This window comes from Drosophila montana, unplaced genomic scaffold (genome assembly GCF_035044405.1).
Source record: "Drosophila montana isolate Dmon_TW-CO22-7 unplaced genomic scaffold, ASM3504440v1 contig_402_1, whole genome shotgun sequence".
NCBI classification, from domain to species: domain Eukaryota; kingdom Metazoa; phylum Arthropoda; class Insecta; order Diptera; family Drosophilidae; genus Drosophila; species Drosophila montana.
The window spans coordinates 5,999,124-6,205,162 of record NW_026998739.1 but is presented as its reverse complement, the minus strand read 5'-3'; the positions used below and the strand labels follow the sequence as shown (position 1 = coordinate 6,205,162).

Genomic DNA, 206,039 nt, shown 5'->3' with positions numbered 1-206,039 from the left:
ACTGACAACTGCAACGCAACTCCGCTGACTTTTTGGGTTGAATTCACGCCGAATGTCTGCAATTAACAGCAGCGCGTAATTTATAGATCAATTTTAGCGAGCAACGGGTTAGATATTACTAAAGTCATACATGTGAAGACGGAAAAGTTCATTCAATTTCTAATTTGTAATTAGATAAACTGTGTTTTGTAAACTTTAACTTAAGTTTGGTATACTGTATCAAGGGTCTTGGGCTTTAAATATATCGAATCTATATTTTCTCCAGGGTTGCTTACATAAGTAAATGATTTATTTAAATTGTTTTATTTATTTTATTTTTTGGAACATGGTTTTATCAAAAATTCTTATAGCAAGCTCGCAGATTCGCGAAAATAATTTTATTTAACAGCATCTCAGAGCGTGCTACAGTAAAACTTTGACAGCATTCCTCCCACACAGTTGACATTTCAAAAGTTTTGTTTTATTAAACACTTTGAAAGCTGTGTAATTATTTATACGTGCCACACAAATACTATATGTGTATATTTAGCAGAACTGCGCGCAAGTGTCCTTATTGTGGAAACCCCATCAAAAATGTCAACGAAAGGAACTATTTTTGCCTAGCACTGTTTCAGGCAAATAAGTGGCTTAATTTAGGAGCTCATCAATATTGTGCTTCCTTTTAAAATAGATTTAAATGTGTCCACATTTGAGTTAGGAAATGGTTGTCTTCTCTCCCAGCCTTGCTCGCTGCCCACTCGAAACAACTTTCGCCTCAATGCGTAATGGCGCGGGGTAAATAAACAAAGATAGAAAAGTCGCAAAAAGCTGGGGGCGATCGATGAAATGTTATGAAAATAATAGATGCGATAATGTTTCGTTCTTTTAAACAACAAAAAAAAAGGGCGAACAACAACAAAATGTGAACAACGACAAAAGCGAAGCGAGTCTCGCCTTTTTATTTTGGCCGTTTGTTTGTTACATGCATATTTGGGACTTTTATTTTATTTTTGCTGCTGCTACAGGATATTGCGGGGCATGATTATTATTTACATTATTAATTACTATCAATATACATTAATATGAAGATTAAACAGTATTACAAGAGGCTTAAGTTTTAAATTCAACACAGAAAATACCTTTGTATAAAACTATGTTAAATCGAAATAATAAATATAGGCGGAAGTTGAGCCCAATACACTACGCTTATTATGCTTTTGTTTATGTTGTTCTTTGTTTTATGCTGTTTAAATACTTAATAATTCATTTCAGTTCAATTTTGTCGTATACTCACGTACAGGGTATCTATTATTCAGTCACTTGACATTGGGAGCGTCACCTTTTTGTCTACTTTGTCTGCATGTCAATGTTAAAAATTGTATTTTGTACGTTTCAATGAGCTTTTAGTGCGACATTAACAAAGCGTCGAGTAGCCGAAAAACGAAAACGATGACTTTTCCCCCAATTCTTTTTTGTTTGTGCAACAGAATTGTCGTTATTCTAGCCCCCGCAGCCCGCCTACTCTCAGGTTCCTTGCCATTATTTATGTGACTACAACAAGAACAACTTTGATTGTGGCCTTTCTCCTTGTCAATTTGACTTTTTATTTTAAATGCAACAAACGAAATCAAAAACAACTTGTTATCGATGTTGTCATTGTGCCATATTTTCAGGCTCTGGCAAGATGGAGCTTAAAAAAAAGGAAACCAGTCGATGGCCAAATGGGGTGCGGGGTGCGTGCCAGGGCCATTGTCCTGCTGTTGTCGTTCGTCAACATTTCGCGTGATTGACTTTTCGGGTTAAATTAATTAAGCGTGTGCGTTTTTATTGCTGATTGAATGCTTGTGCAAATGATGGAAAGACCGGCCACACCTACTCACTCGCATTTCCTGGAGGAGGCAATAGACAACCGGGATGAAAAAGTTTAGCAGAATTGAAAGGTATTTATAGGCGACAAAAATGGGCTATAGCACAACGGTATTTTTTTTGGTACTCTGATTTGGGTAAAAAATAATTGTGATTTCACATAATTTTTCCCTATTTCATTTTCTTCTATAATTTTTGTGCAATTTTCTCTGTTCAAAATCTAAGCTAGAATGTAAAACCTAAAGAGCTATTCGGTTTCAATTTGAAAAATGTTTAATATTTAAACTAAAGCACGTAAGGGATATGAACTTATCTTAAAGTGCAAAAAATCAACTCTCATGCCCGATTTTATCAGCCTTATATATGAAACTCCGTCGGAGTTGGTTTTATGTTTGTCTGCATTCAAAAGTTTGGCATGAAATTTATTAATTTTATAATGTGGCCGGCAGACATTTATTTCGATGCTAATTACAAACATTAAAACTTTTAATTAGTTTTCAACAACAAGCAGCAATGACAACAACAACAAAAACTACGCATGCGGTTAAAGAAAATCTGGAGGATAGGAAAAATTAGGAGCTGAACTAAAATTGCTTCTTCTCAATGTTCCGCTTGTTGTTGTTGTGGTTGTTGCATATGCAAATTTGATAATTTGATATATCTAGCTGAAATGAAAACTCACTTTTCATTTATTGCTGCGCACAGCCAAAGTAAACAAATAAAAAACTAAATAAAAATAAGCATGAAAATGCCATAAACAAATCTCAGCACTGATTGCCACTCAACCCAGTAAAAAAGCTAAAGCGCAAAAAATGTAGAATGAAAAAAAATAAACTAAAAATGTAAATTGGCTTAAAGTGAATGGCTATAAGCAGCTAACAAAATGATTTTGGCCAAACAGAATCGTAGCTAATCAAATTTCTCTACATTACACATCAAATGTCGCAAATGTTGCTGTTGTTGACAATTTTCGCTCGGACTGAAGCTAATTGAAGGAATAAATTTTGTTGTTGGCAACTCAGAAAATAGATTTTGGGTATGAGTTATATGGTTGTCAGTTGTTGAAGCAGTAAAACGGATAACTGAAGCCGAAGAAAATGAAATTTAAATAAGCAGTAGTAAATGAAAAATAGGAAGAAAGTTTTTGATCGATAGGGAGATATCCTCGGCTCAGCTCTGAAGTATTCTTTTATGCATTTGGGCTGACATTGTAAACTGCTTTGTGACATTGTGTTATTTAGTTATTTTATTTAACTACTTATTTATTTAATAATGGAAGATAAAACGAGTGTCTATCTAAGTATTTAATACATTTAAGGATAGAAAATTAAAAACTTAAAGCTTAATCTGATAACATAAATAAATTAATCAGAAGCATTGTAATGGAAAACAAATGCGAATTTTTTAGCCTGTCCGGCAAGCTGCGCCCTAACTCATAGCTGGGCGTGGTCACTGAGTAGTATCTAGTATATCTTGCTGAATCACTGAAAATATTAAAAAATATATTCCAATGAAATTCTTTAAAATTCTTAGATTTCACCCTAATTCCAATTTGATTTATCTTGAAGGTTTTATATTTTTCTATTTTCAGGAAAAGAAAGAATGAACATGAAAATAAATTTATGGAAATAAATATGGAAATTGTAATCCCAAAAGCGTGGCTTGTACGATAAAACTGATTGATCGAAAATGTATTTTATTGTCTCTTTTATTCAACGGGTAAGCCTATCAAAACATTTTTAACAACATATTTAGTATTTAGTATCTTAATAGGAGTGTTAGGACTATTTTGACTATTATCTTATTAAGAACATCAATCGCTATTCTTTAATTTTGAAAAATATTTCGAAACTTTGTTTTACCATAGCATAACCATACATACCATGTGTGTAAACATCTCTTTTAATCTTTAGAACCCCGACGCTTGCTTTCACTCTTCTTCGTGTGTATATTTTATATTGCATTTATGGCATGGGTAATCCCGATTTATTTTAGAAACTCCATGTTTAACTTCTTGATTAGCCATAATTCGTTTCAATAAACTTGTAAAACGCAGTTTTGAATTTTCGTTAAAACTCACGCATGGAGATTCAGTCCCTAATATAGTCAGTCGAGCACACAGACAGACACACACGAATTGCCCAGCCCAGACACATTATTTGCATTCACTTAACCAGCCGCGGGTCCTTGCATAGACCCAGCCAGGACCTTGCAGACTAGACTAATGTGCCGCCATTAAATCGGCTTGCCCAAAACATTAGCAAAAATGGCGAAAAAAGGATACAAACAAAAAAAGGCAACAACAAACTAAATTCAAATTAATGCACAAGCGATCAGGCTGCAGCAGGCGGGTAGATTGTAGGCAAAGGGGAAAGATGAGGGGTGTGTGAGGGGATTGCGACGTAGACAATGCCAAGCGAAGCGTTAAAAGCCAACGCAGAGCTCGACCTCGTTGCACAGCTCAACCAACCCCTGCACCCACTTTAAATCCCCACTGAATGCTGCGGCTGCTGTAGCTGCAGACAAGTGTGCACTTGTACTTGTAGTTTAGCCAGCGTAAAACATATAAATAAATATGAAAATGAAAATCACACACAAACAACAACAACAACAACAGCAACAAACACCAAATATTGTTGTCGCATGTGTGTGTGTGTGAGAGAGATGCCGCTTCCCCTGCAGTAAAGTGCCATGCATTTGAAATTTTAAGCACAACGCTGCGTATGATCAACGTTCTGCTAGTGGCAAGTTGCAAGTAGGCAAGTGGGTGGTCGGGTCGAAGGGAGAGGGGCGGGGGCGTAGCAAGGTAGGAAGCGGATTCGCTTGTATGGGCTGCAGTAGATGGTTGAGTTGTGGGCGTTGCGCTGCACATGAAATAATGACAAGGGCTATAAAATTTAGTTGGCTTTTTGCGACAAACACAGAAACAGACCCCTCACCAGGCAGGCGTTCCAGAAAATGTCGCCAACGTCATTTCGAGTAATATTAAAATAGTAAATACATTTCGTAGATATTAAATATTTTATTAGCTGGCTTTGGATCCATTTCAAAAAATATTTAAAAATGAAAAAGTCGCCAAAATCAGCATTAAATTTTAGATATTAATATATAATAATAATAATGTAATATACATGTTTTTGTTTTGATAGGCTACTATATAAATAATTAGTGAAAATAATATTTTTTAGGGATTTACTGCAGAATATATGTTTTCACTCAACTTTTCTTATTTCGAGTTTTGAACCAAGTATAATACACTCAGCTAAAAACATTGTTCTAAATTTTAAATAATGGAATGCTCTTCAATTTCGTAGATTTAAAACTAGTTTGTAATGTTAAAAAAAAATTATAATAATTTTAATTTAGTACAACTAGAATTTGCGTTCTGAATAAGGGCTTAAAACTTATTTTTGATAACTACAAAGTATTCTATAAAGGGTACTCTATGAATCTCCTTTTCATAGATGCCGAGCATAAGACTATGATTATTAAAAGAGTTTAACTCTTTTACTTTACTTAAACATATTGTCGCATATCTTCCTAACATACCGTCTCTCATACTTGTATTAATATTTCTTTCTTTACCCTAAACATTTCGTTTGACCAGATTTATAAGATTTCTAACTCTTGACATATGCATTCCCTCTTCTCTATCATACGCCGACACATATACTTTGATTAGTAAAAATATATATTATATTAAGTTAATATTTTCAGAATTAAAGGTGAAATTTATTCCCAGAACATTCGCTAATGTAATCGCATTTACTCAAGTGGCTTTTGACGCAGCATTTCCTGTGGCTGTTCCCGTTCTTGTTGTAGTTGTTGTATTTGTTGTTGATGTTGTATTTGTGGCGCTGCCAAGCTGGTTGACTGTCTTAAATTATTATTCATGAGCGCTTTAATTTATGCTGCAGTTAGAATTAGTGCGCTTTGCATTTTTCGCCGTTGTCTCATATGTATGTGAGTGTCAGGCGCTCTCTTTCACACTTGTGTGCGTGTGCCTGTGTGTGTGTTGGTCTATCATGCATATGTATGGGCTTTTTTGGCATCTGTATGTGTTTAGTTTTCGTTACGGAAGTACTTAAAATGGCATTAATACTTTTATGACTTGTGGCCAAGGCAATCTGCGGTCAGGTGGCACCCACCAACATGCCCATCAAATATTCATAAGTATGTGTGTGTGTGCGTGTGTGTATGTATGTGTGTATGTGTGTATGTGTGGGTCATTGAATATATTCATTGTATGCATTTGTTATGAAGAGCTAGGGAATTAAATTAGACAATTTATGTGATAGCATATGCTTTAGTACTTATTATGTTTAGATTATTGCTTGCCAAATAAGTTTTTAGTAACTGAATTTTACTTCAAATTATGTCGCTTGAACTTTGGCTAATTTCACTAAAAGTGGGCTAACTTAATCTCGAATCAAGTGTTTGCATATGCCGATTATATATAAGCCTAATGTATAATCAACAGTAAGTACATAATAATAAGACAAAACAAGTGGCAGTAAATGTTGTTACTTGCTTAGATAAGACTGTTGCTTGTTTCTGTATTTTACCAGTAAAATGGCATTGATTTAATTATTTTTGATGATTGATCATTTTTGTGGCTGCTTTTAGAGTCTCATTGATTTTGTTTTATCGTGCTTCTCGTTACTCTAGTTTATATATTTTATTAATCGTATGCCTGGATTTTTGATAAGCCCTTGTTGCTTTTTTTTCTTTTTTTTTTTTTTGTTTGTTTATTGTATTGAATCAAAAATAGCATACATTTTTATTACAACACAGTTGGCTTAGGTGATATTACGCCAAGCCTGTTTGGGTCCTCAGGCTTTATCGTGCCTTGTTGCTTTGATTTACTCACTACGTGAAATTTCTCGTTGCTTTTTCTGATTCTTGGCGGCTCTCGCTTATCTTGCTCATACTTTTCTTTACTCTCTTTAAATTGGGGTTTAGCTCAGCACTCGTTACTCTCGTTTTCTCGCTATATTCAACTGTTCGTTGCATTTGCTTGTAACTTTCGTTATTCGTTCTATTTAGTTTTTGCTCAGCATTCGTTAATTTCTATTACTCGCTTCTTATTCTTTTTGTTTGATTCTTTGTGCTCCTCTTCTCTCTTGCTCATAAATTCGATTCTTGTTTGATTTAGTTATGCTCAGCACCCGTTACCTTCATTTACTCGCAACTTTAAGCTGCTCGTTGCTTGTGATTATTTCTTGTTAATTCTTATTACTCTTGCTCGTACATTTCTTTATTCGTTGGACTAAGCTTGTACTCAGTATTCGTTACTTACTTTTACACGCTACTTGTCTCGTTGCATTTGTTCTCGCTACTTTTAGTTTACTTTAGTTATGCTCAGCACTCGTTACTTTAAACTACTTGCTGCTGTTGCGTTCTTTTGGCATATTTGGATTTAAGTAATATTTAACCATGTGACTCGTTTTGTACCATCAAATTACGCTCGTTATTTTTAAACCTTATTTGATTTAGAATTAAACTTTGCTTCAAAGCATACAATAATTAGTTATTAATTTATCGAACCATGGGATTCAAGCGTAATTCCTATGTCACTCTAATAGAAAAATAATAAGCTCTACCAATAAAGTAAATAGTAAATTATAGCACACATATAGGCGAAACGAATGGAGTACTAATTGCCAGTCCGCAATGAAAACAAAAGACAAATACAGTGAGCCCTGTACGCACCCACGCACCCGGCCAGCCCGGCGTGGTCATTAAGTAATATAATAATAGGTAAGCGCATTAGGAAACGCCAACTTGTCGGTGCGACTGTCAAGGACACGCCGCAATCATTACTCAGGACTCACACACACACAAACACACTCACACACGGAGATGTACGCACAACTGCGTTTTACTTTTCAGCTGTGCGGTGCGCAGTTGTGAGTTTCTCGCGCAAAAGTTAATCATACGCTGCTTAAAATTACAAATCACCGCAATCAGCAGGACATCAGCGCAAAAAGGACGTGGCCCAAAACGCAGCCAAGCCAAGAACAGCACAGGAGGACAACACGTGATGACGACGATGATGATGATGATGCTGCTGCTCCTCCATGTCCAGCTCCAGCTCCGACTCATGCTGCAAGGATAATAACAGACGGCCTGCTGTGGCAGATTGAACCTTTTTGGCGAGCGCCGCCTTTTGCGGCACAGCTCTTAAGTGTTTTAAACAGCGACCATTTAACGGTAATTATTGCAACACTGTGGCACATTTTAAGTGCTGCAAAGCGTGAGAGCAGCGCCAGACAGAGCTAGCAGTGGAGCTGCGGCACCTGCTGGCCAACGTCCACCTGGCTACAGTTGGCTGCATAAATTTCCAACGCAGCCTTTTACTTAATCCCGTCTATTTTGCAAAAGGATTATCAAGGCAACTTTTTAATTCGCGCCGCCGCCACCAGCCGCCAGTCGTGATGTCAGCACTTTTCTGTGGTGGCCTTTTAATGGGCCCCATTTTCCAACCTGCCCCTACATCCCTCGTGCACCTCCACTCCACACCACCTTTTCGTTTACCCAACTCGTCCACAGTTAATGCCCATTGAAGGCCATTTGATGCGTGGCCAAGTGAGCGTCGGACTTGGAGAGTTTGTAGCACCAAGTGATAATAATTTGAAATGATGGATTTAAGTAGCCATTAAATTGAAGTGAAGCAACATTGAAAGCATTTCACGCCAAGCCATACCATAAACTGGAAAAGAGTTGAACATTTGTTACAGAACTACCAGGATAACCAGGAGAATGGAAAGCATAGTATATATATAAAATACATAAATACATTTTATTTAATTTATTTATTTATTTTATTTATTTAAGCATTGGATTTTATATATTCCAGAAGAAATATAAAAATACTAGCGAGTACACCCCGGCCTTGCCCGTGACACGTATAAAATAAATTCTCTCAAAAATCCTAAAAAATGATTTTGTAACCGATGAGACGGTTAACAAAGAACTTTCATACAACCGTTATCCGCCAATTTACCACCATTGCGGGTGCAATTTTCCAAATCGAATTGATTAAGTTCTTATGTAGAGCTTTGAAAATATGTTTGAAGCAAATCGGACAAAACTTAAAACTTCACTAAAAATAATTTTGAATCGTACTTTTTACCGAGAAAGCTTTTGTTTTGCGGAAAATGTGAAACACGTCTCAAATGATTTTACATATAGATCCTTGGCCCCCATTTCCACCAAGGTGGAATGCGTTTTTCGAAAAGAGTGAAACTCACCTCAAATTAATTTGAACAAAGATATTTGAAAATGAGTTTCCGGGTTTCGGATAATTCCACCCGCAAGTATGAACAACCGCGAAAAACGTTTGTATAAAACTATGTTGTTTAACATTCGATCGGCCTCAAACTTAAAACTTTTCGAAAACTCTCTTTGAATTCAATAATTAAATCTCACGAGTTTTTAAAAAAACAATTGGATTATTTTAATTTCTTATTCTTTTTATTCTTCGCTCTTTAACTCTAAATTATTTCACCATGTCGCATCGTTTTTCAACACAAAAGAGACCGGCTGTCAACACATTGACATTAAAATTATATTTAATTACTAATTATAACAGCTTGCTGCCGATAAATAAAGAATGTTTATATAATATGTATTAAATTTCCTATGCCTTACTTCGTTTTTAATATGATATATAAAATGGTAGCTATCGACATCTCTGATACATGTCTATTATCTTATCCTCAAGCTTGAATATCAAATGCTATTTACCTTAGCCACTGTCTGCGATTGTTAAAGAATTCTATAACTTTCAATGGGTCAGGTGTCTTGGTTAAGGACCAAAGAGATAATTGGAAATGACGGATTTAAGTACCCGTTAAATTGAAGTGGGTAACAATAACAAAAACAACAACAACCACAACTCGTTTGCTGCCTGAAGCGTGACGTGGCGCAAGTTGGCTCAAAAAATCGCACACACGCACATATTGACTGCCTGTGGGTCTGTGCAGGAGTGTCAGTGTGTGTGTGTTTGTCTTTGGTTTATATTTAATGCGCCGTTCAATCAATTTCTTTATTTTCCCCAACGCCATCTTTTCAACACACCCTCTTGATTCTTTGCAAATAGTGTCGCTTGCATTGCAAGTGAAGCAGCTCGACGAATCGAGTCGCGTCATTATCCTTTCACGCAAACAAAATGTTGCTGCGTGCCAGGATCTCAGGCGAATATTGTGCGGCGGTCCTTTTGTTGCTTGCAGCATCCTGTGACCAACTCAATCTTTGCATTTGCCTTGACGTACACTTTTGCTTATTTATTTATTTATTTATATTTATTGTCATGCTTGTTTATTGTTTTGCCTTTGATTGGCTTCCACTGCGAATTTGGTTTGGGCTTTGGCCACGGGTTTTGGTATTGGTTTTGGGCACTGGCTTTGGATACCTAGGTTTCTTTGCGGTAATTGGGTATCTGCATACTAAACAGTTTTATAACTTATCTAAGCTTAAGCTTAGATTAAGCTAAGAACAAAACATTTTACAATTTTGAAAATTGATAAAATATTTTAAAATCGAAAAGCTCTATATTGTTAATTAAATCCTATGAAAAAGTAATAGGATAAATATAAATATTATAGTAAAATATAAATTCATAAAGTCAATATATTCAATGGATAAAAGCATGATTCATTTCATTTTAAAAAATTTTAAAAAATTATATAAATTAAAATATATTAATGCTTTTATTTGTATATGTCTATATCTCTTATTGTTTTTTATCCTCATATGAACATGGCATATAATTTGTACTTTATAGAGTATTTCTAAATCATATAAGTATTAGAAAAAGCTCAACTCAAGCTGCCGACTGTCCCTTTGCAAATTCTGCTGGCTCATGTTCTTCCCTTATCCCATGTTGCTTCTCATTTTTTTCTCTCTTTATTTTCCTCCTTTTGATGCTTGTATTTTGTATTGCCTGGTTGAAATCCCTCTTATTGCCGCATAGATTTATGGTTTTATGCTTAAATGATTGTTTGCTTTGGAGGGTAAAAACGTCCATAAAGAAGAAGAAGAACGCCCATATCAAATGCAAATGTGATAATCAAGTTATAAATTTAAATTAAAAACCATAAATTTGCGAGTGAGTGCGTGTGAATCATTTTTTAGAGTGTAGCTGGAGAGTTTCCTTTACATATATTCGAAAAGTGCTGCCCTCATATGTCGATATATATATGGTATATATATGCAGAGATATTTATTGCCGGAAATCACATATTTCCGTTTGGTTTTTGGGTCTACTGCCACACGACAGGCCATTAATGAGCACCACAATTAAATTTCATTCTCCAAAGTGACATAAAATGAGGTAAAATAAAAAAACAAAGGAAAATACATAAATGTATGCAAAATATTAAAACAGCAAATCCCTTTATTGTGTGTGCGGCTCTGTGTGTGTGTGTGTGTGTGTGTGTGTTGCCTTTAATATCCAGGCATAATATAAAACATCCTGTTGCCGGTTAACAGCCAGCTGCCGGCCTGCCTGCTTGATTGTTGTTGTTGTTGTTGCCATAAATAACCCAGAAAAAGGTGTAGATTCAGGCGAGTGTGTAAATTGTGTGTGTGACTGGCTTAAATTTGCTGCGTTATTTGCGTCATTTCCGCAGCAAATCAACACGAAAATACCAAGGACAACACACACACACACACACACACACACAAAATTCAACAAAAGTCCCGAAGGCAACAAAAAGCATATATGTAGATTTTAAATGGAATTTATGAACATATCTATAAAAGCGTGTGAATCCCTGTGTTGGTGCGTGCTAGTGTGTGTATGTGTGTGTATGGGTTTAATCAGCCAATCAATTTCATATACATATTTTAACACTTGAATGCACTCTAAAGAATCAAATTCCATGCCGCTTCAATAGCCTCCAAGCTACATATTATTTCACGAAAATCACAACAATAGATTGATTATGCAAAATAGTTTTTGCCTATTCTGAACCATTTAATTCTTTTTGTTCCAAAGTTCCAGTTCCAAATATTTGACAGTAAAGTATAGAGATATAAATAAAAAAAAAAATACAAAAGAAAAATTAATTATCACAGAATTAAAGAAATCAGCCCAAAACAATATTTTAATGAAGTTCGAAGCCAAAATAAAAATAAAAAATTGGACACTAGAGTTTAAATCAATTTTGGCGATAAATTTGAAATATTATTCAACGACATTAAACTTTTAAGATAATATTATTAAACATAATAAAACAATATTATGCTGTGCTAAATATTTATATAATATTTTGTTGTCTTCTTAATGAAACATATGAAATATTACAATCAAATAAAAATTACAAAATAAATTTATATGAAATATTTAAATTTCCGGCAAATTTATTCAAAATATATATACTTCCTTTTGACCTTTTGACCATGAAAGTAATATCTTCTTTTTGTCCTCTAAATAAAATTGTAAATTTACATTAAAATAAATATAACAAAATAATATATGTTAAGTATTAAGATTCAGATGGCATTTATTCCGACTACTTATACCACTTTTTGACCTCTATTCACGACAATCACAAGAACCTTAAGAATGATTAATAAACCAAATTTCTGCGAAAATATTTGCTTTAAAAGGTGCAAAGCCGCCAACAAATGAACGTTGGCTGTAATAACAGTTGCCATTCAAAAACAACAATAACAAGCTATAACAATAGTATGGCGACGCATTGCTGCAATTTTTCCTGCCCATTTTCATGCTCGTTGCCTTCAACCCGGCCGCCGGTGCCACCATTCGCGGTAATGCATTAACTTCTGCTTCGATAAATAAACAAGTTGAGCTACTTAAGATTTAAGTTGCAGTTGTTGTTGTTTTTGCTGTTGCTGTTGCTGCTGCTGTCGTTGTTGTTGTTGTTGTCGAACGAGCGTCGAGTTGTAAGTGTGCACAAATTTATAGTGGGTACTTTTTAACTGGCATTCGCTGCCCCTGTCATCTCCTCGCTGCCCCTGCATATTGCTACAAAATGCACATTACGTATACGCTACGTATGCGCATTTCAGGCATGAAACTCTTATGCACAATGAACAGCAGCGACAGCGGCTTCGACGTCGACGTCGCGGTTGACGGTTTGTGCGTGAAATAATAAATATATATAATAGTTTATGTTAAATTAAATTGAATGCAGAAATGCGAAAATTTAAAAAAATTGCTCAAATGTTTTGCGCCTTGTTAGTTACGAAATGGGCTGCTTCAGCTGTCGGAGGCCGCCGACAATTTAAGATGTATCTTAAAGTGTGCTCTTAACTCTAATTCTCACATACTCGCACATGCCACGCCCCTTTGGCAGGCCCATTTGACTGGCTGGTTGTCTGGCAAAGTGCAGCCATAAATATGTTAACGTTCGATATGTTTCGGCAGGCGGCCGCTTGGAAAGCCAGCTGCAACTAACCAGGCTAAGTGGCTGCACTCAAAATGTTGCCAAATGCGCCACGCCCCCGCCCCACACTTCTAATATGCCACTTGCTGCAGCTCATATGTGCCTGTGTGTATCCATCAACTCGCCCTCATAGCCGAGAGCAACAAAATTGTGTGTATAAATTGAAATCACTTAAGTAACTCGATGCCAGCCGACTTTGGCAACTCCCCCAACTCTCTACAAACTCTGGCTGTCTGTCTACTCTCTGTCGGTGGCATCAATTTTTCAGTAATGTCATTTACACTAAGATCAATTTAATGCCAGCTTGGGAGTCGCAAATGTGACTATGCTTGGAGTGTATAATTGTAACGAAAGGCACCAAAGAGAATCCTTATAATATTGTGCTTATCAATTTTAAAATGCTGTCTTAAATAATGCAATTGTTGAGTTATAAAGATGTAGCTCTTCTGAATAAAATAAGTTATTTTTTTGATATACCAAACAATAAACTACAGTGTTTACTTTCAAGTCCCAGTACGACCTAAAGTTCAGCTCTAGTTAAACGCAAATATTCCTAGAAATATTTAAAATAATTATTTGAATTTTATTTAGACTTCAGCTTGGTGTTAGAAGTTGACTTTTATGCACCAATATTTATTATTTATGTTTGTTTTGAGTTCGTGACTTGAGCTAAATATTTAACAATGCCAAAAGCTTCGGCAATATGTCCAGAAGTCATAGAATTATCAAAACATATTACATGTTCAAAATAAAAACCAAAATAACAAAAAATATGGGAATAAAAACAAACAAGCTTTGATACGCAGAAACAAACGAGAACAAACTTGGGCATAACAATTTGCTTTGCATAATAATTGGGCGGACGATGTGGCAAAGATGGAAATGTGGGGACATGTTGTGGGGACATGTTGTGGGCTTGGCAGTGTGTTTTTCAGGGAATGCATTTTCATTTCGCTTTCCAGACACGTGCCAGCGGCGTAAACAACAAAGAAACGAAATACCAACAGCACTAAAATATGAAGAAATGTCGAGGCCAGCTAGCTTAAATCGTTCACAATTAAAAGGAGTAGTAAGATCTGATATATACATGAATTACTGCAGTTTATTAAGCTTGCGCGCTATAAATACTCTTAGCCGGTAGACTCCATACTGTAAAGTCGAACAGCCAATCAAGAGAAGCATTGTCATGGCAATGGTTCTAATGGCTCTCCCCGGTTTTCTATAGTCTAACATCGGATAAATGTAGGCGTGACCACGTCTGCAATAGTAAAGATAAAAGATAAATTTAAACATACTCATATATTTATATGCTTACGGATCCCGGCAACCAAGTAAATAGAAGACCCAGGAAAATGCTACATAACCAATCGAGAATCCCAGCGGGTAAATAAAATGCATAATACGCGCCGGATGCGCCACCACCATATGATCTACTGTGAAGAACAACGGGGGCAACGCATGAGTCCATATATTATCCAAGGTGCTTAGCCGCATGGGATTATCGTGCGTTCTATCGCTGGGATAAATGAGACTCCAGTAGAGAATACTTATGATATGTGCAACTATCAAATTTATCCAATATAAAGCCCAATAACATTTAACCAAACAGGTGCGACGCACTTGGAGAAGTAGATAAAATTAGAAAAGGGTTAGTAAGAAAGTTAGTAAAATATATGAAAATATATAGATAATAAAATATATAATATTATAAACAGAAACTATTTTCTTTAAGGAATATAAAAGACATGCATGCATAACCCATGTACTTTTCTTTGCAATTAATTGAAACTTAGAAGTTCCCACTCAGCCCGAGCAAAGGAGAGGCTGCAAACTTTAGACTAAAATTTAAATAAATTCCAAATGAGAATTATTTAAAGTGCATGCACATATGTTTGTATAGCTAAAGGAAATGAAATACGCATTTAATACTTACTCATTCTTTCCGGATTAATGTGATATATGCTCACAAGAATTGCACCAGTTATGCTAGTTAGCGAACACAGAAGAAAACCCCAGTTGGTCAGGTAGATAAACCAATAACCTTTATAATAATAGAGTACTAGATTGGTGACCAAACCAGAGCCAAAGAAGGCGGCCAAGCACCAGCGATAGATAAGAAACCCACACGACTTCAGTTCCGATTGCCACTGGTAAATGGATAGTTTAGACTAGATGAAAGATTCTTTTGATGCTGATCTTTTACTTACTTGAGATCTATGAAAGTCCTCGGGTGAATGATGTTTCAGGCCACATTGCTGACCCTGAAACTGCTGTCTAAAACTGATCGGTTCCTGACGAAGTGCTGCCAATTCGGCTTTCTCTTGTTTGGCGTCAGTCATTTATATATAATTCCTTTGAATTTATATTTTAGGAATCAAAAGTAACTACTAAAAATTTTAATCAATTTGAAGGCAATGCCAAAGGCAAAACAGGAGCTTTAAGTAAAACGCTTAAAATTAAGTGGCATTCACATACTTTGTACCTCTCTTAGCCGGTTGCCAGGCTTCTTATCTGCGTTGCATAATTAACAGTTACATGATTGTGGGCCTGGCGCTGGGACTGAGCCTGGGCCATGTTGTGGTCCCGGTCTGGGCCGCCAGCCTGATGCGTTGTGCGGCAAATTACGACATGTGCCTGACATCATTTCCCTTTCCACTTTATACTCCCCGCACATGCTCGCCTTGCTCCTCACCATGCCGAAGATCCCCCGGCGACGACATCCTTTTGAGCCAAGCAGACAGTTTTAATTGAGAGACACTTGGCTGAGTTGTAGCGCGCAATTAAAATGCCATTACATATAAAAACAAAGCTCAAGACCAGGCACTGTGTGGCAAATGCAACTACTGCAAATTTTTTCACTATGAAAAAAAAAATTGTGATGATATTTTGAGAGCTTTTCAATTGTGTGCAATATTCTTCAATTTTCCACCCATTCTCCCTATGTTATATTTTGATTTGATATGTAACGTATGTATTCGTTGTTAAATAATAATAATTTACTTCTTTCCTAGAAATATTATGATTTTAACAGGAAAAATGTAAGGAAAAAACATTTTATTTCTTTTGTGTAACGTGATGCCCAAAGTTCAGTTTGAATGGACTAATATTATATGTATATAAATTAATATATTAAATAGGTATATTAAATCATAATATACAATAATATATAATTAAAATAAAAAAATAATCATATATAAAATATTTTATTTTAAATTTATTTAGATATATTTTTTTTAAATGTTTTACATTTTACTGACTAACAAATTGGGTTTGAACATTTCCATTACCTATTTGATATTTATTTATTCATTTCTAAACAATTGTATGGCCAGCCTTGCCCCACTGCTCAGCATCTTTGTAATTTGTGAAGCAAGGATTTGTGTGTACGTGTGTGTGCTTCAGCAGGCAGCGTGACGCGTCGGTTAGGTGCGTGCAGTTGAAACGGCAATTCTGGGGCTGCCTTTCGGCCATGCAACCATTTCCTACCAGTTTGCCTTGCAGCAGCACAACCTACTCCGTTGTGATTTACTTGGACTGCGAATATCTCAATTTGTGTGTCCCACACTCTGCCACGATGGCAACTATGCTTTGTCAGCGCTGCCAACTTTTTTGCATACATTTTGTTGCCCTTTTTTTCGTTTTTTTTCTTTTGGCTTGCACAAATCACGCAGTTCTATCAAAATCACATGTAACGACCACGCCCACATCCACCTGCGGGCATTAGAAATGCAAATTTAGTGTAAAAAGTTCACCCTGCCAACGCGTTTCATTCCCTCCACCCTCTGTCTATCTAGCTATCTATCTACCTTTCCTCGCCCGTTCTGCTCCATTTTTGTGTGTTAGTTTATTTTTGTGGCATTCCAATTGATTTGCTGATTTGCGCATCAATCAAAGAAAATTTGCGCTCCAAGTTTGCTTTCATGTGGCCCATTGTTTGGGGTTTCCTTTGGATTTACCGTCATCGCATTGTTTATAGAGTTATGGGGTAGGGGAAAAATGGATCGGGACATGACTTGACGTACATTTTGTGTGGCTTTACATTGAATTTTGTTGTTTGTTTTTGTATTGTAGGGGTATCGGGTACGAAATTTCAAAGCCCTGTCAATTATGTGACAGAAAGGAAATCAATGGCAGTTACTGTGCTATGTCTTCCATAGATGTCGATCGGATTAAGCCGAGCCCTTTTTACATTGCGGCTCAGAGTCTAGTAATTATGAGCGTTTATCTTTTTGTGTTGCACGTTTAGTAAAAGAAGGAAAAGGTAACAGATAGGGTTTATTTATAAAAGGTTTAAAATATGCAATTTTTTTGTTGATTCCCCTAACATACACAGTCTCAATTATTTGTCAGTTAACATTGTTCAATTTATTTAATAGTCGACAAAACGAGTGTCTTCCTAATTATTCAGTACATCATTGTACAAATTAAATGCTGAAAGGCTAATTAGAATACACAGTTTTCTAATAGCATCACCTATGGCACTGATGGAGGTGTTTTATTTGCCCGTCCGGCCAGCTATGCCCCTTTTCACATCTAATTTTGTCAGTGACGCTATTAGAGCATACGTCTAAAAAAAAGGGTATTAGTAGAGAAAAAAGTGCTCTTAAGTAAATACTAAAAATAATCTTAAATTAATATATATTTTTTAAGAAAATACAATAAATAGGAAAAATGATAGAAAGAAGTAATTAATAAAGTAAAGAAATTTATATTAAATAATATTATTTTTTTTAATTACTTCTTGTTACTGGCTCACATATATTTAAAATCATTATTTTAATATAATTTCCTTTTTATGATATATTTTATTTGTGTTCAGTTACGATTTCTTGAATAATTAGACTTCTCAATTGTGCTGATCGTCTTGATATAGCTCTTCCCTTAGTCAATTCAACTGTATATCATTTATTTGTTTAATATTTCTATTGCAGTTACTATAATAATCAATATTATGTTTTAATATAATTTAATTTTTTAATATATAATAAATTTCTATATATAATTATAAATTTAATTCAGTTTAGATTCTTTTAATTTTCTACTATGTAATTGTATTAAATGTGCACTGTTATTATATATTCTTGATTGCCTACATTGTTATAAAATTAGATATTCTCTTTCAGACATTCTTTTTTTTTCTCAAACGAATTAAATTCTTGTGCTGAGTGAATTCCTGAGCGCTTATGCTTTCAATTCCATTGGCCTAGCCCCCAACAATGGCGGCCAATAATGATTTGTAATCTGTGCCAGTTGCGAGGTACACAGGACACAGCGGTTCGAGGACATTGGACATGTCTGGCATGCCGCCCACGAGCTGGGCACAGAATTCAATTTTGCAAAAGAAGCGGGGCACATTGGCATGCAGGTCGCAAACGTCATCATCGTCGACATCATTGTCAGCTCTTTGGCATTTTGCCATCAAATTGGCAGATTGGCGGCTTTAAAGTGCGTGCCATGCCGTTTCGTGCAGCTAACTCAAGGGTTAAGTGTGTAAATGTAAGCCAGTTGAGCGCCATTTTGGCCTTATCGCAATTTACCAAGCGCTTCCTTTAACACACCTATATAGTCGTGGTAGACCAAGGAGTCGAGGGTTACTTTGAAAGCAAAGGTAACTTTCCCCCCGAGTCCCGCGAGTCTCTCACGTGTCATTATCTTAATTTAAGGCAGCCAGGAACCAGAAACAGAACACAGACCTAACTACCCCACCCAGTCAGTTGGTGCAACTCGCACCGATAGAAGCTTCTTTCAACTCCCATATCTCTTACTTGAATACACAATTATGTGGTTCACAGTGGGTGTGCATAGGTGGTTGGGTGGATTGTGTGGGTGTGTGTGAATATGTACGGTGTGCGGGTAAAAATTAAATTTCTCATGCTAAGAGACGGCGATATCGTCGCTCATCATTATACAGTCAGGCATGGTCCGTGGCTTGTTACTATGCATGGCTATATCACGACTTCAGATTCGTCTCGTATGCTCTGACCTGGCAGGGTGATTCTATTTTGTGAAAGAGTTTGTCCTTGAACAGCTGTGTTGTTGGGAGCTAAAAGAGTCTTTAAAGGTATATATTAAATAGATGTAAATCAATATCAAGTATCAAGTATATATCTAAGTATCAAATATTTATTTAATTTAATCATTGTCAAATATTATAATTTACAATAATTATTAACAACTCGCCATTATTTGGATCTATAAGTTTATATTATTTATTAATTTATTCTTCATTGGGCATTTTTAATGGATTCTCTTACATAACACCTCCATTCCTATATGTGTATGTGTGCAAGTGTATTCCGGTTTCGGCTTGCTTGTTAAGCTAAAATTGACGCTCTTGTTTTTACTTTGTTATTAGACTCGTGGGAGTTCCCGCATGCAATTTGCAATCTTTCCAAGAGCGTGTGCTATGACAGTTTTTGTATAAGTATATTTATCAAATGAAAACATAAATACATGAGAGCATACCATCTAGAATCTGTGTGTGGGTGTATGTGACTTGTTAATGTGTGTGTATGTGTATCAGTGGGTGGGGTGTGTGTGTGAGTGTGTGAGTGTGTGTGTGGGGCGTAATGAGGCCTGTGCTGCTGGCGCTGGATGTGTGCGTAGAATATCAACATTTTATTGCACATGAATTTCAAATTTCCAACTCGCACAGTTTACACATGAAATCAACAAACTGTGACAGTTGATGTGTCCAATACACACACACACACCAACACCCACACACACACATCCATATAGTATGTGTATTCTGCACATGTCCTGATATTATTGCATTTGCAGTGCCGAGCTGTCAAAATCTGCTCGCAAAATGTGCAAATGAATGCAATTTAAAGTTTTTTTTTCCCCAAAACAAAGACTCAAAATAATAAAATAAAAATCGAACCAGTGAGAGACTTTTAAAATACATATGCCACAGCGGCATATTGAAAACTCGTTATTGTTTGGTAATTTGCAAAGAGAAAAGCGTCAAAAAGAAGAAAAAACAATCGAGAGCATGCCTAAACACAATTATTATTCTTTTCTAGTGTTTCCAATTAAATTTGATTTTAAAAATATATCTAGAAAAATATTGAATAAATTCTGCAACTAAAATCCAATACGAATCTTTTTGGGTAGCAGATTTATATGCACTTTTGTGCATACTTTTTGACATTTCGACTTAAGTTTTTTCTGGTTTCGGTCAGAACAAAACCAAGCTCACGCTATAGAACTTTGTTTTTTGTGTGTGCTTTAAGATTGATCTTTTAATTTTATTTTATTTTTGATAAGCAGTATTTTTAAGCATTTAATTTTGCTATGTTAAGCTAATTTCAGAATCTTCCCCTGGAAATGGTTTTAAAAAGTTAAATTATAAATTAAGCTTTTTGTTTCTTCTGCAAGCGAATTAAATCAGTGCGATTGAAACTGAATTCATGTTGAAAATGTGTTTAAATGAGGGCGAGCAAAAGGACCATTGCACATTCACCAGGATAGACACGCACACACATTGAGCGACAATCAATTATGCAATGCGAAAAGCCAAGTCGTGTCCACGAACACAAAATACAGAAGCAGAACGAAAAATCGAAAGGCATTTGCGTCAATTTCTCAATGATCATTGATGGGGAAGGGGGTAGGGCCTTTGTTCGGAAGGGCGGGAACAAAGTGGACGCCTGCAATGCGCCATAAGCTGACTATAGAACTCGAACCAAGTGGTTGCAAGTCAGGACAATATAACTGGCAGCCCGGCAGGCAGGTTATATATATATTTTTTTTATTGACAAAGTGAAGAACTGTCGACTGGGCGACTGATGACGATGTTCATTGAATATTTGTGCCTGTCGAGCCAAGTGAGTGCGTGCATGTGTGTGTGTGTGTGTATCCTGAGCGTGTCAGAAGTTTGTGCCAAAGGCTACAAAACAGTTTACACAACAACAAGAAAAGCGGTTTCGCCAGCAGGGGTCGCCTCGCAAAATTTAGCTGACCTCAATATTTGCTCAACTTTTCAGCAACAATTTCGTTATGCGATTTGCCCTGCCTGGCTGCCTGCCTGCTTGCCACGCCTTAACCCTTTCGATATGCGGCGAGCAGAAAGTGCATACTGTCATAAATGCCTGCAGTTTGGCAGTTGTGTTGTGTGCAGCGAAAGTGTTTCTGGTTTGTGCAAGTGCCTGAAGTTGCTCAGTTTTGTTGGTTTATTGCTTTGATTTGATGCCAAACTTTTGCATTGCTTATACATCCCACACTCTTTTTACTTCTTGTTCCGCTCCCGCACCTAATGGATAGCGTCTTCGTTCGCTTGGCACAGTCAATTTCATGCTTCAAACTACAATCCATAGGTTGAGCTGTAGATTTAGAGGGTGCATTGGCGTGGATACAATTTAATACCCATCTGGGGGTTTTTTTCATCTTCCTTCTTTTCACTCACCAACATGTTCCCCGTAAAGCGAAACATGAGAAGCAGCTGCACCACTGGACCCAATAAAAAAATGGGCAACAGTTGCAGGCTTAGCGAGAAGCCGCTCAATATCAGCCACTTCCACATGGAGTAGATGAAGCACATGCATATTGTTAAATTCGAGAGTATCACCAGGCTGCTCACATACACCAGCTTGCAGCGCTGAAACGTAGAGTAATCATTATTCGTACTTAGCTTAAAGACGTTTCTTTAATATTTCTGCCTTTCCCTGATCTTTGATTCAACTCAACATGGTTTAAAATACTCCTTAAACTGATATTTAATTTAGCTGAAACTGAAGTAGAATCTTGCTTTTATGGTTTTCAATTCTTTCAGAAAAGGATTAATGGTCTTTTTCTTGAATCTCCTTAAAACTGATCTTAAAATTCCCCTCTTCTCAACAGTTACAAAGACTGGGCTTATATCGTTTTATATGTAATCACACTTACCGGCACTAACAAAGCCAGTATGAAGGGCAACAAAAGAGCTAAATGATGTCTGAAAAGTGTTTCAAGGAAGTTCCACGTTGTGGTCTTTAATACCAAATGCAGATTCTCATGTGCTTGTTGCTTGGCAGGTTCCTCATAGACGAAAGGCACATAGTAAAAGGTGTTTACTGGACCGGAAGAGTTTATAGAAGCTGTCAAAAAAATAAAATAAAATTATATAGAACATGTCCGGATGCAGTTCGAAGATAACTTACTTTGCGCTAAATGCTTAAAGCGATTTATAATATAGTACATAAAAAAATTGTGAATCACGAGCAAAAGGGCTTCCCGCTTGATGGGATTTATTGAGCGCTTTAAATTAATAAAAAATAAATAAATAAATATATATAAATCTATATATTGTTACAGTTGCTACAGTGACTTACAATATATAAAAATAGCTGATACAAGAGTATAATGGCAGTTACTATACCCTCATGCATGTCGGCCATAATGCTCGGCAAGCAATATAATTTTGATCGATAAAAAAAATTTATTTTCTGACTAGCTAAGCAATGTTATATAAGTTTTCCTTAGGTCACCCATAAATACATTAATTTAGCCAGGTTTTGTCATGAGTATCCACAGATATAATGTCTCTTAACTTCTGTTTTTTTTCACTTTTGTACTCATCATTAAATTACTATTTTAATTTTCGTTTCCCTGGATTGCTGTCTTATGCTGCATTGTTTTAATTTGCTTCCCTTTCCTTTTGACATTATTAATGTCCATCTGCACGTCGACAATTTCAATTATTTAATGTCTTAATAAGGAGCAGCTGGCCGCAAGTCTTTTGCATAATGGTTTACAATTACCAATTATCAGATTGTTGCATTTTGCTAACAATCTTTGTAGCTGCATAAATTTCAGATGCATAAATCAAAACGGAATCATTTAATTCAATTAACTAACATGTGTAAATAATGTACAATATCTAGCTCAACATTTAGTTTCCAATCCTATTTGACTGACTGTCAGGGCAAAGCAACTGCACTGCACTTCAAGCTTTAAATAAACATGCTTAATATACTTGACCCTCAAACGAGTTCAGCACACAGCTGCAGGCCAAAAGTTGAACAAAGAAATTTCCTAAGAGCTATGCACATGAAAATATTTAATAAAATTATAGTAAAAGTCTGACAATTAAAACAGCGGTAGCAATAAGATTATTATTTGTTTTAGATTATTATTATTTTTAGAATTAAAAATAGATTATTTGTTTTAGAAGTTAATACAATAATGCTACAAAATGTATAAGCTTAATTGAAAAGAAATGAAGAAATTAAAATATTATTTGTATGATATTTTCTAAGACTCATACGAGGTACGAGGTCTCTATTCGGAAGTGGGAAACAGTGAAGTAAGCCTTCTGATAAGAACAAAAAATTCTCGACAGCTATAAAACTAAAGATACTTGATCTCTATAGACTATTCTAGAAGCTACATGCAAAAATTAGGTACCAGTTATTATTTTTATCATGTTTTCTAAGATATAAAAAGTTTCATAACGTTTAAGGTTCTTTAGTTATTGTTTAATCTTGTAGTTTTATCTTTGTCGTAGCTAAATTTAAATTCATATTATATGTATATCAGCTTGCTCTATTCAGTGTAGATGTGTATCATTTAATTAAAAATAAATATTTATAATAATCAGGCAATTTTTTTTATAAAAAAATTACCAAATATTTAGATAAAAAAAAACATTTTATGAAATATTCTGGACCTTTTTAAGTCCTAATAAATAACCTAATGCTAATAAATATGCTTAAGTTAAGATAGTTTATCGCTAGTTAAAAAAACTTAGTTGAGGATATATAAACATCATTGACATATCGCTATGTTATTTATTCCGAAATAAATATACTTAAGTTTAAAATGATGTATTGCTGTTATAGAAAAATTTAGTTAAGGACATATAGATATCGCTGACATAGGTGTTATGTTATTTATTTATTATTTTATTAGTCGTATGGTTTTTGATATGATTGGAAATCACATATTAAACTGCAAATGCAACTGCAAGTGCAAGTGCAAGTGCAATGGCAAATGACATCGTCTATATATAATGCTCTTTTGGCGATATCGTTATAAATAATGACTGCGATTAATTATGATGTAATCCTGACGGCGCTTGCTCGTGAACATTTCTTTTTTTTATATTATGTTTTTATATAAATGTTGCAAATTTAATTAAACATTAATCATAGCAGCGAGCGGCAGCGAGTGCATTAAATTGGCGTCGAGCACATTAATTAACGACGGCAACCCCAGTAACTGGGCCGTAACGGATTTGTGTTATTAATTGAACGATATGCAGCGGTTTATGCAGTTACAAAACCAGTACAAGCACAACTTAATACCAAAATACTTACGGCTGATTAAGCCCTTCAATCTCTATATATATAAAACTGTTTGTCTGACTGACTGACTGACTGACTGACTGACTGACTGACTGACTGACTGACTGACTGACTGACTGACTGACTGACTGATTGGTGATCAACGCACAGCCCAAACCGTAAGAGCTAGGAATCTGAAATTTTCACTGTAGCTACCTTATGTGATGTAGGTGCACGTTAAGACGGGGTTTCGGGAAATTCCACTCGCAAGTGTGGAAAAATCGCGAAAAACGTTTGTATGTAACTTTTTTGTTTACGATCCGATCGGCCCCAAACTTATTTTCGAAGATCTTTGTTCAAATTCATTTGAGGGGTGTTTCGCACTTTTCGGAAAACCCATTCCTCCTTGGTGGAAATGGAGGTCAAAGATTTGGTGGGTGACGTTTCGCGCTCAAATTCATTTCCAGTGATCTATATGAAAAATCATTTGAGACGTGTTTCTCACTTTTCGCAGAATTCAAACTTCTTCGGGGGGAATGCGATTTAAAGATTTTTTGGGCGGCGTTTTAAGTTGTGTCTGATTTGCTTCAAACTTATTTTTAAAGCTCTTCATAAGAACTTAATAAGTACGTATTTCAGCGATTTGGAAAATTCCACCCGCAACAGTGGTAAATTGGCGGAAAAAGGTTGTATGAAAGTTTTTTGTTTATCATCCGATCGGCCCCAAATTCATATTTAAAGATCTATGCTTAAATTCATTTAAGGGGTGTGTCACACTTTTTGAAAAATCTATTCCTCCTTGGTGGAAATGGAGGTCAAAGATTTGGTGGATGACGTTTTGTGTTCAAATTTATTTCCAGAGATCTATTAGAAAAATCATTTGAGACGTGTTTCACACTTTTCGCAGAATTCGAACTTCTTCGTGGGGAATGCGATTTAAAGAATTTTTGTGCGAAGTTTTAAGTTGTGTCCGATTTGCTTCAAACTTATTTTCAAAGCTCTCAATAAGAACTTAATGAATACGTATTTCGACGCTTTGGAAAATTCCACCCGCAACAGTGGTAAATTGGCGGAAAACGGTTGTATGAAAGTTTTTTGTTTACCATCCGATCGGCCCCAAACTAATTTTCAAAGATCTATATTCAAATTCATTTGAGGGGTGTTTCACACTTTTTGAAAAATCCATCCCTCCTTGGTGCAAATGGGGGTCGAAGATTTGGTGGATGACGTTTTGTGTTCAAATTTATTTCCAAAGATCTATAAGAAAAATCATTAGAGACGTGTTTCACATTTCTCGCAAAATCTAAACTCCTTCGGTGGAAAATGCATTTCAAAGTTTTTTTTGGTGAATTTTATGTTTGTTTGATTCCCGTCCGATCAGTTTCAAAATCATTTTCAAAGCTTTTAGAAAACTTTGATTTTATAACATACGTGCCACGGGCAAGGCCGGGTTATACCCGCTAGTATATATATATATATGTATATATATATATAAATATATAAATATATATATATGTATATATACATATATACATTTTTTTTTTCAGTAATTTTTAGTTTTATATTGAGCACAACTGTCACGTACGACACGGTGCCCCGAACCGTCGCACATTTCATCAAAGGAAATTGAGCTTGAATTGATTTTGCGCACATATACACTCATACCTATGTGTGTGTGTGTGTGTGTGGGTGTTTGTGCCTGTTATATAGCTTGGCCTAATGTGTATCATTTGGCTGGCAGTTATCTGCGGCCAAATACACAAAGGGGCGGTAATTTTGGGGCGTTAAAACAAAGGGCCAACCGGTCGTTGGCAATTTAGGTGCTTCGGTTCCATTTAAGTTCGGCTTTTCCTTTTTCTCTTAGCTTCTTTTCTACCTGGCTAAGTCAATTTCGTATTTGCAATAACATTTATTCATCTTTGATTTCATTTCGATACATTTTTTGTTAAGTACTAAATGGATTTTATTTGATTATCATTATTACTCTTTATTCGGTTTTTATTAGGTGCTTGCTTTTTATTATAAGTTTTTGCAATAATTTCACGTTCAAATAATAAAGAATATTATATGTTTTTCTTTAAAGGACAATTGACTATATATCTTAATATATATTATATATCATTGTGTTTCAAACATGTTTTTTCCAGATTTATAAAAATCACTTTACCAGGAACACAATTCATCAAATTTATAAATGTAAGTAACCAAAATGTTTTAAATATTACACATAAATTACTCACATAATCAACTATGAAAATTTTCAACGGATTTTAATTGTTTGAGCTTTAATCTTTTAATGGCAAACTTTAGCGAAATTATTTTCAAACATGCATCGGGACGCACAAAAGCCCATGCTAGTTTTTTGTTAATACCCAAACTCTGCGCACACAATTTCCTTTTAAGCTGCTCACATATTTCAGTTGGCAATCTCGACCGTCAGCAACAAGTTTCTCATTCCGACCCGTAATCCTAGAAAAAAAAAAATACTGAGAGAGTTGCCCACGCATTTATTTCAATTTCATACAGTACCAGAAAACAGAAGTGTGGACCGAGCCACAAACTCATTTACACTTTTAGGCTAAAACTGTCGGACGCTGAGTAATTTATGCGTACAACGGCATTTAAATGCGTTTAGCAAGGATGGGGTAAGAGAAACTGTCCGAGGGGTACATAGACACACAGTAGAGTCGAGTCAGTCAGATCGTCAGACTCGTCTGTCAGCCAGTCAGTCAAACGGCATTGCCGGCAATTTGGGTTCACTTTCATTTTTCACAGCGTCCCTTTCATAAAAGGCAATGCGGCCAGAGAAGCCGAGGAAGCGGGCGAGAAATGAGCGTAATGGGTGCCAAAAGCCAAAAGAGACACGAACGACATTTTATGCGACTTTGGGGAATTGTTTAGAAAATTGACAAATTATGGTCATAAGTGGCACGATTAGTTTTGTTGCCCAAGTGTCCCAGGGTTGTCGCCTTTTCACTTGCTTTCTTCATGATTTCTGTTTTTTTTTTTTTGTTTTTATTACCACCGCCAACCACATGCCACATGTATATTTATAGATTGTTTCAGTCGCGCTGCGTGTTATTAATAATTCAATTTCGTTGTTTCACAGCAGGCTCAAACACGCAACGACGAGCGTTGCGTGAAATGCACCCCACACTCGTCCTGCCCAATCCTGCAGCTCTCCGACTGCTTTTCGCGTCTACCATTTTCCCCATACAGCTCATTATATATTCATGCAAGTTAAGTGCGAAAGCTCATATGGCGGAATAATAAATTGAATTTGGCCCACAAGCCTGCACAAATGCATAAGTACCTACACGTGCTGCCTGCCGTGAGATACAAATGTATCTAAGCCGTGACACTCACGCGATAGTTGCGCCAGCCATTATGCTACCTCTCCCCCCGAAACTTATTAATGTGAGTCTCGGAGACATTTAATTGATACTTGGTTGGGCTAATATTGATTAAAACTGCCTGATAGTCGCATCAGACGTGTGCGCAACTTGACTGAAAAATGGATTTAACCGAAAAGGTTAAGATTTTTGCGACTAAGCTATACTTTTACTCGCCTAAAGTTTGGATTCAGCACCGATCTTTAAAAATATGCAATTGAAAGATGCCCGGGCCCGCACGCACAAATTTTTTATTTAAAAGACGGTCGAAACGGCCTTACACGAAATCGGAACAAATTTATTTTTTCTTGATTTTGCGATGAACAGATTTTACTTTCTGTTTAATGACGTTTCTTTCAATTACTTAGTTCTAAATATGGCTAGAATAAACAGCAATTTCATCCGATTTTGCTAGGTTATTGTACCTTTGCGGGATTTAACGGGCCTTTATTTGTGGTTATGGATATAACCCAATCCCTACGTTGAGGATTCTTGCAGCTTCGAATAAAGTAATGCTTTTTATTCTTTAAAAAAAAAAGAGCTTGCTCAAGATCCTTGTTCCCATTTCTTTTCTAATAGAAACGTGTTCATAAGTTTAGAACAAGTTTAATCCCTACCATAAAAATAAAATTTGATTAGGCTTCTTTTAAAATTCGTTACGGATTTAGTAAAATGCAAATAGAGTAGACATATAATTTTAAACGTTTTCAAATGAGATCGGGAACGCAGATTTGGACTAGGACACGCAGCACGTTTAAAAGATGGTACGTAGTTGAGGGCGGGATCGCATGTATATCCTCACATTTTTTCGGGAATGTTGGAGGAGTTGGGTGTTATCATCCTCATTGGTTGCAGACACGGCGTTTCTTGTGACGGCAGTTTGTTGTGACCTTACATGCCTGATAAAAACGGAAATTGTGCTGAGCAAATAGGTTTGTGAATGGCATCGGGAACTTACCTGCCGTCTGTAGCGATCCTTCTTGCACTCTGGTAAACGACACCAGGCGCGTGCTGCTTTCATGACCAGATCTTTGGGACTGAGGCCGCAATGTTTGCGCCGATAGACGCGCAGAAAGTTCAAGTATCCGTTGTTTGTGATGGGACCCGGCTTTTGGCATTTATATTTCTTACAGGGCTTGGGGCATGCCCGCTTGCGTTTGCAGCATCTGGGCTTCGGCTTGGAACATTTTGGACGGCAACAGGGCTTACGCCTGCGCGCTGGACATCTTGGCTTTGGCGGCGGACAGCAAGGCTTAGGACAAGAACGTCTAGGTTTAGGACAGCACGAGGGTGGACTTCTTTTCTTCGGGCAACACGAGTCGTCTAAATCCGTCTCGTCGTTAGCATCGACATTTCGATATTTGTTCCGCTGTGCAGGTGACAGCCGGTTCCATGCCTTGCCACCTCTAACCACATCAGGTATATCTAGTCCGCGAGAACGTGCGGCATAACTTCGCATAAAGTTCACAAACCCATTATTGGTCACGGGTCCTCTGAGCAAGCTTTTTTGAGCTAGTAATATCTTGTTGTCGCTCATATCGACTATTCAGAGAAGGAAAAGTATCATGCTTTTGATTAATTAGGATTCAAAGGAATTTCTGTTGCTAGTAGTATACCATTGTGTAATATTATATTCAGTCATAAGATTGCCTGAATACCTGTAAATGCATTATATGTAGAAGCACTTGGAATATTAAGACAGTCCATGCTAGCACACAAAACCAAGTTCAAAGCGCATGCATATATTGTTCACCATTAATTGCAAGAATTTTGTTTGTCTAGCTGCAAGAGACTTGTATTCCTGGCCACACAGTTGCCTCTGACGAAGACGAGTACAAGGGCAGCAAGGAGAATCATGTTGAGGCAACTCCGAGTGCTGTTGCCTCGAGCAACAAAAGCCCATAATTAATATCACTTTACAGTTGCAAACTGCCAGAGATATAGAGAGAACCCCAGGGGTAAGCAGCTTTACGAACTGTTTAATTGTTGAGGCTGCTTTGACTTGCAAGCTGTAAGCCACCCATAGACCGTGTCTGCTAAGACTAACAATAGGGTTTACTTGCGCTGGAGGTAGCCCAAGTAAAATGCATCTCAACGGGTCGGGCAGCTAACAAGTTCTTATTGGGCTTTGCTTTGGCAGCATTGTAGATAAGAAATTGAAGTTGTACCAGCTTAAATTCTCGCATAGTTTGTGGAACTAGTTCCTAGCTTTAAGGCAACATATTGATCTAGTTGCAAGCAAGCATTTTAATCGTAGCAACAATTTGCCATGCAAATTTTCCCAGTCTGCAATTAATTTTAGTTCTGGCAGGCTTAGTATTTTCATGAATAATACTTAGCATGGCTATTTTCCACAGCTGTCCAGGTATTTGTATTTGCATAGAACAATGTCGATATGTGCACCATAATTAACCAAGAATATAAATAATAATTTATCTAAGCTAGTTGCAATTGCAGTTCCAAAAATATTAATATGATTTCTTATGGCCATGCATTAATTCTGATTTATGCCCAGCTGTGCTTGTTGGCCATAATACGCCCCATTTGGCGAATGTGTCTGGACTTTGCATGCAAAGTTGAAATCCATCCTCTGGCACTTAGTTGGTCAAGTCAGCAGCAGGAGCTGCGCTTGGGGAGGGAGAGAGAGAGAGAGAGAGTACCAATTATACGGCATATAAATAGTATTATGCTCTGGCTGGCAGGGGATTTGTTGCTCTGTTTGATGGAACTGCTGACAGCTGACAAGCTGAAAGCAACAGCCAGCACAATGTAGCAAGTGAAGCCTTGACAGTAGTTGCTACTGCGACTGCAATAGACAGCCACTCGACGGGGTACAGTGGAACAAATTGCGAGTATTAGTCAACTAAAAATATTTGTTTATTTAACTATGATCTGGTAAAGCTGAATTCGTTCCGGTGTAATAAAAGCCCGACCCGAAGGGCATTTCTCATTCTTTACCGAATGCTTTGACTATATAATTTAGTTTCTTTTAACCAACAGCGCCTGTAATCCGTCCCATTATCAATCTTTGTGACATTTTCCCTTTGTATCTATCACTATCGTCTTTGCTCTTACGAGTAGTCACCTTAGCTAAGTGCTTCGTGATAAAGCAACACGCTCTAGTATCACGTGCTCGTGATAAGAAAAAAAATGTATAGACGTAGCAGCTATCTGTGCGTTTATGCTTTTGATTAAGAAATTGACAGGCAGCAGCATTCAAGCTGGTAGCAGAGGCTTAAGGAATTAGGGAAGAGCGAGGCGAGTTGGCACAAAAGGTAAGTGCAGAGGGCGTTGAGTGATTATCATTAGCCGCCAGAATAGTTGCCATTAAGCACGCACAACGAGCTGCAGCAGCATCAACAGCAGCGACAGCAACAGCAGCGACAGCAACAGCAACAACAATAACAACAACGTGCAGTTGCAACAATGTTTGAGTAATTGTTTGCCGTTGCTGCAACTGCAGCATTTGCATGCATTGAGCCCACATTGAAACTTGGCCCCCATTTACCCGTGTACCTAGCCTTATCTCATGCCCGCGCTCCGCAACTTGCCGCACTGTCAACTGCCGTTGTCTGCCCGCTGCACGTAGCTGAACAGTGGCAGCAACTGCAGCAGTAATTGCAACAAACAATTAGCGTCACTTGGATTTATGTTTACGAGCGGCTGCCTCGACATTATCCAGCAGAGCCGGCCCGCACCCATACCCCCCCTCTACCCAATATTGTTGCTGCGTGCGAGGATTAAAAGTTGGCTCAATCACAGCGGCTAAACAATTTGGCAACAGTGAAAAAAACACAACCTCACTCTCGCTGCTGGTAATGCAACATTTTCGGTCGTGTATTTCGATTTTATTCACTCACCTCAGTTGAAAAACTCGTCCTTGATAAACTTAAAATCACACATATATAAAATTTACTTTTGCTACGAGCTAAAATACCAAAGAGAAAAATGATAGAAACTTAAAAAAAATGTTCTTTTCTTCGCAAGCTGTGAATGATTACTAAATTACTTGTGAAGCTGGCTTGTTAGCTCTGCTAAACAATGATTAACAACTCTACGATTACTATGTTTTTAAAGTAAAACTGAAAGCAAAGTTTTTTCTTAGTTCACTTAAATGGGAGCCTTCCCAGCTCTTTGAATCGCACAATCTATTGTTGAAGCTATTGTTTTTTATGCGTTATGCCAATTGGGTCACGCATTGGTTAGTAGATTATTGTTGTTAGAAAATATATTAAAAAAATCCTTCTGTCAAACGTACTCTTTGAGCATGAAAGGCTTAGATTTAAAATACATTCAGATATCTCCTCAACGGTCTCATCGTTGCAAGCTTTGAGTATTTACTGCACAGTTGCTTTCTCCTACTTCAGACATTTTTTGGGGCATTATCTATTATAAATGTCGTGAGCAACTAGTGGCCCCCTGCGTTGCTTTAAAAAAGACGAAATTTCTTAAAAAAGGAAAAACCTTTTCTGATCTACGACTCCTGGGATAATTGCATTTGCATAGATGGTAATAGATAACCGCAAACGATATTAGGCTTCTTCACAAATGATTGGATCGACAAGCTGTTTGGCTTGCCCCGGACTCATTAACCTGAATTTCATAGTCTACTAGGATAATTTTTGTTTGATATTTAACCAGCCGAGCCCACAGAAAACCTTCACACCTGTAAAGTGCGTTGGCAACCTACCTATCGAGCTGATCCTTAAGGCTGACATTTCATTAAAATTTTTATTTAAAAAACAAATGGGAGTTTCTAAAAGTTAAAACTAAACATGAAATTTTGCATAAAAAGACCATCCCAGGCAATGCAGATGTCATCGAATATTTGGTGTATTGACTGTATCCTGGCAGGTGTCGCTGGTAAGGTGGGCCTTGGAATTTTCGGGCAAGTCCAAGGCTGAAGCTTACAGAGTTAATGCAGTACGGCTCTGGGGGGGACAGCTTTTTGTTAAGATTTGTGACAAATTGTTTGGAAGGAGTTTACTTGACGGCGGAAGCGATCCTTTTTGTACTCAGACATTCTGCACCAAGCTTTTGCTCCTTTAACAACTAAATCTTTGGGTTCTAGATGATCGTATTTGCGTCGAAAGAGATTCATGAAGTTCAAGTAACCATTATTTGTTAACGGAGCTATAACCGGCTTTCGGCATTTACGCCTGGCACAGGGATTCGCAGGCTTGCAGCATCTGGGCTTGCGCTTGCAGCATCTGGGCTTCGGCTTGCAGCATCTGGGCTTCGGCTTGCAGCATCTGGGCTTCGGCTTGCAGCATCTGGGCTTCGGCTTGGAACATTTGGGTCGGCAACAGGGTCTACACCTGCGCACCGGACATCTGGGCTTTGGCGGCGGGCAGCAAGGTTTGCGCTTGCGCGGCTTTGGACAGCAAGGTTTGCTCTTGCGCCGCATTGGACAGCAGGCATCGGTGTACATCTCTGACATGGCGTTTCGTGCCAGGTCTAGCGTACGATATTTATCCTTTTGCTTGTATGTGAGCTTATTCCAAGCCTTGCTGCCTTGCACAGATATGGCAACTACGTCAAGGCCATAATTTTGCCGACTGTAGCTTCTCATGAAGTTTACGAAACCTTTGTTGGCCACACCCTTGTTAAAAAAACTACCCGACGCAGAAACACTTTTCGCTTCCATCTTGTCTCTTCTGTGGGAGATAAATTAGTTACTGTATAATTTGTCGATAAGCTCTTGATTCATAGAAAATTGTTCGCAATTGCTGCATCTATACATTTTCAAAGAAGCTATTCCAAAAATACACTTATATTATCGCAAGTCCTAGCCTTAATCATCCTTACACAATCCTTGCAATTCCTCTAAACTAACCGGTTGATTTATGAATTATCCGCGCGTTTTCTATATAAACGCCCATGCCACAGGCAGGCGCCTGCAATTCGTGTAATAAATGTTGTTGCACCATGTAAATGACGTCATTACATGTCACGGGGTGTGGCAACACTGTCGGCTGTCTGCACTAGCCAGCAGTAGGCGGCTTCACAGGATGTTATTCCTCTGCCCACACCTCGTATACCGTCCTTATTGATGCCTTAGGGCTGTGTTTCTTTCCACTTACCTAAGCAGCTTTATCCAAACGAAAATACAAAACTATTAATAAAATTTACCATAAAAGTTATTAAAATCGAATTAAAAGAAAATAGTTTCTTTCATAGGAAATTTGATTCGAACTATTCGTCTGCTAAAAGTGTATTGAGTCTCAACGAAAGTCACGAGGATAAACTGTATTAAAAAGTGATTTATAAATGATTGCCTACTGTTTCGAACAGACAGAATAAGCGCAGAAAGTATGTAAGGTGAAATCTCCATAACCGAACATCCGCCGTCTGGTTTTAGAATATATTCGGTTAAGGTAAATCATTATGCATAGAAAGAACGCTAAAAAATTGATAAAATTTGTCTTTTACGGAAGCTTGGCTACCTTAAAGGAATATACAATAAAAACTTTACTAACGGACATTGATATTAGTGGAACACAAGTACTGACTGGATTATTTCTCTGCAACGATTTTTTTTCGATGTACTTTTTATAAATCAGGACATCTGCGATAGTTCCTGTCCGCTGTAGAGAGTTTTCACTGTATAAATATTTATATTTATTACATTCCTTTTTGGGAAGCCGCCTACTCAACCCATACTTATTTATTATTTTCGAATAACTCTTTTTGCTCAATTGTTAGTTATAGGATATATATTGCAGAATGTATTCCCATATATTTCACTATAAAAATGGTATTCTGGGTTTTTCAAGCACACACAAATTTTAAGCCTTGTGCAAACAACTATTAAAGCCCAAGCCCAAAGAAAAATACCTTTCTTCTACCAATCAGCAAAAAGAATGAAAAAAAAAGCAGACGACACAAAAAAAAGTATGCAACTCAGTCGAAGCATTCGTTTTGATTGGATTGAATTGGTTTAGATTGCGGTAGCCTTCCATATGACGCCGGCGGATATAAGGGGCACATCCTGTGTGTGGCTTGTTGCCTTAGCTTGGAAATGTGCCTGCCTTGAAGAGGGGGGCACAGGCAGAGCGTAAATTATGTGTCTGTGTCTGCGTGTGTAAAAAAATTTCATTTTTTATTATTTTTTTACTATAAAGTTTTTTTTTCTGTCTTGCAGTTGTTTATTAAAATTGCAAGCCGCAAGCGCTGCGATTAAAACACACACTGGGAATAGCTCTAAAGGATACTGAATACACGATTCCGTATTCAAGATTTCATGTATGCTAGAAGCCTTTCTATTATCTGTAAAATGTTATGATTTATTATATGCGAGTTCAAGTTTATGTTTGGGCCATAAATTGTGAGCCCCAAAGGGTTACAAAGGCCACATTGCCCACAGACAACCTGGCCCCGCCTACCCGACAGCAGTTAAGTCAATTAATTGGCTTTAGATTTATTAGTTTTATTTTTTCACTACCCTCATAACCAAATACCCTCCCCCGTTCATAGTGTATGGCTCGCGTATGTGTTGTGATTTATTGCGCGAAGGATTTTAACCTAAAAAGAAAGTTTTAGCGCCTTGGCACGCACACAGCCAGCCCCTACTACATGAGTCCAGGTAATAGCGTATGCCCGCGAGGCGTGGCATTTGCATATAAATAGATATGTCACTTTAAATATTAGATACATGCGAATCGCGGCGCCCGTGTTCAACCTTTGGGCCCACGCAGATTTTGCGTGCAGAGCCAACAAACTCTTGACGGTATTCCATTAAATTAGCCTTAGTGTCAAATGTAACGCCCGAAATGCTGCTGACACTCATCTCAGCTATTTATTGTACTAAATTATTAACTAGGTCAAATGCGAAGTCAAACACTTAGCGAGCACGCGAAACGTTTGTTAAAACCCACAACTGTCAATTTGGCAGCTGACCTGGATAAAATGGAAAGAGCACTATTAGGGATGTCTTTATTGTTAGATAAGAAGCCTATAATTACAATGTGACAGGGTAACATTCTAAAAACAATTCACTGATTGCAATTTATCTAGTTGTTTTAAATTAAATGTGGAATTTCGAATGCTTTTTGATAGTGCGTGCACCCAAATCAATTTGAAGAAGGTTGTTCTTCTGGGAAAGCATCGGAATACTATAGCAGGTCTCATAAAAAGAGTTGGCATAAGTTCAAGTTTGGGTGGAATGAATTTTGTAGTTAAAGAAAATTAGGAACTAAAAGCTCGATTTATGTAACTTGTTTAAAGTTATCAAAATCTTAAGAAAGCTCCATACATTTTTGGGCTTTTAAATACTAGAAACGGAGCTCTACCATCTGCAAGCCACTACGCAGTAGTATTATATTTTAAGGGTATTTTAATTTTGTCATGAAATGTGTTGAGGCATCTCCGACCTCTTTAAGTATATATATATATTTAAGATCAGCATTACCTGCCGATATAGCCATGTGCGTGCGTCCGTCTGTCTGTTTTTATGCGAACTTGTCTCGTAGTTATAAGCCTATTGTCTTGAAATTTTGCATATCAAGCAGTACTTATGTTGGAACCGACCGGATCGGGCCACTATATCATATAGCTGCCAAAGGATTGATTAGTCGGAAATTAAGTTCTTGAATGAACAACTTCTTTATGTATTAAGATATCTTACCTAAACTCGGCATATTCCCTAAATATATTCAAAATCTTATCAACATCGGACTACTGTATCATAGAGCTGCGATTGGAAAAATCGGTGCAAAAGTAGGTTCTTATATACTGATTTCCAAGATGTTTTCTCAGATATCTGCAAAAGGGCAATGTCTACAAAAGATACTTTCTTGTTGTTACTTATAAAAACCTTAGGCTCGACATGTATTCAAAATAATTTTGTTTATTATGATTTTATTTAAAAATATCCAAATATTTGTTCAAATTATTGAAAAACTTTAATTCAACCATATTGCCGATTGCAATTTTTTGTTTAACAATCTTTCATAAAGTCAGTTGCGCCCCCTTTGGATTGGTTACACGGGGCGAATAATTCAATGCAATTTTTTGTAGCGTACTTTCTGCACGTTTATAATACATTTGGCTTTCAACACAAAAACACGTATCGTGTGGGGCTGGTTGCGCGGGTGGGTGGGTGGTTGTGCATTGCATGCTCAATAGCTTAAATTATGCGTGCATGGAATATGCAATTTGAATGTGAAATAGTTGACATTGGCCGCACTGGCAGAACCGCAGGGCAGCGCGGCTCGAACCAATTGCACAAAATCAACGCAAAAACCTCAGCAACATTTAGCAGCGATGCATAAATCATAGCATACTTAACTGCGCACGCACACACACACACACACACACACGCACAGACAAATATAAATTGGTTGGTTGTCCTGCTGCGTAACAGGCTCGCGGTTGTTTTGATTTCGTTTGCAACCTTTAATTAGAAATATTGCCACATTCTAAATGAGCCGGTGCCAAAGCTAAAACTGAGGCAACAGCAACAAATTAAATATTGAAAAACGGAATAATAATTATGAGGGCAATCGAATAGAGTCTGGGTTTTGCAATTGCGAACATTAAACCGCAGTCGTTCATTTATTTTTGCATTTATGCACAAAATTAACTAATTTAAGTGACATGAAATATTTTGGTTGCCATTCGGTTAGCAGCTGCAATATTTTTGACCCAAAACCAACGGACAAATTCGTGGCCATGCATTGAATTAGCCGCCAATCGTGTTTTAATTGACTTAGTTCGCGCAATACGGGCGTGTCTAGTGTAGTTTATATCATATAAACAGATCCACACTGCAGCCATCAATTGCCACTCAAAATTTCATTATCAACTTTTAATTGAATGCGATTGCTATTGCTTCAAAGCATGTACTATTTATATTTTTATTTGTGAGATGTTTTTTGTAATATCATGAATGTTTTTTTTTTGGTTTTAATTATCCAAATAAACTTTTTACTACAAACGACCTTGTAGAGCTTAGCTCCGAGCTATATTAGATAATGATTGCAAGCCCCCAGCAATAATGATTGACTTAATGTTCGGAGTGTATTTTTAATTGTTAATAAAAATATTTTTTTAAATGTTTACAAAAATATTCAATTTTGTAATTTCTTTCTTCCCGATTTGTTTAAAGTATTGCATATGGCAGATATTTTTTTATAGAGAAACTGAGGGCCAAATCTTTACCCAACATTGACATCTATAAAATATGGTAAGATAACTCCAATAGCTGGGGCCCAAGTTAAAATTGCTTTTGGACTGATTTTCCCTCAATAGATATTTATTTTCAACAAAGCTTAATAAGTTGGAAATCCGAGCTTGAACCGATTTGAAGCATTGATTAGAGTATTCGTGCTAGTTATTCTCCTTTTTTTTCGTCGTCAATGCTTGACAAATTTTAAATTTTATGCACTGCAATAATAAACATAATCATGCTTTAAATATGACAATTGGGTTTAAGTTGCAATGAATAATTGTTGAATATTTGCTGTACTTAATTTCTCAGAGGAATTCGTTTGTGATTCACATGCCGAGCAGTTTGAGCTGCAAGAGAAATACCTTTTTAAAAATACCTTTAATTATTGACAAATTTTAAATTTTATGCACTGCAATAATAAACATAATCATGCTTTAAATATGACAATTGGGTTTAAGTTGCAATGAATAATTGTTGAATATTTGCTGTACTTAATTTCTCAGAGGAATTCGTTTGTGATTCACATGCCGAACAGTTTGAGCTGCTAGAGAAATACCTTTAATGTGCTTTAGTTATGAATGCAATGCAACGACAAGCATGAACAGCTTTTGTTTCTTAAGAGCTTTCCTGCCAGGACACTAAACAATTGGCACACGCTGTGACTGTGCGTCTTGAAGGTTAATTTAGTTAGAAGCATTTCCAAGCTGATTCCTTAACTATGAAACTATGCGAGTAATTGCACAACACAGCAATGCAGTTGAGAAATGCGGGGACGAGTGGGTGATACTCGGTTGAAGTAGACAAAAGGCAACAAATGCTGAACTGATTTATCTGGAAAACATTTTGGGACGGCTGCTGCTTCACAAATTGCCAACAGAAATTAATAAGAGAAATAAGTTTACCATTTCCTGTCGATGGCAGCCGGACAACAACAGCAGCAACAACAGCATAAATAACTACAAAAAATACTAGAAAAATGCCAACTAATAGTCATAGTCCATTGTCATAGTCGGCTAGTATTTATAGAGGAGGGGGTGAGGAAGGCGGTGGGGCTGCAAAGACATTCCAATAACTGTACAACATCCGGTCGAGCTACACAATGGCAAAAAACGTTTCCAATTTCAATGGGGAAATATTTCTATTTGAACATGAAAATATTTTTAGCAACCGTTTATATAAGTGCATGTGTGTGTTGGCGTGTGTGGGCGAGTAACTGCGTATGTGCGCATAGATCTAAACGACTCTTCACCTGGCGACGACGAGATAACACAAAAAAAAAGATAAAAAAAAAATTTCATAAAAAAAGAAAAACTATGCCGGAAAAAAATTCAATCTTAATCCAGTGGCTCAGCAGGAAATTTTTTACACACAGTCTGAAAAATAACTAAATATAGAAAGTAAAGAAAAAAGGGGAAAAACAGAAGATATTATAGAATGGTCGAAGATTTAATACACTTACTAAATACTAATATACCTTTTCAAGTTTAGCTTACCCTTTAAAGGTGAGTTTCAATCAAACCAATTTTATGCTTTGCAATTATAAATATGATACTTTTTATCAAATAAATTACATGATTTTATTTTATTAAAGTATATTATATGTCTGATTGACTTTGATAAAAGTCTGCCATAAAGTTAGAAGCAAATTAAAATTCGAATAAAAAGGTTTCCGAAGAGGACTTGCATGATCTGGTCAATGATCAAGATGTCTTAAAATTCCAATAAGATTTCCTCTACAAGGCGGTTATGTGATTCATTGCTTCGCATAAATAAATTTTGGGATATTTTCCATCTTTATATTTATGTCTTTAGCTGTGTGTCTGCTTACTGCGCCCCAAAACTATAATAACCCTGCGCAAAGTGTATAAAAAATCAAAAGAAAAAAATGTATGCCATGCACTTAGAAATCTTCGATGGTTGTGCATGATGTTGGGTGGGGGATGGGGGGGTCGTGTATGTATGAATGGAACCGGTGACGTATGCACTTGACTTGACTTGCACATTTGTGGCGAAAGGCTTGGCAAGTCTTGCAGTCAATTCGAGCCACAGTCAAATCCAAAGAAAAATAGTTATTGTTAGATGAAAGAAGAGTGTGTGGAGGGAAAAAAGAGTAAAACCCTGCAACCAAGTTGGCAGCAAGTAAGTAGCTTTATTATGGGATTTTAAGTTATTACACCAAAGAAGAAGAAACTGTTTGCAGAGGGGGCTGCTGAGTGTTGGCAAACATGCAACTGGGTGCCATTGCGAGCACTCACATATGCAGCTCTTTATATTTGAATGAGAGGCTTACGAATGTGATGATATGCCCATGCCCCCCATGGCTACAGAGAAGGGCCGGGAATTTGTCAACATCGTTTCTATGGTTGGGTGAGTGAATTATCAGAATAATGTAGAAAAGACATATTTTTAATAAAAATTGTGTAAAAGTTATGCATTTATGTGCTATTTTTGTGCTATGCTATTCTCTATTTTTCGAAATTATAATATTTCTTTAACAATTAAGTTTCCTTAATTGTTGCTTTATTTTTAAATAGGTGAAAAGCCTTTTGAAATCCAATGAGATTTAGGAGAGTTTTATCGAATATAATAACCCAATCTTCAAAAACGGCAAAAACAAACATTTTGGAGAGGTTAAATAAAGCTTGCCTAATAAAAATTTTGTTCAATCAATTTCGAGGCCCCAAGTTGATAAAAAAAAAAACAGATTTAAGCAAGCGCTGTTACAAAAAAATTGAATTCTGTTGCAGAGTGTAATTGTGTGTACATATACACTTTATATGTTATAGAATGTAAGTAAACTATTCGTTTAGCTCTCGCCCAGCTCTGTATAGTCTGAGTTTTCTATTTTGCCGAGGCAGCGTATTATAATAATATTCTTAGCCTCTGCCTATTTGTAGGTTGCCTCCTATATTATTTTAATTTTTATGCCCCACAGAAAGGCAGCTCTCCGCCTGTTTTTTATTTAAGCGTTGTGCGTTACCTTTTCCGACTTATCGACATAATTATCTTAAAAAATATGAAATTATATATTGTGCATAAAAAAATATACCAGAGAATAAAGGGCAGCAGCACAAACGGGGCGATGGCCTGAAAAGGCAGCGAAAGGCAAGTTGAAGACGAGTGCCAGCCACACCCCACGCCCTTTGATTATGTGGCTGTGATAGCGGCACTTTGTTCTTGTCGTTGTTGTTGTTGTTGCTGTCCTTGTAAGCTGTAGAAAGTTAAGGAAACTGGCAAGCACTTCTCATTAGAATGCTCACAGCGCAGATTTGACAAGGCAGCTCGCCTAAATGCAGGCAACGTTTCCCGTTTCCACATTCCCGCAGCTCCAGGTCTCGGTGTATGTGTGTGTTATTCTTTATTTTATGTGTGTGTGTGTGTGTGTGTGTGTGTGTTTCGTCCTTTACGCGCAGTCACGCAACTTTTCCTACCCCCACCCAGTTGCTGTTGCTGTTGTTGTTACAGCTGCGCATTTTTAAACAAGATTAAAGCGCTCACGTCGCCAGGTTGGTAAAAAGTGCGAGCAACGAAGAGGTCTGAGATGAAATATTGTTAAAGACACAGGACACGGGACACAGGACGCAGGACGCAGGATTTGCTGTCGGCAATTTGTTGACTTGACTGCAAATGTGTCGCATCTTAATGCGTTCTTATTAAATATTTGAGAGGGGCTAAAAAAACAACAACAACAGAACAGAAATATCTGAGATATTGTAGACTCAAATTCCAGAGTAAAAAATGGCAGGTAAAGCTAGTAAAAATACACGCATATTGTTTTTCCATTGTATAGTCAAATATATTTAAGAAAATAAAAAGCAAACAATCATTGAGCGCTCTAGGAATATCTTAAAATTCCTGTATTTTTTTTATAAATTGTGCCGTGGAAGAAAAATCAATTTATAGAGCTACGGGAAACCCAGGCAAATTTATAGAAATGTTGGGTCACAGTTCTTGAAAGAAAAAAAATACTGCAGGATAATTAGGTTGGGATAGCTACATACGAAAGTTTTGCTCTAATTATGGGTTAAATAATGTTCCAAATTTGGAATAGACCAGCCTCAGCACATTAATTTAGCAGTAGTATATTATTTATTAACTTTTACGCGCTCTATTGCATCCCTCGTACAGCTAAATTTTAGCTTTCTACATTTAATTTGCTTGACAACTAGAAACAAAAATTTAATTTTGCTTGTTGTTTTGTGTTTTGCAAACTTATTTTCTTTTGTAAACTTATGTAAATGACGCATACGTGTAATTATATTTTTTATATTTTTATAATTTTATTTTTAATAAATTTTAAAATGTCTATATGTACACAGGCTTAAACCAATAAAGACAGATGTACTAAGTACAAACGCACTTATAATAAAAATGTTGCCTTAATTGAAATAATTAAACAAGCGAAAATGTCGTAGGTGCGCATTTCATTAAACACACACACACACATTGTGTGTGCTTACACACCGTCACACAAACATGCGTATTTGTTTCACTTTTTTTTTTTTTTTTTTTTGCATTTAAATTGCATTTTCTCTGCCTGCCTCGCAATAAATTCGCGTAATGAAGTTTTACAAAAACACATAAAAAAAAATCGAAAATCGGCTGTAAAAATTTATTTAAAAAGCAAGAGCATCAGACTATAAATTGTTAAATACCCTGCAAATTCATTAAAGAAAATAAATATAATAAAAAATCACATAGTAGGAATAGCTTGGAATAGTTTCAAAGTTGTTTTTCTAAAAGTCTCAGCCAAAGTAAATTGATTTGAAATTTTGATGAATGTCAAGCAGTCAAGTACCTTAAAGTACTTTAAGTACAATGATATACTAACTAATAATAATGTACACGGAGAAAACTCAGCAACTCTTTTTGCCAGGGTATTGTTGCGGGCGTGGCCACGTGTTTGGCCCTGCGCCCATACATTAAATGTAATTATTTCTTTAATTAAAATATTTAGCGCAACAGCAAAAAAATAAAAAGAATTGAAAAAAAAAACGTTGACAGTTGCACAAAAGTCACGTCGTTGTTGTAGCTCTTATTATGTTGTTGTAGTATTTAACCGGGAATTGCAATGCATAAAAGTAAAGTAATTCAGCATAATTGAAATCATTAAAAATATTATTACATAAAAAAAACAGGCGTCGCGTACCTGTAAAAATCAATCTGTACCTGCATTTTTATAGGATTATCAAGCATAGTTATGCAGCTGAATGGAATTCTCATTAATAGAATTCAAATTTTGTATAGTAATTCTCAGCATGCCATTGAATATTTTATTCAATAAGGCAATCAAATAAGTAGTCTACCGGGAAAACAGAAAACTATTTGGAATCAAATTTTATGAACTGATTAAATTAAGAGTGTTATGTATGTTTTTCTAGCACTTAGTGTCTGCAGATTGAGTATTTCAAGACATAAACTACAACAAACCAAATCTTTAGTCAAGCCTGGAAACTAGATTCCCACGAGCTTAGCCCCCACCTCAATACTCGTGCCTTCTGCACGGAATCTAAGCTCTCAACAGTAAATCAAATACAAAATACCGGCACGTGCTCTGATAGTCACAGCTTTTCAAAAGCAAGTCAAGTTGCCTTGACCTGAGCTTAATCAGAAAACTTGCGAGTTGCTTTCGTCTCTTTGGGTTTTTCGGGTATCAAAAGGCCGCAGAACTTATGACAAAGCAGTTTGCAAATCCAATTGATAAATTTTTTAAGTTAAATATGGCCACGGCAACAACTTGGCCCGGCCATCCATTCAGCAGCTACCCACAGCATTGAATGTAGCTGGCCATAAATCACAGACCCAAAAAGACTCTGGCTCTGGCATTGCCTTTGGCTGTGGCTCTAGCTGGGAGTCTGTTCTTTCGCTCGGTAGCTCCTGCTCCTGTTGCTGCTGTTGCTACTTCTGTTCTCTGCCACTCTAATCGCATTAAAACCTAAACGGCAGAATCTTTACTACGTGTTCTTGTTAACTTTTACCAGGCACAACAGAAAGTAAAAGCGACTTATTTAACTGCGCCTCCAACAGGACGACCAGTTAACAAGGCGTGCGCTGACTTTTCTGTTGTGTTCTGCTCATGAATAGGATATGATTAGTTTATCATGCAGCTGTGCAACGAATTATGTGTACACTTTAGCATCTACTTGTTAGAGTATCAGAATGAAATCAACTAAATGTTGACATCAAGGAAACTGAACTCCGTTGGGCAGCTTGCAGACGGTCCATCAGAATTTGTGGATCGAAGAGATTTGTTTTCTTTGGAAACGGTGTGCCCGTATTGGTGGTCTTCATGAATCCATAATCACGATTTACCAGCGGAATACGTTATATAGCTATATAGCTATCACACCTCCCTGCTACTGCCTCATAGCTATAAATCAAGTAAATAAACCAGTTTATGCTACCCACCAATATAAGCCACAATTTTAATGAAATTGACTTTTTGAGAATACAAAAATATTCTATAGCACAATAAGATCTACTGTAGTAAATTTCATCAAGATCGGTTAAGAAAAAGTTACTTAAGAATACGTGTTTTGGCTTTCCTCGTATCAGCGGCAGCAAGCGCAATTTCCAACAATTTCTATATACATGTACACACACACATTCATGCGCGTCTGCTGAACGATATATATCATCCCAATGTCGGGAGCTCGCGCCTAGAACCTCTTACTTGTATATCTTGTCTTACGTCACAAATTCAAAAAGAAACTGAAAAGTAATTTGTATATATAAGATTCATTTATTTATTTGAAACATTCTGAGAACGACAAATTTATATGATTTTATATAATTTGTATTTAATATTAATATAAATTTATTGTTGGTTTTGGCGACATTTCCATATATTGAGTATTTACTTGGCTGGCTCTATTAATTTAAATTTAATTATTTAAAGTTAAATTTTAAATTTGTGTACATTCAAATCTTGCTTTCTACTGCCTAAATGCCGCCAATTTCAATAAGTACTTAAAATTGATATCATTGTTAAAGTATTCTTCCGTGGTATAATATTTAATTTTTATATTTTGATGTTGATAAGTTGTTTTGCATTTGAAACATTTTGAAATTATTTGCGTATTTATTTAGCTGCTGAAAATATTGATGGATGCAGAATACTTGAAAAGAGTGAGAACTGAAAGTTTTTTAACGGGCGCAAATTTAATTTAAATTTGCTTTTGGCCTTGTGCTTTTGTCACCAATCAAGTTTATACAAGAGAAAGAGATAGAGAGAGAGAAATGTGACAAGGATAGAAAGAGTAGAAGTAACTGTGGGCGAGTGGTAAATGGATTTTCTTTTATTGCTGCCTTGTTTCCTGGGCATTCTGTATATGTGTTGTTGCTTCATTTCAGCCCAACACTCACCCACTCGCCTCGGGGACTAAGAACTTTGAACTTGCCGCAACTTTCTGGTCGAGGGTTGACTCCCCCTTTTCCTTTTTACCCCGCCGCCCGGCTGCTGTTGCCGCATGTGACATCATTTGATTGCTCATGAAATCGATCGATTGTCGAAACGTGTTGATTGTGTTGCTGTTGTTGTTATTGTTCTTGCTGTTTTTGATGCTGTTGTGCCCCCGCAGAGGAAAAAGGTCAAAAGTTTCAACTCGTAAAATTTGGCATACAAAATGAAGTCCCGGCTTTATGATGAAATTATTTAAATGCGCCCCAAAACAGCTGCAACAGCCGCTGCCGCAAGGCATTAAAAATGCATGCAACGTTCCCTGGGGTCGCTGTTACACCTTCTGCTCTCTCTCACTTTAACCCCACTCCCCCTGGCGCACTCCACTCATTTGCCAACTGTCTGGCCCAGTTTTGTGCGCATGATTAATCACAATCATAACCGATGATATGATTGGAGCCACTTTCACGCGGTGATTCTGTGATTTGTGCAACTGTTGGCATTAAAATCATACTGATAGCCCCGCTAGCCCCTTCTCCCGCCAATGATGGATGCCCCATTTGGCATAGCTGTCCCATGTGCTGTGTACTCAATACTCGATACTCAACACTCGCTCCCATTCACTCACTAATTAAAGTGACACCCAAGTGTCAACGACATCTCAGCATTTGCGAGTACTCTGCCGCAGCTCCAGGGCATGGAGCTGTCGTCACATGTTGCTGCTTAGAGCTGCTGTTCGGCAACTGAGCAGTGGACAAGTTGAGTGATTGATTGCTTGTTGATTGTTGCCAAAGGGATTCCTGTGTCCTGCAGCCAATAGATTTAGATTTCTATATATAGGCTTGGCCTGGAGTGTATGTGTGTGTGTCAAACACTTCAACTCCTATTTTGGGCAACTTTAATTAATCACAAAATTGTTAATTAAATTAAATATTTTCTTATAAATCTAATTATTTTAGGAATTATTAAAAATTATAGACATACGTATTTAGTCGATTAATCGATTTATTTCTTAGATTCTGTTTATAATGTGAAAATTCGTATTATTTTTTATTACCTATTTGTTCTGAATTATTTACATTTTTTGCGGCGCTATTTAACTATTGTTTAAATCTAGATTGATTTATGTATATTCGCGTCAGCGAAAAGATTTTTGACCACTCCATCCGGGGATATTTTATATATGTCAACCCTTCTCTTCAAATGAATGGCACTTTTAAAACTTTACTTAATCTTTAAAATTATATTCGCCAATATTATTTTAATTACTTTAAATAAGAGCGTGTCTTATCATGAGACATAAGACTCATGTCCCCCTTAACGCACCCCTTGTGGACCTTTGGCATCTATTGGTGGATAATATATTGCAATTTGTAAAAGATTGATCCAGAGGCAAAATTAAAAATTATCTGTGGGTAACTTTTCTTCAATTTGTAAACAATTAATGCATATATTTTAGTGAGCATCAAAATGCGATAAGTATTTTTAAGTCCAACATTCAATCAAAATAATATTTGTGTTTAAATAGGGCGCCAACTGTTAAGGTTCGGCTTTGAAGTTAAATTCCTCACTTTAAATATATTTTGCCTACACTTTCTTATGTCTTTTTATACCCTTGCAGAGGGTATTTTAATTTTGTCGTGAAATGTGTAACGCATAGAAGGAGACATCTCCGACCCCATAAAGTATATATATTCTTGATCAGTATCAACAGCCGAGTTGATATAGCCATGTCCGTCTGTCTGTTTCTATGCGAACTAGTCTCTCAGTTTTAAAGCTATCTTTATGAAACTTTGCAGAATTCCCTCTTTCTGTTGTACGCAGCTCATATGTCAAAACCAGCTGGATCGGACCACTATATCATATAGCTGCCATAGGAACGATCGGTCGAAAAGTAGGTTCTTGTATGAAAAACATTTTTGTTTATAAAGTTATCTTGACTAAACTTGGTATTTATTAGTTTTACTAAGCTCCCCATATATATGCAAAATTCTATTAAGATCGGGCAACTATATCATATAGCTGCCATAGGAACGATCGGTCGAAAATTATGCTGTTGTATGGAATTTTTTTTGTTTTTCAAGATATCTTGACCAAACTCGGCATTTATTAGTTTTACTATGCTCCCTCCACTTATGCAAAATCTTATTCACATCGGGCTACTATATCATATAGCTGCCATAGGAACGATCGGTCGAAAATTAAGTTGTTGTATGGAAACCTGTTTTGTTTTTCAAGATATCTTAACCATACTCGGCATTAACTATTTTCCCTGTGCTCCTAGATACGGGCAAAGCACTATGAGCATTTCGAAAAGGTTGTGTCTGCAAGGGTATTAAATCTTCGGTGTGCCGAAGATAGCACTTCTTTCTCGTCAATATTCAATTCTAACTATATATTTTAAATATATTTTCCCTACACTTATGTCTATTGAAAAGCCATTTTTAAATTTATTATCCTGAATTGCAATTAGCATGCCAATCAGATTCAAATCAGAATCTAAACAAATTTACTCTGGCGACTACTCTGGAAACTAACATTTTGGCATCATTAGCCAAAACACTTTGCCTTCAAGTGTGATAAATGCACAAAAACTGTTGCCAAATTGCGCCAACATTTTTGTGGTGCCGCACACCAATTTCCCTTTGTGTGTTTGCTATTGCTTTGGCGCTATTAGGCCGGCTGCTCCGTTCACCGCTCCACTCATCGAGTTCCATCATTTTTGCCTAGTCGCTTTGTAAACAGGCCGCAAATTAATTGATTATACATCATTTATAAGGCACGCGCGCGCCTAAAATTCTCGCCTGCGCCCGACACGAAAAACATTTTTTGTAAACAAAACAAAAAAGTTGCGCATACGCCATGTGCCACAAAATAGAATGAGAAAATAATGTATATGAAAACCCATCGCAATTGCTATGCAAAGTACACGTAAATATAATTTACTTTATTTTGTGCGCTTTCGCAATTTTGTGTGTCGTTTCATTGGTTTCCCCTGCCCCAACAGTGCCCGTCCCCTCTCTTTCTCCAACTCTGTTAGTGTCGCCGCGTATGAGCGTGCAAAAATGTCAGACGACACAAACAAATTTTTCACACATTTTTATGGCCGCCTTTGCGAGCGTTTTGCCAATGCTTTTGAGTATTTCAAATCTAATTTATGACATTGAATCAATTTCAAGAGCGAGTTTCTGTTTGTGCCCGTGTGTGTGTGAGTAGATGCTTTTGTTGTTGTTATATTTTTTCATTGCGGTCAATAACGATTTTTCATATTTTGTGCGGGTTTTCTTTTTATATTTCTTTTTTATTTTTTTTTTGCTTTTGCTTTTGACCTGGTTGGTGACTCGCTTTTGATGTCTGCTGTCGTTCGCAAGAAATCGCATCCAAGTCGCAGCCGGCAAATACCAAAAGCGAGCTTCCGCTTTTCATCCCAGTTTATTTATTTTTTTGTATATATTTTTTTTTGCTGTAGTTTGGCTTGGCTCAGCGGCGAGTTCTGCTCGTTGGCCGTCCGCTCAAATGCCAAATTGAAAATTGATGAATGTCCTTGATTGAATTTGATAGGTGCCAAGCACTCAGTACGGCTATTAATCTCCGTGTAACTTATGATCTGCCAAATGCCCATCGTCGTGTGTTTTTTTGGGCTGCCTGTGTTTTGGCCTGTTTAGCTGATACTTTAATGTGGCTAGAGTATTATGACTATACGATTGAGTATGTGTTATGTGATGTGTATAATTTTCTTACTTTTTGAGTTTTCTGATTCTAATATATATCGTTTACTTATAGATGACCCACTGGACAATGAATGATTGAAGTTCCTCAAATTAAAAGTATGGGAGAATGAAATTCATGGTAAGTTTTTATTTATATTTTGGCTCTCTTTAATTGTACTTATAAGGAATATTATCAAGTTCATTACTTTGATAATTTTAATTAAAAAAAGAACTTAGCATTCAATTTTTTTTGATTTGGAAGTAGAAATTTCCGAAAATGTTCACTTGAGTGAAAGTTCGTACCGCTTACAGATCAGTTAATCAGTCAATATTATGAGTCTTACTCAAATATATAGACTATACTTTCGTTGTATTTACTTTGGTCAATTTGGTGCATTGATTCATTGCTAAATCGTACACTCCACGTCGCCAAATTTGATGTGCTTTAAATATTTTGTGTGCTTCGCTGTCTCGTGAGTTATCGGCAATTAAACATGTTGGGCACGTCAGGTTTCAATGACATCGATGGCGCGGGCGGCAGTCACGTGCCGCAGATATTGAAAATTGAATCGTTGCCATTAATGCGCACAAATCTTGACTTTCAGCTAACGTCAATGCGATAATGGAAGCGGCAGCAGCTTCACCTGATATGGCGGGAGACGAAGACATTGAAGCGACAGATGGCGGTATCTGCTTTGAATATTTCAACATTTCCGCTTATTATTTTACGTGTCGGATTTACGTGTCACGCAGCCTCGTGCACTGGGGAATATTACGGGCAGAATGCCGGCAAGAGGTGTGTGCTGTTAACTGGGTAAGATATTAGGGGGTTTTGGTCGAAAGTGGAACGTTTAAGCCCATCAGTCACTGCTCATGTTTATGCAAATAAAAATATGTGCATTCAAATGCAATAAACTTTGTAAACCAAATTATTTGCATATTACGGCTTTTGTAAATAACCGTTTCTTGGCCAATTTATAATCAATTTTTACTACGCATTTAAACAAAGTATAATTTTTGAATAGCTATATAGCTGTACCTGTTGTTTAGTGCCAGCTTTTGGCACAATTTACATAAAATTTCCATAAATTGATTTTATTGAATTTCTTTTATTGAAGAAAAAATGCACATAAATAAATGTGTATAAATGTCTGCATTGTTTTACAATTTTTTTAATTGAAAATTAAATTATATGCTCAAATTATCCAGTAAATTTTATAAACTGTAATTAAGTCATAACAATATATTGTTTGTACATAAATAAGGCTAATACTGCTTGCAAAATAAGCTAGTATAGTTCCATTTGTAGTACTTGTATTGTGTTTTTAAAGCTCTTTAGCTCAGATCCTTCTTTTTTATTGCTGCCAGGATTAAAGTAGCACTTTTTTTTTTTAGACTTTTTCATACTTATTTCTGTATTTTCTTTCTATTTAAATCTGACCAGAGTCAGACCATCAAGCAAAGCGGTATTTAATTTTCATTATCTTGTTGTGTAGAAACTTTTTTGATTCCCAAATATAATTCTAAGAAATTGTTTGCATTTCTAATGCTAATTTTTCTTGTTATGTAATTATGAATTTCTATTCTGCACTGCTGTAAAATTTTCTGCAAGTCCTTTGGTTTGGCCAATTTAGCCTATTCCCCTTATGCTAACTCTTTATTTTACTTTATCTACGAGAAATATAAATATTTACATAAGCAAAACAAACAAACCAAATTTCTAAGCAACAAAATTACTCTATTCATTGCCGTCTCTTTCGCTCTTTCGCTCTCTCTCTCTCTCTCTCTCTCTCTCTCTCTCTCTCTCTCTCTCTCTCTCTCTTTCACTTACACCAATTGCTATATCGTTTGGCATGAGAGAGTTGCCCAACGTTTTTATGACTGCAGTAACTTTGCGCCATAAAATAGGATTTCCTACTGAGCCTATTCACAACTTTTCGCATTAGACTTAAGCGCAAAGCTCGCCGCCAGCTTCCGTAGTGAACCCCTTCAGCCCGCTTGTTTCTATATTCCCCTTACGCCAACCAAAGGGGTCAGTCGTGGCAATTGCAAAGACAGCAGCGCCAAGCGTTTTGCCTTCTGGCCCGGCTAAAACACACACAAACACACACACACATGGCAATAAAAAACCTATACACATGTGAAATGCTGGCGGGATTTATGGATGCCGCGAATTCACATTCACAGCGCAACTCCCTCAACCTTCACACAGCCCCGGGACAGGCGCTGCCGCACACTTTGCGACTGCTTCTAGCCAAAGTTCGGTTGTCTTCTGTTTTTTTTGCTCCTTTTATTTATTTTTGTTTTATTTTTAATAACCAGTCAGATACCAAAACGAACCGTCAGCCGCTTGTGGTCGTCAGCTCTGCGGTTAGCGGATTTTTGAAATAATAAAAGAAAACAAAAAAAAATTTAGAAAAATGATATAATAAAAGTTCAGTGAAAAGGAATTATGGCACTGGGCAACAAAATGACTTGAGGCTCAATTACTTAGACTCTGCCTGTTAATTATTATTAAACTTTTTTTTATAGAATTTTAATTATTTAACTCTCAAGTAAAACTATTTTTCTTCAAATTCTTAGTATTTTGCTGATTTATCTATTTCTATTTATTTCACTTAATGTATCTCAATACAAAAATTTCGGTTTTAAATTACAGCCAACAACATTTTTTGTTTTTTTATTGTATGAGCTTTCAATTTTAAAAATTTCCATTAATTTAGAATCTTCAACGTTTTCAATAACCTGGTTGGACAGTGTTTATTTTTTTAGTGTCGCTGCGTGTGACGTTGACTTTTATGAGCGTTAACAAAAGCATTTTAATTAAATAAATTCGTGCAAAAACAATTTGGTGCATTTGAAAATGTGTTTTATGTGTGCGAAGCGAATAAAAAAAGGAAACGCATGAAACGTGTTTTGGTCAGCAAAATTGCAAGAAAAACTGAAGGGCAAAAACAAAGGCTTTAATCCAGCAGCCCGTTTAAGCATTTGCCCAGCCCAACGGGCCAACAGGCAAATAAATCAACATCGATAATATCGTGCGTCCCTTTATAATAAAAATGCTTTATATGCTTAGATGCCAGGACTCTTTCCGGGCGGCCTTGCTCGGCCTGGGCTGCCGATACGAGTCGAGTTGAGTCGAGTCGAACAAATCCCAATAAATTGAAAAACAAAATCATTCAATTCAATGGCAGCAAATCAGGCGTAGGCGAGAGAGCCCCATAAAAAGGGTTGAGTTCTTGTGGGAGGGCGGTGTTTAAGGGAATTCCGTTCATGGTACAAATAAGACATCAAGTGTTAGAAAGCAGTGGGAGACCGAATGTAGCTATGCGTCTCGCAGGGAATTTCCGAAAAATAAAGACATATTTTACAAGGATTTTTTTTTTTTTTTAATATTAATAAATATATATGTTAGGCGTGTGTTGGACGTCATGTCGAAAGCATAAAATTTGCTCTTATATATTTATTTTCAATTTATTTGCCTATATTGTTGCATGCACGAGAATAATTTGAAAGCTTAAAACTATGTCTTTTAGTTTTTGGTGCTCGAATTCAAGTCCAGTTTATTTGCCTACACTATGCTAACAACTCTTAAATATATTTCAGTAATAAGTCTTCAGTTGCAAGTAGAAATATATATCCTTAAATTTCTATCAGATCTATTTCGGAATTTGCCAAAATGTAGACTTAAGCTCCTCTATTACTTAAAGTCTATTTGTTCTGTCTTTTAGAACTATGTATACATTACCTTTTCGCTAAACCAGCTTCCCCACAACATTTGCCATTAATAACACTTAAAACCACAAATTTTGAGCATTACCTGGCCCTAATTGTGGTCATATTTGACCTTAACCTGCCGGCTTGCATTTACCTTTGGGCCATGAGGGTCGCGTTGGTGCAAAGGTCATCAAAGTCGTCGTCAAAGTTTTCGTCAGTCACGAGCAAACTTTGCCATAAAGTTAAGTAGCGAACAAATTCTTGGCTGCTGCCGCTGTCCAAAATGAACAAAGAAACTAATTGACTTGGATTAACGCTTCGGCATTTTCTCATAAATCTTTCAATTGAGGGGCAAAATGCGGGGCACACAATTTTCTTTCAAGGTTGTCCACGCTGAAAGTTTTGCTTCGCAAAAATTGTGAAATTGCGAAATTGCGCATACGCCATGTGTGTTTGTTGTATGTGTGTGCTTGTGTTTGTGTCAGGGCTTCTGCTTTAAGTTGCCTAACAAAATCAATAGGCAAACAAGCGAACCGAACACGCCCCCTCTCGAACGGCCCCCATTCCTCTTCCAAGCCATCTCAGTGCACGTATCCGTTTTCGTATACGATTTTCCTGCAAACGCTGGCAAAAATTTATTGTGTGTGAAAATGTGTTGACTTCAACTCAAAAGTTCTCAGCCCTCTCTCTCTCTCTTTCTCTGTCTCGTTCGCTGCTTGTCTCTCTTCGTGTCTCACGGCTGCCAAGCTGGATTTATATCTGTGTCTTTCGCTCATTGTTTGGTCAAGTTATCGTGCGTGGCGCTTTATGGGCTCCTCGCCCGCTTCTGCTTAATATTGCAAAGTGATTTTCGCATTTTCACAGAACTCACACTGACTCCGGGACTCGAGTCGTGCAGTCCACAGATTTATGGCCGCCTTTGATGTATGTTTATCCCCTTTCGCTGACTCTGCATTTTCAACCAAAACAAAAAAAAAATGGAAACCAGACCAAATGCAATCTCTTCTATCAGCTCAGCCTAAATCCTTATACTTTTCTCAGTTGCGAGCATAAACAAATGATTGCTTGGGTAATATGACTAGGGAGCTTAATCTTAAAGAAAACATTTTTCTGCTATTAAAAATCACTTTGAGCGTTCGGCCGTAACTCAAGAAGAAGAAAAACAACAACATGTCAGAAAAAAATATGATAAATTGTAGTTTAATCTGCAGAAAATTATGCAAATGCTAAAAAATAACTGATGGAAAACGACTACAGGAATAATTCAGCCTTGGCATGCCGGAATTTAATTACACTGTCCGGAGAGTGAGAAAAGTCAATCAGAAATGTTTTTTAAATTCTAAGAATGGTTTTTAAATTTTTAAAAATTCATTTTATATAAAATACAAATTATATTATTGCCCTTATATAATTGTTTATTGTTTTGGCTGTGTAATCCTTATTTATATTCATTCTTATAATTTAATCTTCTTTCTTGAATCTATTCAAAATGATTTTAATTTGCAATGTAATCGTATTCTATCAGTTTCGTTTCCTTGATATCAGTTGCATTCGCTAAAATTATTTTCAAGTAAACTGTCAAGTGTTTTTACCCCTTCATAGATAGAGTATTCCAGCTCAACTCACAGAGATCTCGGTTAATGTTAAGAAACGTCTGGGAGCTGGTGAAAACAAAAAAAGGGTTAACGTAAAATGGTCTCAGTTTTGGTCTCATTATTTGAACATTTCATTTATCTTCTTGAACTGATGTAAACGTAATGAAAATTGGATTATGTTGTAATCATTAGGGCGAGTCGTTGACCGACCCAAACCAAAAACGGGGAAAACAAAAAAAAAAGAGATTGAAATTATTTTAGTTGCTGTTTTTCTGATTATTTTTTTTAGTCTGCAAATTGTTGAATTTTCTTAACGGAGTCGCAACATATTTACTTGATTTATGTGCAAGCCACAACAAACCAACAATGTGCCAATAAATCACGCCCATTGGGTGGGCAACGAGGACGATGCGGGGGGGTCCGCTTGCCTGACCGAAAGGTCTTACGACAGCTCAGCCGCGCGCAAATCTAATTGTAAAGTTTTGTAAACTGGGCCAAAAGAAGCACCCAAAAAGCCCCAAGACACAAGCCACCATGGCGTCATTATCAATGCGACGGGGCGCTCCAGCACTTCCTACCCAACCACTTTCGTAGCAGTCCATTTGGAACCGCACATTCTCCGCCTGCTCGACCCAGCGAGCTCTCCACCTCGCCACGGCTGGCGCCTTTTACTTTCACTTTGCTCCGCTGGGGTCTGGGCTCGACCGTCGACTTTACGCTAATTTTAAAGCCATCAATTTGATGGCATTTTGAGCGTTTAAAGTGTGTTTTCAAGAATGTCTGATATTTGATATAACAATTATATAAATGCCGTATGCTTATGTCAATAGACAAACAGCCAGAGCCGATAACAAGGCCGAGTCTCTCTCTCTCCTCCTCGTCAGTAGAAATAATAGCCACAGGCGCAAAAACATTTACTTCCCCTTCCTGCAAAATGCAGCAAATTATTATTGCGGATACGTTTTCAAAGAACAGCAATGAGAGTCAAGTCATTTTATAATTCAGGGATGGAAACCTATGGAATGGGAAATTAATGATATATCTTGCCTGATAAATTCCATTACATATTTAATATTAAATAAAAGATATTAAAAACCAGGTGCAAATAAATATTTTAATCAGAAAACAGTTTTTTTCTTTTCAAATAAACATATCCATCCAGCCAATAATACAACAAATTAATTCCATAATAAAACGTAAAAAATATATTTACGCACGCATATGTACAAATACAAAAATGCAACAGCAGATGGGATAAGCTCGGTTGAAAATAAATATGTTAAATTAATTAAATGAAACGTGTAAGGGACTAATATAGATTCTGCCCACATTAAGTATATATATTTCTGAAAAAAACTTTCCCCAGTCATGTCAATTCGTTCTTTATTCATATATTGTTTGTTTAAGACAAAGAAGAAGTTCTCTTAAAAATGCAGAAACATACGATATAAAGTATGTTAGATTTTCCAACACAACGTCTAAATAATGGAAACGTCTAAGATGTACTTGAATTCATGAGAATCGCATAGGAGAGCAACATTTTTTTAATTTTTATTAATTTTCAGTATAGAAGGTAGTCAAATATTTAAGACATTTTTGTACTATGTAAAAGTTTTTATAAAAGTATATGAACAGTTTTTCCGATTAAAACGTACATTTTAAAAACCTCTGCTTTCAGCCCTAAGACTCAATTATTTAAACATTAGACCTTGCGCTCATACACTGCCGACCCGAGCAACTATTGTAAATCACTTGAGTGGGAATTCGCCCAGCCCTGGGTGTGAATGTCAGAATCGTAGCGAGGGTGTCCTTAGTGCGATACTAAAAATGCGCAGCACAACAAATCCCCAAATCCCCGCTAGCAAATTTATTTTAATTCACTTTTGGACGTAGCCTGTGCTCGTTTGCCTCCCGATTTTTTCCTTCTTTTTTTTCTCATTCTTTGGCTTTAACATTGCCAATTTCCTGGGCTATGGCTACTACCGCTTGAGCCTGCTGCTGCTGCTGCTGCTGCTGCGGCTGCTGGGGCCCACGTCTTGGCGGCTGACACTTGGCGACATTGAAATGAGCACTTAAGGCAAATACGCCAAGGGCCAAAGGCGACGGCAAAGGCAAAGGCAACGGCAACGGGCATAGGCAAACACAACAAACAGACCTCGCTGTGTTATCAAATGTATTTTTATGCTCTTTTGATTTTTATGGCCGGCCCCTGCCAGCAACAATAGAAACAACAACAGCAACAACAACTCTCTGGACAGTTGATAAGTGAGCTGGGGGAATAGGAAAACGCGTACCGCTCTGCTTTTCTATTGCCCTCGGCTGGCAGACCCACGGACAAGTCAAATAGTGCTCCTACAGCTACTTAAAATTAAACAAATTACAACATAGCACACTGCCCCGTTGCCGTTCCCGTGCCCGTCCCTGTGCCCGTTTCCCACATCAGTTAAATTTCTCGACTGTCGTCGAATTGTCCTCAAAGCTGTCAGTCGCATCGTCAAGGATATTCTTACTGTGCCGTCAAGCGCGTGCTTGAATTAAATGTGCCGTGAAATAAATCCAACAAGAACTCCCACACAATGTGTCTAGAAAATGGCCTTCAGCAAATGTTCTGCACGCCAGCCTCCAATCTCCAATCATATAGAGTATCTCCTTTTTCGTTTTTATCTTGTCTGTTCTCATTAATAGAAACAAAAAGTCAATTGAAATCAGGAAGTAGAGAAAATGGTAAAAATGTGAGTGAACCTTATGGCCAAACAAAAGAAGAGGAAACTTTTAAAATTAATCAATTATTGAGAGCATTTGAAATATATTTATGAGTGTGAGCAAGATATATTATTTATATTAAAATTGTCGTATATAAAGACAGGCATATTTGATTTATTCGATGGATGCCATAAACTTAATTTTCTCATATTTTGTACTATTTTGTATTAAGAAATTTTTTCCTGAAATAATTTTGTTTTAAGAAATTTTTTCCTGAAATAATTTATTAGAAATATTTCATTTCATATTTTAATAAATTTGAGCCCCGAACCTAAGGCCAGCTTATAAAATATACTTAAAATAATATATATATATATCTGTATACAAAATATTTGTTTTGTAATATATATTTATGTCTTTAATTTTAAATGCTAAAGCATTTACTCTTTAAATACAACCATATATTTGTTATTTATCTAATTAACCTTGATATAATCATAATCAGAATGAACGCTTAAAATATTAACTATGGAATAGATTATGCGGTTAAATATATCTTCCGTATACAACAGATTTTCCCGTTATTTGTAAAAAAAAATATACCTGAATTGATTATATATCATATTTCTCCTATAAATCCGTATTACAATAAACTTAATAGATATTGGATATTCCCGAAGAGAAACCCTTAGACAATTCCGAATTCTTAAAGCATTTGTCAAATCAACACTTCATAATTATTGAGCGAAAGCCAAATAAAGAGCATTAAATACCAAAACTTGAGGACAAAAGGCAAGAATGCGCCAGGCGTAGAAGGAGGGGCGGGTGTGGGCGTGGAACGCCTTGAACGTTGCCACATGATTTACTTAATACAATTTTGCTTAGGCATTGCTAATTTATGGGGGCCGGACACTGGCCACGAATGAACTGGAATGGAGCTCGAACTCTCGACCACTTAATGCCGCAGCTATGTAATAAAAATCCTGGCTAAATGGTCAAGGGCGCAGGACGTAAGAGAGAGTCAAATAAATGTGCCGTTAAATATTTAGTTGATTTAATTATGTGGACAGTTAGGAAGAGGGAGGGGCACAGGCAAGCGGGGAACAGGCCCATTAAATCAACCCAAACTACACATAAAATTTACGAGCTCCAGAATATCAGGAGAGTAGGCTCTTTGGAATGTGTTTGGTTATCTGTTGCTAGACGCTTATTTATTACAGCTGCCATATGCCATATGACATAAAAGGGAGGCGTTCAGGGGGAATAGTTGCTGCTGCTCCTGTTATTGTTGTTGTTGTTGTTGATGATTTTGTCTTGTGGTCCCTATTGCTGGCTCTATTTTTTGTAAATTAATTAAACAAATAAAATAATATGTCAGCAACAGCAGCAAAAGGCAATAAATACTAATTTGCCTGTTTCAACACAAATGTCATCTTTGTGTAAAGATAACCAAGGCGAGGGCCAAAATCGAGACAAGTCCAAAGACGGACCAGCCAAAGTAGCTCTAGAGATAGGCATATAGAATCACATGTAGGTGAGTGTGGCTGCTTGTGGGTGTGTGTGTGTGTGTGTGTGTGTCCACTGTGTAGGCGAAACATCCTGTTGCCAGGCCAACTAGCTCGCCTAGCCAAGTCTGGCCTGCGGTTGGGATATATATCCAAGAATGTTATGATGGGCATCGGCTCTGTTATTAGTTGCTGTGGTCATCCCGACATTGTTCCTTACTCTGCAATTGGGCAAGGAAAATGGAAATGGAAATTCAATCGTATAGGCTTTATCTTTCAGCACAAATGCTTTTTGGCTATTTACACATAAAATATTTGCTTGCATTTTGTAAGCGTCTTAAGTTTAAGCTCTTGTCAACATTTACAGATGTCAAATGCTAAAATTTTGATTTGTTTTATATATATTATTATTAAATAATATACACACAGTTATCAAGCTTGGCAATTCGAATACAAATGTTGACCAAAAGCTGTTAACAAAACTTTTTCATTTTATTTTATGCATTTTATTAGCCAGTTTGCTAGATAGATGCGTTTGTATATATACATATGCCTTTAATAATTTATATTTTTTTGTTTATATTTTAAAACGGTTTAATTAACCTTTTGGCCTTTTTGTATAAGCTACAAGTTTTTAAAGCTGCTGTCGTATGGCTTCAGACATGCCGCGTTTTTGAATTTTCAAGGTGAGATGATTTTCTCATGCACACGTTGAAAAGTTGTCCGGCCGCACTCACACAACACGCAAAGCATCGCCATCGATATGCACAGCACATTTACACCCGCACACACACACACACACGCACACAACAAACACGCAACGTGTCTTGTGACAAGGACGACATTTCGAGATGTGGGGCAAACGTGAAACGCGTCAAAGGCAAACTGGACGACGCCCACAACAAACGCGACAGGGAGGCGTGACAAAAACGCACACACACATATACACACACACATTTCCATTGTGTGTGTGCGTGTGTGTTGGGTAAAAGTTATTGTTGGTAATATCAACAGAAAAAGTGTTTATGATATGAAAAATGTTGACAGCAACTGCAGAATAGATATGCTGCGCATATCAGCGAAAGAGACAGCCAATGTCTCATACACACACCAATGCACACACTCATACATGTATACATATATATATATATAGTGGCTTGTATTATTGCGCCCGCTGTGCGTTGTTGTTGTAGTTTTTATCGCTGCTGCTGACTTTGATGAAAAATATGATTATGTCCTTTATGCGAATGCCTTGCAGTAAAAATAATAATAACACGCCACACACACGCACACACACACACATGTAAACACCCACTCCCACTTATAGCTGCCTTGTTGGCTCTCGTATCTTTGGCGCTCTCTCTTTATTTTTGGCAACGTTTTTCATGACTTTGTTCTTGACTTTATTGGCTGCCTTTCGCTCGTCTTGCCTTGACTGCAGGCGGAAAAACTTTGTTGTTGTTCAAGTTCTTATTGTTGGTGTTGTTGTTGTTGTTGCCACTGCTGCTCGCACTGCTGTCATATGTTTGCTTTATTATAGCCATTCGCTCAACCCGTAACAGCGCTAACACTAACCATAACAATAACAGCAATAAGTGCAGCCAAACCGTTGACCCATAAAGTGACAATGTTGCAAGCAACGCCCCTCCATAACAACCAACACTCACCGCCCCCCCCCCCCTCTTCCACCCATTCACTAAAGCAGTTTAATGTAAGGCCACGCCCACACACCACCCACACCAGCTAGCAACTTGTCAAATGCTTGATTTTACTAGTTAAGTGGCAGGTACTTTACTCACAGCAAGAATTGTAAATTTTAGCTAGAAAACTTTTAGAAGGGAAAGAGAAACTTTTACGATTTTAAGCTGAACTGTATCTCAGTCTGTTGTTGATCGATTTTAATTGATTTTTCAGCTCGCCATCAAAAAGACATTATATTATTAACAAAATATATTTTCCCCTACTTGTTTTGTACTTTTTATTTATTGTATTTATTTATTTTTCATTTTACCATGGCAGTATATAGTTGATTATCTATTAGTTGTTAGGCATTTCTTAAAAGAAAAGTATTTTATAAATTTTCTTCGGCTAATTACAGACACATTCACATTATACTAAGATAGGGTGGGCGGAAGGGGTTTAAATTCCGAGCATTCATTTGTGAAAACCTTTTCCCTGGCTCTCGCAACACGTGCACCGCAGTAACTTCATTTGCTAGCTGTTAGTATTTTCCGAATACTCTGCACAAAAGTGAATATGCGCTGGTGCGTGTGAGTTGTATTTAATTATAATTAAAACTGTGAGTTAATCTTAAGTGATCTGATCTTCAAAATGTGCTTGAAGATTTTTGATCTTGTTTTGATTTAGTTATCTTTGTCTGTTTTCCCTGCAACGACGATTTAGGAATATATATTTACAGATGGAAAGATTAAAATAGAAACCCAAAGAATATGTTTTGAAATTTTAGTACTTTTTTATGGAAACAATATTATTTTTAGTAAATATATTTTCAAATATTTTGGTTATGTTGTTATTTTTCCTGCTTAGAATATAATTCAGAAAATAAAAATCAATAAATGTTGTTCCTAAATTTTAGAAAACTATCATAAAATGAATATATTCATTCTTATTAAAAACAACATTTTTTTTTGTATAAAATAAATGAGTACTTCCATTTACAAACAATTTCTTAAAACTATCAAGATTTCGAACATATAGATATTATTGTGTACACCATAAAATGATGTAAAGTTTAAAAAACATAAATTTTTTGGGGGTTTTCTAAAGCTGAGGGGATAAGTAGATGCAGATGTAACTTTTTAAAATGTGTATCCCTTTGCATTGGTCGGGCTTGAGCTTTTTTTCTATTTTAATTCATAAAACATAAATTATTTTTTATTAATTATAAGTTGCGTTGTTGTAAGAGCATCTCAGTGGCGACAATTTGAAGTTTTTTTTTCCATAGCATCTGTACAATTTTTATTCTGTTGTAAGTGTTTCCTCTTTGTATTTGTGCTTTTTGTTATTTGTTTTTTGTTTTTTTTTTTAGGTTTTAGAGAGATAATTACAAAAAATGTTTTGCGTGCGGCGCACAGCACGATGGGCCGAGTATAATTATGACTCCTGCTGGGGTTTCTGTCAGGGTTGCTGGAAGATGGTGGGACTGAAGAAGTTGTTGTCTGTGGATTTCAACAGTTGAAAGTGTTTTTTTTGTTGTCTGTTTCGTTTTTTGCGCTGCTTGGTTTTTATGCACTGCGCGTGTGTTTCGTGTTAAATTTGTTGCTTAATTTGAAAAGGCAACCCACGTAGATAAGACATTAAAAAGAAACAGATACCACGGACAAACGAAAAGTAGAGAAGAGTACTTATGGCCAAAGTGCGGGTACAAGTGGTACGGGCTTGATAACTAGTGGGGGGGGCTGACTTGGGGAGTTGCGAAAGGGGGCGGGGCGGCGAGCTGCCACAAACAATTTCTTGTACCGGCTGCATGCCTGCTGTGTCTAAAGACTTTCAGTCAGCACTGTTTATAGAACATTTTCAATTTGCTATGCAAATAAATCTATAAGAGGAATATTGAGACGGGGAAGGGGTCGCAGATCATGCACACATGTTGCACTGTCCGTTTCAATGGCAGATACCAAACCCTTCTCTCCCCCCCGCCAGCCGTCAACCCGTCACCCCCTAAACGCTGCTCGCTCGCTCTCGCAGCACTTCTGACCAACTGCAGTTTTCATTTTACATTTCGTTTTCTGTCATTTCGATTTACGTTGCGCAGCGGTCTAATACCGTTGCCCCAGCAGCAACAGCCCTCCTCCCCCCTCCCCCTCCCCACTCTCCATCAGCAACCCCTCCTGCAGCAACCTTGCACCCTGATGCTGGCCATACCTTTGATGGCTTGCCAAACAGTTGGAATATGATTTTTGCAATTTTCGCATGAACTCAACCAAAAAATTAAACTTGACTACACTGCAAAATTGTAAAGTTTTTAATACGTTTGGGGCAACACCCCCTCTGTGTGTGTGTGTGTGAGAGTGTGTGTCTGGTGTATTAGGGGTGCTTGGGGGCTCTGTGACGGTGCTGGTCTTTGGGGGCGTGCCAGTTGCCTCTGTCAATCTATGCGACAGTCAATGAACAACAAGTTTGCGATTCTTTCAGTCTACCACACCGCCCCTTTCTCTTCCCTCTCTATCAATCCCTCTCTCTGTTCCACTTCCGCTCGCGCTTGCTGTCTCTTGCTTTCCGCTCGCGCTTGCAAACATTTCAAATTATTTTAATTAAGGCATTTTAATTAACACACACGCATACACTTACGACCGCTTGTTGTTGCCGCTGTTGTTGTTTTCCATGTTGTCGCGTTTTGGCATAAATTGTTGAGCCTGCTCACGCCCGCAACCCGTTCCAGCCGCTACACCCTTCTACTGCCAATGACCTGCTGCATGTTGACACAGAATTTAAATTTATATTTCTTGTTGATTTGCGTTTTTTTATACCCTTTCATTGGGCTTCATACACTTGTCAGCAAATGTGTTACGCTCAAAGTTTTTAATCAAAACCGGTTTCAAGAATATTCACGAAATGTATTCAAAACTGCTTTAAGGAGCCTTGTTTGGAATTATTTGGCTTGCAGCTTATTATATTATTATTATATTATATTATTATATTTATAATAAACCTTAACTAAATTACAGCTCTGCTTATACTTTCCGCCAAGGTTTATTGTACAAGCTGCGGTTTCTCAGGGCTCTCTCTAGGGTATCAAAATTGTACTTGAATTTTAAAATCCGCGCTCCTAACTGCTTCTGTAGCTGCCCCTGCTGGAATTGCGAGGGGCTCTGGAGCTGCTATTAGTTCAACTTGGTTACGTCTAAGGCTTGGGGGCCTGTAATTTATTGACGTGTTTCTATGTAACAATTTATATATGTATGTATATGCATATGTACGCATGCATGCCTTATATAAATATATATGCATATATTTTTAGGCCAACATGCACGCTTAGCCATAAATTGTTTTGGCCGGCATAAAAAAGCGTCTGGAAAGAGGCCGTTGCGCTAAATTTCATTTCATGCAGCGCTGCGCTCAACAAAATATCCTTGTCGTTCTCTTCTGCTCGGGGTCAAGTTGAGTGAGTGCGTAGCAAGAAATTTATGGCAGACGCCGCTTGGTAAATAGCCCGCCTCCACGTCCCTCCTGTCCTTTGCTATTGTGACACTTGGCGCTTTTGCTAAACCCTTTGCCCTGCAAGCCTTGACAAATTTGTGCGGTCAAGTCGCCAGTTAATTGAGTTCAAATAAGCAATTACACATGCGTTTCGCAGTTTTTGTTGTTATTGTTGTTGTGGCTGCTGTTGTTTTTTGTTGACCATCATATGCCTATAATAAATCAAATAATAAAACGCTGATGTTTTAATTAAAGTTGCAATAATGCAACAACAAAAAATAGAAAAAGCTAGAGAATAGAAACTAAGTTAGACACTGCGACTAGGCAATATCCTTTAATAATAGGGAACAATTTATTAAAACAATATATATTTATTTTGTATTTTTATATACAAACATTTGTATTAATTTTTATGAATTAAACTTGTTAGTACATGGAAATATATGTAAGTACATATGCGAAATATGTGAATATATCGGTAGTTTCATAAAAATTGAAAACATTCAAAAACGTTCCAGAATTTATTATCTGCTTTACATTAAAATAATAAGATAATAAAAGTTATGCACGCGTATTCCAATAATCAAGACTACATTAAAAACTAATATTAGAAACCCAATATTTGACATTATCAAAGACATTTAAAAGTTCATAATAGTCCCTTCGCCAATTTAATAGGGTATAGCGCATGAAATAGCAAATGTTTCGTTCATTAATTTAGCTAACAAAAAGTGTGGTCAGCTTTTAATTACATATAAATTATAATAATAATTAAAAAAAAACGTATAATTATTTATACATATAGTATATTTTAAATAAATTTCTATTAAATTCTCGACTTTTGTATCATGTCAATGCTAAAAACAAAAACCAATATTAACTTTGAAACTTCAGCTAATTGCGTTGACAAAGCGACTGGCAAAAAAAAAAAGCTGATTCGTTTTTCGCGGGCGTCACTATAGCGTGTGGGCGTGGCAGCGCCTTCTGCTAATGAACATCGATTTGGCCGCAGTCTGGCAGCTGCAAGCTGTGTGCTCTCTGTGTGTCCCACAATCGAAATCGGAATTTAAATTGACTCATTAAAACGAGCAAAAAGCGGGTCGCACGACAATTAAACAAACGCGGCAGCAACATTTCCTACCCCGTCAGCCCCCATCCCGCCCATTTTATAGAAGTTACCCTCGCCGACGTTTGGGTCCGCCAAGATGCCTAGCACCTAATATGGGGTCATTAGTTAATTTGCCAAACGGCTTCTATCGGTTTGTGCTCTGCAAAAAAGATTATTTTGAATTTGTCATGCGGTTTGACATGCTTAAGTTGAGAAAATGCATAATAGTTAGCTTTGATTGACATATGGGATTGGTAACATTCAAACATCTAGGGAAATATTATTTTATATCACTTGCATTTATTCCTTCAATAGTAATCGGTAATTAGCTAGTGTCCTCCATATGGTCAGGCAATAGTTTTGTGATGTGTTGTATAACTGTCTTGGAAAGTATTGGCGACTAAGTTGTTGTTATCTATGGAATAGTACAATATGAAGATTCAAGCTATATTTTCTGTGTATTTTATTTATTTTGTTCATTTTATATGTTCAACGAACTTTATTTCTTTTGGCCTCGTATGCTGGTTAACCATTTAACATTTTTGTATTTTTCCTGTTGGTTTTAAGTCTGTTTAAGGTAATATTCATTTACATTCAAGGCTCAATAAAGTTTACTTAATATTCTTATTGATATTCAATAGGGTAATCGCGTCTTTGAAGACGCCTTAAGGTTCTAAAATTATTAAATTACAGACGTTTTTTAATATAACATTTAAAGAAATCTTAACTCTATAGAATTCTGGCTTTAGTTTTCCTTTTTTCAGTAAAATTAAAAAACATTTTGATATCAAAAAAGATAGCGCGAATATTTTAAAGATCATTCATCGAGAGCATGAATTTATTATATTATTGCGATAATAATATCGTATTATTATGACTTTTTATGAATAATATTAAAATTAATACTATTTAAATTTTACTGAATACTAAAAAACTAAAGGACAATCTAATGTTAAATTATTTATTATTCTTTTTGTTCACAGACTAAACTTCTGGTAACTTATGATTGAAACTCTCTAGAAAGTATCCATACTATACCATGATCTATCAAAGTAATATCTATTATCTAAGGGAAAACTGAAATGTAAGTTAATCAAGTTTATTTTTCATATTTAGCAAATTTGACTTAGCTAGAGCATGAATACTTCGGTTAATCAAAGATCTCTTGGATTTCTGCTGCTGTTTTTATGAGCTTTTGCCACTGTCAAGGACGTTCACGTCCTTGTTTTCCCAATGTTCGTCACCAGCGTCGTCGTCTGGGTCCCCTGTTAATTTATGTGCTCGTACCCAAAGTTCTCGCTTTTCTTGCGTGGTCTCATTGAGTTTTGGATGCGTGCCGAGCCGCAATCTGCCCGGGACTATTAGATTTTATTGAGCCGCTGATTTACACAACGCGCTTCAATTCAATTTTGAAGCGACTCGAAGAGGCGGAATATAGGACAGGGGGGAGACGAGTTGGTAATCACTTCTAACAAAACTTTATGTTCGGACCTGGGCAACTCGAAATGGGAATTTAATTTTCACACGGGAAAAATCAATAAATGTGCGTGAAAAAAATGGAAACACACAGAACAACAATAACAACAAGATAAATTACCTGCATAATTTCGTTACAATTTTCACTATGCAATTTCTATAACAGTTTCCTTTTTTTTTTTGCTTCTCTTGTTGTTGCCCACTTTTTGCTCCGATACCATCCAACAAATGGGGCGTGCCCCTTGGATAGGCGGTCGCGTCCATTTTATTTACATTTATTGACCGCACGAACTGTCTGTGGGATACGCGGCTGGCTCTGTTTGGGGGCGAGTGGTGGGGTCTACGTCTGGTCTGTGTATTGGGGTAGTAGAATGGGATTTCAAACTGGGTAATTTGCAGCACGTGTGAACAGTTTTCTATTAGGCGCTCGCGATGCCAACTGGCGTAAATGTGCAAACGGAAGTAAGCAAAATCGTAACGGAAGTGAATTGAAGTGCCGGGCTAGCTTGGAGGGGTAATAGATATATGCATCTAGATAATCTAGAGACCGCGTTTCGTTTGATAACTAAATAGGCTCAAGCAAGGCAGACAAAGAATAATTCCCTGTTGAGCAGAGTGCAACCGCGTGCTCTATGTATAAATATAAATCTATTACGATGTATATAATACTTATAAGCAGTCCTTTTTCTCTGTTACCCTATCTTATTTTCTTTCATTTTCATGTTAGTAAACGCAATTCGCAAGAGAACTAATTATTATTATTTTATTTAAATTAGATAACTTGGCCAGGTATCTTATATTAATACGTGGCCAAGTTATGTAATTGATATCTTACAAGCACAAGCAAAAGGTTTATAAATTTTACGGAAAATTTTGGAAAAGTTTGCACAATCTAACCCACCTTTTTAAAATATAATATCAATTAAGCGTTTCAGACTTAAATTTCACCCTATATTTATCCAGTAATTGAATATGACAAACAAATTAAAACTCCAAAGCTGGATAATTATATGGCTTGAAAAAAGTTAGTTAAGTAGATTGCGCCACGTGTTTGCCTTGGAGTCGACTTTTGGACAAGGGACTGAGAGCTGACACCCGCACACATACATACATATGTGTGACCTACAAGAAAAATGGACACTTTGAGCGTTCGGTTTTGGTTGACTGGGGGCCAGCTGTCAGCGCGGTTTCCAATTATCCGAAACCCAAATGAATCCCAAAACTTGTCTGCAGAGGCATTTTTGCATGGCATGCCCACAAATCAAAGGCAAGTTTCACTTTTCCTGTCAATTCCGCTTCAGTCCAAAGTTTCATGTGGTCAGCCATGGGGTGTTTGGGTTGATTATTCGAGCGTCAGCCTGCTTGCTGCTGAGTTGACCCAAATATCTCTCACTCGTATCTTGTATAAATTTGATTTGCTAATGAGCCGAGGCGAGACCATATGAAATTTAAAATAGTTTTTTCTACCCCGCCCATATGGCTTCTGCGGCTTATCAAGTGGGGTGTTGGCCAACTGTGGTTTCCAGTGTGAACCACCAGAGTTGGGCACGTATTTGAGTGGCGGTTTTAATTGGTCCAGCTGCATGTGGGGCACCCAAAATTCTATTTGAACGTTATAAACGTATAGGAAAGTAAAAAGTTGTTGATTGCTGAGAGGTTTTGGTTTTGCTGAGAGTCAACTTGTGCTGCTTAATTATTGTTAGTTTAGTTAGAAGCGGCGGGCAGCAGACTCGAAATATACTGTGTACTTACCAATATATTTTAAGCACTTCCCAAGAACCCGAAATATTTCACATTTTTTGCAATAATTAATAATTTTATTTTTACCATTTTCTTAGTATTCTTATTTTTTGTCACAATTTTTGATGACTTAGTTAATTGATTTATCAATTTGTATGCATAGATTTTTTTATAGCCTAACACATTTTTAACTAAACTCTGTCATTAAATTCTGCTTAAACGCAATGCGCTCTAACAATTTGCATTAATTTTACATTTTTACTATATTTACTTTTACTATGCAGGACATTCCCGTTCTCATTACGGGTACTTTCACACATAATCTAACTGCGCTTACAGTTAGCAGCGTCTATATAGATAAATATACATACATACAACAAAAATCGTAGACCAAATACATTTGCTTTATACAAGTTTAGTGAGTTTATTATTTACAACTTGACTTAATCGTAATACTTTTCTTATATACTTGTATCTTCCAGCTATTTTATTTTTTATAATATTTTCTTTTTGTGTTTGGGAACATTTTTGCTACAAATTAAATTTTTCTACTAAGTTTCAGAGTCTTTTTGAAGTTGCCTTAACTTTATTTATTATTTTTATTTAATTTTCATTTTTAGTTTTTATACTCTTTAAGGAAAATTTTAAGAATTTTCAGTTTATGAAAGGACATAATTTTGCTTTGAATTTTGGAAATATTGTAAACATGGCTTAAATTACGCATTTTAGTCGCAAGTAAGGATGGGCAACATCACCTTTCCACAGGTATTACCAATATAATGGAATACTTGAAGAGCCAAGATGGACGTGCCCTGCACATAATTTCTCCACTATAACTTTTCTTTAAACTGAGTCGCATTTGTGTTAAATGATATATTTTTAACGATATGTGAGTACACTGCATTGATTTAACAGTTGATAACATTGCTGTTAAAGTTATCGATAACTTATCGATTTATTGACAGGTTCGCATTTTAGTATATTCGGTTTTTGCTGATTAACGGTATTGATATGACTCAGTATCTCGCAAAAGTTATTGCTAACTTGTCGTTGCGACGTCTTTCAACTAATATGTGGCTACTGCATTTGTTCACAGTTGTTTCTCATTTGATATTGCAAAGGATATGCCATGAAATCTTTGCGGAAGATATGCATATGGTCATAAAGAATATAACTTAGCTATGCACAGCACCTTAACGGGAACATAACTATGACATTCATATTTATTATATATACATACAACTACATACATATAACACGTTCAGCTGACGTTCTAGTCTAGTTCTAGGTGTAGGTGTAGATCTGGGTGATTAGAAAGTCCAAGTCTAGACTTTATAATTCTTAACTTAGACGCAGCTCTCGGGCACACGCTGCGTCATAAGACAATCCTTAATCGCATTTATATTAATGTTGTCATCCAAGTCCTGTGAGGAGTTGCACGAGGTGGTTGTTGTTGAGGTGACGCCCACGCCCATAACGCTGCCAACACTGCCCAGCAACAAACTCGAACCGGAGCCGGGCTGCTGATGATGATGTTGATGCTGATGATGCTGCTGTTGCTGATGATGGTGCTGCTGCTGCTGCTGCTGATGATGGTGATGGCGATTTAAGGTGGCCGTGTGGCCCACACCAGCACCGCCTGGCGGATGATGCAGCCTGCCACTGGCATAGGCATTCATTATATAGCCACCGCCGCTGCCCAGGCCAGGCGGCAGTGTGCCCACACCGCTGCTGTGCGCCGGCTGCAGGTGCGCTGCCAGCGTCGCCGTCGAGGACAGCGACGTGGGAGATCCAATGATGGTGCCGCCCATGCCCAGTGTCAGCGGCTTGCCAGCGCCCAGGCTGCCCATAATGCTGCTGCTGGGCGAGATGACAGTGCTGCTGCAGCCGCCACCGACCGCTGCCACCGCGGCCAGCAGCTGGGCCCGCTGCGCATTGATCTGATTGTAGGTGACCGGCGGATTCGACGGATCGCTGGACAGCGTCGTTGTCGTCGTCATGGTCGGTGCCTGTAAAACAGATGGCAGATAAAAGTTGAAAACGCATTAGACCCATTCAGCTGGAATGTTTTCGAGTTCCAGTTGCACTAAGTACATTAGCCCCACTTCTCTCCTAGCCCACCCACAGAATTTCTAAAAATATAATTCGGTTGTTGAGCGTGCTTTTGAAACGGAAATTAACAATTTACCAATGCAATTCAGTTGGACTTATATTTAATTTACTTAGCCGGCGTTTTCACACACTTTCAAGTATAATACGGGCAAGGTAAATTAATGCGAATATTATAGCTATTAATATAGATGTGTTTTAAAAAGATTAAATCTTGAGCCACATTTTATTTGGAAGTAAAATAATATGTAAATACTTATTAATGAGATTTGATTAATTTATGGAATTCAAATTTTTCAATGCTTATAACTTTGTCGAAGTTTTTAATTGAAATTTAATGATCAGTTTTTTATATTGTTGTCAATTTATATGTCATTTATATATTAGAAATTCAATCAGTATCTATAGAAGAAATATCCAATTAGTTGAATTTCAGGGGATTAAAAATACTGTATACATAAGTTTCGATCGAAATTATTTTTTAATACTCAAATCTTTCATTCACTTTGTAAAATTTTGAAAAGCTCTTTAGCTGTTTAATTTCTAATTTTCTGTTTAACTTTATAAGATGACTTCAAGCGCAGTCAAACTCGAGTCCAGTTTTAAACAGCCTGCTGAATGTGAGCGTATAAAATCCAAATGCTTGATTATTGAAAAATATTTTTTTTTTTCGGTCAGTTGTATTGGAAATTCTAATTGAAAATCTCTCTCATTGTGACTACCAAATTGCTGAATTGCATTGCGAAAAGCTGTTGTTGTTGAGTTGAGCAGATTTCGCCGATGCACCAATGCGGCGTTGCGGCGATTCTCCTGTGTGTGTTATGTTTGCCAATATTTAAAATTATTTAATTAACGAATTGAGTTATGCCCAACATTGGCCATGGCTACGGCAGCTACGGCCATGGCTACGGTTACATTCCACGCCCGACGCCCCCCAATGCCTGTTGGTAATTTAAACGTAATTGAAATCAGCGCAGCAAATTCCATTCATAGTATGCACTGTGAAAACACCCACTAGCCCCCCTTCTGCCTGGCGCTTATCTCTGCCAAAAACCGCAGCATTCGTAATACTTTTTTTGCATTTTTATTTATTTTTTTTTAGCTGGGTATTTTTACACCCTGTTTTATACCCTAAAGACGGCGTAGAATTGTTTTGTGAAAATGTATAAAACTGGTAGAATGAAGCTTTTTTCGAGCTTGCAAAGTATACAAATTCTTGTTCAGCATCAATAACAGAGTCAATCCAGCCATGTTCGCTAAACACAGCTTGGCACTGGCTACAGGGTATATCCCAATCGGGCATTCCCGACTAGAGAACTTCCACTTGCCAAACATGCATTGCACTTGGCATTTCGAATAGGATTTGCTTGCTGGGCGTGGTAACAGTCAGTTTTTTTTGGCAGATTAGTCAAATTTGCTATATATATACATGCATAAATATAGTATATATAGATATAGTATATATTTATTGGGGCAGTTGGTCTGTCAATGGCATATGGTTACGAGCAGCGCTCTAATCGCACTCGGAACAGCTTATGATAATGCCAGAGGCATTTAGGCTAGTCGCAAAATCCATAAATGAACTCTAATTGCAAATTTAATGAAATGAAAACAAATGGCTAAGCGAAATGGTCACCCAGTTGCGCCTATCTCGAATTTATAATTTAAGCTCAAATAAAACGAAAATTCCATAGAAATTATGAATAGTACAAACATTGGTCGAAAATGTATTCATTTATTAAAATTATAATTGTGTATAAATGTTTTAATTGTTTTTGCTTTTCAAAGGCTTTAATTTGCGGTCTCTGTTTAATGGGCGTAATATATAAAATATGAAACAAGTTCACTAAGCCAAGTCGCCATATAGGCATTAGTTAGGGGATTATATTTTATTTAGATATTTTTCAAATGCATGTAAATATTATTTTTATGAATTAAATACATGAACATCATATAAAAATGTAAATATAGGCCACTGTAACCAAGACCAACTGTCTGTCTATCTATTTGGTATCAAGTTCTATTGCTTGATTGAAGCTCTAGCCCAAATATGGAAGCTAGTGTATATACCAAATTCGATCAAATTGTATAACCATCATATAATTGCCATGTTAACTATTGGACTTAAGTTTTGTATGGTAATCGTACAAAATATTATTACTGCCCGTTTAAGAGCCCCCTTTTGTTTGTAAAATTTAACAATTTAACAATTAAAGTTCAATTACATTCACAAAACAAAATATTAACTGGAATTATTCACATAATACAATTCCAATTATATAAGAGTAATATCATTTGCAAGCTCTCAATATTTTCTTCAATTTTCATTTAACCCTTTTTTGTATCTTCATTTAAATCTAAATCATAAAATTAAAATCTCACTTAACAAAGCTAACTTTTGCATATTCCAAATTTGTTAGGCAACTCGATTCTTTTTTCGTTTTCCATAAAACTTACAGCGCACACATGTTGCATATTCAATCACATTGAACTGATTTACGGCCACAAAATCCGTACTTTTCCCCCATTAAGCCCTCCCACCTCTTGCAGCTAGTTAAGAAAGGCAGCCAAAGAATGTTGAGCAATATAAATACTGAAAATATTGATTGATTATGGGTAGCTCGACATGATGTATTGTGTTTGTAAATGGGCGAAATAAAGAAAGCAACTCGCAATTACCTTGTCGCTGTCTGTTGGCTGGTTGCTGGTTGCAATACAAAAATGCTTGCCGCATTATACTCAGTCTTAGCCAATGGCTTTTATTTATAACTCCTGAATGGGGGCGAGCAATAAGACGTGCGCTCTGACAGTTTAAAAGCTTTTTTTAATAAACACCCTTTGGCATGCTTTGAGGCTTGAGTTTGAGGTTTCGGGCTATTGGGGTTTGCGATTGGAATTGGAATTTGATGCCCGTGCTGTGGTTGTCCACACTTTTGCTTAGCAATTTGGCAATTTGAGTATTTGATTGGTTTTGGTGTGAAAAAAGAAACACCCCGAAAGCCCGTTAAAATAATACCCAAAACTGATACGAGACTCATATCCACACTTTAAAAAGAAAAGTAAAAGCCGAAAAAAAAATCGACGACTCAATCAAATAGCAATGCAAATCTAAAGGCAATCACTGGCCCCAAATCTGTTTCCTGTTCTGCTCGAATAGACCTTTTTAATTATATCCCTTCATTTGTGACTGCAACTTTTGTGGACTTTGATTAGTTTCTTATATTCTTCTTTTGCTTGCCTTTCAAACTTGATTTGATTTTCGAATAAATATGATATGGTCTATTCGGTATATTGATTTTTACATGCAAATTGCTAAGAGAAAAATTGCTTTAAATACATGAAAATGATATATTGAAGAGTAACTAAATACCAAAAACAATCAAAAAAGTGTAAAAAGAGAATGATACGAAGATGCCCTATTTAGGCATGTTAATCCTAAACCACACGTAAATAATAACAACTGGTTAAATGAGGTCTTTTGCATATTTTAATTAATTAACCAAAAGGAAGCAGGAAAATTAATCTAACTAGATTCAAATGCTACAGTTAACAAAATGTTAGAAGATAACTTATAATCATCAATTACAATAATTAATAATTAAATACTTATTAAATGTAACTAAAGTAAGTGCTTGGATAGGTCATAAAATATGCACACAAGTGCAACAGTTTTCCTCGATAATAGAAATAGAATTTCAGAAGAGTTTCTCGTTATGAAAATATTTGTTTTCCTATTTTCTATTTATTTTTTGTTCCAATTTAAAGTGATTTATCCCACAAATTTCCCTTAAAATTCTTAAAGTGGTTACCCTTAATTTAAGACAGATTTTATATGGGAGCACTTTTTAATAAATAATTTGCCTTTTTTTTTAAATGTACAAAACCAGCCTGATTTAAATAAAACTAGCTTCTGAAATCTAGGATAATTAAAAAAAAGCATTTCGTCCTAAAAAAACATTTCCCTTATATAGCAAACACTTACGGAATTTGCACCTTAAAAGAATAATTAAAGCGATTGATAGTTGAAACTCCACAAAGCCAATAAAACATAGTAGTAGATATAAATATTGCTCATTCGTCGTAATACAGGGCTGGGTTACTTACATTGCCATTGGGTGACCATTTGGAAATGCTGCCAACGAGTCCAACGGCAGACGACGTCGCTGCTGGAGCTGCTGCCGCAGCAAACTGATGCGCATCGCGGTCGATTGCGGACACAGCTGCGGCGACCGCTGTCGATGTGCTGCTGCCGGTGGCTGTGCCGGCTGTGGTGCTGCCCACATTGGAGGCATTGCTGCCGCTGCTGCCGGCGCTGCTGCCGCCAACTGTGCGATTGAAATTTATTGATGATGGTGCCACGTATGGGGTCCGAGTTCGCGTTCGCGTACGAGATCCGAGTCCGGGTCCGTGTCCGGGTCCGAGTGCGGGTCCGAGTCCGGTGGTCACGTGAGGATGCGGTGGCGTTTTAGATTGGCGTATGCCATCGTTAAAAATATTTACGATTAAAAGAAAATTGCATCCGTTGATTGGATTGGATTGGTTTTGGTTCCGTTCGGTTCGGTTCGGTTTGGATTGGTTTGGCGGGGGGTCGCAGCATGTTCGGTTTGTCGGTGGGTATTGTTGTGTGTTGATGAGATTGATTACGATTACGCGATGTTGGCCGCCGAGCAAGCATCAGCGATAGCGAGACACATGAAAGTAAATGTCAGAAAAGTAACCATAAAATTTGATTAAAGTTTAATGATCAAAGTGCACGTTGTCGCACTATAAAACCCGTGTGACCCTGACAAATACGACAAACAACTTGAATTTCTTCTAATTTTTTCGTCACATTCTTGAATACTCTATTATTTGCTTGTCCTCTACTATTGAAATAGTATTTCTGGAATTATACTCGATATATATATATATATATACATTTTTGTTGTACAAATTTGGATATATCAAAAACTTCAACAAACTGCCTGAAATAGCTTAAGTACCCGAAAGGTATTTGTAGTAAGTGTCAGGCTGTTGTTTATGAGCTTACCGTATTGTGAGGGTATTACATCTGGATCACGTTCGTCTTCGACCAGATCCTCCGATGATTTCGTTTTTATATCAGTGTGCTGCCAGCGCGGTTTCTCCAGGTTGCCGCTCTGCAAAATGTCGCCAAACATTATTAATTGCATTCGAGTGTCAGGTAGGATAGAAGGAAGGAGTATGTGTGCTCACCTTGAAGACGTCGGCCGCTTGGACGACAACGCCCGCTGATGTCGCCTTGTTGCCATGCTGGCGATTGCGTCGCAAATTGTGCACGAATGTTACCAGAAATATTCGTATCGCGATGGCCACCCCAATAATTATGATGGTCAGAACGCTGCCAACAATCACCGGGGACAATGTAAGCGTCACATCGTCGTCTGTTGTTATTGTTGTCATCGGTTATTGTCGTAATTACAGGTTGACAATCGTCGGTCATAAATCATCGTCGGTTTTGGATAGATTGTCATCGCACCACGCACATCGCAAATATTTCACATATGTAGTCGCGTATCAGGGAGGCGTTTCCATTCAGTTTGTTTTGTCGTTTGACAGTTTTATTTTTAGGCGAGTTGTGTCAACGATATGAAAATGAGAAGAGTCGGAAAAAAGTAGGTATGAGTTATCTTAGCAACTGTACAGTGGGACGTACAATGCATTTAAATGGGAAACAAAACTTAATTATTGTATTCATATACCATATAACAACTTAAGCAAGTGTACAGTGAAAGAACGCACTAAAGAACACAATAATTTAATATAAATAAATGCAATTCAAATATATATTTTATTCGAAATGGGAATTGTAATTAGGTTGGTTGAGGGAATTGTTTTTCGATTAATAATAAACTCAGACACCAAGTTAATAAACTCAAGCGAATTGCCATTTAATATTAAATAATTTTGGAAAAGAATACAGGATTTGTTGATAAAGCGATTTATTATGTCTTTCGGATTTTATTTTTGTGGTTTAATGAATATTTCATTAATTAATAAAACAGTTAATTTGATTTACTTTAATTATAGTTCAAAAAAAAAAGTTAGTACGACGATAAATTTTTAAATTTGTTTCAAAATTTCTAAAATACTTTGGGGTATCTGCACTTTTTTCTATAAATAATTTATTACATATTTCGAAAAAGTCTCCAATATCTTTCGAAGAATTCTGGCCTTTTTCAATAATTAACTTTTTTAAACTTCTATAAACTAAGAAAGATTTTATTATTGAGGCTGGGCTAGTTTTTCATTTAAGTAAGAAAATCTATACACTAATTTATATATAAAATGAATTTCATACATTTTTCTCGCTATATGCAATCACTGTGCTCGGCCATATTGGCTACTGAAGTGCAGTTTGACACTTCAGAAAAGTAATTTTATACATATTTTAAGCCGTCAAAATGCGGCCCATGAGGCAGGCATGTTGATTATGTAAGTACTGCAGATGATAATGTTACCTGTCAAGTGTTGCCACCATATGTGTAAGACACACACTCGCCCCTGGTCGGGGCTATCAGGGCAAGTACGATACCCTGGCCTGGGATTAAAACATAAAATCACTGAAAAGCAGCAGTCTGGAGGCAGAGTCAGCCAGAAGGCAGCAGCTTCATGTGTCAAATGCAGTAAGCCCTACAATTCCCATCCATCAATCAAGCCTAGCCATCTAGCACACACACATGTGAGTGTCTGTGTATGATGTGTGTGTGTGTGTTTTGGTGTATGTTTTGGTGTGTGCCACTCACCTGTCTTGTAAGCTGTTGAGCCAATTATGAAATCGGGCAACAGATATGCCGCACTGCGTCCCTTTTGATTGTAAGAGTAAATGCGCATTCTCAGCGAGTTATTCTCCTGCATCATCATCGATGTGAGCGTATCCAGATTCTCCAGCGAGAAAAGAGCCTCCTCCGCATTGGTTATATTAAGTCTGAAAAAATAAATAAAAGAGATGGACCCCCAGGATATTATTATGTATTATTAAATCAGCATGGCAAATCAACAGCTCTAAGCCTTTAATCATGTGCAATCAAATGTCAGGATGGCACAAAACCCCGCCAACAATAAATATATTCTATATGTATATATTTTTGGCAGCTTAAGCCTTTTACATTTCTGCCTTGGACCATCGCCCATGTCAACCAACCTCAAAGCCTATCCCACAACTGAAGACCAAGCCCACCCAACAGAAGCAATGCTCCAATCATGACCTCAATTTAAATTTGATGCCTTTTGCCTTGTTGCGGCTTTCACTTGTCTCTTTTCTCCTTCGCCTTTTTGTTTTTGCCAAACTCTGAAATATTAGGGTTCAATGTCTATATAAATTTTGCATCATTCTTTCATCCTTTCGAATGCCCTTGCCAAGGATGTTAGCAATTTGTGCAGCAGCATGTAACACGTTGAGACGAAAGTTTTGAAAGTCAAAATGTATTTATACAAGCAAAAATATATACTTCAAATTTTGAGAAATTACCTTAAAATAAACAACTTTCGAAATCTAAAGTCTTAATTTCAGTTGATGAATGAATTTTGCATTTTTTTAATATAATACGACATCTATGCTTTTGTTTCGAATTTGCTCGACCTCTGAAATCTCCCATTAATCTGTATTAAATATTTTAAATTGAACTAATTTAACTCTTCTCCTATGTCATAATATTCTATTTAATAGCTGACTTTAGTTTACCATTTTGCAGTGTATTCAAGCTTCTTTATTCTGGTGCTAACTCTTCTCTCTTATTCCCCATATGCCATTTGCTTTAACAAACAATTTTACATTGATGACGACGTTTGTTGCGTTTTGGCGCAATCTTTTTGAATGAGGGTCCTTTGATATTTCTGGGGCTGCCTTCATCATTCCCCCCGCGGGCCAGTGCCATTGTTTTAATAAGCAATATTTATGAAATGTTTCTGGTTTTGTTTCGTTTCGAGGGCAACTGACAGAAAATTTATACAATGCTGCCGCATAATGTTATGTGTGCATATGAATACGATTCGGCGATTTAGGGCTTGGGCCGTAATAAAAATGCGCATTTTTTTAAATACCCATTTCACATGCATATAAATTGTTGATTGCCGCTCACACAATATTGTGTGGAGGGTGAACTTGGCCTGAAGCGCCCTCTCTTACGCCTAATTACACGCCCCCCCAAGGAGCGAACACACACACGCTGATGTGCCAAACACTTGCCTCACACACAAACACACACACACACACACAGACACACGCCGGACAGCACGGCTCATCCCTCGCGCCCTTCATTTCTCTCCATTCACACAATTGTCAAACTGAAACTGATATTGAATAATATTCTGCTGGTATCGCTTTAAGGTAGCTGTCAAATGCAGATAGACTCTATATATTGTGTGTATATGTGTGAGTGTGTGTGAATGCGACCATTCATATATACTAATACCTTACGTATTTATGAACCATATCAAGCAGGCTATGGCCTAAAAAGTATATATAAGATATAAAAGCATCTGAAGAGGCAAGCTAATTTGTTAGGTAGAAGCATTGTGCAAATAGTAAACGCTGAGTTGGGTAAGAATATTTTAACGAATCTATGCAAAGTTAAATAATGATGGACCGAAAAACCTAGCTATATAACCTTGTCTGTTCATACTGATCAAGAAGTGCAGAGAAGTCTCCTGCTAGTCGTTGCAAATTTAATGACAAAATCATATTAACCTCTGCAAGGGTATAAAGCTTACAATTCCTTTTCTAAACTGCAGCAAACTTTTTTTTCTTCTTTACTTCTAAGTAATGCAATGAAAAATTCTTTCTAATGGTCAGTTAAAGTGAATTCCATGTGCTCCATCATAAAATATTTTGCGAAAAGTTTAATCTCGTTTTCTGCAAACAGGAAACGTCAAATAGCTTTTAATAGCTTCAACATGTTTTTTTGCTATCGTCCTTGCAGCATTCTTTTCGTTTTTGCCATACTTATTTCAAGTAGATCTTAAATTAGTGCCAACTTATAATAATACACTGCCGACCCACTTTGATTCACCTGAGGCAATATTAAATCGTATATTCTCAGTTATTTGACATATGGTGAAAACCTGAGCCTTTGGGGGGCTAAGCCAAGTGGCCAAACGTAATCCGCTTATAAGCGAACCAGCGGAGAGAGGGGCGGGGCTATCCGTTGTCGGCGACAGGCAACGTGTTGTCCATGTGCACGTGTGTGTTTGTGTAGCTGTCGGGCTGTACGAGTAGCTGATTAATATGCTTACCTGGTAATGCCGGTGCGTGTTGAAAACATTTCGAGTACAAATATTTGAGGCAGACCGCCGTCGTAGCCGGGTATGCATTGTATGTCAACACTGAGCTCTGTGCGATTGAAGATGCTGCAGTTGCTGACGCCATTTGGCAGAGCTGCGAGTTGGGCATCGGGGTTGTCGGAATCAGATTTATGTTGTCCAGCGTGCGCAGGTTGTGCAGAAAATTAACAAGAAAGACAGAGAAAAAGAAATATATAAACAGTTGCTCTCTCCTTTTGTTTTTTTTTTTGTTTTTGGGTGGATTGGTAATGCTGACAAAGCCAGATTGTTGCACTCACTTTCTGGTCTGTTTGTTTCGGGTTAAATGTGAGAGTCAGTAAGGGCCACGTGAGTGTTTGCTTGTGGCCTTAACTTGTTGGGATCAAAAAGCAAATACTCAAGAAACAGACAGACGCACGGGAAACAGTTGCTGTGTTTATACAATAAGTTAAATCTCAGATAGCTTACAATACTTAGTATATCGCAGTATAAAGGTTTTTTGCAGCAAAGAGCAGCTGTGACATATATATAAAATTTAATTGCAAGCAGTAAAAAACTAAAGCAGCTGCAATATAAAATATCATCAATGTGAATAAAAAGGTACAAAAGTATTTAAATGATTCCAGAGTTTCTAAAGGACAAAAGTATCTATAAGATGCTCAGGTATCTAAAAGATTTACATGTTTATAAAAGATACAAATTTTGCATCTTAAAGTTATTAAAGTATCTGAGAGAGACACAAGTATCTAAAAGAACTTAAATAAATGCATATAAATTAAAAAAATATATATCTTAAAGTCAGAAATGCTGCAGAAAGATCAGAACTATTTGAAAGATAATTTGAAAATAAAGTATCTGTAAAATTCAAAAGTAATTGAAAGTGAAGTATGAACATAATATGAAAGATACAAATGTATCTGAACTATGCGAAAGTAACTAAAAGATGTAATAAATATAAGACCGTCTAGCTGGAAACTTCAAATTCCCAAGTATATGATTCCTAAGTGAGTCACATATCTATTGTATAAATTTATTATTGACATTCGCAAGGATGCGTTCCAGAAATACGTGTGGTTTATTTCTTCTCTTCCCAGTCCCACTCACTCGCTATTTTCTAGATAACCCTTATATCCTGTCAGTTGCAGACTGTAAGAATGTCGGATTCAGCCAATTGAGATAACTGTACCACATACTTCTACAAGATATAATACTTAGCTTGCAAACAAAGTTCCTCTATGAATGACTTTTTTATTTTATAAGTTTTCTTGCTTTAACTTATCAAAATACGTTTTTTAAACATTACTACATGTATAACAAATCGGACATCTAAAATCTACGGTATTCCGTAGACAACTCTTCTTACTTGTGTATTATATTTAATCAATTTATTTTCTCCATAGCTGAAACTAATCCTGAGGTCATTTCTTGGCCCCACACCTCGATTGTTTCCATTTGGACGAGCTGCGTTGGACCCACCGCCTTTCTCTGGGTGGATCATTCCTGCCGCTTAATCTGCGACCCGGTAAGTACTCCTAGACCTATTTCTATTGACATACGAAACTTATAATACTTTCTTTTTCCACGCAACAGTTTAGGTTCCTATCGATACACAAGGATATTCTATCAGCGCCGGCCAACACCCTGGAGAACGAAGTGGCCAAGTTGCCGCTAAGCTAAGCAACACGTTATGCCAAATGACATTTATCGTATAATAAACAAAACGATCTTAAATTTAAAACAGAAAAAATTAAGTGCGTTTTTATTTGGCTGTGGCAATGGATTTTTAGAAGACCTCATTATGTTTTGATGCAGTTAGTGCTTACGATCCTAACGCACTAAGTTTTTCGAAAATCTGCAAGGATATGACCGAATTATGACTATTTTTCTAACAAGGATATTATCACAAAATCGGCCATAACTTGGTCATTTCAAGTACTATCCTGATGTCCTTTGGTCAAAAGATAGTCATTTTACGTCCAATTCAGAATATTTAACAAAAAGGACAAAAATACAGTTAAAGTCTCATAACTCGGTCATGTCCTTGCGTATCCTGACGAGTCCTGTGTCAAACATTCTGTTTGGACTAGGACTATTATGTGTCCAAAGGACATCTTTCTAGTCCTTGTACTTTTCGATTTATGCCTACTTTTCTATAAAGGACATTCTTTTTATAACTATAGCTCGGTCAAATCCTTAAGGATATCTGAAGGATATACATTTCTGAACTCGGGAAGAGCAGATCTATCGGTTGGCATTCTAGGATTTCCAGGATTCGACAAAAAAATTTTCCTTAATATCTGTAAGGGGCTTAGTCAGAAAATCGAAATTTTCAGGACTAAATTCGCCATTTGAAGGACTATCGGGATGTCCTTTGGCCAGTAGATAGTCCTTATCGTCCCATTAAAGAATATACAAACCGAAGGACGATAGTCCTTCAAACAGCTGAGAAATAAGGATCCTTGAATATCCTGACGAATTATGTGTCAAAAAAATTGTGTTGTCCAGGTCTACCAACTGGCCAAAGGACATCAAAATCGTCCTTGCAGTTTCGGAAATATTAAGGATTTTGTGTCAAATGCCCATTTCCTTGCAATCCGGGACTGAAAAAATGACCAAGTGCTGGATTCTTAGATGACCCCCTGATTTTTTGATGCAGTTCGATGCGCTTGGGCCTTACGAGCCTAACGCACCATATCCTTTGAAAATCCGCAAGGATATGGCCGAGTTATAAGCATTTAAAGTTAACGTTTGAACGTGGCTGGCAAAAAACCATTGCATACCCAAAGGGGCATCGTTGGGGATCGCTGCCTGTCGAGATTTTATAAATTCTGCTAAAATACCAGGCCAACAGAATTGATCAGAAGGTAGACAAAAAAATACGCTGTCGAAAATTTCCATTGCATACCCAAAAGGGGCGTCAGTGTCGGCGGCTGGGTCGCGAGATTTGTAGCGAAATTTTTCTTAAATACCAGGCGAACAGAATTGATCAGAAGGTAGACAAAAAAATACGCGGTCGAAAATGTCCATTGCATACCCAAAAGGGGCGTCGGCGTCGGCGGCTGGGCCGCGAGATTTTTAGCGAAATATAACAAAAATACCAGGCGAACAGAAATGTCTAGCAGGTAGACAAAAATCTTTTAATGAAAAATTTCATTGCATACACGTAAGGGGCAAATGTAAAAGGGGTACCTTAAATGTGCCCCTTACGGGTATGCAAAGTTGTATTTTCTGCCGACCAAATAAAATATTGATTTTTGAATGCTTATAACTCGGCCATATCCTTGCGGATTTTCAAAGGATATGGTGCGTTAGGCTCGTAAGGCCCAAGCGCATCGAACTGCATCAAAAAATCAGGGGGTCATCTAAGAATCCAGCACTTGGTCATTTTTTCAGTCCCGGATTGCAAGGAAATGGGCATTTGACACAAAATCCTTAATATCTCCGAAACTACAAGGACGATTTGATGTCCTTTGGCCAGTTGGTAGCCCTTGCTAACACAATTTTTTTGACACATGATTCGTCAGGATATTCAAGGATATAGCCGAGTTATGGGCTATTTTCTGATAACAAAAAAGTCCTTATTTCTCAGCTGTTTGAAGGACTATCGTCCTTCGGTTTGTATATTCTTTAATGGGACGATAAGGACTATCTACTGGCCAAAGGACATCCCGATAGTCCTTCAAATGGCGAATTTAGTCCTGAAAATTTCGATTTTCTGACTAAGCCCCTTACAGATATTAAGGAAAATTTTTTTGTCGAATCCTGGAAATCCTTGAATGCCATCCGATAGATCTGCTCTTCCCGAGTTCAGAAATGTATATCCTTCAGATATCCTTAAGGATTTGACCGAGCTATAGTTATAAAAAGAATGTCCTTTATAGAAAAGTAGCCATAAATCGAAAAGTACAAGGACTAGAAAGATGTCCTTTGGACACATAATAGTCCTAGTCCAAACACAATGTTTGACACAGGACTCGTCAGGATACGCAAGGACATGACCGAGTTATGAGACTTTAACTGTATAAACAAATATCCCTTTTTCTCAGCTCTCAAAAGGACTTTTGTACTTTTTGTTAAATATTCTGAATTGGACGTAAAATGACTATCTTTTGCCCAAAGGACATCAGGAGAGTACTTGAAATGACCAAGTTATGGCCGATTTTGTGAAAACATCCTTGTTAGAAAAATAGTCATAAGTCGGTCATGTCCTTGCAGATTTTAGAAAAATTTAGTGCGTTAGGGTTATTTAGGTTCACTAGGACTACATCTAAGGTATGGTATAACCTTAGATATAGGGGTCATCTAGAAACCATCGAGAGGGGCGTGGCTGCGGAAAAATCATACATATATTTTAAGAACATTTCCTTCTAAATTTTAAAAGAATTTGGTCCTTTAGGTTCACCAGGACTATATCCATAGCATGGCATAACTAAGGATATAGGGGTCACCTAGGAACCAGGAAGGGCAGCTGAAAATATCATTTATTTATAATTTCTATTATGCTCTTATTATATTATATTAAGTTATATTATATTCTAGTTGTTTGTATTATACTATATTATTATTTCACTTATGACAAAATTTGATTGTTGACAAACAAATAAAAAATATAAATAAGAACTTATTCTGACTAAAAATTCTTAAAAAAATAATTACTTAAATTCCTTATTTAAATCAATTCACAAATGAAATACACAAACAAAATCTTTGTACATAAAATAAATAATTTGCAGCTGTAAGACTAAAGGAACTAAGGCTTTGGTATGTATAAACGTAGCAGCATTTACAGTGAGCACTCATTAAAACGGTTGAGCTACTGTGCGCTTACCAGCTAAAACCACTTGGAAGAGGCAGGGCTGTTGCTGTGTGCCCACCTCATTAGCCGCCCAGCAGGATAGAGTTCCATAATCCTGCAAACACGTAAAAAATATGTAAATATAAGTATCGTTATGTGTGAATGTATGTACGTATGTATACATATGTATGTAGATTTGTGTGTATGGCGACGAATATGCTGTGTGAGTCGCTTAATTGGTCGGGGTAGTTATTTACCTGATCTGTGACCGGAGTGTACTTTAAAATGCTGCGGCTTCCATTCACGCTGAATCGTTCGCTGCCCACGTCCAGAGTTTCGCCCGAGTTGTTAAACTTCCAGCGAAATGTTCTGTACATGTTTGTTGTTTTATTTTTATGGTTGTTGTTGTAGTTGTTGTAGTTGTTGTAGTTGTTTGTGTTGCGTTGACATTTTGACAGTTGCGTTGTCAGTAGGAAGCGCGTGCAAAAGGCAGAAACATCAGTCCAGGCGAAAGCCGTATCGGAACAGAGAGGCCAGGCCGATGGGACAGCGGGATAGCCAGCAAGTGAGACATGTTTGGAAAGTTTTACATTTTTAAAATAGCTCGTTAAAATATTAAAGGTTAAACACACCCACACAAATAAACACACCAGCACACACACACACACACATACATAATATCACAGCCTGTCTGTCGAGCTAAAGAGTTGAGTCCTCGCACATGGAAAGCCTTTTAAAAGGTTAATTATCTCTGGCATATTCGGTTGGACGCTTTCGCTTTTCTCACTGCCTTCATAAATTAATAATAACTGTATACAAATATTTATATATGCGAGAGAAATTTAAAATATGTGACAGTAAAAATATATATTAAATTCAAGAAATGAATAAATTTGTGGGACTTTGTCCAAATGAAAAGGTATTTGAATGGAGAAAAGAGAAGCAGTTGAGAGGACATTTATTTATTAACTATTTTAATAATTTGTGCAAAGTTAAAAAAGAAAAAAAAAGGGTTGAAAATAACAGTTTCTATGGTGTTAAATCAGTTTGCAGATGTCAAGCGCATTTTCAATGAAAAAGACAAAAAAATCTTTGCACCACATAGTAAAGATATTTAAATATCACAAAATTATAATGCAAATTTACTAAGAGAAGTTATAAGTCCATTGTTTTATGCTGCAAATAGCTTGTTGATCACATTTTTGCACAATTTTTGTTTTAAATTTAAGTCGTTTGCATTTTCTCAACATGATACTTTAATTTAAAAATTAAAAAAACAAAAAAACAAGAAGGCGAAAAAATAGCTGGCATCGCTGTCAAGCAGTTAAATGCTGATAAATTAACTTGTAGCCGCCCAGCTCGGGCTGGCCGCTTGCGCGTAGATCCCCCCTCAGAGTATGCAGCAGCTTTTTTAATGTTAACGCCGAGCAACGCCCCCAGTGAAGGAACGATTGCCTCCCGGCACACCCCTCGACAGTTCAGCTCTACCACAACAATTACACGAGGCAGCTGCGCTGCCAGCGGCAACAACGCGCATATTTTGCGCCGGCTAATGATTAATTATTTTAGCATAAAGCGTCAACTCAAGACGCAGCCACAGACAACAAAAAAAAAGGAAAAAACACAAAAAAGCGAGACAGAAGGAAAAATTGAAATTAAATACAAGACAAGGCAGCTGGACAGACGCAGAGAAAGCCGTATAAGCAGGGTGCGAGGGCTAGGGCGAGGGCGAGGGCGAGGCAGGCATAAAGTCGCTCGACAGGCCGCAGCGGTGCGCTGTGGTGCCAAGGCGGCGGCGGGCTCATTAAAAAAACATTAAAGTGGGGCAAATGTGGCAATGTGAATTAACAGCGTCCAGCAGTGCCCCACCCCCCTCCCACACACACACACACCCTCCTTCTCAAGAGCAGCAGCTGCATATTTAAAATAAATTAAAGTGCCTACATTTAAGGAATGGCGAGGACGAAGCTTTCAAGTGCCGGCAAAATCAAAATATTGTTGAATTTCACACATTTCCTAGCATATAAACAGCATTTTCCGTTACACACTCCCATTCACACACACACACACACACTCACACACGCACACAATTACAGTCATTTGTCAATTTGGCAATCTTCCATTTGAACAGGAAACCGGAAGCAATTGCCTAAAAAAAGCCAGCAAAGAGGAAGTTCTGCCACAAGGAGGCGGAGGAGCAGCCGTTCTTCGTAGGCAGGTCCCCCTTTTTTGTTGTTGTTGTTGTTAAAACTTACCGAGGCGGCGGATCCGCTTGTATCTCGCATATAACCTCAACAGTCTCATCCTTGGAGGCACCAATTAGTATAACGCGATCCGTGTGCTTGCAAACAGGCGTGTCTGATACGAAGAGGATAAAAGAGAGTTAAAACAACAACAGTTAATTAATTTTGAATATAGTGTTAAGAAATACCCTAGAATATTGAAAAATACACGCATATGCACCGCGCTTAGAAAACTAAAATTTGACTATGTTCTTACAAAGGAATACACTCGAAACTGTATTTAAATTCAAGGAGCTGTGCAATATACTGTAAGTATTCAAGAAATTGCTTAACAAATCTGACGAAACAATCAATAAAAGGTTCAAATCCTGGCTCAAATCGTCAGTGATAGATAAACTAGGGATGATGAATGTTACAATAATTTTACTTATGTATAAATGTTACAAAATATATGCATGTTTGTTCTTTAAATCAGTCAATTGAAGGTCACCGGCTCGAGTCCCCAGCTAACTGATTTTTAAAAACCTGAATAAAAAAAAATTGCTACCTGAAATTTCTATAAAAAAAAGATAATGCAAGTTACAATAATTAAATTGTAAAAGAGTCAACCAATCAATTAATAGGACACTGGTTCAAATCCGCGACTAACTGGTAAGTATATAAAAAAATATAAGATCAATAAACTAAAGATAATAAAAGTTACAAAAATGGCATTGTTTAAGAATGAATCTGTCGTGAGTCTGTGAGTCGGTCAATTGAAGTCCTAACCTTTGGTAAGCTTGACTAAAATCTGCTACCTAAAATTCCTCTAAAATCAGTTAACAGAAGATAATGCAAATTACAGTCAGCCAGGCCGTACACATATAACGACAAACTTCGTATGGGTGGCATAAAAATAAAGGGGAATGTTGTGAAAAAGAGAAAATAAAAGAAAACGCTGAAAAATGAGGCTACGCATTTCCCTGTTGTAAGTTGCCGGGGCGTTAAAGCAAACGCACAAAAGTGATTTAGACAGCAGGGACGCCCACTCATCTGTTAGAGTAGGCGCGGCATGCGGAGAGAACGAGGGAGCGGCAGTTGCGGTGGGTGGGGGTGGGTCGAGGGGGCGGCCATGGCAGTCAGTCAGTGTCAGAGGCAATGGCAACGCCGTGGAAAGCCGTCGAGTGGCAACGCGACGTCCTTGTTTACTTGAAATTAATTGATGTGGCAACATGATTTAGTACTCGCAGGTAAATAAGGCGTTCATAAATGTTAAAGGATTATTAGCTGACAGCACACGTGGCGTATGCGTAATTTCACGTTGTTGTCAACGCCCCCACCTACCCCTACCCCACAGAAACCAAACCAAACCAAACGCATTAGCAGTCAGGCACGCTGAATTTTTGATGAATTGTTTGTCTTAAAAATTTACAAAAGGGCGTAATTAATTAGCCAAAAACAAAAACAAAAACAACCCTCTTTGCTGTTGCTTTTCCTGTTGCTTATTTAAATTGCGAGTTCACGAGGGCTGTTTGATCAGTCGTCGACAGTTAATTAGCCAGCACTCGAGACAGCTCTGGCAAAGCACTTGTTGCCCTTTGTTGTACAAACAGAAAAGTTCAATGACATCAAACGAATTGTTGGCAGGGCGAATTTTACACAATCCACATTGAATGTGTTTCAAAAGACAATTGGCCTTGTCTATGGGATTATAATTCGAGCTTGACAAGTGCCAAAAGTGTGTACAGATTAATAAAATTGACTAAATGCTTCTAATTGTATTATTCTCTATGCGATTATAATTCGAGCTTAATATGTGCTAAAAGTGTGCACAGAATAATTAAATCAAGTAAATGATCCTAATTGTGTTATTCATAGAAAAAAAAGGACATAATGAAAACAAAATATAAGGAAAACCAAGGCTAAAGGGTGAATAAATAATAATAACATGATGACCCATTCAACAAATGATAAATATAGAAAAATATTCTATATTAAACGTTTTCGTGAACATTTTTAACGTCCAGGGTATTTTTTCCGCTTTTCAACCTTTGTTCAAATGTGTAACCAACATTTTGGGAAAACTTACGCAATTTTAAAGATCAATACGTTAAAGTAAAGCTTAGTTTTTTAATTATTGAAACGAGCTTACCAAAAAATAAATAAAAAAAAGTCACTTTGTTTTTCAATTTGTGTTACCTTACCCAATAAAAATAAAAGGCTTAGCTTGTTGCAATGTCCAAATGTAAACTAACTAAATCCTTTGTAATAAACCTAACAGTGCTTAGTTATAAAGAACTTGCCAGCCGAATAAGCCTAACTCCCTTAGCTGCTAAGATATTAAAGTCTCTATATAGAAAAATTGATTCTAAGATCTAATTCGAGTATCAACTGATAATATTTTGTCAAAGAACAAGTAACATTTTAGTTAGATTACCATCAATTAAGTTAAAACGTTTGTTCAAACAGTAGCTGTTAAAGCTGAAACTGCTTTAGGGCTTCAACAAAAACCAAAATGTTAGTGGCCGCTGTCTGCAGCGAAGTTGGCAGCGAAGTTGGCAGCAACGTCGACGTCGACGTCGCCAAGCCATTTAATTTATGGCCCGAGGCAATGCGTCTGTCTAGCTGCATGTGGGGGCGGGGCAGCGGCACTTGAGTTGGGGAGCAGCTTGTTGTTGCAACATGTGTAACGCTCAGAGGCAACAAGAGGCGACTGACTAACCGCTAAGCCCGGCTGCGAAGCTCATTATGAGCGCGATCAGGAGCCGAGCGAAGGCGCTTGTCAAATTGCTTGAATTAAAGCGCAGCTGCCTCATGCAGCAGCTTCTTGCGACAATGAAGGATAAGAAGAAGTGGAGAAGGAGAAAGAGTTGGCAACATTTCGCGGCCTGTTAAATTGAAGCATAATTCCGCAGCAGCTGCAACTGCAGCAACAGCACCAGCAGCAGCAGTGGCAGCAATGAAATATGACGCAGCGCATGTGGCAAGCATATGAAAAGCGACTGGATTTTCCAGATAAGGCGCAAGGGCCGATGCGGAGCTGCGGGTCGGCGCGCTGGCAAAATGTTGTATTTATGCAAAAAGCGGAATGAAAAATATTTTCACAGCCTTGACTTGCAACTGCGCCGCAGCGAGACGACTCAACTCGAGTTGAGCCCAAGAGCAACAATAAAAAAAAAAAGGAAAAAAAAATGCAATACATCAAATGAGGCAAGGGCGTGGCATGAGGCAGGGTAGAAACTGCAGCTTGACAACGACGGCAACGACAACGTCGCTGTCTGACTTTATGATAAGAAAACATGAGTGGGATGCGGATTGCGGGCGGTGCAGACAGCCAGATAGATGACGCATTCAAACAAAGTGCCAGCCATAGTACTCGTAATGCAAACTGATGCAGACAAAACATAAACTGGCAGCAGGACAACAGTTGCTAGGATTATGGGATGCCCAGGCCGCTTGATCTATGCCATCTCTCCATCTCTACAGCCCACTCTCCACACCTCTCTCTCTCTCTCTCTCTCTTGAGTAATGCTGCCCTGAATATTTGTATACTCACATTTAACACGCAGCGGCAACTGATTGCTGACCGTTTCGCCTTCATCATTGATGGCGCTGCACGCATAATTTCCCGCATAGTGTTTCGTTATCTTCTGCAGCACCAGGCTCTGATTGGAGCGTATGACACGAGCCGAGGTATTGTGCTCCAAGTGAATGCCCTGAAAGCAGCCATGAAAAACATATAAAGCGAAAATATTTATTGTTGACGACAAAACAAAGTTATTATTATGGCGCCGGAAACCCGGCGGCTGTGCATGGATGTAAGTTCCAAAATGCATGGTGAACGCTTTTGCACCATCGAGAAAATAAAAGGATTTCTGGTTCAACCTTCCTTGGATTAAAACCTGATTTCAGTCTGGATGCAAAATCAACAACAAGAATTAAGTTGTGGTAGTCTTTAGCTATGCTAGGCAATTCTGCTTGTGCTTTTAGTAGAATTTTTGTCAGAGTTCTAGATACATATTTCTTTTCTTGAGGACTAGCTCTCCCAGAGTTAGTTCGGCTTTTATAACACTTAATCCATAAAATGATTTCTAAAGAATCTCTCAAAATCAGTTTAAGAAATTAATAATTAAAATACTCAAAGGTATTATTTCCAAAGGACCTTTCGTATTTCTCTCAAACTAAGGAATATCAATAATAAATTAAAATACTGAAATGTATTCTATGCTAAAGAATTCTAAGAACCTCTCTCAAAATAGAAAATACTGGGAGAGGCTTTCCAGCTTTTGCAGATTCTTTGGTTTATAAAATGCCAGATACAGTTTTATATCACACAAAGATCGCTCGTTTTTTGTTTGTCACAATAACTAACTTTGGGGTTCGAGTGCTAACTGTCGAAAAGTTCCTAAAAACAAAGCAAATCAAAGAATCACCCAATCTAAAATTTACCTCTTTTTACTAAAATTTAAAAACTCTATTTCTCTCACATTTCTAGAACGGTTCACCATATTTTGTCTGAATCAGACGGAGGCAATTTCCATTTGCAATATGTGTGTGAAACAATCGAGTGCCTGTTAAACCACTCAAAGCCCATCCGCAAACAAGAAGCCATGCTTCTGGGTCCTCAGCAGCAGTAGAAATGGCATTCTACTAGGACCCAGACTTGGCTGACGTCAGTTGTGTGCTCTTTGCTGATTGATTGCGGGCGGCGGCAGCGATTGCGATTGCGACTGAGACTGCGACTGCGAGTGAGCGACAGCCAAAGTGATGCTCAAAATCAATGCCGCAAATCCCAAAACTATTTTGCCCGAAACGGCACATTGTGGAGTTGGTTGCCTGCCCCTTGCACCTTGTGACCGCCATTCTTGGTGTGAAATGAATTGAAATGAGCAAATGCAGCGCAATGCATTCTGGGGGTAGCATCAGCAGCATCAGCAGCAGCATCAGGAGCATCAGGAGCATACGCAACTTGCCAATGTTATTGACACTTAAACAGAAATGAATGGAAGCCAACCAAGCAGACAGCCGGCTCGGAGCCGGGCACAGGACCTGGTTCGACAGACGACCTGGAGCCCAGCTCCTGTTGTCATTGTTGTTGGGATTTCGGCAATGGGGTTTTGGGGTTTAATTTGTGTTAGGCGGGGCATACGGACAGACAAGCGCTCACTTCCAGCTGACTTGACGCGACCTACATTATGCAACCACAACAGTTTCCGCCATTGAGGATTCGATTGTACGTGACACTCGAAGTAAACATCGTCGCCTTCCTTGATATCATCCGGTGTCAGTGTGGAGCCCAAACGCAGCGTTACCAATGGCGGATCTGCAAAGATTTAACAAATAAACAAATTTGTGAGTAATTGGAAGCAGCTAAAAATAGTATGTGATTAATTTTAATATTGGATTAGTCGCTGATTATAACTGGTTTCAGAAGTCTAGCAAAGCAAGTGTAAATAATCGTTATTTAATATGATAATTGACTCTTACTCCTCTCAAGATATTCAATGCATTGCCATAATTTATAATCACCAGCTAATTGATTGGACTGTGTGGAACTATGCTCATTAGTATTGATGAGGGTTAATTAAGATAATATTTAATTCTACAAAGGACGGGTAGCTATATGTAGCTGTATTGGCAATAAGAGGCTTAAGTACCAAGTTCCTTTTTCTATCTAAAAAATATACATTTGTTTTTAAATGTAATCCTCTAACAAATCAAAAACAAGAAAATCCTCTGCTTAAGGCTATTTTAATAATTTTATTCAATTAAATTTCATTTTCTGTTATTTGCTTCAGCGCACATTTTTCTGATTTAGGAGAGAGTCAGTTAAATTAACTGACAGACTTATTCATTTCTTCCTTTCTCCTTTGCCAATAAATGTCTTTGTTTTATATTTATTCAAAATAATTGAACTCATAACAAGCCAATATCTATCTGACATTCTATGCAAAGCAGGCTTCAATAAAAAATCTATGAAAATATAAATAAATACATAAACTCTGTAATATGGTTTACCATATCAGTAAATTAGATAGAAGATGATTAAAAGTCGATATATAATAAATGAACTTTTCCTCAAAGCTAACTAGCTACACTTTATTTTTGCTGCAAATAGACAATTCTATAAAGCAGCTAGCATACGAACTAAACACTCAACATTCGAGTTTATAGAGTTTCATATAGTCCCAGAGATGTTTTGAGTGGCCCTTTCCTGTCATCAGCTGCGCAATAAGTCGAGTGATCTATTTGATTTAATAGCGCCTGCAAATATGAGCGATTTGCTGCAACGACAGCAACATCAACAAAGAGTTATGGGAACAACAATCTAATGGTAACTGGGCACAAGGACCAAGGATCGCACACACTGGTCGGGTCTGGCGTGGCCTGGCCTGGATTGGGCTGGCTGTCTGTGGTCGGGCCTGATTGTGCCTGGCGCTGCTTGTGAACATGTGTTGCCGCTTAAGTCGTTTGAATTTGCTTAACGAGCCACAAACTTTGCGACAAACACAGCACAGGACCTCGAAGGAAGGACGTGCACGTGCCAACCTTAATATTGTTGAGTTATTGGCGGCCAAAGCCAAACGGCGCCAGTCAAGAGTTAGACGACAACAACGACAACAACGACGCCGACGACGACGAGCGAGTCCAAAAGTTTGCTCACTTTAGAATGGCCTCGCAAACTTTACTTAACCCCAGTCCCAACTCTCTCTCCCCTGCTCGCCACATGCAAAGGTCTGACTTGGCAGCCGGCAGCAGTCGCCCCGCCAATCAGCAAAAGTGCTCGAAAGGGGCCCGCAGCAAAAACTCTTTCGCCAAAAGTCGCGCCGCCGTATTTCCGCACACATGTTGCAGGCCATTTTTGTGATTATCATTTATCGTTAGCTGCCACCCTGCCCAAAATGAAAGCTGCTGAAACCAGCCGAACAAGAAAAAAGAAAACCCAAAAAGGTTGGCACTCTTCGCCAAGCTTCTGGGGGCGGCCATCGATCGAGGGTTTGCTGAGTTTCGGGCCTCTCAGTCAGTTTCCCCCGTAATTTATGTGCAAATGAAAGTCGCCTTATTATATCATTTGAGATTTGCAACGGCTGCGCCACGATTCAGCGATTTCTTCACTGAATTAGTGCACTAAAACTAGCCGCGAATAGAATACAGCTTGGATTTGACTATGGCATTAGTTTTGTAATATTTATAAATATTGCTTGTTAAGTTTACTGAGCCCTTGAAAGTGGAGGAAAACATAAATTTTTGGGTAATGTATGTAACAGGATAAAGCAAATCTTCTCCGACCACGTAAAGCATATCTATTCTTGATCAGAAGAACGAGCTAGCCAATTTAGCTCTTGCGTTTTCTGACATCTGCTTAACAAAACCAGTCTTCAAATCGATATTTATCGATATTATGGAAATGGGAGAGGAATATGCTGATTGGGAATAATTCACTTTGTCTTTGGGCCATGAATATTTCCTAAAGATTAGGCTTATAGACCCCATACATTGGATAACGATAATCAATATAATTTAATTGATTAAACAAATGTATGAATAAATTACCATACTTATATTAATTCCCATTCCTTTAATATGAATTAATTTATCAAACAATATCCGTGTTGTTATTCAATTCAATTATTATAAACAGTTGGCATATTCATTCGTTAATTTTGATTTAATTAGGTATATCAAATAACCCATAAACTAATTCTTTTGTGCTTAAATATTATCAGTATTTTCTGTATTTTCCTGATTACCCCATGGCTTTGGTTTCGCATGCAACTACAAAATACAACTGTCCATAATAACTGCTCTGAGTTACTAGACTTGACATGGCTTTAACTTTAACAACATTTATGTAATCTTAAATTGATGTGCATATATATCATCTGGAGGGCATAAACCCTATTGCTATGCTCTAGCATGCGTCCACTTTAAAAATATCAACTCAAATTGCGGCATTGAGAAAAATATCGCGATGCTTTCGCTTTTTCAAAATGCGAGGCACGCACACAGCACAAGCGCCAATGTAGCCCAGCCATAAACAACGGGCAAGGGACATGCACACACATACACACACACACACACACTCGAATACACACAGCTTGGCTCTATAGTGCGCTCATGGGAATCTCTATGTCTGTGATTGCATTGCATGCTTTGTTGTCCTGCTTCCTTGTTTTGCCAGGGCCACATTATAAATTTTAAAACGAGCGTGTCACATACGCACACATCGCGCGCACACATAAAGAAAATAATATGTACAGAATGCAGCAGCTACCACACAACCCCCTCCCCCCACCCCCTTGGCACTGACATAAAGTACGGCAAATGGCCTTGCCAAATGCCGTGCCTAAGAAGCCAAAAACGAAGTTGGCATAATAACTCAGGCTTGATGCTGAATAGAGATATCGTATAGGGACAACAGCAACAAGGACATGACACACAACACAACAACAACAACAACAACAACAGCAGCAGCAGCAGGATCAACAAATGTGAAACGATGCGCAACATATTTGCCAAGTGTGTGCACAAATTAAAAATACGAAAATATAATTGACATAGCCACAGGCGACTCTAAGATGCGCTATGAATAAGTCGTTCGGCTTTTACAGCATTTCGGGCATATTCAAGGAAAGTTTTCCGGGCAATGTTTTCTTTAACTAGTTTTAAGGAGGCAAATTTTGGGAAAAGTAATATTGTAAGAATATGTGTTAAGGTCCCAAAATAAAATTGTCTGGTTATGTAATCAAAGCTTTTGTTAAATTTACCATAAACCTAATTTTCTAAGCTTAGATACCCCAAATGAAACGTTTCAGGCCTACAGCCGATTTCTAGATCGATATAAATAAATGATCCAAAATAACGCTCACTCCTAATTATATATTATCCAAAAATTGAGTAAAATGTAATATTAACAAATATCCAATTTGTAATAATTTATAAACCGAATTTACTCAAGAAACTTTCAGTGTTCAACAGCTTAAAAATGCATTATTAAAATAATCTTTTTTTTTGCTACTAATAGAAATTTTTAAAAGACTGTGAATAAGTGTTTTTGAAGAAAACATGAAAGATGATACCCTAATTCAGACCTATATAGAATTTATTTTTTCTTTACTATGCTTAATTGAGCGCTGGAATTGAGCAGGATCTTCCGATCTCAACCAAATTCAAAAATATGGAAGTAGAGAATAGTAACAATATCTAATGAGATTTTCGGTTGACAGTGTTTTTTATAAATATTTATTTCCTAGTTAGTATATTAAAAAAAAAAAACAAATGTATAATCCCTAATTCACATTTCATATTTTTAAACGAGTTAAAACAAACATTTAAATTTAAATTTTTGTTACCTTTCTCTGTTAGAAATAGTAACTGTTGTCTGGCTTGGTATAGGGAGATTCTTTCTACAATTAAATGTTTGGTTCAACATAGAAACCTATCGAAATAAAGAAACACATCGAAGTTCAATAGTTCTTTCAATGGTTTTTTAAACCATTAAAACGTATTGTTATTTTTTGTAAATATGAGAAAAGCGCTGATTTAAGTGTTCACCTGTAAAATGGGCATAAGCTCTGCCATTCTTAATTAAGACTTTAGTAAGATTATAAAAATGCATATTCATTTTATATGCCCGTTTTTATAAGGTGCGCTTTGTAGTCAGTCAAGGCAAGGCCCGAACGACTGTAGGGTAATATGCTTAAATTAAAAAGCATAATTTATATTTATACATATATTTACTTTTTTCTTCTTCTTTTTTTTTTTAAGTCAAGCTTTTTCCTGCTGCACAACCATTCGATGGATGTGTGTGCGTGTGTGTGTATGTGTGTGTGTATTTATATGAATACTTTGCCGTACGTGCCGATCATAAAGTTTATTTGCGTCAATGTAGCGAACGGTGTTAAGGTAAAAAAAAATGCACAAAGCAAACAAATAAAAAATAATATTCTAAAATATAAAATGTGAAGGCAACAAGTATGTGTGGCGCATAAAAAATATAATCATAACACCTTATATATATATTTTGTTAAGCGTCAAGCCTAAATATCAACATGTTTTTCTTTCTGTGTATTTTCTTTTGCTTACTTTTTTTTTGCGTCAGCAGATTGCAGTAAAAATTTAATATTTGAGGATGTGAAAAGCAAAGAAACAACATTACGTGATGTGCCGCATATACACACACATGTGAGTGTGTTTGTGTGTGTGTGTGTGTGTGTGTGTCTGCACAATGTACACACAGCCGAAATAATAAAATACATTCACAGCGGCAAACGCGACGTATACGTAACGCCGTTCGCCTGCAAACTCAACTGTGACTTTGCCACTTTACGATGTCCGCAGTAGTTACTTTGCGGCTATTGACCCATTGGCTGTACAATTCGGCTAACATGTTTGTTAGCTTGATATGCTTTATTTAAGCCCTTTTATAGCTTTTTTGGTATTACTTTATATACAGGTGCTATGATTTTTATCTTAATCGGAAGGCATAGGTCAGGTATTATTTATAAGATATAAAATATTTTTAAAATATTTTTAATTTAATTTAATTTTATTTTAAATAAATAATTTCATTTTCATATCTGCAGATGGGTGTAAAAAAGAAATATATCATATATTTACTAAAAAATGTATATATATTTTTTTAAATATGCATAGTTTACGATCAAACTAAAAACCTTGGCATATATATGTAGTAAAAAAAAACTTTTTAAAAAAAGCTTAAATAAAGAATATTTAGCTAACACACATGCTGATTTTCTATTCTTTTCTATGCCTTCTTCCATATTAACCTTTTGCAACATTATACCTTTGCAATATTATTGTTTTACCTATTTGATTCTCTTAAAAAGTCAACCAAGCCAAAAATTAAATCCCATTAAAGCATAAGAATGCTAGCCACAATCGAACTCCAAACAGACCTAACCTAAGCGAACCGTATAGAATAAGCCCTAAAATAAATATATAAAATAGTTTACTGCTTTGATCTATTTCTTCCTTTATCATAATATAAAGTTATGCAATTAACTGAATTTGTTTAGACGCGGATAACAGCTGTATCTATAGTGAAAGCATCTACTCTGATAAGTTTTTTTCTTGTAATTTAGTTTTTTTTTTTGGGTAGGGGGGATGGTGCATGGGTACGCAAAAGTCCTTCATTTATTTTTGAGCGGCTGCCATACATTTTGTTAGCCCACATATTTCATTTGGGCGCTGGAGCCGCTGAAGCGCTCCCCGCGGTCCGATTGGGTTATGGGCTGGGAGAGCGGGCTGTTAGCACGGCAGCTGCCTTCTGGCCCATGGCAAATTATTCACAATTTGTCATTTGTCTTTGATTTATTTGCATTTTAAAGGCTTTCAACGGCGACGACGTCGACAGCGCCGACGTAATAAATTTAGCTGGCTGTCTACCTTTCTGCTAGCTGTCGGCAAATGCTTATTTTTTGTTATTTTCAGCGTATACAGCATATATACATATATATATATATATTTTAGACTTAAGCACAATTTGTAATACTTACAAACGACATTCAATTTCCACATGGTCTCCAAATAGAGGCCGTTCACATTTGGATTTTCCGCACGGCATGTTATCGATTTGCCATCGTCGTCTGTGGTGGGCACAAAGCTCAGCTCCGAGCGTGTCGAGTTCTTTGATATGTCGTCCTGGAAAATGTGTTGCTGCATTAATTAAGTTTCGGCTCAGACCAGAGAGTAGACGACCCCCGCCCACCATTTTACAACGAAAATGTCCTTAGGCGCAGTTCTTCGTTTTATTCTTTGTTTTCTTTGTGTGTATGTGTTTTTCTTTTGGAAATTTGTCGAAATATTTTATGTTTGCAATTTAAAATTTATTGCTGCATACTTTGGGTTTTATGTGACTTGTGTGGGTACATTTTATAGCGCCGAGCAGCAACAACAACAACAACAACAACAATATCGTCTGCAACTACAACAACTACAACACATAATTAGTTGCGATGTTGTAGTCGTTATTCTTGCTGTTAGCTGAACGGGTCATAAAATTGTTCATTTTTAACCGTGTGTCGCCCCTTCCCCAGGCGACCAGACGCCAAAACTTGCTAAACGGCTGCAAAGGCGTGAAATATGCCCTCACATATAACTGCTCCGGGAAGTGGGTGTAAGTGTTTAAGCCCTATCGAAGGCGCTAAAAGGCGGACAGTTAGCGACCTGCTTTCACATCGTAAAAACGTTATTTTCACTGTCAGAGTCCAAGGCAAAATGAAAAAAACAAGCTATAAATATTTAAAAGAAAAAACTTGACTTTCCGAATGGAATGGAATTGTGAGGAAAACCTGTATTCAGTAACAGTTGGCAAAAAAGTTATTTAGCATGAAATTTCTTTGGCTCTTCCAAGAATTTCAGTATTCAAAAAATATATAAAAAATCGAAGATAATTATTAAAAATTAAATAACGAAAAAAATAAACTTAGAATGAAAAAAACGTGGTTTTCCGAATAGAGTTAAAATTCTTTCATTCTATAATCAGTTTTTTATAAGAGAACTATACAAACTGCATATTCAACTCTAGGACTTTTATGACCAGGTACTGCTTTCCTTATATTATTTTTTTCTTCGACAATTAAAAATAGTTTAACCTAGTTTGGAATTAATTTGTTAGACTGTCCTCAAAAATATTCTAACAACAATTTCGAGCATTACAAATGGCATGTTAAAGCTAAAGCCATGACTACCTAATTAGCTGCAATTCGTAGCGAGCAACTCGATTGTCGGCGAGTCGTTGGCCTTAAACGTTGATTAATGTCGTGTCCCATATAAAGTTGCTAGACTTTGGCTTGTACCCGAAATATGCACATGTCTGGCAGCACACACACACACACACACACACACACACCCATACACATACAGCCCACCCACAAGGTCCGCATATTAGAGTGGAAACTAAGGCACCAAAAGGCATGTATAACATGTCTAAAGGCCAGTCTGTCTGACAGTCTCTTCGACTGTCTGTTCGACTGTCTGGCTAAACGAGACTGAGGGCGGCCGTTTGCCGCATTACGGCAACTTTATGCCACGTGAAAAACTACTGAAAAACATTTCCGGTCTTTAAAGGAGTGTAGCTGCAAACGGCAAAGCAATCAGCGGCGGTATGCATAAGCGAGTATGCATATAAGACGGACGGACATGGACATAAACAACAACTGTTTTGGGTTCCGGACAGTGGGTAAACGGGGCACTGGCAGCGCTAGCGGGGGCGGGGCGGAGGCGGGGGCTGGGCAAGTCAACAACGGAGCGGCACAAAAATGAATTGCAACAAAATTGCGCTAAAACTCCCATAAATTTGTCCAAAGTTAAAACAAAAAAGGCACAAAAAAACACCACAACAACAACAACAACAACAAATGAAAATGGCAAAGGAAAAGCGTAGCAAATAGTAGAAAATGCAAAGGGTTGCGCAGCCGGGGGTCGCAGGTCGGGGGCGGGGCAATACATTGTGTATTGTGGAGTTTATATCACATTATCTGTGTTTATTCAAACGGTGAGTGCGGAGCGCGGCGAGTGTGAGCCACGCCCAGCGACAACAAGTGGGTGTTACCCACCCACAAGTCCCTTTTCCTACTCGTTGTGGAAGAGTTACGAGCTGCGGTGTGTGTGTGTGTGCCTGTGTGTAAGTGCTTGTGTGTGTGTGTGGCTTGACTGTGCAAATACAATAACTTATCGAGCTGAACGTGAGTCAGTCAACACCCCCAGAAACCCAACCGTAGGTAGGCAGACCACAAGTGTTGGGCAGGGTACGTCAATTGCGGTCATGTGCGAATCACCCCTACCCCTACCCTTTGACAACTACTGCCACCTCACCCCCTCGCATACTCAACTCACCTTTGTGCGTCGCAATTGACGTTTTCCCTTGTACCAAGTGATGATGGCATTCGGACGCGAACCCGATGATTCACACGTGACTTCATAGCGGCGATCGGCAATCATTGAGCTGGGTGGTTCCAGAATTTTTACAGTTAATGGTTTTACTGTGAAAAGAAGCAGAAAAAATTGGTAAATAACATTGGCAATTTGAATAATGGAAGTTGGATAAACAAAAAAGATTGCATAACAGAGAAGTAATGTTAGTTTATTACAGTTGATAAAAAATATATTTCAGCTCTGTATATTCCCACATTCTTTCGCGTTTTAACTTTAAAAAATAATTATGAAGTAGAACCTTCAACAATTTGTAACTAACAAACGTTAACAACTAACGGCGCTGCCTACATCTGACTCCATAGGGTCCCATAGGCCCCCATAGGTCCCTATATATAAATGACCCTCTATGGCTAAGGCAACAATTTGTTGTGCTCTTTGCTGTAAAGAGCTGGCGATATGGAGCGAGGTTAATGTTAGGCTTAACGTCCCGTCATTCGTTCATTCTTGTAAACATGTAATTATTTAACGGCCACTTTGACGAGCTATATGCGCGGTATTTAACCCCAAGAATGACAGGTTTATTTATGTAGCGTTACAATCATGAAAAATATTGAGTATGATTTGTTTATGTTTATACAACAGGCGAGTTGTTTAGTTAACGTGCTGAAAATAACTACGGAGTTCCGATATTGAAAGATAATATTTTCATTGATTGAATATTAATTTAGGTAATTGAGATTGCGGGTTATAAAATGATTAAGGTTTACAAGGTGACAGCGGGAACTATGGAATGTTTTGAGTAGAGTTTGGCCCATAATTAGTTATTATTAAAAATTAAGAAATTTAGATCTAAGCTCAGGCTTTGGTTCCTAGAGAAAACCCTTACTCTAAAATTGATATATTAATTTATTTCAATATCTTGGTATGGTCCCTCTATGGGTTATATAAGCCCGCCTGCTAAGCCTAGGGTTAGGAAGTCCCACAACACATAACTTAACCTTGACGATAGCATAAGTCTGGTCTAGAATCAAACCTAAGCGAACTAGGCTTCTTTTTCTGTGTTTTTTCAGGTCATGTGTGGTTGTTTTGGACAAATTTATTAGCCAGACAAGTTGGAATTGGGTTGGGCACTTACGGTGCATATCGAGTATGAAGCTCTTCTCCTTGGGCTTATCTAATTGCGTATTCAATGCCTGACATGTGAATACGGAATTTAAATCGTTGCGCTGCACCGATGGCCACAACAGTCGATTCTCGATAACATCGCCGGAATTGTGCTCGTTTTGATTGTCGACAAGTAGTCCATTCACAAGCCAGCGGACCTGTGGTTGTGGTCGACCTATGAAATAGAGTCGAATGAGAACAAAGAAAACAAAATACAATAGTTATATACACATCAACATATGGGGACTATGCGAAGCGGCAGCTAGAAACGGCGCAAATTAAAAAGTCAAGTTTTGGACTAAAAAAAAAACATAGCGCAAAGAAAACCGAAAGCAAACTTTGTGATATTTTCATTTTCGGTCAAAGTGCGGCTTGAGGTTTTTCTTTTACTCTCTCTGTTTTTTTTTTTTGCTGGCCAAAGCTTTTAAGGAAATTAACAGGAAATTGTCTAGCCGGTCGAGCGGATATAGCCATGTGTGTGCGGCATAGCAAAAGCAAAAAGGGGGCGTGGCCACTAGCAATGGGGCTAAGCCAGATAGTTGGGCTTACTTACCGCCCACCACACGACAAGTGATAACAATATCATCGCCCTCCTGCTTGGGACCCAATTTTGTGCCATTCAGTTGACGACCCCAGCGGTCCAGTATGATGGGCTGCTCCGGAAGTACTAAAAAGAACAACAGCAACAACGACAACAATTGATAGTTAAGTGTATGTGTATGTGTAGGTGCCTGTGTGCCCGTGTGCCTGTCAGAATTTCAGATACTCACTTATTACAGACAAATTGAAACGGAAGCTCTGCGTTTGAGCTGTGCGAAAATCGACACGACAACGGTAAATGCCTTGATCATGCCGTTTGATATCCTGCAAAATTCCATACGTTATATTATTATATGTGTGCGAAAGGAAACAGATGATTAGCATACACACGCATACACACACACACACACACACACACACACTGCATACACCCACAAAACAGTTGCTTCTGGTCATGTAATTTTCAATTATTGCATGTCACTTAAGTCCTACAACTCTGTGGTCTGTGCTGTGGCCAAGTCGTGCAGGACTTAAGATATATATCGAACCTCCAGCCAGGCAATTATGCACTCCCAGGTATTGAAGCTAGTGCACATTCGGTTCAGTTAATTGTGGCTATGATTAGTTAGTCAATGAATGTGATATATATATTACTCTGATTGGTTCTTTCATTAAAATTTTAATTTATCATTATCTTGCTCTGCGACTTCTGTCAGCAATTTAAATGTTGTAAATGTTGTAATAAATGAACAAGTTCTGTGAAGAGATGCAATGCAAGTTCCAGTCCGTTGTCACTTTATGCATATTAAACACTGCTAGCTGAGACACGTTTTTTTACATTTAAGTATGGGTTGTTTCTTTAATTTAAGCAGTATTTGAGGTAAATTTTTCAAAAATTAACTAGTTCCTAAATGCAGTTAAGATTTTTGTACTATTGCCACTTTTTTCACATTCTCAACTGTCAGTCTTAAGTTTTTATAAAGCCTTTTGATGCTTCAAGGAACTAGTTCCTTGAACTAGCTAGCTTATTAGATCACTAATGTGAACCTGTTAGGAAATTAACAAGTTTTTATATTCCCAAATAAGTTGAATGAACATACATATTAAAGCCGATTCGACTTTTTCAATGGGATGTAAAGATATTTTAATTACCTTTATCTATCTTTCTGAATATCTTAGAACTAGATATATCATTAAAATTTACAAATGCCCATAATATTATATTAAAATATCAAATAATTAAAAATAAAAACTTATTCCATTTAAATTTTTCTATATAATCATAATTAAATTCACCTATTTATACTACCATCTACCCCTTAAGCATCCGTAGCTGTTTTCTCTAACTACTTGTATGCAATTTGCAGTCGGTCTGGCGTCGAGCTAATTGTCAGGCAATTGAAACGCAATTAAAATTAATTTATAAAGTCAGCTCCTCGCCCAGATCCCAACCATTTGTCGCACATTATTCATATTCGAGTTATATATATAAATGTTTTTGTAACATCGTGTTGTGTGCCTCGCTTGCAATATGAAGTTGATGCAACCGCGAGTGGCAAATTTATGGGCGGGATCAGGCTGCCTCTTCGTGTGCAATTCACATTCATTTCCGAATATGTGTGTGAGCGTGTGTGTGTCTGCACATGCAGCTCGTTAACGTGCAGACAGAACCCTCCGCCCCCACCAGGCTGTCTAAGACTAGGAATTGTCCAAGGATTTCAACACTCTGGAACCCGAAGCCAACTCAAGTTGGCCTTTAAAAGTCAACCGCTTGTGGCGCAAAGACATGCCGAGGCGTTGGCTCAAGTAGCTGCCATATTGTGTGTGGGTGTGCGTGTGTGTGAGTGTCTGTGTGTGTGTGAGTGTGCATTGCATGACAATAACGGTAAATCAAGTTATCTGTAAACATGCAAGACATTAATAAACATTTCGCGTGCGCGAGGCAATTTAACAACTTTTGATATCTAAATTTGTTTTCGCATTGCCTCAGCCGCAGTCGGAGTCGCAGTCGCCGTCGCCGTCGCAGTCACAGCTTTCTACTGTTATTTAGCATTCCGTTTTTACTCCATTTTCATGGCCTTTTCCTTCTTGTTTTTTTTTTTTGTTTGCAATATGTTCGGTACATCCGTTTACTGTTATTCGCGCTGGCTTAATTTTTAACACGCATTCGCAATTCCAATTGCAATTTCTTTTTCGGTTATCAATTTGAAAGCACTTTCAAATAATATGGAAAATTTAAGGGTAATTTTGAGAGTATTTCCAAAAGGGAAATTTCATATCATTTAAATTTATTATTCACCAATTTACGCACTGACTTGTCGTTATATCTATGTAGCTTAAATTTTTTTAGTTGTTTAAATGTATCTAAGAACCATAACTGGAACTTCATGTTCCCAAAAGATTGGTTTTCCATTTGTTTATAAATAATTCGTTATTAATTATATTTAAATTAACCTAGAAGCTGTCAGCTTAAACATTGATGATCCCCAAAGATGACAATGAGCTCAGTTCTCGAGCACTTGAGCAGACGATATGGAGAATAGCATATTATTTAACACCCTTGAATTGTTTATAGAGTATACTCTAGTCTATAATTCTACAAACTCTTATTTAGTATTTTTTTTATAGCTATTTTTGCTGAGCGCACAAAATTCAATTGTGTGCTCAATTTTTTAGAATTTATTTCAACGCTTGGCATTATTTTTTTTCAAATGCGCGCTGCTAGTTTTTACCCATTTGATGTCTGGCCCCAGCAAGTGGAAGGCCCTTCAAATAGCTAAAAGCATCCCCAAAAGTCTGCTACAATAAATGCAATGCGATAGGTCGTGTTTTTCACATTCATTCAAGTTCACACCAATTAAATAGAATATTTAAAGAATTGATTAAAGTCGAGCCCGTATTTGCACACACGGCAAAACAAATGGGCCGCTGTAAGCTGTTGGGCAATCATTTGGAATCTTACCTTAATTTCCAAGGTTGCTGGCTGCGAGTCAAAATGGAATTTGGCACGTGAGCCAAAAACCTCCGGAGCTGACCAATGTCGGGGCTGCTCAACGGCCATATTATCGCGCACATCGAAGCTGCAAAGAGAGAAAGAGGGAGAGAGGAAGAGAGCGAGAGAGAGAAAGAGAATTATTATTATTGTGCTGGAACGTAAATATTTCAGTGGGGCGAAATTAAATCAAGTTGATATAAATTCTTAAGTTCGCAGCAAAATATTCACATGCGAAAACTGGGAAGCCTAATGAAACCCCATAGGCCATATAATTCAGCTCGGACTTCAGCTCGGCTTTTATATTCCGCTTCTTCCTTTTTTGTCTTATTTGAAAATTGCGCGCGCTAAACTTAGCCTCATTTATTTTGGCCTGCTCATTAGAAGGGGCGTCGGGCTGGCTGCCAAAATTGAATTTATGGGCCCGCAGATAAACATTTTTTCAATTTTCTGCTTCTTGTGCTTGTGCAGTTCTCGCCGGCGTTGCATTTAATGCGCCAAGTTTTACCTGGCAGCACACACAGCAGGCCATAACACTTAAGACCTGGCCAAATGCTGACTACTGCTGCGGTGCGCAGTCATCATTAAAATGGCCATAAACATGGCTTGCATTGAGCTTTGTTTTTCTATTGAACTTTATTAAGCAATAAATATTACGAAAGTATAATTTGCAAGTGATAAACGCGTTTCCCGCAACCGATTACAGCTTTAAATTCTGTTTGCTTTTGTAAAATTTAACTGAATTGATTCTTTGACTAATTATTTTAATACTTAACTATGCTAGTACGCATAATTAGCAAAGGTATAAAGGTATAATTATTAGGGAAAACACAAACCGGCAGCTCAACAACATATTCATATAATCCTGATTAAAATCTATAGAAATGTCGAGAACTCTGTTTGCATTCGAATGCAATTCAACTTTTTTAGTCCAAGCACTTGACTGCCCATTCCTCAGACTCTTATATGCTCAAATGATTAGCTCTTTACTTTATTTCGCTCCCATTTAAATGATTTTTTAATGAATATTAGACCATTTATATTTTAGCTCTGTGAATATTTAGTTATCCGACTATTTTAACACTCTTTTATTTTATTTTTCTCATAGCTAGTTAGTCTTTCAGTTATTTCTATAAAAACATCTAATATAACATTTAATACTCTTTCTATCAGCATTATAAGTTGAAACGAATGAAACTTTTAATTATTTGCTTTTATACACTGAACCCATTGAAAGTGACTAAGAAGGTTATATTGGTTGTGTGTAAATGTGTGTAACAGGCAGAAGAAAGCATCTCCGACATCATTAAGCTGATTCTTGATCAGCATCAATAACCTGGTCGATCTAGCCATGTTCGTCCGTCTATGTAAACGCTTTGAAATCAGAAAGTATAGAACCAGAGAATGTAGGTTCTCCTAGTGCCCGCTCAGTACAAGGTTATTATAAATAATCGATAGTCCTACCCATTTCCATCAAATCGGTAAGAATCTATATGGAAATACTTTTTTTCTGAGCATGTTTCAGAGCTCTTATGAGCAAAAAAAACGCAAATTTGGTTGGTAGACTCCTCTATAGAATAGACAGATCTAATATATATCCATTTTTGGATATTTTCCACAGTTCTCCCTCAAAAATATGTTCACGTTTTTGTGTAAATTCATGTCACAACAGGTAAGCGCGAGATTAAGGGAATAATCTTGGTCGGGCACTGCCGACTAGAGTAACTCTTGCTCGTTCTTCTCGCTATTTGTTCATAAATTCTTCATGTTTTTCAAAAGAAGTATTGTAACTAACTGAACAAATATTCCATTATCATATTCTCTTTCTGCGAATATACAATATCTTTTTATTGTATTTTAATCCTATTAGAGCTCTTTGATTGTTTCTAAATTTATGACAACAGTTGTTAGCAGAACTCTAGGGCAAAGCTAGCTTTAACAATGTGTACTCAGTGGAGAGGGGGAGTCAAGGGTCGAGGGGTTTTTTCGATTGTTGTTGTTGCTGCTGTTATTGTAGCAGCCACTTTTCGAGAGCCGCTGCGGCAAGTGGGGCGTTAAGCGCCCTTTTGTATGCAACACGCAATAATTTATGCGGGTAACCAACGACGAACGCTGCCGACGTCGACGTCGAAGTCGACCGCGACATCGCAAAATGCAACAACTTAATTGCTGCGTGCCAAGCGGGCGGCAACTCGAGCAAACGAGCGACAGAGAGCGACAGAGAGCGTGAAAGAAAGAGAACGATTTAGTGTGAAAGCGAGAGCAACGTTAACCCAATTTTGTTGCGTTTTCTTGCTTTCTTCTATTTTTTTTCTTTTTGCTCATATCGCTGCCATTTTAATTAAAAACTAAAAAAGTAAAATAATAAAAAAAATAAAGGGTAAAAGAAAAACTGTTGCAGTTGGCTGCAGAGCCTGCGGCTAGAGAAAGTGAAATACTCTAAGGGAGTTCAGGGGGGGTGCAGAGGCGTACGCCTGCGCTTAATAACTGCTCTTCGGGGCCTATGCAGCAAATGTTTATGACCAAATAATATGCTACGTGGACCCCGGCAAATTGAGTGTTATGAAAATGGCCAAAAGCCGAATAAAAAAAAGAGCGCGACTGTGGGTAGATACAGTGAAATGTTGGCTAAAATTAAAGATATTTGTTATGTATGTCTAGCTAAATAAGTATGTTATGGCCAGTTATGTGCTACATATATTGGCGCATATTTATCTGAACTGTTAACACAGTCTGTCAACAACTGAAGCAGACTGGCTTTTAAGAAAATTAAATTGTATAGCCTCTGTTGTCATATTATTGTCACATCATTTACAATGCAAGACTCGAGGGCCGATTCATTACATAAATTTTCTTTAGACTTCATGTTAACATAACTTTGATATAGAATTCACAAACACTTTATATGGGTCAGTTGAGCGACTGTATCTTTGCTCTTAAAAGTTTGCTTCTACATTTGTTCTCATTTAATTGTTTAGTAATATTTAAGATATGTACGCAACCATTATCCGTATATCCCATTCCTATTGACTGTGAGATATTTTACTCCCACTTTCATATTGCTCTGATTTTTTATACATATCTATCTAATAATAATTAATATCAATTTTAAACAATTTTAGGAAATTTATAGACAATGCTTTCACCTAATATTTTTACCTGACACACTTGCTACTTTACTTATCTGCGCCACTGTGCGTCGCCAAGTAAAAGTGTCACATAGTCTTTCAGGTGTCATAGTATATTGCATTTGAATATTGCATTTGACAGCCAAATGGCGCAACGTGGCGTTAAAATGTCGTGAATGCAATTAGTATGAGCTGCTGCCTGGTCGCCCCCTCCAGATGAAGCCTGGGGCCAGCAGGGAGCACTTTACAGGCACTTTCCAAAGAGTTGTTTATGACCTGCCCGATTGCTATTAGCCAGGAAACAAAAACAACAACAACAACAAGAACTACAGAAACAGCAATAATTTGGCCTGGCCGCAAGCTTAGCAACAGCTTAATGCCAAAATCCATATAAAAGAAATTCAACATCATTTATCCACATAATTCTTGTGGCTTTATGTCTGAGGTTAATTACGAAATTAGGTAAATATAATTAAGTTAATTTACTGTGCGCCTGCGACAACAAAAACCCACACACACAGATACACACAGACAAAAGTTAAATCACATATTCAGACCAAAGGCCACTTATCAGCTGCCAGGCAGGTGCAGAAAATAAACAGCTCAAGTTTAATTATAGCAAATGCTTGTATTCGACTTGGCTATACCCTAGGCAATGTGCACATATTAAGAGCTCAAGTTTTATCAGCTAAACAGATAGGTAGCTATACTGTATTTTATTTTGGTGTTTTGTCTTGAATTGTATGTGAATAGCTAAAATACCTATTTGTGCAAACTTCGCCAAGGGTATGTCAAAAAAAATATTGTAGCATACTTAAGTGCAAAGCTGGGCCGCACGATTTAAAAGGCAGCTGCTCTCGAGGCTCGTTTGCATTTAATTAAATGCTTATAAAGACAAACACAAAGGCAGACAGACAGACAGACAGACAGACAGACAGACAGACAGACAATGGGCCAAATGAGGCAGTCGCAACGCACACACAAAGAGAAAGGGAGAGGGAGAGTCAGTGAGCGAGAGGCGGCGATAGTACTCACCTGTATAGAGGTATGCCCGCATTATCACGAAACCATAAGACCATATAAACATCATGCAGGGGCTCGGCAATGGGGCAGGGCAGCGACACTGATTTACCCTCGACGGCATCAATGTCCTTCGTTTTCACTGTGTGCCGATTGTGGTTTGCGGATGTGGTTGGCATTAGTTGTTGTTGTTATTATTGTTGTTGTTCATGTTGGTGGCACAAAGTCGCCGCCATTTTATTTTTGGGGGTCAGGCAAATTATGTTGTCACGGTTTTTTTTTTTTTGTGGTTGGTCAGCATCGTCGAGCCACATGAAAATAGAAAATAAATGCGTAAAATTTGTTAATTAAATGTTCGTTTCTTTTTCAGCATGCGTGGCTGCTCTCGCACACACACTTATGCACATATACATATATATATATATATATATAAATATACATATATATATGGGAGCAGAGCATTGTGCAGCCAGGACACGGCTAGCTGTTTGTATCTGGGCTTTTAGCAATTAAATGTTGATGCCGGCTTAATTTCTACGTAATTACAAACGCGTAAATTTTTATGCAGCTCCGCTTAGAACCCGCTTTATTTATTTATTATGCATGTGCAAATGCCTGTGAAATACTTTTGAAGCCACGCCCACCCAATCCCTCTATCCCTTTGTGACAGAGCACATGGCATTATATTTTTTTTTAGTCTTTGCACAAAATCTGTTTGCTAGCAAGCCAAATAGTTAAGCATTATCAAAATGTGCGTTGTTCCAAATATTTTAGTAGGCTCGGCACTTAATTAATTTTGAACATGAAAAACATAATTATTTGAAATAAATAAAATTATATAAATTTGAATAAATTAAGAAATGTTTTTTGTTACGTTTATGTAAATTCTTTGGGCATATTTGTAATTTTCTTTTTCTGTTAACATTTTTTATTCACATTTGTACCTAAATATCTTTCCCTAATTTGTTATTTGTGAAGTTTAAAATAAATGTATATATATAATAATAACATAAATAAATATAAAATCAATCAATTTTTTGATAATAATAAAAGAACTTCCAATAATTACGTATCTATTCATTACTTTTACATACCTCATCGATAGAAATAAAAGTAGAGATAACAAAAGACACGACAAACAGCTGAACGATGTTAATGGGTGTTGTTGATAAGAAAAGACAATGAAGATAAAATGAATAGACTGAAAATAGATCAAATAAATACCCTATATTTCTATAAAGTAAATGCACTGAACACATTTCAATTATCTACAATTTCTGATCATTTTTGTTGGAAAAGAGAACCCTCAAAAATTAGAATAAATTAATTCTAAAAAAAAAAAAAAAATATTTTAACATTCTTAAAAATTGGGTATATTGCATGCGCAACTTTCAACTGCGTGAGTGACCACTGTACAGCAATTAACATCTGGTCACACTCCCAGCTATGTAATTTTAAATAATTTTATGTTGATACAATGTTTAAGCTTTCTATAAAATTTAAAACTTTATATGGTTAGTAAACACTGTAATATATCTATGTAAAGCTCTGTGTACAAATTCTGTATGTCGTATATACATATATATAAACTGCACATTTGCCATTTTCAGACAAAATGTTTATAAAATTTTCAATATTTGGTTTTTATTGCTTGCTGCGCTTTTAGCCGCGACAACATTTTGGCAGTTGAACCAGCCAAAAGCAGAAGCTGAACTGAAACCCAACAACAAGCAGCCACAGCTGTCAAATGCGGCAAGCTGACACAGTTATTGTTGTTATATTCTTTACCCTTGTATAGGGTATTTGTGTTTTGCAAAGTGTCACATCTTATAGGGCCAAGCTTTTAAAGTAAAGAATCATATATACAGTCCAAATATATATACAGTTACTAATAATCATTCTTAATACCAAAGATATCATTTTGATTAACTACTGGGTTTTAATATATTACACAATAATGTAGAACACATAACTATTGAATACTATATCTGCTCTTATGACAAGTTAGGGTATTGGACAGTCGGCAGCCCAGGGTTGGCTTAGCTTTTTGCTATATTGTTGTTGCTCTGTTATCATGATTCAGCTTTCAAATAAAGAATATAGACACACACCGTTTGGCACATATGCATACACACATCTAAATATATCTTCGTGTACAAATAAAAATGTCTGCGTTGAAAATATTTCACATCATATGAAAGCAAAGGCCATAAAAAATGTAACTCCTCATCCGCCGCCACCAGCCCCCCTGGCTGGTACTTCACGGCAAGGTTTTTGGCATTGACTTTATGTGTAAATATGAAAAAATGTCATTTTATTGCCACAATGCGTCGAAATTTTGTGAAAATTTATTGCGAATACGCCGCGTTGTACAATAAATATACGCTTAAATGCCTAGCATGGGTGTATATTTGTGTGTGTGTGAGTATCTGTGTGTGTGTGTGTGTTTGCTTAGAATTGTTGGTACAGCACAGTAGACACAGCTGGCTTTGAGCTAAAATAAAAGAATCGAGTGCAAACTGTGTGCAACATCTGCCATATGAGATATAAACATAGATCATATAAGGCCTACGAAATGCAAAAAAAATAAAATGTTGTTGCATATGAAACTTCGTACAAGAGCTCTACAGAAGAAATTGGCTTCAGTTGAACTATTACACACATAAATAAATTCCAATCGTACTTTTTAAAATAATATTAAAACATAATATATATGTAGAATATTTAATTCATAAACAAATATTCTTCATATTTTTGTAAGCCATTTTACTTTAACGAAAATAATTAATATACTAATTAAACTGATATTACTAATATAAAATATATATTTCATTCCATTTTATCATTTTATTTCTAAATTTATTTTTGATTTATTTTTTAACTTTTTTTTTTTCAGTGTAGTTGTTTGGAACGATAGCGTTATCATAGCGTGAAAATACGACTAAAACTTTGCATTTGCGACGCCAGATGGCGATAGCGTGAAAGCGGTAATATTTAACTCGAAACAGGTGAGTGGAAGTTGGGAGTAGTTGGCAGTTGGTTTTAGTTGGTCGCGAGAGCTGATAGCTCTGATTGATATTGGAGAACGATGTTCGTAATAAGCGAAATTAAGTTACCGACATCTTATCAGGCAGCAGAAAAAGGCAATTAGATTAATGGACATCCATGCCACGCATTGCAGCCGCCCCAACGTGTTGGCCGCACGGGCCTGAAACCATTCTGTAACAAAGACTCTCTGGCTCAAAACGTGCTGGCCATGGCCATGAAGAAGCGCTATGTGAAACGCCTGGTGCGTAAGTTCATCTTTCTACTTATTATAATCGGCTTCATCTCGCTGCTGACCACGTTGATTGTGGAGAAGCGTCTGAACAAAGCCAAGTCAGCGGACGAACCGGACGAAAGTAATTTGGATATGAATGGAGATCCCCTAACGCCAGAGTTCCGTGCGGCCAATGTTGCGCCGACACGTCGCCCGGCTCGACCGCCCTTTCAGGATCGCAGTGCTGTGCGTGATGCCTTGCCGGATCAGCAAGTGGAGCAGCTTAAGACTGAGACGGTGAAAATGTTTACGTTGCCAACGCCCGTGGGTGAGCGCAGGGACTGGCACGATTACGAGGCAATGGCAGCGGACAAGTTGCGCTCCGGTCTCGGAGAACATGGACTACCCGCTGCGATTGAAGATCCTGCAGAGAAAACGCTGGAAGAGAAAGAGTATCGAAGGAATGGCTTTAATGGTTATCTCTCCGATCGCATCTCTGTGAATCGCTCACTGCCAGATGTACGGCACGAACAGTAAGTAGAATGGAGCAGCAGCTATTGAATTGATTCTCTAAATATGTGCCCGATTCCCCGACAGTTGCAAGACGCGCAAATATCTGGCCAAGCTGCCGAATGTCAGCGTCGTCATCATCTTCTACAATGAACACTTTCAGACGCTTCTGCGCACCGTTTATAGCATCGTCAACCGCACTCCTAAGGAGCTGCTGCACCAAATTGTGCTCGTCGACGATGGCAGCGAATGGGAGACGCTGAAGGATCAGTTGGATCAATACGTCGCCCTACAGTGGCCACATTTAGTCGACGTGGTGCACAATCCAGAGCGACGTGGCCTGATTGGTGCACGTCTAGCTGGAGCTAGGGTTGCCACCGGTGAGGTCATGGTCTTCTTTGACTCGCACATTGAAGTCAATTACAATTGGGTAAGTCAAGAAGCTTACGCTAGCTGACCTTTTAAGCATTAGGTGTGCCTAGGTCATAGCCCGCAATCTCGCAAATTAATTGTAGCTCATATGGAATGCTTTCAAAGCATCTGACATTTAAATGAAAAAGATATTTAGCTTCGCCGAAGCTTCAAGCTCCGTTATATATGCTAATGAAATCTTTAGACAATTTCTATCGGCAGTTTCCATTGTTTGTAGAGCTTGCTTTTATCCCAGCTATATTAATCTATTGATTAGGTGATACTTGAAGCGACTGTCATTTATTTCCAATTATAGCTGCCGCCACTTTTAGAGCCCATTGTCATCAACAATAAGATATCGACGTGTCCCATTGTGGACATCATTGATCACAACAATTTCGCCTATAATGGTGGCTATCAGGAGGGCACGCGTGGCGGCTTCGACTGGCGCTTTTTCTACAAACAGCTGCCCGTGCTGGCCGAGGATAGTGTGGACAAATCTCTGCCATATCGCAGTCCGGTAATGATGGGCGGCCTGTTTGCCATTAACAGCGAGTTCTTCTGGGATCTGGGCGGTTACGATGATGAGCTGGACATTTGGGGTGGCGAGCAGTACGAGCTGAGCTTTAAGATCTGGATGTGCGGTGGCATGCTGCTGGATGTGCCCTGCTCCCGTGTGGCGCACATATTTCGCGGTCAAATGGACCCGCGGCCAAACCCACGCAATTACAACTTTGTGGCCAGGGTAAATTGGGTGCAAAGCGCCTGGCAAATCGCCTGTTATGCCAAATTCGCTGATCAACTGAATTTTCTAGAATCACAAGCGCGTCGCCGAGGTCTGGATGGATGAGTACAAGGAACATGTCTATAGGCGGGATCCTGCAACCTATGACAACATCGATGCTGGCGATTTAACGCGTCAGCGTGCAGTGCGAGAGCGATTGAAGTGCAAGTCCTTTGACTGGTTCATGAAGGAGGTGGCGCCCGATTTCCTCATCAAGTTTCCGCCCATTGATCCGCCCGCCTATGCATCGGGCGCCATACAGAGCCAGGCCTATGCAGATTATTGTCTGGACTGTTTGAACGTGGGCGCCAATCATCCCGTTGGCCTTTACAACTGTGCCGAAAATCTCACCTATCCCCAGGACAATCAGAACTGGGCCTTAAGCTCGCATCGCGAGCTGCGACGCTTGGATGATGCTTGCCTGGATGTACAGGATTCGCATCCGAACGCTACCGTCTGGATGTGGGATTGCCATCATCAGGGTGGCAACCAGTTTTGGTACTATGATCGCCAACATCATTGGCTCGTCCATGGCCTTCGCGGCAAAAACTGCATGGAGGCATTTGTGGACAATGGTGTGACAAAGGTTCTCACCAACCGCTGCGATGAGAATAATGTGCGACAACGCTGGAATTTTGGTCAGGTTAATGACGAGCTGCTGGATCGTTTCTTTGAGGGTTTGTAAGTCGAAACGAGACCTAAACTAAAACTCTTTAAGCTTGTTGTTAAATCTAGCTGGAAAAAGTGTTTAGATACACACCTAGAGATTTTTCTCATTCTTATTAATTTAACTATTTAAACACAAACCCACACACAATAAAATCAAATTCTGTGTACTTTGCTTTTTAGCTGAGCAAACGGAAACTGCCCCCTTAAAATCCTACAATTTCTTACTATATTTTAAAAATGATTTCAATTTGAATACGTCTAAGAAGCTGTCAACTTGTTTGAGGTCTTTTTTATAGCCCTGCCAGCTGTTCGCAAATGCAGTACAGTACGGTAAGCAAAGTGTGGAAGCTGTCAAAATATTTCTACTCCTTCGAACTACAACCAAATGCTGAAAGGATTTTAACTACAGCCGGTTTTAGGCTCTTAGTTCTGGCCCTAAACACGTTTCTAGTTGTCGAAAATTGTTCGAAAATTAGGAATCATGAAATGGCACTAAAGGTTGATAAAAGCTCATTGGCCAATAGCATTTGTGTGTTCGTATTGCCAAAAGTCTAAAATGAACTTTGCCTTTAAATTTGACTCTGCTTGTGTTTTAGCCAGGTGATGAGCAGGGAGTCAGCCATTAGTCTGCCATTTTGGGGCTTGTTGCTGTCTTTTGCCACTTCCCACTCCCCACTCCCAACTCTCTCTAGTTATCTGCTTCTCTGTCTCTCTGGGGTTGGCTGAAAAATGCCAATGCATCAAAGGCAAAGATGCATCACGTTGACTGCATTACTAAACGACTTTAAGCTGCCTGCAACCCGTTCTTTCTTCTTCCACGGCCCGCGCCACGCGTCGCTCCTTGCCCAGGCACTTTGAAAAGTGTTAGCTGGAACCTGAGTTGGATTCTCGTTTTGGTTGCATTTTTGTGTCGCCTTTGGTTGGCCTTCACTTAACTACAGCAGCACCGACAGCTCCACAGCTCTAGAGCTCTACAGCTCGTAAGCTCGGCAGCTCGACAGCTCGTGCATGTTAAAAGCTATTTAAATATGCTCTCTTTGAATGCCTTGATTGGCTCCATGCCAAACCCAAACCATTTCTGGCCAGCCTTTGCCCCGCTTGCTCGTTGGCTCCTTTGCTCTGGCTCTGACTCTGACTCTGGCTTTGGCTATGGCTTCGGTTTCGGTTTCTACTTGGCTACGTTTGCTGCCCAAAATCAACTCTCAACGCACATAAGCGCAAGGCGACTCGAGATGTACTTTCCGCATTACCTCTCCGCATGAATTAAACCTATAATTGTCAAAGTGCGTAAAAAAACTAACAAGCTCAATCATAGTGATGAGCGAAGTCTTAAGAAAATTTTACTAATATAAATATCTAATATAATATTTTCATGCTGGGACTACCTCAAATAAAAACAGTTTAACTGAATAATTGATTAATTTCCAACATCTTTCAGTTGTAAATAATTTTCTTTTTAAAAAGTTGACTTAATTATTTTCACCAAATTGAAAGTCAGAACAAACTAAACCGATTCGTTTCTCTTATAGTTTTCAACACTGTAATCATTAAAGATGTAAAAGCTTGGTTAGCTGCCTCGTTCTGGTGTTAACCTCAAGCTTAACTAACCTCAATCCACTCACTAGCAAAACACACACTCTCACAAATACACTCACACATACACTCACACATACTCTCGCAGTTCATCTGCTCACACGTCTCTTTCAATTTACATTCGCTGCACTCTGTTATCGCCTGGAATTCTCCATAGAGACACGCCCCTTGCGCTTGCCAACACCCCCCCCCCCCCCCCCAACCCACCCTGAACCCACAGCACGCCTGCGCCACGCCCATTGTTGATGCAATTTAAAATGCAAAACTTTAATGGAATTTGTGCTGCTGCGACAATAGTTTTACGCAACTTTGCAACACTGACAACTTTTATTTCTAATGCATTTGTCACATGCACAAATTTTGTTACAGCGCACTTACGAGTTTTCACTGTACCATGCACCTTAAATTTACATTGAAGCATTTTAATTGCTATTTAAGTATGACCGCTGCTGTTGTTGCTTCGCTTGTGTAATTGCCGGAGCGTCTTGTGCCCCCCAATTAGCATACATATATAATTTACCATGACGCAAGCCAGTGACAGCCCCCTACCCCTAATAGTTATTTCCCCCTCCCTCATATTGTACGCTCCCACATGGAATTCGTTTATTTCATGTAAAAATATTTCGTTGACAAATACACGTCACCAGGAGCCCACATGAAAGAGTTTCTCACTCTTAAGCTCTCTCTCTCTCTCTCTTTCTCTCGCTCTGCCCCTCTTTCTTTCATTCTTTTTGTAAATGTGTGTGTGTGTGTGACACTTTGCGATTAATCGTCGGGCTCATTAGTGGTGAAAATATTTATGAAGACCGCTGGGAAAACGCAGCGTTGTACAGTCATTAAATATACATTGAAATCATTCTTAACTATGCATGTATCCCTGTGCGTGTAAATGTATATTTGTGTCTGTGTGTGTGTGGTGTGTGCGGTTTTTAATGGATTTGTCTTCAAGTGGGATGCAGCAGCAAAGAAAATTTCAATTCAATTCGGCAACCTATTCAATGACAGGAGTTGAAAATGCACGATCAAACGAAAAATTAATCGTAAGCTTGCAGAAATCAGTGTTGCATAGGAGTTAAATGTTGCATTTTGCACTTATTTATGCTGCAAATTTCATTGTTATTTACATAGTTCCTTAAGTTATTCCCAATTTTAAAAAAATATTGCTATATATATTTATTTTATTAAAAACATATGAAAATGCACTTTTCAAAAATAAATTATTTTGTTAATGAATGAATGAAACCTTTTAGAATAAGTACATGCCTTATCAGCACTCATTTATTAGTTAGTTTAATTGGAATTCCCCATGTTAATATATGAATACGTCACAGTTCTAACTGATTTCCCTGATTAATGCAAATAATTAAATAAAGAGCAGTGCGCCTACGTACCCTTTAATTACATATGCTTATCTACAAACAAAAATATTTGAGTTGAAATAAAAATTAAGTAATATTTTTCAAAAATGTATTTTAACTATATATTATACTAGCGGGTATAACCCGGCCTTGCCCGTGGTACGTATGTTATAAAATCAATGTTTTCTAAAAGCTTTGAAACTGATCGGACGGGAATCAAACAAACTTAAAATTCACCAAAAAAAACTTAGAAATGCATTTTCCACCGAAGGAGGTTAGGTTTTTTCGAAAAATGTGAAACACGTTTCAAATGATTTTTCTTATAGATCTTTGGAAATAAATTTGAACACAAAACGTCATCCACCAAATCTTCGACCCCCATTTGCACCAAGGAGGGATGGATTTTTCAAAAAGTGTGAAGCACCCCTCAAATGAATCTTTGAAAATGAGTTTGGGGCCGATCGGATGGTAAACAAAAAACTTTCATACAACCGTTTTCCGCCAATTTACCACTGTTGCGGGTGGAATTTCTCAAATCGCTGAAATACGTGTTTATTAAGTTCTTATGGAGAGCTTTGAAAATAAGTTTGAAGCATATCGGACACAACTTAAAACTTCGCCCAAAAAATCGCATTCCCCCCGAAGAAGTTTGAATTCTGCGAAAAGTGTGAAACACGTCTCAAATGATTTTTCTTATAGATCTCTGGAAATGAATTTGAGCGCGAAACGTCACCCACCAAATCTTTGACCTCCATTTCCACCAAGGAGGAACGGATTTTCCGAAAAGTGCGAAACACCCCTCAAATGAATTTGAACAAAGACCTTTGAAAATAAGTTTGAGGCCGATCGGATGGTAAACAAAAAAGTTACATACAAACGTTTTTCGCGATTTTTCCACACTTGCGGGTGGAATTTCCCGAAACCCCGTCTTAACGTGCACCTACATCACATAAGGTAGCTACAGTGAAAATTTCAGCTTCCTAGCTCTTACGGTTTGGGCTGTGCGTTGATCACCAATCAGTCAGTCAGTCAGTCAGTCAGTCAGTCAGTCAGTCAGGACAAACAGTTTTATATATAGAGATAGTTATAGTATATACTAACTATATATACCCTCAGTTCCAATTTAAACTGGGAATACGGGTTTTACACAGCTACTGATAATAAAATATTTATTCAAGTATTTATAATGCATCTTGATTAGAATGCATTAATGCTGTGCTTTTAAAATCAATAAAAAATTACAGACGACAATGTTTTCGCTTTAGTTTATTCAAAATCATTGAAAGATGCGCTACGGGCTGCTGTTTGCAATTACCTTGGCTTGTTTGGTATGTAAATTGTTGAAAATACTCCCAACATATATAAAACGAATTTAAATTTTTCAGAGCCTTGCTAGTGCGTTGACTGCAAAAGATGTGCAACTTATAGCTGAATTAAAGCAGGCTACCGAGCAGGCGAACCAACAATTGCTGCAAGGCCATCTCAAGTTCCTAATACAGGTAAATGAATACATCGCAGATTCGCAGGTTGTGGATCAGTCGATGATACGACAATTACGCGCCCAAAAACTTCGAGCGGAGGCAAAACTTGCAGCGAATCGTTTAAAGGAATCAGATCTGGATGAAATTTTAGATGAATGGGAGAGAATCCTAGATGGGAATAATTCAAATGGAGACCAGAGAAGAGAACGCATTTATTTATACCTAAAGGACAAATATGGTGACATATTTAACATGAATGAACAAAGGCTGCACAGGCAAGTTCAGTTATTCTCTTATGCAATGAATCCAAAAATAAGAGAGCTCAGCAAATCTGCGCAACAAAGCGAACATGAACTAATTACAGCATTCAATAATGTTGCCTATGCGGGTCTTGTAAGCCCGGAAGAGTCATTTACTGACTTCGTAACAGTTATGAATAAATATTAAGTTTTATTACGCAAAAAAACTAGCTTTACTCAATAAGCAACAATCTTTGAGTATGCCGTCGAGTGTTAAAGGTTATCAAGAGTTGTAAGCTATTAGCATATTTCATGTGGGAAAAAATGAATCTGAAAAGCAGCTATAAGCTAGTAAATATGTTTACATATTTGATAATAATTTATATTATTTTATTTACAATATAAACAAGAGAATGCTACCCTATACTCATTATAAAATTGATGCTGCCATCATAGTTAGGTCTTATCATGGACATTTACTAGTAACAAAAATGCATACAGATTAAAAAAAAATGTAGCTCTAATCTTCTTTGCCAAAATATATTTAGAAAATCGTATGTAAATCATATATGAATATATTTTATGTGAGTGTATTTAGTATTCGCCTTGTGCATTTGCCCATTTTATTTCCTACTTATTTATTTCCCTTAATGAGTTGCTTTTTTCGCAAACGTCGCATCATATGTTGACTTTTTGAGCCGCTTTTGTGGTTGCATGATAAAAATCACAGAGCAGCGTGGCAGAGAGCAATTCGGAGTGAGAAAGAGAGAGAGAGAGAGAGAGAGAGAGAGAGAGAGGGAGTGAGAGAGAAAGAGAGAGAGGGAAAGACTCAGTGGAGTGCAAGCCACATTAAGTCACCCGCCTGAAATGATCGCATATTGTAAGTATGTGTTTGTGTGTGGTGCGTGTGTGTTTATGCTTACGCCTGTGTGTCTTTGTGTGTGTGCGTCTGTGTGTGTTGTGGTTTTCACAGTCAGTTACAGTTGCTGAAATTTACCCACGATGGTTCCTGATTGTGTAAAGCTTGTCTCCGTTTACTTTGCTTACTTAACACAAATTCGTTTAAAAATATATAAAAATATATGAATGCATATATTTATATAAAAATAAACGTAATAATATACTAAAAATGTGATAATTTACCGTTAAATAAATGCAGCTGAAGTTTTCTATTTAGATAATTGTCGCAATAAAAGGGGCTAAAAATGCTAACATAGGATTGATTTAACTTGAAATCAAGAAATTAATGGAACACATTAGAAATTAGTGTTGTAAGCTGGTAAAAAGAAAAATGTTACCAAATTAAACAACACTAAATTCGATCGAGCTGTTAAATCAAGTGCACAACTGCCTTTATTCGCCAAAATAAGAATTAAAACAAAAGTGAAAATTATGTTGAACAATTTTTCTTAAAATTAGAAAACTTTAAGGCGCTTTTAAAGAACCCTCATGATTACTCATACAATTAAATTTGTTACTTTCAACTAACGTTAAAATTAGATTTTATTCCATACGCTCAGGCTCAAATGTTAGTAAGGAAATATTTTATTTTACAAGATTAATAACCATAATCGTAGCATTAAAATTTCAATTTATCCTTTTCGTCTTCATCTATTACCACTTTGTGGCGAATTGAATTAAAGATTTTTGGGGGCAAACCGCAAAAAGGACATTGCAAATTCACAACAAGTTCATGTTTATTGCATTGCATTTTAAATTTGATCAAATTTCAATTTGGCAAAAAACAAGAACGAACATTTGGCTGGGGACGAAAATTGCAAATGCCACTGAAATGAAATTTGTTTGAAATATTAAAACACAAAAACTGAATTAAAATCAAATTTAATGTGGCAGCAAGCAGCAAAATAACCACAAAATAAAAAAGGGCAGGAAAAAAACCTGCTAAAAGGATAACACGTACAAATAGAAGGCAGTTGATGCAAAAATGTTGCTTGTTTAAATGTTTCAAAATCACATAATGCCCACAAGAATAATCAAATTCGATTAAATTGTCAGATAGACAGAGAGAGAGAGAGAGAGAGAGAGAGAGAGAGAGACAGATGGATAAAGAGAGAGGGAGAGTGACAGAGAGAGTAGAACAGAATTGGATAAATGTCATGCGGCTGGGTCTAAATGCAAATCCTGATAGCAACAAAATGCTATTAAGAAAAAAACGATTGCAATAAGAAAACTTAACGACTAGTGAATGCCCTGCTGAAATATTGGGCATAATATTAAGAAAGTTAATTCAAAATGAAATAGGGAAATCTTGCTTCTAGAATGAAAAAATTGTTAAAAAAATAAATAAAAAACCTTGTGATGATATCATATCTAATAAGTACAACAGAAAGCACACTCTTTAAGCCATAACACATCGAGTTGATACGAAAATGGAATCCCAATTTGCATATGTATCGCTACAGGGCATCAACAAGCAGCAGAAGCCAAAAGTCAAAGAGCTCAACAATGATTTTTATTTGTGCTTGCCTGCTGCAGAACTTGCAACAGGACCAGCAGGACCTAAAAGAGGACCTAAGAGATGAGATAACAATCAATAAGCAGAAAACAAGAAACTGACAAAGCAGGGGATAAACTTGAGTTTAGCTTACATACAATAAGGTTAAAATGCAGCAACTGCAACTGCAAGGATGGCAGGACACCGTACAGCAGTAGAGCAGGCAGCGGCAGGACAAGTCAACGAGCCGGCTAGCAGTCAAATAAGCCCACTTTTATAATAAAGTAACAAAAATTCGAAATCTGTGCACAACAAAGCCCCACTGCCGCCAGCAACCCCTGAACTGACCCACTGAACTTTTGTGGCAAGGCTATATATAAGTTGTTGCTGCAGCTGCAGCTCCTGCTGCTTTTGGCTTACAGCTGCAGCTTCAATTTTATGCAAAACAGTCAGAAAGTTCAGAGGTGTTGACCATGTTTCGAGCAAAATGCGTTGCGAATATTGAATTGGTTTTAAATGACAGCATAATAAGCTGACAGCCCCCTTGCCCTCCGCGCAGAAAACAAACCTAATTTACTGAACATTGGAAGCCAAGGAATATTTGCCGCTTCCGGCTGCTAAAAAGAATATTCCGTGAAAGCAGTCTGAATGTTCAGCAGTAAAATATTATTTGCCAAAGTCTGATGTCAAATGTGAAAAAGGCTTTTTATATTTATATAAAATTCTTATATTCTGATAGCTTGAATGAGTACCAAGTTAAGATTCGCTACATATGAAGGCTCTGAATATGTTAATTTGCTTTGGGTAGAATTTAAGGAAGATGTTTTATAATTATATTTACTTGCATGCTCTTATGCGTACAATATTTAACATATCAATAAGATCCACTTCCTCTAAAAATATTAATAAATTCATTTTGCTAAAATTTATCCAAATAATTTTTAAATATTTTTAAGAATATTCTCATGCTTAGACTACAGCTGCGATCTTTTGCTAGGATTTGCTCCAATTTGTATGCAATGCTGGACTTGAAACCTTGTTAGAAATTCGAATGCTATAAATGTGCAAGTTTTCGGCTAGTAAATTTGTATTTGATCGACTTCCATTCGCTAAGCAGTAAAACTCACTAATAAAATTGTACTTTGTTTGGCGCAGCGTGTTAAAGCCACTTTTAAGTCTTTGCCCATAAATCTGGCCAGCAAACGGATTCATTAAATGTGTGTGTGTGTTTGTGTAAGTGTGTTGTGAGCTTTGCCAGCTACTGTACAGCCTCCTTCTTCCCGAAACCCCCAAGCCAGCTTACTCCTACAACTTTTGTGCGACCTAAAAATGCAAAAATCAATACGAGGCAAACGCTCAAAAAACCAAATAAAAAAAAAAAGGTATAAACGTGCAACTACAACAGCAACAAGAACAACTACAACAATTGTAGATAGAGCATCGAAAAACACATAACTATTTTGCATAAAATAAAAGTTTTTGGGTATTTTGCGCGCGCGTGTGTGTGTGTGCGTGTGTATGAGGCATACTATTGAGTCATACAAAGCACGTATGTCCTTCAGGTCCCCAAATGCGGATCTGTGTTGTGCTTTTGTCTCTGCATTGTTGCCTGTCGTTTGTTTGTCGTCGGGAGACAAAAGGGTACAAGAAGAAGCAGAGCCCAAAACAACTGTGGAACAATAACAGAACAAGGGGAAACAACTGAACACAATAAAACATCACATACATTGACCCAAATTTATGCAATCGAAACTTTAAAGAATCAAATCAAATAACATGACATAAGGGACAAGTTTTTCTTCTTCTTTTTTTATACTATATATATACATATATATAGTTTGGAATGGATACGACGACAGCTGCACATATGAGAATTTGGGCCAGGGCGAAAAAGAGAAAGCTGCGAGAATTGGGTGACATTAAAGCTGGGTAGTCTGTAAACTCGCATATCCACGAGCTCGAACGTGGGCGGGCGAGGTGAGCGTCAAGTCACGATTTCGCCTACATTTTTTTGCTCCTCTCGCATTTCATTCCTTCTTTTGTGCACTGTCATTTGCTGAATATTCATATTTTTTGATCCCAAAAACTTATGAATTATGAAATATGTATGCATACAATTGTCTCGCTGTCTGCGCGCACATAAAACGAAAGCTATGCATAGAAAAGGGCGGGTAGAGCAGATAGAAAGAGAGAGGGAGAGAGTGACTAAAATTCGCTTTAGGTGTGAACAAAAACTTAAAAAAATAAAAATTCATAGAAATTGCAACTCAGTTGGTTTGGTTGTTCTAGGCGCTTAGCGCACATTTTTCTATATCTATCTACAATACGCCGGCTTACCTGGCGTATGCGTAATTGTTTGCGCGTGTCTGTGTGTGTGTGCGTGTGTGTGTGCGATGATGCGTGGCTGAGAGCTGTTGTAAAATTAGGTGACACAATTTCACTTTTTAACTATTTTTGCCCATTTCTCTTTCTATTTCTCTTGTTTTTTTGTATTGTTTTTTATTTCTGTGCTGATATTTAAAATGCATTTGCTTGATGGTATTTTAAATGAGTCTCGTTAGGCATGCAAAAGTGTAAAATATTGTGCATAAATTGAATCTAGCATGCATTTCATATTTGTGGCTAGCAAATATGGTAAGGCAGCTGGATTTTTAACGATATACAATGGGTGTCTACCCATTTTCTATACCAAATAAATCGAACTGCATTCAAATGAATAACTTATCAATGTGGAAGACAATCTAAAGTCCAATAAGAACAGAGCTGCTGCCGTTAGTTGGTCTTAAATCATGTTGAAATATATATTTCATTTTTATTAGTAGTTATGTAAATAAAAACGTAGTTTAGGTAAATCTAAGAAAATAATTGATAATCAGAAATGGAGCAAGACAGCCGGTAAAAACTACAAAAATGTTTCTTTGTTAGTCCAAAAGGAATTTAAAGATTACTTAAAATAATCAATCTAGACGAAGTATGTGTAAAGTAAATGGTTTTAGTCTGGATAAAACCAAGTTAGTTCAAGGTCTAGGTTGGAAATTAATAGAGTTTTGGGAACTTAAAATGTCGACGAGTTTGACATAAAGAGTCTTAGTCTCTTAGTCTTTTATATCTATATAGAGGGTGTTATAATTTTGTCATGAAATGTGCAACGCGAAGAAGGAGACATCTACAAAATATATTCTAGATCAGCCTACACAGGCGAGTAAATATAGCCTTGTATGAGAACTGGTTTCCTAGTTTTTAGGCTATCGTCTTTCTGTTGCAGGATATATGTCGTAACCAGCCAGATCGAACCACTATATCATATAGCTGCCATAGGAAAGATAAAAACTAACATATTAAAAAATGATTAGATGAAGAAGCACAGTTGAATACGACGATAAGATGGATTATATTTAGGCAATCCTTGAATTTAGACACTTTAACTGTTCAGAATTACTCATAATATTTTTGCATAATTCCTAAAGCTTAAAAATTAGTTTAATAGTCATATTTAATAATTAAATTTCCAGCCTTGTGCCACTGCAGAAGCCTTTTACTTATTTTAAAAACTATACCTAATGCTGTTATTAGAATGAATTGTGAGGTCCGTTGGACACAACATGATATATATCGTATACTATGCTGCAGTTAGTTATATACTCCTTCTTGGCTAGCTTCCTGGCATAACAACCTTTAACGCTCTTTAGCCATAATGATATTCATGCTGGCTATTTCCTGGTGTGCTTCACAAATTTCTATATACTTGTCTTCCATTTTTTTCTCTACTGTTTCTTTTGTTGTTGTTGCTGCTGCTTCTCTTTCTGCTTCTGTTTGTTGTGGAGGAAATAACTTACAATTGACCTCGTTAGCCGCAGTCTCATATGTATGCCGCTTTATGGACTCTGTCTGTGCATCTCACTCACACCATTTCTTGCTCGCTCTCACTTTGTCTTGCTTACCCTGTATGCGAGTGAGTGTGAGTGAGTGTGTGTGTGTGTATTGCACTAAGCCGGCTAGTTGGTCGTATTAGTGTCGTGACCTCTTGACTATATGATTTCCTGCTTTTTTATACGCCGACAGAGGAAGTTGCCTGCGCCAGCTCAGCTAATGCTGATCCAATTACGCTGCAAAAGAGTCCAGCATCTATGACAGTGCAAGACAGATATATATATATTATATATATATGTACATAGCCACATATATTTATATATACTATATCCTTATAACGCCGCTGGCTGCCATCTCTCTCGAACTCTGGGCATAAATGAAACTTTACGCACAACGCGCTGATAAATATATGGTTTTGTAATTATTTCTTGTGTTGCGGCAGGAAAAGTCGTCGCTGCGGTTTGGTTATTATTATAATTTTTTTTTTCTGTAAGAAATATTGCACTGTCAACTATTCCCCTCACAAGGCCCACTTTTGTAGAGTTCGCCTCGTGCTGAGCTAATTAAATTTAAATTACATTTCGTTTGTTGTGCGCGGCAGATTTTAAAAGGATTCCACGCCCAGTTGTGGGGCTTGCAAATAAATTAAAAATGATTGTGTGCGGCGCGGTAAATATGAAGCATACGCCCCGTTGTGTGTGCACGAGCCATGCGCCGTGTGTTCCATTGCCATTCGTTTCAACGCGCTGCAAATCAGCGCGCATGAAATTTCAACAAGCCAAACGCAGCGTCCCCAAGGACAGACAACAGAATAAGAAAAAAAAAATCAAACAACAACAGCAAAATAATATAACTTGTTATCTCTACAATTTTTTTTCGTACTTTTTTGTATATAAATAACATTTCATATGCCTCGTTTTCGGTGGTTCCCCAGTGTAAATGTAAACACGCGCTTATCAATGTATATATACTTATGTGAGTGAGTGTACACATTACACAGACACAAGTGTGCGTGTGTGTGTGTGTGTCAAATGTCATTGGCAGTTGGTTATTCAGCTTCTGGCTAAGCGCCAGGCAGCCGCAGCAACAACAACAATAATTACAGGAACGTCAACACATAACAATGAAATATAAGCACTTTTATTTGATTATTATTTGAAATACCCTAACTAAGTGCTGAAACGAATATCAGTGCTAGATAACAGATGAATAAAAGTTAAAAAAGTTAAGATAAAGGTAGTGACTGAATAGACTGTAAAGTCTTTATACATTTTTTCATAATATTTTTTTTCACAAATATATAAATATATTATAAAAATTCTGGAAAATTCCAAAATAATTTTCCACCGTTGAATATTTTAATACTTATATTCAAAAACGTATTAAAACTAACAAAAAAATTTACATACAAAAGTTTCAGTTGTAGCTCATTACAGCAAAGATCATCATAATGAAATTATAAAAAACATATCTTAAAAAATTGGATCCAGTTAATTCTTGAAGATTTTTCAAGACTTTGAATAACTTCAGCATAAATAAATTTCTATAAAATCAACTTCTATTTGAAATTTAAAACATGAATTATAATCAATACATATTTCATTTTCATTCTACACACAGTAGAATATGGCAAGGTTTATGATTAGGCAAATATATAATTTAAAAAAGTGTATGCCACAGCTGACATAAAAACTGACTTGGCCTTAACCCAACTCACTTTCGTTCCCCTCCTCCCCGATCAAACGCTATTCCATTTCATTTTGCTGTTGCCATTAAGTTGCCAAGTAAGCCGCAACGGGCAAATGTCATAACTACACATTGACGGTGGTTGCTCTTTTTTATTATGGTTGTTGTTCTGTTCTATGCTGTTGTTGTTGGCCCTATGAAAGTAGGTTGAATATTGCAACATTCTGCTTTAAAAATGTCATCGCACAAGTGTTAAAATCGCTCATCATATCAACGCTGACAGCTGCGAGCAGAGCAGCGACTGAGGGGGCAAAGAGCAGCCACATAGGAGCCGCTATTGAACTTTATGTGTGTACACAATGTACATCTATGTATCTATATCTATATATATAAATATATATATATGCACGATTCTGTATTGCGTTGGCAATAGCTATTCGCTGTGTTATGCTGAGCTAAGCATCCTCGACTGGCAGCAGCTGCCACCGATTGTTGCGGCCTTTTAAGTCGGCTCAGTCGTATAAATTCTGTGCGCGTGTGTGCGTGTGTGTGTACTTGTGTGTGTGCGCGCGTGTGTTTGGAGAGTGTGTGGCATTGAAATAGCTTCAGCTGACAACAATTGTGGCAAATGTGGCACATCAGCAATGAAATAGCATCGCGTTCTTATTAGTATGCCAGCCGCAATATTTAATACTAAAAAATTTACCCAATATTGCTGCATTTCAGAAATATTTTTAGTTCAAGCCATGCAACATTTTTGATTATTAAAGCAGTAAAAAGTAAGTACTAAGAAAATTCTTATTAATAATTATGATAAAAATATTATGTATAACTAAAGCACTAGCTTTAAAGTTGACGAAGAGTATCTCAATAATATTATTCATTTTTAATACTTAACGAACAACACCAGGAAACGCAGCGAAAAAAATATAAAATAAATTGACTAAAACCACATAATATAACAAATATATACTAAATATATATAAAGAAAATTAAGTTTATTAGGATTTCATTTCAGTTGTTCTTATTGTAATAAATACAAAAGTATATGAATATATACAATTTGAATTTAATGAAAACATTTGATTAATATTTAATCTTAATAACAACAGTTCGTCACAGGCAGTCAAGTCCTTAAGTCACCCAAAGTCAACTGACTCGAGTCACCTGCTGGAATGCCAAGTTAATAGCAGCAACACCTTAGCGCCCGTGACTGCTAACTTGGCCAACACACAGATTTACTAACTGACATACCGAACATGTTTTAGCGGCGAGCCACAAAACTCAGCCACCTCATAATCTTAAATCTAGGCGTTATGAGCGAATGAAATAGTGTGAGCGAGCGAAGGAGAGAGAGAGAAAGAGAGCTACTGAGTTAACTATGTGAGCTGGGAATGTAGGCGTGTTAGTCCGGGGCTGCTGCTGCTGCTGCCTTTGGCTTGGCCCAAATACACATAATGATATGCAAATGTGCATGAAGAAGTGTGTTGAAGTGTGGAAGCAAGCAAGCACACACACACACAAGACATTTCCATATAGTCCATTGCTAAACTAAAGTTAAAGCAACAACATCAAAGCAAGGACTTTTCCCGCTGCGTCAGCTAGTTAAGAGTTTAGTGGACTGAGAGAGTGAGAGAGGGAGTATAGTCCATGGGGAGGGGGGGCTGGGTGCTGAGGGGAGGTTATGTTCAACTGGCCGCGTTAATGAAATGTGCAAATGTACCAATTGACCGAGGCACATTTCGCATACCAAACCGAAAACCTTGATAGAGAGGGCAGGTGGAGGTCCTTAAACAGCTCGACAGGACTGCTCATTTAGTCATTTGCATATTAAAAGCTTTTGTCGCACAAAGGTTAAATCTAAAGATAAAACACAATATGCATATACAGTCTGCCACATATACATATATACATATATATACAGCTATACATATATATATTGTATTTTCTTGTTCCAACTGCTTGTTGTTAACATGCGAATCGAGTCAAGATAAGGAGGAATGGAGGAGGGGGTACGGGGACTGTGCCTCAATGTGCGTGTCGATAAAATATTTTGCTTTGACGCTATGCGAACACTTTTGTGGCATTTTCCTAGGCAGACTGAAATGTTATTATAGTGTGTCGCATTGTTGCGGGCCGCTCAACAATTTTGGGAATTTGCCATTTGGCACTTCGAGCATATCAAATATCATAGCTGAACGCATGCAAAAAGTAGCTCAGAGTATATCAAATATTCAGAACTAAAGAAAAGAAAGAATATTCAACTGAAAAGTAGCCACAACAATTGCAAAAGTTAAACTTGGGTCAAGCTAAGAGTTGGTCAGAGTTCAACATCTAGCTATAAAAGACTTTGTCCTGACTTACTTATGGGGGATTATTACCCCTTTTTTATAGAAATCCAGCAACAATTTGTATATGCCTAGTAGTCGCTTCTAGGATTTATGTGTTTGCTATAAATTGGCATTTTACAAACATAAATTTTGGAAAGAGCTGAAAGTCCAATATTAAATATTTGTATTACTTTTACTTTCCAAAGGAAGCAAAAGAATTTAAGAAAATGATTTCCAACGCAAAGCTTATATATGAAAAAGGGTATTAATGTAATCCGAAATATCTACTCTTTAGGTATTTTGTGAGTTCTGGTAAGGAACTAATTGCAAATGCAATTTACCTTGGAAGCTTAAAATTCCTTTCTTTATTACACTCAGTCTAAAAGTCATCATAAATATATGTAGCCAAGGCTCAAATTGGGCATATGAAATCCTATTTTCTACTATTTAGTGCGCTCCCTGTGTACATGTGTGTGTGAGTGTGTGTGTGAATACTTAATTAAACATTATTGTTGTTGGGGCTCGTCTCGCAGCGCTGCGCTCAAAATCCAATTAAACTTAAAAAGGCAAGAAGTCGTGCTGGCGCCATTTAGCCTGCCTTAAAAGGATACCCAATTCCTACGTGACATATGCACAATTTAATTTTTTAATTGCCCGAAAAACTTGCCAGCAGAGTTCGAAAAAGAGAGAGAGACTGAGAGGTAGTCTATGTTGCATATATGTGGGCCCCTAAACTCAAATTCAACCGAAATTGAAGGCAGCCACGTTCGTAACCTTGAACCTTGACTGCGTCAGGCAGGGGACGCCCGACCCCCAACGGGCATGCAGTAGGGAGGAGAGGGGTCGAATGATAGGTGGCTGCACAGCGGCAATTGTTTGGTTTGTCTTATAATAATAAGACAAGGACATTGTTGTTGTCGCTATCTTGGATTTCTTGCTGTCCTTGCCTTGTCTAGGCGCCGCTTTTTTGTGCCTGTCTGTCGAGTGGGGGAGAGAGAGACTCCCCTTCTCTCTGTCTCCCAGTCTGTCTATCTAGCTCTCTCTTGTCTTTTGCTTGCTTTCAACGTTTAAGTTGCGCTTTACACTAATAAGCAAAAGTGTCTAACGTAGCGTAACTAAATGCGAAATGCAAACATTTCATTAACAAACACGCACAAAAGTGGGTTGGCGTCGGGTGGTTTGTTAGGGGCTGTTAGACAACCCCAGCCTGGTTGACAGTTATGTGTGTAATATTTTTTTTTGTCTTTGAGTACCCCTACCCAAAAAGGGGCGACTGTCTTCCTTGTTTAGCTGACTGGCGAACATGTGCGTATGTGTTCACACCATACATACATACACACCCACACACCAGCGCACACACACCCACACACACACAGTCAGGCTTTGTGTGCGTCGTGTGTGTAGGGTGTGTTTGAAATTTCATAATATCTTTTATTTCATTCTTTGCTTTACTTTATTTTAAGCTCTTTGCTTGATTAGAAGGTGTTGCCATAAATGTCCTTTGCGTATATGCGTGTGTGTGTATGCGCGTGTGTGTGTATTTCAAATATTATTCCAGCTTTTATGCTGCTTGCTCATGTGTAATTTACATTTGCCAAGTGCTTTATGGCAACAAGGCGGCAAAAATTTAATAAAACTTGGTAAATGTTCAGCCAGCGATTCGTGTTAGGATAAATGAGTTGTCCTTGATATTCATATGCAAAAGGAAGCCAAAGCTTATTCATAAATGTTAATCTTGGTTAGACTATATGAAATGGTTTTACGGGAAACTTTGTGAGATTAGGAAGCTATTATGCAAATCACAAATATATAAATATATATGTTGCATACATTTTTAACCTGTATGGTATAATACATATATAAAGATCTGGAAGATTTCAAGCTGGCGCTAAAAACTATGGGTGGAATGAAAAACTCTTTTTAAAGTTTCTATTTTTTAACAGCTCTTCGAATAGCAAGGTTATGGTGGTCAAATTTTTGTGATGACTGCTTAAGCTAGCTAAGATCTGCTACTCAAGACAATGTAAGAATCACACGATAAATATATATTTAAAAGATGTCGCTATTGCCAAACTATGCTGTTAAAATTTGGATAGAAGGCTGACCTATATTCAAGCCGAAATGTATTCTGTGGCATTCAGCTGAAATATGCTTGTCAAGTTATTTCCCCAGTATATATAGAAGCCAGCGTGTGTTTACCTCGCATATACTTTATCATTTTAATATTATTTCACGTACTTACTAAAGCCCTGAGTGCAAGAAACTTGCATTAAACGCAGACCGTAACTTCAGCGGGCTGCCAGCTGCCAATTTAATGTACCTCCTCCCTCCATAGCTCAATAGAAACCGCAATCAAAATAGCCGCCAGTTGCGTTTGCACCCGCTGAGACGGGAACTGCGGCTGGGGCCAGGGCTGGGGCTAGGGTTGGGGCTAGGGCTGGTGCTAAAGTTACACTTGCAGTCGCACCTCCCACTTTGTGAGTTGCTACCCTAGCGCAGTCCTTATATAAGCTACATAAAATTCAAAGTGCTGCTGCCCCTGTGGCTGCTTCTCAACGGGTGCGTTCAACTTTTACGTATTCGGGCGCTATAAATGTCATATTTTATCTGCTGCTTCTGCTGCTGCTGCTGCTGCGTCATCGTCCTCGTCCACATCTTCGTCGATGTCTGTCTAAAAATAACACTTTCTAGCTTCAAACTTTATTAAAAATTTATATAAACTTAATGTTGGCACTGACTTAGGGCTTGCCTTTGCCTTTGGGTTTAAAGTTTCATCAGTCGCATTTGGTTTTACGGCTGCCCCGAAAAGCAGGCAACCATTTTTTGCTGCGGCTATTTATAGTGAGGGTGCCCAATTGGGCAGCCAAGGGCATTGGCATTTGTATAATTTAATATTTATATATTTATATACATCTGTGGGCAGTGGCCGCAATAGATCAAAGAGCTGAGCTTCATTAGGTGACCACAGTGTTAGTGAGCGATTGAACAAATATTTTTGAAGCGGAAAAGTAAATATCAATACCCTCAAAATGTTTTCAAAGTTAGATTTACTAATGAATACTTCTTAAGCAAAATCACATTTTTAAGATATAAATAAAAAAACAAAAATTATTATTTGTGCTGAAATATAAAATATTTAATGAACTTTGAGATTCATTACTCTGTTTGCAACTGTACGTATTTTTTTTATACTGGCAACAAGTTTAATTTTTATCTGAATGAATTTTCCATTATAGGTTGCCAAAAATACGTGATTTGAAATTCAAATTAAATTAATGTGGGATAATAACTAATTTTAAGTCCATGCCCAGTAAAAATATACAACATGAAAAGAGCTTGGTTAGTTCTGAGAATATAAAAAAGCCATAGAAAAGAGTCTCCTAGTGATAAGTGCCTATAATTATATGCTTAACCTTTTGATATTGGCTATGCAGGGTATACAAAGCAGTATAAGTAGTAAAAGACAAAAAGTACATTCTTAGGCATCATCACCTCAGCAACAGTCTGTCTGTCTTTATACATAAGTAGATTATAAAGAGTTTCCCGCTGAAACTCAGAGACAATAAATTTATAATATTCGTTTACTTGTTGTGGACTTATCGTGTCCCTGGCATTGATAAACATCGAGTTTCAATCACACTTGACTCTTTCTAGAACTACAAAACATAATGTTTTGATTACAGCTAAGACTATACAATTTTTTCTAGAGAAACAGAGGTACATAAACAATCAATTTTATAATGTAATAGCACTATCAATTGAATTTCAATTTCTTTTGAGCATATATGTACAACAAGCATATCTAAGCTTTGTATCAACTCAATGTCATGAAGACGCTGAGCTGTACGGTTCAGTTTCGCAGAAGACGCTTAAGGCGACATGAGTCGACTCCAGACAGAGGCAGCAGCAGCAAATGACCAAGGTAAGAGATCCAACCTCTAAGTCGCAGCCACTGGCAGCACCTGAACTGGGCACAAACCGCTCGAAGGGTACTCATTTAGCTGGCTAATGCAGTCTGCTGGTGCTCGTAGTTTATTTAAATTAAACCTTTTTTGAAGCAAACGTGCATGTGTTAGTGTGTGTGTATGTATCTTTTTCAATTAAGTTTCTAGGCCAGCCACAAACAAGAACAACAACAACAAGAACAACAACAACGAGAACAGCCACAAGGTAGACAAGCAGCTGCTCTTGATATTGTTGATAATGAGAATGATAATAATGATGATGATGTTGGCGACAGCGTCCAAACAGTAAAAGAAGAAGAGGAGCACCATGAAGAAGTCTAACAAATTGCAAAATCCACATCAAGCCACACCTTAAGCAAACAGCTTTGACTGCATTTCGCACCGCCCCAAACTTGACTGCGCACACCGTGCGTATACTTAACGTTAAACCCTAAACCACTAAAACCAACTAAAGAAAACAAGCAGCAACGTCGCCATCAAGTGCTCTTGGTCGAAAAGGGGGAGGTGGAAGTGAGTGAAAGCAGAGAGAATGTGCTGTGGTAACACTTTAGGGGGTTCTGTCATGCTTTTCCCCACCTAAACGTAGCATTTTATTTAAACTGCAGTTAATTTTCACTAAAACATTTTAATTGTATTTTTGTAATCTGTCTTCCACTAGTTTTACATGCGGCCAAAGCAAACAGCCACCAGACAAGTCAGACGACAGCAGTTGCCGCCCAAAATAATCCACAGTGGTGCAAAATAAAGAGTAAAATAGTTGTCACTTAAGAAATAAAAGTTTAAAGTTTAGATTTTCTTGCTAGAATTTTAAAGAATCGTTCGGAGGAACAAATAAAAATATAATTGAAAAATCCAATTTTTCTATCAATTAATCTATTTCTATCTATCAGGTATTATCTTAAGGCATATATTGAGTTGGAAAAAACCTTTCTCTTATAATCCTCAATATATATATATATATATTTAATAAATACCATTGGGAACTTTTCTTAAAACCATCTTGAAGAAATTTGAATTTCTTTAATTTCTATCCAAAGATATACATTTTATTGGAACCTTTTCGCTAATAATATTCAATATACATTTTTTTAATAAATATTATTGGAAACTATTCTCTAATACTCCGGAATATATAAATTCATTTTAAAGAAGAATTTATATTATATTTATTTTATATAAATTTAATTTATTTCTATTTTATTTATTTTATTTTACTTTCGCTTTAGTAAAATGTATTATCTAAAGATATCTTTTGATTTTGGTTCTTTTCTCTGGTAATCCTGAATATATAAATGCATTTTTTTTTTGTAATGTATATTGTATTTATTGAAGATGATTGCCTTTTCTTTCTATTTTGTTGAAATTATTTTGATCATTAAATTTTATATTAATATTTTATATTTTTATTGTTTTCTTTTAATTTTCTAAGAGCTCGAAAATATAGATTTGTTCCACAGGAATTAAAAATTGCTCTGCTAAATATGTATGATACTCAATATTATTTTCTGTTCGGAAAGTTCCTCAATCAAAATCTTTCTACAGACTTTCAACAAACTTTGTTAAATTATTAAGAATTTATCTTGAAAAAGAGGGAGTTGTTAGACTATTAATCTGATTTTCGATTTATTCATTGACAGTCACATAAAGTGCTAACCACAGTTAAAGTGGCGGCATTTGGCAACGCCTTAGCATTTTTTTTTTTTTGAGGGGGCTTCGGGTTAGGGGCAATGGCAGTTTTACAGCTGCGGCCAAAATGGCAAAGCCACTGCCATTTTTAATGCAATAAAAGTCAACTTAAAATATGCAAATTACGGTAGTTTCAAATTTGTGCAGACTGCCGCGACTTTCACTGCAAGCCTCTGCGCAACCGTACCGTACACCCGCCCGCCCGCTGTGCCCACAAATATCCGACGACTCAGTTTGGAGTTGTCCGGCGTTGGTTGCCTGGTGCGAAATGTCATTAACATTTCTCTGGGCCATGGACTTTTAATTGTCTGGTTGAGTCTGGGGTCGCAGTCGGTTCTGGCCCGCTTTGACCTGGCCACAGCAGAGCGCAGCAACGCCTTTGAAGTTGGCCAAGACATTAATGTATATTAGTGTCGCAATAAATTAAAAGCATTTTGCTGTTCATATTTGCGCCAGCAGCGCACTTAAAACTAATTGCAGACTAGCTGAAAATGCCCATTTAAATTGTCCAGGTTTTAGTTCAGCGGCATAAAGCATTTTGTGTAATCAAATACAAATAAAGCCTCAACGTAATTCTCCAAATACAAATCACCTCACACCTCGCCACACCGTTAAATCCACTAATGAGCCATATCACGTTACTGCAACTACAAATTCCGGAGATGTTTCTTTGTATTGTTTGTCAAAAAAGAAAAAAACGGAAAAATAACAGCACGAGGAGCGCACACGAAGCCAGCGCAAGGCACTGGGGCGAGGCGTGTGTCAGCCATAACAAAAGCGTCAAATCTAACAATGCGGGGGAGGGTTGGTAGCGGGTCTAGAGGGTCGCGCGTTTCCATCACTAAGCCGCTTAGCGCAAGGTGTCAAGTTTAAAAATCAATTACTTCAAAGTATAACAATAAGAAATCGAGCTACCCGCACACCCTCCGCCCACGGAAATCACGAACCCTCAAAACTTGGGCGCGTCCTATGGCATCGGCTTACGGCAAAGGCTGAAAATGTTTGTAAACATGAAATGCGATTCGCAGGCAATCGATAAAAGTGCCGCAACTGACATAGCACCTGCCCACTAGCCCCGCCTCACGTTTAAACAATATATAACGCGTTCAAGCTCTTCTCGGCGATTCTCATTGCACGTGTGTTTTGCACTTAAAGTGAATTAAACAAATGACAATTATTGGAATGAATTCCTGTTTGGGCATAATTTAAGTAATCAGATTGAGCGTCTTCACAAAGTTGCAGGAAATTAACCTTTTCAAGCAATTTCATCACTTTAACTCGAATCAAATAAGTTCAAGATTGATTAAATAGAAAATCAGATAAAATCGCTAAGTTAAATTCTATGTTATTAATTTAAGTCTTGATTCAGGTTCTTTTATCGGAACAATGATAGATCTGTTACATAACTCATTAAATAACAGCTGGCCCGAAATGTTTTCCGACCACGTTCAACACGACCCACAAATGGATACGCAACAAGAAATTCATAGCCCACTTTTGGGAACTCGCTTCGTTTTTGGAATACGCTAAAGGCGGCGCGTGTTTTGTACAAGTTCTCAACTTAAATTGCGCAGCGAACGCGTTTTGATGGCACGCACATATAACATCCACCTCCACCTCCACCTTCCCCTCTATCTACTCCTGCTGCTGCTAGCCCCTGCCCTGCTCCTCTTTGGGCAGCTGCTACGACGCATGCAAAATGCGTTGTGTAGCCTTTGATTGATGAAGTTGTTGCGGAGTTGGGCGCCACTTTGGCCCAAAATTGTGGGCCTGGCCGAGTGTTAAACACTAATGGCAGCTTAAATTAGATTAGAGAGCTTTCTCTACCCCCACCCCCGCTCACACACACAGTCGGAGTGAGTGTGAAGCGTGACTAGCGCATTTGCGCCATTTCCGCTTCCGCTTGCATTTGAATTTTATAGCATTATTTTCATTTTTGCGGGCGGCCATTTATTTAAACTATTTGGCAACCCACGCAAAAAAAATAAATAAATATCCCTGTATCAAATATCAACTCATAAAAATAGCACAAAAACACATAAATAAGATTTATTGTTATAGTTGCCACGCATAAACACACACACACACACGCACGCGGTGGCACATTCCAATGGCCATTACGTATACGCAGTGGATTTGTTTTTTTGCTGGGTGTTAAATCTAACGTAAAAATTACGCTACAAATTAAACACAAATATTTGCTTAGAAGCATTAAAATACACTTTCTGTAAAGTTTGCGGACTTTGGCAAGCGTTTTGACCAAATGCAACTATAAAGTATGAGGTATAGTCCAGGGATTTAAGTGAATTGTTTTTTATAAGCTGAACATATAGAACAGTCGCATGGTGTCAAGCTTAAAAGTATTACCATTTTTATACATCTTTTCCCAAAATAATTCAATATAAATTAAACTATTAAACACAGGTGGCGATTTATATCACGCATTAAAATCATCACTATCGACTAGCTAGGGGTCATCTAAAGAATCGTGGAATTGGTGGAATTCGAATGCGGAGGAGATTGCGGAGGTATAAACTAATCGATCTCTCAGCTCGGTTAATATAACCAACCTGTTTTATAATTTTAGACTTTACTGTAGAATAAATTGTATTGTATTTATTCAAATCAGTTTAATTCAAGTTGTTCCTTTAATAACAGTAAAATTTAAAATAAAACAAATTTGAGAGAATAAAATCAACTATTTAAAATGTGTTATAATTATTTTTCTTTTAATTATTTTTTATAAAAACTCATCAAAAAATGCTTCAGTACTTCGAATAATTTTAATATATGTTGGCTTGAGTATTCACTCCAAATAAATATAAAAAATTATGTAATTGAATTATATTAATGTTTTCTTTTTTTTTATATTTAAGAAGCTTGAAATAAACATTTGAATTCAGCTATTAAATTTGTTTAGGCATTAACTGAATTAAATATATCGTTTCAAATAATATTGTATATTTTTTTTAGAAAGGTTAGATAAATAATTTATACAATACACTGACTTGAAAATATTTATACTATCTATGATGTTATGTCCATTTATTTAATCACACTTGTGAGTGTATTTTAGCCCCGTTTTTTATAAAAATTAACAAAGCTTTTGTTTGCTTTTCAGCTATCGTGTCAGCCAACTAAGCACAAATATTTTGAGTAACAGTTTTTTTCCACTGTTTTGTTATTTATTTAGTTTTTGTTTTTTTTTTGCGCTCTGCTTTTGACCACGTGAGCTGCTCTTGTGTGTGTGAGTGTGTGTGTGTATGTAGAATTTCATGGTTACAAATAGTTAATGTACAGTTAATTATTACATAATCACTCGCCCGCACGGCATACGGCAACTGGACATAGCCCCGGCGCTGGAACTCTTGGCCGCTGCCAAGTCCATTGACTCGCTGCTTAAATTTATTTAGGGCTCATTCCAGCTACCGGCCATAAATATTAATTAAAAAACAAGGCAACAAAAATAGAGCACCATCACGAATAATCAACAAAAGGGTTGCCCGTCTGACCCGAAACATTTCCTGTAACTCAATTGTTATTACGTTTTTATTTAGGCTAAGGCGATGGCTAAGAACGCACAACAACTATAACAAATGATGGGGCCCATCCAGCAGTTCGTTGGTGCGAGGCCCATTTTTAAATTACTGCCTATAAATACGCTAATAATTTGTGGTTTCTCGTACTGCTCAAGTCAAGACTTCTGTGTGAAAAGACTTGGCCATTAAAGGCTGCAGCCGATGGCCTATAACATGTCATTAAATTGAGTAACAATCAGTGAACAATTCGATTCATTATCTAAATTAATCTTGTCTAACATACTTGTATAAACATAGAATAAAAGACCTTCACCCACAAAATTACTTGCACACGTGCAGCAAATTAGTTGATTGGAAGAACTCTAGATTAAATCTAAGGGGCCAACTTTTAAATAATATGAACACTTATTTGAACGTTTATTAGGCTATTTTTGAATTCGTTCGTGTTTATATTATATTTGTCCAAAATCTATTCTTAATACACTTATTTGAACGTTTATTAGGCTATTTTTGAATTCGTTCGTGTTTACTTAAAAAGGGTTGACGGTTTAGCTGACTTGAGGCTGAAAAGTATTTTAGGTCAGACGCTAAGTTACTGGTATAAATAAAAGCTAAAGCCAGTGGCTAAGGAAGTTTTGATTTTGTATTTATTTTTCTGCTCAGTATTGATTATTTATCAAATATTAGAAAACTTCTATGCTAAATTTGTCGCATAGCTCATATTATCTATATATAAGTACTTGCTTAAAATACTCCATCTAACATACTAACTAAATATTTAGAAAAAAAAAATATAAAAATTGTTCTTGCTTTTCTTTATGTACAAAAAATATAATCATTTAAATTAATTTTAGAAAACTAACCACAAAACAAATTTGCTTCTTTCTTAGTTTTAAAAAAAAGAAGAATATTCATTTAAATTTTTTCTCCTTATCTTCATATTAACGACTTGTTTTGAATTTACCTACATAAAATAAATTATTTCAAAATAAAAGTTTGCATTTGTCTAAGTTTTTCTATAGTTTAGAAATATATAACTTATCACATAAAATAAAATAATTTGATTTTTTCAAGATGTGGAAAAAAAACTTTAAAAAAATAAATATATTATGTCTTTCTTCAAATTAAGAACTTTAAAAAAATATAAAATAAACATAATTTGAATATTTCTTAGGTTTGGTTATAATAATATAATAAAATATAAAATTAATTTGCTAATGACTATATAAAATTATATTGTCCAAAATAATAATTTGGAAATTCAAATTTTCAAATTTTCTTTAAGTACCAAGAAATAATAATTTGCATTTCTCTTAGTTTTTCTCCATATTAAAGACTGGCCTTGGAACTGTCCACACAAAATAAATTGAATGACATCCCAAATAGAATTGTTCAAAGTATTTGTGCGACCGCTTCTTGGGGCGAAGATTGAGTATAAAATTGCTTTCTAAACGTCGGGCAAATTGTTTGGCTGACAAACTGGAGAGCTCCAAAGGCGGCAAACAGCAGCCGCAGCAGCAGCAGCAGCAAAAGGCAAGTTGATTGAAAAGTTGTTGGCCAACTGGTTGAGGTAGTTACCAAGCTGGTTGGGGACTGTTAAGCTGGGGATTGTGCATGAGGCGTGTGGGGGCTATACTCCCCGTTGGCCTGAAGCTCTGCAGCAGCAGCAGTTCTCTACCCCTCTCCCTCTCTTTCGCGCACAGGTAACTTTTAGCAAAACACTTTGCACATGTTTTTGGTGCGTTGCGAGCTATTTGACAAAAGTGCCAGGCCAAAAGCTGGGCTATTTATTATGCCTGGCACTTTGGGCCAAACAAGCACACACACACCAACGCATACACACAGAAACGCACACATGCATGCAAGTGGGCAACTGCGTAAATCATTTCCACTTTATGCGCTCTGTAAGCCAGACAATGTCAACAAACTGCAAAGACAGAAGACGTTCAGCAGCAGTAGCAGCCAAAGGGGGTCGGGGGTAGGGGTTGTCGTTGGCAGCGAGAGAGACAAGCATTATAACACATTAAAAAGTAGCTGCAGAGTGTGAAGATAAATTTGGGTGAGGGGTGCGGTGCAAGAGCGGGTGCGGGTGCGGGTGTGTTAGCAGTAAACGACAATCTCTTGCCAGCCAAAAACTTTGGCCGTTTAGAAAAGTGTCAAGCATTTTATCACACGAAGCAAAATCCACAACAACAACAAGAACAACAGCAGCCAGAGATGAAGCACAAGCAGGCCATAATAAATCTCGAAGCAAGAGAGCAAACAAGAGAGAGAGAGAGAGAGAGAGAGAGAGAGAGAGAGCGAGTCCGTGCAACGAGTTGCTCCCATAATGCATTGCAGCTTAGCGTGCGCCTAAAAGTATGCAACGTGTAACAGTAAACAGCGACTGAGTCGAGGGACTGACTAACTGACTGACTAACTGACTGACTAACTGACTGACTGACTGACGGACTGACGGACGGACTGAGTGAGTGGCCAACTGACAGTTGGCCATTTGCTAAGTTTGTCCGCACAAACCGAAAAACTTGTCAACATGTTGAGTGCAGCAGCGCCTCCGGGAGAAGTCGCCGCAGTTACCCGCACAAACTTTGTGGCAAGCGAAAAATATATGAAAAAAAAAAGCATATTCGACTGGGAGATACCCTGTAAGCTGCCTAGCAGTGCTGTCAGTCGATGCTTTGCGGACAAAAAATGATAAAAAGCATTATAAAATTATTCTGCAGGGAAAATCAAAGTCTTATAACGTTCGTAAACTAAAAGCATTCTGATTCAACTGACTTGAGTTTCAAAAGTTTTGAGAAACAAATATACAATAGAGAATCTCGAAAAGTGATACGGAAGTATGCTAAAAGTCTAAATCTGTTGAGCCCTTTGCTCAACCAGTGCACAGGGTTACAGGGTATAAAAACAACATGAATAAATAAAAAAGCGAAAAGAAACAAAAAAGAACTGTCATCAAAAATGAGCACGTGTTTGTTATTCGTGCGCTGGTTGCTCTTTTTCTCTTGTTTTTGTTGGCCAGTGTTTAGTTTGTACAGGTGCATTCCTGCGGGAGGCAGCTTAACCATTGTGCTGGCCCGCATCGTGAGTGGATTTTGCGGATTTTCAGCATATAAAACAAACAGCAAAGACAACAACTTATTTGGGCACTTGATAATTGCATTTGAGATTAACAAACAAATACATATAAAGATCCGACAATACAAGTATCTACAGATTAGATATTTGTGTAAATATTTTATACGTGGCCACAAAAAGGAAGTATAAATAAAATAACTCAATTTTCAGCCGATTACTCCCAGAGGAACTATAAGTTATAATAGTCGCATGTTGGGATTTATGTTTGGATTTATCAAAAGGTTTATTTAAGTATTCAATTCGTATGCAAAACTTTTGAAATTTTCTTAACTAAACTAATTTATTTGGAATGTCTCAAGATTTAGGCCTTGCCTTGACAGCTGACGGGTTAAAACTATTAATCTTTGCCAAAATCTCTGGCCAAGACAATGCCTGTCGGAGTTGCTAATAAAATAAGTTGACGTCAGGTTTGGTGACGAATTTTCATTGAATTTTTAATTACAGCTGAGATGAATTGACAAGCGGTTGGCAGGTGTTTCATGTTGCCCACCTGCGGCTTTAATTAATTAAGAGTGAAGCTGAAAATTTCAGCGTGAGAGTGAGAGAGAGGGAGAGAGAGACTTTTTGTGTGTGCGCGGGGTTAAAAGTTTTCCCTTTTCGGGATATTTTAAAACGAGCCGAGCCGGAAAACATCTGCAAGACATTAAAGAGTCTGTTGGGTGTGAGTTGTAATTTTATAGCGTTGTAAATTTGTGGGCAGCTGTAACTTTTTCTGTTTACTCTTAACGACTGCTAATACCCTTTGGCAAACAGGAAAATATATATTGAGCAGCATCTACTAAGCGTAGACAAATGTGTGCATTTAACTATCAGTTGTAGTCGCAATTGACTTAGTTTCATTTTGTAAAAGTTAACTACAAAATGTTGCAATTTGTATTAAAAAGTCTCAAACCTCATCTCTATTAATTTGGCTTAAATATTTTCAATAAATATTGCATTGTAGTATATTTTCTAAAGAGCCATTTGATGGTCTGGCATACCCGTGCTCACACATGAAAGACTTTCTTAACTATGAGTGGAAGAATAAAGAAATCATTCATGAAAAATTTCTGCTTTAAGGATACTCTTAGAAACAAATAGGAACTTAAAAATATTATATTTAATGACCTATAATTTGTATCTAGTTTAAGAAAATGTATTTAATATACTAAAAATACCCTCATCAAGGAGTATCTGAGAGGCGCATATTCCTGCAGCTGAATAATTTTTAGTTATTAAGGCGTGTCGAGACAAAGAGCAAATTACGCCGCTTATCTGCACAATTTACGTGCTCGGGCACAAAGGACCCCGCCAGGCAGGTCCTTTTTGTCTGCAGCGCTGCATTTTGGAGTCTTTGTGCGCGGCGAGCACAGAATTTGTGAATTTCACGTCGAGCGGCAGAATTTCGCCAAAATCAAATGCAGCGCGTGCCTCAAATTCAAAGGGATTCAAAGCGAAAGCTTTAAAACAAAAGACCCAAAAAAGCGAAAGCACGCAAACGCCTTGAAGCCAAGGCTACAAGGATGCGAACGCAATGCAGTTTCCATTACAAAGGACGCAGGACGCATCGCTGCAGCCATTAGAAAAGCGCAGCTTGTTGTCCAAAAATTCCATACAGAATGAAAGTTTTTCTCCCTTATTATACTCTGGTCGTTATTTTTTAAAGGGTATATTCGTCTTGAGTAGAAATTTATACAGAGTGAAAGTTTTCCTACTTGACTATACTAAACTTTTTTTAAAGGGTATATTCGTTTCATGCAAATTTTCATACGGAATGAAAGTTTTTCTCCTATATTATATTCTGTTCCTTATATTGTAAAGGGTATGCTGGATTTGTGCACATTTTATACAGAGTTAAAGTTGTTCTTCTTTATTATACTCCGTATTTTTCCTAAAGGTTGTTTTGTGCTAAAATTCATTCAGAATAAAAGTTGTTCTTCTTTATTTTACTCTGTTTTTTTAGGGGTTTATTGGTTATTAAAATATATATACAGACTGTAAGTTTTTCTCCTTTATTTTTCTCTGATTTTTCTTAACGGGTATATTGGCTTTATGCAACATTTATAAAGAATTAAATATGTTCTCCTTAATTATAATTTTGTTTTTTTTTTTTGGAAAGGGTATATAGGTATTTTATAAATTTATGCAGAATGGGATTACTTAGAGAGTCCCTTAGTATACTCTGCTTTTAAAGAATTTTTAAAGTTTTTTTACTCTCATAATGCTGAACACTTCAAGCTTTGATTATATGTATATTCGTGTTATGTACTTTTGCATTATGAATATTCTGACTTGGTTTGTTTTTAATTGTGAACAGGGTATTGCGTAGTTGTATGCCCCCGACAACAACGTACCTACTTGATATTTTCTACTCTTGTGGGACTCCGCGCGAAGCCAGGCATAGAAATTACGACTTGTTGTAGAAGAGTGGGAGTGTGTAAGTGTGTGTGTGTGTGCGTGTGTGTGGTGCGCTCAAAAACATGCTACAAAATTGTAAAGAGCCGGCCGAAACGAGTTGCCAACTGCCGCCAGTGCCAGCAGCACCAATGGAGCCAGTTCTGCGAACAGAGTGGAGTGTGCGTGTGGCGGAGAGGGGGGAGGAGCCTGTGGGGGCAGCGAAGGGCCAAAGGCATGACTAGCATTTTTGTGACTTTCATGTACCATAAATTATTTTATGTTATTATTATACAATGCACACAACATGTAACGGGTTGAGAGAGTGGACAGAGGGAAGGTCGCGCGGGACGACAAGCAACAAGCAAAATGGTAAATTTTACTTTTATTGCGATTACGTTGACATCTTGTATGTGTTTGCCTTTTACGCTTATTTCGCGGCAAGGCGGAAGATTGGATGAAAATAAACCTTAGTAAATGCTAAAAGACAATAAGTCACATAAACCGAGCTGCCGTTAAAGCCGAGACATCAATTTAATAGACATAATTTATGTGAGATCGATGAGCTATAATATTACCAGAAATTGCGACAAACAGGTAAAATACGAGTAGGGAAGTTAAACAGAATTTTAATCAAATGATGTACTTCCTATAATCAAGAAGTTATTCCAGAAAATACTAACGCTAAATATTATGAATGATTATATTATTAGACTGCAAGTTTCTAGTTGCAAGTACTTAAGTTTATTCAGCTAAATACTATTAAACAAGGCAGCAAGTCGACTTTGAACCAAGCACTGGTTCCAACCAAGAAATTCAATTTATTTATTACTGTTAACCGAATCTTAACCAACATTTTGATCAAAAAGGTTTTGATTTTAAGGGTGAACCAGAACCAAAGCTTAAATAATTCATAACATTTATCTAAACATACTAGATGCCAATTCCGAAGACAATGCAAATTAAGTTTACAAAAATATAACAACATTTCTATAAAAATTCAATTGATTCATTAACATTTTCAAAATATACAAAACAAAACCTTCGTTCATGGATGTGAAAAACCAGGCTCGCGAAAAGAACTTTAAGCCATGGAATAAGTTCGAACAACGAAACGAACTAATAAACTTCTTTTAAAATTATGATTATGGTTGAGCTAGCAAATGCTTTCTTGTTTTCCTAACTAACAATTCCGAACGCAGCTTCAATTAGTAAGGAATGGAGCTCAAAAGTTTTCATTTCATGACCAGTAAATAAGATTTTTAAAGCATATTCAAATCCCGCGATTCGTTTGCTGGCACTGTCATGTGTTTTTTAAAAATTCCATAAGCGTATTTTTTGTGCTAATGGAGAGTTTAGACGAGCAAGTGCAGCCTTTATCGCTCCGCCGAGCGAGCGAGTGTCTGGGCTAAGGCAGTGGAAATGAGGTGGAACAAAGTGCAGCAGGCGCAGCTCAAAAGCTCAAAGACAAAGCGAAATGAAATCATAAATGCCCGGACACGTGCCATGGCAGGACGCAGAGCACCAACCACGTGCTCCGCTTGCAAGTTGCAAGCTGTGAGCTGCCGTTGCCGTTTGCGAGTTGCCACTTGCCCCATTTCGGAGCTGTGGCAACGAGGTGTTAAAGTTTTTGGCAAACTCCTGAATACGAGTTAGTTAAATATTTAAATTTATTTATTGGCGCCGCCTGGCAGCCCCCCTGAAAGTCCTTGCAGCCCGTTGCAGTCCGCTGGACGCCCATTTAAAATAATCAGGAAAACAACAAACAAAGCAGCGTGCAAACTTACCGTGTGCCTCTTTGCCGAGTCCAGTGCCAGCGCCCATGCCCATGGCAGCGCCGTGTCCAGAAGAACCGCCGCCGCCGCCGGCTCCTCCGGCCATAGAATGCTGGTGCGCTAATGTGACCGGCATTACGAGCGCCAGAGCCATAAAAATTTTCCACATTGTTAACGTGGCCATTTGACTTTTATTGCACTTCATTTTCATGCGCTGCTCCTATTTTACTATTTTTTCGTTTTTATTTTTTTGTAATTTCTTTTGGCCAAAAGCTGCAGTTGGCTTCCTTCTAATATTTTTTTTGTTGTTTTTTTTTTCCTTTCTTTTTCTGTGCGCCGCTTGTTGATTTTAATTTGATGTGACTTAAGTTGGATTTGGTTTGCAGATTTCGCCAGTCGCAGCTGCAGTTTTGGCCCGTCTGGTTGCCAGTCAGTTTATGCTTCACTTCTCACTCCCCTCTGCTCCACCTGCTGCGGCTACAGCCTCTGTCTAGTGGTAGCACATTTCGGTGGCGCCGCACCGGCAGCAGCTATAAGAGAATTGGAGAAAGAAAGTTGAAAAAAAAATGCCATCAGTTGAGTACGTTGAAAAGTTTATTTTAGAATGTTGGTTGGGCGGGAAGGAGGCTTTCTTTGGGCGGTAGCTAGTTAAAAAGTTGTGAAAGTTTTCGTTAAAGTCAAATTGAAGCCGCAATTATCGAGTTGTAAGGCGCAGATACGCACACTCACACCCACAAACACACCCCCCCCCCCCCCACACACACACAGGCGTGCTCTATCCCCGGAGAAGTTCGAGCTAAGCCACATCGGAATGAACAATTTTTGAAGCAACTGTTCGGTTTGTCAACTTGTTGAAAAAGTTTTTACATTCCTATTCCTTAAGGGCAGCAACTTCTCAAGTTGTTTAAAATATATGTCAAAAGCATAAGATATATATTTAATTTATGCTTATTCAAGAAAAGAAAATTAGAAAGTAAATTATTCCTAACTTAAGAGTCTACGATTGACCGAGGTAATAATAATTCGGGAGAGAATCTCGCCAAACGGGACGGTCTTTGAGTCCCAATTGGGACAGGGTTAATCGAAAATAATGTCAAATAAGGTCTACGATAAAATATTAAAAATATTAAAAATTAAAATAAAAAATGTATTTTAAATACTTTTAAATTTCTCCCAATTTTAAAAAGTGTTTTCCTGTTTAGAACATTTAAGGAAAAGCATTTGTTTGATTGCAGCTAATATAATTATTTTGTGAAAATAAAACAGAAATAATAATTATTTATAAAAAAAATCTTAAATGGAACATAAATATTTTATGAAATATATATAGAATAATAATGATAGTTATTAAATATGTAAAATAATATATAAATAATACATAAGACACAATACAATATAATACCAAAGCAATTCCAGAATTAACAATGTATTTAGTATTTAATTAATTTTATTTCACTTTAAAAAACCGAACCTGAACATTAGGAGCAAAAAATTTAAAATTCATTGTGCTCTCAACTGTCCAGAACTTGTCAGACCCAATCAATTTAATAAAAAAGATACCCATATCGAAACTAGCAGCATTTAGTCATATATATTTCTGCTCGAAAATCGGGTATTCACAATTTCCCAAGCCACGCAATTGTCACAGTTTCACATAAATGTATTGAAATTGGTTTAATACCAGTTGCACAGAATTCAGTTTTCTTTTCAATAATCAGCGCAATAAGAGTTCCTTTCTTTGGTTTCCATATCCAACACACAACAAACTCAATGATATTCGCACATGGTACGAGTTTGAGTACTATTTTGAGTGTCACAGAGGCTCTTTGTATGGCATCCAAATACCATTCGCAATCGCATTTCCATTCCCAAGTAGCTGGCGCAGATAAAGCCACGACGCGGCAACAAACAAAAATTTACAATTTCCGGCAAGTCCCTTAACGCCCCCCCCCCTCTCTCGCTCTCTTTGAACCCACCTGCAACCCCCCCTCAGACGTAGTAGATTGCCAGCGTTCGATAAAAATGTTGCCGTGGGGGCCAGAGAAAATTCAAAGGGGATGCTGCAAACGCAAATAAAAACAAGAAGAAAAGAAAATAACTAACATAAAAATTAAGGTACAAAAATTTGACACACGACAGAAAAAAAAAATGGGAAAAAGGCAAAAGCCACTCATATATCTTAACGTGTTAAAAAAAAATTCTATAAAAATGCTCAGATGCAAATAATAATGATGATTTGCAAATACAAAATGAAGCTGACAACAAACTTGGCAACAAGAAAACGAAGCGATAAGGAAGGCGGAGTGGAAAAGGTAAAAGAAATGCTGACAAGCAAAAGGTAGCGCTAATAAATAGACACAAAGGCTGATGCCATGAGAAGGTTGCAACAGATACAACACGCCAAAGGGCCAAAAGGTTCACAGTCTAGGCAATGATATAATATTGTAAACGGGTTGCGGCTGGGCTGGCTGAGAAGGCAGCGTAGGAAATAAGAAAAGTCGCCGGCAAATCAATAGAAACGCAACCTGGGCAATTTTTACAGTTTACCTGTCCCTTTTTTTCTGGGTACTCTACAAGCCTTAGGGTATTCCGCATGTGTCTGGTGATTGAGAAGATATTCGATTTCTATTTCTACCTCAAATAGGAATTGAGCCTTATTTTTGATAATTTTTAAGGATACCAGGAAAATGTATATGTTCTTATTGGGCAAACGGAGTTTTTAATTGGATATATAAATAAAATAAAATCTAGTTAAATATAAAAAAATTACAAATAATGTCTTCTTGATCATTTTTAAAGGGTAACTTAACTATGCACCCAAAAAGAGCAATGAGAATTCGTTTTTGGGACGCGTCTGTTAGTTTCCAATTTTGTCGCTGTTGCCACTTCTGTTTCTATTGTCATTTTGTCAACGTGCCCACCGAGTGTCGTCATTGGAATAGAATAGCACAAGGGGTGGGGGGTGGGGGGTGGGGGGTGGGGGATGGGTTGGTATATGGCGAATAGATGCGGGCATGGTTATAGGGGGGAGGCGTTAATAATGATAAGAATGTAAGACATTGCAATAAGCGACCAAATGGCCGACAGATAAGCGCAAGGCACAAGGCACAACAATGGGAAAGGTGCCAATGTGAGAGTGAAATAATAATGCCCCAGATGACAATAATGATGATGATAAAAAGCATTGTTAATAATGATGTTGCCGCTGCTGCTGATGCTGCTGCTCCTGCTGATGATGATGATGATAAAACTAATGGGCCGACGGCAATTAGGTATGAGAAATTTGTGTTTAGGTTTTTTTTTAAATATCGCACAATATGAGAATAAAAACTGAATGGACAGCTTCAACTACACTTGAGCAATTTGCGCACAGTCGAGTGCGCACATTAACCCAGAGAACAAACACAAAAACACACATACCCAGCCACACAGAGACAGAGCACAAAATAAACACAACAACAACAAAGGGCCAGGCAAAATCAACATGGCGCACAAGCGCCGGAAACGGAAACGTCGGCCGGCCAAGCGGGCGGGCAGGCAAACGGTCTTCGGACCAAACGACCCACCGACCGATAGACAAACATTCAGACAGCAACAGGAAAGGCGACCACGACCAAAGCAATGCAAAACAAAAATGCAGTCATTTTTATAGACGAACTGTGTATGCCCTTCGATAATATAAGGAAAGATAGAAAACTTAGAATATATGGAGAAGAAAACATTTAAACTAAACTGTTATGTTAAATAGCTTATCAAATAAAAAAGAAAACTTTGTAATGCACAATTGTGTAAATAATTTGTAATTTTGAAAGGTCAATAATAATAACAAGCTAAAGGAAATATTAGAATATACCCTATAAAAAGAGTCCACAGAGAAAAAATTCTTTCTTATTCAGTTAAAAAATTTGGATTTATGTATATGTTTAGTTAATCTTTCATTTAAACTTTTTTAATGTGTCACATGTATATCTCAGACCAAGATTTTAAGAAAGTATGTAATTAAAAGTGTTAAAAAATATATAAAAAATAAAACTATTAAAAAAAATCTTGAATCTTAATGCATTGCAAATTTACAATAAGTTTCGCGCAACTTTTATAGTCATAAAAAAGTTTTCCCTCAGCTTTTTTCTATAGCATCTAAGCGAATGTTGTAAAAAACATTTTCTATTTAAAAAAAAAAAACTTAACAAAAAATATGTAAGCGTTTCTTTTTTTTTCCTAAAGCCAAGGCAACAAATGCAATTATCCTGTAATACTCTATGCTTTTGGGTCAAAAGGAATAGGACAAAATGGAAATGGGCAACATTTGATAGACACATTTTATTGCTGCATGAAGGCAGCGCCAGTCAGGCAGCAGGCAGCAGCAGCAGCTACTGAAAAGGACGCTCGGCTGGCGATTGTTACAGACATGCACTCATATAGCCCATGCACATGTACATATATATATATTAGAGTGTATATATGTGTGTGTGTGTGTGTGCGTGTTTGCCTAACCACTCTAGACAATGGCGCGTCAATAGCTGCCTCGGCATTTCCTGCTGCCCGGCCAAAACGTAACCCAGCTGCAGCTCCAGCTTCACGCTGTAGTTTATTATTCCCGCTAGTCTAATGCTTTTCTATTTGCTCTCTAACTAAATAAATTTTTATCATGTGCCAAGGTTTAACTGTATGTGTGTGTCAGTGTGTGTGTGTGTGTGTGCTGTAGTCCATCATGCCATATTCATGCATCCGTGGGTAGCATCATTCGGAGCGTTATTCATTTATTCATTCACTTCATTCACTCGCTGCTGGCGCTGTTTCTTATGGTTTTTGTGGTTATTGAAGCGATCATTTGGAACATGCACAGCATTTTCATATTTGTTATTTTCGCTTTTCCTTGTTTAACTTCTTTCCTCGCATTCCGTTTTCCTCTTCCCACTGCTTTTATTATAGTGCCCAAGCGTCTCCCTCTCCGCCTCTCCCCCTCCTCTCTGCTGCTTCATTATTAATGGCCAAAACGTTTAATATGCGAATTTAAGAAAATTACTTTCATAACACGACATTAATGGCGACATATAAATGGCATTACCCACACCCCCAGCCCCAAACCCACCCTGCTCCCCTCTCCATTTCTCCATCCCTCAATCTCTGCCGTCTCCATAACTTGCCGCTGGTTTCGGTTCTTATAGCGCATATATCTGATTTTTAGTGTCGATGAGATTTATCGTCATTGTGGACACACTGCGGAATCTGGACGCGTCGACCGATTCGTGGCTTGACTTATGGCCAGGCGCTTAAGCCGCCGGACTTTTTATATGTACTATATGCAGCTGCTGTTCCCGAAAATGTATGCCCCGCATCACGCTTATACAGATATATATATAAACACATATGCGCCAAGGGGAGAGCTGGCATTGGATGAGTACTCGCTTATTTATTGTCTGTGCGTTGGGACACTTGCGGTCTTGACCAAATAAAATAAAATCGTTTTTAATATTGCCTCGAAATTTGGCATAAACTTAAGAAGTGACAGCAGAAAAAACAAAAGAAAAAAAAGACAATAAGGAAATGTATATTGTATTGTATTTATGTGAGCTATCTGAGCAAATTATTCATAAAAATATTTACGACTATTATTCATTTAGTAAGGCTTTTAATTAAGGCTATATTTTGTTCGTAATAGCTTATTGTGAATTGACATAATAGTAACTCGAATAGTTTATTTAAATTTAGATAAATGAACAACAAGATATAGGGTTTAAAAAGGTTATTTTATTATTTTATAATTAATTAAAATAATAATAGTAATAAGAATAACCATTAGAACAATAATAAGAAGAATAATATAAATAATAATAACAATATTAAAAATAAAAATATCCAAACAATAAAAATAATAATAAAAATAATATTAACAATAATAATAATTATATAAATAATAAAACAATGACAAGCAGCACATTGCTTCAGGACTCACGCGAATAAAAATTTAAATAAAAGTAAAATAACAATAATAAATTACTTTCAAATATGACAGAAATAAAATATGCCTATTTTACATTATATTATGACAATATAAAATCTAAATAATTATAAAATAAATAAGAATAATTACAATACGAATAAAAGAGGTATTTTTTTAAGCGCTAATTTTCTTCCATGTAAAATTCTTAACTTTGTAGAATATAATTTCTGCCCGGGTGTCATAAGAAACTTTATACATTTTTAATACAAAAACATAAAAAATATGAGCTTGTAAAAAACTAAGAATAACTATAAAATAAAAGATACTTTATTTGCCTAGACTATTCTGACTCTAGCTCTTAAAATTTAAGAGATTTGTTCAAAAGACAGTATTTCGACATTGATTTGTACCGATTGCTGATTTAAGACAGGGCTAGTTATCAATTATCAAACTGCGCGGATACTATAACCCTATGCAAAGGTTTCAAGTCTCTCGCTTTTATAGGTTAAGAGATCGACGCTTAGACGGGCAGACGGACGGACAGACGGACGGACCGAAAAATACTGTAAATACAAAATGATATATATTCAAGGAGCTGTTTCCGTTAAATAAACTTAAAACTTACTTCCGAAAGTAATATATTAAAATAAAATTGTATAAATCTTTTCGGTCAATTTCTTACAAACCGGCTTGCGGAGCATGGAACATTGTCAAGTTTCTTTAAGAATTAAAAACCAGAAAAAAATAACAGAAATGGCACTCCTAGGCACTAGGTATTTACTTTCCCTCATTTGCAGATCTTTTGGCCAAATTGAAGAAAATTTCTAAATAATTTCACAAAATCGCAGGAATGTGCTCTGTTTTTTTCGTTCTTTTGCTGACAGCGTTGCCCATTTGCTAGAGTCATCAGTTTACCGTTACTTTTATAAGACGCCAGCATTTCATTTACAGTATTATTTTGTTCCATTCCGGTTCGTTCCGTTTCGTTACTTGATCCTTTGGGTATGCCCATTCGCAATGATGAGCCTCGTATATTAACGAAATGAAGCATCTTTTTTTTTGCTAGGGTGTGATGAGGGGAACGTTGCGAATATTTGCGCCTTTTATGAGGTAAGTTTGCTGAACTGGAACTGCTGCTGGGCGGACGTAGACACAGTTGGGTCAGGTGCCACATTAAAGGGGGCGGGGCGGGGGCGGAGAGGCGTTGCGTTGTTCGGAACTCATCTCGTATTTTGGCTTATCTGCAAGTTTGATGGATTTTTATCCTTTTGGCCTGTCGCTCGTTACGAGAGGGGGAAGGGACGCCTGCTTATGTATTTTTTTTTATTATTATGCCTGTGCTCAGTGCGCTCTCCTACTGCCCCTATTTCTCTCTCGCTCTCTCACTTTCTCTCGTACGCCTTCCTCGTGTTTATTTGTGTTGCTTTGCTGCATTTGTATTTATTTTTTTTTGACGTTTTTGTGTGTGTATTTTTATTATGGCAGCAGACACACGCAGTTTATTTATTGTGCCTGTATTTTCTTTTGGCCATTTTGAGTTCTCTGTCTCAGCCTCTCGCTCTCTCTCTCGCTCTCTCTTCCTCTGCCTGCTCGTCTGTTTCGTTTTCTTCAGTTTGGCATTTATTTATATTCGTTTCCTGTGTTTTCGCCGCTGCGTTGTCGGCGCATTTATAAATATAAATGAGTTTTGCTCGATGAAGGTTAAATTGAAATTTACTTTGTGCACAGCGATGGGTTCCTTTTTAAAGAAAGCACCCAGCCAGGACACGCAGTCCTTTCGCATTTATACATATAGATATATATATATATACAAATATATGTATGTCTTTATGTGTGCTGCATGATGGAAACCTGCTGAAAACTTTTAGACCTCTGCATTTCCGCCTTTATGACTTCCCCCATTCAGTTCAGCTCTCGCTTTTTTGTGGTTTCATTTTAATTTTGATAAGCAAATGCGGCACATCCTTTTTTCCAGCTTCTGTCTCTGTCTGCTGCTGATGCTGCTTCTTCTTAGTAATTCTGGCCGCATGTCCTGGGCGTGAAAAGTTTGTTTGCCTGGCTGCCTTTTGTTTGGCCTTATCATTTGTCAAGAAAAGGCAAAAAAAAAAACGAATTCTTCAAATTGAATATTTGCATAAGTTTATTGAAACAGGCGAACTTCACATTAAATCTTCACTGTGTGTGTATGTGTGTGTGTGTGAGTAGGCGAAGGTGTGCACAGGTATATATTTGCGCCTTCTTTGTGTGCGGCATCTGTTTGATTTGGTGTATTTGATACTGAAGGTTTTCGCCTGATTGATTCCTTTGGCTGTTTCGATTTGATGGCCAGGCTAAATAAATTAACGAAAAAATTCACTTACGAGCTCGTTTTTTCGCTCTTTACAATTTGTCGTTAAAAATATCTCAAATTTGATATTATGCATGGATAAACATATTTTGCTTATTTATGTAAGAGGTTTTTTGTGTTTTTTCTTTACATTTAAGAAAATAAATTCGATTGATTCAATTGAAAATGTATTCACAGCTAAACTTAATGTGAATATCAGATAAAATGAAATTAATTTATTTTTTTAAATATATCCCTTATTTATTTCTTAAATAAAATCCCTATATCAATAGCAATTATGGCCAGACTTAAAGAACATATATACTTTAAAAAAACCTTAAGTATATTACAATTAGTAAGTACAAGTACTAGTAATTAACGTAAATTGTAAAATGTTGCATTAAATAATGTAAAATATTGCATTAATAATATGTCACGTCATGTAGGTCTCTTCTTTTGTATCTCACCAATTGCAAACCAACAATATACATATGGAAAATAAATTAAAAACAGCAATCATTGGCAAGAAACAAAACCAAGCCAATACATCGTCTTTTAGTCAGATTTATTCCTTATAGAGGCTCAGATACAAATTGATATGAGCCAAGTCTTGAATATATTATAATTTGAAAGCACATTACGCCAAACGTATATTAATTAAACTCAAGAGAAAGTACATCAATTAAGATATAATTTTAAAGTTTTATTACGTCGGATTACATATAAATAAATTGCATTAAAAGCTCAGGCCCAAAGTTTTGTGTTTTAATAGAGGCAGAAGAGAAAATTGTCTATTAAATGCCACCCATTTGCACATAGAAATATATTTGAAATAAACAATATACAATTATTTATAACAGAAGGCCACCTGCATTTTTAAGAAATGTGCTCTTCTATACACGAATGTGCACATAAAAATATTAAAATACTTATATAATAAACCAAATAATATTATATTTATATATCTACTTTGATTTTAAGCTTTGAAGCAGAAGGAAGCCAACCTAGTTTTTAAGAAATATTACCTTATATAAACAAAATTTTTGAAATTTTCGAAATTTTTGAAACAGAAGAAAGCCAAATTTATTTTCAGGAAATGTTGTCTTATATAAAACCCGTGTGCACATACAGAGATATATGTATTAAACAAAATAATGTATTTATAAACTGAGGTTTAAAATATTTGAGCAATTTTTGTACAATCCATAAACTCAAACTTACACACACAATTACACACACGCACGCAAAGACTCACGCACACACACTCTCACACGAAATTATCACAATTGCAACTGAAAGCCTCGCATTTTCCTCGAGTTGGGGCTAATTTACACCACCCCAAAAAAGGGTGCTCAAGTTTTATGCGCCCTGACGGATTGTTGCTTTCATTTGTTTTCTTCTCATTTCATTTTTTTGTTTTCTGCGCCCGCCCGTTTTTTCGCCAACTCATGCTAACTGCTGTTGTTGTGGGCGTGGCTGTTGCTCAGATCGATTACCGTTACAAGTGCCAGATACTTGAGCATGAAAACGCAAGCGCACGTGTCTACAGGTGCCCCTCGAACCCAGCCCAAACACAGCCCCCTTACCACCGTTATTGTTGCCCGTCTGTCATTAGGAAGATTGATTTCAAAGCGTGGCGCATTTTTCCACCATTGTTGTGGCAACCGCGCAGCACGCAAAGTCGCAACCAAAATGAAATACTAAAAACACTGAATACTGTCTACCCCTCTGCCGCCCTGCCCCCTGCTCAACCGTGCACCGCTCCCAGCAACGCTCAGCATTTTATTTGGCTTTGTTCTGTCGAGCGGAGATCATTTTTGATTATATTTGCTGTGTGGTATTTTGTTATTGTTTGTTATTGGCAGGTAAATACAAGCTTAATACTTTTCATTTCGTATAAAGCACATATAATATTTTTATGATTTTCTGGCGTTCCGATAAAATATATATTATTTTTATGCCGCCACAAAATATGAAAGTATATAAAAGGTTTTTATTTGCAATAGTCTTTAAATTTGTTCAAGTTTTAAAAGCAAGCAAGCATTATATGACGTTATTTACTCACAATTTTTTTATATTTTTATTTATATTCAAAGACTACTAAAAAACAGTTCAAAATCAAAATTGGACTGCCAAATACTTGCACTTATATGACAACTTTAATTTACTAGAAAAATAAAATTTGTAGCAGCTTTTATTTTCCATTAAAATCACGTTTTGATAAAATATAAAGCAAAGTTCGTGTGTTTGGCTTTGCTTTGCTTCAAAGAACAAACTATTAGACTAAAGATCATAACTTTTGTAAAATTTTAGCAAGCAAACAAACTCTAAACGTAACTTCAACTAAGTGTTAAAGTAAAAAAATTTGTTAAATAAATTACAAATGTTAAATTCAAATTAAATCCGGCATTAATGTCTGTATATTAAATGTGAAATTTCATAAAACTTTGGCAGTTACACCTACAAACAATACAACCCCACCCCCTCCCAGTCACACACACACACACGAACTCAGTTGGGAGTTGGAGCTGCCTAAAAAGTACATTAAAATCACATTAACCCGTCAACGGTTAACGTTGCGTATACGTAACTTTTGTTTATGCGTTTTGCTTAATGCCCTTCTGAAGTACACGAAGCACACGCAAATTGGTTTTTCGCTTTGCTCAGCACTTTGATAAGCCAATGACTATACGCATATATAGTAAGTAACATATATGCATATATATATATATACATATATATAGATGTGTATGTCAACTAAACACCCGCAGCAACCCTTTGTGTGGGCGACATTTAAAACCCTCGACTGTCTGTTCTATCAAGTGGGAAACGTAATTGGCTTTTCGCTATAAATTTCAACAATTGTTTGGCACACATCACGCATACAAACCCACGGCAAGCCCCCGCAGGGACATTAGGCTTAAATTCTCTCTCTCTGTGTGTGTGTGTGTGTGTGTGTGTGTGTGTGTGGTTGCAGGGGTAGCTAAGGGTGTGTGAGTAAATTGTCAAAATTTTGTGGACATTTGGGCGACACAAGCAGCTTATCAAAAATGCAGCATACAAAGTTTGTAACTGTATCGGCTAACACACACACACACACACACACACACCCTCCCCCCCTTGGCTCTTTTTAACCCGCTTGTGCGTGCTTTTGCCAATTGGTTCGCCAAACCATTTGTCGCAACTAGTTTTTAAGTTGGCCCTGTTCCAGCCTCATTTGCATATTTTAATTGTCCACCAAGAAGAGCCCAACAGAAGCTGCCTTTTATTTATTTAACTAATTTATTTGCATTAAACTTTAACTAACTCGAGCAAAAGGCTGACAGACAGGCAGCTGCAGAAGACAGCCCAAAATAAGAAGCAGCAGCTGCCTTCGTTAATCTAATGAAAAGCTACATACAAATTTAATAAACAATGTCCTGGGAGAGCCGAGTGCTTCGTGTTGTAGTCTTGACAGTGTTGCCAACTCGCTTAACAAAACAGTTAGCAAGAAGATTTAGGCATAAAGGTAACCAACACTGGGCGTAGACCTGATTAACTTAACTAAAGAATACTTGGAAAACCTTACTTGCATTGAAGAAAAATTTATAGGTAATTTACTTTCATGTTTTAATTATTTCAATTTACTTTTTGAGAAAAGAAGTTAATATTTCTATACTTAAGAATAATATTACGCGCCTTTCCATATCCAAATTGCTTTTTATTATTTCGATCAACGTCATCCTTATTGCAAAACTTTATGTAATAAACACCTTACAAATTTAAGCGCTCCAAAAGTATTTCGCAAGAGCAACAGAAACTTTTAACTTCATCGACCTTACGAAAATTCAATATTTTATAGTGTTCAACAATAAAAAAACGTTTTATGCACTCCAAATATCGATTAAGATTTCTATAACAAAGGTCCAAGATATCCGACTCATACTACAAGAACTTGAACTGGGATCTGTTGAAAACTTTCTCTCTACAGCTTATTTGAAATGCAATTATATAAATCATATTATCTTCCTACGATTTCTTGGCTTGTTTTACTTTTTTCAATGAGAAAAATACTATTTATTTGATAAAACATAAGCTATTAAGTGCCCTAGTCTACAAATTATTTTCCAAGTAATTCAGACAAACTTAACATGTTCTTTTTTTAATGTAAAAATTTCACAACACAAGCGAGAGGCAGAAAGAGGAAGAGCATTTGTATACGGGCTTATGCCCGGTTATCTAACGGCAACTTGCATGCTTCCTCTTGCTAGACAATATGTAAGAATATATATATTTAAAAAAAAAAAAATAAAATAATAAAACAAGTAAATAAACTTTAGGCGAAAGTTTAGCCAACTTTTTGGCAGTCAGTTGGCGCATTTTAAGTTACGGCAATCGACACGACGGGCAGAGGGAGGAAGCGAGAGCGGAGGCGAGGGCGGAGTGCCACTTGGGTATAAAGGAAACGAGCGAAAGAGGCGGGGACGACAGTGCGAAAGTGAAAAACTGGCGCAGCGAGACAAGAGCTTAAAGTACCGCAACATTTCACAGCTACTGGAATGACGAAAACAAATACAGCCGCAAGCAAAAATTTAGCTTTAGCTGATGCTTTAAAGCAGCTGTTGGAATTAAGTGAGAGCTAGGCAAAAACTCACCTGGCCAACAAATTGAGTTTTGGCCTTGCGAAGTGTTTATCCTTTAGTTGTGGTTGTTTTTGTTGTTGTTATTGCCGCTGGACTGTGTCACGCACAATGGCAACAATGGCTTGGGCGTGCACAAAACATGGCCCAAACTTTTGGCCACGTGACCAAGGAGTTAAACCGGGACTACAATACCACGATACAAAAACGCGCACACAGACACACTCACACTCACAAGACACAGTTTTTGTCGTTGTTGTTGTTGTTGCTGTTGTTTACACGTTTTAATGCATGCCCAAAAAGCAGAGCGCAGCAATTAAAGCATTTGACGAGTGTTATGGTACGAGGGGGGGCTGTGCGTTTGCGACTTCTCAACTTTACTATAACAGTAAACGTGGCGCGTTCGAAATTCTCAATATTTGATTGGCGCTTTAGACACACGCGACATTTACCGTTTTTTGCGCGTACACGAAATGCATCATTTGCATTTTTATATATTTTATTTTGCCTGCTTTGAGTTTTATTCTATGTATTTATTTATTTTTTTCTTTTTTTGTGTCTTCGATTTACGCTGCGTTTATCGCGTTTTACCGAATTCCCGTTTACGAGTGAACGCGATTTATGCGCGAGACAAGCGTCAGCATTTTTGCATACGTTCAAAACACTCCGACGGCTGAGCTTCAACTAAAGCTACAACGGACAACAGCCGCTTCGTTAAGCATCGTCAGGCCAAGCACGAAGCGTGCGAAGCGCTGTAAACGACAATGCGAGAGGACGACGACGCACGAAGCTAAAACGGGCACAACAACACGAAGTGCATAGACGAACATTCGGGCTGCTGAATACGACGCGCAGTAAAACGAGCGAAGGAGAGCGAGAGCAAGCCAAACAAAGCGCACAGCCAGTGGCAATTGGACACAGCAAAAGCTCTCGGCTATTAGCAGCGTTCGAGACCCGAACACAGAATAGGAGCAACAGGATGCGATCAGACAACAATATATATTGTTTAGTTAACTTATAAAAAAAAAATTAACACAATGTACCATATTGTAAATTAATTTATATCTCTAGTTCAATTTTATGCCATCTTCGCCGTTGTACTTCTAAATTGGAAAGTATGTAACTTGAGAGACCGACGCATATAAGTCGAGGTACGTATACGTATATATATATATATGCATGTATGTATATTCGTTCAGTTGTTTTAATTGTTAATTGTTGTGCAGATCTCTTAGTTTGCACATTTTAACAGCGGACTGTAGATTAACATAATGCTTGTTGCGCCCGCAGAAGACCTTGTTGTGTTGTGTCACATTTTGCTCTCCCAGACTCGCAACCAACAGCACGCAAAAGCGCCATCTGTGTGAAAAACTTAGTATTTTACGTGTATAAGAGAGAAGGGGAAATAGGCATAAATGGTTGTCGTCTTAGCTAAAACTATGTTAATAGGTTCTGTTAAAATGAGCTGTTACATTTTTATTTTTTGTGTGTAAATAAAATAAATAAAAAAAGGAATAAAATATATGGATAAATAATAAAATAAAAATAGAACCGTTTTAATGCCACATGAAGGAATACAAGATCTTTGTAAGTTGCAAAATGAAGTAGTTTAGGCAAAATATATTTTCTCTAACCATCTATAAAAAGGACAAGATTTGCATTCTGAATGATCAGAAATTCCAAATCCTATCAATATTTTAAGCGAACAATCGATACTTTCGTTTTCGCACACTTAAAATCAATGCACTCAACTGTTAGCCAATTAACTTGAATGTTTCTCAACACTGAACACACACACTTGAATAACACATGCTGACACATGTACATGTGCACTTGTTTATTGCCTTAGCGAACTTACAAACCCCTTCCTCCTGCACCCCCCCCCCCTCCCCCCACCCTTACAAGCCATATCCACACCCGAAATTACTGTCCCTGTCTCTCTCACGCTTGGTTCCAGCTGCAGTCGATGCGGCTGCAATCACTCAAAGTACAAATTGTCATCAAGTTTCTCTCTAAAAAATGTCACAAAAAAAGACTATGAATACGATCTGCGACGCCTGCTCGACTGCTGAATACCCTGTATTAGAGGGAGGTGCTCGCATTTGTATTTATCCCATTTAATGAATGTGAAAAGGATAAACATTATTTTAAGCTGCATTCTCTCAGATACCCTGTCCTTTCTTTTGAATGCTTGTACTAAGGCATGGCTCATTAGAGCTGCTTTAAAGCGCGCTCTAATAATATTATTTAAATTTATGATTTCATTATTATTATTTTATTTATTTAAATTTAAAGTTTATTTATTGTTATTACCCATTCTTAATTTAATTAAAATTGGTTTTATTGTTTTAAAAAATCCGTAAAAAAAAAGCAATTAGAGGAATCGCCCTCAAGAATTAACATAATAATACGCTAAAAGAAAATCCAGCAAAGAATCTATTAAAATATACATTAGTTAATTAAATATTAATGAATAATATTTTCCTATAGTGCATGATGAGCACAGGCAAGAAGCTAGGCAACACCATGGCCAGCATTCTAATTACAGGGTATTCAAAAGAAAGCAGCAGCAGCAAAACCCAAAAAACGAATTGCAACAAAATGCTCAAACACACTCAACGAAATTGACTTAAATAAATAAATGACATAAAAACAAAGACAAACACATGCACTTCGAGCAGACATCAAGAGAGTGGCCAAGGGGGGCGAGGGGCGAGGGGGAGAGAGAAAGAGATCTGTGGGAGGCGGGGCGAAGCTTGGCCAAAGATAGAGGGTGGGTTAAAGGGTAGAGGCACACACACACACACACACACACACATGCAAAAGTAAATTTACAGCCAAGAAATGGCCAGAGGCGGGTTTAGAGTACAGCGGGACAGGGGGTTGGGGTTGGGGTTGAGGCAGGGTATTTGCAGCTGCCGCTGCTGCTGCTGTTGGCTCGTTTGCAACATTCTCATTTCATTTGATGCAGTCAATGCGCAGAGTGCTGGAACAACAAGAACAACAACAATGACAACATTTAGTAGCTCATCCATTTTCATTTGTATTAAGCGAAAAGCCAAAAGTGGCGTCAACTTTTCGCAGGCACTGTCTCTCGCTCAGACAATGCAATGCGGGCCGCATTACTCAGCGCACAGTTCCCAGTTCGCTCGACGCTTGACAAGAGAACTAAAAATTGCATGCCCCCCCCCCCCCCCCTCTCGGCCCAACCACCCGGCTAACCCAACCAACCCTCTCCATTCCCTCTGCCTCCCCCTCGCTCCGAGGAGTCGCCACCTTTGCCGAGACGCTCGTTAGCGCAGCTGCCATTGGAATTTATCTTATTTTTCATGCCACTCGCCTTTTTATACGGTTTTTCCCTATTTCCCCCCACTCTTCCCTCCCCTTTCTGTTTCGCTTTTGGACATATTGTTAGCCCAGTGATCGATGCAAATTGATGCGTATTGTTAATGCCATCTAAAGAGCTGCCACGAAACAACCCAAAAAGTGGGCTCAAATATTCTGGGCAGAAATTCCAATCGCATCTGGCTAAAAAATGGAAGACTATACGACTTGCAATTGGCATTTATTTATTGATTTAAAAATTAAATCTTTTTAATCAAACGTAAATAATAATATTTATTGCAAAAATAACAATAGAAGCAATTAAAGAAATCGACAGTTTTAATGTATCGGGAAATATACTTAATTAAAAAATTTTCCAGTCCATTCTCAAGCCTGATACAATTAAAATTGATAAAACCCATTTTCACCCAGGGAAGTGAATTCGCCTTAAAATGTTCTAATAACATATAATAATAAAATAGATTTATTTTTTTACCCCTACTATCTAAAACCCCTATTTCCACAAGGCGAAGTGGATTCGCCTCAAATGGTGATACATGTCTTCATTTCATTTCAGAAAGTTCTTGAAAAATAAATTTAAAGTTGAAAAACTGAATACTGAGTATAATATATAATAATTGAATATTTATTTGTTCAGCCCCACTTACTAAAACCTCCATTTCCACCCAAATGAGTGGATTCGCCTTAAACAGTGAAACATGCGTTGATATCATTTTAGAAGGTTCTTTGCAAATAAATAAATATAAGACTTTGGAATTGAAAAACTCAATACTGAATAAATAATAATGGAATAAGCATATTGTTTCAGACCTACTGACTGAAACCTCCATTTCCACCCAGATGAGTGGATTCGCCTTAAACAGTGAAACATGCGTTGATATCATTTTAGAAGGTTCTTTGCAAATAAATAAATATAAGACTTTGGAATTGAAAAACTCAATACTGAATAAATAATAATGGAATAAGCATATTGTTTCAGACCTACTAACTTAAACCTCCATTTCCACCCAAATGAGTGGATTCGCCTTAAACAGTGAAACATGCCTCAATCTCAGTTTTAAAGGTTCTTTGAAAATAAGTTTGACGCAGATCTGATGAAAATATAGGAAAGTTTCATATATGACAGTCATATTAATATCTATCGAAAAAACCCCAATTTTCAGCCAACGAAGTGGATTCTTCTTAAACCATTTGAAGCCAATCGGATAGTAAAATGTTCCATAAAACTTAATAAAACAAATATTTTTTTTACCCCGTCTACCTTAAACCCCCATTTCCACCGAAAAGAGTGGATTCGCCTCAAACGGCAAATCAAGGCCTAATATAATTTTACAAAGAACAAAATCAATAATACTTGTTCCAATTAAGCAAATATAATATGAATATAAAATTTGCTTAAATATATTTATTTCAATCAAATGTTTTCACGAATTCCATATCTCGCCCGTAACAGTAATCTTATGATCTTTGTTGATATCCAGGAAACTTTGCTTCCAATTGCCAGAAATACAGCCACCCTTGCAGGCACAGCCGAAGAGAAAACAAGTACCCCGTCCACAGAAGGTGCCCACCTGTGCCTTGCCGTCGGCGCATATGGTTATGGTGCAGCCCTCGGTGCCGCTGTGTCCGCCCGCATCGCTGCATGTTCCGCCCTCCACGGCATACGACAGGGTCAACGAGTCGCGACAGCAATCCGCCTGGACAGCGCCGATTAAAGCCAAGGAGCAGGCCACGGCCAGAAGGTAGCTCGTCGACGTCTTCATTTTAACTGATAGCAAACCCAAGTGGAGTACTCCATATTTATAGGCTGCTTTTGGGATTAAGCATGAGAGGGGGGCCATTAAGAAAGAGATAGCACGCATCTTTTATCTTTTCGATGGACTCATCTTTCTTCTTTGATAAGAGTTTCTACGGAAATTAACTAATCTTATCATTTTACACAATATTGTTCACTAGCTTGGTGGGATTGCAACTAAATATTTACTTTCTCAATAACTGAGTGTAAATTGTAACTAAATATTTACTTTCTCAATAACTGATTGTAAATAGGTTTTATTTATAGATATTCTTATTACGTGTCATCAGCTCAGGTATTTTTAAAGAAAGCTCAAGTATTGAAGCTTTTGACTTAAAATCAAAACTTCTTCAAATTTCAATTGCAAAAAGTTTATTTTTGTTTTTCCAACAGATTTTTATCAAATTTATTGGAACAGCAAAAACAACAAAGCGGGCTAAAAAGTGCAGCAGTTGCTGCAACAACAACAACAACAACAATAACAACAAACGACAGTTGTCCACAACATGAAGAAGCAGAAGCAGAGGAGGAGGAAGAAGCAGAAACAGCTTGGTAAAAAATATCATAAATAAGAGGCGCTGCAATTTGTTTATATTAAAATGGAGAGTCAAAAACGCGTCCTAAGGTCCTGTACACAGATTTCTGCATTGCATTGCCAAATGTTAGCTGCCAACAACAATAAGTGAGAGCCACCCCCTCCCCCCGGCTATCCTCTCCTGCACCCTTATACCTTACCCCACTCTGGCCAGGCCTGCTGTTTTGTGAATTATGCGCCTTCCGTTGCATGCGGCGGCATCAGAAACCGGAGCCAAGCCTCCGGCTGGCTCAGCCTGCAAGAGAGAGAGCGATAGTCCAACTAAGGCTCTGATGCGCCTGGCTGCATATTTTTAAAGCCAGCGGGCGGGGGCTGCCTGCCGCCCCCACCACAGCCCCGCAGCAGCTTTGTCCTGTGTATTATTTTTACAGTCGCCCACAACAAACGACGCTCGTTTTTGTAATAAAAATGTCATAAATCTTGATTTCTGGAACTAAACCAAAAAGCGTGCGATAAAAACAGGAGTGTATGCCTGTGTATGTGTGTGCATGTGTCTGGCAATATAACTGTCTATTTACAGTTGTGCATATGAAGTACATTTTATTTGCTTTTATTTATTTGCACACGCTTGAACATAATTGATTTATATGTACACATGTTTTTTTTTGTAAATGCAAAGAAAATACATAAAAATATCTTCAAGAGCAAATCTTTTATTGTTTTTAGTTGAAAGCTCGCACCTGAACAGCATTAAGCACTCGAAAAGCTTTCGCTGCATTCACACTTTCGAGCGCCGCAATTGCGACTGGAGTGTGAATGAGAGAGGGAGAGCGACGCACGGCAGCAGCGCTGTGGAGAGAAGAGCGCAGCTGAGCTGAACCGCTGATCGTCTGGAAATGGGGAACTTTGCTGGAAAGTGAGCAAAGCATGAGATTCTATCGTTTATCAGCTGCGCAAAAGAGATAGGCATATAATTTGCATGTGCGCGTGTGCAAAAAGTTTAAAAATCCAATCTCATATCTTTTAAGTGCCGAAGTTTAATTACCGTTGCAAGCAATATCTGGAACAACAAAATGGTTTTTCAGAGAATACTAAAATTTATAGTGTCTATGACAGCTATAAGATATGTATATTGTTTCGATCTGCTCGCATGATATTTTCTTCAAGTCTAATAATGTCATTAACTCAGTTTTAAGTTTTCTTTTAAAATCCTTTAAAAACCATAGCAAACCGAAAACAAATTATTGAACTGTTTCTTCCCCAAATAACATTTAATTTCTTGTAGAATATCTATAGATACCCTAGTTTTAAAATCAATTTGTATCTTTTAACTTATTCTTTCGAAATATTCGAAACAAAAAGGCCAAATAACAAGAGTTAATACCACAATATTATTATATTAATTTAAAATATATAACCACCCAGTTTTTTTTAGGGAAAAAACTTTTTACAAAATATTTTAAAAATTATATTTCTAAAAACCTGTTAGGATAAAGGTTTCCTAATTTTAGAAAAATATTTCTGATAAGGAGAAATTTGTTGTAATAGTAAGAAAAAGTTAGAAAAAACCCTTAAAAGGATCGTATTAATAGATAATTTATATTTTAAATTAATAAAATTTTATATAAATTAACACATTAAATTTTTTTGTGGTTTTTAGAGTAAACTTGAGCGCTTCGTGCTGAGAGTTTTTTGACTTCAAATGCGATATAAAATAGTTCTATACTACTATCTTCAACATTTGTAAAATTGTTTACATATACTAAATTTATATTTATTTAATTATTTTTAGATTGCAATTTATTCAAATTAAACCCGCGACAATGGAGTTATTATTGCTCTTTTCTTGATACGCAAATAACTAATATAGGGAATTCGAGCACTTGTATATCTTGCTAAACTTGACTAATTATTTTGGGGGTCTTATCAAAAAAGAAATTAGATTTTAAAAGAAAAAAATACAACAAATCAGTGAGAACAATGAAACCAATCGACTGATAGAGTCCGCAGACAGATAGACGAGTTCTTTAAAAGCGGAAAGCGTCGATGACCAACAGACATTCAACGTGATATACCCAATATGAGAACTATAACTCTTTGCCTGTTGCTGCTCGTCTCCGGCAGCTGTCTGCTGAGCACATCGGTCAGTCAAATCTAGCACCTAATATTGGGTTTACCCGATAAACTCTCTGGTAAATTTCAGGCCAGCGATGCCGATTCGTTTGACTTTGAGGAGGTGGAGGCCTATGGCTTCATCAAGTCCGTAGAGAAGGCTCTGAAGAAGGCGCTGAGCACGTTGCGTGGCGTTAATTGCACCATCAAAGAGGTGATTGATGTGATGCTTGCGACCACCAATTATGTGGATGCCCTCGATGACTGCGGCGTGGCTATACCCAAGGATATTGCCAAAATCGTCAAGAACTGCAAGAGCATTATAGCCCTATGCGAGGATATCATACATCTGAATAGCACAATTTGCGCCGATGAGGAGGATGGCAAAGTGACATCAGGCAAGTGCTTCTTGGGACTGTTTGAGGCCATCATGAAAGTGACCTATAAGATAAACATCACCCTGAAGCTGATCGCCAAGCTGCCAGCCGATACGGAAAGCTGTTTTGTCGATGCCACCAAAAAGGTGGAGCAGAGCTATAATGACTTTTTGCCAAACATCGATAAGTGCATCGACCAAATGTAATATCAATGCGGAATTATAAAGAACATTAAAAAGTAAATAAAAAAATGAGTAAAAATATTGCAATCGAAATATCAAGAAAGAATACTTGATTCTAAGGGACTCTAAAATTTCAAATTGTGGGAGATTTTATCAAAGTTCTACAAAAAAATTAAATTGTTAATCGAGAATTATTTTATAGTCAAGCGCAACTATAACAAATGTAACCAACAAAATGATATATCTGTTTATTACCATATTTTAGACTATTTCAGGTGTGGGTTTTTTGGACTTCGCTTCGGCTATTTGGCATATCAGTTGATAAGTCGATAACAATTTAATTGTTTTTTTATAAAATCCCCATGAATATCAATTCTTAGCGCAATTTAAATGAGCTTATCAATGCACATAATTAGAGTGGAAGTATGTGTAATAAACGAGAAAGTAAGAATATCTGCGGAACGTTGAGGATTTAAAACCCTAGTAGATATTTGCCTTACGATTTTGCAGATATGTGAGAATCGTAAATGCTCATTTGATGAAAATATCTTGGAAAACAGTATCTTGATAGTTCCTGATGTCAATGTTGATAACATTTTCCATATATAAAGGGAGCAGACTGAAACTTTTAAATGCCTAGTTTGGTTAAGATATCGTTAAAAGCATAAGTCTTTCATAAAAGACCTTAATTTTCGACAGATGGTTCCTATGATAGCTATTTTAATGATAGTCCGAAGTAGATAAGATTTTGAATATATATGAGAAGCATAGTCAAGCTAATAAATGCTAATATATACTTTATGGGGTCGGATATGTCGCCTATGCGTTACATAATACCAAAGACAATATAAACACTAAGATGAGTAACGCCCATACATTTGCATGCGACGCAAAAATTTCTAGCCTGGCTTCCTATCTGGCTTTTACGACTTTAAACGACATGCTAGCCGACTGCTGTTCGTTCAGACGAACGAATGCCGAAGTCGCGGCTTGCTGATGCTGACACGAGCAACAAAGTTAGTCGCTAGCCTGCCTACAGCAAAGCTGGTCGATGGTGCTTTGCGTCGCTCCGTTTTCGAAGTACATTGAGCGAAAAATGTATAAACTTACGATCGACGCAAAGTACTTTTGCTTTATCCATGAAATGCATGCTTAATTTAAATGAACCATTTACCTAAATACTAACGATAAATTTTACAGGAAAATTGAAGCATAAAATAATTTTTGAGCAATTTTGGTAAATAATAAGAGCTAGAGTCAAAAAACTTGACATGTAGCTTCTAGAATAGTATATACATATATATCAGGTATCTTTCATTTCATGGAAATCACCACCTCCCCGCTACAACGTCATAGCTATACATCAAGGAAATAATCCAATTTATGCTGCCCACCAATATAAGCCACAGTTTAAATGCAATTGTCCTTTTGTGAACACACGAATATATTATAGTACAATAAGTTCTACTGCTGAAAATTTCATCAAGATCGGTTAAGTAACACGAAAGAAAATGTGTTTTGGCTGCCAACGTGTCTGCGGCAGCTAGCGCAAATTGCAAAAACTTCTGTATACGTGTACACACACATTCGTGCGCGTCTTCTTTGAATTCTATCAACAGCATTGAGATTGTATTGTTTTCGGTTCTGCTATTTTAATCCGTTTTTTTCTCATTTTAACCCAAGTCTTGGTGTGGCTGTTGAGTAGGGGTGACAAATAGTGTGGTCTGTTACGAGTTCGGTACCTATCGAGGAAACATATTTTTTTAATGTATTGTTATTACTGCTGAAGCAAAAGAGCGCGTAGCGCGAGCTGAATTTGGTGTTGGTAGAAGAGGGTTCAGGGTATTCCCTAGTCGGGAGCTCCCGTCTGGAGCCTCTTACTTGTTATATATATTTTATTACAATTGAGTTAACATTGAGCTATTTTCATATATAAGCAAATTACTAACGAGGGGAATTCTGGCACTTGTATCTCTTGCTGCGGGTGCTAATAAACTTGGCTAATTATTTTGGGAATCTTATCAAAGAAATTAAATTTTAATAGAATATAAATATAACAAATCAGTGAGAACAATGAAACCACTCGACTGATAGAGCTCGCAGAGAGATAGACGAGTTCTTTAAAAGCGGAAAAACGTCGATACCCAACCGACATTCTACGTGATATACCCAATATGAGAACCATAACTCTTTGCCTGTTGCTGCTCGTCTCCGGCAGCTGTCTGCTGGGCACATCGGTCAGTAGAATCTAGCACTTAATATTGGGTTTACCCGAATTACTCTCTGGTAAATTTCAGGCCAGCGATGCCGATTCGTTTGACTTTGAGGAGGTGGAGGCCTATGGCTTCATCAAGTCCGTAGAGAAGGCCCTGAAGAAGGCGCTGACCACGGTGCGTGGCGTTAATTGCACCATCAAAGAGGTGATCGAGGTGATGCTTGCGACCACCAATTATGTGGATGCCATCGATGCCTGCGGCATGGCTATACCCAAGGATATTGCCAAAATCGTCAAGAACTGCAAGAGCATTATAGCCCTATGCGAGGATATCATACATCTGAATAGCACAATTTGCGCCGATGAGGAGGATGGCAAAATGACCTCCTCCAAATGCTTCTTGGGTCTGTTTGAGGCCATCATGAAACTGAGCTATAAGATAAACACCACACTAAAGCTAATCGCCAAGCTGCCAGCCGATACGGAAAGCTGTTTTCTCGATGCCACCAAAGAGGTGGAGCAGAGCTATAATGACTTTTTGCCAAACATCGATAAGTGCATCGAACAAATGTAATATCTATGCGGAATTATAAAGAACATGAACAAGTAAATGAAAAAAAAAGGGAAAGAAGGGCTATCTTCGGCACGCCGAACATTTAATACCCTTACAGACCCAACCTTTTCATAATGCTCATAGTGCTTTGCCCGTATCTTAGAAGCACAGGGAAAATAGTTAATGCCGAGTATGGTTAAGATATCTTGAAAAACAAAAAAGTTTTCCATACAACAACTTAATTTTCGACCGATCGTTTCTATGGCAACTATATGATATAGTTGTCCGATATAAATAAGATTTTGCCTAAATGGAGGGAGCATAGTAAAACTTAAAATGCCGAGTTTGGTCAAGATATCTTGAAAAACAAAAAAGTTTTTCATACAACAACTTAATTTTCGATCGTTCCTATAGCAGCTATGTGATTTAGTGGTCCGATGTTGATAGAATTTTGCATATATATGGGGAGCATAGTACAACTAATAAATGCCGAGTAAATTCAAGATATCTTGATAAACAAAAATGTTTTTCATACAAGAACCCACTTTTCGACCGATCGTTCCTATGGCAGCTATATGATATAGTGGTCCGATCCAGCTGGCTTTGACATATGTCCTGCGTACAACAGAAAGATGAACTTCTGCAAAGTTTCATAAAGATAGCTTTAAAACTGAGAGACAAGTTTGCATAGAAACAGATAGACGGGCAGACGGGCATTGCTATATCGACTCGGCTGTTGATACTGATCAAGAATATATATACTTTATGGGGTCGGAGATATCTTCTTCTATGCGTTACACATCTCACGACAAAATTATAATACCCTCTGCAAGGGTATACAAATTAGTAAACATTTTACAATCGAAATATCAAGTAAAAATACTTGATTCGATGGGCCTCTAAAACAGTGAATAAAAGTCAGTTACCTTCAAACTTTGGGAAATTTTATCGAAGTTGTACAATATCTTTACTTTGTTATCCGAGCATTATTTTATAGTCAAAAATATATGTTGTCAAGCGCAACTATAACAAATCTATATTCTATCTGAATTATTATATCTGTTTGTTCCCATATTTTAGAATATTTCAGACTTTTGGACTTCGCTTCGGCTATTTGGCATATCAGTTGATAAATCGATAAAAATTTAATTGTTTTTTTATAAAAACTGAAATAAGCTTATCAATGCACATAATTAGAATGGAAATATGTATAATAAACGAGAAAGTAAGAATATTGCGGAACGCCGAAGATTTAATACCCTTGTAGACATTTGCCTTACGATTTTACAGATATTTTTAGTTTGATGAAATTATCTTGGAATACAGAGTATCTTGCCGTGCAATTTAAACAATCTTTCCTATGACATCCTATATGATATAGCATAGTGGCCCGATGTTGATAAGATTTTCCATATACATATATGGGGATCGTAGTGGAACTAATAAATCCCGAGTATGGTCGAGTATCTTAATATAAAATAAAATTATAATATCCTCTGAAAGGTTATTTAAAGGTTTCTACATAAGAGCCTTTTTTCAGCTGATAGTTCCTATGTCAGCTATATGATATAGTTGTCCGATTTTGATCAAATTTCGCATATATGAAGGGAGCAGACTGAAACTTTTTAATGCCTAGTTTGATTAAGATATCTTTAAATACATGTCTTTTATAAAAGACCTTAATTTACGACAGATTGTTCCTATGGTAGTCCGATATTAATAACATTTGGTTTATATATCAAAAGCATAGTAAAACTAATAAATGCCGAGTTAAGATATCTTTATGCGATACAGATTTCATGACCAAACATTAATACCCTCTACAAGGGCATCAAAATTGGAGTCTGCAATTAATATTCCAACAAGCGACGGGTGAAGACCGTGCTTCTTTATATTAAAAGAATAACTATAAAATATGACTCACCCAATTTAATGTTGACATATGATAATAATGATTTATATATTGTTTAATTAGTTTTGATGAAAATGTTTCCAATGTGTTTTATATTCATGTTTTCCAAATGCATTAAGTTGAACATGCTGAAATTTTGATATGCGTTTCCAAATGCATTAAGTTGAACATGCTGAAATTGCGTTTTAGATTTATGAAGCAAAAGATATTTATTTTAAAATGATTAAAATTTGTTTTTGAAGTGAGTTTGTAGAGTTATTAATTTGATGTCTTTTTATTTTTTTTTTTGTTTTTTTTTGTTAGTGTATTAGGGAGAAGTTTGGTTTAACTAAGTTACTTACTTGCACGAATATGAGGTTTAAACATGGATTTAGAGAACGGCTTGAGAGATGGTTGAGAATTTAGATATATATAAACGATATACATGTAGATATTTTCACTTGGACTAGATTTGATGATTGCATATATAAGAAAGGTATAACAAATACTCCCGTAATCTGTTTCTCTCCGGTCACTAATCGCTTTACAAGTCTAGGTATTTATATAATCGCTTGAATTTAGGTCGTTGCATTTGCTGCTATACATATACATATATTTTTAAAACATTGTCATAACTTAAAAACTTAGTTTACACGCATTTTATAATAGTTTTTTGTTTTTGTTTTTAAGCTAATCGTTACATAGACTGGCATGGAATTCATTTAAGACATAATTGAATTTATCCGTATTTATCCGTATTTATCCGAATCGTATTGATTTATAATAATATAACTAAAATGCACGCATTCTGTGTCCGTCGTGTGGCAGATTTATCTTATCTTATCACAAGTGAACATCACGTCTCAGATAAATTTATCGATAGTTTTACAAATTAAATTTTGTTTAACTTATATATTTAAAATAATTTAATTAAAGTTAAGTGCATTAAATTTTTTTTATAAGTACGTCAGGTAAATTATGCGATCTTGTCAATTTTTAAGTTTTCCTTTCTTTGCCTTTAAATTAAGAAATTATCACAAATTGTTTTGTAGCATTTTTTTGTTGTTTTGTTTTTGTCAATAAAAGTTTGTTGAATTGTCAAGAATTCGTTCAGGGAGCTCTTCGATGTGCTCCCATTTCCCACTGGACTTCACCAGTGATCCATGTCGCGGATGCGTTCCACGGGCGGATTACTGAGGATAAATGAGTTGAAGATTTTGTTAGGGTAGCTATATGTCGATCAATTCATGTGCTACTTACGGCAACATTCGCGCCATCGCATGTTTATGCAGCGGTGAAATTTGCACCGCAGCCGAGGCTATGCTGGAGCCCGAGTCCTGCGACAGGGTGCGCTGCATGTGGTGCATGGGATGTGTCCCCACCGGACCGCCGCCCACGAACTGCAGCTGCTGCTGATGATGATGCTGATGCGGCTGCTGGCCATGATGCAGCGACGCATGCGAGGAGTGCGGGTGCTGTGCGCTGTGCGGCAGCTGCTGGGCGCGTCGAAAGGGATGGCGCCAAGGACTCTTGGGGGCATCGCCCTGAAACGCCTTATTCTCGACGCCGCTGCTGGAGACGCCGGCGGGACTGCCGCGTCGCGGCGCTGTGGCATGCTGCATGTCGCGCGCCTTGGAGCTCAGGCGACGCAATATGCGCGAACCGAGTCCGGGCGGATCCTCGAGGCCGCGACTGTTGCGCGGCTTGCGATAGCGCACATCGCTCGACTCCTCCAAGATGACATGGCGATCGTAAGGTGTGCCATAGTACACCTCCAGCACCGTGGAGAATGTGTGCGGCCAGACCAGATCAATAATGGAGATCAGCACGCCGGCAATAAAGCAGAGTATACCTAAAAATGCAATACAAATAAGCTGCGGGCATGCCAGAGTCTTGGCTGTCAACTCACCTGCAACCAGGACCAGCCAGTAGCACCAGCCAAAGTGAAACTCCAGGCGGCCGCCCTCCAGAAATATGCACAAAGGCCGCTGCGGCAACAGGCAATGATAGCCCACAGCGGTGCAGACGAGCAGCGCGCCGGTCAGCGCCTTGAGGTAGGCGCCATAACGCGGCACCGCCAACAGCAACAGATTCATCAGCAGCCAGGAGGCAAGCGAGGCCCACAGCATGATGCTGGCAAAGTAGCCCGCGGCGCGATACTGTCCACCCCAGGAGAAACCCTCGCGACCCAAGCTGAAATACTCGGCCACGGTGAGTATGGGAAAGGGCAGGCCACGCTGCAGAGCCAGCCGATAATTGGCGCTCATATCGGTGGCGCCCTCCCATGAGAAGCGTTCGTTGTAATCAATATCCGGCGGTGTCCAGTTGCCAATGGGAATGGCTGCAAGAGTCAGGAAGAAATAGAATGAAATAACATTATTTGCGGTTTATGTTAAAGTAACAGTAACAGAGAGCTATTTACAGTGCGCTGTTAAGCCTAATTAAAAACCGATCTATAACATTGCGCTGTTAATCTTCTTTCTATAACAGTTGTTTCTCCTGTTACTGAAGAAATGTTTAAATTGACACAACGTAAAGCTGTTAACAGCGCGCTTTTCAATTTTTTACAGCACATTAAATACTTATATAATAATAAATAACCATTTAATTATTTGTTTAACTTGATATCGATCTATACGAATAGCGCATTTACATTTTAGCAACTGTTTAGCAATTCACACTTAACATAAATATGTTAATAAATATTCATATTTGGCTGGCTTTTTGAAAATATTCCATGACTTAAATAAATGGTTAATCTTTCGTGCTATTTAGAGAGTATTTTAAAATAAAAAATCATATATTTTTAAATATGTATTTTTAATAGAATTAAGTTTTTGTTTTATTTATAATGTTTGAAGAACTCACTTAAATCGTATTTTTCCCCCGGATATTATTTGCATTAAGTCGCTTGCGTTTTCTTGTTGACTTTCGAAAAAAAAAAATAAGAATATAATGCCTTTTACTTTAAAATGCCGCCAAAAGAGATCGTCTCTCAGCATATGCTTTGTTTTACCAGGTTTTTGTTTCTTAGCTCATTCTTTGATTTTGTTTTTATGCTTTTATTTTTTTTTCTGCATATTTTGTCACTCGGTACCAGACACTTCGGCAACATGCGCGGCTCCACTGTCAAGAGTTAACAACAACAATAATCATATATCATTTGAGTTTTAAGTTTTTGTTGATGAAGACCCCTTTTAACTGTTAAAAAGTAGCAACAAAAAATAAACAACCAAAGCGGAAAAAAGAAGATTTATGGATTGCTTTTAGAATTGAAAGCAAAAATCGGCTGAGAATTAAGAGCGTGGGTTGATGCCGAAAGATCTATAAAAGTTTTTGTTTACATTCGAAAGGCAGGCAACAATTTTCAGGCCGATTTTGATTAAGTTTCTCCTGATCAAAATATACATATTTCTTGTGATTTAGCTTTAAACGATTAGTCAGCCAATGACGCACTAAGAAGCTAAACACAATATACAAGAATATACACTTTTATATATGTATATATTCGCATCAACTGAAGAGTGCAAGAGTTTCTCAGAGAGTACGAATGCGGAATCTTTTTAAGCAAGCTATTTGGCCGCTTGAGAGGCGCACAAATTCAATACAAAATAATTTGCATAAATTATGCAAATTAAATGCCAACTAGTTAAGAGAAGAGCGTGCAAACAAATATAAAACAAGACAACTTTAAATATAAGAGAATATATCGATTAGTTTAGTTTATTTGTTTTTAATATATCGTATTATCTTTAATTAAATTATTATATAATATTAACCATTTTTTAGGACTAATTTATTCAATATACATATATTATATTTTATACCCTGTACTAATTGGCATATACGAAAAGAAGAAGGGTGTAATGCAATGCCGCCAGATAGCAATTCCTCTCAGCCAACAAGGCGTCCGAGCATTTAGCATAGATAAGAAGCAACACCTCAGGCTTTAATGTACACTCAAAAAAAAAAGTCGCTTAATTATGTTTCTCAATTTCCAATAAATAATCTCATTCTTATAGATATTAGTCTATATATATATATATAATTTATATTATAAATATTTGGTTTTAATGCTGGTTTTAGCGACCTTTCCATTTTATAATTGATCTCTAGCCGGCTAAACTAAGATATTTATATATATTCTTTATACATATTATATATATTTTTGAATATATTGCATATCTTTTATAAATATTATACATATTTTATATATATGTTCATATGTTTACAAAATATTTTCTTCTATTCAGAAAATTTGTTTCTACGGTTCATAAAATTAGTATTTTCTACTTTTTAACAACAAAAATTCTGATTTTTAGTAGTTTTTAGAAAAACGAATTCGGATATTTGGAAAATGTTTCTATGTGAGACAAGTTTTTCTGCTTTTCAGAAAAAATAATTCTGATATTGGTATTTATTCTTATATTTCAGAAAGCTGTTCTGCTATTTAGAAAAAACAATTCGGACATTACGGAACTTTTGCTATATTTCAGGGGGATGTTTTGCTTTTTAGAAAAAGAAAAAGCAGATGTTTGGAAAACTTTCCCATATTTTAGACAGCTTTTGTGCATTAAGATTTATTAACCAGAATATATTATTTACTTTCTAGTTTACTACACAAGAATGTTTGAAATGACCCTCGCACATGTACACACACACATACACATAAAGACACTCACACACACACACACACATAAGCTCACGCTAAATTGTAAGCTGGACCGAAAGCGCGTGCGCTGTTGTAAACCGGAAAATGTTGACGAATGTTAACAAAATATGCAAACGCTTCATGTTGTTGTTGTGGTTGTTGTTGTTGTTGTTGAGCAGCAACTGCAATTGATTATGCGATGTTGTTGTTGTTGTAGTTGTTGCACTTTTGAGCCGTTCACTCGACTTGGCTAGTAAATGTTGTTGCTGCAGTTATGTAAGGTTAGCGCGAGTTAGCGTCGAGCCATTGACAATGAATTGCAAGTGCGAACAGCGTGCAACGTGGGCAGGTTGCAGGCAGCGGCAAGGTGCGTTGCCTTTGCACACGTTACGCATACGCCGCGTGGCCGTCAGTTTGACGCGTTTGCAGCTGCAACAATTTCCGGCTGCGACAGGAAGCGATTTTTCAATTGCTTTTCATAACCGCGAAGGTTGCAAATTTGCTATTGCCGTTGTTGAAGGTGTTGCAGTTGCATAGTTGCTGCTGCTTTTTTTAAATTGGTTGCCACGCGTTTGGGCCAGGGTTCCGCTCATGTTACGAGCCTGTCAAATGAACCGTTGAATTGGTTGTTTATCAAGAGCCGGCAGCCGTTAGATTGCGTCTCATAATGTGTTGCACAAATAAGTTATTTAGAGGCTACACTTAGCGAAAAAGTGGGAAGCAGCTCAACCGTTGTATTAATTAAAGCTTAATTGAATTGTAAGCTTTTAATTAAGTAAGAAAAACTTTTTCCATCGCTTCTTTTTATACCCTGAACCCATTAAAAATGGGTAAAAAGGGTTTAATGTTTTTGTGCAAATGTATTTAACATACAGAATGAAGCATCTCCGACCCCACAGAGTATATATATTCTAGATCCGCAGCAATAGCCGAGTAAATATAGCCAAATCCGTCTGTCCGTCTGTCTGTTTCTATACGAACTAGTCTCTCATCGCCTTGAAACTTTACATATGTCGGATCCGGCCGGATCGGGCAACTATATCATATAGCTACCATAGGAAAGATCGGTCGAAACATAGGTTCCTGTTCAGAAAACGTTTTATGAAGATATTAAAACTAAATTCGATATTTATAAGTTTCACTACGCTACTTACAGATATGTAAAAATCTATCAACATCGGCCCACTTTATCATATAGCTACAATAGGAACGATCGGTCGAATAGTACGCTCTTATGGCAAAATATTCTGTTCTCCAAGATATTTGCATCAAACTTATCACAAAACGTAAGGCAAATGTCTAACAGGGTACTTATTCTCCTTACTTTCTCGATTTTATCATATCCATTCTCTTTCCTATAAACCTTTCACATTCTCTGTCTTGTTCGCTTGCCCTTCGCATCGCCTGAATATCTGCATTATAAAAGCTTTAATCCCCAATTACAATTGGCATTCCAAATAGCTGAACAAATTGAACCGGTTCGAAAAAAAGCGATAAATAAAAAACCAAGCCAAGCCCAAAAAAAAAAAAATGTGCTGATTTTCGAGCAGCCACCAACTGGGAAATCATATCAATTCGGCAGTTTAATGACTTTTTATGATCGATCGATCGCAGACACTGCGTAGACATTTAACGCATTTTTATTCGATTGGTTTTATTTTTCGTGTTTTTGCTTTTCCTTATTGGGCGCCGAGACACAACCTTGGTCCGAGTTTAAGGCCGAAATGTGAATTGTCACCGCACATTTTACAGCTGCTGATTTGACGTATTTATGTAATTGTCAATTTAAACAGACTTGAGCATAGGCTGTCAAATTTAAACAATGTTCAGCTTTCAATTTGGGCATCAATTTCAGGCACAATTCATAAGCAGCTTACGTGGCGTATGAGTCATGTAAGAAATCAAATTCAGTATACGTTTATTATAAGCGTGGGAATTACTATAAAATTTTGAAACTCATCAACAGGCGTATACAAAATGTTTAACACAATGTGACTCAAAATATCATTTTACCCTTTTAAATGTGTAAGTCAGGTATATATATATGTATATATAAATATTCTTGATCAGGCTTAAAAGCAGGGTAACCAAGGCAAGCTAGGCTTGATTAAACACTTTTTACATATTATAAGGATAAAGCATAAAGCGAAATAAAATATAAAACGATTTTGCGAATATACTTTAATCGAAAGGTGTGGGCTTTTCGATGTCTTTCACTAATGACAATCTTCACCAATTATCGAATATTAGTAAATATATGGCCATTTTATTTTTACAAATTATAAAGATATAGCATAAGCCAAATAAAATATAAGTCGATATATCGATGGTTGTGAGCTTATTGATGTCTTCCACAATCTTTCAGCTCAAGAATGATCGAATATGAGTATTTTTATATATTAAACGAATTTAATACATTTCAAAAACGTATTCAGACAGTAATTGTTTTTGTACGCCAATAATTTCTATATAAAAATTAAAAAAATTTTTGTTTATGAAGATCTTGGGTGATGCCAATTGTGGGCTTATTGATATCTTTTACAATCGATCACTTTAAAAGTCGAGCATTTAACCAATCGATCATTTTCACAATCGATCATTATTACAATTGATCGAATAGAATTTGTAAAGAATGCTACTAATTACCATATAAATTTCATTAATTTAAATATAATCAATTTTGAAGTTTTGTATATACAATTTTTTGTCCACAAATCTTTAATGAGTGATGACAGATTGAATTTAGTGTATATCAATCAGTGTAAATCTGGTGAATATATATCTTTGGTCTTGGATGATGCCAAGATTGATGTCTTTCTATACTTTACCGATATTGTTTTATATATTAATCGTTTTGTTAAGTTATTTTCCAGTCATACTATTTTACGAATCTAAATGCAGTTTCATTTTAAATTCTAAAAGTAATTTGGTCAACCAATTCGTTTTTGACGGCATGAGAAAACCATTTTATTTAAAATCTGTCATACTTCGACAATTATTAAATTTTTTCGTTTTGAGCAGAAACTAAACTACGCTATAGACGTCATAAGCCTATCAAATAAATGAGAGGAAAAATAAAACAGCGTTCACTCTTTCATTCACCGCCCTCAATAATTTCGAACAGCTACGCAGAACTTCCTGAAACTTGTCGTACATGAAGTTAAGCAGATTAAAAAAAAAATGGAAAAAAAATAGACACCAAAAAATAATTAAAGACAAGAGAATAGCGACAGTAACAAGCAACAGCATTAAGTAGAATAACACAGAAAACAAAAATTACCATATCTGCGGCAATAAAATTGATGTTTTCCTATTTGATACTCGAGGCTCGAGGCACAGGCAACGAGGCAGCTCGCGCTTAAGTACACACACGACAACAGCAGCAGCAAAAAAAAAAAAAAAATACACGCATAGCAACAAAAATTGTAAATTAATAAGAAAAAAAAAGTAAATATATATATATCTATTATTTTTGTTATGACTTTTCATAAATTGAAGTGATGATTATGCTGATTTCTGTATGTTGACTTTGCTGCCCCGCAAAGTGGCAAGCAAATGGCAACAGAGCTGGGATAGCGGGGAGCTGATGGGGCGGGCGGAGGAGGAGACAACTCGCATAATTTGGCAGCGGCAGCAAAAATGAATTAATAATCATTTTTTGACAATAGACCAGAGGCACACGACAAAGCAGCAACTACAACAAAAAAACACTTAAAACTGTTTAACCAACCCCCCGCGCCCGCCTCTGTATAAACAAATGTGTGTAAAAATAAATGTATGTTCCGCATCTGTCATCATTTTGACAACTCTCGAGTGCCGCATGTCCAAATTCATTATAAAAGCTAGCAAAATAGAACTTGACGTACTTAAAAATAACTTTAAAAAATTTGTACAAAAAATAAATAAATATATGCATACAAAATATAAATAATATAATATTTAACATTGCACGAGTGGGCGTGATTCGGAAAAACGCAAGCTAATATATATAACCTAATTACTACGCTAAATATATAATGGTAGGGATTTGCTGAGTTTAATGAATCGTGCCTAAAGCAGCAATATAGCTATATAGTTGTCATATACAACTATGACCGATCTGGCCGATATCTCCATATGCAGTGCCTGCAACCGAAAGACGGACCCTTGCAAAGTTTCAAGACGATAGCCTTAAGACTGAGGGACCAGTTCTCATAGAAAAGGACAGACGGACAGACAAATCAACTCGGCTGTTGATGCCGATTTAGAATATATATTCTTTATGGAGTCGGAGATGTCTCCTTCTATGCGTCACACCGTTCATGACCAAATCACAAAAATACTCTCTCTCTAAAAAAAACCTTAAAGTATTTATCATATTTTTCGCATGCTTTATATATAGTCTAAATGATCTCTGAAGGTCGCTTATTTTATATATTGAACGATATTTGGGAGATTAAAATAAATTAAAATTAAGTATTATATTATAGTATTAAATTTTAAAACAATTACTATTAAATGTAATTTATTTTAAAATTTCAAATAATATATAATAGCAAATGTCGTAAAATTTAAAAATTTATAATAATTCTTAAGTTTTATATTCGAATTAAAATAAAATTAATAATTATTATAAAATATAATTTGTCTGCAAATTTAAAATAATATTTAGTAACAATTTTCAATTTAATTTTTGCTTTATCATTTCCACAAGTCAGCGCCAGTCTACTTCAATGCTTTTTTGTATATCTCCATCCACAAAAATCGCCTACTGCATTCTTTATACATATATATATATGTTAATGGAATCAGACCAAAAAACTCCATAGTTATCATTTATCATTTTTCTATTTCTATGGTTGCTTTAAAGGCTTGTCACTTGATCTAATTTCATTAATTAATTTAATTATATAAGGCTGGTGAAAAACAATTCAAATTAAAAAAAAAATTAAAATATTATTTGTAATTGTATACCAAATATTAATTATTATTTTTGATTATTTTAAGAAAAACCAAATTTAATAATATTTTTAATTGAATTTAATTTATTTTTGCAATACTTTTATTTTCTTTTATTTATCAAATTGATGCGTTAGTTTTGTTTTAACTTTAAGGCAAATTATATTTAACAATAACTCTTAATTTTCGTTTTTATTTTGCATTTCTACAATTTTAACTACAAGCATCGCCAGTTGCATTTTATAAATATGTATGAACGTAAATTGAATAGGACTTAAATAACCATAAAAATCAGTATTTCTAAAGTTGCTTCAAAGCCTCGTTAACTTTATTTATTGAACGATATTTAAGTGAATATAAATAAATAAATATATAAATAAATAATAAATAAATAAAATATGCTTATAAGAATCATTATTAGATATTACTTGTCTTGAAATTAAAAAAATCGTATTTTAAACTAATTTTCTTATAAATACTAATATTATTTAAAAATAATACTACGTTTAGAGAAATTTAATAAATAATTAAATTTGAAGAAAATTACTTTTAAATAGTATTTGTAATTTGCAACAAAAAAATTTATTGCAAGTTAAATTTTAATTTTTTTTAACATTTTTTTTCAGTTTTAATTGCATAAATTCTTCAAAATGTATACAAAAAAAAAATCCAAGTTCTTTTGTGCAATTAACTTCAATCAAAATTGCTATAGAATATCGAAAAGTTAGCCAAAACGTCAGACAACTTCCATTGTCCATTTTCATGCATTATTATGTTGAACTCGAAGAATAATAAATAACGAAAAACGGAAACTTGTTTGCTTAGTCATTTGACTGCAGCTTGGCGTCACACGGCGCAATCAATAGCCTGGCTATATAAGGTCTGAGCAATTCGCAGGCGCCTGATTGGAGCCACTGCAACTGAATCCAAGCCAGGTGCGCTATTAAAAACAAAAAACAAAAAGAATCCAGTTCTAGCCAAACCAAATGCCTCTAAAGGTGGCAGCTTATGGAGCGTGACACACACCCACAACATTGCGGCACGATATGCAAGGCATAGCTATATAAATCCATATAGCAGCAATATCATAAACATAAATCATAAAATGCAGTGGAAGAAAATGGCAGAAAAAAAAAACAAATACCTTTGGCCAAGTGGCAAGCAAATTGGCCGCACAATCACATAAATACCAGCAACATCATCATTATCATCATTATCATCATTATTATTATTATTATGGCGTTTATCTTAGTAGCAATAATAATGCTTTAGCCGCATTCCCAATTATTACACCTAGACATTTGATATTTTTCATGTAGTCTTTCCATTTGACATTGCTTCAAAGCGCTTCAATTTGAATTCGAGGGGCAACAATTAAGTTGTCAGCTTTGGACTATGCTGAACTACCCAATATAATCATCCTGCCACGGATTGACACACGCAATTATCATATTCAAATATGCTCATAAAGGTATTAAGCGAAGATGTGAGACTAGCAAATACCCTGCCAACAGCTGTGCCTACTTCTACTCTCATCATTTTCATACAACGAATAAAGTATATTCTTAAATAACTTCTGTATTACTGTACTTAATCATGTGAATGAATCAAAAATGAATACCTCGTCTCTGACAATTGTTTGTTTTTCGCCCAACTTTTAGGTAAAGATATCTTATAATCAAAACTTTCTACGAGAACCTCAATTCCAAATTTGCTGTCATTAGTTCATATATTATATCTATCTATCTATAATCCCTATAATCTTTAACTTATATACATCCACTTACGAAACAAGTTTTTTGAAAAACAAAGAAAAATTATTTCTGTATGTGGTACACAATTAACTCACAAACTAATTAACAAATTAAAAAACTATTTGAAGGTCTCTATAAATTTATGAGATTAACGCGTCCATTTAAATAAACCGACAGACCAAGAATTATTATACCTTATGTGGATGGATAAATGCGCTTCTGCCTGTCAAATATTTGAACAACTAATAATCCCGTTCTCAACATATATAGGGTATCACTAAATCAACTACATAAAATACTTCAACAGTTTTGCTGCCTTTTGCCAGTCAACTTGAGCGCAGCTACGTTTGCCCTTTTGGCAAGCAACGCCCACAAGCTGACACACGCCCACAATAGCACACACGTCCACAGCAATACACACACACACACCAAAACACACACACACGCACAACAACAACAACGGGAGCCGCAACAAGCGCAATAACAATGGCAACTCGAAGCAGTTTGAAATGAACATGAAGCACTTTTGGCATCAGCGTCAGTCTGTTAACTGCTACTGAAACATTGCGATGGCTGCGGGGGCTGAGAGGTGTTTAGGGGAGCTAAAGGGGCAAGATAAGTTGGCGGATTGGGGCAAAAGGTAAGAATCTGTTATAGCTAAAACCCAATATGGTAACCGACATAATCGCTGGGCAGGCAAATTGCTTGCAGTTATGAGAGCCAAAGAGCTTTTCCTTTTCAGCAAGAAAAAAAACTCCAGCAACAGACAACATTGAAGAGCATGTGGAAGAGAGTATAACGGCATTCTTATAGAGTTGGTTATTGCCGTGGATGCAGTAGAAGAAAATGAAAACAAAAGTAGGTATACATACAATCTGTGAAGAAATAAACAAAGTTATCAGCCTAATTTCTGAATTTCACACATATGTATGAAATGGAGCCGGAACATGGGTGAATAATGTAGAAGATTTAAAAAAAGTCTTTGGACCTGCCAATTATATATATAGTATATAAATAAATATTCATAGCCATATCTATATCTTCATCTGCATCTATACTCTTGTATTTCACCCGTATGTGCTAAATGGGTGAAAAATTTAGAAAATATAAAAAAATGCATTAGCCTTGGCAAACATATATCTACATTAATGAATATATTATAGCCGTATCTATAAAAACATTTGTATGTATATTCATATTACATGTGTATTTATATCTGTATATTATTATGGTTCATAGGGCTGAGGGCTCTTGAATTCCACCCTTATGCGTGAATGTCGAAAAATAAGTGAAAATTGTATATCTATTAATATATTTAAGGCCGTATATATGTCTATATCTGTACCGATATTACCAAGTGTCACTGTGGAATTTCACCCATTTGTGTGAAATATGAGAGTGAAACCAAGCCGAAAAATAGGTGAACAACTTGGAATATACAAAATCATTTCACCAAGGATGGTTGAATTTCACTCATATTTGTGAAATATGAGTATAAAAATCATCCAAAAACTGTGAAAACTCCTATATTATTTTAAAATAAAGCATTACATTAATATATAATATGTTTATATACATTAATACATTATATATATTAATGTAAATATTTGTATATGTATATATATAAGTACATATGATTCCTATACATGCCAAATAGAGCATTTAATCTTTACTTAGTTAAATTACTGACAATAAGTTTATTGTTATATGTTATTTATAAGTTGTAGTTGCAGCTCTTGGCTGACTGGTTGATTTAACATTTGGCTGGGATTACTTCGACTGGGTTGGCATTTCAATTGATTCACTGCGGCAGCTCGAAGCAACCATTTCACCTTTTCCTATTGTATCTTTCCCGTTGTTGTTTCGTCGAGTGCACGAATCAATGAATGAACAAATGTGCGATTGAGTGAGTGAATGAGTGAATGAAGCAAACAAACAAATGCGACTACGCATGAGTATGGGTGCGAGTGCGAGTGCGACTGCGAGTATTATACATATACATACATACATACATACATACATACAAACCCAGCTGAGAGGCAGCGCGTCAGCAGTCACTTGTGCGAATATTTCCGCAGGTGTTGAGTGGCATTTTATGCGATTGTTGTTGTTGTTTGTTTATTGTTGTTGTTATTGTTGAAGTCTATGCGGGAATCGTGACATGCAGCTTGACTTGGCACTTGGCCATAGAGCACACAAATCCAAAAGCCGCGCTGCTGACGTCACGCTCTCAGTGGGCTAAATATACTTCAAGTCGGTTTTATATTTATATATATCTTTTTTACGACTTCCACAGAGGCTAATCAATTAGCCAGGCCCAGACGAACTAGACAAAAGGCCAAATTGCAACTGCAACAGTTGCTCTTTACCCTAACCGAAAATTTAATTAAAATCATTTTGAGTGCCGATTCAAATCTTGAACGAAAATTGCTCAATCGTTGCGGCTTGCGACATTTTCAAGCCGCTGCCTCAGAGTCGTTTATCTTCCGCCTGGGATCAGTTGGCAAAGGGGCACGACAACAGCACCCTAGCTGGGCATATATATATCTATATATACATCTTTGCTAATGAATTAAAACAACTATTTTTGGTAATACATTCATAATCTTGGGCCTGTTGGCAACAAAAGCCATTCAATCAACAGCACGAAAGGGGGCGGGCCGCATGGAAGTTGTGTGGCTGCTGCTGGTTTTTGTTGCTGTTGCTATTGTTGTTGTATTTGTTGGTGATGTTAACGTGTCTGATTTAACAACAACGTCAAACAAATACATTTTATAAAACTCATAACGACAGCCAATCAACACAGATGGGACGAGGGCAGCTCGAAGAGTTTAAAAATTAGGTGCTTCGCATCAGACACTTCCAAGATGGATACATATTAAAATATATATATTTTAAATAATATATAATATTTTTAAAAGATGGAAACTAGAAACTATTTTCGTTCACCTCTACACTAAAAAAAAAGTTTTACAAATTTTAGAAGCTTTGCACAACATGAAAATATTTCCATATTTCAGAAAATAATTTTCTAAAATTTATATTTTACTCGGATTTTTGTAAATGGTAGAATATTAGTTTAATAACATTTTCTGAAACTAAGAACATTTTCTAATTTATGGAAATTTTTCTAATTTAAGTAAAAACTTTTTTTAATGTGTTTGAAAATATAAGCTATTTTTTTATTTTTTTAAACAGCTTTGAATAAAATTGCCTTAGTTATTTAATTGGCTTTTTAATAAATTTTGAATAGCCTAATTTCATCAACAATTCTTAAATTTTTTGCGTATGTGAAGTATGCCATCACATTTGCAAAAAAATTTGGTATTCGCACTCTAACAATTCCACAGTTTCTAATATTTTAAGATAGTCAAATCTCGCAAACATTCCATTAAATGCAACCTCTACTTCGAGGATGTAATATTTGACCTTTGGAAGGAAAACTTTACGGTGCTTAACTAAATCAAATCAAACCGATCAGCTGTTTATTTAGAGAAGCAGTACTTTTGCCATTCAGTTGCTACCGACAACTGACACTTGCTAATGGAATCGCGGAATAGTAAGTTTGTTAATGTAACAAATGTTGAGCATAGTGGAATTAGGCTATAACATAAGAGCATATAAGATCATATATGAATGTTAACCAGGGAATAGTAAAAAGGAAATTCACAAGGTTATGTAAACGTAGTTTACGGTTTTAAAAGGTGATAGCAGAGCTTTGTTAACTTTTTAACAGTTTAACGTTATACATATTTGTGATGACATTGCATATATGTACATTTAACAGAATTTGAATCATCAGCCTTTTTTTAACACATAATTTCCAGAATATATGAAATGTGAGATTTATATGACAGTCTAATATTTTTTTTATAGTTAAACAAATAACATTTAATAACTTACATTTCTTATATATATTTTAGTTTTTTTTTAATTATTTAAATTATATACATAAGAAAGCCAAAAAATTAAAAGTTATTCGTTTACCTTAAAAATAAAATCAAAATATCATACAAATTATATATTTGGAAAATTTAAAATAAATATAAAAAGGAATTTTTCAATATTTATTATCAATTTCTGTTGAAAATATTATGCCATATATTTTTTTCGCAATTTAGCAAAATGTATATACATATCAAAAATCATAAAATAAACCCATTACTTAAATAATAATACTCTGCTTATATACATATATATATACATACATAATTTTTTTTTATACACATTGTTTTATCAACTCACCGGTAAGTGTCACATTGACGTGCATCAAGCCGATGTGAGTGCCGATGCGGGCGGGCAGCTTCTCGCGTGAGAAAGCTTTGTATGGTGCAATGATGGTTGCATGTGCCACATGCCACGCCGAGCCCAGGCGGGTGACTGCAAGCGTGGCAAGAGTAAAGGTAGATGAATAAAAAAGCTGGCGCAGCTCAGAGCAGCGGGGTATACTCACTCAGTATGACTAGACCCACAAAGAGGCTAAGTGTGACCGTCGAGAATGTTGTGAACTTCTGTAAATTTGAAATCGAGATGCAGATTTTAATAAGATGTTAAAGCTATTTGATTGCCTTGGCACTGGGTGTGCCTGTGTGTGTGTGTGTGTACGTGGTTGTGTGTGTGTGTCAATTCATAATTGCAATTATATAAGACGTAAGCGCTTTAAAGCCAGTTATGGCCAACAAGTTGGCCAATTCGTTGGATAATTGAATAAGCCACTCAATTGGCAACTAGGTAACTGGGCAACCGAGCGAGAGAGAGAGAGAGAGAGTGAGATGGGCAAGATAAGGGCGTGCCACGCAAACAGGTTATGGATTTATATCTGACATCTATTGAAAACGTGCCAACGATTATGATTACAGCTGTCAGTTGTCAGACGTAGACAGACAACCCGGCAACAGCGTGAGAACTTGTACCTGACCAGAGCCCAGACCCAGAGTCCAGACCAGACCCCAGAGCCAGACCCAACTGGAGATATCATTAAGTTAATTAAAACGTAATATGGTAAGTGATATAATGTACATGATATGCATATATAAATATTGTATAGAGCAGGTTCTTTGGCATTGTAATGTGGTAGTTAAAGAATACTGCAAATCCTTGACCTGAACGTAAACTAGTTCGAGGAACTAGAATAAAAAGTAACGTTTATTAAAGGTATACAAAAAAAACATATAAAAAACTTAAAGCCACAATTTCCTGTACAACAGGTTTAAATAATCTAAGGCATTTAAAAGTCATTAGAAAGCTCATGGGGTTCACTTTTCATATGTTCATTTGCAGTTCGTTGGTTTAATTTTATTTAGCATAAAAAAACAGAGTCTGCCAACTCTTTAAGTTGTATGTAAAGAAGACAAACAAAAAAGAATGGAGAGGTTTTTCTCTATATAAGTCATGCTTCCGTTCCAAACCCCTTTCAAACTCACCTGTTTTCGTACACCCGGAAATATGACAAGAAATGCCACATAGAATGTGGCAAATAGCACAGATACAGCCACAATGGACACATCGCCCGTGACGGGTGTTCGATTTGAGAATGAATAAAGCGTTGGACCGCCATCGTCTCGAAATGCGTCAAACCAGCCCTTCATGCTAGTTATATATTCTATATATGTCGGTGGTAGCTGCAACAGATTGAATAAATAAACAGAAAATTAATTGAAATGTCTGCCAAAGATTTTGTAATGAATGTAGATGCGAGCCTCAAGACTTAATTAAAAAACAGATTTTCATACTTCATGTGCGTGCTTAAAAAAAACGATGCTTAATTAAGCCAAGACCAAAAACTAAAACCACAACCGAACACATCGTGGGCAGATAGGTCTTACTATATGCAACAACAACAAAATATACAAATAAATAACAAGAACAGGTAAATTAAGGCCGCCGACGATTAAATACCCTTAGAATAGAAATACTTTGTCAGTTCCTTAAGAGGAAATCAAGATTCATTTGATTTTAGTGTTTCGATCTCGAGAAATACCCTGACCGAATAAATACACTTTTAGTTTTTATACAGAAATTCAAGTTTCGTTTTTTCGAACTTGAGAAAATGTTACTTTAATATGGCACATTAAATAGATCATAAATTTACTGCAAATATCTTGATAAACAAAAAGTTTTTCATATGAAATTCTTAAAAGCTTTTCATATGAATTTGGAGCTTTTAGAATTTAAAACTGCTTAGAATTTATTATCGAAATTTTCAAAAAAAAATTTTATAGGATATAAGAGCTCTAACAAATTGAAATTGTTAAGAAATTATTATCAAAATTTTTAAATAAATAATTTGTCAAAGGAAATAAGAAGTTTAATTATTTAATCATTTTCGATAAGTTTTTAGCTGGCTCGAAGTTTTTATAAGTTTTAATTTTAGTGACAATTTCTTGATTTCTCGTTTTTTAAAGAATATAGAAATTGAATATTTGCTTATATGAAAAAGATTACAATATTTAAATTTGCGAGCTTGTGTTCGATTTATTTTATTTATATTTAATTATATTTCTATATAAACTTTACTGCGTTACACACTTTGTGACAACATAATAATACCCTTTGCTAGGGTATGCGAATTATACAGATGCCAGCTGTGGCCAAGTGGCAGATGGATGTGCACTTTTTCGCCTCGGCACGGATCAGTTCAGCTCGTGACTAAGCGTTTAGGTCGCAGATAGACCCCTAAAAATATAAACTGAGCTGGAGACGGCGGCTGCGACTGAAGCTGAGCTGCGACTGAAGCTGAGCTATAGACAAGTGACAGGCAGCAGGCAGCTCAATGCAACCAATCTGAATCTGAGCGCTAAATTAGTTGGATAAACACAGGGCAACTTAGAAGCTGAGGTTGAGGTTTCGATTTAAGACCCCCCCTAACCGGAAATGTAAAGATAGAAATACAGAAAAAATTAAATAAAAACTTTAATAACCCAGCAAAATGAAGTTGAACAAAGAAATTGAATTTTCAGCACTCGACAAAATGAAAGATTCATAATATTAAAAAAAAACCAGAAATGCTTAAGATTTAGAACCGGATTCAAACAAAACAAAACCCGTCAAAGGAGGGCTCGATGTGGTGGCAACAACAGCAACAATAGCAGCGGCAGCAATGGAAATAGCAACGGTAACAATCATCATCATCAGCTGTTTGTTGTTAGAATGACGTAGGCAAAAGTTATAATTAAGTGCCGATCAAATTGAATAAGTGAGAATTAATAATAGCTTACGCGTGACGAATATTTAAATACCCTAGCCGAAATGTGGCATATACTAAATACACTAAATACATAATCTGCCACAGCTGACTAGCTGAAACTTGTAGTTTTTCGTGCATTTTTTTAAATCCGGTTTTTTTTCTTCTTTAATTTAACGCAATAAAAACCATTAACATTTTAACGTCAAGGCGTTGTTTCGTTAAATTCAATAAACCAGATATTAAGAAAACGATACTTTAGCTTTTGGTATATAGTTTAAAGTTTAAAGTTTAGCTGGTTTGGGTTTCTCACTTGGTTGAGCAGCTATCAACTAAATCGATTAACAAAAATGAATATTATCCAAAAGTAAATGAAGAAATATAGTTGAGGCAGAGGAGAAGAGCGAGTAAGAATTATTATAAGGTACAATTAAAAACTAGCAACAAACTGAGTCATTACTTGAATTCATGAGAATCGCAAAGAAAGGCGTTTTGTAATTGAGAAAGGAAACTGCGAGTACCGTTACGGATAAATACAAAATATGAACATGCAATACGAAAATTTAAGCTGGAGTTTAATTTCTGGGCAATTTCTCAAAAAATCCACCCAATATTTTACTCGAATCGCATAGCACGCCTATTTAAACATATTATGTTCTAAGGACGATTGTCGAGGGATTCGACTTCTAATTGTAATTACGATAAACAATGCTACATACGCCTGCTCGCCTTTTGTATACCCTTTTAAGTCATTTACACGGACGCAGGGTGCCGAAACAAAAAGAGAATTAAGAGAATTGCTCATACGCAACTTGTTACGTACGCTGGCACGCGGATGTAACTGAGTCTTTGGGTATTGTTGAGGTATTGAATTGTTTAAGTATCCGCACAACGGGGTTTTTCCCCAACAGCGAATACAACAAGTTCTGACTTTGTGAAAGTTGACGAGCCCCGAAGGGGCAATCAGTGTTTGTGCCACTAAAAGAGATTTAATGAAGCTACAAAATATTACAGCTCAACTCCTTTGCTTCTCTGTGTGAGGCCCTCTAGAATTGTTATGCCCTGTTCTCAATAGGGAAAGAGGGTCGGCGCGGTCTGATTGCAATTAAACACGTAAGTATAAGCCAGCTTTTACTGTACAGTGAGCCGAGTATAATGACGAAAAGGTCTTACTTCTATTTACTCAGAGTAGAACATTTCATTTCGATATTGAATTTCTGTCGATATTGATATTGAACTAAAAACATTAACTTCACAGATAACAAAAATAATTAATTTTAATAACTTTTAAACTTATGCAATTAGAGAGAGAGAGAGAGAGAGAGAGAAAGAGTGAGATACAGAGGAAGATAGAGGGAGAAAGATAGAGATATATATGTAAAGACAGAGGGAGGTGTCGGAGAGAGGGAGTATGTGTGAGAAAGATAGAGAACAAGAGAGAGACGCAGAACATATTACAATTAAGTGGGGGATGATCATATACACTGTGAATGATGCTATTTTAGGTTCGACTTTGTTTTTAATATTTAACCAAACCGTTTTAAATCTTGAGTTCTTACAATTCATGTTTGCACTTAACTATATTTTATTCAATCATTTTATTTTCGCTTTTTTAATTTAATTTCCTTCAGTGTTAAAAATCAAATTCTTATACATTTCTTCTAGCAAAGTTCACTTACCAAACTTGTCAGTAAAAAACCGGCATAAAAATGTTATTTTTTTCTCGTTGTATTGTTTTATTTATTTTTTTTTTGATCTCGATAATTGGATTCACAATTTCGTCTAATTTTTAATGCAGCTTAAAGACGCAGCAGCCGCTAAATAATATCTAAGCGATAAAATTAGCATTTAATATTATCAATTGATTAATTGATTATTTTTGATTAATGAAGTACGTTACACACACACTCACGCACACACACACAAATTGCAAAACGATGCATATAAAATTATTAAGTTGTTTTTATACTTTGTATTTTATAAATTTTAATTCATTGTTTTCGCAGTTTTTTACATGTGTTTGCGAAAGCTTATTTTTCTAAACTTTTTTTCTACTTAATATTTGAGTTGTTCACTTTTTATTTATTATTTTTTGGCTTTTTGTTTATTTTTTCTTGCACCTACCGACTGGCTATTGTTGTTGTTTTTTGTTGCTGCTGCTGCTTTTGGTGTTGCCAGAAACCGGTTTTTGGCTTTAACTAGTCAACGCAGCCAGACTTGGCACATAAATTGCATTTTATTTTTAAAACCCGGTAATAAATTGTTTCATTTATAATTAGAATTTTTCACAAACTGACAGCGCGAAAAGCACGCAAATTTTAATAGCAAAAAAATGTGTAAAACAAAAAAAAATGAAGAAAAACATGAAATCGAAAATCTCATTGGGGTGCCTGTAGCTGTTGTTGTTGTTGCTGCTGACCTTCGCATAGTTGCTGCAGGAGCTGTCGCTGTCGCTGACGCGGTCGCCGTCGCAGTCGTCGCACTGATATGAGCGCATTATTACCTCGATTACCTAACAACAACAAAAACAATGCAACTGTTTCTGCCGCTGCTGCTGCTGGCGTCAACGCTGGACTTGGCACCAAAACGTAACACGCGACGACGCGTCGCGACGCCGCATTGCATGTGGAAATCTTAAAGCGCATTACGTTATTACGTTACTTACTACACGACGACTCAACGAAAGAAAAAATAAAAATAAAAAGCTTTGCGTGTGTCTATCAAGCAGTAGACAACAACAATGGCACAGGCATTACAGTTACAAAATGAAACCGAAACTATGCGATGGCAGAGCAAAGCAAAAACAAAACACATCGAAACAGCAGCAGCAACGCCCCACTAAACCAGCAGCAGCATCCAATGCAGCTGGCGCGTTCGCTCACTCTCTGACTCTCACTCTCACAGCACGCTGCAGCTTTTCAAGTCCAACGAAAGTGAAATTGCTATTGCTCTCCCCTTCTGGCTGACGCTTACTTCTTGACTTTTATTTTTGGTTGAGGAAATGAAGTAAACATGAAATTGACATAATCATGACGCGGCGCGGACTGCAAATGTTTTAAAAGCTCTGTCGACGTCGCGTCGCTGACTGCGTTACAGGTTTTTGTGTTGTGCCGCTTTTGCTTTCTGTTTGCTGCCTGCTTGTTGTTGCTGTGTGTGTTCAATGAGCACTGGTGCGTGTAAATATGTAAGAGTCGCCTTCAACCGGCTTTTTGTGCGATTTTTTTTACTTTTTTTGCTGCTGTTTGTGCGGATAGTTTTTGGCTTCTTGCTTTACAGCGCTTTTTGCGCTGGTCAGTTTTGGCGTGGGTCAGTTACATACGGCCACACAGCATATAGGAAATAAACAACAGATGAAGTAATCGACAGAGAAATGAAAATAACAGCAACACGCGGCTGCAGCAACGCACCTTAAGAAAACGCACCGTCAAAAAAAAAAGCAGCAACAACAATAGCACAAATGGGCGTCTGTCGTCACTTGACGCATTAGCACACACACACACACATAAAGCGATCAAACGGTAAAGTCTACAACACAGAAGCCCACCACCTTCTCAAAAAAAAATGAGCGCGCGTTGTATAAACGACACAAAGGCAAAGGGAAAACGTGCATAAGAAATACAATGCATGTCGAGCGAGAGGGAGAGAGCTTTTGAGTGAGGAGCAATGTATATGCATATAAAGCAGACAGAAGCCTCCAAATTCTCGCATTGATTTTTTTTGCTGTTTATTCGTTTATCTTTATGAGTTTTTAATTTATTAATTTCTTAAATTTTTGTCGTTGCTTTTTCACAATGTTTTGATAGATTTCGTTTGAGAATAAATAAATAAATTATGAATCGTTATTAAATTTTGTTAATTTTAGTGGGAAATTTTGGTGATGACTCGAGTTTTTTGTTTTTGTATTTTTAAGTTGTTTTTTTCAAAATTTTTATAGTAACTTTTTTATTATACGCGCAACTTGTGCAAACAAAATTACAACACAATAACTACAACTGCGAAATACGCTTCAATGCATTTTGTGTTTATTTATAATTTTTCATTACTACGCGAATATTTTGCTCAATTTTTTATTAGCTCTAATTATGTGTATTATATTTTATGGCTGTTAATTGCCTTTGCACACTTTTTTGTGCTCATTTTTTTCAGGCACATCTATTTTATTTTATTTGAAATATGTGTATGTAAGGAAAGACGAAGACAAAGCATAAATACAAATTACTAGAAAGACGAGCATAAATTGTACCGTTACGTTACCGTCTTCTTTTTTTTCGTCAAACTATTACAATTTTAGCTGCCGTTTTGCGGTTTTTGTTTACCGATTTCTATATATATTTTTTGCCAACTTTAGCGTGAAGTTTTGGTTTTTATATGTTTTTGCTGTTTTAAATTTAACTTAGCGCCCGGCACATAGCACAAAACACAAAAGCAGAAAACAAAAGCAAACGAACCAAAAAGCACACTTTATCGACGTATGTACGTGATTGTTGGCTGCGCCTGCGCGCAACGTTCGCGTCTCGTTGCTATTTACTTGCGCCGTCGCGTCCGCATCAAACGCCTGTCGTTGGCTAACTGAGCGTCGTTAAGCGCTGAGCGCAAGACAAAACACACACAGAGAGCGCGCGCACACAGAGAGCGCCAACCTTGTAGTGAGCGCCAAAAGCTTTGATACTTGAAAGCTCTTTAGCCCCGCCGACAAAGTGAGTGTGTGAATTTATGCTCTAATAAAACTGGACAGGCACGAGGGCTGCCGCTCCTGCTGCTGCTGCTGCTTTTGCTGCTGCTGCTGCTGCTGCTGCTGCTGGGACCTTGCCAGCCTATTTAGCTAAAAGAAAAACTCGCTCACTTTGAGGCGACCTCACGCACAATTCAAAACTAATAATCAAGTCAAGAACTAGCAATTAATTGAAAATAAATAGTAATAATATTAAAAACAAAAAATACCCAGCTGTCACAAAAATACCAAACAGAGTAACGATGATAATCGCTGACACGTTGGAACCGTCTGCTAATTGAATTAGCATCCGAATGACCGACGCTTGTGCATTGCATATAATTAATATTTAATTTACTAATTGAATTTTTAGTGCCGGCTACCGTGCAGCAATCATAGTGTCAGCCTCTTTGATCTCTGCTCGAATATCTATATACATATATATATTTATACATATATGTCGATGTCATTAGAGATCTTGAAAGTCGCAAATTTGGTAGGCAAACACGAAACCAGGCAGAACCACACTGAGGAGGCAGACGCAGGCCCAGACGAGCGCATGATGCAACTTTTATGATGTGCCAAATTAGCCATAAAATATATACACACATACACACACACGCAGATCTTAAAGTATAAATAAGTACATTAAATATTTTAGTAGTTTAACTCCAGTTGTAGTCTCTGATGAACTCAGTGGAGATCGAACTAACATAAGATTAGCAAAGAAATAATAGTTTGTTTAACAAGCCAAGTGCATAAGCAAAGTGTTAATTAAAAGTTTATATGCTTATATTGTGATATATATTTTTTCAATTGCAATATGATCAAAATTAATTTTTATTTAAAATAAGATTCGATAAGATAAGGTGAGATTAAATATATAATATTTCCCCAATTTAAAAACAGGATAGTAGAAAAAAAATTAAAAACCATATGAAAAAATAAAAAACTTGAACGATGAAGCGGTATAAGAGCGGTATAAGTAAACTTAAATTAAAAATATGTAAGATATTGTCAATAAGGTAAAAATAGTTTTTTATGATATAAAATTCTAATGAATATATATTTTTTATGAATGCAATATATAATGTTGCGTTTTAAGCTTAATATATGTATTTAAATAATTATCTAATGAATTTACGTTTTAGAAATATAAATTATCATTTAATTAATAATTTTTCTAATGTTTTGTTTTTATAATCAATATTGAGTCTTAAACCTTATACATTTATTAAAATATTTATTTAAGGAATATATGTTTTATTAATGTAATATATAAAATTGAATCGAAAATCTTATAAATCTATTTTTGTAATATATAATAGTACTATTATTCATTATTATTATTAATTAAGTCTTAAGCCTTAACCTTCATTTTAAGATTTATCTAAGGAATATATTTTTATGACATATATCATATTGAAATGAATTATAAATTTATTAATATATTCTAGAAAATATTGAAATAAAAAAATTCGTATCAGCTGGGAGTCCTATTTGATATCTTTCAGATATGTACAAATGAATAAAATTTTCGTACGTGAAATAAAAATTTCTTAAATTTTCCCAAAAGTAGATTTAAGTCAGCTAAATATAATATTAAAATAAAAAAATCTGTATCAGCTGATCATCTTATTTGGGCAGTTTTCCTTAATAAAACTCGTTTCAGGCTGTGACCATAAGATTAAAGATTTAAAGTTCAATATTCATAATATACCGCCAGCTGACTAAAATTTATGATCATGTTTTGTACAATTTAATATTTATTGCTAACATAACAAAAATTGATCAATAGGAACCAGAAAAAAAGCCCATCATAAAAGTATCGAGTGTGTGGCGGCAAGTTCGTTGCCCAAGTCTTTTGTTCTAGCGGCATTTTCATGCTAAATGATTGCCTTGAGAGCAGTATAAAACTTCATGAACTCCAATAATCAATAATAAAAGACGCCAGCAGGTCCAGGTCCAAGAAAAAGCTGCTCAGCTGCTGCTACCACAAAATAATTTAACTAAATTGGCGCGCAAGGTCGCCCACGGTCAGTGACTGGAGCCCAAGCAGAAGAGCAGGGCGGCAGCTGGATGGGTTGGTTGGGGCAACCACGACATTGAATGCCCTTTTTGAAAATTTGTTAAAACTATTATTGTTGATGTGTGCAAACATAAAATTAAATGAATCATTAAAAGATTAAAAAACTTCTGAGCTACGCAAAAGCGGCTACCGGAGTTCATTTAAAGTCCGACAAGATACGAAACAAAATAAAAAGAACGAGAAATAAATGCCATACGGATGTGTCGCCAGTATTTTTGTTGAGACTTGGAATGCGCACAAAACATGCCGAGGACGGTCGTTGGTCCGTCCAGGCCCAAAACTAATAGCCGAAAGAAATATGTATATTATATATAAATACAGTGTATACATATCAAGCTACGTGTTTATGTTCAGAATTCCACGCACGCGCCAACTGTTCCGATTTGCCTCGGATTACTTTTATCCAGAAGCTGAAGCTCAATGTGATTCATAACTCAACTCAAAGTAGCAGAGCACTCGCCATAAAGGGGAAAATACGTTAAAAATAGATGTAACAAAATCAAAAAATAAGAAAAAAGGGAAAGGGAATCGAGGTACTACTGTACCTATAACCAAATGCACTTTGCTCAAGTTCAAGGTGAGCGTCGAGCGCATACGCACCGGCCAGTGGGGCATTCGGGAAGGGCAACAGGTAATTATGATAATAATAATAATAATGTTAGTGAGTTTTATGCTTTGAAAGTTGACTGCAATTGTGATATAGTTTTTGTAGCCAAAGTGAACTGGTTGTTATTGACAATTATAATTATAAAGAAAATCTGTGGGACAAATCATTATACGTTTAGCTGGACGAAAAGTGAGTCAGGCATAATAGCTACAAATTATATATAAAATAATATATATTAAATTACAAAATAAAATGTAATAAGACATTAAAAAAAAGAGTCAGGCATAAAAGTCACCAGAAAATATAGAAAATGGAATAATAATAAATTTATATTTAAATATAAATTAAATATAAAATGTGAGTCAGGTATAATATCTACCACAAAATAAATACAAATAATGAAAGAGAAATACTAATAGATGTATTATTATTAACATGCTACTAAAGTAGGAAAAAAATAAAATATAATATGATACTTAGTGAGTCAGGCGGAAAAACTTCTATAGAACAAATATATATATATAAATAAATAAAAAAAAATGAATCGACTCATAATAAATAAATATATATTAAGATATACTCCTACTACTACTTGAAAAAAAAAAACATAAATAAATATAAATGAAATAAAGTTATAATACATATTATACTAAAATTATAATAATATTATAATTATATATTTGAATTATATATTCTAAAAGTTACCAAGGATATAATTTAGCTGAATGCAGCAAAAACATTTCGATATCTTTTTATTTCCCTTTTATTTACTAATTTTTTCAAATGTATTAGTTATTCAACTTTAACTGGAAATTGGGATATGTATTTGATATATATGCTATTTAATTTTTGTGATATAATTTACAAATTAAAGCTGGCTTGCAGAGGAATTTCTAAAGATTCTCTATTTCTTAAAGGTTACCAAGCAAATAATAAAGAAAGATGCATTCTGATATATTATATATTTCCATTCTATTTATTTGTTTTTCATTTTTTTTAAATTTAAGCTAATTCTAGTTTAATACATTTAACCATTAGCTTATTTATTAATTTCCATTGTTTTCGTTTTATTCTTCAACATTTTATATAATCATATTTTAACACATTTAACCATTAGCTTTAAACATTTATTCAAGGCCAATTTCAGTTGGATAATTATAGTTCTCGGGACGCACCTGAATTCTTCAACTGCTTGCAAAACAATTTGTAAACATTTGTTAATATGCTTCTTCTTCTACATATTTTTAATGATCAGAAATGCCATCTCACTCACACCAATGGCATTTAATATGCCACTAATTACTGCCATTACACAAAAGCGACCCAAATGGCTTCCTCATGTCAAGATTCTATGCAACACGAATCGACTAGCACAGATTAGTTATGGTTGTGCGCCAACGTTCAAGCCCCCCCCCCCTCCCCGGTTTCAAGAACTAACTAATGATTGTATTAAAACATTATCAACTGGAGAGCTGTACACACAATGCCAAACAATGACAATAGTTACGTCAGTTCTGTGGCTTTTTCTAGCGATGAATGCGTAAGATACTTAATGCATATTAAAATAAATTAAAAAATAGATATATTAGATATATAGAACTTAAAAAAATTTAAAAGAAGATTCAAATAAATTCACAAAATATATTACACATATTATATTAAAACATATAATAATATTAATATAATCTAAAAAAAATATTATACAGATTAATTAAAAATCAATAAACATGGTAAATTAAATTCAAACAGCTATTAATTTAAAACAAATAGAATAAATATATAAAAATTGTATTAAATATATATAATTTAAAAAATATATTATACACATTATATTAATTAATTTAAAAATATTATACGCATACAATATATATATTAAATTTTAATAATATATTAATACTTATATAAATTTAAAAAATAGATTACATACATTAAACTAAAAATATATATTGCAAAAATTCATATAAATGTGAAAATTTTGTTTTTTCATTTAATGTATAATATATATAGCAAAAAATATTACTAACTGTAATTTTACACTACATACATTAAATTAAAAATATATATCACACACAATAAGAGTCAATTAAAAATAATATTACAATAATTTTAAAATATATTATATATAATTAGTATATATCAAAACATATTTATTTACATTTTGATTTGAATAAATAAAACCCCGGTACTCAAGCAAACGAATTAAGTTTTTATATTACATATGTTACACTTAAAAAAATATTTTATACATAAAAAATTAGATTTTTTTAAATAATTTAAAAAATGTATTGCATATATTAAATTAAAAAAATTTAACTCAAAGAACATTAAATCAAATAATATTATATAAATTCTTAAGAGATAATCGAAGAAATAATAATTTAAATATTTTTTATATAACATCATATAGCAAATAAAAAAATATATATAATTATAAAAAAGTAATGTTAAATAGAATATTTTTAGTTATTATCTTATATTTTTAAAGATTTTTAGATTCTAGATTTGCTGAGCTTTAACAAAAACGATTTTCCAATTTCTAAAATATATGTATTTCGCCTCCAGCTATTAAACAAGTTAATCAAAAAAAGCTGCCCGAACCAAATAATCTTATAAAAAATACAATAAAAATATTTGAAATAAGCTCAAAAAAGGCGTCCGCAAATTCGATGTCTAGAAACTCGTGTCACGAGCTCATCACGAGCATTAACTGTGCAAAAAGTAGGGGGGCAAGGAGGAAGGGTTCTGCTCACTGAGGCATTCATTGGACTGCCCCTCACAATCTTAAGATTTTCCTTTCGTTTGGTTTATTGTTAATGTGCGCGCTTAACGTCGCACAGCAACAAATTAAAAAAAAAAAAAAAAACTAATAATAAATGCGCGAAATTATTGTGTGAAACTTGAATAATGAATGCGCCCCCAGCTGGCTGTTTATAATCATTATAATAATAATAATAATCGCACTGCACTGTGTATTATATTCTGTGCTGTTTGCCGGGGCGTGGCTACCTCTTGCTAGAACCGAGTCCGTGCCGACCTTAGTTCCATTCAATGTTTCGCGCTGCTAATTAAAACATTATTTTTTTTTTTTGCCGCTAACCATGCCCCGAGGCTGATTTCGCATGCGGCACATGCGAATCGATCGATAGAAGCCAAAATCGACTGACGAAGTGGCCCCAAAAAAAAACAAAAAAGCTAAAAACTATTTAAAAACGGTAGGCAACAGTTGTCAGTTGTCAGCTGTCATAAAATAATAACAAAAACAACAACATAAAATGAAAAAAACAATGCGTAAAATATAAATTGACGAATTTGAAATGCCCTTGTCTATACATTTTTGATGTGCTTAAATGTTTTATAAGCTATTTGTATAAAATAGCCAATTGCTGCTAAACAAAATTATTTTGTAGGTCTGTTAGAATAGTAATAGACATAATTTGCTTAAATTTTCAAATAATTTTATTACTTTAAAAACATTTGCAAAATAAAAGCCTTATAAAAAACTAATTTTTCCCTAAGTGAGATTTAAAAACATGAATTCCTTTCATATTCTAATTAAACTTAAATTTGTAGAAAAATATTTATAGTATCAGCGTCAATATTTCCAGAAGCAAATTAATAATTTCAAGAATAGTAAAAAAAAACAAATAATATTTTATAAAAAAACATTATTTAAAACCTATTTTATACTTAGGCAGATTTTCGAATTAAATCTTTATTTTGACTTTTACTAATTTTAAGCTGACTTATCCTTATCAATCAATTCTTTCTACATGATAAAAGTCTTAAGATTATAAGAAACTTTGTCTTAAATGACACGAACTTTTTTAATGCGTTTATATAGGATATAACAGGTAGACATATTTTTATACCCCCCTGGCAAGGGTATCATAAAAGAAACAGACGACGCACGACAACAACAACATTAATAACAATAACAACAACAACAAGCCAGCCAATTGTTTATTGATTATTTTATGTGTTGAACATGCAGGCAGATTGTTCCAATTTTGATCGGTTTATCGCATTTGCATGCGGGCGCTAATAGCTTTGAACCTGAAACTATATTTTGTTGCTTTTTATTTTTGCGTTAAATTGTTTTGTCCATTTGTATGCCAGGGGCAAGGCTGAGCCAAGACTCGGCATTTTTGGGCAGGGTCTCTATTTTGGCAGGCCGTCAATTAGAGCTTTTGCAAATTATGCGATTAAATGGACTAAAGTTTTGACTTTCCTGCCTTGACCATTTCAACGACTTTGATAAGCGTTAATTAACAAATCAGAATTAGCAAAGCCGAAAGTGATCGATCGAGCAGTCACCCTGCAAAACAGTTCTAGAACATATTAATTAATATGCTCCAAATAGCTTTGGTGTTTATTTGCGACTTTAGGACATAGATGAGTTGAAAGCAAAGATATTAATACTTATAACAAAAAATCAGAGATAGGAGGAAGGAATTGTCAGCTAAGAATGCTTTAATAACTGTATAAGTCTATATAGAAACATATATGGTATATATCTCCGCTACCAATTAAATCTCTTGAGCTCTGAAGTTGAGTGAACTTTAAAGGTTTCTTTGGCGCTCTCAGTGTCATTGTCGAAATGAAGCTTGGGTTGCCTGGGTGGTCCACTGTCTGATTGACAATGATTGACCATTAAGTTGCGTATGTGTCAGGTCTTATAGTACACCAAAACACACAGACACACACACACACACACGCTTCAGTTGGTAAAGCTCATAAAATAGCTACCATTTATGTGGAGCATTGGCCCGGCTTATTATGGCCAGCCGGCGCGAAGGTTGGCCCAAAGTGTGCACCGCATTTGGCTAGGAAGTTGTTAGTTACCCATTGTGGGTGCTTAATTGGAAAACAATTTTTGCAATGCGCGACTTGCGATTCGATATTCGGATAAGACGAGCAGCAAAGCGCGCTCATGGGATTTTCTTTATACACAAGCAAGGGCATCAAATCAATATGAAGGTCGATTTGTCTAGAAAACCACATTTAATGGCTACTATTTTTATTATTTATCATTTTTTTTAATGATTTTTTAGAATTTATTCTGGGATCAATAGGAAATAGGAAATCTATTATATATTAAAATAAAAATATATATATATGTGTGTATATAAAGTATATTTTTAAAGGAAATCTGTCAAGGAACTAGTTTATATATTATATTTAATCTTGAAATATTTAATATTACAAAAGTCTGTAAAATACTAAAATAACTAGAGTAAAATACAAATAAAAAGTACAAAAAACCTAAAAAAAAATATGTATTGCATATACAAAAAAATATGTAAAAGACTTAAAAAACTAGTTAATAGCTACATATAAAAGCCACACATAACTTTTAAGTTAAAAGTTGTGAAACAGCCTACTAAATTAGATGAGCAACTTGTAGCCACCCAAAACGCCATCATGGCCACACACACATTTCAGACACCTCTCAGGTGTGTGTGTGTGTGAAGGGGGGGACACCTAAGTCAAAGCTCAGGCGGAGCAATTAGCCGAGCAACGCCCAAATTGCGTGCCGCTTGTCACATCAACAACAAACCGAAGCGAGTGACTTGCACGGCGAAAATATTAAAAATTAATTAAACAAAAAGTTGGCTACTAATGTAAGAAACAATATATAAAACACATTTATCGTGCACTTGACCTTGGGCGGGCGGCACGAAGCGGCGCAGCCAAAGCCAAAACAAGCGAAAACCAAAATCAAAACACACAAGCGGGAAAGTCAAGAATGCGCATAACGAATTGCATATACACTAACGTTCAACAGAAACTTAATAATAGTTAAGTGTAGAATTATATACGTGTAAGCTTTATATGCATGATCTAAGTAAGGAGAACGTTATTGAAAGTCAACAATGCGCGGAACGAATTGCGTATACACTAACGTTCAATAAAAAATTAATAATACTAATTTCCGAATTGATAAGACAGTTGACAGAAGAATTTTAATTTGTTTACAGTTAAAATAAATTTTCAATTTAAAATATTGTTTTAAATATTCCTAATTAAACACATACTTAAAATAATAAAGAAAACTATAATAAAAAATAATAAATAAAAATAAAAATTAAAATAAATAATAATAAAAATTAATAATTTAAAAAAAATAAACAATGAAAAAATAAAAACAATAAAAAAAATAAGTACATAATTTATTTTAAATTTATCAATAAAATATATTGACAGACAAGGAAAAAATTCTCTTAAAGCGTGTTCAGAAATATTCTTATTATGATTATTATATTTAAATATTCAATATATCATTTTCTATTCAGCCCAAAAATGAGCCTTGAATTCAAATTTCTACTTTAATTTTAAGGATTTCAAACAAAATTTTGAACTTGTAATATAAAGCAAGATTTTCTCTTTAAATGCTGTGATTTTATAGTTGAGAATTTGAATAAATTATACTAAAGTAATTAATAACCTTATTAAAGATTTACTCTGCATTTTAACATTTAATTAATAAACTTATATATAATTTATTCAGATTTTCAACTCTAAAATTCAATTTACAGCATTTAAAGAAAGGATCTTATGTTTTATCATAAAATTTCAATTATTTCTTAAAGTTTCACAACACAGCTGATGGACTTATGGGGAAGTGTATTGTATAGCATGAGCAATATGCTGTTAGGGGCGTATAGACTCAAGGGGCAGCCGCTGTGGTATGCGAGGGAAGGCGTAGGGGCCTGTCCTCGTCGCATGCATGCCGCGTAATACGCTGGCAACATTTGATTTTGATTTTGATTTCGATTTTCAATTCAATTTCGAGTTTCATTTACTGTCCGTATTTGAACTTCATGAATTTAATTTGTGCGCGATGCGGCCGCGCATTCGCAGTCGACGAATTTGATACGAGCTGAAAAAACCAAGGCGAACTGATACGACACTTACATGGCGTATACGCAATCTCTTACTTATTTATGACGTATACCACGCGTTGCGTGTAATTGACATTCGCACTGATTACTTCCCTATTTGGCGGCCCCGACTGACGCATAGGCTGTATAATTATTATTTTTTCTAGACTTGAAGGCAAAAGTGTGTGGAAAACACTTGAATATAAGAACATTTCTAGTCACGTATTTGAAGAGGGGAGTGTAGAGAAAATTCTTCACATTAGACACGAAAATATATTGAGTCAGTATAGATATTGTTTATATTATTAATATTATTTTTAACTAATTAGAAATTTTATTTATGCCGAACTTCAATCCCTAGTTCAACTAATTGATTTACATATTTATTCATTTAAATATTTTTTTTATTATTTTTTTATTTATTCATTTAAATATTTTTTTATTTATTTAAATTTAACTTTTTTTTTTTTTATTTGTTTATTTGTTTATTATTTATTTAATTATTTATTTTTATTTTTTTCGTTTATTTATTTATTACTTATTTACTTTTTATTTATTTTTTCATTTATTTATTTATTTATTTATTATTTAATGTATTATTTTTATTTATTTATATACTTATGTATTTCTATATATATTATTTATTATATATATTCATTTATTTACTGATGTATTATTAATTATTGTATTTTTCATTTATTTATTTCTTCATTTATTAATTTTATTTATTTATTTTTATTCATTTAGTTATTTTCTTAAAATTTACTTATTTATTTAATTACTTGTTTATAATTTAACTAATTTTTTATTGACTACTAAAATTCAAGATGGTTCATCAAAATAACCTAGTTCAATGA

The 206,039-nt window shown here is 36.5% G+C and overlaps 10 protein-coding genes and 3 long non-coding RNA genes across 18 annotated transcripts; 6 read left to right on the top strand and 7 right to left on the bottom strand.

Moving 5' to 3' along the window:
- Window positions 1-3,458: 3,458 nt before the first annotated feature.
- On the top strand, window positions 3,459-81,315 carry LOC135438972 (uncharacterized). Of its 2 annotated transcripts, XR_010437959.1 has the most exons (6): window positions 3,459-3,564; window positions 26,677-26,725; window positions 49,275-49,340; window positions 49,807-50,015; window positions 80,994-81,115; window positions 81,184-81,315. It is a non-coding gene; the product is annotated as an uncharacterized LOC135438972 (long non-coding RNA). The 2 variants fall into 2 exon arrangements; XR_010437958.1 differs by lacking the exon at window positions 49,807-50,015 and having other exon boundaries at window positions 3,466-3,564.
- Window positions 14,340-15,672, bottom strand: LOC135439139 (protein rolling stone). The gene is made up of 4 exons (XM_064697772.1): window positions 15,470-15,672; window positions 15,196-15,409; window positions 14,578-14,881; window positions 14,340-14,520 (listed from the first exon to the last, which is right to left on the bottom strand). The coding sequence occupies exons 1-4, from the start codon at window positions 15,599-15,601 to the stop codon at window positions 14,355-14,357; spliced, it is 816 nt and encodes a 271-aa protein (XP_064553842.1). The 5' UTR covers window positions 15,602-15,672; the 3' UTR covers window positions 14,340-14,354.
- On the bottom strand, window positions 21,396-22,734 carry LOC135439107 (uncharacterized). The gene is made up of 5 exons (XM_064697733.1): window positions 22,577-22,734; window positions 22,406-22,502; window positions 22,152-22,342; window positions 21,673-21,864; window positions 21,396-21,589 (listed from the first exon to the last, which is right to left on the bottom strand). Exons 1-5 carry the CDS (start codon window positions 22,640-22,642, stop codon window positions 21,566-21,568), a joined length of 570 nt encoding a protein of 189 aa, XP_064553803.1. The 5' UTR covers window positions 22,643-22,734; the 3' UTR covers window positions 21,396-21,565.
- Window positions 28,563-31,942, bottom strand: LOC135439359 (protamine-like protein 99C). The gene is made up of 3 exons (XM_064698078.1): window positions 31,782-31,942; window positions 28,880-29,463; window positions 28,563-28,820 (listed from the first exon to the last, which is right to left on the bottom strand). The coding sequence occupies exons 2-3, from the start codon at window positions 29,456-29,458 to the stop codon at window positions 28,764-28,766; spliced, it is 636 nt and encodes a 211-aa protein (XP_064554148.1). The 5' UTR covers window positions 29,459-29,463; window positions 31,782-31,942; the 3' UTR covers window positions 28,563-28,763.
- Window positions 32,634-34,164, bottom strand: LOC135438989 (histone-like protein 18C). Of its 2 annotated transcripts, none has more exons than XM_064697562.1 (3): window positions 34,005-34,164; window positions 32,909-33,578; window positions 32,634-32,852 (listed from the first exon to the last, which is right to left on the bottom strand). In XM_064697562.1, exons 2-3 carry the CDS (start codon window positions 33,566-33,568, stop codon window positions 32,829-32,831), a joined length of 684 nt encoding a protein of 227 aa, XP_064553632.1. In that variant the 5' UTR covers window positions 33,569-33,578; window positions 34,005-34,164; the 3' UTR covers window positions 32,634-32,828. The 2 variants fall into 2 exon arrangements, with proteins under 2 accessions (XP_064553632.1, XP_064553633.1); XM_064697563.1 differs by lacking the exon at window positions 34,005-34,164 and adding an exon at window positions 33,758-33,926.
- Window positions 69,411-146,723, bottom strand: side-II (sidestep II). 2 transcript variants are annotated; one of them, XM_064697537.1, is made up of 19 exons: window positions 146,487-146,723; window positions 109,369-109,495; window positions 105,176-105,293; window positions 102,444-102,537; window positions 102,227-102,340; window positions 101,645-101,848; window positions 100,471-100,616; window positions 98,130-98,274; window positions 91,803-91,933; window positions 90,167-90,326; window positions 86,644-86,746; window positions 84,646-84,757; window positions 84,422-84,503; window positions 79,567-79,708; window positions 77,079-77,260; window positions 75,529-75,716; window positions 75,344-75,452; window positions 74,419-74,639; window positions 69,411-70,214 (listed from the first exon to the last, which is right to left on the bottom strand). In XM_064697537.1, exons 1-19 carry the CDS (start codon window positions 146,683-146,685, stop codon window positions 69,552-69,554), a joined length of 3,240 nt encoding a protein of 1,079 aa, XP_064553607.1. In that variant the 5' UTR covers window positions 146,686-146,723; the 3' UTR covers window positions 69,411-69,551. The 2 variants fall into 2 exon arrangements, with proteins under 2 accessions (XP_064553607.1, XP_064553609.1); XM_064697539.1 differs by lacking the exon at window positions 74,419-74,639 and having other exon boundaries at window positions 146,487-146,722.
- Window positions 112,426-115,131, top strand: LOC135439235 (N-acetylgalactosaminyltransferase 4-like). The gene is made up of 4 exons (XM_064697914.1): window positions 112,426-113,145; window positions 113,210-113,552; window positions 113,850-114,278; window positions 114,349-115,131. Exons 1-4 carry the CDS (start codon window positions 112,610-112,612, stop codon window positions 115,000-115,002), a joined length of 1,962 nt encoding a protein of 653 aa, XP_064553984.1. The 5' UTR covers window positions 112,426-112,609; the 3' UTR covers window positions 115,003-115,131.
- LOC135439061 (uncharacterized) lies at window positions 119,140-119,884 on the top strand. Its single transcript, XR_010437981.1, has 2 exons — window positions 119,140-119,265; window positions 119,323-119,884. It is a non-coding gene; the product is annotated as an uncharacterized LOC135439061 (long non-coding RNA).
- Window positions 133,790-134,752, top strand: LOC135439299 (uncharacterized). Its single transcript, XR_010438023.1, has 2 exons — window positions 133,790-133,920; window positions 134,075-134,752. It is a non-coding gene; the product is annotated as an uncharacterized LOC135439299 (long non-coding RNA).
- A 17,409-nt stretch (window positions 146,724-164,132) lies between the features above and the next one.
- LOC135438966 (protein Diedel-like) lies at window positions 164,133-164,471 on the bottom strand. The gene has a single exon (XM_064697533.1). It carries the CDS (start codon window positions 164,469-164,471, stop codon window positions 164,133-164,135), a length of 339 nt encoding a protein of 112 aa, XP_064553603.1.
- Window positions 164,472-167,110: 2,639 nt separating this feature from the next.
- LOC135438965 (uncharacterized) lies at window positions 167,111-167,748 on the top strand. Its single transcript, XM_064697532.1, has 2 exons — window positions 167,111-167,181; window positions 167,242-167,748. Exons 1-2 carry the CDS (start codon window positions 167,119-167,121, stop codon window positions 167,731-167,733), a joined length of 555 nt encoding a protein of 184 aa, XP_064553602.1. The 5' UTR covers window positions 167,111-167,118; the 3' UTR covers window positions 167,734-167,748.
- A 2,072-nt stretch (window positions 167,749-169,820) lies between these two features.
- On the top strand, window positions 169,821-170,516 carry LOC135439378 (uncharacterized). Its single transcript, XM_064698100.1, has 2 exons — window positions 169,821-169,946; window positions 170,007-170,516. Exons 1-2 carry the CDS (start codon window positions 169,884-169,886, stop codon window positions 170,496-170,498), a joined length of 555 nt encoding a protein of 184 aa, XP_064554170.1. The 5' UTR covers window positions 169,821-169,883; the 3' UTR covers window positions 170,499-170,516.
- Window positions 170,517-172,945: 2,429 nt separating this feature from the next.
- On the bottom strand, window positions 172,946-195,498 carry mol (dual oxidase maturation factor 1 mol). Of its 3 annotated transcripts, none has more exons than XM_064697542.1 (8): window positions 195,372-195,498; window positions 192,574-192,722; window positions 189,135-189,332; window positions 188,165-188,222; window positions 187,957-188,091; window positions 174,278-174,709; window positions 173,629-174,220; window positions 172,946-173,561 (listed from the first exon to the last, which is right to left on the bottom strand). In XM_064697542.1, exons 3-8 carry the CDS (start codon window positions 189,297-189,299, stop codon window positions 173,519-173,521), a joined length of 1,425 nt encoding a protein of 474 aa, XP_064553612.1. In that variant the 5' UTR covers window positions 189,300-189,332; window positions 192,574-192,722; window positions 195,372-195,498; the 3' UTR covers window positions 172,946-173,518. The 3 variants fall into 3 exon arrangements, with proteins under 3 accessions (XP_064553612.1, XP_064553611.1, XP_064553610.1); XM_064697541.1 differs by having other exon boundaries at window positions 195,343-195,458; XM_064697540.1 differs by having other exon boundaries at window positions 195,149-195,452.
- Between the last annotated feature and the right edge of the window lie 10,541 nt (window positions 195,499-206,039).

What these genes read in the sequence shown, in the direction of transcription:
- LOC135438989 (XM_064697562.1), bottom strand. Translation starts at nt 33,568, where the DNA reads ATGGAAGCGAAAAGTGTTTCTGCGTCGGGTAGTTTTTTTAACAAGGGT. An exon ending in AGGATCGCTTCCGCCGTCAA is followed by an intron (nt 32,853 to 32,908) that starts GTAAACTCCTTC and finishes TGTCCCCCCCAG; the next exon opens with AGCCGTACTGCATTAACTCT.
- LOC135438966 (XM_064697533.1), bottom strand. Translation starts at nt 164,471, where the DNA reads ATGAAGACGTCGACGAGCTACCTTCTGGCCGTGGCCTGCTCCTTGGCT.
- mol (XM_064697542.1), bottom strand. Translation starts at nt 189,299, where the DNA reads ATGAAGGGCTGGTTTGACGCATTTCGAGACGATGGCGGTCCAACGCTT. An exon ending in TGTGGGTCTAGTCATACTGA is followed by an intron (nt 188,092 to 188,164) that starts GTGAGTATACCC and finishes CCACGCTTGCAG; the next exon opens with TCACCCGCCTGGGCTCGGCG. An exon ending in CGTCAATGTGACACTTACCG is followed by an intron (nt 174,710 to 187,956) that starts GTGAGTTGATAA and finishes TGACTCTTGCAG; the next exon opens with CCATTCCCATTGGCAACTGG.
- LOC135439235 (XM_064697914.1), top strand. Translation starts at nt 112,610, where the DNA reads ATGGCCATGAAGAAGCGCTATGTGAAACGCCTGGTGCGTAAGTTCATC. An exon ending in CCAGATGTACGGCACGAACA is followed by an intron (nt 113,146 to 113,209) that starts GTAAGTAGAATG and finishes ATTCCCCGACAG; the next exon opens with TTGCAAGACGCGCAAATATC. An exon ending in TTGAAGTCAATTACAATTGG is followed by an intron (nt 113,553 to 113,849) that starts GTAAGTCAAGAA and finishes TTCCAATTATAG; the next exon opens with CTGCCGCCACTTTTAGAGCC.
- LOC135439107 (XM_064697733.1), bottom strand. Translation starts at nt 22,642, where the DNA reads ATGGCCGACATGCATGAGGGTATAGTAACTGCCATTATACTCTTGTAT. An exon ending in ATCAGCTATTTTTATATATT is followed by an intron (nt 22,503 to 22,576) that starts GTAAGTCACTGT and finishes ATTAATTTAAAG; the next exon opens with CGCTCAATAAATCCCATCAA. An exon ending in GCTTTACGGGGAACATGTTG is followed by an intron (nt 21,590 to 21,672) that starts GTGAGTGAAAAG and finishes CTAAATCTACAG; the next exon opens with CTCAACCTATGGATTGTAGT.
- LOC135438965 (XM_064697532.1), top strand. Translation starts at nt 167,119, where the DNA reads ATGAGAACTATAACTCTTTGCCTGTTGCTGCTCGTCTCCGGCAGCTGT. An exon ending in GCTGTCTGCTGAGCACATCG is followed by an intron (nt 167,182 to 167,241) that starts GTCAGTCAAATC and finishes GGTAAATTTCAG; the next exon opens with GCCAGCGATGCCGATTCGTT.
- LOC135439139 (XM_064697772.1), bottom strand. Translation starts at nt 15,601, where the DNA reads ATGACTGACGCCAAACAAGAGAAAGCCGAATTGGCAGCACTTCGTCAG. An exon ending in AGGACTTTCATAGATCTCAA is followed by an intron (nt 15,410 to 15,469) that starts GTAAGTAAAAGA and finishes TCCATTTACCAG; the next exon opens with TGGCAATCGGAACTGAAGTC. An exon ending in TTACTTGGTTGCCGGGATCC is followed by an intron (nt 14,521 to 14,577) that starts GTAAGCATATAA and finishes TTACTATTGCAG; the next exon opens with ACGTGGTCACGCCTACATTT.
- LOC135439378 (XM_064698100.1), top strand. Translation starts at nt 169,884, where the DNA reads ATGAGAACCATAACTCTTTGCCTGTTGCTGCTCGTCTCCGGCAGCTGT. An exon ending in GCTGTCTGCTGGGCACATCG is followed by an intron (nt 169,947 to 170,006) that starts GTCAGTAGAATC and finishes GGTAAATTTCAG; the next exon opens with GCCAGCGATGCCGATTCGTT.
- side-II (XM_064697537.1), bottom strand. Translation starts at nt 146,685, where the DNA reads ATGAAAATGAAGTGCAATAAAAGTCAAATGGCCACGTTAACAATGTGG. An exon ending in GTGGAAATTGAATGTCGTTT is followed by an intron (nt 91,934 to 98,129) that starts GTAAGTATTACA and finishes AAATCTTTGCAG; the next exon opens with ATCCGCCATTGGTAACGCTG. An exon ending in ACACTCCGGTCACAGATCAG is followed by an intron (nt 84,504 to 84,645) that starts GTAAATAACTAC and finishes ACGTGTTTGCAG; the next exon opens with GATTATGGAACTCTATCCTG.
- LOC135439359 (XM_064698078.1), bottom strand. Translation starts at nt 29,458, where the DNA reads ATGAGCGACAACAAGATATTACTAGCTCAAAAAAGCTTGCTCAGAGGA. An exon ending in AGGATCGCTACAGACGGCAG is followed by an intron (nt 28,821 to 28,879) that starts GTAAGTTCCCGA and finishes CGTTTTTATCAG; the next exon opens with GCATGTAAGGTCACAACAAA.